This window comes from Notolabrus celidotus, chromosome 11, assembly GCF_009762535.1.
Source record: "Notolabrus celidotus isolate fNotCel1 chromosome 11, fNotCel1.pri, whole genome shotgun sequence".
In the NCBI taxonomy this organism is placed as follows: domain Eukaryota; kingdom Metazoa; phylum Chordata; class Actinopteri; order Labriformes; family Labridae; genus Notolabrus; species Notolabrus celidotus.
This window is the reverse complement of record NC_048282.1, coordinates 16308014-16596371: the sequence shown is the minus strand read 5'-3', so window position 1 is coordinate 16596371 and position 288358 is coordinate 16308014. Positions and strand designations below refer to the sequence as shown.

At 39.9% G+C, this 288358-nt stretch overlaps 12 protein-coding genes across 21 annotated transcripts; 10 read left to right on the top strand and 2 right to left on the bottom strand.

Moving 5' to 3' along the window:
* Positions 1 to 6106: 6106 nt before the first annotated feature.
* On the top strand, positions 6107 to 7721 carry foxl2l (forkhead box L2-like). The gene has a single exon (XM_034696844.1). The coding sequence runs from the start codon at positions 6353 to 6355 to the stop codon at positions 7139 to 7141; it is 789 nt and encodes a 262-aa protein (XP_034552735.1). The 5' UTR covers positions 6107 to 6352; the 3' UTR covers positions 7142 to 7721.
* Positions 7722 to 10631: 2910 nt separating this feature from the next.
* tmem201 (transmembrane protein 201) lies at positions 10632 to 27562 on the top strand. 2 transcript variants are annotated; one of them, XR_004632989.1, is made up of 12 exons: positions 10646 to 10876; positions 11804 to 11924; positions 12042 to 12236; positions 13072 to 13251; positions 14281 to 14645; positions 14744 to 14944; positions 18603 to 18820; positions 20034 to 20096; positions 20789 to 21062; positions 21180 to 21422; positions 23017 to 23139; positions 25615 to 27562. XR_004632989.1 is itself a non-coding variant. In XM_034695745.1 (11 exons), the coding sequence occupies exons 1-11, from the start codon at positions 10767 to 10769 to the stop codon at positions 25710 to 25712; spliced, it is 1917 nt and encodes a 638-aa protein (XP_034551636.1). In that variant the 5' UTR covers positions 10632 to 10766; the 3' UTR covers positions 25713 to 27562. The 2 variants fall into 2 exon arrangements, 1 of the variants encoding a protein (XP_034551636.1); XM_034695745.1 differs by lacking the exon at positions 20789 to 21062 and having other exon boundaries at positions 10632 to 10876.
* Positions 27563 to 32215: 4653 nt separating this feature from the next.
* pik3cd (phosphatidylinositol-4,5-bisphosphate 3-kinase, catalytic subunit delta) lies at positions 32216 to 52900 on the top strand. Of its 2 annotated transcripts, none has more exons than XM_034696711.1 (23): positions 32216 to 32464; positions 33495 to 33669; positions 34414 to 34642; positions 35067 to 35293; positions 35633 to 35809; positions 37591 to 37746; positions 38282 to 38368; positions 39400 to 39621; positions 41825 to 41921; positions 42264 to 42394; positions 42477 to 42527; positions 42633 to 42800; positions 44507 to 44628; positions 44775 to 44918; positions 45001 to 45100; positions 45197 to 45363; positions 46846 to 46955; positions 47158 to 47236; positions 47333 to 47500; positions 49027 to 49150; positions 50014 to 50159; positions 50238 to 50370; positions 50457 to 52900. In XM_034696711.1, the coding sequence occupies exons 2-23, from the start codon at positions 33529 to 33531 to the stop codon at positions 50592 to 50594; spliced, it is 3117 nt and encodes a 1038-aa protein (XP_034552602.1). In that variant the 5' UTR covers positions 32216 to 32464; positions 33495 to 33528; the 3' UTR covers positions 50595 to 52900. The 2 variants fall into 2 exon arrangements, with proteins under 2 accessions (XP_034552602.1, XP_034552601.1); XM_034696710.1 differs by having other exon boundaries at positions 38279 to 38368.
* Positions 52901 to 54983: 2083 nt separating this feature from the next.
* Positions 54984 to 85493, top strand: ctnnbip1 (catenin, beta interacting protein 1). The gene is made up of 4 exons (XM_034695949.1): positions 54984 to 55164; positions 66987 to 67101; positions 68520 to 68610; positions 82751 to 85493. Exons 2-4 carry the CDS (start codon positions 67006 to 67008, stop codon positions 82807 to 82809), a joined length of 246 nt encoding a protein of 81 aa, XP_034551840.1. The 5' UTR covers positions 54984 to 55164; positions 66987 to 67005; the 3' UTR covers positions 82810 to 85493.
* Positions 85494 to 112462: 26969 nt separating this feature from the next.
* Positions 112463 to 157771, top strand: clstn1 (calsyntenin 1). Its single transcript, XM_034696586.1, has 17 exons — positions 112463 to 112740; positions 134272 to 134394; positions 139297 to 139492; positions 139957 to 140165; positions 140970 to 141119; positions 141361 to 141546; positions 141665 to 141913; positions 143778 to 143899; positions 144027 to 144189; positions 145722 to 145879; positions 147284 to 147432; positions 148246 to 148490; positions 149652 to 149822; positions 151766 to 151911; positions 152052 to 152187; positions 152931 to 153115; positions 154351 to 157771. The coding sequence occupies exons 1-17, from the start codon at positions 112659 to 112661 to the stop codon at positions 154543 to 154545; spliced, it is 2865 nt and encodes a 954-aa protein (XP_034552477.1). The 5' UTR covers positions 112463 to 112658; the 3' UTR covers positions 154546 to 157771.
* A 49-nt stretch (positions 157772 to 157820) lies between these two features.
* Positions 157821 to 160889, bottom strand: lzic (leucine zipper and CTNNBIP1 domain containing). Of its 3 annotated transcripts, none has more exons than XM_034696588.1 (7): positions 160822 to 160889; positions 160196 to 160321; positions 159883 to 160018; positions 159683 to 159781; positions 159440 to 159535; positions 159116 to 159197; positions 157821 to 159026 (listed from the first exon to the last, which is right to left on the bottom strand). In XM_034696588.1, the coding sequence occupies exons 2-7, from the start codon at positions 160294 to 160296 to the stop codon at positions 158968 to 158970; spliced, it is 573 nt and encodes a 190-aa protein (XP_034552479.1). In that variant the 5' UTR covers positions 160297 to 160321; positions 160822 to 160889; the 3' UTR covers positions 157821 to 158967. The 3 variants fall into 3 exon arrangements, with proteins under 3 accessions (XP_034552479.1, XP_034552480.1, XP_034552478.1); XM_034696589.1 differs by having other exon boundaries at positions 160691 to 160827; XM_034696587.1 differs by lacking the exon at positions 160822 to 160889 and adding an exon at positions 160621 to 160813.
* Positions 160835 to 170001, top strand: LOC117822176 (nicotinamide/nicotinic acid mononucleotide adenylyltransferase 1-like). Its single transcript, XM_034696852.1, has 10 exons — positions 160835 to 160964; positions 162203 to 162342; positions 162995 to 163178; positions 165671 to 165795; positions 166369 to 166761; positions 168306 to 168403; positions 168517 to 168601; positions 168888 to 169066; positions 169205 to 169306; positions 169435 to 170001. Exons 2-10 carry the CDS (start codon positions 162228 to 162230, stop codon positions 169492 to 169494), a joined length of 1341 nt encoding a protein of 446 aa, XP_034552743.1. The 5' UTR covers positions 160835 to 160964; positions 162203 to 162227; the 3' UTR covers positions 169495 to 170001.
* Positions 170002 to 174019: 4018 nt separating this feature from the next.
* On the top strand, positions 174020 to 195519 carry ube4b (ubiquitination factor E4B, UFD2 homolog (S. cerevisiae)). The gene is made up of 27 exons (XM_034695291.1): positions 174020 to 174565; positions 176497 to 176716; positions 178897 to 179032; positions 179405 to 179492; positions 179676 to 179820; positions 179941 to 180166; positions 184380 to 184521; positions 184816 to 184916; positions 185105 to 185219; positions 185545 to 185628; positions 186650 to 186706; positions 186790 to 186906; positions 187096 to 187194; positions 187280 to 187393; positions 187586 to 187784; positions 187957 to 188095; positions 188187 to 188286; positions 188486 to 188613; positions 188788 to 188886; positions 189044 to 189279; positions 189429 to 189555; positions 189665 to 189809; positions 191024 to 191158; positions 191334 to 191525; positions 192853 to 193027; positions 194058 to 194204; positions 194397 to 195519. The coding sequence occupies exons 1-27, from the start codon at positions 174542 to 174544 to the stop codon at positions 194459 to 194461; spliced, it is 3555 nt and encodes a 1184-aa protein (XP_034551182.1). The 5' UTR covers positions 174020 to 174541; the 3' UTR covers positions 194462 to 195519.
* Positions 180226 to 181056, top strand: LOC117821193 (proline-rich receptor-like protein kinase PERK2). The gene has a single exon (XM_034695294.1). It carries the CDS (start codon positions 180355 to 180357, stop codon positions 180958 to 180960), a length of 606 nt encoding a protein of 201 aa, XP_034551185.1. The 5' UTR covers positions 180226 to 180354; the 3' UTR covers positions 180961 to 181056.
* A 3281-nt stretch (positions 195520 to 198800) lies between the features above and the next one.
* Positions 198801 to 261305, top strand: kif1b (kinesin family member 1B). Of its 2 annotated transcripts, XM_034695290.1 has the most exons (47): positions 198864 to 199118; positions 200300 to 200453; positions 221601 to 221677; positions 221797 to 221976; positions 223195 to 223263; positions 223612 to 223790; positions 224511 to 224622; positions 225127 to 225204; positions 225308 to 225373; positions 225907 to 225982; positions 226938 to 227016; positions 227132 to 227274; positions 229720 to 229853; positions 231067 to 231146; positions 231637 to 231712; positions 232886 to 232965; positions 233409 to 233515; positions 233812 to 233895; positions 234158 to 234338; positions 234461 to 234533; positions 242100 to 242205; positions 243374 to 243522; positions 244327 to 244505; positions 244621 to 244758; positions 245892 to 246143; positions 247775 to 247893; positions 248350 to 248435; positions 248748 to 248877; positions 249229 to 249382; positions 250307 to 250397; positions 250572 to 250690; positions 250843 to 250898; positions 252222 to 252330; positions 252859 to 252925; positions 253136 to 253220; positions 253684 to 253789; positions 255164 to 255278; positions 255366 to 255499; positions 255591 to 255652; positions 255737 to 255882; positions 255993 to 256253; positions 256385 to 256456; positions 256649 to 256770; positions 256908 to 257060; positions 257342 to 257534; positions 257772 to 257890; positions 257989 to 261305. In XM_034695290.1, exons 2-47 carry the CDS (start codon positions 200348 to 200350, stop codon positions 258029 to 258031), a joined length of 5346 nt encoding a protein of 1781 aa, XP_034551181.1. In that variant the 5' UTR covers positions 198864 to 199118; positions 200300 to 200347; the 3' UTR covers positions 258032 to 261305. The 2 variants fall into 2 exon arrangements, with proteins under 2 accessions (XP_034551180.1, XP_034551181.1); XM_034695289.1 differs by lacking the exon at positions 245892 to 246143 and having other exon boundaries at positions 198801 to 199118.
* A 6287-nt stretch (positions 261306 to 267592) lies between these two features.
* On the top strand, positions 267593 to 273513 carry pgd (phosphogluconate dehydrogenase). Its single transcript, XM_034695292.1, has 13 exons — positions 267593 to 267729; positions 268248 to 268323; positions 268402 to 268581; positions 268684 to 268749; positions 268836 to 268954; positions 269057 to 269126; positions 269228 to 269362; positions 269460 to 269649; positions 270861 to 270991; positions 271181 to 271314; positions 271811 to 271910; positions 272505 to 272627; positions 273018 to 273513. Exons 1-13 carry the CDS (start codon positions 267722 to 267724, stop codon positions 273135 to 273137), a joined length of 1452 nt encoding a protein of 483 aa, XP_034551183.1. The 5' UTR covers positions 267593 to 267721; the 3' UTR covers positions 273138 to 273513.
* A 4497-nt stretch (positions 273514 to 278010) lies between these two features.
* tardbpl (TAR DNA binding protein, like) lies at positions 278011 to 284661 on the bottom strand. 5 transcript variants are annotated; one of them, XR_004632907.1, is made up of 7 exons: positions 283946 to 284661; positions 282391 to 282554; positions 282134 to 282274; positions 280478 to 280648; positions 279867 to 280386; positions 279339 to 279485; positions 278011 to 278588 (listed from the first exon to the last, which is right to left on the bottom strand). XR_004632907.1 is itself a non-coding variant. In XM_034695175.1 (6 exons), exons 1-5 carry the CDS (start codon positions 284184 to 284186, stop codon positions 279910 to 279912), a joined length of 1194 nt encoding a protein of 397 aa, XP_034551066.1. In that variant the 5' UTR covers positions 284187 to 284661; the 3' UTR covers positions 278662 to 279485; positions 279867 to 279909. The 5 variants fall into 5 exon arrangements, 2 of the variants coding, with proteins under 2 accessions (XP_034551066.1, XP_034551067.1); XR_004632908.1 differs by having other exon boundaries at positions 280302 to 280386; positions 283946 to 284650; XR_004632906.1 differs by having other exon boundaries at positions 279339 to 280386.
* Between the last annotated feature and the right edge of the window lie 3697 nt (positions 284662 to 288358).

Below are 288358 nucleotides of genomic sequence, written 5' to 3'. Positions count from 1 at the left end.
ACAAACAATACATTCATTCAACATACCAACATGCAATAACATGCCCACTGTCAAGATAAGAAACCATGTCACTGTGGCATACCAGTGACACAACAAATACCATATTACAATAAATAACAAGATACCAATGTGGCAGTAGAAAGCAATATCATATTAACATTAGTGCAGAGTAAGTGAACCCTCATACTCATACAAGAGTGTTATGTGGTGCAGATTGTTTGTTGAGTAGAGTGATGGAAGTAGGGATGAAGGAGAGCTTGAAGCAATTACTTGTATATGTGCTCGCTCTGAACCGTCTTCCAGAGGGCAATAATTCATATTATGAAAAAAGAACATGAGAAGACTCCTTCAAGATTTTTGTGAGCCTGATTGAAGACAGTAGTTCCAAAGATAGTTTGAAGGGACAGGTAATTTTTCTTACCAATCACTTTCATGGCGCAAGTTTTTCGATCTTAGATTTACATTTAGCAGATAGAGGGCCAAAACAAGGCTGCCATCCCATATCAGACTTCCCATGACAGCATTATAGAAGGTTAACATCAAACTCGTACTTACACCAAACAATCTGAGTCTACAAAGAAAATGCAGTCTTTGGGCCAATTTGGCACACAAGAAATCAACATGAACATTCCACTTAAACAAGTTATCCATCTGAATACCCAAATACTTAAAAGAATCTAAGTACAATGGAAGTGATCATGTAACATGTCATCTGCAAACCATTGTTTGTTCACATAAATGTTTTTACTTCTTCGTTTGACTAAAGATGCATCATTTGAAATTACGGACACCTTTTTATTTCTGTGTAAAACTGCAAACGGCCCCTCCTTTTCAACAGAATCCAACAGGTTTCATCATAGAGGAACTGAGCCAAGAAAGAAAAGTTAGGCCTGATTAACTTAAATAAAAGCAATCCTAATTCTGTTGGTAGTAGAGCTGATAGTAGAAAGTGTATAAGGAAGGTGAACAGATTCGAGTATTTTCCTGTGGGAACATGCATTGTGAATATTCAGCCAAGTTTGGCAGTTGGCAGTGATCTTATCATATGAATGTGATCTGACCTCAGTCACGTATCTCCTGGAAGTTGGGAGAGGCTCAGATGAGTTGGATGGAAATCATTTGTCAGTGAGATGTCACAAACCTCAGACCTGAGATCAGCTTCTGTGTTTCCAAATGTTCTGTGGAAGGAGCGAGTGCTGCTGCAAACTAAGGCCACGAATGAATCAAAGGTTGATCCAGGATGAGAAAAAAAATCAGTCTCAGAGTTTGTCTATTTGGAGTCTGCGTCTTAGTCCAGTACTCATTTGTTAAGATGATTACAATTTTTTTGGATGAGAATATCTGCACTGGGCTTACGTTTCAAAGTTCGAAGTGAAAAAATGAAGGCTAATTATTTAAGATATCTTTAGCCTTAGTGTGCACAGATATGCACAGATACCTATGGGAGCAGGGCAATGTTGTCACAGCATCTTTTGCAAGGACACACTTCTAAAATGGTTAAACCTTTTATTAAAAAGTACTTGTTCAGTGGTTCAGACTGGCTCGTTCAAAGTACATTAACTTCTTCCAGTGAGGGGACTTAGGAAAAATCAATTAATTGTCTTTTTCTTTCTCTATTCTGTTGCAGTCAACAGAGACACACATCAAAGCATTGCTTTTGCATAAATGTGATTATACATTGGAACTATATATCGTTTTCTTTGTTCCCACTACAACACCTGAGTGGTGCCAAACTTGAAAAGAGCCGAACACACCTGGCAGAGTTACACTGGGCACTGACAAGTTCAGTTTAAACCACAAAAATCTTGAACCAGCAAACAACCTTAAGATTTATGATGACATACAGAAATTGCTGATAGTACCAGAGTTGCCTGGTTTTAGCGTGGTGGGAGTTTTTGGGCGAAAGGTTCCCACATTTTGTTTATTCAAAAGATTTTTTTAAAAAGTGATAAACGATTAAAGATAATAATTGCTTAATACAATAAACCCCATCCATGAGGGCACCTGTCAAGTCTGAGAGGGCAGATGGTTTGATGCTCAAGCTAATCTTTGCAAATTATCATCATTCCAGTGGTGAAGAAGCTGTCAGCATACAATCTGTCACTGATGAAAGCTTTTTGACTTTATCTTGGCAGTAATCATATTTTGTTAATTGACAGGAGAGTACAGAAATGTTGTTTTGACCTCAGACCTGAAACTGAAGCATTCTGTCTTCATGGTAATGGCATGTTCCTGTCCATGATTGATAGCAACAATAATAACATAGCACTACTAGGAAAATCTGACAATATGTTTGGTGTCATTCAATAGTTACATTAGGATCAAAACCATGAAATCATCACACACACCAACATGTATAATCCTCAGTGAGTTAGTCTCTGTTAGGTTTACTTACTTTAGAAAGCTTATGCAATTAAGAAGTTACTGGTGGAGTGAGGGTGGTTCAATGGAGATAGTTGCCAGCACAGTGCTTGCCGACTGGCTGTCAGGTATATCCCTAGAGGGTTGCATCATGGGAGTAGGCACGGTTCATTGACAATGTGTGATTTGAAGCACTGCATCACCTGAGAGAAAACCACACCCCGCCTGGGATTTCAGCCAACAAACAGTGACAGAGGAGTGAAAGAAATGATCACATTCATCACCTGTGAAATCAAGTACATACAAGGAGGGCACAAACAACACCTGTGGCTCTTTGGTGTTGACTTTTGGTCCGTCTGATCACATCAAAACATGTGTGTTGTTTGGTCTATCACTGCCAGAGGGAAGCCAGGTTTCCTGTACTCCAGGGATTAGGGAGGTTTGCAGCGGTGCCTTCAATGACTACTGTAAATCAAGGAGTCAGCCGTGGTCTGCCACTAGTTTTCAGTTAGAAGCCACAACACATACACTGTTTGCTTTTATCACTGATAACACCTGTGCAGATGCCCAGGTGAGTTGGATTTTATACCTGCTCGTCCTGCTGCAGTCAAATACAGTGATGAGTTCCTCATGACAGATTTTACAAGCTGGAAGAACAAGACTGAAAACAGGAGTATAATCTATTATATTTACATAACAGTCATTGTGTAAGTTTCTACTACAATGGTAATGTTTTGGATAATGTAAGTTTTCTTATATATAAGCATCATATTCATTACAAAATTACAAAATCTCAATAAACTACTAGTTTTACAGAGAACGACTGACACTGTTCTGAAATTGCTTTTGAGACAATGAGAGGGATAAATCAAGAATAGATTCTGCTCAGCTGTTTTGTTTATGTTCTCCTGTTGTTGTTCATGCTCGTCCTTTTTTTTTACACTGTAATGACTTATTGTTTATAAGTTAAAAAATGCTATTAGTAGAGACAATGCTGTGTCAGAATATAATATGTAATGTGATCTGCGTAGCGACATTCTTTAAGAGAAAGAAAAATGAAAAAATCAGAAGCCGCTGGTCATCACTCATCTCACCTGCAAACATTATGTATCCTGTTGTTTATTTTTCAACAGGATGAGACCATTTACAGTCTCCTCACACAAAAACCCATCAACCTTTTCACCACATGTCAGCATGCAGGCAGAGAACAAGTAAAGGTGTTGAGCCACCTGATCTGTTAAGACAAGTTGTTGTTCTGGATCAGTGGAGCTGTGTAGTCACCATCTGTGCATAAAAGGTATTTGTGGTATGACTTCAGGGAAGTTTTTAGTTGTAGCAGGTGGAAAGTCATTTTTCTTTCAGGAACACAATCTGACAGCTGGTGACTTGCCAAATTCACAATTTGTAGCTTTGTTTTAGTGCTACAATTTTTTTTGTAAATTATACTGATTATGAATGTCTCTTAATTTACATATGATCCGCCGGCAAATTAAAGACCACAATAAATATTAAAAGTATATAGCGTCCATTCGTTCATGCCAGAATCCACAATTGAACTCATTTCCCCTCCAGAGCAACCTCCATGGGAACCACACCTGTTGGCAGTTCTGCAGGCAATTGAAACATTGTTTCAAACACACACGCACGCACACACACACGCGCACGCACACACACACACACACACACATGCGCGCACACACACACACACACACACACACACACACACACACACACACACACACACACACACACACACACACACAAAATAGGCACCATGAAAAGACATGTTACATTATGTATAGGTTTGTATTGTATTTTGAGCTGACATCCTCTCTCTACTAATTCAGTCATTACCTTTTATGATAGAGACACAATATATGTTCTTGTGTCACTGTTTAGAAAGTAAAACGTTTAGCATCATGGACACCCTTCCTTCAATTGCCTAGATCTATTTCACGAAATAGAAAATAGTATCTTTCAGTCTGCTGTAATACATTTTTCTTTATGTTGAAGTTGTACAGCCCATGATTTTCACATGTTATAGTTCTTGAATTTAGCCATTAAACCTTTATTTATTTAATTTGGCTGGGTCAGACTTGGGAGTGCTCAGAGGATGTTTGTGGTCTGTTGCTCTTCATTTTCTCTACTTTCTTAACCAGCATTCATGATTTTTTGGCAGTTTTGCTGCATTCTTTTTCAGTCTCAGATAGCTTCAACTACACAGATTGTATTTAGCCTGGCGCCCCACTTTGCTTGTGTGACATCAGGAGGTAAATCTAGCTTTCACTATGAAAGGGAAGCTGCTTTGTGTGTCCCCTCGTCTTTTTTTTAGTTATAAAAAAGAGAAATCACAAAGACAGTTTAGAGGAGCATGAGATATAAATGAGTCTATCAGGATTGATTCCTTGCATGTGTGTAAGCATAACTTGCTCTGGAGTCATGAAATTCACCCATTCTCACCCCCTGGCAGTGAAGTCTAAATTTTAACTCATAAACTCCTGATCATTAAGAAAGCATCCTGTTCAACTATTCTTACAAGAAGCTTTGTGCTATAGACACAACTTTTTATTATTATCATTATTATTTTTTATTTTATTTATTCCCTTACTCTCCTTTCCTCTACTTTTGCACCTCTGCGATGTACATTGTGAATCCTGGGCCTGGCACCTGTATGAACTTAACTTGAATGTTAACCATGATATATGTGAGCCAAGTGTATATGTTTTGTTTGAACTGTTAAAAAACCTAATAAATATATTTAGAAAAAAAAAGAAAGCATCCTGAAGTTGGCCATAAAATGTTCATAATTTCTATCTCAGTTACATTCACCAGGTGAACTTGTGAAATAACAAAGTTCAAAGTGTAGGGTGGCTGCCAACAGTTAATCCAGATATCTTGTGAATACTTTTTTATTCATTGCTTTGACATGTCAGCATGCTAGGTCCACTGCCACTGCAAACCAAGCTTGTACTGTATTATAAAAGATGGATTATTGGTGTTACTCCATTTAATACCTTTACAGGGAAAACAATAGCCAACACACCCTGCATGAGATCCTTGTCAAGGACTCTGCTATTGTTGCTTTTCAACTGGTTTCTTGGTTCTTGAGATCTGTGTTTCATTATCAGTTCAGGGGAGACAGACTGTCTGGTGAGAGCAGGTGATCATTATCTACCATCCTCAGCGGACAGACAAGGCTTGCTTTTCATGCTTCACTGTATGTGGGTGGTATGTCAGGCTCTGATACCTGCAAGCCTCTAAACTTGTCCTTCCTGGTAGACTAAGTGCTGCTCAGCTTTATGCCTCTGACTTGACAAATGTGTAAGTTGTAATGTTGAATAATTAATTAATTATTACACAATGACACAAAAACATTTAAAAAACATCTTGCATCTTACATCTACAACATAGGTGGGTTTTAACATGACATATGCTGGCTTTTGATATATTCTAAATATTTGTTTATAGATTGAACAGCCAATTGGAGAGCAAGACTATCAGCTTGTGATAAAGAGTTATAAAAAATTCATTGAAGAAACTTTTACATGGGTTTTAGTTTATTCCCCTTGGGTTGGTTGTAAATTAAATGTCATATATTAAAGATTGATTTGAAATGCATTCTGCTAAGTAAACATAACAAATACATGAAACACTGCAGTGTGGCCACCTGTGGCACTTGACCTGTAAAATTTTGAGCAACATCTAACATCAAATAAAATGCATCTGAAGATATAACGCACTTGGTCTTTGATCATCTTGCTCCAACGTGGGAATATGTAACAACACAACCATGTGACCCTTCTTTAAACCTAAACAGACTGTGCAGAAGTCTAACACAGTAGCAAACGATGCAAGATGAAAGAAGGCGATTTCTGTACCTGTGGGAGGAGTGTGTGCACCTGCAGAAACAATCAGAGTCACTGCCTTGCTAAGCGGCAGACAGCAGCGTTTAGTCCGTGCATGACGCACAAAGCGGATAACCTGAGCCATAATGAATCAAGGGACTACATCATCTGACGATCAGGGAGTGCAGCTCTTGGACATCAGCTCCAACTCGCCCCCACCTGAGCCAAAGGATACGGAAGAAGTGTCCAGCCAGCCGGAGAAGCCGCCGTATTCATACGTTGCTCTCATCGCTATGGCCATCAAAGAGAGCCAGGACAGGAGACAGACTTTGGGCGGAATATACGACTACATCATGGCTCGTTTCCCCTATTATGAGAAGAACAAAAAAGGTTGGCAAAACAGCATAAGACACAATCTGTCTCTGAATGAATGCTTCGTTAAAGTTCCCCGAGAGAGTGGAGGGGACAAGAAAGGCAACTTTTGGATGCTGGATCCTGCATTTGAAGACATGTTCGAGAAAGGGAACTACAGGCGGCGGAGGAGGGTGCGGAGACCCTATGGACCACCGAGCGTGCCCTACATGACCGGGAACCCTGCGGAGATGGCCAGTCCTGTCTACTTAGAACCGTTTTTGAGCGGCTCCTGGAGTCTGTGCAGGCCCGGCTCCCAGTCCACAGGATTCCCACCTGCGCATCCCCACAGCGTGTCCCCCACAGGTTCATACTGCCCGTCCGCCCACTTCCACCACCCTCCATACAGTGCTTTCCACCGCCACCCTTCCGTGCTGGTCCCCCACAACGTGTGTCCCTACGGCGGAGTGACCCCACCAATGAGCCCCAAAGGAACCGTGTCCGTGGCATCATGCAACTACCAGCAGTTCACCTCATATGCAAGACAACATGAGGCACAGGTGGCTCAGTCATTTGACCTGTAAGGTTTAAAGGTTTTCCCACTTTTTACAGCCAGGTCACAGACTCAGAGTTCATTTGTTTCACCATTTCAGTTCGGCTGTGATGTTTCTGTCAGGTTTATATGAATGTGATTGTTTGATGGATTTGTCGACCTCTGTTTAGACATTCGATGGCTGTTTTGCTGCGAAACTTTGTCTTTGATTGACCTTAGAGTAAAACGCAGTTTGTTCAGTCCGTATAGCCTGTTGCTTAAGAAATGGGACTGACCATGTTGGAACTGCAGTTGACTCAAATCTGGGGCAGAGGTTATGCCTCTTTTCATCATTGTCTGGTTTGGGCATTTTCTAATCACTTAAAAACCTCTGTGTAGGCTATTTTCTTTTTGTTCCTCCTTTTTTTTTGCACTGTTCTTATTGTTAAATAGCATATGTCTATCAAATTGTTACTTTTTATTTATTTTTTATGACTTTATCTAAGATGATTCTATCAAGCTGCTATATGCAACACTGAAGCACTGATAAGTTTCCTTATTCAATTCTGAATGTTCACTCGATGTACAATACATCACGTTTGTTCCAATAAAATGTTATTTTTGCATCTAAATGTCAAGACTGACTATGTGCTCTGTAATTATTGTTGATGTTACTGCTTAAATCAAACATTACATATTTCCTTTACTCTGTAAAGATATGAATATTTCTTAAACTAAATATTGCCGCAACGGCCATACTTGGAAATAAACAATAAATAGCCTGCCTCTTTGAGTAGGCCTAAAGCTGCTCTGGTCATGGATCAAGAGACAGGCTTTTGTGACAGATTTATCTCTAAATACTAGTACATGTTATATTTCGGTTTACCCCTTAATTCTTATTTAAACTTTTTTTTTATATAGCTTTGTTAAAAAAATTTAATGACTTATTCCCAGACATTGAGTACCCTTAGTAATGTTGATGTTACAGAGATCTGACAGATTTTAGTTATCCAGCAGGAGCTATAATAAACGTGGCTTAATGCCATAGACTGTATAAATAGTAATTTAATTAACTTAAATTAATTCATAGTATATTAATATATCATATAATATATAATACATATATATATATATAAATATATATATAAATATTATATAATATATATATGAAATATAATATAATATAATATAATATAATATAATATAATATAATATAATGATACATCAGAATCAGAATCAAAATCAGAATCAGAATCAGCTTTATTGACCAGGTATGCTTGAACACACAAGAAATTTGATTTTGGTAAACTGTGCTCTCTTTGTACAAAGGCATAAGAATAAGACATACAAATAACAATAAAATAACAATAACATCAGCTATAAATACAAAAGAACAACTAATAGACATGACTAATATGTACAGGCTAAAATATAGAGAGGCACCCTACTGCAGGCAAGATGGCGCCGCCACAACATCCACACCGGAAGTCCATACCGGAAGTCCATACCGGAAGTGATTCTTTAACCCCCTCTCTACCCAATGCCGGATGCTTCGAACTGGAAGTTTCTTCTTCGTGTAGCGTATTGATTGCATTAGTCTGTCGCTGCTAAATCAATTAGCAGAAAGCTAATTGTGATAGAGAGAGTGAGTGAGAGAGATCCCGCTGTGTATGAAGAACAGAATAATGTAGAGTGTTAGTATGTGTGGGGGGAGGGGATGAGAAGGAAAAGACTGTAAGTAAGAGGGAAAATACACTCAAGCTGTACACAGAGATCTATATTCACCACAAAAACAACAGAGGCTCCCCAGAAATGTGTACTGTACATCTATCATCAGTGGCTGACAGTGGTGCCTCAAGTTGAAATATTTTAGTCCTAATATTTTATGTTGATTTGGAGTTTGTAATAGCAAAAGTGCATTGTTCTTTTTCAAGTACAACATTATCAATACAAAAGGGTTAAGACATCATACATATAACATTAAAAGAACATAAAATAAAGTATAATTCTACATTTCTAGTAGGGGTTGGATGGAAAGAAACAGTAGCTATGTATACATTTGCAGTTTTTCTAGTCATTCTAATTGAAGGTTCCAACTTCAATGTTTTCATGGACGCCAAATAAAGTGATCTTGTTAAGACATTGGTGTACATGCATCAAGCATTCAATCTGAATAAAACTGTTTGACAAGCTCAGAGTGTTTACGCCCATCTAATGTCTCAAAATAGAAGGAGAAACCATTCCCTCCGTTTGTTCTTGTGGTTAATGAACACCCCTGTCACTGTATCATTGTAACGTGTTACAAATTATGTTAAAAAAGAAACAGTCACCACACACCTCTACATTTTCCTCCTCCACTCGCCCCTGCACCATAGATAACATTCTGCTCTTCTCTCGTGACTGTGGATCTACTCTGGATCTGTATTTCATTCATTCATTAATCTATACATGTGATCACATAGGCAGGCAGCATGCAAGGTAATTTGGAACAAACACTACAGCAAACTGTACTGAGGTACAGTCAGGCTAACACAACATAAAATAACATATGACCCAGACAAAACAAGAGAGGCATATGCAGATGTCATCACGGCAGCATCATAATCAGCTTTAAGTATTTCAACACACACTCGGAACAAAAGGCTGTGCATGGCTGAGACGTTAACACTATAACTTAGTGATTCGTGCAGGCTTCTAAGTAACTTGAATTCTCAACAGCCTATACACTTTTGGAGTCAATCAACTAGTCAATAATACTGATACGATTAAAATGTAAGTGCAAAAAAGTTCATAGAATTACGCGTAAACCTACGTGTTTTTGAAGGCTTTTATTTTGCGTTCACGTTCCTGTTTTTCAAGGCTTTTATTTTTGTAACTTTCGGTATTGACTTCCGGTGTGGGTGTTATTGCAACGTTTTTAGCTTTGTAACTTCCGGTATGGACTTCCGGTATGGACTTCCGGTGTGGATGTTGTGGCGGCGCCATCTTGCCTGCAGTAGGGTACTCTTGAAAATATATGATAATAGTGCAGTGGTGAGTAGCAGAGGTAGTTTTTACATTAAAAAAATAGTCGTTAAATAATAAAATAAATAGAAATATGGAATTCTGCTTGGAGAATTGTTGCATTGTATATTTACATGTATATTTATTTTTATTTATATATATATATATATATAATATTTAATAATATAAAAATATATTATATATAATATGTGATATATAAACAATATAATTGATTAATTTTTCATTAACTTAACTTAATGCTCACTATCATTAGTTGTGTGCGGGGCAAACCCAAACCTCAAGCGATTTTCTACTTCCGCGTTCCAACACTAAGGTCATTCTGACACACTGCACGTTCCTCAAATTCAAATAAAATGTGTTATTGATTCATAATTTTGACTAATTTGATACCTAACAAAAAATGATGTTAAAATTTAAAATAATGTTAATTAGTAGTATAGATATTTAGGTTAGAGTACAGTGAAGGCTATAATGAAGATTGTAATAAAAAATAACGGAACGCGTCCAGACCGTGACGCAGTTTCCGGTTCCGGTATATGGGCGTGAACAAAAGGAGATCGTTTGCCGCGTGCATTTTCTAGCTGTTTTTTGCGGCAGAGATCTCGTACTACGTTTCTCATGTGTTGTTGTTAGCTAACCCACGTTAATTTAACATGGAGGCGTTTAATCAGCTCCTGTTTGGATATCCGGAGTTAATGTACACTGGAATGGGAGTCACGGCGTTCGTCACCGGAGGAGCTCTGATCTACAGGATTGCCACCAGGTAACTTCATGATACACACAGCGGCGTTTGTTTTTGGCTTCCTCCACGTTTTGTACAAGTTAGTAAACTGTGTTTAGAATAGTTAGCATGGGCTCAATATTGTGTAATTCAAGAAAGAATGTTGTGTAAATACTTTTTATTTCTCTCACGACGGATGCATTTTTGCAGCATGTGCTAGCCCGCTTTGCTAGCGGTGGTGAAAACAAACTTCTACTATAGTCAGTTTTTCCCCTCTTCTACAGTCACTGAGTGATGGTTTTTAACTTACAGATTAAACATGCTTACTATGTTCACTCAAATCACTAAATGCATATATACTGTTATTCTTTTGTGTTTATAGTTGATGTTTGCATATTTTTATTCTTCTACATTTGTACAAAGAGAGCACAGTTTATCAAAGACAAATTCCTTGTGTGTTCAAGCATACCTGGCCAATAAAGCTGATTCTGATTCTATAAGTAATTAAGCAACTTCGACTCAAGTGATCGTTTGAGTCAATGCATTACCTCTAACATAAGGACTTGAAACTGACACATCTTGTACCTCTGGGGGAATTCAAGTCAACCATAAAAGACAGAGAAACAAGCTCAATTGGATCTTGTGATTGCGCTGTGTAATTATGTAACCGTGTGCAACTGTGACCGTATTTGATTTGTATTGTTATGTGGATTGTAACCTGTTTTTGTGCTGCCGTCTTGGCCAGGTCCCTCTTGAAGAAGAGGTTTTAAATCTCAATGACTCTTTAAACTGGTTAAATAAATAAAGAAGAAGAAAAGAACATACCGTTTCAGCTCGGGTAGCCTCTGACAGCACCTCAAGGACCCATGTGGGCTGGATCTCACTATAGAAACACTTGAAACTTTACCCCACAGGTTTGATAAACATTGTTCAGCTGTACCTTGTAATTGAGCAACCTCTCACTTACAGAAAGAAGCCGGTCCATGCAAATGTGAATTGTTGGTTCTGCAATGAGAACACAGTGGTGCCCTATGGAAACCGGAACTGTTGGGACTGTCCAAATTGTGACCAGTACAATGGCTTCCAGAGTGTAAGTACACCACACCTGTGACTTATTACTAGGGCATGTCGGTAAAACTTCTTATTTTGTCTGAACTGTAAGGTGTGTGTGTTCAATTTCTCATTTCTCTCTCGACTCTTTTTTTAGAATGGGGATTACAACAAACCCATCCCGGCACAATTCAACGAGCATCTGAACCATGGAGTATGTGGCAGCCTTCCCTCACATGTTACACCTAAGATTCAGCAGTGGGTCAACTGTCAGATGCTGCTGTGCAGGAAGTGCAACAACAACCAGACAATAAAGATCAAGCAACTGGCTTCATTTATCCCAAGGGATGAGGTATGCACAGTTATTTTCTGTTCACTTTTACATAGGGGTGTAACGATTCTTTTTAACAACAATTCGATTCGTATCAAGATTCGTGGTTGTCGAGACGATTTAAAGGACGGTATTGTTTCATTTAGAACAATACGATCCGAAATGATTCAGTGACTTGAAATCGATTCAGTAACTTTTTAGCCAAAAATTCAACCAGTGTGACTGTGAAATAAATACCTTGATACTGGACAGTCCTAGATTCCTGTTGTTTCTTGTAAGGGAATCGGGTATAAATTAATTATGGATATAAACATGTGAAATCCCAAGGCTCCTTAGTAGGTGGTTGGACAGATTTGTGGTGTTGCTGTGGTACTTTACTTGACCTTTACATATCCTACAAACAGTGAGTGAGTTATTTAGAACATCTTCGTCTTTGCAAAAGCCAAAGTGTTTCCACACACTGGACCGCAATGGTGGCTTGATAATTTTTCACTCGCCGGCTTCTCCTCTGCCATCCGCCATGCTATGTTTTGTTGTCTGCTGGTGCGTGGCGATGACGCCACAGACGGGCAGCTTGAATTGAGTAACGTTTAACGTCTTCAGCATTAAAAGTGAAAAAACAAACACACCCATATAAAGTCTGTCATGCTTAAATCTGTTGCATTATTTCCATCATTGTTAGATCGATATATGTCGCCCAGAAGGCCAACTTTCCTAGCACAGATCGATGTAGTCGGATCATAGGAATATAAATTTGTACATCGATGTAGTAGATGAATTGTTACACCCCTACCTTTACACCATCTTTATACTTACATCAGTTAACTCTGTGTGTTCTATCTTTGTTCTTTTGTAGGAGAACTATGATGAGGAGATTGAAGCCTACAAACACCACCTGGAGCAGACCTATAAGTTATGCAGGCCTTGTCAGACAGCTGTGGAGTATTACATAAAATACCAGAACCGACAACTTCGTACTTCGCTCCTCAGCCATCAGCTCAGACGCACAAGAGATTCAGACAATGGCTTCATCAAGGTCAGTGCTGCTATCCTCAGTCCATAACTGAAGACGACTGACAAATTGTGATTTGTAATTTGTGCTCGTTGTGCAACAGCATGCAAGATTTTGCATTGCTACCAATGCACTTAATGTTATTTCATTTAGACCAAACTGCTGCTAATAGTGGTGTGCCAGAGATTAGCTGGAGAGGTCCAAAATTGAAGAGTCATTTCTATGTTCTTATTTTTGCACTTTAACAGAAAAACAAGACAGCCACCGGTAAGCTCTGTTGAGCAAGACACCAAAAATGAATTTAAGAATCATTTTTCCGCTGAACACATCCAGCATCATCCAGGGTATTTGTAGAGAAATAAAGAGACATCATGCAGGCACTCCTTATCTGTGCTTCATGAATTAATGGTAAGCAACCGATGTGAAAAGAGGAACGGGAATGTGTCAAAAAGTTGCTTTGTGTTGGTCAGCAGATAGGCCACTCTATTTTAAAACGCTGCAATCAAGCTGATTTCAATGCTAACGCTCTCGTGTCTCATGCTGTCAGAATGCTGTTAAATTAAACACAATGAGATTTGGTGGGTAGCCATTAGGGCTGTCAAAATTGCTCCAAAATGACATTCAAATATTCCCTCTAAAAAAAAAAACATAGGTTCAAAGCATTCGGATATCTATATTTGCGCATTATGTCAATAACAGGTGGACAAACTAATACAAGGAGACATAACTACTTGTATAGGTATTTTTATTTCAGATTTAACATGCCTAAAACATACCTACACATTACAAAACAAGTAAATGACCTAATGGCCTATACCGTAACACTATTAAGACCTTATTAGACCTTATTCTTTTACTGTCATTGTAAGTCTTTTAATTCATTAAAGTTTTAAAATAATTTAGACAATTTAAATCACCAGTTTATTTAGTGTAAAAAAGGGTTGTTTGATTTTCACAGCCCCTATGTCAACTTTTGCTTGCAGATAAAAGGGATATCCTTTTTAATTTAACAGGATTCACAATAAAAACATTTTCTCTCTCCCTCTCCTACAGAGCTCCTATTCTGTGTCCTCTCCCCTCGGAGTCATACTGCTTCGGGCCTTTGCCTTCCTTATATGTGCATTCCTACTGGCTATATCTCTCTACCCATCCGCAGACCAGTCAACCTCCTCAGTTGACCCACAGACATTAAGTGGTGGTGTAATTCCCCCAAAGCCCAAACCATCTAACAAGTCCATCACAAACAATGAAACGAGTGGAGTCATGCCTGTGTGGGAGAGTGTGAAGGAGCTCCTCCCAAACAGGACCATAGAGAGTGCCAAGCTGGTGTGGCAGCACGGAAGAGACAACCAGCTGGCTGTTGTCTCTGTCGGCCTGTTGACCTGTCTCACTGCTATCTTCTTAGCTGGACCCTCAAGGTAAGCATTTACAACGTCTGCGGTGGTGAGCATCCAACTTAAGTTTTACGTTACGTGAAGACAAGCTCTGTAAACTCATGTGTGTTTGTTGTTTTCAGGCTGAGGAGAATCGATGCTACGGCCTCGGTCCTCTGGTTCCTCATGCTGCTCCTCTACATGGCCGAGAGTTACGTGACTGGTGTCTTAGACTGGATGGACACGGCAAAGCTCAGTATCATTTCCGTCTGTTGCTTCGTCAGCTTTGCTGCTGCAGTGGCAACCCGCAGACCACTGGGTCCAAGAAAAGCCAGATATGGAAGGTCAGAATCTGAGCGGTAATGTTCATATCGTGTTTTAAATGTTGGATTTAGTAGAGGGGTCTCTTTCCTAGAGATGATTTGTTCATTAGACACCAGTCAAATCACATGAACATACATGCTTATTTGATAAATAGTCCTCCTGATGCTATTGTTCGATTATATGTGAGGTTATGACATATGAATGGTAAACATGAAGCACAAGATTTTTTGTGTGATCCATGATAGTAACCAAACTCTAATGACACTTGCTAAAATGCACTGAAACCTTACCTTGAAGCTCTAATGCACAGGGTCTACAGTCCCCTGATGTGTTTAAAGTGTGTAGAGTAAAAAGCATTTCCACCTTTCGTGCATCGTGCGATCACAAACGGATTCTTGCCAAAAAACCTAAAGAAAATTCTTTACACGAACTGGGTTTTGTTTGGGATTGTGCCATGGTTTCTCTCAGATGAATCTGTCCTTTTTTCCTTTTATTATTGACTTATTACTCAGCATATTCCTTATTAACCCTAACAATGTGTGCCGGACTGACCCTGGGTGGTGATGTGGTGTTAGTTTAACACTCAAGTACCCACCTAGTACTAAACCCCTCTATTCAACACTGTATTAGTCTTTAGCATTTTGAATGTACTTATTTATTACCACATTTTTGTAACTGCTCGTTGCATGAAATACTAATTTTAGAAGAGGCCTGAAGCCATTTTCTATATGTAGTTTTAAACTCTCATCACCTTCTGGTAATGCTAAATGTATTTCTGAAAGGTGCTCATTATGAGACTTGATTTTAAGCCGATATGTGTAAAGAATATCCCTGAAGCAACTGATCGTTTTTCAAGCTGGATCGATCTAAGGGACATCTGGTTATCCTCTGCGTATACATGTTATAAACCCTGATCAACAGTAACAGTAGCCTTCATTCCACATCGATTATGAATCTTTTTTTATTTTGCTGCCTTGAAGTTACGTGTGGCCTTTAACTATAACTTCAGATCTTTTTTTGCTGCCTGTAATAGACTTACTTTGCGAACTGTACCTGAAAAATCTGGTGCTAGAGATGATGCTTCTTGATGATGACCTGGCAGACACTTGGCTCGTCTTAGCGTTTGCTTGGGGTAACTTAACTTGTTGAATTTGGGCGGCTTTTTTTGTATCAGTGCATCAAGAGGCAACTGAAAACAGTTGCTGGTGGAAAATCTTACACACCTTTTGTAGAACTGTAAGATCTACCAGTAGGATTTAATATCATAAAATTCAATGTAGGATGTAATGGAAGTAAGTTCTTACCACAGTTGAGCCTCTACATTGTTATCAGTATTACAAATGCTAGACATACTTAGAATTGGTAATCTATTCTAATGAAGGATCATATCTATTTGATCTTTATTGTAAAGGGTGTAAGTTTCTTCTTAGTATTCAACTGTCTCAAATTCTACTTAAACAAATGTTTACGATAGTTTTTAAATTACAAAGCGCTATAATTACACACGCTACTTCTATATCAGATTTCCTACCACTCACTTATTTCTCCTCCAGTGAGACTGACCTTCCTTTCCCCTTGTTGATTTATTTAACACACTGATTGAAGACACTGCACGGACTAACATTACAATCCTCACGTAGATGCTTCTGGTGAAATTTAAAGACGTGGACGTTGAAGAGTATTAGAAACTGTAGAGTGTTTTGTGGATTGTATTTTTTGGGTAGAATACTGTGACTATGGGGTGTATCCTGCATGTTGTGACGTCTTGTAGATGGAGTTATGTTCTCAAACCAGCACCTTTGGTGCAGTTATTTCTGAACTTCTGGTATTATTTTGTTGCATCAAAAGTGATACGAAATACGCGACATTGAAGATGCATTATCTAGGTAGTGAGGAAAATATCTACTGTGTATAATGTTGTTACTCATTAGGAGTAAATGAAAGTTTAGTTGGCGCCTCTGAAAATGATAAATTGGAACTCTTTACAGTATAAAGTTTTAGCATTATTAAGTTTTTTCATTATGTTTTGGCACCTTACTAATTACCAGGTGATCCAATCACAAGTTGGACAGCTCTCAGAAAGTCATTTAGCTTCTGAGATTCAGCTGTGCCTGTAGAGTGACTACTTCTGTTTTGAAAGTGACCCCCTGCTCATGCAGCAGAGAGAGAGAGAGGACTCTGCTGTCACTTCCTTTTTAATCTTGAATAAGCTACATCATGTGACGAAAAGCATCTATAACAGGTTGAATTAACCACATTCAAACACTTCTCACAACTCTTTCAAGTTACACATGCCAGTTTTAAATCTAACCCTTTGTGATGAGGGCATTAAAGGTAAACTGGGTTAGTGAAAAAGTGAAGTGTACAAAAAGAGTTTGTTTATGTGGTTTGTACTGGAGCTCTTGCTAGCAAGCACCACACTGTGTGCATATTCCCACTCTTAGAAGTAGATAGTTTTTAATGTTGTATTTGAAACTTTTTGTTATTCTAAGGTACATCATGAAATCTTTGCCAAAGTCTCATGCTTTGCTACATGTCTGTTTGCATGTTCATGTAGAATGTCTAGTCTGAGTGAGTGGCTACCTGATAAGCTCTGACTCTGGGCCTTCATTTGTGTGATGAATTTAGCTCTTACAGCTCTACATTTAAACAGGTATAATGATCCTTTTGAAACTACACCGTTATACCAATGCCACAGACATAATGACCGCTTTAAAACTACCTTAATGATGATGCAGCCATGAATGTTACATTTTTAACTATGCTGTTTTAACTTGGATTTCCAATATGTAGCTAACTAATGTGGTTGTGTCCTATCGTCATGTGGATGCTTTGTGTGTGAGTGTGTTGCAGAAACACTAAAAGATAAACATTAAAATAACATACAGTATATTCAAGGCTGCTATGTCAGGCCTTGTTGTTTTTATTATTATGCAATGATTTTCTATTCCAGGCTGTAATATTTAATATAAGCTCATTAAGTTTATCTCAATATGACCCGTCAGTGTTTATACCGTCAGTAGCAGCTGAAAAACCGTTCCGTCCATGCTAAAAAGTTTCCTGCAACATGCCCGATGAAACATGCTGTTTTTGATGCTGAAATTGGTGCCTTGCTCATAATGTCAGGTGCCAATTGTAAGACTTTGTAGGAGTGTTTGCTGTACATGGAATGAAATAAACAGCTTGTGAAAGGACATGCCTTCTCTGTTTGATTAAAAAAAAAACACACTAACGCCCGCACTTGTGTTAGTTCCTCTTCTGAAACTGTATCTCCACTGCACAGTTTTAAACTTAAAGTAAAATCTCAGCTGCTGAAGTCACTGAATAGTAACTATGTTGACAACTAACATGTCTGTGTGATGTGTAAAGTGAGTGAGTGGAACTATGCTGCACTGTAGCCTTTGTTATGTAGGAACTTTCAGCAGCTGCAAGCTGCACAACAGCTGCAGCAGTGTTACTGTGGCAGTCTTGTGTTAGCTGCTGTTGTTAGGGTGCTCACATAACATGGGCATCAGACACTTCTTTGACTTCTGGAGAAAGACCAAGAGAATGATATACTTGTTTTTGAGAGTCTTCTGTATCTGAATAGTGTTGTTTTTTCTTTATAAAGTGTTAGTAGTGGTTATGTTAAAATTTGGATTCCAGGATGTAGACGGTTCCATTTCTCTTGTGTTGCAGGTATCTCCCAGGCAGCTCTGCAGCCCCCATAACAGGCCAACCTCCTTTGTTCTCTAATGGCCAGGCAGACGCCTTTATCCCCAGCCTGCCCCCCAATATCTCCATGCTCATCAACCGCCAACAGACTCCCCGTGATCGCAAGGCTTCCCCCTCCTCTCTGCCCGGCCGCCTCAACAGAGCCCTCTGCCTGGGCACCATCCGCTCCCTCACCAGGACAGGTAACACTGCAAGTACTTTTCTTCAGGTTGACTGCAAAAAAAAAAAAAACAACCTTGGCAGATATTTGCATCTTTTGGCGTCATGTGAAGAGGACCCGTCAGATTTGGTGTAAAATCAAGACTAGATGAAGCAAATTCAAAAACACTGAAATGTGTAACTCAAGTTCCATTTCTGCTAGAGGTCTATTTTGCATGGTTTCCTATAACTGTGCAGACATGATAAATGTTGAGCTGCAGCTTCTTGCCTTTCATTGCCTTACATACAGCCATGATTCATAATTGATGGTCTAGTTCCTGCTGCTCAGAATGGAATTGGGTCAAGAAAGACTTTTTTTTTTGAGGGAGGATGCCAAGAGGATTGGTGTTAATGTGTCATTATATATACTATGGCTTATGCTAATATTTTTTTAATTTTTAAATAATTGATTCTTAACAGTAAGAATAAAATGTAAGGTGCCATCTCTATGGACCCCATGCATATCTTTAAAATGATTATTTCCTTATGTAAAAAATATCACAATGCCGCAATAAGAGAAATAGGTGAATTCTAGTACAGACTTTGTGTTCTTGGTGCCAAAATAGGTTTGAAAATTTCGCGTGTTATCTGGTATAAATCCAATATCATGCACCCCTAACATTTTGATCAGGGCCATGGGCAATTGTGTCTCAGTGGTGGAGTGTTGGTGGTTTGAAATCAGCTCCTGCTAAAGTGACCTTGAGTATGACACCGCACCCAAAATTGCTCCAGGTAGCATAACAAGGACATGTGTGACACAATGCTTGTGAATGCGTTTATGCACGAATGGGCACTTAACATAGCTGCATCTGCTGTCAGTGAGATGAGTAAAGTAAAGTGATCATTCTTGGATATTAGCCTTTGGTAGACAAGCTGTTAGCAAGCTATCTCAGCTATTCTTTCCTTATAAACCAAGGGATCACTCATGAATACAATTGGCAGCTAAATTGATCAAACTAATCCCTGGCTGCATTGTTATTTTTTTGCCACAAGGGGGCAAAATAGTGTTAGATTAATATAACAGATGGACCATTTCAACTTGTCACACATGTATGGAGTTTTAACTAAATATGTCAACATCAAGTTGTCTACTGTATTATTTATATCTATTTTAATGTTACTAATATAGGTCAAAGTAAAGCCATGCATTACTTCTGTATAATCGTGTTATTAATCCACATGTGTTCTATTTTTCAGATTCTGGTTACTTGTTTAGTGGAAGCAGACCTACATCTCAGTGCCAGGACTCCCCACCCTCAGGTACTAAACACATTTTGTGTTTTAACACCTTTTTTTGATGCTCATTAAACCCTGTTTTTAGATAGAGTTGGGTATCCCTGCTGATTGCCTGCATCGATTCCATTCTGATCACAAGATCCTGATTAGTTCAGGTCAATATTGATTAGTTTAGGGATGTTTCACTAACAATACCAGCATGTTTCCATATGAAAGAGATTCTCAGAAAACGTATGCTGTTAATTGTACAAGGAACAATGAGGTGCACTAAAAATATTAAGCTGACACTTTAATCTATTTTGTATTTAACACGGTGAACAACACACTAAACAGTTTTTTCAAAGAATCACATGCAAACTGTTCTTTAAGCTGAACACGTATTTGATGTAGTTGCTTTGAGCAGCATGTGTTACAACCCATCTATTTACTGAAGTAGCTATTCTATATTGTAGAACAGAAAGACGTAGACACAGTGTTTATAAATGTAAATTAGCACAGCCCTTCATGTCAGTTCCTTTTGAATTCTGGCGTAAAGGATTAACTGATCATTGTACACTTGATGTGTTATGCACTGTCAGAACAATCCATAGGCTTTGTAGTTGTGATGCTGTGTTTCCCCTCTCTTCGTACAATTTTAGAAATACATGTAAAAAGAATACATTCAGTCATCAGGGTGTCATTTCATACGTGTTTCAATGTGAACCAACTGGCTAAAGGTGTGGAGACGCTCAGCCAGGGGTTGCAGCTGTGAGCCAGGTTTCCACAATAGCTCTTTTTATGGGGGAGAAAAGCAAGACATGTACCACTGCCACGTGTCACTAATGGTACGGACACAGCGGTTGAGAGGGTTTGACGGGACATTACCTCATCTTGAGATACAAAGCTGACAGACTGGTGCACAGTTAATACAGAGGGATTTCCCAGTCTGGCAAAGCTGGCATGCCGGTTTCTCCCACCGGAAAGGGGATGTTCTAAAAGATCGATTTCCAGGTTGTATGAATGAATGTCTTATAATCAACAAAATAAACATTGATTTTAATTGGACAGTTTATTTAGCAGTCTCTGTAGAGCCCTTGTTTGACTTTTTTTGCTGCTTTCTTGGAACAGATTATTTCTCACTGAAGTCAGGGAGTCGTCCATCATCACCAGGCCCCTCCCCAACTCCTTCCATAGCTGGGTCAGTCACATCCAGTTCAAGCTCTGCCAGACAAAGACGCCCCCTCATCAGCCCTGCTCGCCTCAACATCAGCGGCCAGAGTCTGCACCTTTTCTCCACCGAGCCAGAACCCTTGCCAATGTCTCCCCCTGCTTCTCCACCCCCTGCTTCTTCACTCTACCAAAGGCAAAATGGTCAGTTTTCATGTCAGTTTTCATGTCAGTGTGAAGCGTGGTGCAGCAAAGTAAATCTGTCTGTGGTGGAGAATTGGCACGTATCAGTACAGTGCATTTTCAGACTGACAAATAGAGGCTCACAGATTCACATTTAGATTGTTAAATTAGATATGGAGGACACTTACAATTTTACGTTTCGCTCTCTATCGATCCTGTAAATGAAATGACGTAGAGCAGCGCGAGCTGTCAGCTGATTTCTTCCAATAACAAATGTGTGTTTTCTTTATCGATTTACTTTGAAAATCTACGAAGCTTTCAGTATTTATCAACACTCCCCAGCCACGGTTAACTCTCTATAGAAATTAATGTTGGTGATTTAAACAGAAAAACAAAAAGTTGTAGATTCACTGGAGGAAACTGAATTCAACTTTAGTGTTTGAAATAGTTTTTTGTTTTTTTTTAGAAGGCTGTGATTGATAACAGGACTTACCATGAAGACAATTGTTTTACTCCTGATTAATTTAAGTGAATGGACGGCCTGTGTGGCAGCTGACCATTTAAGAACAAAGAACATTCCTTCACATGAAATCAAAACCTGTCGGCACGTCTGGAGTTATTCATAATTAATGTAACACTCCGGTTTGCCTCGTGCGTAATTGCGCACAAGCGATTTCTTGCCCAGGCTACATGCTACAAAATGACCACAGTTGGAGTTGATTGAAAACAATTGGAAGGTTAACCAGTGTGCGGTCTACAATTAGAATATTTTCCATCAACTGCATCGGACACGGGCACAGGTTCGCCTGTGCCCCATGCGCCCGGCACAGACCTGGTAAGTGCTGCCGCTCCCCCCTTACAGAGCAGTGACAGTTTCAGGCTGGGGTCTCCAGCGCAGCTTGTTTTGAGAGCGGCCACATGTTTTTTGTTTTTTTATTTTATAGCGGTCTTGAGGTCTGCAGTTTTTCCCCCTTGAATGTAAAGAATTACTTATATTAAGGCCTCTAAAAGTTTCATATCACGGACGAATAAGTTTGTTTTTTATCGAAGGATTTATAAATCAAATGTTTAAACTTCAGCTGGAGTTCAGATTTCAAACCCACGCTGTTGACTGCTGCAATGATTTTCATCCAGACATGTTTTTTCTAACTCCCGTAGTGCCTCTTTTCCGGCTGCCAAACAACACAGTTGTATTTACAATGTCTTTTTTTGTTTTCTCTATCTCCGTTGCTATGGTGTTGAATTCCAGCTCAGAAAAGTTTCCTGTTTTTTTTTTTGCCGTAGAGCGTCCCTCCATGTCGAAATCCTGTGGGCGATCCCAGCTGAACTGTGAATAATTAGGGGCGTGATATTTAAATGTCAATTGTTTTCAGCCGCCACATTTATCAGCACTTGATCAGGCATACGTCGTGATTGACCCAGATACGCACGTTTCATAAATGACACGTGAACGTTGTCAAAAGCTGATATCTGCACCCTAATCTGCGCTGGTTTCAACGCAAGATTGATGAGGCCCATTGGCACTAAGAGAGAAAAGGTTCCTATTAAATCTAAACTTTATGTTTTAACAGTTCATCTATGGCTACAAAATTAACCTGCTTTCTTTTTCCTGCAGATATGACTTCAATGTTTTGGGTTAGTGGTATGGTGGAAGAGAAAGTCAGGCAAGACAGCTCCTCAGAGTCCTCTGTGTGCGGGGTTGGCACTACGACACCAGAGAGCAGTTCTGATGAGAAAGGTGAGTGAAGTGATTTAAACAGGGCAGGATCTCGCATCATAATATAGTTTCTCACCTGCTGTCTGACTTGTTCTTGGTCCGGGGTCTTCTCGATTTTAAAAAATAGTCACATGTTAGTTTTGAAAGTTTTTATTAAAGGTTTGCATTTCTTGTAGTCAAATATGGAGAGCATCATCATTTATCCCTGCATTTATTTGTCCATACATGGAGCAGACCTTCCCATTTTTAATTGATTTCATTGTACTAGTCAGTAGCAGGGGACTTAATACTCTGAAAGAGTCACAGTGGTAACTATTTTTTGTGTTGGTATTGCCAGATTTTAAGATCAGCAGGAGAAAATAAAGTAATTTATGATAAGATATCTAAACGAAGGACACTGCCGCAGGGACCTAAAATCTCAAAGTTCAACTTGCAGTTCAAATCAAACCACAGGACTCGATGTATGTATATTTTCAATCAATGGAGAAAATCACAAGACCTGTGAATATGACAGATTTCCATACTGTGGTTTACACATCTGTAGTGACTGTCCTTGGCGTCTCTTTCAGTCACGTTGGGAGGAGATGTGGATGTTCCTTACGCATATTCAAATACACAGAGTAATTAAATCGATGTCCAAAACAACGATAACACATTCTGACAAAGAAAACAGCACCATCTAGTGGTGAACAAATTACCCATACAGATGGCTCCTACAACATCAGTGCATTTACTGTAAATTATTTAGTATTTGCTGATGTTTGTGCACAATAAACCATACAATGCAAAACACAGCTGTTATCTTAGTCATGGTGAACTTAGTGTCACCTCTGCAACTTTGTTCTGTAATGGGCATTTGTGCTTAAACAGACGTCTTAACTGAGTAGTTATCAACAAGCCAATTGTTATCACTGGACTCTTCTGGCTCCTTTCAGGCTTCTTTGCCTAAGACCTTTATCTTTTTAAAGTTAAATTTTCCTAAACTGGAGTAGTTTTCTATGTGTTTTTGAATATACAGCAGGCGGTGTAACCTTTTTCTTTTAAAACAAAGTCAGAAACTCTGCAGCACTGGAAGATAACAGAAAATCAACAGAGAAAATTGGTTGTGGTTTCACAAAATACACTTCCTTAGTTGCAAACTTTGTTGAAACCTCACAGATAAGTATAATAATAAGGTTTATTATTAAAACTAGAACAATGATTTTGAAAACGCTCCCTTGATTAACCCTCCTGTTATGTCTGTTTTTTAGGGACAGCAATAATGTTCCTGGGTCAACTTGAACCAGGGCATATTTAATGATCCAAAAGTGTCAAAACCCCCAAAAATCCCAATTAAACATGTTTTTAATCTCATTATTAACTCCATTACTAACCATTTAAATCAATATTTAGTGCAATGGTGTTCTTTAATCCTAACAGATCATAGTTCAGTGAGGATAACTCACTTGTTATTTATGAAAATTCATGTTAAAGCTTTTTTTGATGTACATTTGAAAGACCTAAATATAAATACAATCGTTTTACATGACTAAGTTTTTTGTTTATTTTATTTGACATTCTTTTTTTTTATGTAGTGATGTTGATAAATTACACCTTCTGTTACATGCAGTCCAGATTTTTATGCTGTATCTAGCTGGTTTAGAAGGCATATATTACCTAAGATTGAAGGAACCTCTGAATACCACTAGCCTTTCATCCACTGTGACATTAGAAATGCAAAATAATACTTTTAACAATTTATTTTACTAATTTTATACTTTAAAATGGGTCAATTTGACCCGCAACATAACAGGACTGTTAAGCAAATTCTGCATAAAGAGAACTTTGCTGCTCTTGATTTACTTTGACATATTATTTGTAATTGAAGCAGTTCTATCAGACAAGAGGATCCTGCTCGTCCGAGTCTGATGGAGTTTAGCTGCTCGTGTTTGAATTCCATGTGAGCGCGTGGCAACTGAGGAAGTTTTGCAGTGGTAGTTGTCCTTCCAGAAGTTTCAACCTTCTCCTCCCAGTGTTTTTAAAAAATATATAATTTATGTTTTATTGACATTTAGCATCAAACATCTCCACGGTATACCCTTTGCCATTATGTGTGCTCATCATCCCTACAATCTCAGCATGGGTCCCAAAACAATCATTTCCAAAGCACACATATTCCAACAGCATTAAAAAAATAAGAATGATGTCTTGTAGGGCATTGTGTAACTGTCGCCAATAATCTTTAAAAACAGGGCAGTCCCACATAATGTGGTAGTGTTTTGAGTTTTGGTTACTGCAGTCCATCCAACATGTGGAGGGATGGCCATCATAATGAAGGGGTTACAAAATATCTTCTCCTCCTAATATTAACTATTAAGGTCAGTCAATGTGAATGTGGGATTCTTGGGGGACACCTGGACTAAGAGCAAGCTGTCTTAGCAGAGTCTGAACACTTCTGTCAATATTGATGATCATTCTCACAAAACTAATTTTCCATTTACACTACGACATGTCCAGGTATCATGGAGCGTCTCCTCTGGCCTGGGCTTTTGGTTGTGAGCCTGACCTCCAACATGTTCTTCGCCGGCCTCTACATGTACCACAACTGGAGATGAACCGTTGCTGTGTCTGCTACTGATCTCTTATGACTGCACAGCGCAGGCCTGTATTAGGCTTCGGGTGACCCTGTTGTCTCTCTGGACCTGGAGGACAATCAGCATTGCCAGAAAACATTCTGGTGGTTAGTTTTTGTTTGCTTGGGCTCCGTGAAAGTACAGATGTCGGCTGAAAGATTCAATAGACTCAAAGAATTTAAAGGATCTAATTCAAAGCTACCATGTAAGTCACAAAAAGAACTGTCAGGGAAATCAACTTTTGAGTGTGTTGTTATGGATCGCTTCAGAATATGTTAGCTGTTGTGATGTTTTTTCTTTGGTTTGTCACTGCTGCTCTTACATGAACACAGGTGCATGTATAAATGATTTAAAAGGCTCAAGTCTGGCACTGATGCTCATTGACTTTTTAAAGGTACTCTGTTAAATGTGCAACTAACACGTACTGTTGAGTCAATGCTGCTCCTACACACAGGGTCACGTCTAACCTACTGATACTGATTGTGATGGGTGCAATACTACTTCTCACTGAATGATGTTTTTGGTTATTCCCAGTATGTCATGTCTGCGCTTTATTATGATGGATCTGCTTTTTGACATTTTTGTTTCTTCATTGTTATAGACTTTTATTTTCTTTGTTTTCAGCAGAGAAGAAGTGTTGTTAAGTTATTTTGTTGTACAGTTAATATACAATATTTTTTATATTTAGGTCTTCTTTTTTATATCATACCAGAGTGACACATGTCACGTCAAACACTAAAATAGGTCTCTTTCACAACGCTGTCTAAGTTTGTAATGTTGCTCACGGCTAGTTTGTTAGGGGCAAAACTCCTCAGCTCAAGAGTGGTGTAAAAAAAAAAGAAGAATTTGTGAAACTAATGTAAGCATTCAGTTTCTGAGAAGAGACACTTTCTATTAAAAGTGTCAAAATGAGGGAACAGCCTAATGATAGTTTTGAAATCTATCATCAGACAACTTCATAATGAAGAGTGGCTTTTGAAAACCGATGTAATTGTCAATCTATAAAAAGAAATCATGTTCATGCATGAGGTTTAAAAAGAGAGGCAGAGCTTCAGAAGGAGGTTTGTCCCCTTACTGAGCTGTGAGCTGTTTCATACGACTGAGAATCTGATGATTTTGCACTGTTCAGATTTTGTGTGTTTGTGTGTTGTGTTTTGAATATTTGAATTTTGATATTGAAGGTGTATAAACTGTTTACAGTTGATTGGTTGGGTTTGATGTCTATGTATAAGAGTCACCAGACTGAGTAGAAAAAGAGAGGGGAAGCTGCAGGAGGTGAATTGCAGTTTGCCAAAGTTCCAAAAGATGGCGCTCCAGAAGGAATTTTGTACCTTAATGGTTTTTAACAATACGAACAATACAAAAACATTTAAGAAAAATAACTTTGAGTCAAGATGAAACATGTTTCTTACAATCACACAGACCAAGCTGCATCAGCACACATTCATCATCAGAGGAACCATTCTTCTTGGAAGGTTGTCAAAAGAGGGTTTAAATCTCTCGTCGGACAATCTTTAATTTACTTTTTTAAGTAGCACATTTTACCTTCCCGAGTGAATGTTATTTTAGAATTCCATTGATTTATTCAATATGGCTCAAAACAACTATCAAATGAAATTTCACTTCATTAACCAAAATCTAAGTTTATCATGAAGGGTCTCAGACAAATGGATACCTAAGAGATAAATTATAGCAAATAAGAAATGATAATTCTGCCAACAATCAAGTTCATGGTCATTCAAGAAAGTGAAACAAACATCCAAAATTCAAAGTACAGATCACTTAAATGTGCAACTGTCGCATAGAATACTTAATAAATTGTGCATGTGCAACTGTGTTGAACTACTCCTTTCAGTCCAGTGGTGGGGCAGTAGGGTAAATAACTAAATATAGTCCCGGGGTCCACCAGTCGAAAAGCATGTAGTTCCTGGGTGAAGTTCCTAGTTCCGGGATAAAGTTCCTCCAGTCGAAAATCGCTTTTTAGTGATCTTTTCAGTTTGCTTGCTGGTTTGAAAAACTGAAAGCTGTCATCATTGACCTTGCATTGTAGCTGTGAGGGAAGTCAGACATCTAAAATGTTGCCATAGCAATGCAATTCTGAGTTGGACATGATGGATGAGTGAGCAACAAGAAATCCATTATTGACCCAGCAAGGACAAAGAAAAAAATAACTTTCTGTGATAAAGACAAATGTTAGAGGAGTCTCAAAGATTTGAACCAAAGCATTCACGTTTTACAGTGAGAATTTTTGCAAACTCAAAACAGTTTATTAATATTATTATAATATTTGGATATTTTCAGGGGGTGAAGTGAGGGGAAATGTGTGCACATTTAAAATGTAAAACCAAGCCTTAACATACAAACAGAAGAGGATTTAGTTTGTACATTTTTTAAAACTTTACAGATTTAGTTTTTTCTACTCTTAATACTTAAACTGCTGTAAGTTTTATTTCTTTTTTTTGTCTAAATCCAGATAAAAATGATAGATTTTTTTTCACTTCTTTGATGTTGGATGAAAAGTGCTGAATTTTATCCTGAGGGAAATTAATTTGCGCATCAACAGTAAATGCTGTTCCCTGAAAGTTGTCCAGACACTTCACCGTACACCACACGTTTTAATCTGCTGATGGCAATTAAAAAAAGAATCTTTTCAGTTGTAGGGATAATTTGAGTTTATTCTCTGGGGAACACAAAGGTCTTGTACAAAACTTTGTGAAAATGTCTTTATTAAGGAAAGTTTTTTTTGTACAACTTCCTTTTCTTCTAATTTATCTTTAGAATGTATTCTCACTCCCCCTGTTCTGTATTATTCAAGCATGAAAAAAGATTCTGGAAAAACAGCAGTCCGTTAGCTTAACAAAAATAAATAAATCATTGCTTGGTAGCTCCCCTAGCTCTGCCCGCAGATTACAAAAATCTACATCCACCTCCAACTCCTTAAATTAACATCCTCTTGGTTGAATCCATACAAATCCTCAATGCAAAGATGTTTTGACATTTAGGGTTTCTTTTATATTGCACATTTGTTTTTACTGGTTAGTTTATCCTTATGTAAGAATTATTTTTTTAAGCTGGTCTTTTCAACCCAGATGGATTTATTTTCTCTTTCTGAAGAACTGTTACTAAAATAACATTGCCGGTGTTGTGTATTGAATAGACAGCTGAGATAAGGGACAATACGACTAAAAAGAATAGACATGGGTAAAGAAGAGAACCATACACAGAACCAGGGTAGCAACTTCTATTCAAACCTAAATTTATTTGCTTTGGCTGTCAACAATGCCGCTCCAGGAAGTCAAAACCCCCTTCTATGTCCCCCCCCACAGAGCTGTGGGTAGCATGAAGGCAGTAAACAGGTCACACATCTGAAAGTCACATGACCTACCTATAAATACCTGTTCACTCTCAGTAAGATTGAATCTATTACTTCAATGAATGTTTGTTGAGCTCCTTTACTGAAGAAGCTGTTGTTTCTGCTGATGATGGATTTCTTTTAGTTGCTGTATTGACGGTTTTCTCTTCAGGTGTTTACAAGTTAACCACCAAGTGTACACCTGCTATTGTTTATTTCATGCTGTGCCAGTTTTTCAAATTCTGTAGCCCCTATTTGAAAAGTCAAGGGTCTCCAGCATGAGTTCTCATTAAAAGCAGGTAGTTGTAGTTTTATGATACAAGATGTAACAGACAAAATTTTACATTATGTATCTTATGCACTGGTAAATTTGTTAATTGTTTAGGGGTACACGGTGGCAAACAAGTTCATACCATCAGACTTCAGCTCTGGCCGAAAGTTTCTCTTCTGCACAATCACTTCCTGTTTTTACCAGCTGGTCTCCACTGCAGTCACAAACAAGTGTGTTTTTCAAAAAACATGAACTAAGTTAGCCAGATCTCACGCACACACGTACTCACTCACTCACGCACGCACACACGCACACACACGCACACACACACACTCACACACACTCACACACACTCACACACACTCTCACACACACACACACACACACACACACACACACACACACACAGGCGCATACCCTTTAAGATGGTATTCAACAGGAAGACTGTTTTTTCAGAGGTTAAGACCACTAAAACTTATAGTACACAAGAAATGTTAGCTTCTGCAAACCTTTCTGACAAATGAACTGAAAGAGGGATATTTGCTTTGTTTTTTATTTAAATACAGTGGGTTTTTCAACTAAAACACAATGCAGCTGATAGAAAATAGAATAAATTCATGCTTATTACATGAATAAGCTGACAGTTAAAGGGTTGAAATGTCATGCTGTAGGTGACCTGTCCATTTCCCCTTTCCACGGTTGTATTACTGTATTATGTTCCACTTCCACGATTGTGGTGTTATTGTGCACAAATATCTAAAACTGAAAGTGGTCACTGGCCTCCTGGTTAGTTTGTGGAAATGTGAAAAAAAGGAAGGAATCAAAGAGTTTCAGTTAGATTACAGATGTCTGCCTTTAGACAGCTACAGATAAACAAAGGCTGGTATAACATTAAGATTATTGTGGATGACATCAAAATCAAGGGTCAACTCAAAAGTTGATTCACAAAGATCTTTGTATTTTATAGTTTTTTAAAGGCTAATATGTGGGCCTAGTTTAACTATTTCCTTTTCAAAAATGGTGTACTTTCTTATTTTTACTTTTCTGTTTCTAAAATGTTGGATTATTATCAGAAAAAAATATATTTATCTTGTTAACCTAAATGAGTAAAGGTTGCACAATTTGAGAAAACATCAAGATGTGGATTTGCAAGATCCTCTTTCTACTCTCTTGTATAGACCCACAAATAGTCCCATCCAATGTAAGGCTGGACTTTCCTAAGTGAAACAGCATTAACCAGAAACAACAGTATCAATAGAAACATATTTAACCTCTGTCCGACGTACAACAATTTTGAAAACCATAGGGACCTGTTTGCTCTATATTTTAGGTCACAGTGCGTGAACTTGTGAAACTTACAACATGGTTGAAGTGAGTCAAAAGAAGAAGTACTTACTGTACTTTTCTCTGCAGAACAAATAGTGCAGATAACTCAGCAAATACAACAATTGTTTAATATGTATTATTCTTCAAACCAACATTCCTAATCCAAGGAAAACCCTACAAAGTTAATTTGCCCTGAACTGCTTTTAAAATGCAAGGGATGTAGCCTACTGTACATGAATTCTCCATATGGTGCCAGTTTTACTTCTATAGAAGTGTAATCCAGTGTGTACAATGTTTAACACTATTTTCAAATCAGTAGGATTAAGTTGAATTGTTACCTACTCTTGGTGGTCTTTTTGCTCATTAAGTTTTATTGATATTTTAAGTAGCTTACATTTTGTTCTCAATACTACAATACTTCTACTAAATAATAAGTACAGTTTTAAAAAGCTTTTAACTGGTGGTGAAATTAAAATAACATGAAGTCAAAAACACTGGTGAAACAAATCAAATGAATAAATAAAACACTGCGCCTGATTTTTAGATTTAGGAAGGCTGACAGTTTTATTAATTATGACTAGTTTGTAAACGTTGTGTCATTATGCTTTTAATAGCCCGACCCAGTCAAACCTTTAGATAAAACAGGTTAACATGATTTGTATATGTATAATTTATAAGCACCGATATGCCTCATTATTAATGACAAAGGTAAAGAGATGAAATAAGGTGTACAACTTTCTCATGTCTGATGAACGTACCTGGACTCTGGGACAAGCTTTTATGAGAGTTTTTACTCACATTGAAATCTTTACTCACAAAATTAAGAAATGTCTTCCAAATTATGAACTAATTAGAAATAGATTAATAGTAAAAGTAAAGGATACTAACATTTGAGAATGTGTAGCTAGACATGTTTCACACTTTTAGAAACGTTTCAACAAATATTCAAGATTCAAGATTCAAGAAAGCTTTATTGCCAAGTGAGCTAGCACACACAAGGTATTTGACGTGGTGAATGGAACACTGGTACTTAACAACAATTAAGGAAACAACAAGACAGTAAGGGCAATAAATATATAAACCTAAACACAAATCCAAAAATTCTAAATAAAAATAAAAATACTACCTGAACAAAGAAAGGTAAATAAGTGCATTTAAAGACATGAAATAAGTTAACTTAGCCTAAGCCAGAGTGCACATGTAGTAGATGAATATAATAATAAAATATGTTATGGGATAAATTAAAATGATTGTCCGTTGCAGACTCTCCTCATGTCTGATTTGGTAGCAGAACCAAACCAGACCAGACCAGATATTAGGATAACTTTCCACTTATTTTGTCGACTAATTAAGAGCTTCACTGACTTATCCCCTCTGTACAACACGATTTACACGTCGCTCATTTAAATAGTCTTAGAATTGAACACACCGCCTCCATTATACAAGTATTTTGGAGGGACGGGGGGCGGAAGTTGGTGCGTAAAAATATTACTTTCACTTTACGCTGAAGCTGAAGTTTTGGTTGACGGTCCCTGAACGCGTCTGTCAGTGCCTCAACATCTCTGCAGGAATGACAGTGCACTGACCAAAGCAAGGAACCACTCCACTTCTCCACATCAGCTGAACGAGCAGCTCATCCGTCTGAACTGGATTTACATCACCTCCCTCACCTCACGGACCGACCTGCAGCCGCTTGACAGAGACATGTCATCGTGATATTACACCCTCCATGTTCGCTGCAAGACAAACCATGATGAGATGACCGAGGACTTGTAGGGCTGACAGGCAAGTGCAACGCTCACAGGTTGCTTTCGCTGTAATGTACAATATGTGTGCAAGTTGTGCTCAGACAGAAAATATTCAACTTAAATTTAGCTTTTATGTTTTTTTCACCTTCTGTTTCTTCTTCTGCTAAATTTCTCATTTATAAAATGTCCTTTTTGGTTGCTGTAAGTTAGATCACTAATATTATGTGTATTACACTTATGCTCTGTTTTAAGTTAGTCTATATCAGGCAGACAAAGCACCTAACACAGCACACGTTTCCTCTTACCAAAATCAATAGCCTAGTGTAGAATTACTATATAATATTTAGTACTGTTCTTACCAGTATAATTGATAATATCACTCATAACTTAATGTTTTAGTTTTGCACAGTCAGTTGAATAGATCAGCAGGAAGATGGTAAGCATTTCTTGTAGTGTGGGTAATTTATTTGATGTTTATTCATAATGCTTCTTCACCTCATTTCACCTCTCCCTGTATGCCGCTTACTTAGAATGCCTGTTAAGGTGGAGTAACAGATACATGAGCTGTATGAATAAAGTCAGTACTCTAAAGTAAACAGTAGATTATAACAAGTTGGCAGCAATCAAAAACAGTTCACATAGAAATCTTGAGCCCCTGTTTACCATTTCATACACTATTTAACGTTTCTGACTTGTGCATTGAGCTGCAGTGAGGAGATAAAGAAATCTATGAGTGCCGTGAACTACAGGACGCTGTTTTTCATTCATTCATCACTTATTTTCATTTATATCTTGTGTGTTCTACATGAGTTTTCAGTTCCTAGAGGTTAAATCGTTCAAGGTTTTAAGGAACAATCCGCAAAATGAATGTTACACCGCATAACACACTAACCTCATACACATGTTAATGGTGGACATATTAACCCTGGCTGTGTTTCCTGTGTGTGTGTTTGTGTGTGTGTGTGTGTGTGTGTGTGTGTGTGTGTGTGTGTGTGTGTGTGCGTGTGTGTCCGTGTGTGTGTCCGTGTGTGTGTGTATGGACGGCTGGCTTGTATTCCGGTGAGCAGCAGAGGAGCTGACGGTAAATGAGAGGCCGTCACCATGCCCTCGGGGAAGTATGGGATGCAGGGGGAATGGGAGAAGGAGGGGGACCAGGAGATCATGATGGACTTCCTGCTACCCACTGGGATCTTCCTCAAATTCCCTGTGACACGAAACGACACCATCAAAAACATCAAAAAAGTACGTCCACTTTTGTCAGCAGCTGCAGAATAGCTCTGGTAGAGTGTTTTGAATTTATGATGTGTGATCATACATTGCTTTTTTTTTTGTATAAGATAACATTGTATTTTTAAGAGATTGCAAATCGATTGACTGCAGCACAGCGTTGCAGCTCTTGGGACCACACTTACGAAATGCTGTTGTTATTTACAGTATTTACTCAATATGCTTTTAAGCAGATTGGATGACTTAATATTTCTTCAGACATTAAACTAATGAAAACATTACATAACCCAAACAATGCTTTCTCGTGCTTCAGATTCATCTTGAAGTTTTGATGCAAGTGTTACAGAAAGAGCTGCAGCTTTCCTCCTTGGTACTTACACAGCCAGCTCTTTACTGAATCAGATCTGCTGTTCAATGTGAATGTGCTGTTTCTATGCCAACCGTTCTGCCACTTCAGGGTGTTTGATTTAGCTGTTAAATAATGATACTCTAGGAGGCTGTTAAGATGATTAAGAGATTAAATGTCTTTGCAACAAGGGTAAGTCACAAAGGATTTTAGGGAATGTTCAAAAAGCAGTCATTATATCATACTGAAAGAGCACTTATGGTTGAAATTTTCCTTTGATTCTGAAAAAGGTCACGGTTTCTTTGGGCAAAAAATGACAAAACATTTCAATACATAGAGATCACACTGGAGACTGCAGGTGACACCCAAACTCAGCTCTCAATCCTACGTGTTTCTGTTGTTTCTCGTCTCAGATGGTTTGGAAAAATGCCAGAAGTGAGGCCCTTTTTGGCGCGCTAGGAGAACCCGATGCATACGTCTTCACCTGCATCAACGGGACGGCAGAGAGGGAGGAACTAGAAGAGGAATCGAGGCGCATAAGTGACGTGCGGCCCTTCATGTGTGTCCTGAGGCTGGTGGCAAGGGAGGGCGACCGAGTCGAGAAACTCACCAATACACAAATCAGCTTGTTAATTGGCAAAGGTTAGAGACTTATATCACTGATACTGCTGAGCTGCTACCACAAGCCTAGCAGAGATGTAGAGTTGTTTCGTTGGTTAGTGGTATTATTGTGTTGTTACTATGTTTAAAATACGAGGCAGTCTTCTTTCATAAACAAAAAAGGTGAGAGTTTTTTTCTTGCATTTTCTTTTTCTGCTTCAGCTCACTGAATAGTTTCTCAAAGCAATACAAGCAGAGTATTGTATTCATATTTTGTGTACAGTAAAGAATGATGATTTGGTCATTTTTTTCTGTATAGCTTTAAAACATCAGTAGTGAGTGACATATTTGTCTGGATGACACAAAACATGGCTGGTGCTCAGCCAGTTGTTGTGAACGTAATCTTTCAAGACGAGTAAACTGTTCCTCTCACTGTATTTCTGACTCTTTGACTATAATGTTCTAGGTCTGCATGAGTTTGAGGCCCAAAAGAACCATGAGGTAAACGAGTTTCGGACCAAGATGCGTACGTTTTGCGAAGAGAAGGCTCAGGAGCGGCAGTTGTTGCCATGGCAGAAGTGGATGGAATACAGCTTCCCGTGCAACCTGGAGCCATGCTGCTCTCCGCCAGTGGGTGCAAAGTCCAAAAACTCCAAGAAGATTTTCATCAATGTCAAGTTTGAGGCTAGTGATGTGAGTTGACATGTTGTTTAAGATTTTTTTGAGTCACATTTGAAAAGGTTAATATGACAATGAAAATCAAAGTGAGGGTATGACTGTGTAGCAGTGGGGTGACCTGCAAACACACAACAGCCTGGATATGAAAAACAGGTTCCACCTTGTGTTGACAAATTTTAGAAGATAGTATAAAGCAAACATGAGCACATTTGGAAATCCCCCTCCCACTGTATAGACACCACATTCAAAACTTTACTAGGGAACAAGATCCACAGACATGTAAATAACATTTTGTATGACTTTCTGTAAAAGCTGACACCTGTGTTAGTAAAAAGCTTTCCTGAACTCTCACAGGAAAGCTTCATGTTGCAGCAGGATCCTCAGGACCTCCCTATGGCTTTGATAAAGAGCGCTCTGAAGAAGAAAGCCACTGTGTTTCGCTCAGTGAGACAGGAACCTGAAGACTACACCCTACAGGTCAACGGCAGGTGGGAGTTCATCTACGGGAAAAACCCACTGTGCCAGTTCAAAGTGAGTGATCAGAATAACAGCACCTTGGCAGAATAGAAACTGTTTTATGTTGAAATGCAGCATGTTTTATTGTTTTGTTCACATCTTCTTATCTGACCCCTTCGATTTCACATGACACGTTGGCTGCAGTTCGTTTTTAACTCTCTAAATTGATGGCTTTTTTTTAAGGGTAATTTTGGACACATACATTTGACCGGTGTCTCCTTACTTCTCCAACTCAAGATCACTGAGGCTGCACATAACAGTAACATTTTAGGACGTTTTTGGCACCGCCAAAAGTTCTGGATCTGGTCATTTGACCATCAGCAGTGTTGTCTTAGAGCAACTCCTGTTTATCTTTCTTTTGTACATGGAGTTGGAGTTGGACTGTGTTGTCTTGCAGGAAAATTGACCATTTTTAAAACTCAGTTCTATTTAAACTCAAGCCATTATTTATTTTATATTTTATATTTCGCTGCATTCATTTTAGCCACTGCGCTCCCAAGCCTCCAAGACCTGCATCCCAACAACATGACGTTTCATACTTGTGGTTCTGTGTTCACGCAGGAAGTCTGATCTTTTGATCATGCCCAACTGTGATAGTTTGATCATCCAAAAGCCAAATTCTGGTCTCAGTCTGGTGAATAAATTCTCCTTCCCCCATGTTTTGGAGGCTCCCACGCACCACATGTGACTTTTTCCAACTTTTACTTTGTTTTTGTGAAGATGTGACTCACAAAGAAGTTGGACAAATTACATGAGCTTCCCGGTGGCAGCCCTAATGAATGACCATTTCCTGTTGACTAATTTTTAATGATGCTACTGACATTTTGTTGTGATTGATGCAAGTGAGCAGTGTGTCGTATAATTCACCTTCCCTGGTTGGTATTTTCAAGTTATTGTCACGTAGATTGTTTAAAATCTCCCTTTGTATTGATTAGATAGCTAAATATAGTGATTTACCGGTGCTAGTGATTTCATCTTTTGAATTTATTTAATGTTTGTTTGTTTGTTTGTTTGTTTGTTTGTTTGTTTGTTTGTTTGTTTGTTTGTTTGTTTGTTTAGGGACATGTATTAAGCAAGTACACAAAATGCACACACTACAGCACATATCTTCTAAACTAATATGCTTTGTTCATTCCTCAATGGCCCTTTAAAATACAAAAAAAATCAACAATAAATGCACAAGAGAGAGTGCAAAACAAACAAACAATGACACAGAGTTACAACACAGTCATTGTCATTTTTAGGCACCACGTATACTATCACTCCAAAATCAACTGCACCCTCAATTATGAAATCAAACCATCAAATGTATGCTTACATAATTTGTACTTTATTTTGATATATAAGACTTCTTATCTAATGATTTGTGACAATATGTCATATTGCAAGTGAAAGAGCCTGACAAGAGTATACACATTTTGTATGCTCGAGAATGGTTCTTTCTTTCTTTGTGGATCATTTTCTTTCTGATTTGTCAGTCTGCTCTCTGCCTTTGTGTTTTGCACATAAAAGCTGAAATGACTGTCAGATCAGGATTGACTCAAGACTTAAATGACAGGAGACCCCACTGTTGATTTTGAAACTCCAGCTACCTGCAGGAGTGACTCATATCAGTCCTGCAGAAAGGAACTGCACCCTTCCACACATAATGAGATTTCAGCTGCATTAACCTACAGCAAATGAACAGCCTGCAGGAGTTAACCAGCGCTATCAGAACACTGGGAAATATCTGTGGGGGAACTGACTGATGGCTGTACCAGTAAACCTCTCTTTCTCTGTTCTTCATCTTCTTCCAGTATATTTTCTGGTGTTTGAGTAATGGCCAAAATGCCCATTTAACCATGGTGCATCACTCCACCATCAGCAAATACCAGGAGGAGCAGGGCAGAATGGGCAGCCAGGTATTTAAGAGCCGCTCGTTGTCCAGACCTCCTCCGCTGCCCCTGAAGAAGGTGAGAGGTTAGCGGGTGACAGACGTATTTCATTAACAGAGCAGCACTTTTTCTTTCACTCTTTATTTCAGTTCTTGCCCGGCCAGGCAGCGGTGGACTTTGACACTGTTGGAACATGCTGAGCAAAACAGTGTTGATAATTTACACTTGGGACCTTTGCTTGCATTTACTGTAGTTCAGCATAGACCGTGCAGTATATTACCCTCCTTCAAACAGCACTGGCAAGTGTCAGCTTATTGTATTCACTTGTATTCAACACTCTTACAAAAAGCAGAGGAATCATCAATAAAGAAAAATAAAATTACACATTTTTGAGGTTTTTCAGAGTGCTGTAGGGGGACATTTGCTCAGTTTAAAAGTTTGTTCCCCTTTTGTGCTTTATCTTGAAAGTATTCATTGTTGTGTGCCTATCTTTTGACTTGTCAAACAGGAAATTGTTGCAACATTCTCAAGTGAATGCAATTAGTTTATTTTTCTTATAAAATAAGAGGCCAAGATGTTGAATTGTGTCTCTTCTGACTCATCTCTGCAGCAGAATACGTCTTCTCTGTGGTCCATCAATGAGCCTTTCTGCATTCACCTGCTTCAGGGCAGCCGAGTCAACGCAGACGAAGGGATGAAGGTTGGTGTGGTTTTGCGTGGGTTCTCTCTTACTTTGCAGCTCAATGAAGTGTGGCATTCACCTGTTTACCAATATCTCAATTTCAGTTGTAGGAGCAGCAGGGCCTGAAATGTAAATGACAGGAGGGTCACATGGTCTAAACCACACGTTTCCCATAATTCATCGAGGCGGTTGGTTAAACTTCAAAACAGGAAGTGGGGAGGGCCTATCTGATTTTTATGTCTCATTCTGAGGCCTAGATTCTAAGAAAGAAGGCAGCCTTCGTGCTGTCGCTCCCTCTCTTGCTTTCAATGCACTTCTTTTTTTGTACACGATGCATACATTCTGTAATTATTGCTTAAAGGCTCTTACTCATGTTGTAATTTGACAAGTGGCAGTTGAGATGAAGATATTTCCCTGTAAGTTGGGGCTAAAGCATATAGAAGTATCCAATAAAACTGCATATTTATCTTTAGTTTCTTCTGCAATGTCAGTTTTTTTAAACTAATTTGACAAACAAGAGTGCACACCTAAGTTAGAACCCTGTTAATGTGTCTCTGTGTGTAATTCACCTTTATAATTAACAGTGATACTGGTTAAATGGATGATTAAGTGTAAGTGCACTTCCGGCTGCTGCCTCAGAGCGCATCATGACTATTGACAAATTAGTTCTTACACATAATTATCAGTCATGTCTGCGGTTGCCAATCAAGTCATATATTTTGTAAACATAGATTCAGGCTGCCTTAATTTGCCAAAAGATGAGTTTAATGCTTGTACAGTGTTGAAGGTAATTCTTATGAATGTGCATCATTTTTGAGGGACACTGTTTAGCATTGAAAGAGAGTGGGACCACCTTACATTACATAATTAACGTGTCAACCCTTTGACTCATTGCCTGAGTGGCGCAGGAAACTCTGAATCATCTGTTAAGTCTGTGAATCTTCCACAATCTCCCTCACACAGGTGTTAAACCCCTCAGTTTCCCAACCTCATCATTCCCTCCTTGAATCACCTCTGTGTGTGTGTGTGTGTGTGTGTTTCCCTTGCAGCTTGTGGTGCAGGCTGGCCTGTTCCATGGCAGTGAACTCCTCTGTAAGGTGGTGACCAGCTCGGAGGTGGCGGTGTCCTCTGAGCCCCTGTGGGATCAGAAGCTGGAGTTTGACATTAATGTGGCCGACCTGCCCCGCATGAGCCGTCTGTGTTTTGCACTCTATGCTGTCATTGAGAAAGCCAAGAAACCCCGTGGCACTAAGAAGAAGAATAAGAGAGCGGTGAGTCTGTGATAAATGTTTTCTTGGCCTGAGTGTAAAACTTGTTATTGGGCAGGCAAGTGTTCAGGCTGGTGGGGGGGAAGTTGTTAGCAAGCACAAACAGCTCTGTTTCCTCTCTAGTGTGTAGTGTGTGCTGTGTGGGTGTGTTTTGCTGCTGCGTCTGGTTGTGCAAGTGTGTTCAGTGGCAAGACTGTGGTTAACATTTCATCCGCTTCAGCTCTTTTATCTGTTCATCACCCCGAGGAAGGAAGGACATGGCAAACATTTTCAAGGAATTCTAAATTCATCTTCAGGGTCGCTGTTCATATTTTCAGAATTCACAACCACCAAGATATTTATGTTGTAATGTAGGCCTTTTGTACTCCATAGTATTCATTCTTCTCAGTGTCCAGAGTTTATCTGCAGCCAAGTGCTATCCGTGGCTGGATTTTTCAAAAATCATGCAGAATCCTTCTCTTAGTTCAATGTGGAGACTCAGATATGCAGAATCTTAACGTGCAAGACTGTGTCATCTGCATAAAGAGGGTACAACTGGGCAGAATAGAATAGTTTACATGAATATGTTGGATGAAGAATAAAACACTCTGGCACCCCAAGTTATTACAAAACATGCAGAACTGTAGCATACAGGTATTTTTAAGAGCTGAAAGAAATAGTCCAGATCTGAAATAGATGATGCATGCTGTGTAAAATGTATTGATCAACACTATTCAAAGCCATAGAGTACCAGCTGTGGACAGTTTTAAAAAGTTCAGCTATACAACTATTATGTTGACATTTTAAAAACAATTACTGACTGAATTACAGAATACTGAAAGGAATTGTGCTGCGGTTTCGATCATGAACAAACTAAAATATTTTAAAGTAACATATTGGTTTAACAAAAGAAGCAATTTGCAGATGTCATCTTTTGCTAAGGGAATTCGTGAAGGCCAATTTAATAAATGTTTCAAGTTACAAAAACATAAATTTTATCTCAGGAAATAGTTAAACCAACAACTTAAGGTTAATGATAGTTTCTGTCTTAACCTTCCTGTTATGTTTGTTTCTTAGGGACAGCAATAATGTTACTGGGTCAACTTGACCTGGGGCATATTCAATTATCCAAAAGTGTCAGAACCCCAAAAAATCCCAATACAATAGTTTTACATGACATAGATTATTGTTTATTTTATTTTATTTTACATTTTGAATTTTTTTATTTTTATGAAGTGGTGTTGATAAATGAACACGAGACACCTCTTCGGTAATATGCTGCCCAGGTTTTTATGCTGTATTTAGCTGGTTTGGAAGGCAAATATTAACTAAGATGGAAGGAACCTCTGAATACCACCAGCCTTTCATCCACTGTGACATTAGAGATGCGGAATAATACTTTTAGCCTTTTTAAAAAAAAAAATGTTAACTTTAAAATGGGTCAATTTGACCCACAACATAACAGGAGGGTTAATAAAATATACAAATGAAAGAATAAATATTCAAATTCATACCAGGAGTTACTCAGGTTACTGAAGTTTTTCAATGCTCTTACCATTCACAATTCTGGTGTTAAGCACACATGTACAGCAGCAGGAGGACTACTCAGCCACCCACTTACTGTACACTAAGAAGTACAGTAAATAAATTCAATTTCCCCTTTATTCTGCGCTCTCTTGTTTGTAGTGTTGTAGCGCTTGTTAGCTAACACATTTCAGAAGTCTGCCCAAACATGTCACCCAGGTGGGTTTCTTGGCATCAAGGCCACTTCTGCTTTCTGATCAACTTCTCTCTTCTTTGCCTGGAAGAGAAGTCCTGCAGACAGACACCAGGAAGACTGACGGAAATAGAGCTATTCTAGCAGCTCTTGTTTGTTTGTATCGTCTCTTTTTTTAGCTGAGTGCACGCTGTCTAAATGTGTTGGTTTTGGTTTTAACAAACTCAGTGGGCCTTTGTCTGGACTCTTAGTTCTTTTACGGTTGCATTTGTAAACTAGACGTTGCCAAGCTATTTCTATCTCCCACTGCCTCTGTTAATATTTTCAAATTAATTCAGCTCATCACAAAAAATGCAGTAGTTACTAATTAAACCCTTCTATATATAAATGACTGAAAACAAGAGTACTTTCACTTTGTCCCTTCTTTGCTTTCTTTTTGTTTGATTTCAAAGCTTGCAGATTGTCCTCAATGCCTTTCATCAAAACTAACCCTCCTGTCCCTCTCTTCAGGACTGTCCGATAGCCTGGGTGAACACTATGGTGTTTGACTACAAAGACCAGCTGAAGACCGGAGAGGTCCTCTTGTCCATGTGGCCATCTGTTCCTGGTACGTTTAGCCTTGCTTCTTCTTACATCTCCTCCTCTTCAAAACACCTCCCATCTTTAACAGCCTCCTCCACAACGCCTGGCAGAACACTTTGAGGGCTGAAATACCAACAATGTCATAAGAACCCCACATACTCACACATTATATGTGTGCTGACTCACAAGCGAGCATTTTGCTTGTAAAATGTTGGTTTTAAAACATCTTGCCAGAAATTAGAGCTCTGTGTTTATTCACTTTAGCTGTGGCACTATTTGTTTATTCACTGTTGCATTTTGGACCTCACTGAGTTTATGAAAGCATATACCAAATGGCAAAGTGAAAAATATGAAATTCTTATCTCAGATGACAAAGGGGAATTGTTGAATCCAATGGGAACTGTGGAGAAGAACCCCAATGTGGACAGCGCTGCCGGGCTTTTCATCCGCTTCAACAATATCCGTCCTTACCCTCTCTATTACCCTCCACTCGACAAGGTATTTATTTCCGTTTCCATTTGTCGAGTACATGCTGACATTTTTATTGGTATTACAGTCAGCCATAAAAATCTGCTTACAGATAAGTGCTGTGGACAAGAATGGAGATGTAACTTTTCCCGCCAAAGAAGAGGTAAGCCTAACACAGCTGGAGTTCAGATTAAGCAGCAGTTTCTTGTTGACATACGGTAGATACATATAACTATGGACTGTGTTTCTCTCGTTTTGCTCTCTGTAGTACATGAAACTCAAAGAAATCATGGATAACAAAAACTACACCGAGTTCTTTGAGGATGAGAAGGAGCTCTTGTGGAAGCTTCGTGCAGAAGTCTGTGATTGCTTCCCTGAAAGTCTGTCTAAGTTGCTCCTCATCACCAAGTGGAATAAGCGTGAGGACGTAGTTCAGGTATTTAATGAGATTTTTCAACTATCATTTGTTATGATTTTGTTTTGGATCAGGTGTCTGTACAGAGGTCTAGAACATTCTCAAATTACATCTAGAAAATGGCAAAAACAGATTGACGTTCTCACAGTATACATTAGATAGAAATGCAATGATTTTCTGCTTGATGACTTGACCTACTTGGTAAATGAACATATTATGTACAACATTAGGCGGTAATTTGTGTTGGTTGCAAGTTTTCATTGGATTATCATTATGTATTTCATACTAAACTATCAAACGAGTTGGGCTGTACCTAACAATATATATATATATATTTTAAGATCATTAGTTTAGGACTTGCTTACCTTCACTGAGAGAAATGATAGTGAATAGAACAGAAAACTTGGAAAAGAGTGGGGAATGACATGCACCGAAGGGCTGAGGGTCAGAGTCAAATTTGAGCTGCCTGCTTGAAGGTCTATAACTCCTATATATAGGGCGTATGATTTACGCTACCAGTCAAAAGTTTGGAAACACTTTCTCATTCAATGGTTATTGTTTATTTTTATTATTTGAAACACTGTAGATTAATACTGCAGGCATCACAACTATGAAAGAACATACATGAAATTATTTAATGAACAAAAAAGTGTTAAAGAAAGCAGAATATGTTTTATATTTTAGATTCTGTAAAGTAGCCCCCTTTTTCCTTCATGACAGCTTTGCACACTCTTGGTATTCTCTCAGTCTGCTTCATGAAGTGGTCTCCTGGAATGGTTTCTAATTAACATGAGGCTTGTCAAGAGTTCATTTGTAGAATGACTTACCTTCATAATGTGTTTGAGACCATCAGTTGTGTTGTTCAGAGGTAGGGTTAGTACACAATGGATAGCCCTATTTGACTACTGTTGTAATCCAGATTATGGCAAAACCAGATTATTTCATAGTTTTGATGTCTTCAGTATTAAACTGCAATGTTGAAAATAATTAAAATAAATAAAAACCATTGCATGAGAAGGTGTGTCCAAACTTTTGACCGGTAGTGTAACTGCTTACCCAAACCTACGTCTGACAAAATAGTTTTTTCACTTATTATATCACATTTCAATAAATGTATTAATATAATCTGTGAAATGTAATGAACACTAAGTTTGTACTGTGATATGTTCTGAGCAAAACTGTAAGGTTGGCATCCTTATATTCTCATGGGAACCAAGCTAGCATGCTTAACGGTTAGCAGTCATTGTGTAATGTATATTATTTACCATCTTAGTGTAACTTGTTTGCCGCCAACATTTACTAATAGTGAATTTTGCTAGTAGTGCAGATATATTTGGCCAATAACGCACAGTGTTTGATTGTTGGTAAGAGAAAATAACCAGACCAGTAGAGTATACAAGGAATGCTCATCACATTTTGAAGAGCTAAATTGGAGGCTTTAAACTACTTACAAAGTACAACCTACACTCCATAACACAATGAAACTTGTAAGCAGTGATATAAAGCAGAGGAAAGCAACTTATCACATTGTATTTGCTTCATGAATGATCCAAATAACTATTTCAAGTCATCACTGATTCATTCTTTTAAACACTAACAAACACTAAAGGCTTCGAAAATGTGAAGATACAGCACACTGTAACGCCTAATTCATTTTTTAATAAGACATATGAGAGTTTTAATTGTTGTCGTTATTGTGTCTGAAAATGTGTTACGTTTCTCCTCAGATGGTGAGCTTGCTGAAAAACTGGCCGGACCTCCCTGCCATCCCTGCCTTGGAGCTGTTAGACTACAGTTTTCCCGACCCAGTAGTCCGTTCTTTTACCATCAGATGCCTCAGGAAGCTCAGGTACGCACGCACGCACGCACGCACGCACGCACGCACGCACGCACGCACGCACGCACGCACGCACGCACGCACGCACGCACGCACGCACGCACGCACGCACGCACGCACGCACGTTCTAAACCCGTTGTGGTCTTCTTTGCACACAGTGATGATGAGCTGCTGCAGTACTTAATCCAGCTGGTCCAGGTTTTGAAGTATGAGTCCTATCTCGATTGTGACCTCACCACTTTCCTGCTGGAGAGAGCTTTGTCAAACTGGAGGATAGGACACTTTCTCTTTTGGCATCTAAGGTGACACACAGTCTGATAGAAATAATGAGTGTCAAGTTCATCCTCAAGCTTTTGTCTGACTGCTGACTTGTGTGTTTGAAAGGTCTGAAATTCATGTGCCGTCTGTGAGTTTACGCTTTGGCCTGATTTTGGAAGCTTACTGCAGAGGAAACATCCACCACATCAGGCTCTTAAGCAAACAGGTAATATCACAGACATGTGCACTAACTTTAAACCTGCAAAATGTATGTTTTTGATCTGTACAAAGTCTCTGAATTTGCCTTACCCCTGCTGCACAGAACGAAGCTCTGGGCAAAATGAAGGCCCTGAGTGACTTTGTCAAATCAGGCTCCCAGAAGATGACAGTGGATGACCTGAAGCTGTGTATCAGACAGGAGTCTTACCTGGAGGCCCTGTCAGACCTGCTGTCACCTCTCAACCCCAGCATCATCCTCAGTGAGATCTGGTTAGTGCTAGACACATACAAACACACACACGCACACAAACTGCAAATTGCATTTTTTTTTCTCCAAATTGGATTTTCAAGGGCAGTTTGGTTCCTTTCTGACTTAAACTCATTACAAAGTAACACATTTATGTAGCATCTTGACATATTCACCTTTAGTTGTACAACTCCAGCAGACTTTTTTTTTACTAAATTATACAGTATCCCTTGTTAATTTTAACTCTCACTGCTGAAACTCTTTCAGTTAAGAATAAAATGTTTTTAGGGATTTGTTTATCTTTGTATCCTTGATCAGCATCCTTTGATTAATAATGTTATCTTTGAACTTGTGTTAGAACCACAATATTTCCCATTTCTCACAGTGGTTGTAAAGGGAAAACATTCACTGATGAATAAAATTTGTAGGGCTGTCAGCATTAACGCATTAATTGCAGTGTGAATAAGGTCAAAAATTGACAGGTTCAATTTGTATTCACGTACTGATTTATCCCCCTTTCAACACACCATAGTTAAGCCATGGCTGTGTGTCCCTGCTCTTGCTGCTGAATGACTCCCTGCCCGCTCAGGTGACAAGTCAAAAGTGATATGCTCTTTATGTCAAACAGAATAAAAATATTACTGAATCTTTTTGAGTGTGAGCTGCCGTTCACAAGCTAAGCACACAGGTGCAGCTAATCAGACTGGTTGCACTGACAGCAGGCAACTTCATCACAAAAGCTGACAGAGCACTGTTTGGAGTGTGTGAATCACCACAGACCTGCTGATGAAACTAAATCAAAGAAGTTAACAGTGCTTGTAAAATGGGTAACAACTACCTGCAGGAAAGTCAACATTGAGGACACTCGAACTCCTCAAAAGTGCAAATGTTGTCACATCTACTAGGGATCATTGCACACCTGTGAGTCATCAAAGTTACCTCAGAAAAGTATTAGACATTGGACACCATATTGACACTGCATGGACATTTTGCACACGCTACATATTTCTTCTGTGTTATTGAAAGAAACTCTGTATTTTGCACACTAAGCACTTTGAAGCTCAGCTGTCTCCCACCTCTAATCCATGGTTTCAGACCACACTGGTGTAGCAGTGCAGCATTTGTTTGAATAATAAATCTAGGATCACAAAGAACATTTAATTCCTTCATTCATTTGATTACTAAATCAAGACACTGGTAAGAATTGTTTTACATTGTTAATATGGACTTCAAACTGTTTTGAAATGCAAAATAATGGACAACCATGCAATTCAAAATATCATTAATCACATTGAGTTATTGACATTTTGCAATCGTGATTTAAAAATGTGACATTTGACAGCCCTAAATATTGAAGCAGTTCATTTTAGATCATTCAATATAAGAACTCACAAGAAGAAAACAAGTGAAATCACAGTATTTGATCAAATTTAAAGTGCTCTTTTCTCAGTTTACAGTTATCATCTTATTTTAATTTAAAACAAGTTTTCTTTTCCCGGTTGCAGTGCAGATAAGTGCAGATTCATGGACTCCAAGATGAAGCCGCTGTGGCTGATGTATAGGAACCCTGGTGCTCAGGGAGACATGGTGGGCATCATCTTCAAGAATGGAGACGGTGAGATTCAAGAAAAGCGTTATGCTTTGTCACACAAAACAGCATTTACTCTGTGCATCAAATAATTTCACAAAAGAGTCTCAAACAAGGAAGTACAATACAGTTTCAATAAAAATGAATAAATATCCAGTAAGTTTGGAAAAAGATTCAGAACATTGAATCAGTGTGATTTACTTGCCCCATTTTTCCTGATCACCTTTAGATCTTCGGCAAGACATGCTGACCCTCCAGATGATCCAGCTAATGGAGAACTTATGGAAAAAAGAAGGTCTTGATCTCAGGTAGGGTGGTGGTTTGCAGCAGTAGGTGTTCTTCTTGTTTCTTTTACACAAGTATGTGGTCAACATAATACTGATTAATTCCCCCTCCACTGACAGAATGATCCCATATGGCTGTTTGTCCACTGGGAACAAGATGGGGCTCATTGAGGCTGTGAAGCACGCAGACACCATAGCCAATATCCAGAGGAACAGCAGTAACAGCGCCGCCACAGCTGCCTTCAACAAGGACGCTCTGCTTAACTGGCTCAAATCAAAGAATCCTGAGTGAGTATGATGGACAACTTTGACACTTAAGTTTCTAAAGGATGCCTCAAATGTCCATGATTACTGTGTAGATACAGTATTGATGTCTTGAAAAGCCAGGAACCTAGAACTGGGGCTGTTATATGCACACCGAATGGTGTTTAAAACCACAGAGTTTAATCCAAACATTTTAAGGGAGTATCATATTTAGGATCCCACAGGTTGAGTGATTACCTGATAGTTTCCATCAACTTTAGGAGGGTCCTAAAATACAAAATTGTGACTTTTTGGTGTGTGTGTTGAGAAACAGCATAGTTCCACAATGCAAAGCACACCAGAAACAAAGCAGCTGGCTACAGCATGTACAAGTTTAAACATTATATCCTAAATAGCACTCCAAAGTTGTATTTTGACCTACTTCTCATCATCAATTTACAACTTGTTTTATTTCCTGTTTTAACAAAATGTTAAACTTCTCTTTTTTTCTTGAAAACAATTATATTAAGGCAGACGTGTCCGAGCAAGATGTGTGCAAAAAGACTAGATTAACTAAGAGCTATAGAGAAACTGTTTTAGAATTATAGGGAATTTACACAGCGAAGGTGTGAAACATGTCACATCTGCTGGCTGTTTTAAACAGACATACTTGATATTGTTTGTAACACACACTTCTCCCTATTTTGGATTTATAAGTAATGTGAACATATTCTAGGTAGAGGCTAGTGTACAAACAGATTAAAGATGTCTATTGATGATATAGAAAAAATATTGTTTATAATAGAAGAATCTAAATTCCAAAGTAGGTTAAAATTAAATGCAGTCCAAAAACACCTGCATCAATGCATTTGTAGTTTCTCACTTAATACAGACGTTAAACACTTTAGCTTCAGATGTTTCAAAGAGGACTTTTTTTTCTCTTCTCATCAGTTAAGAGAAAGTATTTGTGACAGGGTATCTAAATTATTTTCTTTTAGAAATTCTCTCTTGTTTTTTTGTATGTTGTGTGAATTGTTTACTTCAAAACACTTATTGTATGCAGTGTTTCAAAACTGTGATAAAGCGACACAAAGTGCAGAGGCAACTACAGCCTCAGCAACATTAAACGAGAGTAGATTTTTATTTGGTGCCAGACAGTCTGAAGGTCTTGTCTATTCTAAAAGCTCCTCGAAGAGAGAGAAGCATTCAATGTAATGAATAAGCCTTTGTACGTCACGTTGGCAAGACAGGCCCCGGCTGAGTGCACGACAGAACAGAAAGGTAATTAGCTTGAAATGCTGCAGCAGCCAAAACGGAGCGGAGAAAATTAGTAAAAGGTTGACACTGTGCACGTCTAGACAGGGAAAGGACGTGATGGTTAATCATTAATTGACCACAGGAATTCTTCTGTGAATATTTCATATAGCTGTGAGGAAATTCTTACTCATGGCTGTGCGTGTGTATAGTTTTATGCAGATTATATGACCAAGATAAGAGCACTGTAAATACACTGAAAGAACAAACCTAATCATGCTTTACTTCCTTGTTTCTCTTCTCTTTTTCTTTACTAGGGACAAACTGGATCAGGCAATAGAAGAGTTTACACTGTCCTGTGCTGGCTACTGTGTAGCTACTTATGTCCTTGGTATTGGAGATCGTCACAATGACAACATCATGATCAGGGAAACAGGACAGGTATTGGGATTTTTTAAATATTTTCTATCACAAGCTGAATTCACATACACACAAAACTCCTGGAAACTTAAAATGTCCGGGGGTGTTGTGCATGTGTGCAGAAAAACAAATTCACCCTGACTCTAATGGACTTTTTCCCCTTTAGTGAAATGATCTGCATGATGTGGGGGTGAGCTGTTGTGAGAATACAGCTTGAAATATTCGTGAAAACTCACTTCGAGTGAGTAGGTGGAGGGTGATGATGTTGCTGTCATGCAACTCGGGTGAACTCAGAAGGGTGCCACATAAAAAAAAAGAATAAAATGTCTGCACATTCTCCGTTTACATGTATCGTTGATATAATGCAAAAAACCCCACATCATAGTGTGGGTCGCTAGTGGCTTTCGTGGTGTGCTTTGGATTTGTCATTCCCTGCCTGTGAGACTCACCCTATACCCCCAACCCACCAGACCCCTCAGGGGAGACACCACGCTGTAAGGGACGTGTGATTAAGCAAGTGCGTAAAATTATGGCCGCAGAGTGCATGTGTGAAAGAGGCTGTAGAAAGTCCTTCGCCACTGAAACCTGCCATAATTGGATGGTTTCACAACAGAGCACTGAACTACTTTTCCACAAACAGTATTTGTTAATACTGAATGTATAACGAACAATTCCTTTAAAAAAGGGATGATTTTCATTTAATTGCACCTCCAACCTCTTGAATACTTGGTTGTGGTTTGGACATAAATTAGTATGACGGACGTACACACTATAAGATTGAAGTCCTTCAGGTTACTGTTAAGTTAGTAAGTCTTAAAGGAATGTGACTGTGCTCATTGATGCAGGACCAGAAACCAGAGGTAATTTTCACCTTTGCTCCTCAGCTGTTCCACATTGACTTTGGGCATTTCCTCGGCAATTTCAAGCGGAAACTCGGGATCAACAGGGAGCGCGTGCCTTTTATCCTGACTTACGACTTTGTCCATGTGATCCAACAAGGAAGGACAAACAACAGTGAGAAGTTTGAGAGGTAGAACATTTCTCTGACCTGTCTATTTGCTGATCTGAGAGTATTACCAGCTGTTGATTAATATATACATGTCATCAGGTTCAGGGAGTACTGTGAGCGGGCCTACAAGATCCTGTGTCGAAATGGGACGTTGTTCGTCAACCTCTTTGCTATGATGAAGGCAGCAGGACTGCCAGAGCTCACCTCCTTCAAAGACATCCAGTATCTAAAGGTATGCAATCATAATGATGATATATTATTGAGGATGATGCTGATGAGGAAGATAACAGTGTTTGTTTTGGTTTTGGTTTTTAATAGGACTCTTTAGCTTTGGGAAAATCAGAAGAGGAGGCGTTGAAGAATTTCAAAGTGAAGTTCAACGAAGCTCTACGGGAGAGCTGGAAGACAAAGGTGAACTGGATGATGCACTCCTTGGCCAAAGATAACAGACCGTAAGGAACATTGCACCAAGGTAACCTGAAGAGCGACCAAAAACGTATGGTTTCTAACTTATGGATTGAAAAGGGAAGTTCATTAATATATTTACTTTGTTGATGGCATTCGAGGACACTCATAAAATGTTTACATCTGACTGGCCTGGTTGTGGAAATTAACATGAGAGTGGAGAGACTGTTTTCATCCTGGAGCATAATTACAAAAGATACTTTCACCATGAAGGAAATCCATCACACTCATCATCCTAGCATCAAATAATAGGATTCCTTTGCCTTGAAGACACAGCTGAAGAAACATTACACAGGTTTTTTAATGCTACTTGAAAACTCACGTGAAAGTGTCATGAATCAGTAAAACAGGAGCAGAGACTGAAAGCTCATCTCATTGACCACATTACTCAGCCGGGTGCAATCTGCAAACAAACTTTATGACAACTTAAGACGCCACTGTCAGGTCATGGAGCAGAATAATACAGCAGCAGTTTCGTGTCAAGGCTTTTGTACAGTTTACATCCCTTGATGGCTGTGTCGTCGCCTCTTATTTCAAATGCCCTCATGCAATTGTGTCTTTTTCAGTTTTTTGTATTTAATTTAATTTGGTAGCTCAAAAGTACTTGTAAATAGTCATGAAGGATATTTTTAAAGGATTTTTTATTTTATTGCCGTGCCACTTGTCAATGTGTAATATTGCCTTGAAGTACTGTGTGTTGCCTTAAGAGTGCCAGTAGACCAGAAGCATTGTAACCATGACAATCTATTGTAAAATAGTGAAGTATATTTAAATTGGAGCTTTATTTTGGTAGCATCTTCCAGTATAAGTGTTGGCCATTAAGCAGACTCTTACCAAACACTTCATATGCATTAAATGAATGGTTTGACATTTTTGTGGATAAGCTTATTTGCTTTCTGGTTGATAATTTGACAAGCAGTAAGCTATTTAACCCTCTGACTGTAGATTTTATGTGAAGCTGTAGTGAGCAGCCTTTAGTTTATCTGAGCACAAAGACTGGACACTTGGAAAATGCTTGCTTGGCTCTGTCACAGTGCCCCCTACAGCACCTCCAAAACTCAGCAGAAAGCACTGCAGAATAAAAAGATCAAATTGTGTTCTTTAAAGTTACTTTACCAAAACTTTTTAGAGGTACTGGTAGGTGGATTGCATTTACTTTTGAGCAGAACAAGCTGGTGTTTTCCTTTGTTTTCATTATCTGTGCTATGCTTTGCTTTGTGTGTACTGGCCCCAGGTTCATATTCAATGGACATACAGTATGTGTAACTGGAATGGTTTCATTATCCTCTTAGCAAGCAAAAGAATAGGCTTGTATCCAAAAATGTTAAACCATCTCTTTAATGTCGGTTGTGAAAAAATCTAATCATGTCAGGCTAAAATATCATATAATGGTTTGGTCAAATGACCAGATTAAATATTGTATGAATGATGTTTTATTACTGAGATAGGTCTGTGTAGAGCCATCGACTTGTGGAAGCATTTCTCAAAATGTGGTACTGTATGCAGCTCCCTCTCAAATATGTAAATGTGGATTTCTGTATGCATCCTATCTCAGATGATGCAGTCAGTTTATGTCTGTTTGTATTATTGTCTGCCTTTATTGTTTCAAATATTTAAGTTATGCATTGTGTAATTTAAATTGCGTCAATGGAACTGATGTGCCAGGTGCCATGAAAGAGATTTCACAATGTTGTGTCAAACACCTCTATACTTTGTCATCTCCACTGCAAATGTGTTTGTTAAAGTGTGTGCTGTAGGATTTAGTTTAATGGTTTGTTTGGACTATGTTGACATGCTATATACTTGTTGTCAGGCCTGTAAGGATGAGGATATGCTTGCCATGTTGCATAGCAGTTAAAATAATCTCTATCATTGTGCAAGTCACAGTGCAATGATGACTTTTAAAGAGGAGCTGTGGATTGCATAGCAAGCGGGTTGAAAGCTGCTAAAATATTCACCCTGGATTAGACATTAAATATGGTCATCAGTGTCCCTCAGCTGATTACTGCTACTTCAAGCAAGATGAAGCTTACATTGAGTTTAACAGCTACTTTTGCAAAAGGTTAAAATACACAGCTGTTGCCTTTGGAGTTGTTATTCCTGAAATTTTTGAATGGGAGAAATCTATAAAGGCTATACTCGTATTTTCATGCACAGCTTAAGAGATAAACCTTTGTATCAATTTAGGTGTAAAAAATACCTTTCCTTTACCTGCATCCTGTTTTCACATTCGCTTCTCTCACTGTTGGGGGGGACGGGACGGGACACACACTCAATAAACAGCAGGATCCAAGTCATATTCTTCATATTCATATTCTTTTGCAGCTCTAAAGAGTAATGATAATTGTTGAATACCAAAGCCATCAAAGTCACCGGGATTTTTTTTTCCCTTCCTTTTACCTGTCAGTAAAGTGTGCTCGTTGTGCTGTGTAACATTGATGGTTTTTAATATATATATTATACCACAGTTGATATTCTTTGTTGTGATTGCTGCCCTGTAGTGAGTACAATGAAAAGCACAAATGTAGATTATACATTCTTGTAACTTTGAAAAGCAGGTATTCATGCATTTCCATAGTTAAACATTCTAATTTATGTGGGTAATATGTATTCCATAAAACAAAACTCAGCTGCACGCCTCCTCAATCACACCCGCTCCAGAGACCACATCCCCCCAGTCCTCCAGAACCTCCATTGGTTTCCCATCAGATCCAGAATACAGTACAAGATCCTACTCATCACCTACAAAGCCCTCCATAATCTAGCTCCCTCCTACCTCACCGACCTTCTGCAACCATACAATCCCTCCCGCAACCTCCGTTCCACCAATGCCAACCTCCTCACCCCTCTCACCAAACCTGAGCACCAAACCTGGAGGGACAGGGCTTTCTCTGTCACTACCCCCACCCTCTGGAACTCTCTCCCCCATTTCGACCAAGAGTTCCGGGCTCTTTTAGCCTCCAGAACTACTTTCCCCGGAACTAAAAGGTTCCTGTGCCCCCATTGTTGTCTGCGTTTTGACCGCGGGCTGAAGTCCCGGGTAGAATGTGCAAATCAGGCCAGAGACGTATAGAGAAAAAAAATTATATTAAATAATATTTGGAAATCTTAATAAAAAACTAAACTAGTATGCATTCCCAGGAATTACCCCTGTGTTTCAACAGCTGTGTTAACTCCACAAACACTATTACGTTCAACCGAAAGTCCCAGGACCTTTGAAAAGTACTACCCCCCAAGCAGGGGCTTTTCAGGGGGGAGATTATCTACCTCTGAACTAAATTTAGACCCTGGTTCCTCTGGTCAAAACGCATGTAGTTCAGGGGTAAAGTCCCTAGTTCCGGGGTAAAGTTCTTGCGGTGGAAAAACACCTTTAGACTCACTCACCAACTTCAAATCCGGACTCAAAACCCACCTATTCAGAAAGGCTTTTAACGTATAATTAATTAATTTTTTTTGTTTGTTTGTTTGTTTGTTTTTTGCTTTGCTATCCTTAGCTTATCTATTGTACAATTTTTTTTGTAAAGTGTCTTAAAGAAACGTTTAAAGCGCTTTTATAAATAAAATGTATTATTATTATTATAAACTGTATATCGCATGTAATAAGATAAGATAAGAGAAGATATACTTTATTGGTCCCTAAATGGGGGAAATTCTTTTGTTACAGCAGCTAACAACACGGGACAGGGGAAAACAACAATGTACCAACATGGTTAAAAAAATATAAAAACAATAATAATAGCAATGACAAGGGTAAAATAGAATAGAATAAAATAAAACAAAACAAAATTAAATTAAATTAAATTAAATTAAATTGAATAATATAAAATAAAATAAGATCAACTAAAATAAAATATGGCAACTATTACAGATGTAATAATAATGATAATAGGGACTATTAAAATGTCTATACAGGAATTACAGTTTGTAGACCTACAGTTGTGCTCATAAGTTTACGTTCAGAATTTATGGTTTCTTGGGTAGTTTCTGTTGTCTTTATGTTATAAAAAAAGTAAACACAGTTGTTTGATAAAAAATTTGCTTCACCCAACCACTAACCATGAGTGAAAATAATGTTTTTCTCTTATCATTCATATTCTCTGAAAAATGGCCAAAAAAAGCACAAATTCTGCCAGGGTATGTAAACCTAGGAGCACAACTGTATATACAAGCTTCAATTGTATTTTCAACATATGAAGGAGGTATTTTCAACATATGAAGGAGGTATTTTCAACATATGAAGGATGTATTTTCAACATATGAAGGATGTATTTTCAACATATGAAGGAGGTATTTTCAACATATGAAAGAGGTATTTTCAACATATGAAGGAGGTCTGAGCAGTAGACGTGTAGATCCTGGGGGGCTTCACTGTATTGGCTTGGCCGGTGGGGCCTCCAGTGGCCGGCAGCGGTACTGCACAGACAGCTGGTCTCTCGCAGCGTTGAGTCAGTCCGCCGGAGCTCTGCCGACTGGAGGGATGTGACCCCGGAACAGGACGCCCTCCTACAACAACACACCATTCAAACAGAGAACAGAAGAAAGAAAAGCTGGACCAGGAGGGGTAAGCTTATATGTTTTGTCTTCTTGTGAGACGTACACTTCCAGGGCTCTTTTTTAAACGATAGGTGTGTTTGAATCCCAGCGTGTAGACTCCAGGCAGAGCAGCGGTACCTGGATGGTGTTTGCACCCATAGGAACTTCATTCAGGCTTTTGTCTCGGGCTTGCTAGCGAGCTAGCTTGGCTGGGTTAGCATTGGCTGCTTTGCCAATGGTAGCGTGTGGAGATTAAATCAAATGTTTGTCATGACATAATAAATAAGACATGTAAGTCAATAAAAGTGATGTGCACACATTTTCCCACGACGGGGACTGCTTCAGATTTATATCGAAAACGCGTTGAACGCTTGCTAGCAAGAGCGCTGCTACACTTTGAGCAGACTGCATCCTGCAACATGATGACATGATTCAGTCATGTGTGTCCATATCCAAGACAACTACATGTGATTTAGTTCACTTTACTGGTGTTTTTATTTTACAGAGGGTATCAAAAATGAGGAAGCCAAAAACTATGAGCCCCTGCTAACGTCGGTGCCCGTGAATGCAGACCCTCGTCAGCGTTATAGACCGATCTGGTGTTAACCACATTGTCCTTATTGGGTCTGTAACTCTGATATCAGGCCCCCTGTTGTTTCCCTGACAGTAACTAACCCTCCTGTTATGTCCCAGGTCAAATTGACCCTTTTTAAAGTCTATTTTAGGCAATATTTGCCTTCCAAACCAGCTAAATACAGCATACAAATCTGGACAGCATGTGACACTTGATAAAAAAAAAAATTAAAAAACTGAATTAAAATAAACTAAAATCTATGTCATGTAAAACTATTGTATTTATATGTAGGGCTTTCCAATTAATTTAAATGAAAAACAAGTGTGTTATCCTCATGGAACCATGATCTGTGAGAATTAAAGAACACCAATGGACTAAATCTTGATTTGAATGGTTAGTAATGGAGTTTAAAAAATATGTAGGCTATTGGGGTTTTTTTGGTTTCTGACACTTTTGGATAATTGAATATGTCCCAGGTCAAATTGACCCTTTTTAAAGTCTATTTTAGGTTATATATGCCTTCCAAACCAGCTAAATGCAGCATAAAAATCTGGGCAGCATGTGACAGAAGAGGTGAAGTGTTAATTTATTAACATCACTTCATAAAAAATAAAAATGTTGAATAAAATAAACTAAAATCTGTCATGTAAAACTATTGTATTTATATTTAGGTCTTTCCAATTAATTTAAATGAAAAACAAGTGTGTTATCCTCATTGAACCATGATCTGTGAGAATTAAAGAACACCAATGGACTAAATCTTGATTTGAATGGTTAGTAATGGAGTTAAAAAAATGTGTAGGCTATTGGGATTGGATGTTTTAATATGCCCTGGGTCAAAGTGACCCAGGAACATTATTGCTGTTCCAGAGAAACGGACATAACAGGAGGGTTAAATGACTGAACACACACGATGCAAGCTTTTTTTTGTAAGCCAATTACAGTCCCAGTTATCCCACTCTGAACACCTACCAGTCAGGCAAAGATAACGTTTCAAAGCTGCTCAGACCCCCAAAAAACTACAACACATGTGCTGACTTTTTCTCAAATCAGCTTTTCACATAACTCCTTCATTGGTTTTCTATTTTTGGATCATGCCGGCACCCACTGATGCATTGTGCCACACTGCCTTTTACAGTGTCTGCTTTCCTTCCACATGTCACAAAGCTGACAGCCTACTGAGTAGTGAAGCTGGCACCCTGCAGCTAGCGGGGCACCCATGACTGCTGCAGAGTGGGTATCAAGGCTTGGCCACAGGCAAGCGCTCTGAATCCTTGTGGCAGCTAGCAGGGTTGGTCATGGAGCACAGTATGTCATGCCTGCCTTAGGTAGCACATTACCTGAGCTGATTTGATTTTGGACAGTAATAAGGAACCCTTCCTCCTTTCCCTGCCTCCTCACACTCAATGCAGGTGCTCCTCAGTGGCTGCTCAACCCCCATGAGCCCCAAGGGGATCTCATCAGCTGCCTGTGAGCAGTTTGGGTGGGAGAGCTTTTCTTTTTTTTTTTAACAGATTTAAAGAACCAAACTTAAAAGTATTTTCTGTTCCCGGTTCTTTGTCTATTTTGCATGGTATCCTGCACATTTTATTACACCGTTCCTGGCTCATAGATCATATAACTTTCAGAATTTTACACTCTGCCTTGTCCTTGGTGCTTTGAAATCTTACAGCCGTACCCCCGAGGGACCCGCTTAAGGCAGCAGCTTCTGTTTCAATTCCTTTGAGGGTCCCTAAGGAGTGAACTAAGATGTTCAGGGGAGATCATAGACCTGATTTAATTATCTTTTAAGTCATAGTCTCAGAAAACCTTAGTTGTATTGTATTAGATGTTGTGAAAGAAGATCTGGTTGCCTGAATCTTTTGTTTTTAAATACATTTAAATAACTGCTTCTTATCTGGTATTTAAAAGTTTTTGTTTTTAGCCCACTAAAACCCAATCTGTCCAGAAACAACACTTCCAGTAAATTAAGTATAAATCTGCACATCCTATTATATACAGCCTTATATGTCACAGTAAAGGACACCCAGAAACCTGGCTATGAACTAAGCCTGTACAGTTGAGCAGGATTGTTTGAGTTCATGCCTCACGTGGTGCCAACAAGACATGACCTACTTATCAATCATGTTTTCACAATCCAGTTCATCACCATTGTCCCCAAATACTGTAGCCATTGTTGTGGGCACTGTAAATGCGAGGAGATGGCTGCACACAAAAGCAGCATGCAGACATCCAGAAAGTCCAAGCCAAAGCCTTTCTGGCCTGTAGTGTCTGCTTGTCTGGCTTGCGCTGTTTCAGGACCCCATGCTGTCCCCGGCTCACAGAGAGTCAGTCTGCTGGGTGCACGGCCGGTCAAATAGTTTTCATTTAGTTTCCTGCTGGTTTGGATGAAAAGAGGCTGTATTTTGTTAGGTGATCTGACCAACACTGCTTTTCAAATTGTCATTAAGTTGTTCTGACAGTTAGCTGATGAATTCACAGAACAAAATTCATATTTTTTTTATGATCTATTAATTGTCAGAAAGCATTTATTTAGCAACATGCTAATTATGTACTATTTTAAGATTAGGAAATGTGAGTATTCACTGTTACTTTTCTTATTTATATAAAGTGTGTCTTAAGATTTGGACTGCTGGTGGGACTTGTGTTGCTTTCTTGGCCATGCCAGATGGATATGACAGATTTAAACCAAGCGGCAACCTCCGGTCTCAAACTATGAAGCCCATGCGGAAGTGTTATAAACTGCAATTCATTGAGAATCCGCTTGAGGCTGGCTGCAGAAACACCGGAAACCACATAAACACCAATTCAAAAAAGACGATCTTTGCAGCATTAATAAACATGTTTACAGCCTGGTTCAAAAAACGGCTTGGCTCTACCTAGTTAATTTCTGTATCAGCACACAGTGTAGGGGGTGATTTTTTCTTCTAACGCAACGGTTCTGAAGATATTAAGATTACGAGTTTTTGCCCAAATAAGGACATGACTGACTTGACTCCCGGACGGGAACACATAGCTGTTGGCGTAGAGGCTCAAACTCCGCCTCTTTACGTCACACTCTGCCTGGTTGAGTTCCACATTTCCAATGTGGCTGCCGCCGTCGATTGGCTTCAAAACAGCGCTCAGGAACAGATGAGTGATGTCACGGATACTACGTCCATTACTTATACAGTCTATGATTTAAACTGATATCAAATTAAAACAGTAAAAATCAACTCATTATGGATACAACTTCCATTATAGTAATGTTCTCTTTCAGATGGGATGACATAGTTGAATCAAAAGGCTGCTTTCGTAAACAACTAACAAGAAAGAATATGACTATGTGAATTATGTAACATAATTAAAATTGTTAACCAGTTCTCAGACCACAGTATGCTTTGATAGAAAGACTTCTTGAAGACGACAATTCTAAATCAAGCTTACATTTTTTTTCTTTTCCTTAAAGCTAAGGTTGGTAGTCACGGAAAACTAGCATGATTTTGAATGTAGCATGTCCACAGGATTCCCTCTAACCCCTCCCTCCCTCCCCTCGGGGCTCCTCCAAAATGACGCCCCCACTCGCAAGCACGAGCGCCGCTGCTTCGCGACCATATGATCGAGACTGATTCAAAACCGGTCCTCAGCACATCGTTTGTGTTTTGCACTACATCAACTCATGTCTCACTCAGTGGTAAGAAAACACCAAAACATTATCATAGCTAAAGTTGAAAAACAAACAAATTTGAAATGTACGCGCAGGAGGCGGGCAGAACGGCACGACGGGATTTGATTGGTTTCATATTTTTGTTCCTGATGGCAGGGATTGGTTGGTGTTTTCCCAGATTTACTCTGGCTGTAGATAGCGGCTTTTTTCGCTCTTTTTTAAGAACACATTTTTGATTGCCATCGGGACATAAAGATCATTTTAACCAGTATAATAAAAAGAGTATCTAAATCTACCAACCCCAGCTTTAATACTTTCTGTTAATAAAAAAGTACTGACATCAACACCTCTCTGAAAACAAATATCCTGATACTGATATATCAGTGGTCAGCAACTAGTACATCAGCCAGGCCCAACTGCCCAGCCATCAGTAGAGGAGAGCGCGTGTCCGTGAGCGCGTGTACCTGCAGTGACACAGCTGCTCTAACAGAACCAGGCCAGGTTGTTGGCAGCTCAGCTGGCAGCCACACAAGGCTTCCAGCCTACTTACGTTTCTCACACATTTGCCTGAGATGCTCATGATCTCGTGATTGAATTCGAGTTATTTTTCCCCTCTCAGTTTTCGGGGTCTTATAGAGTTCTCACTGTTGGTGTCGTCCATGTGAAGCTGAACATAACTCTGACAGAGTTCCTCACTACATCAAAAACATGTTTTCTTGTTTGTCTGCAGGCAGAAGGAATTTGATGTCAAAAACAATTAGACATTGTGCATCATGTGAGCAGCTGATACTAAAGCCAGTAACAAGCTTGACAAGTGGACCGAGCCGTGTGTGACTGGACCGCTGCACTGTGGCAGCCTCTGCCCTTCATGACCCTCAGCAAATGTGGGGGCCTATCACATTGCATACTGTAATCTCTGGCAGCAGATCCTCGCTCTGCTGTGTGGCCCGATCACAGTGGTGAAAAGGTCTGAGAAGTCTGCTCTGTGTTTTTGGTTCGTAAAGACACAAATGGACGCTGACACCCAATTTTACTCATGAAGTCTGGAATGCTCTAGAGGCCATGTAATGAATGGATCTGTTTCTATTAATAGCATTTTCACTGAATGTGTCATTTGCAGTAGCTGTATGAAAGTTTGCAACTTAGGGAGACCACTAAGCTAAACTCTATTACAGATCCTGCACAAAAGCACAGAACAGAAGTGGGACCAGATTTTGGTATCAATAGTGTTCTGTTTCTGTTTGTGGGACAAGTTTTATCGTCCACTTGCACTTGCAGAATAATAGCCCATGCGAAGAAAAGAGGTGCGGTGCAATCTGCGAGAAAGAACCCCAGAACCCATCAGCAGGCTTCTTACTTAATTTAACTTTAACTAATTTCTTATGATAGGTCTCTGTCTCCAAGTGCAGCAGTCTGCTCTTCAATCTAGTTTCTTAGAAGTAACTACGTTCTCACAAACTACTGCTACACTGGAAGCCCACAGAGCTTATACTATTGTAAGACATCAAGGTTTTGTCGTCATGTTTCAAGTTTGGTACTATAATCCAAGCAGTGGAAAATAGAATATACATGATAATATCACTGATCATGTGTTTTTGATTCTAATTGTATTCTGAGTTACATCAGCAAAAACAGATACTCAATCTCTGTTGTAAGGGCAAGGAGGCAGACACTAACTTCTGACACTCTATCTCACTACATGGCCTTTTGTAGATAATAGTATTAAAACACGGGTCACCCTTCAATACACAACCACCTGCCAAACATTCTTCTTTCATACATTATTGTTGCAGTAACTAACAACAAGATTGTGCATCTGATATGTAGTGTTGTAGTCAAGACCACATTAACCGAGACCAAGACATGTCCGAGACCAAGACAAGACCAAGACATTTAGGGATCGAGACCGAGTCAAGACCAAGACCAAGGCAGGGGATGACCGAGACGACCAAGACCATATATATATCAATGAAAAATCATCATGAGAGTTAACAAAATAAAAGAGTTCTGTTTATTTTAGTTTGCTTTGAATACTTTTGACAGCAACAAACAAGGTTTGGTTTTGTCTTTGTTGCCTTTCTTTTGACTCCTTAAGTTTAGTTTTTTCTCTTATCACAGTAATGACAAGAACACAGAGTGCATCAGTGGTGGTCTCGACTGGTCTTGATATAAAAATTCGGAGTGCGCCCAGTCTGAGACCGAGACAAGACCGAGTAAAAATGCTTTTGATTCCCAGGCGGGACCGAGGCCTGAAATAAGAGGCCTCGAGACCAAGACCGGTCTTCAGTACTACAACACTACTGATATGTGTAAATTTCCTTTCAAGTAAAAATTGACACGTTGAAATATTTAAAATATAGCTTTTTGTAGACCAATTTAGAGGCTATTTATCAAAGTACTTATATTGGTACACATAAAAAACTTAAACACACAGTTCACCTTCCATTTTTAAATGACACCATTTAAATGTGAACATGGATATTCTTTTTGGTTCCTGTAGTTCAGTATCATGATGCTGGGGTTTAGCTGGGCTGCCTAGAGGGGCCCAGAGAGCTTGATGTCTCAGCTCAACCCGACATCACAACGCTGAAAAGAGCCCAATACTGGCAGAGGGGGGGGATTAGGCCTAGATCAGCATTAAAGAAAGCCTTTGATTACGTCTGGAATATTAGCCGTATGCGTCTGAGGCTGGCTGAGCATCCCTCGAGGGATTAGTGTTGAGCCAGCCCACCTCTACAACCTAGCATCAAGCACACACAAAGGAGTCAGACAGGAACCTTATTGTGCTCCTTGAAATATTGTCAGGCATGTTACACAGCAAAGAGGGTACATCAAAATACTGTGGGCTAAAAAAAGAACACTTTCATTGTTTTTTAGAGTTGTGTTGGAGATATTTCTTCTCTCTGCCACTGCTTCTTGACAAATCCTGTTCGTCTGCAATGCAGATATGTAAAAAAACAATTTAAATTTATAATTTTCTATTTCTTTGAAATAGCCTGTATGAGAAATTAAGTGGATATGCTCAATCAAATACACAAAAAGCAGCTTATGTCCAAACTGTGAAGCAGCAGTCAGATAGGATTGGTTATTTGCTGAAGTGGCAAACATGTAATACAGACATTGGCTCTATAAATAGAAGAGTGTGTTTTAAGCCTCTTCCCAGAGGGGTTGAATCATAACACACGCCAGAAACAGTATTTATAGAAATATGACAGACACGTTCTATCAGTCTCAATTAGTGTAACGGACATTCTGCATGCGGTTCAATGTAAAGTTAGATTTTTACCAGGTCACTTTTGCTGCATGACAGTTTGACTTAAATGATACTCAGTTAAATAGTAAGGGGGGGGGGGGGCAAATAACGTCTGGTTTAAATCACTTTATTAAATCCCAAACCTTTCTCATGTCAGCTTCTTAAATGTGTTTATTGCTGTTCTTTGTTTTAACATAATAAGAACTTTTGACATAGAAGATTCAAGACTATTTCTTGGATAACATTAGCAATATGGAGGGGTAGACCAATATTTGTTTTTCAGGACTTAACCAATATCAGTTTGGTACAAGCGGCAACCTCCAGCTGCGAGACTTGAGGCCAATGTGGAAGTGTCAAAACTGCAGTTCTTCGAGTGTCCACTTGAGGCTTTTTCTAACGCACCAATTTAGAAGATATTAAAATTACGAGTTTTCAAATGAGAGGCACAGCTGACTTGATTGACAGGCAGGGTTACTGCAGCTGTTGGCGAAGAGGCTCAAAGCCCACCTCTTTACGTTACACTAAGTTTGGTTGAGTTAAACAATATAGTTCCCGCCGACGATTGGCTTCAAAACAGCGCCTCAGAAACAGATGTGTAACGTCAGGGATACTACGCCCATTATTTATACAGTCTATGGTTTGGTGTAGAAAAACTCTAACCCAAAAAATTGTGGGCATACATCAGGGGAGACAGAGTGTGGAATGAAACAGACCCAGAAAGAAAGACGTCCTGACAGCAGAGCCAAATTAATTTTGTTGGTAAAATAAAATGCTGATACAAATAATCTGCCAATGTCGAATATCAGTCCCAATATTCGGCCAACCCATAGTTCAGCTTTAGCCATTGAAAAGTTTTGTGCTTCTGTTCTTCCTTAATTTTTAGACAGTTGATTTCTTTTCATTTTACACTATTTTTATACATCAAGGAAGTAAAAAATGACATAAAAATGAAGTGGTTATATTCAGTACTCATGCGGTCACACACCGTCTCTCGGTACACAGACTTCTGATGATGATGATGCACCTCTCTAACATATGGGATTTTTGGATTGTACCTTGACCCAGTGTGTTCACATTGTTGTAATCCAGCAGTGATACACAGGAAGCCATTATTCAGAGGTTAAGTCTTTGGCAGGGAGGCACTGGAAGCCAGGCATCCTGAGCACCATCTGGAGCATTGTTGGAATCATAATCATAGCTGGAAAGCTAGTTTGTTCTGCAGGATTGCATGGATGAAACCACACATTACATAATCACATGCACATTGTTAATCACTCTTGTGTACATGTTGTCATCCAGTTTACTAAGCATCAGATTTGTTATGATTCCTGTTCTGCAGCCAATAATAGCTGTCTACAAATGAGTCTACAGCAGAATAGGTGAAAACTACAGTAAGGGATCTGACTCCTTTCTATGATTTAAAGTACTTAAAACATGTCATGACAACAGAAGAGCCTCACTGATCATCCTCCTTTACAATTATACATCATTTCCCGTTGTGTTTCTCCTCTTAGGATTCCATACTCTACCATTGTTCTTCTTATAGCAGGTATCTCCACAGTGTGGGTCAGATAAAGAATAAAGAAAAGAATAGACTCATGCTGTCATTTATTTTTCAGATAAGATATATGTTTTTCTAGTTGGTAAAAATCCAAATTGCAGCCCTCAGAAAATTCAGCAGTCTGGGCAGAGATGGTCCTAAATATGGCCAGTTTTCAAACTTCAAAAGCAAACATCAGAGAACCAGAAATGCCTCAGTCATGAAAGCAGTAGGCCTATTTATACCGATGATGAAGGTGGAATATATTGGCCTTTTGTGCTGTTGCAGACATGAAAATACTTAAGTTGTGGAGTGTTAAAATAAGCCTGAATACTAATGGACTTTTGTTGTATCTTGTGTTTTGTAAATCTCAAGACACAACAGCACCTGTCAGAAAATCAGACTGATCCTGCTCATTCTCTTCTCCACTCATCCACTGTGACTGACTATCCCCGTCGAGAATCTGATTGGAGCTCCTGAATCTCTGTCATTCGGTATTCTCTCGAAGACTCGCTGGTAGGTCTTCTGCCCGGAGTCTTGGCTCCTCCATTTGTCTGAAGTGTGGAGCTGGGACATGATCAAACGTGTCACTGCTGCTTCTAAAAAGACACTGCCAGTCCCCCACCCCTCCACCAACATCCTCTACCCCCCATCGAAATATATTCACACACCACCACCACCACCACCACCACTACCACCACCACCCTGAAGGTGCACTGAGAAACTGAATCCAGTGAGCTCTCTCTCTCCATCTTTTCATGTCTGTCTGGCTTTGAGTCTTCGGTGGTTCTCCAATTAAATTGTGCTTGGCGCTGTGCTGGAAGTGAATATCTAATGTGTTCATCTGCCCCTTGCTCGGCATCCTGCTAAAAGACAGATGCGAAGACAAAGTCATGCACAATTTGCCTGCAGTAAACAGCCACCAAAGGTTGCTGTAATTATAAGGACCATAGCCAGAAGCATGGTCTCCAGCTGCTCGGATCTGGATGAATCCACACGCTTGCAGTAGCACCCAAATGCAGCCGATGGCCAACGGTACCCCATTCATCCCCCTGCCCAAGGCTCAGGGAAGAGGGGACGGCGGGCCAGCTCCTCAATTAAATATAACCCCACATCAAACGACCTGTCAACATGCATTACTGGCCCTTTGTATAGATAAGAGGCCATAGTAAATTGCCAGAACTATCATAGTCGCTGTGGCTGCTGTGGGCTTTTTAATGAAAGATTCTTAGGAGAGAACAAAACCTGACTTGCATACTGATATTCCCTCCTTTAACTCCTGTTCTTCATTTATTTTTCTCATCAGATATTTCATTTTGAGGAATAATTCAGCTCTTTTCTGCGAATCATTTCCTCCACATGTTAAGCCTTTTCAATTAGCGGTCGTATGCTGTATATCAAGCCGAGCTGTGAGCCTCGTCTTGTTGGTGCGTTATAGCAGAGATCTAATGCGACAAGAGCTGACCTTGATGTGCGTGCACACAATCACAGTGGAACCTATCCCTTCTCTGTCATCCGCATTAGCTTTGGCAGCTCTTTTTATCGCCTTCTTTCCCCTCCCCCCCCCCTTTTTTCCCTCCTCCTGCCTATATTTTGCATCTCTGCAGACTGACAGTGAAAATAGGTCATTAGTTAGACAGAGAATAAGAGATGGAAGGAGCATGCAGAGGCGAGATCTGTGTGAGAAGTACCATGCAATATTAATGATAACCATTCCCGCTGTGAAATGCCAAATCTGCATTGGAATAAAGTCATAACTGTTTGCATTATATGAAATTAGTTACTCAGGCCTATCATACGGACTACCATGATACATACATAGATACATACATACCTTGTAGTTAAACATTTAGTTCCCTCTGACTGTTGTATGTGAAAGAGGTGGAGTTAGTTAACATTGTATATTCTAAAAGAAGTCGTAATGAAAACACAGTCTCAATGCAGGATATTGGAACAATCAAATCTTAAGTCTATTTTAGGCAATATGTCTTCCAAACCAGCGAAATGCAGCATAAAAATCTGGGCAGCATGTGACAGAAGAGGTGTCATGTTAAATTATCAACATCACTTCATAAAAATAAAAAAAAATTAAATTTGAAAAAAATAAACAAAAATCTATGTCATGTAGAACTATTGTATTTATATTTAGGTCTTTCCAGTGTACATTAAAACAAGTTTTAACATGAATTTTAATGAAAAACGAGTGAGTTATCATCATTGAACCATGATCTGTGAGAATTAAAGAACACCAATGGACTAAATCTTGATTTAAATGGTTAGTAATTGAGTTAAAAATGAGATTTAAAACAATGTGTAGGCTATTTGAATTTTTTGGGGTTCTGACACTTTTGGATAATTGAATATGCCCCGGGTCAATTTGACCCAGGAACATTATTGCTGTTCCAGAGAAACGAACATAACAGGAGGGTTAAGCTTAAAGGGGCTGATTACAAGTTAGATTTTTAATGCTGTACTATCCCTCTATTATCTTTTTGCTGATGGATTTTTTTGGATAAAACAGATAAGATAAGATACTCCTTTATTCGTCCCACAACGGGGAAATTCATGGAGTTACAGCCCCAAACAAGAAGGTGTACAGTACAAGAATTTCAACAAGAATATATAGAGAAAAAAAAGTCCATCAGACGACAGCTTGGCCATAATTCTCCTGTCAGCCACCACCTCCACAGGGTCCAGGACTGAGCTGGCCTTCTTCACCAGTTAGTTCAGTCAAACGACACATTTTCAAGTGTTTTTGACCTCCGAACACTGTGATAGTTTGCGTGCCTGCACGTTGTCAAAGTTCCTGTGTAACATGTTTTTGTTTTTGTGTCCAGAGCCACAGGAGCAGGGGGGATGAACCGCGAGGAGGCCCCGGGGAAGTCTCCTGAAGACATGTACATCCAACAGAAAGTGCGGGTTCTGCTCATGCTAAAGAAAATGGGATCAAATGTAAGTAACATGTCACATGTAAGTGACACATCTTCCCATATTAAATCTTGCTTATGTGGTCCTACAGACTGAAAACCATCGTTACCATGTCAAAATGTTTAAGTTGTTAAAGGAGCTCTTCTTACCCCCAAAATAAAAATGTTTCAAACCTGCAAAGAAAATACATGTAAAGGATGTGTCTTAGAGCAAACCTTTTATCACAACTTCCTTAAAATAGACTAAGAGTGAATATTAGCAGCTCCAGAAGAAATGTGTTCAGCTCACAAAGTGACAAGAATTCAGCAAGCGGATTGTTTTCTTAACGCCTCTTGACAGCATGGAGGAGTTGAGCAAAGATGAGCTAATTTGCAGCCTCTGGAGAACAAAAAGCCTTGGTGTATTCTAAATGAATATACGCTTACAAAAGCAAGGGTGTCTTGTAGTGTTGTAGTCAAGAACACATTGACCGAGACCAAGACATGTACGAGACCAGAGTGCACCGATACCAAGACAAGATCAAGACATTTAGGGATTGAGACCGAGTCAAGACCAAGATCAAGGCAGGGCGAGACCAAGACAAGACCAAGACCATATACATATCAATGAAAAATCATCATGAGAGTTAACAAAATAAAAGACTTCTGTTTAGTTTATTTTAGTTTGCTTTGAATACTATTGACAGCAAAAAACAAGGTTTGGTTTTGTCTTTGTTGCCTTTCTTTTGACTCCTTAAGTTTAGTTTTTTCTCTTATCACAGTAATGACAAGAACACAGAGTGCATCAGTGGTGGTCTCGACCGGTCTTGATATAAAATACGGAGTGCGCCTAGTCCCAAGTTTTGGATGGGACATCCTTACCTCCTGTGTGATTTGATCCCATGTTCTTCTGTGTTCATTGTTTTTACACAAATGTAAAAACCTTCTTCGCAATGAACCTGAATCTATTAGTTTTAATTTCCATTAAGTTATATAAAAGCTGTCATTATAATCTACTAATGTAACACAATCAACCAGTCACTGATATGTGTCAAACTAGAGCTCACTTCAGTCAGGTACAATGCACTTTAATTTTTAAAAATAACATTGATGTAGATTTCCACTCAAACAAATGCATCCCAATGCTACAAACCGGAGTTGAAACACCTGTCACTAAGAGACAACTTTCTGTCACTTACACCGTGTGACTGTAAACACTGGAGTGATAACATTTCCTTCATATGATCCTCTTCTTAAAGGGATAGAGCATTTAAAAATTCCTCTGACCCAGGAAATTGAAGAGAGAGAAGATGCTTACAAATTGTCTAATGCTCATCATGAAATATTTGAATAAATGTGATGTCACCACATGACATCACACATAGTCAGAGCATACTTATAGAAAAATGTGAATGTTTGTACCATTGTATAATTTTGACCATCACTTTGTTTACTTCTCTGCAGCTTACACCAAGTGAAGAAGCTTTTCTCCGGAATTACGCGGGTGTGGTTCACAGTCAGATGAGCCAGCTACCACAGCACAACATAGACCAGGGTAAGGCTGTGACACACACACACACATGCACACATGCACACATGCACACACTTTGCTTAAAGTGGGTTGATCCAGCCAGCATTATTATAGTTTGAAATGTAATTTGTTTATTATTCCAAATTAAATGTAAGCATACTCAAGGGTTGATTGATTTACTCTTTCCATCAGGTCAGACATACTATAAATCAAGCAAGCTTTATTTCTATAACACATTTAATACAAATCAAATGCAACCCAAAGTGCTTTACAGTGATTGAAAAACAAGAAAGAAGCAGAAATAAAACAACGGCATCACATATTAGGGGAAAAAAATAAGGAAAATAATGATACAAAAAATTAAAATTAAAATAACATAAAATAAAATAGAGACTAATGCACACTAACAATAAAATATATGTAATTAAAATAAGTTAAAGCATCAAAATTAAGAATACAAATAGTTAAAATGAATAGATTTAAAAAGGGTAAGGATAAGAGTTGAAAATAAAACTAAGGCTAAAAATATCAATGAAACTGACTAGATAAATAAATAAAAATAGAATAAGATAACAGTTAAATTACTAAAATAATAAAGAAACATGAAAATCAATATTACAGTAAAAGGTAAGTAATAAAATTGTTAAACCCTACATAAAAGCCAGACTGAATAAATACGTTTTTAGTTTACATGTAAAAATCAACTTTTTTAATGCTTGGATGTTTTTTTTAGGAGGTAGGGACAAAGTGTTTATTCAGCTCATAAACGCCAGCTTCACCTGTCACAGGACTGAAACTTTGCTGGGACAAAAACAAGGGGAAATCCCTCCACGCACATGAGCACTTACCCCAGCAGGCCTGAAATATTCCCTGACTCTGCAGTGAGGCCGACTCAGCGGCCCACCAGCCCTGTAAGATTACTCACATAGGCTGAAACAAGTGACTCATCCAACGCCTAAGTGCATCACCACTCTGAACGCTGCTTCTCACAAAGGGGCTAAATTTAGCACTGGGATCAAAGTTTGATGTATTCATATGATAAAGCAGTTCAATGATTGTGCGCTGCTGTTGTTGCAAGATTCATTTATGATGGTCGTACTATTTCAGAGCACCAGAGGGGGATGTTGAGCTTCTCGGTCACCTCCTTATTTTCCAGATTTTTAGGCCACAAGAGGGTGCTACAACAAAAATAATATATGTGGTGAGACACTGCAGTTATCAAAGAAAGCAGCAGCAGTGTCCCAGATGATGTTTACATTTTCTGTGACTAGACTTATCAGTGTCTTCCAGACTCAGTCCAGACAGTGTGGTCAGGCAGGCACCCTGCTGTCCCCCTGTGGTCAACCAGGCCTAGCTTTGATATTGATACCTCAGGGGAGCTTTAAATCTGGAAAATGATTTGGGATGCTTTACCTGTGGTACATTGTAAGGTCTCATTGTCTGCGTCCTTATTCAGCTAAGAGAGAAAAACAGCACTGTTTGAATTATAGATGTGTGATCTTCTGTTTTAGACTAGGATTTGGTTTATCAATCAATAAATCAATCAGACTTTATTTATAAAGCGCTTTTCATACAATGGCATTGTAACACAAAGTGCTGTACATAAAACAACCTACAATAGAATAAATTAAGAAAAAGATCCCAGCCCCAACCCCAAACCCAACCACAATCCTATGGTTAATAACACAATAATTGCAACAATAGAAATAAAAACAATAACAAATAAAAAAGAAGTTGAAGAATGAACTGAGGAAACGCTCTCATGATATCTTAATGAGGAAACACTGGAGGTAAAATAAGATGTTAAAACTCAACACAGGAAATTAAAATCACCAAAATAAAATACATTTCTGAAATAATAAAACACTAAAATATTAAACCATTAAAAGAAACTAAGATGCTATACTTAAAAATAAATAAATAAATTAGCACATAAATAAAGTAGAATAAAAGTGACTAAAATTTGAACTAGATAATAAATGAATAAATAAAACTGTGAAGAATAAAACTCAGTTAACAGCGAGACTAAAAAGATAAGTCTTGAGTTTTTTTTATTTTTATGATTATACAGTGTAAAAGGAGAAATTATTTTATCTTTTTGTCCTCTTCTGGTGTTTTTATCGTCTTTGTTCTAACCTGCAGGAAATTAAACTGCATTGTCATAAATTCTGCAATATGGTATGAACTGTTAACATTTCACAGTCGGGTATTGCATCATGGTCCGTGTTAGTTCCCTTATTATGGCATGTTTCTTCATCAGGCAGCAGAACAAAAAGCGTTGCGTCACACAGAAAGGATGGTGTCAGTTCTCAAGAAGTACAGCACCAAAAGGGCGATTGCCACCAGTTTGAATTCATTAATTTATACAGGATGTTATCTGCCTGTTTGAATAACTACAAGCTGACTGTCAGTTTGTGCAGTTTGGCCTCATTCTGTGTCTTCATGCCCTTTAGTAGGAACAGGACTCCATGTCTGTGCTTTGTCAATACTGCTAAGAAGAGCCTCATCAATAATGCACAAGTGACTGGGGAAAGGTGCTCGGGTTATGCATTATACATCACAAAAACAGACACATTTAGAGTGATCTGGCATCCTGCCATCTTCTTAGTGTGCCGATAAATAATTTGTGGTCAGAGCCTTATCTGAATACTGTGATTAGGCATTGAGGAGGTAGCTGTTCGTTAATCACTTTTAAACGTGGCACTGGAGGACAGCAGTTTGTAGGTATCAGCACATTTAGGATCCTGTTAGGCGGTGTGAAGAGGTTCAGTTACATGAAAAAGGAAGTCTGCTATTTGATCTCATTCGGACTGAGTAACAGGGAGGAAAATAGATGAAAGAGATCATTTCATCACCTAGCAACCTGCACTGCCATTGTGCCTCTTAAAACGTGCAGAAGCACAGACATCAAACAACAAATCACCCACGTGGAATCAGACAAAGCAAGGTTCAATCTGATCCTTGTTTGCAAAACGAATAGAATTTTGATTATTGAGTGATTAGCATTTAAACATTTAAGAGAAAGAAAGAGAATTCAATTGAATCCAACGTGTTAGATTTCTTGGAAATGGGTGTAGAGGTAATTGTTGTTTACTTAATGTACCTTCTCATACCCGCTCTACCTTTAGACCTCACACTTCAGCATCAGTAGATATTACTTTTTTTAAAGGTTAGCTTCAACAATAACAAGTGTAGAAAAATATTAACTGTGCTGTAGAGATTTAACCCACCATGCTTTTTGATAGCTCACCTCCTTTTGTCTCCGTTTTTAAAAGCTCCCCCCTCCAGCACAGGTTTAGTGTTAGCAGCAGAGCATGAATTACTGTTGCATTTGCAACAGCTATAATAAAAAGCACATTGTTCTGTCATTGCTGCTCAGCTGGCTGTTTTGAAAGGAGATAATTAAGAGTAGATGACTCACCTCCTTCAGCTTGTTAAATAATACAGCACTACTCTTAGTGTATTTTACCTCTCATACAATAAGCATTGATGAAGGATTGTTGACTCTGAGGAGCTTTCAGAGCATTAGTTATCATAACATGTCACATTGCTCCAATTAGAAAAAAATCAGCCTCTGTCTAGAAGTTTTGATGAGTATGGATTGAGTCTGCTGCTTATTCAGGAGGTTTGATACCAGCGTCCTCAAAGGGTCTCAGCATGGAGCAGTAATGTCAAACATGGATCCTCAATCGATTGACGGCATACTTAGAAAACACTCAGAGCATTCTGATGTGTTGGAGACTCATTTAAATCTGTATTCAGGAAACATCAGAGAGAACATGAAGAGTGCGAGCACATGAAAGTTAATGTGACACAGTGTAACTGTCAGTTCAACAGATTCTGATAAGAAACCTGATGTGTAGTTGTTGCAGTCTAATCTGTCTAAAAATGTTGTCATGAACTATTTAGAAATCCTTCCCTCAGACTCTGCTCAGCTTTAAATGTTTCTTCTGGTCCCTCATGGGGAAAAAAAAGAGATAAACCCAACTCAGGGCTGTCGCTCATGTTTCTTTTAAGTCTTTGGGTCACTGAATTTGCATTTCAGATAGTTTTAATTGGCTGATTACCATACATGCAAATATAGAATTTTGTTTTGCAATTTTAATCAGACCAAAAAAGAATTCTTTGCTAAAGGCTCTGAAGCTGAAATTATTTTTATGTATACATTTCTTTTTTTGTCATTCAGCTTCCTGATTGATGTAGCTTCTTAGTGGAGGTGCAAAGGATTGTGGGCGTCAGGACTTTGCATAATAAACTTGAGTTTTATAATAAATTGAAATGAAGTAGGAACTCATTACGTGAAGTCTTGTTTTCTGTGACTCTGTTTCACTGTTAATTGCTGAATGATGATTTAGTAACTTACTGCACTGAAGAAGTCTTTACAATCAGGCAGTTGTTCCCATGTTAACTCTCTTATTAACAGCTACACATGAAGACAGCTATATCAAGACTTGTTTTCTGCTCTGATGTGACAAGGAAAGTTAACTCCTACTAGAAGGATGTCTGGGGGCCTAAACAAAAGAGGATAGAGAAAGAGGGGTTGCTATAGCAACTTCAGTTGTCCCAGGAAAACCAAGCTTCCCTGTGGGTTTTGGTGCTGTTGCGACGTGCTGCATCAGTAGATAGAAGCAGGTGTCATTAGGGGGCCTTGAAGCAAGCTGGAGTGCTAATTACACAGCCAGAGTGTGATATTCCAATCTCTCCCCGTCAGTCCCGTCCCGTCTCACAGAAATATGGGTTCTCTTGTTTCAAATATTTCTGCAGCCGTGGGCAATCAATACGATCTTGTTTCTTTTTCTCTGTTTTACAATCCCTCGTATCACACAATCCTTAAACCTTGCCTGTAAGACTAAAAGCCACGTGACACACTGCAAGGACCCACCTTTTATTTAACGGCATGACTCGGGCAGAGAGTGGTATTGATTCCTCGGCTCCTCTCTGCAGCATGAATCAGAGACACGGACACAGACATAGATTTTTAAGTAGTACTATCACGTCTACTTCACTCAACGCCCTGAAACACAGGAGCTTCATTTTCTATTTGAGTCGACTATCTGCTCCATCAGAAATGTGTCAGTAGGTAGGTTACAGTTTTGGTTGTATGGTCTAGGGATGCACGATATTGGTTTTTTTTTGCCGATATCCGATATGCCAATATTTTACCACTCATTTAGCCGATTACCAATACCGATATATTTTTTCCCGCACACCTAATTGCAGAGATCATTGATTCTCACCTGTATTGGAATTAGCATACAGTATTATGGTGATACTATTATCACATTTGTTATGTAATATTAATTTCTTGTGCAAAATAAGAAAAATACTTAATACTTAAAACTGCATATTTATTTACGACAATTGCTTTCAAACAAAGTGTAGACAAAAAGATACATCCTACTTAAAACTTGGATGATGCTCTCCCTGAGACAATCATAACAAAACCCACAACCAGGGCAAATTTGGCCAATTTCACATTTGACATAGTAACTAAACCTAACCTCTGTTCACAGGGAACATGTGAAAAGTGCAACTGTACAGCAATTAAACTCAAATTAAATAAAATGGTTTACTCTTTGACAGTAAATATGCCTATATTAGTCAGCTACATGTACCTTACAGACTGCTGCTTAAATTCAAATTTAACTTCAAACATGAGCCTAACATGTGTGCAGCAGCTCATTATTTTATCGGTTAATTATATCAGCTGATATCGGCGTGTTGGCCGATGTCAGATAGTTCATTTTTAAGCCAACATCAGCCGATACCGATAATGTGACGATAATATTGTGCATCCCTAGTATGGTCACATGATAAAGCATGCCCTAACTCTGCTTTTCACTTCATTTGACAACTTAAGTTATGTTGAGTCGTGGACCTACACACCAAAAATCTGTGACCTATTAAGCTGATTGACTTTGTGTATGTGGCTTCTGTAATGTCAGATTCATCTTTGAAGGATCTAGTCAGTTGTCTGCTCCAACTTTGACCTAATTTGTAGTGCTCGTGCAAAGTGAAAACAAACCATTACACAAATCTAGTATCATTCATCTGCACGTTTTTTTATTTATTACATTTTTTAGGACTTAATGTTGTCCCTTAAACCAGACACAATTTGAAGGACAACACTGTAACATGGACGTCTTTTTATGACATTTGAAATTCTTCTTGTGAAGATCATTTGGCTGGAGCTCATTAGAAGAGAGGAATTCGCTGCAGATTATCTTTTTATGTTTCATTTGGTTGCCCATGAAGTCTTTTGGAAATACATACTTTAAAAACCCTGAACAGTACGTTGACAGTAATATTTGCCTTTAAAATAATATCAAAGTGTGAGGCGCAGAGTTTTCTGCAATACAAATCTGAAACATGAGTAATCATCATTAAAAGAAAAAGTAATAAAAGATGAAAAGTAAACTTTCTAAACTGAGTTATAAAGAAAGAGGACTTTTGAATAATTACTTTAAATACACAGCAATGTTACTCTGAAACTGAACTCTGCTCTAATACAGTGTAAAAGTAGACCTGCTGTGTTTGTTTATGTCAACATGTTGAGCTGGACCACACACACACCCCTGTTGTGTGCCATGCTTCTTAACCCGCCCCTGCTGTCGCTGCCATGAGGGTGGGTGGAGGGTTGGGTAGGGGGGGATCCCGTGTCTTTATCCTCTCAGCTGACCCTGCACAGATTGTGACCTCAAATGCTGCTGCTGCTACTCTGACTAATAACTGAGTGCAGCACTGGAGTCAGAATGTGGCTGCTTCTTTGCCTATTCAGACTGCAGGGCTTGAGAGACCCAGCAGGGGGGCCTTAAACTTCAAACACACTCCCTTTGGGTTCATTTCACAGCCCTCTTATCCTTTGAGCCTCAGTATGTACTCTTGTTCATTTCAGGGTACTTTTTCTCAACCACTTATTGATTTTTGTTCTCAAAGCAATGTGAAGAAACACCTTGTTTGCTCTTTGGTAAGTTCAGTTAAATAGATTAGTACAGCTAGGGATTTACCGACTAATCATTTATTCATTGTCTATTCATGATCTATAAGGGATGCACTGATCCCACTTTTTAGGTCCCGATACCGATCCCTGGGTTTTGGTATCTGCCGATACCTATACTGAACCAATCCGATCCCAGTATTGATTTAACAATCTTTATTTCTTATTGTGATGATAAAACTAAGAAACATGTTTTGGCAACTTCAGGCTTTTCTGACTTTGTGAACCAAAATAAAATGAACATTTTTAAACTGACAGTATCATTATTCAAGATATTATAATTATGTAACAGCAGTTTGGTGAGTTCTTCATAACCAACAGATATTACAATTCAACTTTAAACCTCAGCAGTGGATAAGAGGAATTAAATATTCTGTATAAAAAAACTGCTTCAAATGAGAAAACACACGGGAAACACATTAAAATTAGAATTATGACACAAAATAATGCAAAAGAGCTGACATGTTCATGCAGGCTGGGGTTCAGGAAGAGCAGTGTCAGCAACATTATTTACGTGATGGTGAACTGAACCTGGGTTCAAGTGCTAAACCTGAGGGTGGAATCCCTTTATTTCAAGGACCAGGAACAATTCAATCCAAAAACCTGTCTGTTTTTTTCACACTTTGAATCCATTAATACAAGGTTTCTTGTTTATTTGCAGTAAGCTACAGCTGACGTAAACTTCCTCTTTTGGGCGTCCATTATAGAACTGACAGCGTTCACTCAGCAGATATATCTTCACATAGCTTTTAACTTGAACACTTGGTCACTACTTTAAGTTAATAATTGGAATGTAAACAACATGGAAAAGGAGGTATTAGCTTGAAGCTGTGTGTTGCTAAAGGCTGACTACAGCTGAATGAAATGTCAGAATACTTTAGAACAGTTCCTAGAGGCATTTATCATCATCCAACGATTGCCGATGGGTTCGGAAATTGGTGTTTCTTAAATGTCAGAAACAAGTTAAAAGTCCCCATCTGGAACAGGCAAGGTTAGAAATCGTTTTTTTCAAATCAATTTTCCCAGATTGAACCCACACTGAAATAGTGTGTCCATTTTATTTTCCTAAAAAGACAGTAATGAATGAGATGGCTCTCCCTTGTTTCAAAGTATTTATAGACCACAAATCGGATGACATGCCTGTTGATGCTATCATCAATGTAATTTGTCCGGAGCCTGTTCTGTTTGCTCCCATCAGACGGGGTGAGGAGGGGATCAGCACACATCGGAGGGTGGGGCCGGAGCTGCATCCCTGAAAGCCCTCTCCTCATAGGCAGCAGCAGCCTGATTTTTATCTGTCGCTAGGCAACAGCTTTGAGGGACCTGGCGTTTGCATCGTGTTTGCTTGAGCTTATTTGTGTATGTGTGTGTGTGTGTGTGTGTGTGTGTGTGTGTGTGTGTGTGTGTGTGTGTGTGTGTGTGTGTGTGTGTGTGTGTGTGTGTGTGTGTGTGTGTGTGTGTGTGTGTGTGTGTGTGTGTGTGTGTGTGTGTGTGTGTGTGTGTGTGTGTGTGTGTGTGTGTGTGTGTGTGTGTGTGTGTGTGGCAGGGCGAGGTCCAAACATGACTTCCAGTTTAAGTGCTACAGTAAAAACCAGATATAGCCCAGCCATTCACTGGGCTCTCTGGTGTATTTTGAGAGCATATTCTGCTGGTCGCTGGGCTCAGGTTGCACAGTGTGTCAGACACGTCCTTCCTCTGACCCGCCCACTACACATGGGTGAACTCCTCCAGCCAGCTGCGCAGAGTTTCAGACTGGCAGGTATTGTGATAAATGAGTGCTATTGCAAGCTTCTGACCAAAACATCATCCTGAACAGCAGGGCTACTCAGCAGTTTTGAAGTTCAGGTCAGGGTCCCTATTGTGTCATATTACATAATATTCCTCTTGTTAAAACATTATTATCCCTACGTGCTTCTCAGAGCAGATTACATTCATCTTATTAACTAAAGAACATAACGTCTCGTCCAGGGTTTTTTATCTCCTCTCCTCTCGGGGTGCTGTTTTTGCAGATTGGCTTCCTCTTCAATAATCTGGTAGGCCTAGGAACTCCCACTGGACGAGGAACTTCAAAGTTCATATTAAAAAAGGCAACCCTCCCCCAAACGTCTCCATCTTAGCAAGCTCAAGTCGACCTCAATAGAAACATGCTAATTACCCACTTGCAGAGATAACAAAATGAATCAGAAAAATTCTGTTTGGAGGGTCTGGGCTGTCTGTGATGGAGAGTTCGCCTTTTGTGCCAAATAGGAGCGGAAAATCTCAGTCCCTGGCCTACTTTCATATCTCCACAATAATTAAATCTAACGAGCATTTCGAGGCTTGGGTGAGGAGAGAAAAATTTTTTTTGTATCAGGCATGCACAATGTGCTGTTGGGAATTATTATCAACACTCTACAAAGGTGTAGACATTGCTTATAGCACTGTAAATGAGATCGCAGATTGTCAGATATTCTTATTTCAGAACATAAGCACGCTTACTTTCAGCAGTAGCAGCTAGTTGTCATCGTTTAAGAGACATCTTTATAATTAAGGGTTCAAAGACACCAGAAATGTCTCTGTATTTACTTTGTGGTCTCAAGTATTTCACACTTAATTTCAAACAAGAAAACACATTTCACCAGGCTGTGGGAGAGGGATTCATTCCCCCTAGTTTATCTGAAGGAAGCAATTCAAGCCTTCTCTCTCTCTATTTGGAGAGTTTGTGGACTGAAGCACGTCACAGGATGAGGACAGTATGAAAGTAGGGGAGAAAAAACATCTTTCAATAGTCATTCCTACATTAAATTGAAGCTTAAGGTGTTGGCTTGAAATGTGTATCCATCTCATTTTCCAACTCATTGTAACAAAGAGGCAATTAACTATCAAAGACACTCTGACACATTGTGACAACCAACCCCATCACGGGGATGGTTGTCACACACTATGGGGTTGGTTGTCACAATGGTATTTCAATGGGAAAAATCTTTTAAAAAAGGCAAGAAGACAGAACTAAATTTGAATGTTATATTACACTGACAAGTGATAGGCCTACATAACTTAATACATTTTAACATAAAATGAGGAACATGTACAGGAAACACATCTTTAGGCCGGCCTATATAACAACATAAAGAACAAAACAAATAGGCCGAACAATAATGACCTACTCAACTAGGCTACATGCAGTCACTGTCTGAGTTACAGTGATGGCAAATGTAGGGTCTGCACACTCCAACTAATTTCACCATGCATGATTTTGCCAACATAGGGGTTGGTTGTTACATGTGACAACCAACCCCAAAGAGAATGTGACGACCAACCCCAACTGGAACTTTTTGCTAGCATCAAGGCTAACAACCATCTAACAACTACTTAGCTAGCTAATAAAAATCTAAACTATAGCTTTCCCCTCACACTTTGTAAGGGGAACACTTGTTTTGTTATAAACCCATCCTTTAAAAGCCTAGAAGAAAAATACTGAGGAGCTGAATATTTACAATTTGACATGAAAAACACAAAAAGTCCTCTCACCTCAAGTTCAGCTGTCTTACTCCAGAGAAGACTATGGGTGCTTCTCAAAGCTCTAAACGTCCATCCTTCCGTCTCTTCCTCGCGTCTCTTCCTCGCGTCTCTTCCTCGCGTCTCTTCCTCGCGTCTCTTCCTCGCGTCTTAGTCCCGCCCACCAGAGATGCGAGGAAATGAAACCAGAGGAGAGAGGATATTTGTATTTAGAGAAATGAGACGTCCTCTCCTCCGGAGCGTCACGTGAAGCGACGTCGGTTTGTGATGACGGCTTTAACAGCTGTTTGTGTCTGCACACATGTTCACTGTAATAACTCTGATAAATATAAACAGTAACAGAGCTCTGTCTCTGTGTTTACATGTTTAACACACACCTGCACATGAAGAGAATCAGCTCTCTGTTTATTCTGTCCTGAAGCATCGCGGATCGATTCACCGGTAAAATGCCTCATTATTAAATCATTTATTACTTTAAGGGAAAATAGAAACCATGCAACTCTTTTCAAACCCTGTGCTCATTAATGATCAGCCTCGTATGAAACTTTATTAACCTGAAAGGAAATATAACAAGTGTTTTTACTAACAGACAAACTTTACTGTCAGACTTCTCTTCATGAAGAAAACGAGAACAAACGGGGAAACTAACAGGAGGAATAACTGATCATTGATATATATTCTATCAATGATGTTAGACTCTATTACTCTATTTCATTAGACAGTGAATCTGACAAAAACAATCAGATATAACATAATTTATCCTCTGTTATATTGAATTTATGATTTTGCGATCAGTATTTTGTTTTTAAAATTCACATCAAACACTTTTCCATCTCAGCTCATCACATACAGACTGTTTAGAAACCGACGGATGTTTATGATCTGTTTCAGGGCACCCTTAATGACTGTTTTAAGGTCCGTCTTTTCTCTGTTATTAAACTCCGCTGATGTTAAGTTTCGGTTAAGTGCGAGCCGCTGCAGCGTCCAATCAGTGAGTGATATTCGATAAGGGGGCGTGTCTGTCAGAGAAAAGACTTCCGCAAAGTCTGCTCTCATGTTTCCTCGATTATCCCTCCTCGGATTAGTCTCCTCTCTCCTCTCTCCTCCAGCAGCGTTTAGAGGTTTGGGACGCAAGTTAAAATGGCGCGTCAGTAAGTACTTCCGGTTTGACCGAGGAGCGAGGAGACTGCAGTTTAGAGCTTTGAGATGCACCCTATGTAGGTGAGTTCTGATCCTAATTCTGGAAATGTCCATACCCCAATTTGAGAGACAGCGCCCTCTGGTGGCGAGATATAACTAGTTGCCAACCAACCCGTGTGACAACCAACCCCGTTCTCCCCTACAGTTAGATATTTTAGGTACTAAAGGAACCATGTGTGTTTTTGATTTATCTTAGTCAAACAGAAAAAAGAAAATATGTGTTTATTTCTAGGAGAAGAACTGTCTCAGCAAGCCCAAATCATTTGATGAACCACAGTTGGCAGCAGACTAATGAATGATTCCTTGTTAAACAAAAGCCAGCTGACAGAGTCCCATTGTTTGTCTGGCAGGAGCCATTAGTTGACTCAACTCAGATAAGACTCCAATTATTGCTTGATGCTCATTCACTTGGTGAAAGTGAAAAGAGGCACAAAACAAGAAAGAAAATCAGATGTATGTTTCTTTTATTTGGGCCCATTGAGTCATGTCAGCAGCATTAAAATCACAACTCAGTATCTGGTGGTGTTTACTGACTGACAATCTTGTGCCTCAGTCTGAGCTGCAGCAGCAGAGAAGATTTAGCCATATTGAAGTCCCAGATCTATGTGTTATCACGTCAAAGCAGGAAGCAGCTGCCAGCAGGACACTCAATGCGTTACAGTATCTCTACATCAGAGGGCCTTGGTGGCAGGGGAGTGCTTTCTGTTACAGGTGAACATCGCAATAGACGACATTACCTGAACGCACCGTTAAAGGATTATTATGGCCGTGCATTTTCCTCCTGGCTTTTAAAGTCACAGCTGACGGGATTTAAAGGGTCTAAGAACCTAAAGTAGACCTGACTCAGTTTACACTTGACGCTTCTATTGGTTTAAGATGATCTGATTGCCGATGGAAATTGAAAAAATGTTGAAGATGTACTGAGATCGAGTGATTCTTACAGAACGGAGCCAAGTCTTGGGCCCACGTGGACAGACTAAACTCTATTATTTTTGTAGCAGTCCACTTCATTTCCCTGACGTGTTTCTGAATAAGAACGATCCCTTGTGTGATCCCCTAGGATTATGTTTCACTTTGAGGCCTCACATTTTCATTAGGGCTGTTGAAAGTGACGCAATAATAACACGTTAACTCAAAGTCTCCTTAGCGCCACTAATTTATTTGACGCACAATTAATGTGCGCATGTTCTGTGTATGACCCTCGGCCTGCCCTGTAGTTTGGGAAATCAGAAATCGATACAGAAGCATCATAACATTGTGGTTGACAAGAGGAAATGAATAAAGAGGGTGTTTTGAATGACAAGTTCAGCGTTAAAGCACTGCCAGATGGTTCTCTGGACAAGACCAAAGTTATCTGAATTTACTGTCGATGTGACGGAGACACATGGACAATGCGTCTGTTGTTGTGATGCATGAGCTCAATCACTTTATGTTGAGCTGCTTAAAAAAACAGGATGTTTAGTTAGTTTGATATTACATGGTGGTAGTGTAACGCCGTGACTTGTTTAATCTCTTCGGAACTGTTAAACTTCAACAGCGTTACCTAGAAACTGAATTAATTATACTTAAGGGCTGTGGGGAAGAAAGAGCACGGGAAAACTTCTGCTGTAGGTTGTGATGCCTTTAATGACTCTTCCTCAACATAGGACAAAAGCACATCTAACACAGGTGCTACCTTCACTTCAACTCAAAACCATATCACCCTGAGCAACCTTAAAGAGGCAGTGCAATATATGAAATAGAAGTATTTCAAACTTCATTAAAGAACTCAATGATACAAATACTTAGACCAAAATAAATCTCATCTTACAGTAGTATTACTAAGTAATGTTACATTCAGGTCAAAATGCCCTTTCAGCATATTTTTTGAGCATGCAGTACCTTTGATGTTGTGTGGCGATTGTTCTGAACAGTATTTATCATTGTTTTGGATTGCTGCAATAATAATAATAATAAACGTGCATTTGCATAAAGCAAGCATATTTGTTCACTCCCATGTTGATAAGAGTGTTAAAAACTTGAAAATTATCCATTTAAGGTACATTTAGAACAGATAAAAAAAAATGTGCAATCAATTTGAGATTAATTGCCAGCTAACTACGGACATCATACGATTAATCGGGATTAAATATATTAATCGATTGACAGCCCTAATTTTCATAGTTTATTATCTGCACTTCAACATTATCGTTGATTTATCTGTTGACACTGAAGTCAGTAGTCTTTATTGTGTCAGTAAAACATTACACAAAAGGTTTTCTCTTCATGTTTTCGATTATTATGAATCCAGATCTTGCTTTTATAAAACATCAGCTAGTTTTCTGTAGAAGCCCTTTATTGCTGACTTCTGTAAAAATTACAGCTTTCTGTTTCAAAAGAGCCTTTTCGATAAACATCCCATCTGTTGGATTTAATCAACCCTGTTTGGAGGACTTGTTTGACATTCTGCTGTTTGTCCTGTGTTTCCAGGTGCAGAGGACGTGGTGATGGCATTCTCGCGGTCAGAGACGGAGGACCGGCGCCAGTGACCCTGGGCCCTGCAATCCCCCACCCCCCTCCATTCCGCCCCACTACATCCTCCCCTGCATCCCGTCCCAACCCGCACGTAATCCATGAACGACCCAAACTCCACAAACACAACACTGATGAGCTCAGGAGAGAAGGGGCACCTGGGAGGGATGAAGAGGAGGGGAAGAGACTCCAGGAGGCGGAGCTGCCTCCCTCTCCCCCAGCCTCTTCCATCCACCAGCTCCTCCTCACACAGGCTGGCACACCATTACCTGAGATGCACTCAAGTGCTTCACTGTGGGTTTAAAGCCTTGGTAACAAGGCCGTCAGTGAAAACACTCACAGATTGTGTGGATGAATATCAAATGTAGTTTTTTTTCTTTTGGGTGGGAGGGTTCTTGTTTTGTATTATTTTGTCTTTAGACAGTGTTAAGTGTTATATCTGCTGTGGTCACTGGAGAAACTGACCAATCAGCAGCTAATTGAAGCAAAGAGAAATATAGTTTTGGTCAAGCAGCAAGTGTGAAGAACGATCATGTTAGGAGAGAGATTTTAATTATTTCTGTGCTCCCTAACGGGGCTACAATTGTTTTTGATTTAGCTGTTCTGTTATAAATGCTTTTTATTCTGTCACACGAGGGGCCTCACTTATAAACAATTAGTGTAAAAAAATCCATGATGGGTTCAATTCTCCCTTAGAGGTTTCATAAGCACATCAACACATCTACTGAATCCTGCAGTGTTGGAGAGGAGAAGTAAAATACAATTAGCTAAACTCTGCCCTGTTTATTCTTTAACCATGCTGCTGCAGGAAGTCAGTAGAAGGACTCAAGCGCAGTAAAGTGAGTTCTGGTCAACTCTTGATCTTTTTTCTCACCTTTAAGCTGCTACAGACATTTTTAACACATCAGTCTTGATTAGTCTAATGATTTGGCTCTCTGATTAAGCAATACTCTCTGCTGTGTAGACTCTCTGTCTGTAAATGGCCAAACCAGATCTGTGAACCAAAAAAACACAAGTATTAAATCTAAATCAATATCTGCAGCATTTTACTCTCTGTAGCATTTCTCTTTGTGGATTTTCAGCATGAGCTATGTGAGTAAACATCACAGGGTCACATGGCCTGGTGGCGTGACTGGTGTGATCTGGAAATGTAAAGAGCTTACACAGTTTTCTACAGTTTTATAAATGAGGCCCTGTTCGTTCTCCTGCTGCTTTATATTAAACCATAGGCTGTTGAAAGTGCAACGGGTCTTTCCTTTTGGGGAAAGCGTAAATAATTAAAGACACTAGCAAAGATAATAATCACATGAAACACAGGTGGACAGTTTCTCCCAAACATTTACTGCTTTTGGGTTGTTGTGACATGTAAAACTTTTTTTTATTGTACAGATGGTTGGGAAAATACAATAATGAATTGTGCCAATTGTATTTTTTGTTGTTTTTTTATCTGAAAGATGAAATTAACATTATGATCAAGAAAATTGAAAAGAGGAAGGCTGTAGCTGTAATTTATTGTTTACTGATTTGACTCCCTGTTCCCGGAACACAACATAAAAGATGGAGAGCTCGTAGATGAGACAGCCTGACATGAGTCGCTCTTTACAGCCATCAGCTGTGACTCCTTGTTCACACTAAAACCACACAAACTCTAATTTTAAACTACAAGTTAACTAATCATGTGAAGCAAACATATGAACTGTGTGCTAACTCTGACTGTACTGTATCTCTTGCACTATGATCAGTGGGATATTTGCAAAAAATACATTTTGATATTTAGCACAGGGATTCTACGTTTGGTGTGGTGGATAAAAGGAAAACTTTGTAGACATTTTTATTTCTTCAGCGATTTCAAAAAAAAACTTCTGTGATAATTGATTCAACTGGAATATCTGAAAAGAATATTTGTTAACACCTGACATGTTTTTCTAGCGACATGCTCAATATTTAATGTGTTTTAAGTACAGTTTGTTAACTTGTATAACTTAAAATAATTGTAACGTAATGTTTTGAAGCCAAGCATGTCTGCCTCCTGGTTTATAATGTTCATTCAAGTAGAGCTGAGGATCTTTGAAGCTTTGCCACAATGACCATTGTTTGTACAGTCTAGACGTCTGTGGAAGCTCTGAGCTCTTTTAAAATATCAAAAAAATCTTTGTTTCTCAGTGGGTAAAGTGTTATCCTTCAAACCTTGTTGGCAATAACTTCTTTTTGAATGTCCTCAGCAATCATCGCTGCCAACAGATCTGTCACAATGTCCGCCTACGACAAAGAAATTTGTCTATATATGTTTACTTTTGTTTTAAAACATTCTTTATTTGTCTATGCATTGTTTTGTTTTTTTTCTCTAAAAGGCGTCTTACTGTACATTTTACCTATCAGGGTTGTTCTGCAGCCTTCGTTCAAGTTGTGGATGAATGTGAGTGTGAGTGTGTGGACACCATTTAACTTGCTCCAGTTTTGTTTTCAGCATGCTGTTGAGTTGGGTTAGGATCGATGTATCTTTTTACTGTGATGATCTGACGTTGCCTAATTGTTTCTTTTTCTTTTTGATTTTTTTTTTGTGTTGCCTTTGTATTTTATTTTCCTCTCAGTCGACATTGATTAGTTGGTTTCGTTTTGTATGGCTGCTGACCATGTCTTGACTTAATGCTTCCAAATCCTATACCAACTGAACCATTAAAGATATTTTAAACAGTGAAAAGTTGCTTTGTCTTGTTTTCTTCACAATAAAGCTAAACTCATTCAAACATGCAGGCCCAGAGATGAAATTGTATTCTTACAGGTCCTCTCACACTGATCACCCCGAGAAAACAAAATGTAACAAAGACATAATAAGGGTTAAATGATGTTACTTTGTCTCTCTTATCGTCAAAATAAACAGAAAACAAACACATCAGTCTGAAAAGTGAAAAATGCAGTTTGTTTCTTAGGACCAGTCTACATAGTGGACTTAATCTAAAATCTTAAGATGTTGGAGATGACTTTTCTGCACCGAGTCTACTCTCTTGCTTGTTGTGGGTCTTTCAGCCAGATGTTTTTGACTTGGGTGGCCTAACTGGGGCACTCAAGTATGCAGGGGTGGCATGAAGTATCTGCACACACTCATAAAAGCATTAACTTGCCCTCTCTGTCTCCCCCAATCAAGTCTACTGTGGCGACTGACATTCATGTGTCATACAGATGTAACACTCCTGTGTTTTATTGTTTTTTAATTTGAAAAGTCCCTCGCGGATGCCTCCCTTTAGAGGCTGGGAGAAGGCCCTGGGTAGACCCAGAACTCCTTGGAGGGATTATATATCCCACCTGGTCTGGGCTTGCCTCAGGATTCCCCAGGAGGAGGGGAAATCTGCTTGGACTGTTGCCTCCATGACCCAACTCGGATAAGCCGAAGTGAATGGATGGATGGATTGATGAATGGAAAAGTAAAACAACAGAGGGCAACATATAAGTATTCTAAACTTAATTATCTAATGTCTTAAAAGGAAGGTTTGTCCGAAGTCAGAATTCAAAGTAGCCTATTTATAGTTTGTCTCAGTCACTTTGGTACATTTCTCGAATCATCCTCCACATTTGCAAAACAGTAAGTGCATTTCTCAAAACAATCGGCAAATAACAAAACAACATGGATTACCTGCAAAAGCCAGTATCTTGCTCAAAATCCTTAGTGTATCTCTCAACAGTAAATATCTGTGTCAATGAACATGTTAGTGCCATCAGAATGACAAGTCCTTGTGTCATTCTGTATGGATAAGACAGTCAAAGTGCTTAGTCATGTTGTCAATATAACAGTGTACTCTGGAGGGACGTCCTGATGTAAACTATGGCTAAAGTTTTGATGACAGTTATTGTAGATTGTAAGTTACACCTTAGTGTATGTGGGAGATTGATTGCAAGAGACTGGACAAGATTCACATTTACACTTTTGCTGTTTGTACTTTAATTTGTTGACAGACCATGTCATTGCAGTACAGAAAGAACAAGACATAATGTGACTAGCACAAAGAAAAAACAAAAAAAACAAAGTAGAAATGTGAACAGAGGGGAAACTGTGCATGCAGTGCTGTAGGAATTACAGTGCAGTGCAGTCTTCCTACACCTCCTGATGTTCCTGTCTGTTGGGCCTTCATTAGAGAAAGTCAAGATTCACCTGGGAGCAATTTACCAATTCAGGACAGATTTAGAAAAAAAAGTATAATGGAAATGTACAGAAATATGACTGACATATTCTGACAACATGTTCAACCATTTTGCATGTGAAGACTTATTCGATGAACTGATGCCTAAATGTTGTGGAGGGTGAGACTATTCAACAGAGACCCATTATAATACATTTTGATCAACATGACATAAGCACTTGATAATGTAGGAAACAGCAGAGAATTGTACATAATCATTTGTATGGATGTACCAAAGCATTTGCAACTCGTTCAAAGAAATGAGAAACTGCTTTTTTGATGTGCACAAGTGACGCAATGATGTGAAGATTGAACAAGTAGTTTTGAGAATTTCAATTCTGATCTGAGAAATGTATCAAAGTGACTGAGAAAAACTGTAAAAAATGCAAGCTAGCCCTGCACACTGACTGTCTAACCCTGCAAAAAATTACCCAGAAAGCTTTTAACTGCCTGTTGAAACACAGTGTAAATGGTTGTTTTTGACATAAAACCTCTCTGACAAGGACAACAGACAATCATGGATTAAGATTTTGAGGTGGCACTAGGGATGACCAATCAGATTTCAGGGGGGGGGGGGGGGACATTGCCCCTTGAGAGCTCCAAAACAAGTGGGTCAGTGGACATTGTTTAGTCTGCATTCATAGTTTCTCATTTAGAAAGTGTTTCTTGCATTCACACACATTACTTCATATTCAAATTCTCTACATTTAGCTCCATACAGTATCACAGCAGTGAGACTTCATGTAACATTAACTATTTCCTTTGCACATAAAAACACTACTATAACAAGATAATATAACTTGCCTCATGCCTTGTACATTTTCCTGTCAGGTGCTCAGGCTGATATTTAAATCTGGTGTCTGGTCATCAGCTTTGGGAAAGAGTCTCTGTGTTCTGTCTTTTCTAATGATCAGCATCTGTTTACTGCAGCATGATTCCTCTCACAGATGCAGAAGAACCAGCGATTTAGAGTGAATGAGCTCTGGGAATAACACTGCAGCTGTCAGCTAATGTTTCACTGTAGACTGTAGTTGTCATTTACTGATGTTAACAGTTCTGTTTACCACAAATTGATAACTTTTTTAGTTACTTCAGACTCTAGACACTGCTACTGGTCCAAAGCATCAGGATTATGTGATGAAGTCATATTTATTTATAGCGTGATTCACAGATTCAAGTTGAGATGTGTAGACAATCTGTCTGCTGTTGCCTGAAATAAAGACAAAGTGAAGCATGTGAAAGCATCGTAACTCTGTCCCGACACATAAGCCCCCCCCTCTCTCTCTCTCTCTCTCTCTCTCTCTCTCTCTCTCTCACTCTACACGTGAGCCTGACGTGTTTATCTCATGTCAGACAGATGAAAGCCACAGCAGCCCGTCTGTGCAGCAGCCAGCTGATAGCTGCCACCAACACTGTCATGTCACATTATGCATCTGTGTGTGTGTGTGTGTGTGTGTGTGTGTGTGTGTGTGTGTGTGTGTGTGTGTGTGTGTGTGTGTGTGTGTGTGTGTGCGTGTGTGCGTGTGTGTGTGTGTGTGTGTGTGTGTGTGTGCGTGCCCAGAGAGTGTGCATGCATGCTGTAGCTGCTCTGTATCAGTGTCCACACACAATTTGCTGCTTCACTTCATGTCACTAATAGTAGCTTCTGGTATAGAAAATAATTATTTAAATATCCATAGAAAGTTCTCAAAGCATCTGCAAAGTTATCTACATCTGCAAAAATTTCATATTGTCAGCGTTTCTCCAGGGCTTTTTAATCTAGGTTGAATATTTTACAGGCAATTCAGAGCTTGGAGAGGGGTGACAGCATGATGCACACTCCTTATTTGGGCATACACAACTGCACATAATGGTAAATGGACTTGTACTTATATATCTGTCTGACCACTCAAAGCGCTTTTACATAACTCCTCACATTCACCCATTCATAACCATTCACTCACTGATGGTAGAGTTACACTATGTAGAGAGGGACCATCAGTATTAACTAATCTCATTCGTCCACATTCACACACCTCTGAACAACAGAGGTAGCAATTTGGGGTGCAGTGTCTTGCTCAAGGACACCTCAGCATGAGATCACCGGAGGTGGAATCGAACCGCCAACCTTCCAATTGATAGACGACCGACTCTACCCACTGAGCCACAGTCACCCCATAATGACTTCTTGACAAGGATTTGAGAAATGTATATAGATATTGTTGAACAATATCCTAAAGACTAAATGGCATTTGACCATGTTGTAACATAGCTGACAGATCAGTCCATAGGCTGATAGAGCAAAATGTTTCACTGTGTTTGTGTTTTCACTCTAAAACTTTCATGACTTACTATTCTACTCAAGCAAATAAAAAAATGAATAAGATCAATGTGACATTTCTGTAAAAAAGTAGACATAAGCCTGTATTTTTCTCATCTCCCCAGTTTTGCGGGTAAGTGGCCAATTTAACGTTTTATATAAAGCACTCTTAAGCTTGCTGTTTCTCCACTTGTTAATTCAGTCTTTTCCTTCTGTTTGTAAGAATGTACAAACTAGGTAGCTTGTCTCTGTGGGACTTCAGTGTTTTGAACATCTGTTCAACTTAAAGTAAATGATTCCTTCATTCATCTATAATTCTGTGCATATTTGTCATCAGGCTAAAAACGATCAACAACTCAGCCACTTACTGCAGTCTTTGCCAGTCCAGACAAGCCTCCCTCTATGTGAGGAGTGAAATACACAAGTAGTATTACAGTAGCTCTGTATAAAGGAAGCTGTGTAGGTGTATAGTTTATAGTTCCATCAACAAGAAAACTTTGTCTCTGGGTTACACCAGAGCTGCTGTAGGCTTTTAAGTCTGTCCTAAATACAAACAGTTGCATGAAGCAACTGTGCTGGTAGGCTGAATAAACCATTTAAAACCCTGTGGATTATGTGAGAAATGTTTTGTCACAAAGAGGAAAATAGGACTTTCTTTCTTGGCTAATGAAAGGGTGATGTCCTGGAGAACCCTCGGCTTAAAAAAGGAGGATTGGAAATTTACTTCATTTTTCTTGCCTGATTTTTATGGGAGGATGTAATATTGCACTCCTAACCTTTAAAATGTTAAAAACCCTTACAGTTTGAATTTAATGAAATTGGAAGGGAGTTTTTTTCTTTTTTTTTTAAAGAAAGTTCAAAACCACACAGGTCTCCCTTGACCCCTCGCTCAAATAACTTCTGATAAATGTGAGAGGAAGGATATAACTGAACAGCCTCTAATGATTGTGATCAGCTCCACCTTTCATCTTCAAAGCCATAAAAAAAAAGGAGTGTGAAGCAGACCTGGGAGCGAGGGAGGTGACTCCACCTCCCACCTTATGACTCAACATTATTAAACAAAGCCAGGAGGGATCCAGAGGTGGGGAGGGAGAGGCACGCAGGCAGGGAGGGCACATGCTGAGGAGTGTTGCAGCACTGCACAAAGCTCTGCAGATACACTTTAGTCCACCCTTAACCTCATGACTAATAGATGAGATTTGCTCACAGTTCCTTCTACTGGCAGCATCTAAATCTGTCCTCACAGAAAGGAAAACCCTCCCTTTATGCATCAGACACTCAGCTTTTCTGCTTTTTTCTGTGTCCCTCTCTGATCTATAATCCAAAGATATAGGCTCTCTTGTGAAATGTTTTTTTTTTCTTTTTTTCGTATAAACAAAATGCAAGAGTCAGCTGGGTGATAATGCCCCAGACCCTCTACAATATAAATCAACCCCTGGTAGCATAGCTGACTAGCATAATACCAAATTCATAAGGACATAGATTATCATGAAAAATGTAACAGACATTTTCCCCTAAAAAAATGAAGCCAAACAACTTTGTTGTTAACCTTATTTTGCCAATTATAGTACTACAGTGAGGTTCACTTTTCTGGTTTTGAATAAAATGTCTGCAGCTACAGTCAGGATGATTTTAAATTGATTCAATTATGATTATCCTTAAGATGAGTTTACAGGTAATATAAGCATGCAACAAGCTAAACCACAATGTAAACATATTAAACTTGTACCTACTAATTATTAGCATGTTAGCATTGTTATTGTGAAACTGTTGGATGCTAGACTGAAGTACCTATGTGTCTAAGAACATTGCAATTAATATTATCATGCTAACAAGTAGGGTTGCCAACTGTCCTGTATATTGGGCTAAATTGGTTTGTTTCATACGGGACCTCAATCGTCCCTTATATTGACTATCAACTCCTATATCAGATAAAACAGCAGATCATGCGCCAATAACACCGGCCGTCATCCAATACAAGAGGATTTTCTCTCTGATGGCCATTAAATGGTTAGACTCAAGACCATTTAACAAGCTAAACAATGATGTCAATGTAGTACATTCTTACCAGGTTATTATTAGCATGTAAACATTGTTATTGTTAGCCTGTTTGGGTGCTAGCTTGTAGCATTTGTGTGTCTAAGTACATTGCAAATAATATTATCATGCTAACAAGCTAAACAATGAATTCAACGTAGTCTTTAGCAGCTTATTATTAGCATCTTACCATTGTTATTGTGAGCTTGTTTGTATGCTAGCTTGGAGTATATGTGTGTCTAAGAACATTGCAATTAATATTATCATGCTAACAAGCTAAACAATGAATTCCACGTAATCTTTAGCAGCTTATTATTAGCATCTTACCATTGTTATTGTGAGCTTGTTTGGAGGCTAGCTTGGAGTATATGTGTGTCTAAGAACATTGCAATTAATATTATCATGCTAACAAGCTAAACAATTATATCTATGTAGTAAAGTCTTTACCCCCTCATTATTTGCAAGTTAGCATTGTAACTGTAAGTACCTTTTGATGCTATTAGCATTGTTGCAGCTATGATTTTTGTCTGTTTTTTTCTTATCCACACTGCATGAAAGATGTAGTAAAATGTTGTCTGTTATCATGCAGTCAACATGTTTTGGGTATCATGTTGCTTCTCACCGATGGACAGTAAATTGGTCTGTTTTTTGTAAGACTATGCTGTTACTTTGTTTTCCATTCTAGAGGTCTTGAATCATTCTAAACACACTTCTTAAGGCATCTTCTCTAGGATTTGAGATAAAGCTCCACCAAAGTGTGAACAATGTTTTGGATTCAACCTGGCAGGTCAGTGGTCAGGTCAGGTCAAGAAGAATGACATTCACACTGTATTTTTAGTGGGTTTGTGTGAATGTGGCCACCCGGCAACTGTAACAATGGAAGGATTAATTCCCTGCAAAAATATTTCTACCTACCTCAGTGCTCTTGTTTGACAATGTTGTCTGAGACTTCTTATGTTGTTACCTCAGAACTATAAGCCTTTAACGCAGCCTTTTATTCTAACACCCACGTTTTGAGCCACATACTGAAGAGACACCCTCACTGTTACAAGAAACTCTTCATCATTGCTGCACCAGATTCCTGCTGCACTTCTGTTGCTCCAAATCCGGGCCATATGTTAGTTTAGCTGTTCAGGACCACCTCAGTAACCATTGTCTCATTTTGTGATTGAAGAAACACACAACTCATTTTAATCCCATCAACCACTGACCACAAGAGACTGTATCTGTTACAACAAAGATCTGCCGCTTCCACTCTGTTTCCCACCTGAGTGTTATGGCACGCTGCTCCCCTGAAGGCAGACTGACTTCAGCCATCTGCTCAAGCTCTCTCTAGCTGAGATTTTGCTTTGACATAATCTTGTTTTTTTCCACAGTTTACTCTCAGGATCAAGATACCTGTCCACCTCCAGGATTCCCACTCCGCAATGCTTTTACTGTGTGAGATTGATTTCCTGCTCATGATACAGCGCGTGGGCACAATGCATGGAGATGTCATCTCTGTTTTTTAGATATGACACATTTGAAGAAGAGAAAACTGTGGGAAGAATTGACTCTTGTTACTTTAAATTCAGAAGTTGATGTAAGATTTGTGTTTTCCATTTCATAGTTCCTGTGTGTGTATAACATTCAACAGATACAGAAGGACAGCTTCAGCTGCTCTTTAATTGTGACAAATCTGCACCGTATGCAAATGGGTAATCTCACCCAATGTTATTAATGCGATAACTGTATATAGATATACAAAATGTTTACATGCCTTAAATGTAAAATAAATGTATTCATAATATAAATATCATATCAGGCCTGTAACTGGCTGTCACAACAAACAGATTGTGGCAGTGCCATCAGGCCCGAAGTATGCATCACGTGGACTGAAATAAGCTTGAGTGACTGCTGTTGCTGCAGGAGCAGAATATACTTAGACTGTGTTTAGAGAAGATCTGGCTACTACAATAACACAAGTGCTGCAGTCAACTGCACTGTGTTTCAGACATCACAGCTCCATGGGAATTCACATTTGTAATTCAGTGTTATTGTCTGATGGAGCATCGAGGTTCAGTTTTCTCCTTTTTGATGCTGAAAGATTTGATCAGCCAGCTGATAAACGTCTCCTGCTGAAAAATTCTTTCTCATTCTTATTCACTAAATGCAAGGGATTCAAAAAGCTGAAGCTTAAAGTGATAAAAATTCCTCCCTGAGGTGTTTGGGGAGGGAAAAGAAAGATGCACAGCCAGCATCAGCTCTGGCATTGATTAATGAAAAAGACTCTAAGCCCTGAAGTTCAAAGCTGTATTTATAGCTCTGTTTCCTTGCTGCAGATGATGGAGTCTGTAAACTAAAAACATAAACCCTGAAGAGACAGATAAATCTCAGTGTATTTTTATGACTCATTTCCCAAATGTAACTGTGGTTATCAAAGAGATGAGCTGTTGATTCAAGTTCCGATCACGGGATGGACCTCTGAATCCGACTAGCAGAATAAAGCATATTGTTCTCCGCTGAGGACTGGGCTATTTGTGGACTTTGACCCCAGATAAGTAATTGGATCAGTGAAGCCATTGCAGCATCCCCGCTGAATGCTGGGAATGCGTAGAATGACTCAGCGTACTCAACAGGATGCTGGCAGAGGGTACATCCATCACGCCACTAGAAGCCTGACGCTGCTCTGACATTGTCTCTGCTGGCTCACAGTGCAGGCACAGCACACACTGCTGAGAAAATATCACCCAACCTGCCCAGCCCAGGGGTCAAACCTTTCTAATGTGAGCTAGGGGAGGAAGAAGTAATTAGTGGAATTGAGAAGAAATGTAAACCATCATTATATTTGAGTCTGTCACAGTGGAATTTAATTTGCAGCCTCACAGTCGGGGCATTGACCTGCTGCAAGACCCCAGGTCAGAAGTAGGCTGCAGGCAAGCTTTTTATTTGCCTCAGGCTTCTAGAATGTTCCATTTCTCCTGAATCTTTATGCAGGTTCAATATTTCCCTTCCCCGGGAAAATTTGGTAGATTTTGGACACATTACATGCAAATTAAAATGTTTCATGTGTTTTTGGATTCTGTTAATTATGGCCTACAGCAAAAAACATGTAAAAAAAAACGAACATATTTCAGAAAATGTGAATATTTCATGTAGAGTTTGATTTTCTCTCTATTCAAATATAATAAATACCCTTTAACTCTCTGTCTAGTTCAGTACACACAACCATAATCGTGAGGAAGGCTGCTGACTTGATTGTTGTCCAGAAGGTAATCATGGACACCATCTATAAGGAAGGTAAGCTGAAGAAGGTCATTGAAGAAAAGGCTGGCTGTTTGCAGAGTGCTGTGTCAAAGTACTGTGACCGTTACATAACTTTAATGGAAAATTAACTGAAAGGGATAATTGTGGGGGGAAAAGGTGCACAAGCAACAGGGCTGAGGGTAGCCTTAAGATGACTGTCAAGAAAAGATGATCCAAGAACTACACAAGGAGTAGACTGAGGCTGGTGTCAATGCATCAAGAGTAACAACATACCAAGGTCTTCAGGAAAGGGACTAAAACTGTTGCATTCCTAATATCAAGCTACTCCTGAACCATAGACAACATCTGAGACATATTGCCTGGGCTAATGAGAAACAGATATAGTCATAGTAGAGTTTAGAGGAAGAGTAGAGAGGCACAGAATCTGAAGTGTTTGAAGTCCAGAGGGAAGTCTCTGCAGTCTGTGATGCTTTGTGGTGCCATGTCATCTGCTGGTGTAGCTCCACACGTTCACCAGGAGATCTTAGAGCACTTCATGCTTCGACCTGCGGACAAGCTTCCTTAAAGTTATATTTTTGGGGGCATTTCCACCTTAAATGGATGGGACAGGTGAAGAGAGACAGGAAATAGCGAGGAAAGACATGCAGCAAATGGTCGAAGCTAGGAGTTGAACCTACGACCGCTGGGACGAGGCCTAAGGCCTACAATGAAGCCCCACTTCCCCAGGACAAACCGATAACAAGAAAGAGAAACAACATCTTCAGTGACAGTAACAAGGTGAAAAGGAGAGGTATTTTACTTCCCCTACTGCTAATGCTGCTGCTATCTGTATCTATGACCACTATTTTATTTCTACCCAATTACCAAGCAGAAGCCTCTGGTGTTGAAAAATGAAACCACTGCAGAAGTGCAAAAACACTGCAGTTTCCTGAGTGTTTACTTGAGGCTGGCTCCAAAAGCCAAGGAAACCCTATTAGAGTCCATATTGAGATGTTATTTTTTACAGCAGAATAAAACATTTTAACAGTCTGGTGCAGACAGGTGGTTATATAAAGGATAAGAGTGATGTGTAATTAGGCATAGTTAGAAGCATGGCGTATTTGATTGGCAGGTGGATGCATCATCAACTCATCATCATCACAGCAGCATAAACTACAGCCCTAAAAAACCTTCATTTTTTCCAACAACGTATTCCTTTAAAAAAGCGTTGTTAAACCAGACCTCAACGGGTCTTCCATGTCCTAGGTCAAGAAAGGGGCCCGAAGATAGTCCTTTGGCTTCCCTCCTTCTATTTGCTAACGTTCTCTCTTTAAGAGTCTACCGCTCTACCACTCTCTGCTCTTTCCAAAGCTGTGATAATTTCAGGAGCTTGAGGTTAGCACAACAGATGTTGACTCCATTGCACTGACACATTTAATTGCATTACAGCTTACAGATGTTGTGTCAGCTTCCTACAGGTGTGTAACGTGATATCATATGTTTAAAAACACACGGTTATGTCTGACTCCTCTGTGGTATAAAAACAGCAGTACTTATTTTTGTGCTCTTGCTGATAACATCATGCCTTTTGGTTTGTGTTCCTCCAGAGGTCAGGGTCATCTACAGTGCAGCACCCTGCAGGTTCCTGTCTAAAGGCTTTAAGGTACAGTGGCTGTTTGCAGCGACTGAGAGACGGCACACCAGCATTTGGACAGGGTATGACCTCCACATAAGACTTTGCAAATGCATGTGTCAATACTAATCCCAGAGCTCTATTGGCATGAATGAATGAGAAACAAAACTGTCAAAGCATTTGAGTACATCAATAGTTTGAAGCTGATGGGAAATAATGAACAGACTGGAAGCTATGCAACAGAATAAGTGATCACTGACACAGCTGAGGGTCTAACCAGCAGCACCTGTTATTGTAGGATAATGATGCACATTTTATGGTCTATTTCAACAAATAATTATCCAAGGATATAAATAATAATCTAAGACAAAACACAATCACACACAGGGAAACGTTCATAAACTGACATAACGTATAAATTCTGTATTTTCATTTGAAAGGATCAGTTTCTAGAACAACCCTTCAGTCATCCTCTCACAACACAAAGACGGTGCTTCTGAGGTGTCACTGCACGTTCTTTCATCTGTCTGCAGGTGCCGTCGCCATGGCAACAAAAGATGAAATTCTCTGAGCAAATCTTGACTTGACTGCTGCTTCCCTCTCAACACTGAGGTCAGGCTCTGACCTCTGCGGGCCCCCAGAGAATCGTTTGTCAGAGAGAGAGCCAGTGAAACGGGATTCAGCTCTTTACATGCAACATGCGTCTTTTTTACTCACTTTAACATCTAGTGGCTCTCAGCACCCTCTGTGACACCCATATCCTCAAGCCCTAAACTTAAAATTAGAGAGCAGCTGTCCTTGGATTATCTTATCCTGAGACAGATTCTTAAAATACCGGGGACAGAATTATCCTGAGGGTGAATGAGAGAGGAGGAATGGAGCTGGGAGCCACTTTTGGGAGGTGGGTGTGTGTAAATAATTATTTTGAGCTTGCAGTGGCCTGGCAGAAATTATTATTTTTTGTTTGTATCCTAACACATCCCTGCAAAAGTTATGAACATCTCCCTCTCTAATTACAATTACTTTTTTCTTTTTAAGATCAGATTTCAGTCAGGGATTTTAAAAGAAGGAATTGACGTTCAGTAATGTATCACTATTGCTTCTTTTTTGGGTTGAAGGGAACATTCATTCTTTTTTGGTTGTTTGGTTTGTTTGTATTTTGGAGTAAGGTTATATGAGGTAATTGTCAATAGTAAGTTTGGCACCCACAGGGGATCCCGCCCTGCTCTGCCCCTTTGTTGGGAAACCAGGTGGAGAACCAGCATAAAGCTCGGCTTTTAATTGCTGCAGACAGTGTCAAACTTACCAAGTCATTTGAATAATTTTAAGACAGTCTGATCCAAACATTGATGTAAACTTAACTTACTGAACTTTTTTATATTATAATTCATTTGTCCATTAAACAGCCTCATTGTTGCTGTCAAACTCCCTCATTATTATTTTGGTTGTAGTTTTTGTTATTTTCGCAGCTGCAGCCGGAGGAACATAAATAAACTCCTACATAGGATGTAAACTTTCATTGACATGAGTGTTTGGGTGGGACTTTCTTATTAAAATTAGTTGAATTGTGCATTAAATTTGGCTCTGTCTGTAGCAGTTGAAAGCTTAGTTTCTGTACCAGTTTTCTCCCCGATTACCCAACAAAGAGACCAATCTGACCGCAATCCTCTGTGAGTAATACACTTACTTTTGACTAATACAACCCACTTAAAAAAACTGAAATATTTCTTTAACATGTTGTCCTATTCACTGAAACTATGAAGAACTTACGGTGGCCCTGAAGGCCATTAGTGATAAATATCTGAAAGGACAGAATACATTTCACAGAACACAAATACATTTTGCAGATCACAAAAAACATTTCACGAAACTGGAAAGGTTAGGACCATGGTACTTGACCCAAGTCTGTCCGGCATCAGTCATTCATCATTTCCTGTTTACACTGGATTCCGCAATAGCAGAACCAGTGCAAAATTTCATGTGTTTATCAGGATGGAAGAGGAACTTGAGTTGATAGCACAATACTTCAACAAGGGACATGTGTTCTGTGAACTGTATTTGTGTCCTCTGAAATTCATTTTTGTTCTGTGAAATATATTTTTGTTCTGTGAAATATATTTTTGTTCTGTGAAATGTATTTTTGCTCTGTGAAATGTATTTGTGCTTTGTGAAATATTTTTGTTTTTTGTGAAATATATTTTGCGCTTTTGAAATATTTATTATTTTTGGCTTTCATGGCCACCTTAAGAACTACATTTCCATTGGAAGCTTCTCTGATAGTTAAAAAATCCATTACAGATTTGGTGTTTGCATGAAAACGTTCCAAAAATAACTGTGTAGCTCCTGTCAAGAATTTAACTGGTTATGAAACAGACTAAAACTAAAGCAGATGCCATTTAATGAGCTAAAAAAAATCTAACACCACCATCAGCTAGAAGGCTGACTATTTCTATAAAGTCATTTTATATGCCTGTTATTGTGATATGGAGTTGGTGTCAGATAGGACAACTAAAAAAATAGCATGAAATTAAGTTAGTTTGTCTTAACCCTGACATGATTTTTAAAACTTTGAATGCAAATTATTAGAATATTTGTGGATTTGTCAGGGTGCTTTTATTCATTTATATTTCTCTAAGTGTTGGTACACTTGCCACTGGGAGTATATGGGTATTTTTCCATGTGTGTGTCTGTGCTCTGTGGTTTCCTAATACAGTCCCAATGGGAGGTGTGGCAGCCTATTTACAGTAGCACCCCACAGGGCCTGGCTGCTCCTCTACTGAAAACACACTCAAACATCATGTGGATGTAAACACGTCAAGGCCTTTCCACATACTGACATCCCATAGCAGGAATCACATCTCATTGGTATGGCTGTGGCATTATCTACACAATAAAATATGCAGGTTTGAGCAAATATTATTATTCAGTCACAACTATAACTGCTGGAGTGTGTGCTTAAGGGAAGACACACATGAGGAGAAAACCCATTCATCTCAATCGGAGCTCCCACTGCACAAATATGGCAGCACAACGAGCAAGACGAGTTTAATGAGACTGTGCGAGGCTGCAGTTAGTGCACGGATAGCTGCTGGATTATTGATGCCTCAGAGCTTCTCTGCTGGGCTCATTTCTGGCTGTCTCCTCAGGGGAGAGGTGTGCTCACTCACCTCCAGCATGGGTGACAGCCGGGTATGAATTACCTTCCGTTTCCCCCCCTGCTGACACTGCAACTAGCGGCCAGCGGCTACGCATTTTAATATGGAGACAAGTCAGGGAGAAAGAGAGGAGAGGGAGAGGCAAGAGGTAGAGAAAAGACGAGGAGTGTGTGTGTGTGTGTGTGTGTGTGTGTGTGTGTGTGTGTGTGTGTGTGTGTGTGTGTGTGTGTGTGTGTGTGAGTGTGTGTGTGTGTGTGTGTGTGTGTGTGTGCATGTGTGCGTGTGCGTGTGTGTGTGTGTGTGTTTTAGGTGTAGGTGTGTTTGTGTGTGTCTGTGTTCAGAAATGAACAGCCTGCTGTTGTGAGTGATATTTCTTTCAAGAAGAAAAAAGGACAGAAAGATAAAAGGACAGAGAGCAGCAGGGAGATAGAGGGGAAGAAGAAGAGCGATGAGAAGAGAGATGGGGCAAAAAAAATCAATAATTCAAAGGTCATGTGGAGAGAGAGAGAGAGAGAGAGAGAGAGAGAGAGAGAGAGAGAGAGAGAGAGAGAGAGAGAGAAAGAGAGAAAGAGGAAGACAGCCTGTTAACTAAACTTTAACCCTCCATTAGAATGCAGCTGCCAGAATCTACCGCTTCCTCATCATGTGAGGTCATTGGGGATGCCAGCCCTAACACACCATGGGATTTATTCATGCAAAATATCTTTTGTGCTGTATGATCATATAATGTGTACCCAATGAGTTCTGCAGTAAGTCTGTACACATTTATTAATGTTCTGTAAATTCTAGACTATATATCCAATGTAGTGTGCTACCATCAGTTACCTCATGCATTAATGTTAAAGAACTTTGTTTTCACGTAAAGATTACTCTCTTAACAGGACTTGCTGGAACCTGTTAAACCACTTGTCTGATCATTAAATCAGACTTTGATCAATTCTCAAACATTTTTGGACCCCATCAACACTAACATATTTCACCAATTAAAGAAACAATGTCTTAATTTATAAGTTCAGACAATGTCCAGATTACCAGGTCTGGATGTGTGCTGCCTACAAATGGAACTCAAATGGCGTTCCCAAATAGGAACACTGTTTTTAGGCATCAGCAACATGGAGAGCTAACGTGAACACATAACCTAGCGATTTTAAGCTAACATTAGGAAAAGATGAGACTTCCAGAAATATATCCAGATGGTGAGCCAGGGGGTGGCCATACCGGAAATCTGATGACCATCCTGTCGTGGAATTCTCATAGTCTTATATATATGTATGTAAGAATGTTTATCTCTTGTATTCCTTCAGTCTAAGTGTCAGGGGCAGAGTAACTTCTCTTATGTCAGCAGGGATAGGCGAGACAGGGTCAGTGTAGTAATCAAAGTCTCTCCCCCTGCTCCTGTCTTTATCTGTGTGTTGTGACCTTATTTACAGTCTATGGTTGTGACCGACTTACTGTCTCCAGAAGTAGAGCACAGGTCTTCTTCCCAATTGTTTTGTTTCCTATTGTCCAAATATGGTTATCTAACTTTAGTGTCGTCTTTGGGGGCATAAAGGTACATGCCTGAGGGATTGTCTGGCAGAACTGACTTGGCGTTGCACCGCACTCTCCTGCCTGTGTACTGTTATGTTATTTCTCCTTGATCGAGTTCTACATAAACTATTTCAACGTAAGCCGTCAGGGTCTCCCGAGTCTTCGGTGTCCAGTGTCCAGTTTGTTGCTGAATTCCATCACACACCCCATTGGGTACTCTGAATTCATAAACCATGATTGGCTGTTTGACATGTCAAAGGCAGCACTTCAATGAAAATTAACTATTTGGGTTGTGTTACAAGTGGCTGCCAGCAGCTTCTTTGCATTTCAATGTTGTTGGTGCTTTAAATTGTGACTTTTGACGAACATTAAAGATTTAAGTTCAGCCAATTCAAATGTTGCCACTCTGTTGAGTCATCTTTTAAAGTTAAAATTATGCAACAATATGACATTCTTTGGATTCTTTTTATGGTAGAAGTTCAAGTAGATGTGATGAGTGGAGATACCCCTTGGTTTGGGGTAAGCCCCTTATGTTTACTAACCTGGCCACCCCTACAGAAGTAATTGCCCCAGATTAGCCTCTCCAGTCTAAAAAGTCTGCCTCCACCACTGCGTCTGAATGACCGAAGGAAGGTTGTTGTAATACACTTTTTACATGTTGCAAGACAGCACACACACTAGATACATAACAAAACTGCAAAGCATAATGACTAAATGTGAATAATTGGATTCAATGGGCTTTGTCATTTCTGAAAACATTATAACGCACGTCACAACTTGTGAACTCAAACCTTTCAGAAATATAAGACATACAATGTTGTGAATACCATACAGAGGGGCCGTTCATATGGTGAACATATTAAACACGACCCCATTTGAAGGAACCACAAGAGTGAAGTTTCGCTTTCACATGTAGCACACACCAAGAATTTTTTTTGTGTGTGTTTATGTGCTGTGTTAGAGCATTTTAAAATTAGTAGTTAATCAAATATTCCATGGTGCTTTTAGGCACCAAGTGTAATCAGAAAGTGCATCAGCAGCTGTCTAGTTTGGACAGAGTCCGACTTTTCAAAGGAAAAGGCCAAGCTTAACAAAATCTTTAGCAAGTGAAAATAATGAACCAAATGGATGCATTAAGAGCAGCTTTCTGCCTTCCTGAGCATCACACAGCGCTGATGTGTTTATCCTGATAAGCTTAGCTGTAGCCGTTTTTTAAAGGGGCCAAAAGATGCTCTGAATATAATAACACATGACAAGTCTGAGGTTGATGTGTCATGTTTTATCAAAGCTCAAAGTCATTTCCTGTGTCCTGTGTCCTGTGTCTTCAGCAGGGAGAACATGAACTGTTCCCAGTCTCAATTGCTCCCAGTCTGACCTGACCAGATAGCAATCACTGATCTTGGTTAACTGCACACTAACAACATAATTAAGAGCAACAAGGGAGCAGGAAAGAGACACTAAAATGGGAACCTGCCGCTATATAGATAAAACGACTGCAGGGACCCTGATGAATGTTTGATTTACTTAGTTTATGTGTCAAACTCTAATTAGAGTGTGTTTATGAATTGGAAGTCTTCCACAGATCATAGGTTAATTTAATCTTATCTTCAACTTTATGTCTATGGAAGGGGTTATCAGACAAACACCAAAAGAGGGAGAGAGAGGAATAAGAAAGAAGAAAAGGGGGAAAAACAGTGTACAATTTGCTTCTGGTTTTTAGTTTCCTTTTGAACTTTAGGAATTTTGAATGGAAAAGATTTTAAGTGAATCCTTGAAAGAAAATGAGATGTGTTTAGATTAATCTTCAAATCAATGCGCCTCATTTGTGAAGCAGTTTAAACTGCATTAGGTTTATGTCAAAATACGAGGTCAAACCATACTAGAATATCATTATCCATTTTCAGCATCTGTGTCAGCATAATCTAAACTGCACACTTGGTCAAAGACGATGGAACACACACTGGCTCCAAGCCATTTTTAACCTCCTCCACTTTAATATCACCCACTCACCATATGAGCCTCCTTCAAGGGTAATGAGGGAGCAGACTGCTCACATTGCTGTCTGGACAGCAGCTTTTTCCGTGCACAAGTGGGACGCAGATTTTAATCACAGACATGTCTTAACTTGGGGGGTTGTTACAATGGGTGGGCAACGTGTCTTGGGTCTGCGTCTGTGTTATTAGGTTTATCCGGTGTGTGTGTGTGTGTGTGTGTGTGTGTGTGTTGTGTATGTGTGTGAAGTAATCTTTGTTGAACACAAATTAGAGAGAGATTTACCAACAGGTCACATGTATACAGCAGCTTATCCATGCAGTTGTGTTGTGTTGTGTCCAAGCCTATCCCTCAACATTGTTAAAAAACAAAAGAGCCAAACATCTAATTACGAAATGTGGTCATTCTTTATTTTTAATGTTAAACTGTCAATGCTAAAGTTTGTGTGGTCAAGTCGTTATCCTGACACTTAAAGTAGCAGAGGGCGGGATGTAATCTCAAGGATATGCTTAACTTTTATTCAGCTTTTATGAAATGTATTTTATCAATGGCTACTCAAGCTACCAGGCTAAATGTTTATATTTTTAGTGAAATAAATCTTTTAGTGATTCATTTTTAGCTAAATATGATTTTTTTGACTTATATTCCACCAATTAATTCTTTATTTGAAGAAAAATTATTATTATGTTTAGCTGACAAATAATTTTAGAGTACTATCAAAACTAGCATCACATTTAGCTAACTTGATGAATTGTTTTAGCTAACTTTGAACCAATTTCAACTATTAACAGAGTATCAATCACCTTTAGCTAACTATCAAAATGTACTAAATAGCCTATATTAAGCTGATTGTTACGTATATATCCTTTCATTTTTAAGCTAACTTTCAACCATTAATTCCATTTCAACAACAATTTGCCATCAACCTGGCTTTTTTTTTTTACATTCCCTTAAAGCTAACATTCAATCCATTACTTTTAGCTAACCATAAACTACTTAGCCATTATTTTAGCTAACTTTCAACCATGTATCATTTCTGTCAACTTTGACTATGTACATTGCAAATAAACATACATATCTTTAGCTCACTAATGATTTATACTTAAATATTACTTTAGCTATATGTTAAGAATCTTTACATTACTTGTAGCATAACAACTTATTATCCTTAAATTTTGGCTGTTGCTAGCAAGTTATCACTCAATATTCAAACATTTACAGCCACCTACGGATCCAGTGTTACAGCTCAGTATGTATGTATTTCAAAAATCAACTTACCATTTCTATTTTGTCAAATAAGTTTCACTCTTGGCTACAAACTTTCCAACTATCCCCGTATAGAAGTCCACAAGTAACCCTGAAAATCACTTGCCTCCTATATGCTATATACTATGTGCACTTTGCTTGTTACTACCTCTATTCAACAAAACAACTTTAATGTCTGTATTTCTCAGCTGCCATCCCCAGGGCCCTGATTTAAAGTGTTCAAATAGGAGTCTCTGGGGAGCCAAAGGACCCTGCCTATCACAGATGAATGATGGGACTGGTTGTGACAGCCATGTCGGTGCCCCCTCCCTACACTCTCTGAGGCAATAAAGCTGACGAGGTGAGAGTTTGACACAAGCTTGACCCACAGTATGAACCTTCTGCTTGGCATGTCAGAGGTGACCTTCTGTGGGGGTCAGGGGTCAAGGTCTTAAAACAAGAACATCAAAATCATGACACCAACACTCCTCTGAGCAACCTGATGCCCATCTGGAGGAATCCGACACACATGGGTGGAAAATAGAGACGTCTTTGTCAATCAAATTGGATTTCATACTTTCCTCAGCTGAGCACGAATGTAAACCTAATCAAATTTATTCTACAGATATCAGTGGTAAAACTTAAATATAGTTCCCATGAATATGGATGTGGCTCAAGGTGCTGAATCAAAACTTAATCTGCAGGGTCCTTGATCCCCATAGACAGGGCTTAAGTATTCTGTGGGGTTATGAAGCCTCCATCTGTCAGATTCCCACTCTCTCCTGCCATGTGTTTTCAGAGTCTTGCCTCGAATCAGCAACAATGGGGGCCTGTAAAGGCAGCTGAAACTACTTCCTATTGACAATTAAGAGGCCTATGGCAAATCCAGAAACGTCCCATGAGTCAAATAATGTTATAACACATTCATATATCTTCAGGGGGATATAAAATGGGACTTTATAGAAAAGTAAATACTGCAGGTATGGAAGATAGATTCTAGCTGTCAGACTAGATCAGAAAACTTTACCCTTGATTGCTTCTTTTTTCATAAGACAAAACAGACAAGAGGATTCTGCATAGCATCACTGCAGGAATGAAAGAACAAGCAGGGAAATAAATAGATTTCCTGTCTCATGAGGTGAACTGCAATATCTTGCTTGCAGCACTGACAGGGATTCTGATAAGGACAACTGACGGTGCATTTTAAGGACGTTTATTGTGAGAAAGTGTGCACATGGAGGAAGAGCCAGCGGTTAATAAATGACCATGAGTGACAGCCCAGGCGGTAAGATAAATGGGAGCAACTTAAGTGGAAGGGAATCAATCACACAGGGTTAGTTTAAAATGTTCCCTGTGGAGGGAGTATGAATTAGACAGCAGAGGCAGCTTAAAGGTGCATGGCTTCAGTTCCAGATGTGATTTGTTGCCAGACTCCTGCACATACAGACCCACCGGCTTTAAAATCTCTCATGAAAGAACTTGATAATATCCGGAACTTCTAAAGTGAGATTTAATTTCCCCCAGCCAAGGATTTTAAAAAATGTATTCATGAGCAAAGTCTAGCAGACATCCATTCTGAGGCAGAAAAAACGGACCAAAGTCTGGCTGTATATAAAATTAATCTTTTGGTGGAAATGTACCCTGAAAATTGAGGCTCATAGATTTATCAAGCAACACACATTCAGGTTTCACTGGATATATTTTTGATTAACAGATCAAAAATTGATTATGAAATGAATGAAGTCAAATTATCATGCCGTTCTGTAATCCTTTGCAAATACTTTTCTGTGTCCATCTTTTGGGACAATTACATACTTGGACATTTTCACAAAAATATTGTGCTCTTTTTTAAAAAGACATCAATAAACAATTATTGCCCTACATACCCATAATTTAAAATAAAAATGTAAGAAAGTTTGTGTGAAAGCTTTGTGATATGTGAGCAATAACATTATTACAGATTATCAAGAGCAATCTGTGTCTGTATAAGAAAAGTGATATAAGTACAGGGCTTCCTAAATCTTCTGGTAGCTGAGAAGGAAATGAAAACAGTAGTTAATGACAAAAACTTCAGTCTAGACACAAAGTACAGGTAAGATAACATCGAGAAGCTGTGGTGTATAATGGTCACAACCGCTTTGATTCCACTGATAGCAAAGTCCTTTTCATGCTCTGTCTGCTGCAAACCGCCCACCAAGACTGCGGCCCACAGTAATGTCTTTAACCATGGTCAGTGGCTGAAAATGTTCAACCCACAGCAGAGTGTAACTAGCCTCCATCCACAGTGACAGAGAGTTTAACTAAGGCAGAGAGATGGAAAGTGAGGTGGAAGGATTTTTGAAGAATATGAGCTGCCATGGGGCATTCATGACCTTCCACCATCCAAATAATGTGGTGTATCTAATCCACATATCCTTATCTGGAGGCACAAAAATAAGCTGTCTGATTCTCAAATGAGCAACTCCATCTATCAATCAATCCATCCATGCATCCATCCATCCATCCGTCCATCCATCCATCCATCCATCCATCCATCCATCCATCCATCCATCCATCCATCCATCCATCCATCCATCCATCCATCCATCCATCCATTCATCCATCCATCCATCCAACCATCCAAATAATGTGGTGTATCTAATCCACATATTCTTATCTGGAGGCACAAAAATAAGCTGTCTGATTCTCAAATGAGCAACTCCATCTATAAATCAATCCATCCATGCATCCATCTATCCATCCATCCATCCATCCATCCATCCATCCATCCATCCATCCATCCATCCATCCATCCATCCATCCATCCATCCATCCATCCAAATAATGTGGTGTATCTAATCCACATATTCTTATCTGGAGGCACAAAAATAAGCTGTCTGATTCTCAAATGAGCAACTCCATCTATCAATCAATCCATCCATGCATCCATCTATCCATCCGTCCATCCATCCATCCATCCATCCATCCATCCATCCATCCATCCATCCATCCATCCATCCATCCATCCATCCATCCCACAATCCATCCATCCATCCAACCATCCAAATAATGTGGTGTATCTAATCCACATATTCTTATCTGGAGGCACAAAAATAAGCTGTCTGATTCTCAAATGAGCAACTCCATCTATCAATCAATCAATCCATCCATCCATCCATCCATCCATCCATCCATCCATCCATCCATCCATCCATCCATCCATCCATCCATCCATCCATCCATCCATCCATATGATCAATTAAAGAACATTTTCTTCAGATATTTGTGGCTTTTAAAAGCGTTTCTTCAAGATGGCACTTGAAGTGAACACATAACCAAACATAGTTAGGGAAACTGTGATGTTAAAGAACAGATTAAATGTCACGGACAGCAACAAAGCAGAAAAAGACAGTCAGGAGCATCACAGGTTTATACAGGCTGATCCCCTTGTTTTACTTTACCATCAGTTGAAAAGTTCAGTTTATAGTTCTACCTTTTGCAAACATGCAACAGACTTTTGATGTACTATTAAGCTGTTGTGACAATAGATCTTAGGGTTGAAAGAATGTTAAGACTATTTTTGAAAAATGAGCCAAAATGATAGAAAAACTGCATTACTACTGTAAAACAAAACATCATGTTCATCCAAGTGGATGCATCACACTAAAACGTGCTTCTACAGTATGTTTATGGCTACAACTAGACATAACAGCTCGGCAGTGTTTTAGGAATGACATGAAGTGAGTTTTTGTTTTAAAGTCTGAGCAAATTGTTTTAAGTATACTTTTCTATCATTTGGAATAATAAATTGGGGCAACTTAGAAGCTGCAACATGCACTTCACTTTGATGTCAAGGTTTGTATGGATTCTTTTTCAGGCTTAAAATATTCACAGTGTATTTTGTTGACTATCTAGCAAGAGTGTTATATTTTTTGCATAAGATGAGTCCCTGTTGTGTGGCTCATATGTTGATATGCACTGCTGTGAGCACCATAAACTCATTCTGAATCATCTTCATAAGGTTGAGGAATGAAAAGGGAAAGTTGTTACATGTGTAAACACTGTAGGAGTTGGGTAGTTACTTTAGTTGAACTTGCCCTTTAGATGCTGCATTCAAAGTGTTGTGTAAACAGGTGAAGATGACAGCCTCCTTCCCAGTCGATCAAATCAGTGGTGATTACATCTGTTTACCAGGAATTTAACTATTATTTCAAAATGATGAAGAACAAAGCAACTACCAGTAAACATGTGTTCACAGCAAACACGCCGTTATGGAAATGGTTAAAGACAAGGATCTGGAGGAAGTAACACCTTTTCAGAACATTCAGTGATGTCTCACACCTATCCACCGAGCCCTCCTACTGCTGCTCATTGTCTCTCAGAGGAATGATAATGGCTGCTCTGTCTTCCCCAGAGTGTCGGACATCTGTGAGGGAGGGGGGCTGCTTCCACTTTCTCTTGACCACTTATTATTTCTCTCTTTATGTGTTGCCAAAGAGGAGACAACTAGGCATTGTGCTTCAGCTCTGCTGCGGCCCTGCTGCCCATAGACTGTCCTTGTTTATAGACCCATCACTTAATTGTGGCCTCACACAACTATGTCCATTCTCTCCAGTTTCTCAGTGATTGCAACTATTGAATGTGCTCCAAGGTCTAAGAGATGGACTTAAATCTTGCTTGTTTATACATACCGTTATACATGCCGTTTAATTGTGCCTAGGTCCTTTAAAAAATGTGCTTCTGGGTGACAGGGAGGAAAATCTGCAATGCAATGTCTGAAAAAGTCAGTTTTGTCTGTGACATTATAAGAGAAACCTGGTGTTGTGTTTACTTTTTAGCTACAAACTCACAGCATGCATTTTCAATTTAGTCTGTTGACCTTTTCAGCTGAGCCTCCATGAACAAATTAAAGTCACCTGTATATGAATTTTCATGAGTAGCAGTCATATCAAGGTTGCTAAGTGTTATGCAAAAACCAAAGGAGATGTTTGGGAGTAATTCTCTGATTGCCTCCACCCTCTTCTCCTCAGGGGTGCTATCCATATCTAAGGGTGTTGATTAGATAGCAGCCCCCACCCACATTCGCAATTTGAGGTCTTGCTGTTCTCACTTTCCCCAGCGCTTGTTGTTCTGTGGTGGCTCTGCTGGGTGGTGATGGTGGTTAACTCATAAATGATTGATTTGATGCTCATTTTTATTGAATGTTGTACAAGTCACCCTAACTGAGAAAAAAAAATCAGGGTGAAATTAAAGCATGGGTGTACTTCAAATTTACAAGTCCCATCTCGTCTGTCTGGAATGAAGGATTAGACTACTTTTTGGTTCAGAGGCACATAAGCAGTTTCACACTTTTAATATTGTTATATTCTAATTGTGTTATGTTGACATATTCATTTTACCATGGCAGGATTATCTAAGCAGTGCCTCAGGCAGCATCCAATGTTTACACAATGTCAGCAATACTCTGCAGCTGAGACACACTTGTTATAATTGAAGGGACTGATGGCTAAAAACCTTACATTTCTGTCCTACAACTTTTCAGACAGCTTGTTTACTCATACAGCAAATCTGCAATTACATTGCAATTTTCAGTGAAACAGGAACCTTTGAAGGTATCGGTTAACCCTTGAGCTTCATCTGTGTGTGCTGTGTTTAACTTAGTCGTGCACTTCACATTTTGACTATCTCCGGGTGCCTGTATCCTCACAGACCCCTTTGTACCACCAGAAGGCATCCACCCCCCTCTTCGGTCTTAGTTTAGCCGTCTGTGCGAAACGAGCTGCACGCTCTCCCACAATAAAAGTATTGACGTCACTGGCCATCGTTGGACACATGGTGCATTCAGGTTCTCCTCTGAACCAAGCTTCTGAGCATGTGAAAAAGACAGAGCTGGGAAAGAAACAAGCCCAAGTTGATTTTTTTTTAAACAGACTGTGTTTCAGAATGCTTGTATTTTTACTTGCATTTAAATGTAGCACATTTACCATTGTTTGTACTTTACTTCTACTGACTTTGGACATAGACCTAACATTTTTAATGTTGACATTTTGTTGAGTTTCTTTCAAAAGTTATAAAAATATACAAGATTGTTACATCTGCATGATACTTAAATGTAAGTAGTAAGGTGTTAATGTTCAGACAGAAATACATGTAATTCCTTTATGTGTGCATGTAGCCTATACTTCATACCACCTCTGCCTAAGTCAGTGCCCCAGTTTGGCCACCCCAATCAAAAAGGTATGGCTCTGCCCCTGCAGTAGATCCCAAAGATAGAACCTGTTAAACATGCTGTGTAACACAGATCTGTTTAGATAGTTGGGAAGTGGAGTACAGGTGTTGTCTGATTGATCATTAGCAATTGATTTAACAGGTTAAACAATTACTATCGATTTATGGGATATACATATTTTTTATATCACTTTGATCATAATTTGGTAAAAGTAAACGGGCTCCAAAGTTAGTTGAATTCACCTGAAGTAGTGGAAACTGACCTGCTTTAATCTCTTGTGAGAAGTTTTTGGCTGGTTTTAAAACAGACTGAAATTAATACTGATGCCTCTAAGCTAAAAAGTAAATGAAACCATTAACATTAACATTTTTTCAGCTTTGTCATTTTGAATGCATAAAACTGCTGCTGATGTTGCAGTGACCACGCCATAGAAACAGCTTTTTTCCAAACTACATTTTCTACAGCAAATAGTTTATCTACCTAGAGTGATACCTTTTGAATAAGTACTTTCAATTTTTGAATTAATAATGTTCCAGAAAAAAAGTAACATAATAAAGGCCTTTTTGAGTGGACATATTCTGGGCCTCAACTGGTTAAGAAAGCAACTTTTTCTACATCAGTTTAAATTGAGACTTGGGGTTCAAAAATTAGATCAACATGGACTTCAGGGTCCCATGAACTCTTGGACTTGCTCTAATGCAGTAGTGCTACTTTATAGGAACATTTACTCAAAGTGCCATTTTCTTAGAGTTCTTTACAGCCTCTAAGACAAATAAGAAATATCAGGTACTGACCTTTAAACAGACAAAGGAAAAAATCTCTTACATTTTTGGGGGGCTTATCTCATCAAACTGATGGGCATACCTAGCTAAGTAAATGCACACTGTATCCAAATATTATGTTTCGGCAGTGGTGGACAGTAACAAAGTAAATTTACTTGAGTACAGTACTTAAGTACATTTTTTTTATATCTTTACTTTACTTAAGTATTATTTTCTGGGGGAACTTATTACTTTTATTCCAATACATTTCAAAGACAATTATTGTACTTATGAATCCACTACATTTCTATCAGTGCTCTAGTTACTCACTACTTTTGCTTTAAGTCAGCTCATGAATTTCCTTCTCTTTTCTGAAATCTGATCCCTAAGACAGTAAAATGTGTTTGTCTAGTTAGGTTTGTCTCAGTGGTTTAGTCGTACCTGTATATCGTATGTCTCCACGGTTGAATGTAGAGCACAGAGCAGATTTCACTCAGATGAGGCAGTTCATTTAGAGGTGGTAATGATGGCTATAATTCTCCACCTGAGCACCCATGGTCATATCTTCAGCCCGTGTTAGAGGTTTTTTAAATGAAGAATGATACGTATCGTTTGAAATGTTCTCCCTGTTTCCCACTCTGCCCAAACATACAAACATTCACTGTCCAACCTGAGAAAGCGTGTTGAGCTACGTAACATTTCTTTCATTCCAGATGAACATTTCAAACTAAGCTGTACTGTGCTTGGAGTAACTTAGTGTCTGTTTTTATTCCCAGTTATAGTTTTTAGAGATTTCAAGTAATGGTTTCTAAATAAACACAATGTAACAGAATGTTCTCCTTTGTAGTCTTGACTGCACTCATGCGTTTTGAAAATACAAAGTTTCGAGAAATTTTGAGAAGTACGTTGAATACTTAAGTCAAAGTATAGATACTCCAGGTCAAATATTACTCTATTACAATTGAAAGTTGCTCAGTCAGATTATTATTTGAGTTAGAGTACTGAAGTAGGCTACTTGAATGAAGCTGTGTACTTTGTCCACCACTGGTAATGGTTTCTAGATAAACATAATGTAACATAATGTACTTCTATGTATTCTTGACTGCATTTATGTATTGTGAAAATGCAATGTTTTGAGATTTTTTTAAGAAGTACTTTGAATACCCAAGTATTTTTTAAAAGCAAGTACTCCAGTACTTTAACTCAAGTAATAATCTGACAGAGCAACTTTCACTTGTATTGGAGTAATATTTGACCAGGAGGATTTATACTTTGACTTAAGTAATGAAGCTGTTTACTTAATATTACATTAAAAAATTGTCACAGGGGAACGCAGGAATTCGCAGCAAGAATGCGTCTGTATGATAAGGCACGCTCGGGACGTGTCTCAAAACGTCCGACAGTCCCTGAACGCAGCAAGCTGCAAAACTGCGAGAGAAGCGGAGATTGAAGGGAGAGCAGAGCGGCGGACGGCCATCTTAGAGCTTTACTGTGGTAACCCTCATCTTCTGGATTTTATTCTTCTTGTCAGAGAAACATTTCGGCTGACTGACGAGGGAAGAAGAAGGTCGTTTTTCACTTCACCGCTGTTGAACTCGAAGTCGGGATGCGGTTCCGAGGGAATACACAATTTGCATCCGCTGTCGGACTGGTCCTCGGACTATTATGTGCGGTGGAGGCAGCTAAAGGTAACTAAGCTGGGATTTATGTTGTGCGTTGTCTGCTTATGTGTGTGTGTCGGACAGGTTTATTTTATGATGTGGAAACGTGGGAGTTGTGTGGTTGTTTCCAGGCGTTGAAGGTTAAAACATGGATGTTAGAAGGATGCACGTTCAGGAGGAACCTGTTCAGGGATGGTCAGCCCGCAGCGGATGATGATGTCGCGGAGAGCAAGTGCATCCCATGATAACATGCCAGTCTACTATAAACAGACTTAAATTGCACATACAATCAGAACGGATGCATATAAATCTAAACATTCATATTAAACCATCGAAACCTGAAGTAGGCTACTTTGAAGATACTATCAAGGCCACGAAACGACCCCCTTCTGTCATCCTCATCCTGTGTATTTTTGTCTCTCTTTCATCCCATTTGAACAGTCTGATTTAAGATGAAAAATATTTCACAGTCTCTTTAGAGGTTATACGATTATATTTAACTTGCCAGTTCCTGGAACTCCCTGTACCCCTCTTGTTTTAAAATAGACCATTTCAGCCCATCTAAATTTAACGCGTCTACTGATATTTATTCTTTTGTATATATAATGCACAGTCTCTACTCTGGATTCAGGGTTATTGGACCACACAGGTCTATTCTTGTAAATTAGTAGGCCTAATGCTTGGTTTTGGCATCGTTGTGGTCGCACCAGGATGTAGCTTGGCTGGCTACGCATTGCAGATCCTCCTCAGCAGCCCCTATTTGTCGGTGGATTTAAATATTTATGTGCTGCGATCACAGGTTTAAGTGAATAGCCCACGGGAGGTCTGGGCCTACTTATGAGTGGAGTCTGTATTAGAACCAAAAGTGCAACTGTGCTCTTCATTTGCAATGTCACCGATGGACACACACATACACTGAATCACACACACACTCACTGAATCACACACACACTGAATCACACACACACTGTGCAGAGACATGCCTTTATTTGCTGCAGGGCGGTCCACCTCCCTTCTTTCAGCAGCTCAATGCTCAGACATGAACCACCTCATTTCATGGATTTATGAACTGCATTTTAATGTTTTACCCGATCCACTGACTCCCCTGTGTTGGCTTTCAGTTTTAAGGGTGTGTAATGGCAGGTGCATATTAGTTCCTCAACATGTCTGGGCCAATGTGTTGTTTACTTTCAACGTTACACCCGCTTTATGATGTAGCAACAAAATGAAGCCCATGAAAGGGATAAAGAAAGCCATAAAAGTCTGCACTGGGGCTTCTAAAAAAGAGCCATATTTTTCCCCCTGTTTCCAAGCCAAGCAGCTGAGAATGCACAGCAGTGGGAGGCTACCTTTTCTAAGCAGTAGCTTAATTTCTTTGTCATCAATCAAAAGGGAGAATGCCTGCAGCACTTTGTTTTTTTCTAGCTCATGTGTGTGAAACTTGCGTTTTATGTTGTAGCCAAGTGTGTGTGTTTGCAAAGTGCACCCGCTGGCCTCGCTGCCCCTTATCAGCAAAGACCTGTGAAATCACCATCTTGTCGAGTGCTTATCTTCTAATAATCAAAGGTCATGTGCTCATTCTGTGCACCACCGTCTCTTGTCACCTGAAGCACAGAGTTGTGTTTACGTGACCTATGGCTGAGTCACTTGTTACTGCCTGCCACATTGCAGTTGACCAGGAAGCAGATCAGAAGTAGATTGTTGTCCTCTAGTTTAGATGGCTACACATGATTAGATGCCATCAGTGCAGAAACGGAATGAGGCATAGAGCTTCATTCAGATGTGTTTACCAGTATGTGCAGGGGCTGTTGTGTTCCTCAGCTGCTCGCCTCCACAAATATTAATCACCGATAACAAGGCTACGATGTTTTTGATTCTATAAAAATGTTGATCTTGACTACATGATTCATTACACAGCTACCAGGGGAATTTGTAAACCTGGTGCCATTTGACATCCTCTGAAGGCCTTTGAAGCTTTGGAGCAATTTAGGCTTCAACATCTTTTATCCTCTTTTCCATGCCTTGTTTTCAGGGTCTCGTTTTCTTCTCTGTCCCCGTGAGCAGCTGCTGGGTGTCCTCATGCTCTAGAGTCAAACATTAGGTCCCCCCCCCCCGATATGCATGAGCTTCCTCTGTGCACACAAAGCCAGACAAAGCAAAAAGCTGGCTGCTGGGAACTTTCATGGCTCATTCATCATCCAATTAAGAAATTGTAGTTGAACAAATTGGAGGCCTTGCTTTGTGTGGTGCAGTTAACATACACGCTCACCTGGCAGTAAACAACACTGTACTTCAGGCTAGGTTTAAGACTTTCCTCTGGTACTCCTCAGCTTACATTTATTGGAGAAGCCCACGATTGATGCACTGAAAATTGCACGTCAGTTATAGTTACAGCTCAGAAATTGATTTATGGTTAGAGCAATGTATCAGGGCAATGTTTTCTTTTAAGCTTATGACTCATTGGTCAATGATGTTGCACTTCTCTGAGGTTCCTCCTGATAAGAGTGTGCTGTTTAATCTATTCCTATTAAATGAAAATATCTAAATGTCTCTTTAGTGTTATTATGTTTTTACCATAGACTGTATAAAATATGGATGTAGTATCCGTGACGTCATCCATCAGTACCTGAGCGCTGTTTTGAAGCCAATCGATGGCGGCAGCCATATTGGAAATGCGGAACTCAACCAGGCAGAGTGTGAGGTAAAGGGGCGGAGTTTGAGCCTCTTAGCCAACAGCTATGTGTTCCTGTCCGGGAGTCAAGTCAGTCATGTCCTTATTTGGGCAAAAACTCGTAATCTTAATATCTTCTGAACTGTCGCGTTAGAAAAAATTTACCCCCCGGACAGTGTGTGTCGATAGAGAGATTAGCTACGTAGAGCCAAGCCGTTTTTTGAACCAGGCTGTAAACACGTTTATTAATGCTGCAAAGATCGTCTTTGGTTTTTACTCAAGGTTGAAGCCTCCAAATATTCAAATTACCCCTGATGTTTTGTGTTTTTAACAAATTGATGCATTTACAGATTATTTTAAATGTAGTCTTAGAGCTTATTGCTGTTATTTCTGCCTTTACCATCACCAGTCATTATTAGTTAAAATAGTATTCCACAGCTCTTGAAAGTCACTAATTCCATGCATATTGATCACAGGAGCCCATAAACCACAGGATGAGAGCCTCAGTGACCTGTCGACCCAGGGGAAATCACTACGCTCTGATTTGCTACTTGTTGTGGACGGATTTCCCTTTGAACCCCCGAGCTAGCAACACTCTGTGTGACGTATGTCATCTTGCTATGTTATGGCAGGCAGAAACTATGTGAATTCACACAGCTGACAATGACTGTATTGTTCATGTCGTCCCATGCAACTTTGGTAACACAGTCGTATGTCATCATCCCGCATCGGTTTACAGAACTGTTCCTCTCTGGAAATAACATCATTATATGTCAGCGGGGTGACAGCTGACGACAGAAGATGTGATGCCAACGGGAAAGAGGGGAATCAGTTCACTTTAAATGTTTCACTTTGAACATGGCGGAGCTGTATCAGAGCTGTCGTCCGAGGGCCACTTGAGGTGATCTGATTGATAGGGTCCATTTTCTGATGTTGAGTGATCTCCATGTTTCCCACTGTGTCTTGTCACTAGAGCTAAGATTTAGGACTTTAATGTCATCTGACACTGAACTCTCGCATGCAGAGAGAAACTGTCTATCTGAAACTGTGCAAAGATGATTTTTAAGATTCTGAATTGGCCAATGGCAGCTATGACTTATTCAAAAAACCTGGAGCTTGAATATCAAGGCTCTGCTCAAGGGTTATCCATGCAAACTCTCAATAAGCAGGATCATGTGTCATCTGGTCATGGCTATTTATTACATCACTGTTGTACCACCTTCCATCAAGCAAATGTCATTAAAACATTATATCCAGATATGAGTTTGATTCAGTATCAAATATGACACGTCAACAACACAACTGTGAAATTGAAGGCATTATGAAAACAGGAGATTATGAAAGGGGAGATTGTAAACATCAGAAACTGAAGGAGGCTTTCAAAGTGTAATTTTCACATAATGAATGCTTGTGTGTTATAAGAACCATTGGCAAACATTTCACTCTGCTTTGCTCTGAATAACTGTTTATCTCCCCCACACAGAGGCCCTGTTTCTTTAGTTTAACTCTTACATATTTGAGTATTTATCCAGAGTTTCTCATCGGAACAAAGGGCTTTTAGGGCCAGACTTCAGGGTTGGGATCTTGATTTAACACGTCACAAAGGGGTCTCTGTTCGGAGGACCACGAGTCGAGCCCCTTCAAGAATGTGTACATGAGATAATCCTCTGAAAGTGCAAAATTGCTGAAGCATTTCGTTTTGGTAATATGCCAATCATTGCTGGAAAGATGGGTCATGAGAATAGTGCACTCAATTTGGGTCTTTGGTGACTTTCTGCTCATTGGTGCCTTCAGGGGGCTGAATGGAATCAATGAACTGTCTAAAATGGGTCATTCAGTTGTGAATATTAAGTTGTGCCAGATGACTGGGAAGTTGTGTCGGCCACCAAGAAAGTAGTTTGTAATAACAGTTGTCCTTAGTAGGTGTGTGGTAGACACTGATAGAGTCAGAATATTCATGATTGAATTAATTCATCCTCACTTTGGCATTTTTTTTTGCTGAGAGACAGATTGTTCAAATTGGGTAAGAACTTTATTTAACAGAATCTGTGCGGATGATATTTGAAATAATCTTTCAGAACAGTCCTTTTTGTTCATGAAATGTTAGAACTGAGACTGCCTTGTTTCTGAAAGTTAAAGCCAATGATGAACATATTATTTTGTTATCGTAAGAGATAGTAAACTTTTAAAGCATACAGATCATGATAAAACTGATATCTTCCAGCTTTTTTGAATATGATGCCTGTTCCTTGGAGTCCCATTACTTACAGGAGAGAGCACAGCACTGCAGAGCTATTCACGTGGGCGCGTCCACATTGAGATTCAGGCTTCATGGGAAACAGGTAACGAGAGACTGCATTACCTGCTGCAAGCTAGCAACACCCATGAGCGCAGGCTGTGCAGAGCTCCAGCCGTCTCACTCTCACTTCTCCACTCTCACTGGCTCTTTTGTGCAGTTCACACAGAGAGGTGATTGAGTTGCATTCAAGGCTCTGCGACTTCCCAACCCCCTCTTCAGTGGAGCACCGCGCTGGTCGAGGGTGTGTTCGTTCTGTTGGGGCGGTTGAGACGGCGGAGAGGACAAACAAATGTTGTTGCCTGGCAGGGCAACTGAGAGAGTCTCCTGTGTGAGAGTGGTGTTTTGGGAGCGGGGCCCCTGGGGTCTGGGTTTCCTTCAAGGGTCTGCATGGCTTACTAGAACAGGCCTCGGTCTGTGATAAAGATGGCTTGCGTCAACAAGCTCAGGAGCTTGTTAGGCAAGACAAACAGAGAAGTGTGCCTGCTGTTTCAGAGCGTGAGCAGATTGTCTGTTGACTACTCTTTTTGGATGGAATTTGGAGAGGCACTCACCAGCAGGTCAATGCTTCACATAGATTTGTATGCATCTCATACCATCACCTATTTTCCTGCAGCTTCTGTTTGCCATCAAATCATGCTGTTAGAGGGCCCCGTGGTTGTTGAAAGCACTCCTGTGTACCTGGAAAATATTATCACAGAAATTATTGCATAGAATAGTAGGGAATCAGTCCAAACCTACTTGTTGTTTACATACTAAGCTGGTGTAGTTTGTGTAAACTGTTAAAACTAGGGATGCACCGAAATGAAAGTTCTTGGCCGAAACCAAAAATGAGGAAACCAAGGCCGAAAAAACAAAAATGAGGAAATCAAGGCCGAAAACCGAAACACTGAAAGAAATTACTATGCCAATTATTAGTAGGGAGACCAGGGACGGTTGTAACACTTGAACTTGCTTCAATCAGGAACAAGTTAGGAATCACCGGATTCACTCTACACATGCTCAGTTTAGTTGTAGCTAGTTTGTACAGCAGTTTGAACACAATGGGTTAAAAGAGCTCAAAGTTAGACAGAAATTTCATGTTACAACTGTCCCCGGTCTCCCCTACCATTGCATTTATGGCTATGACTGTGTACTAACCTCACTAAAATCAAGGATCTCATTGAACATATCAGACAACGAGGGTGCATGCCCCTCATCTTGTTCAGAGAGACGAGTCCTTTTTTCTGCGCCCTGTTCTCCTTCTCCTGCGTTGTGCGCTTCTCCACTTCCATCGCGGCCTGGATCACTTCTCGTGCGCGCTGCTTTATTCCCACATCCAAGTAATGATCTTTATAACGCGGATCAAGTACAGTCGTGATGAAGTGCAAAGGATCTGAATAGATCTCAGTGAAACGTGTGCTGACAGATTCTAAGAGTGTACTTTTCTTTGTTTTCACTCTGTGGTCTGTCTCAACCTCTTTGCTTAGAAGTCGCTTTAGTGCTGCAATTAAAGGAATAATGGATGCAGACATGTTGGTCCTTACCCAGAAAAGCACGTACTGGCTGCGTTTTTTTGCTTGTGTCATCACAACATTCTGTTTCGGCCGTGTTGTTTCGGTGATAAAAGTATTTCGGCCAAAAAACGAAAATGCACTTTTCGGTGGCCGAATTTTCAGTGCAACCCTAGTTATAACTGTTTCTATTTCTACTTCTTTTTTTTTTGCCATTTCTCAGTGAACATCTCAGGGTCTAACTATCCCCTGAGTACAGACATCCCTTTCTTCAGTGTACTGCTGCAGCAAATGGGACAAGAAGAAGAATAACAACCTGGCAACAGAGAGGCTTTATTTAGTCTCAAACGATAATAAGACAGCCTGCACACACTACTGGGAGACCTTGCTGCCGGTACTGTTTGCTTGTGAGTGGCAGGTTTTGCTACAGATTTTGATTTATTTATGAATCTGGGTAATCAAACATTTGCACCAGAGCGTGGACTAGTTATTCAGAATTTTTAATCAATGTAGAACACATCCACTTGCTGCTTTCACACTGTGGGCAGTCAAGAGTTTGTAGTTTGTACTATACTGTTGTCTCAGATCTCTGGGGACAAAAAAGTTACAATGCAATCTCCTCTCCAATAATCCTATAGATTCCTGGAAAGGAGCTTCACATTAGCATGCAATCAAATAAGTTGAATGCTTGCAGGCCGTTGGATGTCAAATGTGAAATATGAGCTAAATCAATGATTTAAACTCTGCAACATGACACAACGTGACTTTTGGCCGCAGCATTATCATTACACAACATGCCCTCAGAGGTTCCCAGGCTTCATGTGATAATTACCAACTGATCATCTGCTGCAGTGATTCTGCTGCAGTCTGCACACAGCTGCGTTGTGTTTCTGTGCTTCTCCCATGGTGACCAGAAGCATGAAAACTGTCTGGTATGATCATATTTGCTCAGTCAGGGGCAGTTGTTACGGCCCTGCGGAGGCTAAACACGTGCTGCAGAGCTTTTTGTTTTTCAAGCAGAATGATTTTTATTGCCCCTCCATGAAGAAGTGACATCATGGCGTGGAGGCTGAGAGAGAGTGTGCCCTGGCATCCTATTGGATGTCAGGATTAGCGGGACCTTTTGTGGCCCTCAAATTCTCGCGGAAGTGTTTCATCACGGTTAATAGGTCAAACTGTAAAGGTTTGGCTTCAATAAAAGAGCCTGGCAACATAAAAGGGCTTTGTCTTTGTGTCCATGTGAATGGGCCGTATGTTACTCTGCTCTTTCTAGGGGTCATGAAAGAAGTCAGTGAAGGTATCACGATGTGTAATATTATTAAAAAGTTTGCTTTTTTGGTTTTATAGTGTTGATTGTTTTGCTTTCGAGTATTGTTGCTCAAATTCAGTGGAAAGTAATCAGATAAACAGTCTCTATGCAGAGAGGGGACTCCAATAAATCTTAAGTGTAGAGAACATTCATTGTTTTGGTCGTAGATCTGTTGCAGGGATAGTCTAGAACAAAAGCTTCCCCGCTGATCACACTGAACAACAGATGCTTTTGTACCAAAGAGGACATAATAGCCTCCTTATCCACTTGTATCGTCCACTTCCCTAAAGTGTCTGTGATTAATGAATGGAAGATAGCAAAGGGCCAAAATATCTCACTGTTAGAGTTGTTATGATATCACCCAACAGTTCTAAATGGATACTTAAATCACAGTTAATGATCATGATTCAAAGCCTACACATTTTTTTAATGTTCTATTTAACCACAGAAATTAACATGAAAATACAAAAAACACTGAACAAAACCAGGACAAAAATAAAAGCACATCCATTAAGTGGCTAATCTGATTTGTACATTAAACTACCTGCATTGTGCTGTACTGATTTTATTTTATTAAGGACCCGTAAACTGGCACAATGATCACACAGCTGTGTAAAATACTTCATTCTGATTGGTCCATACTCCATAGCATCAGTCTGTTCTCTTGCAACAGCAGGCTGTTGCTATGGATATGGCTCAAATCTCAGACTCCAGTGGGCTGATTGTTATAATAATAGTCCACCATTACAGGTGATTCATTTGATGTTGGTTTGTATACGGTTAGAAAAAAACAATAAAAGAGACACAAAAACTGTAAGTTATGACAGAAAAATCTGCAAAATGGAAGAAAGTTAACACAACACAATACAGTATGGGATATGGACTATTAAATGGAAAAGATAACCCAGACAGTGACAATGCAGAATCACTCAATCAGGTGTGGCACTGATTTATACAGACCTGTTCTTGTCTACTGCACCATCAGTGAAGTGTTCAGTTTAATGTACGTAATAACAGCAGCTTGTTTGAAGAAGGCTACAGAGTTAGCTGTTAGTATGGAGGCAGCTCAAACTGTAAGTGTAACAGACTATGTTCAACAGAATAAACACAAACATTTTAAAACCATTGAAATGATTTATAAATTGATATTTGGTGTTACATTATTGATTTGAAAGTGTCCGTGTATTAAGTGGTATAATGTACAGTGAGTGGGTTGTTATGTAGGAGGAATGGTTTCAGGGAGGTGCTGAAACAATCTGCTCACTTGACACTATTCAGACTATGGACTCTTTTCGATAAGATGGTTTCCTATCCTATCTTATAGTTCTTGATGTGACAGGATTTTTGCTGTTGAAATATTTATTATAGAAAGCCAAATACTCAGTCATGTTGATAATTGCCAGGGACCCAGTGAACCCTTTTCAAGGGTGCTCCAGTCTTGCAGAGTCACGATGTCAAAGGTTAGAGCCAGACACACCAACTGCTGTGTTGTTGTTTGTAAAAGCCAACACAAATGTCTATATTCTGTCCCAGCAGTGGTTCCCTTTTATTTTTAAACAACATGTCAGCTACAGTTGGTGCTCATATGTTTGTTTGTGCTTACCACTTTACCTCAGACTGCTTCAACATAAATGGGGTGGTGTAAGCAACATGACCCTCTACAAACATGAATGAGTCTATCATTAGTAGATTGTCCTATTTTTACAAACCTGGAGAAAACTTTGATGCTAGAAAAATATTAAGTTGAACTAAATTAATACAGATGCAAACAAAAGGTAAGAAGAACTGGCAGATTGCTTGTTAGATCAGACTAAAACAACTCCAGTGTATTCCCTGAAACTGATCTGTTGCTCTGGGTTATTCTTGTGGCATGTTTGACAGTTTTAGATGTAACATTTTAGCTGCATGGTATCACATGGAGCAGTATGGTGACATTAATAATAAATAAGAACACATGATTCAAAGCAACATGCATGTTTAATTTGCATCCAACAAGTGCAACAACTTAAAGGCTCTGGTGTTAATCTATTTTAGTCTCTGTTGAAGTACGATGTCTGGAAAGCACAATCAATACATTTCATTTCTAGTTTTCACATGTAAAATCACAATCAGCTCAAGGAGCTCCACAATCAAGCAAATTGATTGGGTGGTAAGATGTTTTACATACTCTCTGTGTCCCCACAATTCTGCACCATCCCCCCTGAGACAATTTCTAGGCAGCCAATCAGAGCAGCGCTTCATTATCACAGCATCCCCGCTCACTGAAATCGCTGCATGGGTAATGAGGTTAGAAACTGAGAGGTGGCAGATCACCCACAGAGGCTAAATATGTGATGTATTTAGCAAATTAATTCAAAAACGTGCTTAAAAAACAACTAAGACATGATGTAAACAGCTGAAAGTACCATTCTATGGGACTTTTACATAGGGGTGTAACGTTTCTTTTTAACAACAATTTGATTCATATTATGATTCGTGGTTGCCGATATGATTAAAGGACGATATTGGTTCATTTAGAACGATACGATCCGAAACAATTCAGTGACTTGAAACCGATTCAGTAACTTTTTAACCAAAAATTCAACCAGTGTGACTGTGAAATAAATACCTTGATACTGGACAGTCCTAGATTCCTGTAGTTTCTTGTAAGGGAATCAGGAATCAATTAATTATGGATATAAACGTTGTGTGAAATCCCAAGGCTCCTTAGTAGGTGGTTGGATAGATTTGTGGTTTTGCCGTGGTACTTTACTTGACCTTTACATATCCTACAAACAGTGAGCGACTTATTTAGAACATCTCCATCTTTGCAAAAGCCAAAGTGTTTCCACATGCTGGACAGCAATGGTGGCTTGATAATTTCTCCCTCGCCGGCTTCTCCTCTGCCATCCGCCATGCTGTGTTTTGTTGTCTGCTGGCACGTGGCGATGATGTCACAGACAGGCAGCCTGAATTGAGTAACGTTTCACATCTTTAGCATTAAAAGTGCAAAAAAACCACATCCACATGAAGTCTGTAATGCTTAAATTCAAAGCCTTATTTCCTAGTATCGATACAAGCGATTTATTACCTTTTAAAACGATGTTAGATTGATATATGTTGTGCGGAAGGCCAACTTGCCGAGCACAGATCGATGTAGTTGGATCATAGGAATATAAATTGATACATCAATGTAGTAGATGAATCGTTACCCTACCTTTATATACAAATCCAAACTGGACTTACTCTGGCAGAACAATAGAAATGTACAACAAACTATAAGACAAACTGTAAAAAGAAGACATTTTCTACCATCTTAGACACAGCACAAATTCAGAATAATTGGTGTTACAGCATCAATGATCTCCTATAAATAACACAAATAAAAGTGTGGTTCAAACGAGTGCACAGGTGGCAGACACCTAGAGCTGATCAGTAGATAGCTTGGCACAGCTCACCTTGGCATACACAGTCACACCAAGAACCTTATTCTGGTCCACCTGTGTCAGAAGTCAGCTGATGTCAACCCTACCCTCTCTCTCTTGCTCCAAATGTTCTTGTTCACCTAAGCGCTTCTTTTATTCATCATTTGGACATCATTAAAGTGAACTCCTGGTGTTGGCAGGACCTTTCCTTCAGTTCAGTGCATCGCGCTCATCGTTAGAGATTCATAAAACAAACCTGGCAGTGGTTTTGTTTTTGGCAGCCTCACTTGTTTTGTTTGATATCTTGCTTGTTGCTTGACCTTGTAGGTGAATTAGGGGTGCAACGGATCAAAAAACTCACGGTTCGGATCGGATCACGGTTTTGAGTCACGGATCGGATCATTTTTCGGATCAGCAAAAAAAAAAAAAAAAAAAAGAAAAGACAAATATAACTTTGTCCTCCATTTATTTTGTAAAACCCTTGTAAACAAAGCACCCTGTGGGCCCAGTCCTGCCTCATTCACTGCATTTCATGGCATGGCAAGTGAAGGAGCAGAGGAACTTCAAAAGTTTCACTCCATTCTTCTTTCATTTGTTGATTTTCACCGTCCACTTTTCTTTGAGCTGCAAACTGTGAACACACCGTTTTCGTGCATTCTAGGGTCCTACAACTGGCAAAGTGCTAATATGCCATACTTGCCATGACAACAGCTGCGCTTGATGAATGAGTGTGGATTGAACATGCAGTCATCACGTGAACACGCGCAACTTTTTTCATCAACCGATCTGCGGACCATGTCCGTGCCGAACCGTGGAGAGGCATCCGTACGGATCACGGATCAACGATGATCCGTTGCACCACTAAGGTGAATGAAATAGACGCATCCCATTACAGGATTATATGCCATTGGCTTTATTTGCTGCGTAACAGGATTGCATACCAGGTACTGTGTTGCCATCTGTGCGTGTATAGCAATGGCTTGATATATGTGTTTGCCCCCAGCTTCTGACACATTGTTATTGTTAGGCGTGTGTTAGCCAGATTGGGTTTTAATTTGTTTGCTAGTAGACACGAATAGGGTACATCTGATGTTGGACTTTTGAGATATATACTATCATATAACTTAATTACTAGTGCAGAAACATTCTGACATTCAGCACCTGGTTGACATCCATTATTAATCTACAGGCAAATATCAGCCCATTATATCTGTGCATTTATATCATCCCTCTAATGTTTACTAATGTTTTATTTGGAGTACAAGTTGCACTAGTGTATAAGACGCAATATGTTTTTTGGGGAAAACAGTTTAGGATGTCCTCTTGCAGGTAGACTTCCACTCCGTACCGCAGCATGCAGTTTCTATGCTGGTGTGAAGCTTGTTCTAGAGCCATCTGTTATCACTAAACTGCCTGCTATCTGTACGGTAGTTGATCTCAGGTTGCGGTAGCATTGATAGTTGTGAGTTAAGGATGGATATAGAGCTGGGCGATATTAAAAAAGACGTTGCCATGATCATTTTTTTCATATCAGTCGATATCGATAATTATCACAATAAATATCTCATTTTTATTTAATTTAAATTCAAGGGAAAGTTGAGGACAGTTTGACAGCTTGTATCTGGATTAAGTTCTCTGATCAGCCTCTTGAATCCACCATTTTTGGGGAACAGGAGGCAGGTATTTTGTGTAAGATGAGATTTTTGGGAAGTTTTAGTTTTTAGATTCTCCTTTTTCTCAGGTTGAGATAATTTGCATAATCAGATTTATGTACCCACATACTGATACTGTAGTCAGTTAATTGTATTAAGTTAATAGTTAACACAGAGTCAGCAGTGTTAGACTAACGACTCTGCTTTGAGCTGGTAGGTTTTGTATTTTCTTTGTGTCGCTGTCGCTCGTTTCAGCTGTGTTTACATTCCGCTCCAAACATCTTTAAGTCCTGCTTACCTCTCACCAAGCGACATGGCTGTTGAATGTCGTCTTCTTCTTCCTAATGTTGGGTGGCAACTAGCGTTCAAGACACATTAGCGCCCCCTCCGTTCCCAGTGTCCGAGGGTGTAATTACAGGTTTAAAAATATATCAATTATTTATCGAACATTTGTTTATATTGAGAAAAATTGTATCACGATAATTATCGTTATCGAATTATCACCCAGCCCTAGATGGACCGATTGCTAGCAACCAATTTCTGGAGGTTCACTCCACTCTCTTCTGCTGGTCACTTGTTTTAAATTGTGCAGTATTTTCAATCAAACCAGATAAGGTTTGTTTACTCCATAGTATACCACTGTTCTTTGAGCGCCATTTTCTGGGTAAAATATGTAACACACTAAAACACCTCTCTCAAATTCTACTCATTCCTTCCTAGGGATGGGTACCTTTCACTTTTGAACCGATACGGTACCGATACCCGGTACCTGGGAATCGGTACCGGTACTCAACGGTACCAATTTTCGGTACTTTTGTGTTTTTATGTAGTAATAAATATTAATTAAAAAAAAAATTCTCAAATTTGTTTAATTTAACATATTTATTCAATTTAACATGAATGAACAGAAACAGGATTATATAGGTGATTAGATATATTAGCTGACACGTGCTCGTGGCGTTTACTTGCTCTTTCTGGAGTTTATCAATGAACACACGTGAACGTCTGCGGACGGGAAAAAGTCAGTTCTCCGTCTCTTTATAATAACAGGACACACAACTTACTTGTTGGGCATTCACACACACAGGAACGGTTATAAACGGGGCAGGTAGTCGGAGCAAGAGGGTCCGTCTAAACCATAGACTGTAGAAAATAAACTTAATCCCTCTGCAGTTCTGCGTCCCGGTGAGTGCGCGCGCCCGTCAGCTGCAGACTCCGTTTGGCGCACTCCCGTGCAGATGCAGAGAGCAGAGAGCAGAGTCGTCCACCCGGTCAGTCTCTGACTTTATTACAGGGCGAAAGTATGGAAAATCACCTACTCTTCCACTCCCTCACAGTCACAGGGATGCGTTCAGGTACTGAAACATGGTACCGTTTGATTTTACTTGAGTCGGTACTCGGTAGTAATTCAGTCGGTACCTATAAAAGTACCGAATTCGGTACCCATCCCTATTCCTTCCTGATGTATTGTATGATGAAGATAAATAAATAAACATTAAAAAAAAAATGAATACCTGTGATTACTGGGAGTGACAAGTTTTGCCTCCAACTTTTAAGTATTCACTGCATATTTCAACTCAACCCAAAATGAGCACTTGTATGACTTTCACACTGGAGACAGGTTTGGAGTACTGTGCTCAACATATAGGTGACTGTCACTGTGAGGTAACTCTCTCTCTCGCCCAAGAGGAGCAACTATCTGTAGTAAGAGTGAGGCTCTGTGCCTCTGGACCACTTTGTTTTCAATGCTTTGTTTCATAGAGGTTGGGAATTACCTTGAAAAATGTGCGAGAGGGCACTTTTTAACGCATCTCGAGCAGTTTCATGAAGTGACAGAAGCCCACATTTCTAAGCTCCTAAAAAGGCTGCAAATCCTTGGCAATGAACACTGCCCTTGTTTTTCTTTTGTCTCTCTCTGAATCAGTCTAGTAGGTATGATGGAAGGCATCAACGAGGGATGGTGTTACCTGCTCGGCTATCCTGCTTCCAGACATTTATATCACTAGGTGATGGTACTGCAGTGTTTCTATTTAAGTAGGCGATGTGTAAAACTTGCAGACAGCCATTTTTTGTCTACTGTTTACCACACCACAGGTTTGAAAGATGGCGGAGCACCCTCGTGTTGCTGCCTCTCCTCATCGCTCGCCATGTCAAAGTAATGTGTGAAATCTGACACCAGTGTTGTCAACTTCGCCAACTTTAGTACATTGCGATTTGATATTTATTTTGGAGAGAAGTATGACGTATGGAAGCTAGCTATGCGAAATAACTGCAATCCACGAGGCATGTGAATTGGACAGTGGACAATTGATGCTGTACCGAACTGTTTCATATTATATTGAGAATAGTGGACTCCCTAAATTCTTTTTTTTACTTATTTCTTCCGAAATGATTCATGGGGCATTTTTACTTGGTGTAACATTCATGTGCATTGTGCAACATCATGAGGTTTAATAATAGCAATTAGTTGGCCATTTGAGGTACAGCAAAAGTACATATGCAATATGTTCTATTCTTGATGAAGTGTTAAGGTCGTTTTGGAGCACAAATGTCCCAAATTTGGTTTCATGTTTCTTAAATTTTTAGGATCTGTTGCTTTGAGAGGTGTTACATTTTGATTCTAGCATCAACATTAGCCAAAGTTACCACCTTTAATGTGGTTTCCAACATGAACTTGTGTGCTGATCATAGACTGTATAAAATATGGCCGTAGTATCCGTGACTTCACCCATCTGTTCCTGAGCGCTGTTTTGAAGCCAACCATCGGCGGCAGCCATATTGGAAATGCCGAACTCAACCAGGCAGAGTGTGTTTGAGTTTGAGCCTCCTAGCCAACAGCTATGTGTTCCCGACCAGGAGTCAAGTCAGTCATGTTCTTATTTGGGCAAAAACTTGTAATCTTAATATCTTCTGAACCATCACGTTGAAAAAAATTCACCCCCCGTACAGTGTGTGCCATTAGAGAGATTAGCTACGTAGAGCCAAGCTGTTTTTTGAACCAGGCTGTAAACATGTTTATTAATGCTGCAAAGATCGTCTTTTTTGTATTGGTGTCTATGTGGTTTCCGGTGTTTCTGCAGCCAGCCTCAAGTGGATTCTCAATGAATTGCAGTTTATAACACTTCCACATGGGCTTCATGGTTTGAAACCGGAGGTTGCCGCTTGTTGCTGATCAATAACAGGTTTTAGATTAATTATCATATGCCTTCGTCAAACAAAAACAGTTAAGTGCTAGCAGAGATTGTAATGTAAGTCAGAGCTAGTAAAATGTGGGGGATAACTTCATCAGGGACTTTTCCCCCACCAGTCATGTGGATACTTTTAAACCTAGCTACTATCACAGGTTTATTTGTATCAGCCAATACCCGAATTACTGTTGTTTGGTCAACAACTCAAGTTATTTCAAGACTTCAAATTTGTCTGTTCTATGTGATTGGTGTTTTTATAAACAATATTTTTTTATGACCATAAATCTTAAATTTAACCTTTATATGTGACAAAGCAACATGTGACATAGTCATATCAGCCTGGTTTCAAACTATAAAGACAACACAAAATGTTGCCCCTGAGTGTTTACAGCAGAAGAACAGTCCTCTGCAGGATATCAGAGGAATCTGTCTAATGTTCTCAATTTAATCAGACTTCCTTCATCAGTTATCTGCTTTTATGTGAATGAAGCACTGAGTCTGCAGGTTGTAATTGGGCCAGTCGTGAGCAGGCAATGCATTAGATGAATTGGTTTCCTAATTAAGTTAAATTAGGAAAATGTCAGTCTTCCATGCTGAACAGCTTCAGTTCTCCTTCAGACTGCCTCAAAGCACTTCAAAGTCCCCTCTTCCTAATCTCCTACCATCCTAAATCCTGAAACCTTTCCTCCTGAAAACGAAGTGCTCAGATACAATTCAGACAGTCTCATGACTTATATGAAATAAAGTGCATGTAAATAATTACCAGTTATTGAGAATGATCGTGTCTGTGTGAATCATGTCTTGTTGATGTAATTCAAATATTCTCTGCCAAGCGAGTCACAGTGCAACCAATGTTCCTCCCATTCACTGCGGCAGGATGATGAAGCTATCTTGTCAAAGGAGCTTTGTCGGCAATTTCACACAATGTATGTGAGAATTTCACGCTTAAAATAAAACCCTTCTTCAGATTCCACTTCATGGGAGGTGTGTGTGAGTGAAATTTAGTGGTGATGCACAGTAGATTGGCTTTGAATTGGTTTAGGGCCTCTGGGAGTAGCCTGTATTCCTACACCTGTGTTGTGTTCCTTGTCTCCACTGCTTGCCATCTGTGGGCTACATATAGGTCTCATTTCAACCCATCTCTGCTGCCTGTGTCAGCGCATTGTTGGGAAGTGGTAATTGAAGAAATCCACTGTCTTGTGAGGCTTTCTTCCCACTCAGACACATGAGATACATGCAATACAATTATCCATAATATTATTCATACAGGAGAATAAAAAATCTGAAGTGTACAGCAATCTTGGTCATATGTTGTTCGTCAGGGTCAAGCTGAATGTCTTGCATTACTGGAAGAGATTTGAGAATGCAGCTTGATGTTGAACCACTCAGTGCTGGTCCAGGTTCAGTGCAGCTCTGTGCTGTGGACCATAAGCCGGCATGTGACTTGGCGAACAGTAAGTGTGTATCTGTAGAAGCTAAAGCAGATTATTGTTGTAGTCTGGCAAGGCAATCTGTCTAAAGACATCCGACTCATTTTAAGTCACGAGACGCTCAGCTAAGAAGATTTATTGGGTTTGATGAATTCCAAATTAGTGGCAATCTAAACCGTGCACTCCGAACAAACAAACTCTGCTTTTTAAAGATTTATTTAACCAGTGAGGTAAAGTGATGATGAGTTATTCCAAAGTTCTCATGTATGTGAGGTTGACTTTGCAAAGATTTTTAAAATAATTGAAGAGTTCATTTGGAAAAACAGTTAACTCACTTTTGAATTTTTTTTTAAAATGTTTCAAACACTTTTTTTTTCTAATACTAGCTTTTGGTATGATCAATCAACTGAGGTTGGGTGGCTTTGGCTTAGTCAAAATGACTTTACCAATCAGAGATATCTTCAAAATGTAACTTTATTAGGAATCTATATCAAAGATAAATGTTTTTTGAAAATTTATAAAAATTGAGTTATCTGCTTTTGCAAATTAACTCAATTGTTCTTATTATATTGTAGTCTTAATCTCTGTACTACAATAACAAGACACCTTTTCCCTGACAAATATGGTTCCTCTTCACTCCTTTTCTGTTGTCTTTCCACCGTTAGATCTCTAAAAAAAGGCATAAAAGAGCCCAAATTACTGAAAGTGTATTCACTGTACTGATAAAATATGTTTCCTGCTGAGACAGACTCTTTTATTTTAGCTTGGTTGGTTTTTTTCTGCATATATAACATGCTGTTATTGAATGCACAGCAAGCACATTCTAAAGCCTTTTTTTTTAGCCATAAAGATGATAATAAATGTTTACATTGACTCATCCTGAAATAATGTGCACTTTTCACTGGGAAATTTTCATTTGCTTTGCACCTCAAATTTATTTTGGTGCTCACATCGTACCAATCCAGTGCAAGGAGCTTGTAATTAATTTTCATTGATCTTGTAATGACTGAGAATTACACTCAATTATGCAAAGACACAAAACACAAGCCATTTGCTTTGCTGAAATTGGATTTGGCAGATTGACATTAAAAGTCATGTGACAGTATTCTTATTTCTTTACGCTTTTTGATGTTTCATGAGGTTACTGTTTGAAGCTCATTTTATAATTGTAGCAGAGATTGTGCTGTTGAACATTCTGCTGTTAGTCAGATGATAAATCTGTAGTGTTGAGGCTTTCTGCAGCATGACAATTCTACATGTTTTATATTTTAATTAGGATTCAACTGAAGAGTCACAGAAAAAAACATCATTACTGTTAATTATGGCTGTACTCTAGCATGAGCTCTTAATACCTGATGATAATTCACTAATAAAAGTTTTAGCAACATTTAAGAACATTTTCAGACATAATTATTTCTTAATTACAGGCAATTAATTGCAATTTGGCAGAATTACAAGCACAGACGTGTGCATATTTTTTATTTTTGGCAGCCTTAAAATAAACACTTGAATGGAAACAGCATATTGCAGCAGAAATACAATAATTAAGCCACTGTCTATTTAAATAATGTAGCTCGTTAAAATGTTACGTCGTGTTCACAATGTGTCATTGTGCACCACAAAATGAATGAATGCATGCTGGAGGATCCGCTTTGGTTAATGAAGCTGGTGATATCCAGCATTTCTATTCACATACCCTCTCACCAGTGTCTAGATTTAACATCAGTGCCAAAGAGCCGAATGGATCCAAGAAACCTGCTTTAATTCCTACTGAAACAGCATAAGTAAATATGATGAACTGGATGGTTTTGATAGAATGAAACAGACCTTATGATACAAACATTGCTGTTGAACACTCTTTAAGATTGTTATTTCTATTAAATCTTGAACTCCTGGCTCCAAGTAAATGGCTCCAAATGTAAGATGCTTTGTAGATACTAAATAGATTATTGTTAACCCAGCTGGATTGTTACATAACAGGAACAGTTTCCTAAACATGCCCATTGTTCTGGGATCAATGGTTTCCTGACTTTGATTGTTCATGTTACCACAGCAGCTCTTTGTTAGCATGGATTAGCTTAAATGCATGTCCTAACCTCATTGAATTTATCAACTCAACTCAACTTTATTTATATAGCACCTTTCATACATAAAAACATGCAGCCCAAAGTGCTTCACAGAATAACAGAGAGACAGAAAACAACAGCAATGGTAAAATTATAAAAGGCAGGATTACAAATAAAATACTTAAAAATAAAATAAATCAATACAGTAAAATTAATAAAATAAGTAATAGTGGAAAGAAAAGTTTAAAATAAGGTAGCGTTAACAAGATCAGGTGAATACAAGAAATAAATAGATAAATAAATAATTAAATAAATAATTAAATAAGATTAATACATGTTAAAGAAATGATTAAAATAATAATGATTAAAATAATAATAAAATAATTATAATAATGCAGTCCAGGGCTAAAAATAAATTACTCCAAATTAAAAGTTAGATTAAAAAGGTAAGTCTTAAGTTTACTTTTAAAAACACTCAGAGAGCTCGCTGTTTTAATGTCCAGAGGTAAAGAGTTCCAAAGATTAGGGGCGTAAAAACAGAATGCTCTGGTGCTTGTGTGAGACACACGAGGAACATTTAAAAGGAAAGCATTCGAGGACCTCAGTGATCGGGTTGGAACATAAAATTACAGGAGATCAGTGATGTATGGAGGAGCAAGGCTGTTAGGAGCTTTAAAAACAAGTAAAATAACTTTAAAATCAATTCTAAAAGAAACGGGGAGCCAGTGCAGAGTTTCAAGAAGAGGGGTTATGTGATCAGTTTTCTGTTTCATTGTTAAAACTCTGGCAGCAGCGTTTTATCAGACAGTTTACAATGAAAATGACCATGTCAATGAGGACAGTGGGGTTTAAATGAGGGCAGAGAGGCAGCATGTCTCATTTGAACAGCTATGAATTTAGTGTATTCCTCATTCGCCTAATATTGTCTGTTATTTCTCAAGAAAATTATTTAACATTTTGAATATTTACTCAATAAGTGTAACCAAAGTGCAGAAAGATGAGCTGCTTGTAAATAGGTCTTGCCTATTGCAATTATGCAATGTTGCAGTCTGCAGCCCTGGTTAACATGGTGTGTCTGGATACAGCACCATTTACACCTATGATATGGACTGACTGTTTGCTTCTGTCTTGTTATCAGGAAATATGTCTGCTCTGGTTACCTCTCCCTGTGTTTCAGCCCCCCACAGCTTGCTGTCTGCCAGAGTTAGCGTCACCTTTACAGATCAGTAACACAGAATGTCATCCCTCCCTCTGCTCAGGAGTTCACACATATTGGCTGTAAGAGAGCCGCATCTCCCCTGCGTCATCCCGTTTCCTAAGCCAGCCCAAATATGTCACTCACTGCAGCTTTTTCTGCAGCCGCCAGCTACAACAGAGTCCTGTCTGCAGCTGGGATGCTTCCCAGGCCGACTAGCACACAAATCTTTATATAATAAGCCAGACTACTGCTCCTCAAACCATAGCCAGAGTCTTTATTGTCCCTGTGATGCTCCTGTCAAATCTTGTTAACTTGTATGGATTGCGGATTTGTCCGTCTCTTGTACCATTAGTGGTGTAGAAAGAGCTGTTATAAAATCATCCAGAAGAGTTTGTCCTCAGTTTGGATAAAGGGAACAATAGAACATATAATAAAGCACAGCCTTTTGTATTTGGGATGGAGAATGATTTACAAAGGAGATTTTTATTCGACCAAATGTAACACCAGCTGACTAAGTGCACAGTCTTGGCTCATGGCTTGCCTGCTTCTGTTGTAGGTGATGCCTTCATTATGTGCAGAGTTTCCAAAAATAGTAATAACAGCATCCAGAACCTCATTAAAAATTTACTTTGGCTGCAGTGGGAGGGAAGATAAAAGTCAAACTAGCAAGTTGAGAAAACACAAATGATATCTGATTATTGAAAAGGGTAAAAAGAGTCTTGAATTGCTAATTAGCTCTGGGGAAAGAGAGATAAGTTGCATATCAAGTGATTCACCTCAGGACAGAAATGATTGTTTAGATGTTATATCTGTTTCAACACTGACATTTCCTCTCTCCCTCTTTCTCACAGTCAATAAGCACAAACCATGGATCGAGACGACATACCACGGGATCGTAACGGAAAACGATGACAAAGTGCTTCTGGACCCCCCTCTAATTGCTCTGGACAAGGACGCTCCTCTACGCTATGCAGGTGAGAGAGGAGGTTTAACACTGCTGCTCCTTTTCCTTATTCCCTTAGCCTCACTTTCCTTTTTAATCTCCCCATTTCGGTGCAGGGAAAGCTTTGAGATTGTGAAAGCAGGAAAGCTGTTCATCTATGAATAATGTAGATTTAATAGATTTCAAAGACATTGATGTGTTTGTTGAAAGACGAGTAAACAGTTTGCTAATGAATTATAAAATGTATTAATTATACTTGTAAATCAAATTGAGAAGAGCTTTCCTCAACATGGGAGTACTTGCTGGAACCTACTGTTGGGGTGATGCTTTTTAATTATCATGTAATGGTTACTGTATTATATGAAGGCCTATGTCTCCTCTGAGTGTTTGATCATCCATAACTGTCCATCACTTTGTGGTATAGGCAGTGGTGGAGAAAGTACACAGCTTCATTACTTAAGTCAAAGTATAGATCCTCCTGGTCAAATATTACTCCAATACAAGTGAAAGTTGTTCAGTCACATTATTACTTGAGTTAAAGTCCTGGATTACTTTCTTTTAAAAAATACTTAAGTATTCAAAGTACTTTTTAAAATATCTCAAAATGTATTTTCACAAAGCACGAGTGCAGTCAAGAATACATAAAGTACATTCTGCTATGTCCTGTTTATCTAGAAAACATTATTTCATATCTAAAAAGTTTAACACTAAATACAAACTAAGTTACTACAAGCACAGACAAGTTTCAAATGTTCATCTGGAATAAAAGCAGTGTGTTAGCTACAGACCTCCACATGCTTTCTCAGGTTAGATGGATATTTTTTGTAGGCATTGATGAAGTTTGTGTGGTAAACAGATATTTATATATTTATATTTATATAGAGATTTACAACAATAAGAATCATTATTTCAAAAACCTCAAACGTGGGCTTAAAATATGGCTGTGGTGCTTAGGTAGAGAATCATCATCCTCCTTCACTGCCATAGTAATCATCACCACGACTAAATGAACGGACTGATCTGAATAACGTTTGATCTGCATTTGCTCTTCGTTCAACCAAGGTACGGCAACACCAACCAAACACAAGCACACAAACAGTTTACGGTCTTTGGGATCTGATTTCAGAAAAGAAAATTCATCAGCTGGCTACAAGGCAAAAGTAGGGAATAACTAGATCACTGATAGAAATGTAGTGGAGGAAAAAGTACAATAATTGTCTTCTGAATGTAGTGGAGTAAAAGTAATAAGTACCCCCCAAAAAGAATACTCAAGTAAAGCACAGATACTCCAAAGATTTACTTAAGTACAGTACTCAAGTAAATGTACTTTGTTACTGTCCACCACTAGGTATAGGTTATATGTGCACTCAGATAAAGCAAGTGTTCGCTCAGTGATGAAGGAGGGCTTTACTTTGCTAATTGTTAAATTATAATTGAATGTACTTTTGGCAGGAGACTTTGTGACTCGCCATCAATCAGCACATTACATTTTTATGACATGCCTGTCATACTGACATACATCTGGCTACCATGTCCTCCATGGCGCTTTTGATATTCAGATCAAAATACTCATTGATGTTTTGTTTTTTTCCTCCTCCCTGTAGAGAGGCACCATTAGTGTGCTTTATGTACCATGGCCAGCATTAGCTGTGGGGGGTTTAATCACGTCAGGATTGACTTTGGCCAGGATTCAAAGCCCCACAGCACTGGAAATGATTTCCCACCATTTCAACATCACATGAGTTCTGTGATCTCTTGTCTGCCTCTCCCTTCTCACTCAGTGCTCTCACTCCACTTAATGCAGTCATTATTTATGTCAGATGAATTCTCCTGATTTAGCAAGTAAGGCACTAACACCCTTATGTCTGTCAGAGGAGATGCTAAATGTAATATTCTTCAGTGTTAGGTGAAAAATGATCATTCTGGAGAGCTGATCAGCCTGCCAGCCTGGCAGTTAGTGGAAAACTACAGCAAGGGGGGCCCATCATTTCTGGAGAGCAGAAAACTGAATAATATACCCATTCTATGCATCATGTTTACTTCTCTCACAATGAATACAGAGCTTGGGGCTCCCTTTTTGATGAGCAGGGCTTCTGCGAATGGGCCGCGTGTGTCCCTGTGAGCTAGTGGATACAGAGTGAGCTCGCTGGCTTCACGTGGCAGGAGGGGTGAGCGGGTCTGTCGTGTCAGCGCGCTTGTAGCCGGCCCATCTGTGCCAACAGAGTTCAGTGTAAAGCTGACCCACAGGCCAACGAGGGGCCAATCACAGGCTGTGGAGTCAGATCAGTGATTGGGTGAAGATGTAGCATGAATGAGAAAACAGTGTGTGAGTTTATGTGTTTGTATTATTGGACTAATGTACTTTAGGACTGGCTTTTTGCGTCTTTCTGTGTTTCTGTGAGGAAATCAGGCAGGTCAGTGAGATGTGACATCATTCAGAGCCATGGAGCGTGTGCCCACCAGATCTAGCTGTTATGATTCATCACATTAGAAATAACGGCAGAAAAAAAGAACCCATTGCTTTCACAGTTCCTCTAAATGGGTTTAAAAGCAGCAATATATTGACCTGCTTGTCAATTCATACTCTGAGATTATAACTCACTATATTTATGTTGTACCAGCGGTTAAATGATTACAGATCAAGTCTGTAGAATCAATAAGTAACACTCATTGTGATGGCTGACTCAGCCCATGCTGAGCGGCCTGTGTGACGAGTGAAAAGCAGAGGAATTCCTAAAGCCCTGGTGTGAGCCAGTCATTAGAGCTGTGCTGAACACGGAGGCCCACAGCTCCAACTGCATGACTGGCCCTGAACAGCACTCCCTAATGTGAAATCCATTTCTAATTGTTAAGTAGGTGAAAACAAAATGGCCAATCCACGGGAGGCTCTAACAGGGCTTTAAAACAAACAGCTAAGCAGAGAATGACTTCTTGTGTTAAGGCCTCTGATCTTTAAGCATGTAATTTCAATCCATTCACTCATTTTGTAGTTGTTGGATTAATAAATTGCCTTTCTTTGGAGGTTTTTTTTTGTGTGTGAAGTAAAATGAACTTGTAGAAGGACAGGCTCTCCTGAGAATTCCAGAACACTTTCATTAAAAAGTAAGATCTCTGTTGGTTATGTTGAATACTCTGTCACTGCTTCATGAGTTGTTTCATCTAAAAGGATTTGATACTTTGACACAGCCTGCTTTTCATAAATGTTTAACCTTTTCTTTCTTTCAAATGGCAGAAGACCTTTTGGTTGTATGAAACTGAACATGAGCTCTTCTAATGAATGTATAATAAGCTTATAGTAAGAGTAAACTTTCTTTCTGTCCTCTGCTTTTCTCTGAGACTCTAACTTTTCTTTTAACTGATCTGGGTTTATCTTTTCTCCCTTCCTTGTAGAGAGTTTTGAGGTGACCCTCACTGAAGAAGGTGATCTTGGGCTCTTTCTTCTGCCTTGTGCTTAGTTGTTATTATTAACCCACTAACGCAAAAAAACACAACAGCATCCACACTTTTACACAGAAACTCCTGCCATGCTCTGTAATCTCCCCATTTGGTTTTTCTCGACTTTTACGTTTTTCTCACCCTGAATATTTTGGAGTTCCAACAGCTGGATGAAAAGTGTGATGTGGGGCTGACTGTACTTAGAAATATCTGTGCATGAGACATCCATTGCAGTTTGCAGACCCTAACAGTTTTTCAGCTGTCACCAGGAAACAGAAAGCTGCTTTAAAACAGGAGTTTTCAGTCACTTTGCTGCCCAGCAGTCCAATCCAGACCGTTCAAATACGAAACAAGGAAGTACATGCCCGTTATTGGGCTTATTCAGTAATGAAGTACAATCAAGAGGAGATACTTGATGATTTGACAACCTCTTTCACATTCATGGAAATTAGAGATCAAAATTGCACCTGGGCTGATATGTAAAGTGAGTTAAAGTTCAGTTGTCACCCCCTGTAAAGGCTAACTCTGTCATCGATCATCAGATCTGAGCGGCCATCATGACTCCTGAAATTTTAGTCTTCTACTGAAAGCTGCTGAGATTGTTAACAAATGCAAACTCTCTGCTACAAAGTTTCTGTTGTTGCATCTTTGCCTCAGTGGATCTGTTGAGTTAATTCTCCACCACTAATCTCCACCATTAGCATGGCTGCAGTTGTCATTTGATGTGGATGTCAAGCAAGTTGATATTTCTAACCCCAGTTCTCATCCAGCACTTTATTGTTTTGAATATTGTTATTGTAGCGGGTTGAGTTTTCTATGATTTGATTTGATTTGAATTCATTTTGCAGTGTTTTGGTTCAGGGGCAAAATTACACAGGAAGACCTTCTTTGAGTAAAAATAATACACATTCAGGGGTGTTATCCAAAGTTTTGTTCTTTTGCAGACTTTTTGGGGGTATTGATGACTTAATTGGTACTGGAATACTTTATCACAATGTAATAATGCACTATTGTAAAAATAATTATTTTGTTTTTTTATATTCTTTTCATGTTTATTAGTCAGTCTCATAAGAGTCAATTCAAGTGTTCACTTTGACTTAATTTTGGGGCTTGGTTTAATGACCTTGATTTATAAGACTTGAAGTACTCCTGTGAAATGCCTGTCCACATCTTTTCAGTTTCTGCCTGCATGACTGGATGCAATGTTTTCAAGTGGCTTGGAAAGACACCTTCTCTTCTCTGATACTAAATGTCCCACACCCTCTCCCAACTCCCCTTCCCCTGTACTCACCCATATGACAGTGCTTTTGGGCTTCCTCCACAGCCACCACCCACCCCAATCTACAACTCCCTGGCACCCAAAACCTGTGGCTGATTTTTTTTTCTTTGCGTGAATTTATGGTTTCGTTGTTTGCTTAATTTTTAAAAATTAGCAGTGGAATTTCACGGCTGCAGTCCGTCTCTGAGCAAACTCTCTTTTGGCTCTTGACGTGTTCAGGTGAGATTTGCGGCTTCAGGATCCACGGGCAGAATGTTCCCTTTGAGGCAGTGGTCCTGGACAAGTCCACAGGAGAGGGGGTCATCCGGGCCAAGGACAAGCTGGACTGTGAGCTGCAGAAGGAGCACACCTTCACCATCCAAGCCTACGACTGTGGAGAGGGTCCCGATGGAGCCAACATGAAGAAATCTCACAAGTGAGTCAAACTATGCGAGTGTGGAAGTGTCCATACCACCATCTGATCACTGAGTTTTCTCGATGCTTTTGAAACTGAATGCAGTTTAAACAGTGCAGTCTGTTAAAAATTCATGTTTTGCATTCATGTTTTCACCTTGGACCAAGTTGTAATACAATTCAAAATACAGATTATTTAATATAAGCAGAAGAACAACTATGAAAAACATGTTCCTAAGCTGCAACATAAGGGACTATACAATTACATTTTGATGATAGTTGCTGTAATTCTCTTAACCAAGAGACTTCAATGACTTCTTTTTGGCATACATTAAATTCAATGTCAATGGCAGCAATGTTTCTGTTTCTTGTTATGGACCTTATAAACCAAATCACTCATTGAAATGAACCTGAAATGAAATGTGAAACAGCAGTTTGAAATTGTTTATAGCTGACAGTTTCCTGACATGAGCATGTCTCTATCAGGGCCACTGTCCACATCCAGGTGAACGACATCAATGAGTATTCCCCGGTGTTCAAGGAGAAGTCCTACAAAGCCACCGTCATCGAGGGAAAGAAGTACGACAGCATCTTGAAGGTCGAAGCTGTGGACGCTGACTGCTCTTTCCAGTTCAGCCAAATCTGTAACTACGAGATCGTCACCCCTGATGTGCCCTTCACCATTGACAAAGACGGTAAGGACCTTCACCCAGCATCCTTTTCTTATTGCCAGAAGGGAAAAAGCTGCAGCACCTGCCTCAGAGCCTCCAGTTTTATTGACACACATCTCACAGTCTATTGATCTGTGTAAACAATGGGGCTGCAAGGCTGTCATTTAGAATTCACCGCAGCTTGTCACCTCATGAGGAGATGAGTCTCCTTGAAATGCCACCCAAGTTTGTTAGTCATTCTTGTCCTTCCGTAGGATGATTTTTTTTTGTCTTGTAGAACAAAATTAAAGATCCTGTTAAAAGACAGCAGATACCAGGATCAGTTTATACGCAGCTTGTCGCTGATAAAAAGGAGGAACATAATAATGTGAGGAGAACAATAAGTATGAGGATACATAGTGCTGGTAAAGCTGCTCAACTGTGACAGCTAATTAGTTTTTAGGAGGATGAAAAAATAAGATGGAATCTGATCTAATTCAACCAAATTCCATCAGTTCATTTAGTAATTTTCATGCTTATTATCAGTCTCCACGTGCACCCGTCTTAGTAAAAAGAACCTCAGTACAGCATGTTAAGAAAATAATGACATAAGTCACAATATTAAGACTCTAAGAGATGTCAAGCATTATGTTATGATTTAAGTTCAGCCTGACAATTAATCTTCTCCTGCCTTTTGGGCAAATATTTCTATTTAGCAGCTTGGTTCATATTCAAGAAAACAGTGTTTTTGTTTTAGCTGCTCAAAAGGCTTTTTTGCAAGAATCGTAGCTCAGCTGCAGCTCTGACATGAAGCAAATAACACTCTTTGCATTTTTGTTTCATTCCAAGGCTTTGTCAAGAACACTGAGAAACTAAGCTATGGCAAAGAACGCATGTACAAGCTGACTGTGACCGCCTACGACTGTGGAAAGAACCGTGCCTCTGAGGATGTTTTGGTCAAGATCAGCGTCAAGCCCACCTGCAAACCCAGCTGGCAAGGTATCAAAGCTCCTCTCTACTTGCTGTAGCTCGCCCACCATTAGTGTTTAGGTGTGTCTCACAAAGTGATCTGCCATTGTCACAAAGCTTTTTAATTATTTGAAGCCACCTTGTTTCAAAAACCTGAAGTACATTTTAATGAGTAATTACTATTGACAGCTTCTGTATTGACTGCTCACATGTGCTCAGCACTCCTGGAGGACATCTTTGCATTCGTTCCATCTCTCTCTTCCTCTTTCAGGCTTCAACAAGAGGATTGAATACGAGCCTGGCACAGGTAGCCTTGCTCTTTTCCCCAGCATGCACTTGGAGACCTGTGATGAGCCAATCACATCTATTCGAGCCAATATTGAACTGGAAACCAACCATATTGGGAAGGGCTGCGACCGTGACACCTACTCTGAGAAGTCTCTGCACAAGCTGTGCGGTGAGTAACCGCTCCACTGAGAACGCTTATTTTCAGTGCTGCATAGCTATCAGATTATTTTGTGGATGAACTCAAGTGCCCAAAATAATTGCATTTTTCCCTCTTTGGTTATTTTTAGGAGCCAGCACTGGCACTGTGGAGCTCCTGCCTGCGCCAAGCAGCTCCTCTAACTGGACGGTAGGACTGCCAACCGATAACGGTCACGACAGCGACCAGGTGTTTGAGTTTAATGGCACCCAGGCCATTAAGGTTCCCGATGGCAAGGTGACCACCAGCCTAAAAGAACCCTTTACCATCTCTGTTTGGATGAGACATGGCCCAGGGGCCCATGAGAAGGAGACCATCCTCTGCAACTCTGATAAGACAGGTAAAGAACCCACAGCTTAGGTAGTGGTAGTTTAATTTGATCATAGTTAATAACTTCTCAGCACCTTAAACACAGAACCATAAATAGACAGTTAAAAATCAGGAACTTTATTTTCGTGATACAAATCATATCTTCCTTTAACTCAAACAAAATAAATAATATCAAAACCAGTCATGTATTCATTATGTGTAATATGAACCACCCTGCACAACATTAAACTACCCTATGTCTCATCAGTGTTGGAGCTCAGCTGGCAGGCTAGAAAAAAGCAAGCAGACTTCTTTTTTATTTCTTGTTCATCCCCGTCGTGTGCTCGCTGACCTTTCCTTTTTTTGTCATTAGTTGAATATTTTTGCGTGTGGTCACATGCTCCCTGATCTTATTGACTGTAAAGTCTCTGCCACGACCAGCGTGCAGCAGCTCATCAGCTTCTGTGCAACTGCTTATATAAGTAGGATTACATCAGAGCCGCTGTGCACTGAACAGGAAGCTCCCATACTCATGATCCCAGCACCATTCATGACCTCCAATCAGCACAGTTTTGTTTTCACACATACAATGATTATCACCATGTGAGGTTTGTGACAAAACAAGAAGATTTGTGATGTACGGTCCACCATTTGGTTGTTTTTATGTGATTCAGTTTTCAAGATCTCTTCCTGTTACTGATTAAATGTCTCATTTCACTCCTGTTAAATCTGTTCAAGATTTAACAGGAGTTAAATCCACCTAAGGTTGGGATGCTGTTAGAGTCATGATAGTCCATTAGTGCAGATGATGGAATGTAATCTTCCCAAATAAAAACAGTCCAAAGTCAGGAATCTTGTTTCTGAAACATGATAAACTACTTTATTCTTAAGAGGGTGGCTCATTGCTGATTATCCAAGTAAATAAGCAGACAATGCAGCCTCTGGAAGAGGATGATAACTTCAGAGTCCATTTAGATTATCTTGACCCTTACCCTTCTGCTCTCGAAGTATAACGCATGGCACCATATGGCAGATATCTGTTAGGTAACAGTCTAAGCCTCCAGATACATACCCAGAACTCACTGTAAATCTTCCAACCTGTTCAAGGATTAACAGCCAGTTGGTTTTAATACGACCAGTGCATGTGCAGATGAATCCTGACTTGTGTGTCTTCTTTTATAATTATTATAAATGCCTGACATTTCAAGGCAAGAGGATGGTATAGTTTTAGAAATATAAACCAGTTGTTTAGGTAGATGCTTTAACCTTTTTCAGACATGGTGGTGAATAATAAAAACAAGAAATAACATTGATGCAATCATAACTAACAGTGTTTACAAGTAATGTATTTCACTTAAATGTGCAGTTGGTAGGAATGGGGTAAAAAACTATTCTTTTTTTCTTCTGGGTTTGGAAAAAAAGTCATCATACCCATCAGTGTTCATCAGTAATTGAAGTAATTTGAGATTATGGCGAAATCTCTGTGTTTTTCAATGCCTTTGTATCAAGTAATGTTATTATTCCCCTTCGTTCCCGTTATCACAAACCAATCAGAGCTACTCTTCGATCCTCTGTCCTGATTGGTCGTGTGGCGGCCCCTACTAGGTTGTCCTGATTGGCTGGAAAGCCGGCACTACTTCCTCATAGAACACGCACAAGAAACAGGGGAATTCTGGTGGGGTGGGGTAGTGTTGACATTCGAAATCTCTCTCCAAACTGATGTTTATATCACAACTACCAACAGCAGCTTTAATTGTGTAGTCCATATATAAGACAATTAAACTATGTACCTGATTATGCTGTTGACCTTAACATTTTATTTTTATTTATTTACATGTAAATTGAAGCGTCACAGTTACATTCATTGACCTCCTCTCCGATCCTTTCCCCTGCAGAGATGAACAGACATCACTACTCTCTCTACGTCCACAACTGCAGGCTGATCCTCCTCCTCCGCCAGGACCCATCTGAGGCCGAGAACTACAAGCCAGCTGAGTTTCACTGGAAGCTCGACCAGGTCAGCTGCTTTTGAGAATAACCTGTGACGCTCAACTCTTAACTACAAACCAAGAGACATAGTGTTCTCTGTAACTTTTAACAGTCCCATTCAAGCTATTCATTCCCGTCTGCTGTGTTCTTCGCAGGTGTGCGACAAAGAGTGGCATCACTATGTGCTGAATGTGGAGTTCCCCACTGTGTCTCTGTTTGTGGATGGAACTACATTCGAGCCGTTCCTGGTCACAGAGGATTACCCACTGCATGCCTCCAAGATTGAAACTCAGCTCACCATTGGTGCTTGCTGGCAAGGTAAACTCTACTCTTCTTTTGGTTTTTGAGGATTGCTGCAAAACTAAATGAGCTATGATTTTTCTGTGTGACAGAATGTGTTTATTCACAAACAGTTCTTGAAGTACAGATAAATCGTAAAGATGTGAATCTCTCCTGAACAACTCAAATGTTTATGAGTATCTTTTTAAATTGTAGCTAATGCTGCCTGATAACCAGCTATTTCAATGTTTTTTATTCAGACCTGTGTAGTGAGCATGATATTTAATGAACTCTTATCATAGATTATCAGTTGATGCACCATGATGTCGTATAAAGCATCTGAATCTCTACTGCAGACCCTCAACCTTCCTCCCTGTCTCTCCTTGCTCTCTTGTTTCTGTCCTTTACAGACAACTCAGGACATGACAATGACACTGAGTCAGTCTCTGAGCCCACCTCAGGTTGCTCAAATCTTTCCCTATCTCCTCAAATATGTCCATGTTTCCACAAATGTCCCACCACCTTAACTGCATCCTCACCCCATTTTGACTAGAATGATTTTTACACGCAGGCAGATTATTTCCATCGATGTTTGGAGCATGATGCAGTATGAATGAGTCTGGTTTCGTTTGAATTCTGCCTGCAGTATAATTTTTAGCATATTCTTTATTGTCTACGTATAAGCTGTTCCCATTGCAGCAGCCAGGCCGTCTTATTTTTTTCTTCCCACCGAAAACAGACATTTAATGAGCACAAAACTACAACCTGGCTGCAGGATTTTGGCCACAGTTTTGGCTCTTTTTCCAGAGCATGACCTTGGGGTTAGAATCAGTATCTGCTCCATATCAGATAACACTGCAGCAGGAAACACTCACGCCAATACAACCAACACAACCAACACAACCAACACAACCAGCACAAACACACACTCTTAAGGCTGGTTAGGATGAGTGGAGGAATGTGGGATCTTGAGATGTGAAAGTGCAGGTTTGTCTCTGCCGCTGCAGGTCTCCAGACTTTATGCATATTACAGTTTGGCAGCAGAATGTCACCTCTCATTACACTGGCAGGAATACTTAATTAGTCACAGATCATTTGAATATTTTTTGCATTTTGAAGTCATAAAGATGGCTCCGTTATTTTGTGATAATGACCCAACCTAAGTGGATTAATTTCACCATGAATTTCCCCGTTGTGGGACGAGTAAAGGACTTATCTTATCTTATCTTACCTTATCTTATGATACCTGACTATCTTTCTTCAAGTTTCCTTTTTTCTATTGATTTCCTTTACCTTAAGTAAAGTAGCAGTCCACCTGCCTGATGCAGACGTTGCATGTGTCTAAGGCGTGTGTATGCTCATCCATCATTCCCCTGTCCTTTTAAGTTGGCCTCAGGGTTCATAAAAACACACATACTAACTTGCATGAAAGCCATCAAAGACAGCTTTACACAGCATGTTTGAATCTTCAGTCCAGAAAAGTTCAAGTCTGTTGAATTTACACTTGAATAATCAATTTTTATGTGTTTCTCGCTGCTTTTCCTCCCGCTCCCTTACCTCAACACATCTAGGTGCTAATGCCCGCATGGCTCAGTTCTTCCGGGGGAACCTGGCTGGGTTGATGATCCGCTCAGGCAAGCTGGAGAACAAGAAGGTGATCGACTGTTTGTACACCTGCAAGGAAGGACTGGATGTGCAGCTGCCTGAAGAGGTAGCCTCAGCTGTCAAGGTGAGGAGGGGAGAACGTTACAGAAACACGAAACAGTCAGGCTGGATGTGAGTAGACTTGTGTCTCAGAAAGACAAATTCAATCAGTGGATCCAACGCTTTTAGGCTTGTGATCCTGTAAGGACACGTTAAAGTATTCTCTAAGTAACCCCCCCTAGTAATTGTGATTGACTGCAATAAGCATTTTCAGATTTCAGAAGATATGAGAATTACCCAGTATTAGGCAAAAAAAATGCAGATAAAAATTTGAAGGTGGGGCGCCGTTGGCTTAGCGGTCTAAGCGCGCCCCATATACAGAGGCTATAGCCCTTGTTGCAGAGGTCGCAGGTTCAATTACAGCTTCGACAATTTACTGCATGTCCTCCCCAACTTTCTAATCCTCACATTTCCTGTCTCTTTTCAGCTGTCCTATCCGATAAAGGCGAAAATGCCCCAAAACATATCTTTAAAAAAACAAAAAGAAAATTTTGAAATTATTTCTGTATCCCATCCGTTGTTTTGCGACATGTCACATTAACCTTAGAACTTCTTTCAGGGTTGTAACACAGAGGTCTTTAACTAAGATTTGAACTTAATTGGAGAATTTAAATAAAAGACATAAAAATGGAATATGCTATTTTAGAGTTTGAGTTTAAACATGGTGCTGCTGTCAGGGGGAAACCTTGTATCTCCATGTTTTTGGTCACCCTACTAAAAATGTTTTTGCTGTTACAGAATTTCAGCCAATGAAAAGCATTAAAAAGAGCTTGCGACTGAATCCCGTTCAGTGATTTGTTATTTAACAAGGTTTATTTAATATTCTAAAAAGCTGTAGTTTTGGAGATACAAGGTTTCAGCCCGACAGCAGTGATGGATACGATATACTTTATTGTCCCCGTAGGGAAATTGGTCTTTGACGTCAGTGCTGCACATGTTACCTGCTTCTGAAAAAATCACCACAATGGCACAAGAACAAATAAATAAAGAAGAAAAAAGAAATATAAAGATAGTACACATTCATACAACACACAGCATAATCTTAAAGAGAGAGACCATAACACTGTCCCAACCCTAACAGGCTATTTACTATTTAAAATTCTCAGCACAAAGGAGTTTTTAAATCTATTCAATTTAGACTTGGGGACTCTGTACTTCCGTCCAGACGGTAAAAGCTCATACTTAGAGTAAAGGATATCGGACAAAAGCTGACCTTTTCATGTATAGAGATAACACTGTTTCCTATGGACTATAGGTGCATGTGATTTGTATGTGGCTGAAAAAGCTTAGACTAGCTTGTCACATGATTTAGTGATTGCTCTTTTTTGCCCGATGGTACACATTTTCATGTTTTTGAATGCAAGTATAAAATAAAATGATAATTTAGCATTAAATGAAACATTCTGTCCCCTTGATGTTTTCCCCACAGGTGGAGTTCAACCCCAACCAGTCCTCTCTGACCGTGGAAGGCGATGACATTGATGCCTTTGACAAGGTGATGCAGCACATCTCCTACCTGAACTCCCGCCAGTTTCCCACCCCCGGCATCAGGCACCTTCGCATCACCACCACTGTCAAGTGAGTAGCAGGAGCCAAGAATACTTCAGCAGTTGTTTTTTAATTTTCCCCGCTTGGTCTCAGACATGTCACCTCATCTGTCAGTCAGCAGCAGCAGGCAAAACAGGTTCTTTGTGCCTATTAGACATTCAGAGGGGGGTTGTTTTTTTCCTTTTCTTTTCTTTTCTAAATGTAAGAAGGATTTGTTAAGGTAAAATAGAGGTCACAAGTTTGAACTGATTTCCATTACAAACAGTAAACTCTAAATATTTTGCGGTTGGTGAATGACAGGCAGAAGATTTTGTTTTGTTTGTCAGCTCTACTCAATGTAGATTTTTCTTACAACAATGATGTGTGTTCAGAGACTGAAATATGAATAACAAAACAGCACTGTATTAACAGAAGATCTATGTATAGAATATATTAAGACTCAGGTTTCTGCCAAAAGTATCATTTAAAGATTTGATCTTATTTATATGTGCATATATTTGTATAAAAGGTCTGTATCTTAGAAATGAGTTCTACTTTGATCAGACTAGATCCCAGTGCCTACATTTTGTTTGTTTGGGGAACTTTCTAGCTGTTGGAGCTGTTGCTTCTGAATAAATTTGAGGAAACAGTTAAAGCATTTTATGTGTGTATTAATATAGTCATATTAAGAGCATGACATCCTGGTGCTTTGATTTATTAATTTATTTACCATCCACTGTCTTTATGCTGTGACACTGTAACTGTTCCTCTCTGTGTTTGTCTTCAAACTTGACTAAAGAGGCACCCTCATCAGACGATGGTCACAGGTCTCATTTGAAATTCTAAACATGATCATTTCCCCAGATGCTTCAACGAGGAGGCCTGCGTCACTGTGCCAGATGCTGAAGGTTATGTGATGGTGCTGCAGCCTGAAGAGCCCAAGATCAGCTTGAGCGGTATCGATCACTTTGCCCGCAGCGCCGCTGAATTCGAGAGCCAGGAAGGTGTGACGCTGTTCCCTGAGCTACGCATCGTTAGCACAATCACCCGTGAGGTGGAGGCCGACACAGAGTCTGAAGCACCAGAGGGAGCTGATGACGACCCTACAGGTAAGAGGGATACAAATAGATCATGTTACAGGTCATTTGAAGATACTGTACTGCTAACCTAATTTCCAGTGGATTGATTGTGGTCACGTACACTTGATAGCTAGGTATACAGTAGGGGGTGATGGTTGGGATTACGCCTGCAGGCTAAATGCAAGGTGGAGTTCTACAGGCGGAGGCCAAGGGAAGAGATTAGTTGTTTACTACTTAAGGGTGGGATCAGGGGCCAGTCGTGCCATCTGTTCAGCTTGTTTTACCCGCTAAGACAAGAAGACACAATAGATGTGCACAGGGGTTGACACAGATACAGGGTGATACCATGTCCTGCAGAGAACAGCACGCCATATGGGACAAAGGGCTTACAAAGCTCTGGTACTATTACCTGCATTAACCTGCCCCGCCTTCAGCTATTAACAAATGTGAGATGTCATGGCAGATGACTAAGAATCAGTTAATGGGAGCTCAAATAGAGTTAAAAGGTGCAAACCACCTGTGCAGGAACTTTAATGTACTATCATAAACAAAAAGAAGAGGACTCGGCTGTACTTTAAAAATGTACAGTTTGATTTTCTTAACATGTTTGTTAACTTGAAGAAATAAAAAAAGGCATCACATAACATTCTGTTCTAATCACTGAGGTCTCTGTGTGTCACTGTAGTTAGCACAAACAAAGTCGCTCAGCGTACCACGACCATGACATTGTAAAGGGGGCCACTCACATTGAGCTGCACTTCTTCCTAGCTTAACTAATGATCATAATATTATGTCCCATATTTTGTTATCTAGGATGCTCACTCATGTTGTCCTTCATCCCTCTCCTCTAACCCCTCACCCACTTTCTATTAATGTCTCGATACTGAGCAACCCATTAACTACCCCGACTGTGGAGTTCAAAGACTTCAATGTGACAGACCCCAATAGCCTGCTCTGCAACTCTGTGTGTGACCAGTGGATCAAGGCTACAGAGCATACTTGAGTCTTGTCCCAACATGAAGCCTTGATTTGCAGTGTGGATAATATAGGTGCTCGGTTCTTTAAGGGAAAAAAAATGCATGGAATTAAACGCTCGTCTCTTTTGTTCTTCTTAGTTTGATTTCTTTTCAGCTGTCCTCTGTGAGCCCAACACGTCTTAATTCTGAATCTATTTTCCTCCTCCTCCTTCAGTCCAAGAGACAGTGGTGTCAGAAGAGATCATGCACAACCTGGACACATGTGAGGTGACTGTGGTGGGAGACGAGCTGGATGGGGAGCATGAGGGCCTGGAGGTAGACATGTCCCAACTGCAGCAACATGGCCTTGAAATGAGCTCCTCTAACCTTGGACTCGTCATCACAGGTACTGACGTCAAAGCTGTCTGAACTAGAACCTGGCTGTGTTTTCTAGCTGGAGGAGTTTGAAACCATATTAATGGCAGATAGTAACTGTTTCTAATTATTTTACTTTCGGTTTATTTACTAAGTTTAGAACTTTCTTGTCACCATCTGTCTTCTTACTCTTTACAGCCTAATTTATCCATACTTTCATATTGTAATATAGTTTGGGCTCGTACTTTCCCCACAGCTCTCCATAAAATGTTGATTCTTCAGAAACGTTTTGTTAGGATGGTAACTCGATCGAAGCCACATGTCTCATCTGCTCCTTTGTTTCAGAAACTCCTGCTTCTCAATATCTATAACATCAATATCTCTCAAATATGTACTTTTTTGTGTACAATACAACTTGAAGGGAATGTCCCTGATCACTTTAAGTCTTATTTTAAATTAAATTCACAGGTCCACTCTTATTCAACTCATCAAACTTTATTTCTTCATCCTCCTAAATGTTTTACCTGTAGAAGTCAATTCTCAATATGTTTCAGGGGCAGCAAATTCTGGAATATTTATTCCAATCTGGCAAAAAAAAAACTGTTTATCTTCATCTTTAAAATATTATAAAGGATGCCTGAAAAAACTTTCAACCACTGTTACTTAATTATACTCACCATGCTCAACCACATATTCATAAACAGGTGTCCATACACATCATATTCACATTTTGTACTTTTGAATTCTGTTGATGCAATAACTGTATTTATATTAATTGTTAGTTTTGTATATTCTTATGTTATATTATTTTTAGTAGGGATGCACCAAGCCTACTTTTTAGGTCCTGATACCGATATTGATACCTGGGCTTTGGTATCTGCCGATACCGATACTAGCCGATCTGATCCTGTTATTGATTAAACAATCTCTATTCCTTAATGTGAGGATTGAATCATGTTTTGGCAACTTCAGGCTTTTCTGGCTAGATGGTGAACTGTACCTGGGTTCCAAGTGCTAAACCAGAGTCTGGAATCCCTTTATTTCAAGGATCCGGAACAATTAAATCCAATAACCTGTCCAATTCTTCACACTTTGAATCCATTAATAGAAGGTTTCTTGCTTCTTTGCAGTAGGATACAGCTGACGTAAACTTCTTCCTTAGGGCTCCCATTATATTTTCAGCGTGACTGCCATCTGTCAAAGTATTACCGATGCACATGTTGCAAGGTTCCGGCGGAGTTGTTAGTAAAAGAAGTGTGACATGCACCTAAACTACAGAGCCTCTGTTGTTATCCTCCATCATGCTCCACCGAGCAAAAATGCACAGACCGGCCTGCGCTGATGGCGTAGGAGACGCACATGGCTGTTGTAAACACAGAAAAGCATAGAACTGAGAAGAATAGATCTGCCATATGGATCGGCACTATATATCGGCCCTTTGTCACCGATATCCGATCTAGCTTTTTGAGCCCGATATCAAATACCAGGATCGGATCGGTGCATTCCTAATTTGTAGTATCAACTATTAATAATAATAATAATAATAATAATAAACTTTATTTATATAGCACTTTTCTAAACAGAGTTACAAAGTGCTTCACAGAAAGTAAACAATAATAATAATAATAATAATACATATAATCCCAACCCTTTTTCATACACATATACACATATACATATACATATGTACACACATGCACATACATATACATACATACATACCTACATACACACAACTATTGTCTTTATATGTGTCAATTTAGTATTTTTTAATTACTTTTTGATATTAGAACACTATTTAGGTGGAATCTTCAAATAAGCTCTCTGAGTTTTCTGCCTCTTCCTGCACAGTATATTATTTATCTTTGCTTTTTTTTGTTTGTGTATTTTTTTTTCGATTGTGCAAATAAATAAACATAAACAAACATAAACATAAACATCTGTTAACACAAGCTTCTCCTGTGTGTGTTCCAGGTGTGAGCACCATGTCCAACTACGAGCAGGTCCTGCATCTGATTCGGTACAAGAACTGGCACACAGAGGCTCTGTTTGATAGGAAATTCAAACTGGTCTGCTCTGAACTCAACGGTCGCTACATCAGCAATGACTTCAAGGTTGAGGTACAACTGAGCAATTTGTCACAGAGCGCAAGCAGTCACATGTCACTACCTCATAATCCCTGAACTACATTTAGACTGGAGGGGTTTTTTTTGACAAAGGTTTTTGGATCATATTCATTGTGTGTTTCTTTTTTCTGTAGGTGAATGTAATCCACACAGCCAATCCTGTGGAGCACGCCAACAATGCCATGGTTCAGCCAAACTTCATTAACCCTGTGCATCATGCATCTGTGGATCTGTCTGGGCACAACCTGGTCAACGCTCACCAGGCCTCAGGTATGTCATCATAATAACGGTTTAAAAGAACCTCTCCTGAAAGAAATTCCTCCAACTTTTGAGAGTCACTTTCAACAGATATGTAGCTCCTGAAATGTCCTCCATTTAAATCATTTGATGTTAAATTTACTTCTATAGCAAAGGTCATCAAATCATTAATCTGCTTAATTGCTGTGGTAGAAAAAACTATTAGGCCTCTGATATGGCAAGCATTACCAGGAATGGATTACAGTTCATTAACCAGAAGTAGGGCACGTATCAAACACGGTTTGTATGCCCATTTTTTTTTTAATGGCACAAGTTTAGGGATTACACTTGAGTGCTGTCTGTGACATCTGTACAGCCTGTGGTCTGAGCACAACCTTTTATTTCCCAGCTTCAGTAATCCTGCAGGCTGTCAGCCTCACTAAGCCTGTAACCACATGAGAGAGGCCTGCTGCTGCTAATATGGGACAGAGTAAAGCAGGTTGGCAGAGGATAGGCAAATTTATTTAAAGAAAGACACACACACACACACACACACACACACACACACACACACACACACACACACACACACACACACACACACACACACCTAGAGCTGCCCAGAGCATCCATCTGCAGCTCACTAAGAATCTATTAAAACCGTGAAGTGAAGGGGTAGATAACGCCTCAAAGAAATGTGGAAGATGTGTATCTCTGCAGACTCACATCTGATCTGTCATGTTATGTTTTTTCGTTGTGTCTCTGCTTCCCTGCAGTGGTTCCTAGCGCCGCCACCATTGTCATTGTGGTGTGTGTCAGCTTCCTGGTGTTCATGATCATCCTGGGCGTGTTCCGCATCCGTGCCGCACACCAGCGCACCATGAGAGACCAGGAGAACGGCAAGGAGAACGAGATGGACTGGGATGACTCAGCACTCACCATCACTGTTAACCCCATGGAGGTAAAAATCAGACTGTATAAAATATGGACGTAGTATCCATATCCGTGATGTCACCCATCTGTTTCTGAAACGCTGTTTTGAGGCCAATCGTCGGCGGCAGCCATATTGCTGCTGTCGAGTGATTGCGACGTAAAGAGGCGGGCTTTGAGCCTCCTGGCCAACAGCTACAGTGTTCCCGACTTTCAATCAAGTCAGCTGTGCCTCTCATTGGAAGACTCGTTATCTCAATTTCTTTGAAATTACCGCGTTCTGAAAAAATTCACCCCCGTACAGTGTGTGCCGATCGACAAATGCTATCCAGACTACACTCATCTTTTGTACCAGGCTGTAAACATGTTTATTTCTGCTGTAAAGATCGGCTTTTTTGATCTGGTGTGTATGTGGTTTCCCGTACTTCCGGAGCCAGCCTCAAGCGGATCCTCGATGCACTGCAGTTTTGAGCACTTCCGCATTGGACTCATATTTTTAGGCTTGGTAAAAACACACACTCAGTGTTTGCAATGAGGCGGCATCAAAAAGTGTGTGGATTTTTTCTGGTGATTATCCAGCGAATACATGTCTATTCAGACAGAATCTCACTTCTTAACAAAACGAGGCTATGTTACAGGCCAGACAGCTTAGCACGTGCTAATGCTCTATGGGTGATGTTGCAACTGTGGCCTAGTTTAAAAGCCCTGCCGGGATGAGGCACACACTCTGTAGATATCTGTTGTGTTTTGCTCTGCCAAGTAGGAAAAAAGGACATACATCAATATCTTTGACCAGTATGATTACGTTTTTGGAACCAATTTGTCTTATAGAAGTTTAGTACATTTAGTACCTTAGTCATGAAAGCAGCAGCACTCCGAATCAGCATTTTGTAGTTAATGAGTCAGAGTATTGGCAGGATATAAATATCTCCAAATTGAATTCACGCCTTTTTGATGTCTTGTGTGGGCTTCATTTTGACATTGCTGCTGCAAAAAAGATCTTGACACGAACAGTTGCTCAGACTGAACTACATCTAGCTATGTTTGCTCAGTGTCTTGAAGACATTTTTGTTCCTTTAATAGACAACTTATAAAATAATAAGCACTTTAATGTTAGATCATTAAAGAATGTTTGCAAAGGCAGAAAAAGCATCTCTCAAAGATTTATCAAAGATCCACTAAATACAAAGATGTCTGTAAATGTTTAGATTATTGTTCTAAAAAGTGACTCAACTCACATCTCTCTTTTCTCTGCCTTCCACTCAGACATATGAGGACCAGCACAGCAGCGAGGAGGAGGAAGAAGAGGAGGAGGAGAGCGAGGATGGAGAGGAGGAAGATGACATCACGAGCGCTGAGTCAGAGAGCAGCGAAGACGAGGAGGGCGGGGAGCCAGAGGACCAGCAGGGGGCCAGCAGACAGCAGCAGCTGGAGTGGGACGACTCCACCCTCACCTACTAGAGCAACACACACACACACACACACACACTCACATATAACAGTTAACACAAGCACACAGACGTATACACACACACATGCCACCAAATCACGCTCACTGCTCCACACACACACTCCCATCCCGTACAGCTACGTGTCCAAGGAGCCATGATGTAAAAAGAGAAAAAAAAAAACACAAAAGAAAAAGAAAACTTCCCTTCAGCGTATATATGGTCAAGGTTTTCCTGTCGTTATCTTAGTGGTGGTACTCAGTGTAGTGTAGTCATCACCGGGTTGCTGATTTTTACTGTTTATTTTTTTATTTATTATATTTTAATTCCCGGGAAAACTTGGCCTACATTTGTTTTGAGCTGTGTGAGGAAGCCAACCCTGCACTTTTTTTGTTTTCTCTCAGACATAAGGCTTTCAATGGAGAACTTCTTCCTGATGTATATTCTTTGCTTTAATGCTTTTAGAATTGTTTGCCGCTAAACTCACTTCTTGCTTTGACTTGAGTTCTCTTGACTTGTAGTCCTCAGTAAACGACGCTTCTAACAAGTAGACCGCATATTCTTTTCTTTTCTTTCTTCTTTTAGTGCATGAGGATACTTGAGAAGTCATATGTGTAGAGAAATAAATTGCTTTTTAAAGATTTTGTAAATATAAAGGAAAACATGTAATTAGTCAATGTGTTAGTGAAGGCCTACTCAAATGGGGTCCAATATCTAAAATGACGCAGTACCTAATGTAGAATATTTGTGTCACAAAGGCTGTAGCATGTCGCTCAATTTCTGCAAAAGCTGCACCATCATGCTTGTACAAAAAAATGTCTGCTTCATGAAGAGAAATCCAGGACTTTTATCTGAGGTTTTCACGACAAAGTGATGTCCATTTTGTCTTTTTTCTTTTTCATAGAGAAGGAAAATCATTTATTTTGCTTTCTCACAGGCAGAACTGATCGATGGTTTCAGCTCCATACATTGCTTTGCTTTGCTTGCACAGGCGTCAGTGTATTTCATTCCCAATAGATCTCACTGTTGTGCAGAAGGGATTGTCTTTTTTTTGTTCAGGGTAATCATACATGCTAATGTACAAATGGACATTTCGAGTGGAGCGGCACAAACCCCGGGCCAGCAGGAACAGTAGTGCTGTTGATCTGGAAGCAGAGGTACTAACATTTCTGCCAGGGTATTAGGACAAGTAGAGAGATTTCCTCAGCAGCTTTAAGAGTCTTTCGTCCGTATCCTCGTCCTGCTGTGCTGACAGAAGTAGGAGGGGGGAAAAAAGCCTTCAAACTACTGAAAGAGCAGATTCATGACAGACAGCTTTAGTGGAGCTTGGTGGAATAGTGCAGCCGCTGGCATTGTTTATCGGGGGAGAGAAGAGAAATGAAAGTACTTTTCAGGATTGCTTTATTGCAAGTTTATTCAAGTGGCACGGCTATTTAAACTGATATAATAAAACATATAAGATTCATTTTTAAACTGGTTTCCCATTGCAAAGTAAGCACAGGCTTTATAATAACTTAAGGAAGTACACCCAAAGGTGTGACTGCTTAGTTTACTAAAGGAAAACATTGAAAATGAATCTTGTTGGAATCTTAAATGAACTATTTTTTGCAGTAGACCACTAGATTTTATTGTACATGGAACTGTACTGTAGAGTTGTTCTAAAGATATTTGTTTACATTTGGTAAACTTATTTTCCTTCTGGTAATAGTATAAAGCTTATACATCTGATTGGGAAAATGTGTCCGACCTCTCAGACTCCATTGTCCATCACTGTTGTATATATCTTTCACAAAACCAGATACAACCTTGTACCTTCACACTTTACTGTTAAGTGTTTGTGTCTTGTTTTCGGGGTACCAAGTAAATGTAAACATTTCCCAAACCTGCGTAATGAAAGCAGATCAGATTTGGGGCATTGAGGTGAGCAGAATGTGGCATTATCAGGAGCGGAAACGTTGATGTTGCGAGTTTCTATTTTGCATGCAAATTTATTTTCAAAAGCCAAATGGGTTTGCAAACACATAAAGAAGACCGGTACTTTTGTGGGTTTGAGCCCCACAGTTGGGTGTTTTAGTTAATTTATAATTTTTTAGGAGGTCTGGGGTGCAAAGTGAGTTAACAGTCTCCCCTCCAAACTGACTTGTGGACTTGTTAAGAGTGCCAGGTCTGAACCGGCTGAGATGGGAGTGCCTTTTTCCGATCATAGCGCAAATTAGCAGGTCTAACAAAAAAAACACTCATTTGTGCGCTTTTATTTGTTGAAATTTTTGTTTGTTTTTTTATTTGTATTTGTTAAAAGCTAGATTTCTAAGAGAGCTGGGGATTTACATTTTTCTTTCAGTTTATTGTAACAATAGTCCACCGATAGTTTGATTAAAAGTGAAAAACGTTTTACATAGATGTCATGTGTCCATGTTGATGTTTAGAGGAAATAGATCCATATTGTATCTTCTATAGATATTGTACTAAATCATTGACGGAATCCACCTTTAAAGAGATGTACAGTACATTATGAAATTGCTTTGGCAGCATACATGGGTATACTGTTCATTCACCTATTTGTGTATAGTGGAAGGTCATTTTGAACAGTGTGCTATTGCCTGAGTTGTTGGGAAATGATTTTGAGGGCAGCATGAAATTCACATGAACCAGAGAATAATAAGCCTGTCGACTTGGAAAGCTTCATTTTGTCAAACACTTGATGTCCACATTTCATCTACAACTTAAAAATACAATACCATGGGTCACTGCTATGTGCACACTGACTCTCCAGTCAAGTCTCCACAGTGACCTCACCATCTCCAGTTTTCTGAGTGTAAGGCTTTCTGACCAGCCCCTGAGCTAAGTGTAAGTTGGTTGAATTGAATGTCACTGCCTAACAAACTGAAATGCAGCCATACTCTAATAACACTTTAGATTAAAGGGGACTTTACTTTGCATGAACCACAATTTTGTGTTACGCTCCATGTGGGCTTGTGAGACCGGAATGAGAAAGGAGACGTGATACACTACTGATTCTCTGATTGTCTGTTTCACGTGTCCAGATATTTTTCTTTTCCCCCTTTGTTTTCTTTCAAATTTTTTGCTCAAAACGGAAGGTAACGATGTTTTCAGAATGATTGAAGGCTTCCTTTCTGCTTGTTGGAGCCGCTCTCACTTTTCTACCAATTTAAAAGCAAATTGTAGTGAAGTTGATGCTCGCTCATAAACAAAATAAAGGATGATGAGATGGGGTATAACTTCTGTCTGCTCTTGTTTTCTTCAACAACACATACTTAAAGTGCAATGTAAGGCATTGGGAGGCAGCTTTATTAATAAAACAGATGTCAAACACAGGGGCCATTCAAAGTGCTTCCAAAAGACAATCTTTTAAAGACGAGAATAAAACCAGCATAAATTACAACCCAGGCGCAGTGCTGCTCCAAAGGCTCAAACAAGAGCAATACTGCCCTCTGGTGGTGAAATTAAAATGACATGAAGTCAAAAAAACAGTTGAAACAAATCATATAAATAAATAAAACACTGATGCTGATTTTTAGATTCAGGGAGGCTTACAGTTTAATTAGTTATGACTAATTTGTAAACATTGTGACATTAAGCTTTTAATAGCCTGACCCAGTCAAACCGTAAGATAAAACACACTAAACATGATTTGTATATGTATAATTTATAAACACAGATATGCCTCATTATTAATGACTAAGAGTTAAAAGAAGGTGTACAACTTTATGTGTTTTCTCATGTCTGATGAACATACCTGGACTCTGTTTGTCTCGTATTCAAAATTAAGGCGATTAAAGCTTTCCAACTCTCTGGGACCATTTTTGTTTTAGAAAATTGAGGACAAAAAGTTGTTTTTGAACATGTTTGATCTACCACCCTGCTTACTGCCAGATCACACTGTATGCATACAGAAAATAATGCACTCCATGTACAAGTTGATTTAATAGTGTTATTGATTTAGCTTCTGAATTTTGGTTATTTATTCTAAATCCCTACTGACAGCATAGTTCATTTAAAATAAAAAAAAGATCTTGAATACTTTCTGCTAAAAGAGAAAATCAACATCATAAAAACTACAATGTTAACTATTACATTTCTGAAGAAAGAAGGATACAGCAATGAGAAAAACAGCGCAAACCACACATCAATATTTCTGGAGAACTGCCTGGCCTACCCCTAACATTCATATACATACTGAACTTTAACAATGAACTAACTACAACCTTTGTACCTAAAATATCTGCTAAAGCACCAATCTGGACAAATACAAGACACAAAATTTAAAGAATATGAAACAATACTGCTAAAAAGTGTTATGACATTCAAAAATGCCTAGAAGTGCACTGATTGCTTCAAAATCAATGTTCAATTGGCACATTTTTTCTTGGTAATAAAGACAAAACAATTAAAATAACAATTTAAAAAAATACAATTAAGATGCCTTTGTTTTCACCCCGGAGCAAGCCAAAGCCATTATTTTGTCTTCAGAGCCTGAAAAGAAAGCAAAACCGTTTACATATAAATGTCCACAAAAGACTTTGCAATACACAACCTTTAGTGAATCACATGCTGGTCCTCACCTGAATTTGCAGTCACTTTTTCAAACTGGCTGAGAGAAGCTGTTGCATTTTCGGTTAGAAAAGTCTCATCCTCTGAAGTGAGCTGTCAAACCAGAAAGAAACAACAATGAAAAGAATTTCATACAATTCTAATATATTTAGAATGTGACATCTCATTCTGAAGTGAGACTTCAGACGGTTGTAGCAATTACAAAGTCAGTAACAACTACAAAGTCAGTGTAGTGACAGTTACACGACTAAAATAAGTCAGAACAGCTTGTGGGTTCATAAACACGAGCCTGTGAATCATCCATATAAAAAATAACTTCTGTACGTGATGCTTACCTTCTCTCCAAGTTTTCTCAAGGCTGTGAGGATTTCCATTTTCTGCTGTGTGAACACATGCCGCGATAGTTTCCCCACCATGACATCCCGATCCATCTGTGAAAGATGTCACATGACAGTTGGAGAATTTTCATGCCAAGAAACATAAAAATAAACTACAAGGAGTGACTGAGAGATTCGATAACACATGCTCTACAAATAAAAAAATCTCAACAATTAAGTTTCAAACACTTCAGTGCAAACCTCTGCCAGTCTGGTCCTCAGCTGTCCCGGCTGCTTCTTTGCAAAAAGCCGGATCACCTCTGGGGTTTTGAATGCCTGGCTGATAGCAGCCTGGATTGCCTGATAAAGACAGAGACACAGACAGATCAGTATGTTGCCTCTGATATATGATTAACTTATCAGCATGAGGAAAATACACATTAGTTATTGACTGTCCATACCAGCTGCATTCCACTGAGTTCATCCACAAGTGTCATGTCCCCCGTCATGATCTTCTTCAGGGAGTCATTGAATTCACTCAGCTGTTCTAATGTTTCTTTTTTTGTCTCTTCATACTCCTCCTCATCCAGGTCTTCTCTGAAATAAAGACAGGAAAGATGAGCAACTAGCAGCTACAGGAAGCTATTTAAATACTGATATAATCTTTATATAGACTTAAATTATATATTTCGAAGCTTAAACTGCCAATTTGCTAATTCATTCAAAAACATGTACAAACTAATTGCTATAGTTTTCATTTTTGTTTTAATGCACCTGCACTCCTCCAGATCCTGAAGCTGCTGCATCAGTCTGTCAAGTTGCTCTTCCATATTTTGCCTCAATTTTCCAGTTTCAGATTTTCCTCGAGAAGCCATCTTTGGTTAAATGTATATCTCCAGCCTTTGGGCGACGCAAGACATAATAAAGAGACAACAGATTCAAGTCTTACAGTGTTTTTTGTTAACAAGTGTCTGACATATAAGTTGTCTCTAACCTAGCATGCTATTTTAGTCTCCGTCAGTCTGACGTTGTAGGGGCTAAAGTTACACGACAAACTGTTCAAAATGTAGCGAAACATTTACTTTATGACTGAAAATCTGTAAACGAAAGTATAAGCTCGAGGCTCAGATCATGTAAACCAAAACATGTTGTTTAGTTAGCTGAATTGCTAGCTAGCATGCTAAAACAAAACATCTCACCCCCTCTTTGTAAACAGTCGTGCAGTAGGTTAAATATTTAAATCAGTTCACTAATGTAAATAAAACTGACCGTGTTATTGGACTGTACTTCCTAACATAAATATTAACAGCGAACAATAACTTTTTCAGTGGTGGATAAAAGATTAAGTGGTACTCCAGACGTTTGAGGATTTTGAGATTGTGGTTGTGAATGCAGCTTACACGTGTGGGTGCGGCCGAGCACTTCCTGGTCTATTCTGACCAATCAGGTGCCAGAAATATAGTGACGTCACCACTGTTTTTCCGGTCGCACATTACAGAGCAGGAGCAGCTCAGCCAACTGCGGCAGTGCCTGCTGGAATACAGTGAGTATTCCTCTAAAGTAATCTCTATTATTTTGATGTTGGAGAACAAACTGATCCTTTTATTTTTGAGTGCATGTTTTGTCTTTTCTAGCGCGTCAATTTTGGTGGCACTAGCAAGCCCCCCTTGCCTGGTTACAGACAAAGCTAACCTAAGCTAATGTTGATCCTGTACTGACAGCATCAACGATTCATGAAGTTAAAGCTGCTGTTGGTAGGAATGGTGTAAAAAACATTACTTTTTTTCTGCTGGGTTTGGAGAAATGGTCATTTTACCTATCAGCCCTCATCGGTTAGTGGAGTAATTTGAGACTATTGCAAAATCTCTGTGTTTCCCAATACCTTTAAGCAATGTTATTATTCCCCTCGTTCCCGTTATGACGGACCAATCATAGCTAATCTCCAATCCTCTGTCCTGATTGGTTAAGGGGTGGCCCCTACTATGTCCTTCAATTGGTTATGAGTCCAGCGCTATCATGACTGCACCAAGCGGCAACCTCCGGTCTAAAAATATGAGTCCAATGCGGAAGTGTTAAAAACTGCAGTTAATCGTGGATCCGCTTGAGGCTGGCTCCGGAGGTTCCGGAAACCACTTACACACCCATTCAAAAAAGCCCATCTTTACTGCAGAAATAAACATGTTTTCAGCCTGGAACAAAAGATGAGTGTAGTCTGAATAGCTCATTTCTCGATCGGCACACACCGTAGGGGGGTTGAATTTTTTCAGAACGCGGTAATTTCAAAGAAATTGAGATTCCCAGTTTTCTAATGAGAGGCACAGCTGACTTGACTGACAGGAGGGAACACTGTAGCTGTTGGCCAGGAGGCTCAAAGCCTGCCTCTTTACATCACAATCGCTCTACAGCAGCAATATGGCTGCCGCCGCAGATTGGCCTCAAAACAGCGCTTCAGAAACAGATGGGTGACGTCACGGATACTACGTCCATATTTTATACAGTCTATGGACTGCACCTGCCGATCTGTGTTGGGGGGCTAAGAGGAAGTCTGGTTGGGAGGGATAGTGTTGACATTCGAAGTCCCTCTCTCTGAACAGATTTTTACTCTGTAACTACCAACAGCAGCTTTAACAAACATTATCTAAATACTGTAATTTCACTCAAAGTGTCAATTATTAACCCAAAAAGTTAAAAAAAAAAACACATGGGGTATTTTTGGAAGTGTCTTGTGAAAATAGTTTTCTAAGTATTTTCCTTGTTCTCTTACCATATTTGTGGTTTCAGTACAAGTCCAGCCACAGCATGAGGCATGGAGGGTCAGGATGTAACCAAAGTGGTCCTACTGGCTTGTGGGTCCTTCAACCCCATCACAAACATGCACCTGAGGATGTTTGAACTGGCTCGAGACCAGCTGGAAGACACAAGTAAAATGAGAATTACTTTCCAAATATACTTTTTATTTATGTGAAGTGGTTCGTACACCCAAATATAACAAACAAATTCCTTCACTAAGCTACAGATACATTTTGCCATGCAATTTCATTGTTTGCTATATCTCTTTACTGATAAAGTAAATGATTGTTTCCCTCAACCTGAAAATAGAGTTCCAATCATAGAACAGATGCCTCCTTTCAAAGTATTATCATATCTATTCTTTAAAAAACATTTTGAGATTACAACCAATGAAGTCTTATACTTTGTAATGAAATAGCTTGTCATGGTTAAGCTATTTCTAACAAAAATAAAGTTTAGTAATGTTTAATTTTGTCAAATTTAAGAAACTGCTCATATTTTTAATGAAATGTAGCTGTCTATACAGTCAGAAGTAACACGGTGTAGTGGAGTAAAACTTTAAGTTTCCCTTCGTAAACTGGATGAAAAGCAGAACCATGTTAACTTCCTCATTGGTGGATTGAGTTGGGTCTTTGTAAATTATATTACAAAGAAGTCCACAGATTCTCTGAATGCAAAGTATCATGACATAAGTTTTTGTTATCTCTGGTTTTATAACCATACAAGTAAAACATGAATTGATAGATTGAACCATGTAGTCACATCACCTCTTAAACATCTCAGGTCAGTACAGGGTGGTGAAAGGTATCATCTCTCCTGTGGGTGACGGCTATAAGAAGAAGGGTTTGATTGAGGCCTGCCATCGGCTGGAGATGGCCAGACTGGCCACAGAGGATTCGGACTGGATCACTGTAGACGCCTGGGAGGGTTTGCAGCCAGACTGGGTGGAGACAGCTAAAGTTGTTCGGTAAGTTTGTGATTGCAGTGTTGTAAGTGACAGGACGGGAGCTTACTGAAAGTGTTTGTAATGAATAAAGGCATTAGGCTGAAGCAGCAGTAATTTGTTTTGTTGGCAAATTATTTTTATAACAAATCTTGTACCGTGTAATACTTGCTGTTCATACATACACTGCAATCAGCTCTTGTCTCTTAAACGTGTGTGGTAAGAAATGGCATAAAACAGACAACAGTTCATCAATATCAATAAAGGTGCATTTTGACCAAGAGTTCCGGGGTCTTTCAGCCCCCATAACTACTTTACCCTGAACTAAAAGGTTCCTGTGCCCCCATTGTTGTCTGTGTTTCGACCGCTGGCTGAAGTCCCTGGTAGATTGTTCAAATCAGGCCAGTGACAAATGGAGGGAAAAAGTAAATGCACTACACAACCAGACCAGTAGAGGGTAGTAGGACAAAGACGAGTGCCATTCATCACAGGGGACACCATAATAGCAGACAGACAGGCAGGTATCATTAAGAGCAACACAACAGTTAGCCTGTTAGCATGGAAGAGACTCGGGCTATATTTCATCACAGATGGATTCACTGAATCAACACGTGAGAGGAGATAAGCGTGAGTAGTAAAGACGTTTCAACACAGCTTCAAAATTGTTTTTAACTCAAAAAGTCTTGGCAGAGATCGCCTGTGTTTTGATTTAAACCACGACCCTCTTAACTGCCGACTTTCAGCTGGATGCATCCCTCATAAACGTCTTTAGACAATCATTAAATATCTGATGAAGATATTGAATCTGAAAACTCCCTCTGTGTTTCAACAACTGTGCAAGCTCCAAAAAAAAAGTGCAGCTGAAGATCTCTAGTTTACAGGGTCACTTTTAAAACCGTAACACCAGGAGAGACGTATTTGCGGTGGGGCAAGAGAAGACTACTGTAGTACTCCCCTAGCAGGGGCTTTTTAGGGGGGAGATTATCTACCCCTGAACTAAATTTAGACCCTAGTTCCACCGGTCGAAACACACGTAGTTCAGGGGTAAAGTCCCTAGTTCTGGGGTTAAGTTCCTCCGGTCTCAATGCCCCTTAACTGCACCTCCTCAACTGCGCCTCTGTCCCGAGAAGGGTTCGCTGCTTCACTTATTCTCTGCATGCTCCTCCTTAGTAACATCCTACGCAAATATGGCCTTACTTTCCTGTGTTATATTGAATACGTTCAGATATTCATCTCAACCAAATCCATCACTGCAACCTGCTCCTCATTGACCAACTGCCTCACTGAAATAGCGACATGGATGCAAGCCAATTTCTGCCGGTCAAGCTGTGGCCAGTCAGATATGATCATCATCGGCCCAAAATCACTCCCCAGAAAAACACAGAACTTCTGCCTCGTCATCGACAATTACACTCTGTTCCCATCCATGCACACATACCCACAACCTAGGAGTTATTTCCAACAGTAGCCTCTCATTTGAACACCATATCAATGACATCACCAAGCAGAGTTTGTTTCTGCCCGTCACTGTCCTTTGTTGCTGAGACTCTGATCCATGCTTCCATCACATCCAGAATTGACTACTGCAGTGGCATTTTATATGACCACATCACCCCCTGCCCTCCAGAACCTCCACTGGCTCTCTGTTAAACAATGCATCCAATTTAAAGTCCTTCTCATGGCCTTGAAAGCCCACCATCACCAGGCACCTTCCACATCACTGACCCGCTCCACCCCCACACTCCTGCCTGCAGTTTCTGCTCCGCCCATGCCAACCTGCTCTCTCAAGCACTTAGGACCTGGCAATTAACTTGGGGCAACAGAGCCTTTTCTGTTGCTGCTCCCTCCCTCTGGAACTCCTCTCCCCAAACCCACAACTGACTGTACTGATCTGCTCAAATCACTGCTCACAAACCAACCTTTCAGGACTGCTTTTAATGTCCAATGTTTGTTGCTTATGATCTTTGTTTTAATTAGTTGTTTCTTTAATGTGTTGAGTTCTCTTCTTTTTTTTAGAATGTGATTATTATAAAGCATCTTATTTTGAAAAGTGCTATGTAATTAAAGGTATAATTATTCTTCTTATACACCACAGAAAGTTTGCAAGACGACTCAGAAGCACATCTTTTGTCTTTCATATATATCTGCAAACAAAATGAGAAATAATTCTAGAATTTGGTCAAAGTTTGATTATTTCATGCTGATTATTAACTTATCTGAAAAAACATACTAAATTCAAATTTTTAAGGCAATTTACAGACAAGAAGGTGGAATTTTCAAATAGAAGAAAGTGTTAGGCAAAATCAAAATTTAAATTGCGATAAAAAATGCCTTTACAAAAAAGCTTATTCATTTTAGTTGGTCAATAAAATGTAGTTTGACATTTTTTTTCAGTTTGATAGATAAAAAAATATTTTTGCACCTGCTTAAATATCCTCTATGATAAACTGTACGCAATGCAATTGTCAAAAATATAATCTTTTGAAGCATTTTAATGTTGTCTGTATCCTTTTTAGGCATCACAATGATGAAATGCATGCAGCAGAGCAGAACAGTGATGATGTGGACACAGTCAAATTCCCAAAAAAGAGACGCAGAGAGGAGAATCAATTTGAGGGTTCATCTTGTTACAAAAGGAGAGGTAGGCCACATTTGAATATGTACAATTATGTCACATTAGTATTGTTCTCTCAGCTTTCTTTTCTTCCACTCCTTTTTAAAATTCTGATTCAAGCAACCAGTGTCAAGTTTATGTCATAGGTTGAACCAAATCACACCACCAACTATGCAGCGTCAGACAGCCCAGGTGTCAGACAGTAAGAGACAAAGGAGATGAGACTCAGTGAGTCAGTGACAGATTGTGAAGCTAGTGGCCAAATGTCCTACCCAGTTTAACAACATTCTTACACCTTGTGGCAAGATAGACTGCATGAAGCTGTAATTGGCAGTTGCACTGCACAGGGTTATAAACATGAACAGAAGCACATAATGTGCCATGTAATAAAGTTACAGAAGATTTTAATACATAATACATTCCATTAATACTAATTTAATGTTATTTTTGAACTGAGCTTTGATTGGTTGAAACAGTTTTCCCAGCATCACCTGCTTAACACTGATATTAGATTGATACATTTTCAGTGTCTCATTTTTAATTGAGTATTCTCCTCTACAATACCAATACAATCATTTCTTTATCTGTCTTTGCGCTCAGATGTCTCTCAGCTGATGCTGCTCTGTGGTGCGGATGTCCTAGAGTCCTTTGGGGTTCCGAATCTGTGGAAGCAGGATGACATCACTGAGATTTTAGGCCACGGTTTGGTTTGCATCACTCGCTCTGGCAACGACCCCTACAAGTTCATCCACCAATCAGACGCCCTGTGGAAGCACCGCAAGAACATCCATGTGGTCCGAGAGTGGGTGACCAATGAGATCTCAGCAACTCACGTTCGCCGGGCCTTGCGTCGAGGTCGGAGTGTCAGGTACCTCCTGCCTGACAAAGTGGTTCACTACATACGAGAGAACGACCTCTACAGTGCTGAGAGCGAGCAGAATAATGCAGATGTGGTTCTAGCACCATTTCAGAGATACACAGGTGCCTCCTCTAGTTGAAGTGTGTGGGTTTACTGTAGCCTTACATAAAATGTGACACATATGAGCCAGCTTATTTAAGCTTTCACCACTGCCAATAGTGCCTATAGAGATTTTAATGGGTGTGTTTTTTAAAGAAGCAAATTCTGGATAGATTTTTGTGATTCAAGTAAAGCAGCAACCCTTCCACCTGCTTTATACCAGCTTGTGTGTGTGAGAGAGAAAAAGTGTGATCATGAAAACCAAGACAATTGATCATTGTAGATGACCTCAACATAGCTTAGAAGTCATCTACATTTAACCGCTTACAATAGAGCCAGTGTGTAGTTATCAAACAACATGTAAACATTTTTAATGGGTATTAGAACAATTTCAATGATATAAGAACAAATACAATTTGGTAGTGTTCCTGCTTTGCTGCAGTTCCTCCTGCACCCTGAAACCCACATCACCACATTTTTCAGTGGCTGCCTAGAGCAGGGTCCTCCCATTCACTCGCTTGTGCGAAAGAAGAATTTTGCTTCTTGCTGCTGCAGAATTGAAAATGAAAGTGTGATTTGTATTGATTGGAAATAAAAAACCCTCTTTTGTTTTCACCTTTGGGAGCTTTTCATTGTTTTTACTATGCCATTATCACACAGGTAAACAGTTAAGAAGTGTGAAAATTAACCCTTTCCTTTTCGACTACAATGCTGATTGTGAAGAACAGGGTTCACTTATCTTAAAGGAAATCACAGCTTATGGGGGGAACTAACATTGTGAGAGCTGTGTGTTGAAATGAATGCGTAAGTGATTACATCAAAATTGATGCCTATTGACTTTACCTTTGGTGTGTGTGATGCTACTATTAGATTAAATTGAAAAGATTAAGATACTTTTAAGTTTAAACAGCCCAATGCAAATTAAAAGGGTAGAGGTTTTGGTTTAATCACATTAAATAACAATGTAGGGACTAATTATGAACAGTTAGCTAATACCTGCTTCATTACAGAGCTATATATAGTATTTTGGGGGAAAACAACAGTGACTTGTTTTCTTGCATTACATCTTGAACTGCTGACCTGCTTCCTGCTTTGGGAATGTCACGAGGTGTAAAAAGAACCTTGATGATGTTGGACAACATGCATGTGATTTTTTTTTTTTTAAACTGGATGATGCGTCAGTTCGCTTCACACTGCATGCCAGCGTCATTACAAATGTCACTACTGTTTTCATCCTTGCACACATCCAGTGTGCCATTTTTAATTCATCCCATAATTAGACACAATTGAAAATAAGATTTCAGTGCACAGAGAAGGACCATTTTGAAGGAGTTTACGTTTTTATTTTTTTCCTTTTTATAGGCTTTTATTTCAGAGAGCTTTAAAGTTATCATCTTCACAAGGTGTGTGCACATCCGTTTGCTTAAGTAAGAATTCACAGACAAGAATGATGACAACTGCAAGAGGAAGAATTTCTATAAATATTTAAGTCAACACACTGCCTTGTGTTTATGGTCATGCATGTGTGTATCACCTGTGGGGGGAATTTTGAATGTGTATTAGTTTGTGAGCTCTACAGCGAGACCAGTCCGACCCGTCTGTCTATCCTTCCACACCCTTGCAATGATGGGATCACCTCCCTCAGCCTTACACAGTCATCAGGTGACAGCGAATGAGGTAGAGGCACACCTTCCTTAATACCCACAAAACAGCCTCTCTCAGAAAACCTCACAGATCTCAGAAGCCATCCAGTTAGAGGATTACCTTTCATTTACTCTCTCTGAAAAAAGACAGCTATCAACATGCTAGCCAACTTCCGTGGTACATGGGACCCCATCAGCACTGCCAACCTTGATGGCTACATGATTGCTCTGGGTAAATCCTGCACTGTTTTTTTTTAATTTTGCATATTTTACCTCTGTGGACTGACTTGAGATCTGCACTTGTATTCATAAAATGTATACAAAGCAAACATTATACTGTATTTAAGTCAAGAGCTCTACAAGGGAAAAATATATTGTCACATGAGGAGGAAAAAACATTTGGCTGTGCTTTTGCAACAGTGCTATTTACTGTGCAAAGGTCAGTTTGTTGTGAGCCAGGGAATATGTTTGTAGTTTTCTGCGCTTAAGTTATATATATATTGTTTTTACAATTTCAGGAATCAGTCTTCCCCTGCGAAAGATCGTTCTAATGCTGAAGCTGAGGAAGGTGATTGAACAGCAAGGGGACCAGTTCATCATCAAAACAACCAGCACCTTCCGAAACTACAACATCTCCTTCAGAGTGGGTCAGGAGTTTGAAGAGTTTACCAAGGGACTGGACAACAGACATGTCAAGGTGAGAATGAATGGCTGATAGCAAGGAATCAAATGCTAAACATAAAATGCTAAATCTTTTTATGTTTTTTTTAAACTTCTTAATCATGCTGTTGTGTATTGTGATATTCATATTGTCTTTTTTCTGCCATGTGTGCAGTCACTGGTGAAATGGGAAGGGAGTAAACTGGTGTGTGAGCAGGTTGGAGAGAAGAAGGTCCGAGGCTGGGCTCACTGGATTGAAGAGGAAAAGCTTCATGTGGTAAAAATCCCAATATATGTATTTTTCATATAATTCACAAAACTGTATTGCTTAACTTGTTATCAGTAACATATATTTTTGATAAACTTTCATATAACATCATGTTTGTTACATTTTTTTCACCTCAGGAGATGTACTGTGAGGGAGAAGTCTGCAAGCAGGTTTTCAAGAGGAACGTGAATGAGTGAAGGATGACAGCAGTCTGTGGAGAAGTTTTTATTTGATGGAACACATCATGTGTAACTACAATCAAAACCCTGAACAAGATTACCACACTTCTTTGGTATCTTGACTTCTAATGGCTGTGCTCTCAGGGTTTGTATTTAAACCACAAGGGGGCATCAGTGCTCTGCTTTTGTCTTATACTGGGCTACACTTTTTTGTAGCTCAGAGGTGCTTGGCAAAAAAATATACTGAACATCTAGCCAAATTTTGGTGCCTGTCAGCTGGCTGAACAGGCTGTCTCTTCAAATCGCTGTCTCTTCAAATCGCTGTTTCAAAGGATGAATTTGAGTCACCAAATGTTCTGTGCACTGGCTTGTGCTCTCCATTTGACATTTGGTTGAGCTGTGTATAGAAAATGAAATATATCATTCATGTAAAAATGATATACAACTGTACCTCAGAAGAAGTGTGGTATGCTTGGAAAAGAGTTTTATATGAATTTTTATAATAAAATGGCTTTTGAGAAAGTATGGAAAGACCAGTTTTTGTATCCAATCATTATTTTTTCCCTTTCAATAAACATTTTTATTTGTATATAAAAGGACTCAAATATGTCCTACTACATCATCATTAATACTCTCTTGCAAAGGGTTAGATGTGGCAGGATTGTATAACTGAATCTGTGGTAAAATAGACAGGGGCTCACATTAGATAATAAAGATAATCTTCCATCAGTAGCTACTTGTTTCTAATGGCTCTGTCAACTTACCAGCACCTAAAACAGGGGTGTCAAACATGCGGCCTGCTGTCCAAAACCGCCCCGCCAGAGGTTCCAATCTGGCCCACGGAATGACTTTGCAAAGTGAAAAAATTACAGAGAAGACTGCAATTAACTGCAATTTTTCAATAAAAGTAACTACTATTTCAAATTTGTCCTCTGGGAGTTGCACGCACAAAATCATAGTACTGACTGAGAGCACCTGAACAGCACTTTTTTTCAAGGACTTTTTTTCTCAAAGTGAGAAAAGAGATTTCTTGCTGTTTGCATAATCCGGTTGAGATTCATAAAGACTTTTAGAGCACTATATGATGATCCACTAACTACCAACACTAGCACTACACCCTTGCATACGACACTGTCCAGCAAGCAATTTGCTCGTGCTGGAGCTGAGGGGTCCAAAATAGTCAACTTTAGCTTGTTCATTATTAGAATCTATCTGTTCTTTTGCAGTAAACATTACACTCTGTGTCAGGTGACTGGGTAAACTGTGTGTAGTGGTGGACAGTAACAAAGACAATTTACTTGAGTACAGTACTTAAGTACATTTTTTGAGTATCTGTACTTTACTTGAGTATTTTTTGGGGGGGACTTATTACTTTTATTCCACTACATTCAGAAGACAAATATCATACTTTTTACTCCACTACATTTCTATCATTGCTCTAGTTACTCACTACTTTTGCTTTGGAAGTCAGCTCATGAATTTCTTTCTCTTTTCTGAAATCTGATCCCTAAGACAGTAAAATGTATTTGTGTAGTTCTGTTTGTCTCAGTGGTTTAGTTGTACCTGTATATCGTGCGTCTCCACTAGTGATGGGAAGTTCAGTTCTTTTCAGAGAGCCGGCTCTTTTGACTCGGCCCCCAAAGAAGAGCCGGCTCTTTCGACTCCTGAACGGCTCTTAATTTAGGATCTTTTGTAGCCGTATATTTTACCTTAATTTTGCAAAAACTAATGGTTTGTGTGTTGAAAGCCCTTTTACGTACGGTGTTTTTATGAGAAGCCTTATAATTGCCCAATTGTGTGCATTTATTCTGTTACAAAATCATTCTCACCCTGATCCTAGGGTTATGATTAGGGTTAGGGTAAGGGTTAGGGTTGTGATAAGGGTTAGGGTTGGGGTTGTGATAAGGGTTAGGGTTGGGGTTGTGATTAGGGTTAAGGTTAGGGTTGTGATTAGGTATAGGGTTAGGGTTAGGGTTGTGATTAGGGTTAGGGTTAGGGTTAGGGTTGTGATTAGGTATAGGGTTAGGGTTAGGGTTGTGATTAGGGTTAAGGTTAGGGTTGTGATTAGGTATAGGGTTAGGGTTAGGGTTAGGATTAGGGTTAGGTTTAGAACCAGAACTAAACTTAAGCATACAGAACCAGAACCAAACTCATGCAAACAGAACCAGAATCAAACTCAACCAGAACCAAACCAGAACCAAACAAGAACAGAACTAGAACCGAACCAGAACTGAACCAGATCAGAACCGGAACGGAACCAGAACCGTACCAGAACCGTACCAGAACCGTATCAGAACCGAACCAGACTTGAACTAGAACCAAACCAGAACCAAACCAGAACCGAACCAGACCCGAACCAGAACCGAACCAGAACCGTACCAAAAGTGAAGCAGAACCGAACCGGAACCGAACCATACCAGCAACGAACTCGAACCGAACCAGAACCGAACCAGACTTGAACCAAAGTCGAACCATACCAGTACCGAACCAGAACCATACCAGTACCGAACCAGAACCGAACTCAAGCAAACTGAACCAAAACCAACTCAGGTAAAGAGAAACAGAACCAACTCAAGCAAACAGAACCAGAACCAAACTCAAGCAAACATTATTAATGTCCTCAGGTTGGCATTGAGAAAAATCAGATGCCTCAGCTTGGATGGGCTGATCTGATTTCTCCTCTCAGTGAGTATTTGCCCGGTCTTTAAGAAGACTCTCTCTGAAGGAACAGATGAAGCCAGGATACACAGCCTCCCCTCCATCACCTGTATCCTATATCCTCACATGTGACTGGCCGCATGGCCGCCATGCTGACCAATCAAAACAAAGTTCTGCTGTGAGCAGAGCTGGGGCTGAGCACTGTGAGAGCTAAGCAGTGAAAGGAAAAAACTGGGAGCCGGCTCTCTCTCGATGCGAGTCGGCTCTTCTGATTCACTATAAAGCATCGGCTCTCAGAGCCACAGCTTTTGATCATGACACATCACTAGTCTCCACGATTGAAAGTGGAGTAAACACAGAGCAAGTTCACTCAGATCAGGCAGTTCATTTAGAGGTGGTAATGATGTCTATAATTCTCCACATGAGCACCCATGGCCATATCTTCAGCCCGTGTTAGAGGTTTTTGAAATGAAGAATGATACGTATCGTTTGAAAAGTTCTCCCTGTGTCCCACTCTGCCCAAACAAACATTCACAGTCCAACCTGAGAAAGCGTGTTGAGCTACGTAACATTTGTTTCATTCCAGATGAACATTTCAAACTAAGTTGTCTGTGCTTAACTCAAGTAATAATTTGACAGAACAACTTCCACTTGTATTGGAGTAATATTTGACCAGGAGTATCTATACTTTGACTTAAATAATGAAGCTGTGTACTTTGTCCACCACTACCTGTGTGGTTGGGGTGTTCGCAGCAGGTTTCAGGGCTTAAAGAGTAAATTATTCGGCCCACTATGAGACTCATCATGGAGAAAAACACAACAGCTGTTTTTGTAGAAAGATAGTTTCTTGTACTTGTACTTTTTTGCACTAAAACAAAGGGAAACATTTAGAGTAGTCGTTTTTCATAGGTTATTATGTTTTGATTTTACTGGTCCGGCCCGGTCAGGTCAACTTGGGCTGTATGTGGCCCCTGAACTGAAATGAGTTTGACGCCCCTGAACTAAAAGGTCTCATCAGATGTTTTGAAGCGACCCTGTCTGGCCCCTTGGCTTGTTGATGTACACCAGGCGTGTCCAAAGTACGGCTTGGGGGCCAATCGCGGCCCAAGGTCTATTTATTTGTGGCCCCAAGCTTCCATCTTAAAATGTGTTATTTAAAGCACAGAATTTAATCCCATTCTGAATCTGTACATTTGCAGTTTCTTTCCAGTGCACAAACAAAAATAAAGTCGACCCAGAAATGTCTCAAAAAGCTTCATATGGACTACTTGTATAAAACCAAAACACTGGGAATACTGCAAGATGGCAATAAAGAAGAAAAACAAGAACCCCTAAAGTTGACACGTCTTCAAATTTATGTTTTTATTATGTTGTGAAAATGTTTTTGATGAACACTAAAAGTTCAGAAGACACAAAAGAGGACACAAGACAAGATCAAAATTATGAGATTGTGCAGAAAAGGCAAAATTTGGTGCATAAAAATTGTTCAGGATGCAGGGAAATAATGATTTATTTCTTAAAATATTGTCTGCTGGTCAGACAAGTCTTAAAAACAACTTGAAAAAGAAGAGTGGTGAAATCAGATCGTGACCCTGCCATAGAAAGATAATGATACAATATTTTTCCCACATTGCCCAACCCTAATAAAAAACATTTTCCTCCAGAAGAAGATACAGTTTGCTAATGTTTACATGGCTTGTGGAGAACTGAGGCCTACCTAGTTACTGATTTATTGAGAAAAAAATAAAATAATTGTTATTTAATAGAGATTTCATATATACCTTTTATGATTACTAAGTCTCGGTAGGAGAGCCACTGGCCCTGAGGTATTCTGACAACAACAAATGTGGCCCTCCTGGAAAAAATGTTTGGACACCATTAATGTACGTACACTGAATTTACCAAGTGACTGAGGAAGGGAAACATGAGTACGAGTCTATTGTTTTTTTTTTCCTTACTTTTTGACTAACCAAATGCCACAATATATCAGCACTGCACGCAGTTAAATTGACTAAAACATAATTAGTGCTAAAAAAAGATACTTAAATCATGATCGTCTAACAGTAAAGCCTCACACCTCCCCCAGTAGCCCTCGTAGTCACGTGACAGTGTGTAGAACCAAAATGGCCGCTGTTGTATTTTGACGTATAATAGCTAGCTACTTTTCTTTTTGTTTCATTCTTGATAGAAAAATAGCAAACGAGAGACTTCTTGGAGGGACTGTGTCTTTCCAACCTCCGCGTACCCGTGTCCTAGTTTTTACCTAGAAGACAATCAAGACTGACACACATTTGTTGGACGAGTTAGACTATGCAGCATATTTAGTTCTAATACAGGCTAGCTAGCTGGCTCTGGCTGGCACACACTAAAGCTGTTGAAAGTGAAATAGCTAGCTAACTTAGCAGCGATGGAGGAGTTGAGCGCAGATGAGGTAAGGTGACAATGAAAAACGGCTAACTTCTGAGAATAATGCAGTTTTTCTTTTATTTTGCTGGCGAAACAAGTTATAAGAACATCTTTAAGTGAATGCTTTTCCTTTGTATGTCGTAAGAAACGGTCCTCAGACTTGCTAAGTTAGCCGACTTGCTGCTGAGGCAACCTCTGAGGCTAACTGAGTCTGAATTAAAAAAAAAAACATCCTCGATTAAATGAAGCGTAACACCGGCATCCATGCGTACGTGTTCCTCGTTTCAACGCTTGATATGTAAACTGTACCGAGTCCCTTTAAAGACTGAGTAAATGGAGTGTTTATGTGGGTCGTTTGTTCCCTTTTTTGTGCCTCAGCGTAATGCTAACTAGCTAACGTAAAGCTAGAGGCTGTGCACAAGCTGGCCCTGGGTTAACATAGTTCAAACACTGATTCACACCAATTCATTTAATTGTTTTCATCAGGTTGGTTGATTTTTCCACCGCCTTATATTGTGACACCTTGATGGTAGCGTTACTGTTGGTCCACTTGGTTGATTTGGTGTTTCTTTCCTGCGGGGAGATGTTTGACACTTGCTAATGTTGTTTTGCTAACAGACAAAAATTAGCTTGCGAGACGACTCAGCATAAAAAACACACCGGGCCACCATTGTGCAACCAACTGTGGGCCGGCTGTGTGGCCATTAGGCTGTTTATTTTAATCCACAGCAATGAGACTGCAAATATATATTTCACGTTCTTCCTGTAATCGGCCACTCGATCAAATCACAACCGAATACGTCGTTGATTTACTGCAGCTCAGGTGTTCAGCTGCTGGATTAGTGCTCTCATCTGACGTGGTTCACAATGTGTGTTTTATTGTATCTGTTCAACAGTCAATCTTTTATTTTAACACCATGTAACTAAAAACAAAATCTTTAAATGAATCACTGTTAAATGATGTTTCTTTTTGTCTGGTGTTCATCAAAAACAGTAAATGGCATTGAGCTTAACCATCCTGTTATGTTCGTTTCTTAGGGACAGCAATAATGTTCCTGGGTCAATTTGATCCAGGGCATATGTAATCATCTAAAATTTCAGAACACCAAAAAAATCCCAATAAACAAAAATATAAAAAACAAAATGTTTTTAATCTCACTATTAACTCCATTAATAACCATGTAAATCAATATTTAGTGCAATGTTGTTCTTTAATTCTCACAGATCATGGTTCAATGAGGACAACTCAATCATTTTTCCTGAAAATTCACGTTAAAACTTTTTTCTATGTACCTTCAAAAGACCTAATTATAAATACAATAGTTTTACATGACATATATTTTTGTTTATTGTATTTTAAATTTAGATTTTCCTTGTTTTATGAAGTTATGTTGATAAATTAAAATGAGACACCTCTTCTGTCACATGCTGCCCAGGTTTTTATGCTTTATTTAGCTGGTTTGGAATGTATATATTGCCTACAATGGAAGGAACCTCTGAATGCCTCTAGCCTTTTATCCACTGTGACATTACGGCCTGGGTTATATGGTAGTGGAAGTTGCTCTACCCACTTGTCCCTCAATGTTCTAAGGGCTGACAGCTTGTCTCTCTTCGATTCCAGCTCCTGCAGTCAAATTGCAAAGTGTCCTTGGCCAAGGAATTTTCATTTATATGTTATTTATGCTTATTAAGCCAAGCAGAAGAAGTTTCATTTTTTCAGATGTTGGAGCTTTAAAATGGGTCAATTTAACCCGCAACATAACAGGAGGGTTAAAGACACATTTCTTATCTTGTTCAGGAACAGAGCGAAGAGATCTATTGCTTCCATTGAATTGCAAAAAAACCACACAATCAGTATTGTAATAAACCAGGCATGTACTCTGTTGGGCTTTAAAGTGATCCAACAGATCCATGACACCTTGTGAAAATGTAAATTTTCTGATCTGTTCATCCAAGATTCGCAGAAGGCGATTGGCACGACTGGCAGGGGGACAAACATCACAGCCCAGCACCCCTCTTAGCACACCCCTGACATCCCCACAGAGAGAAACTCCCCCTGGACCCCTCCCTGGACCCTCAGGTGCCACACCCCAGCCCCTGCCACCAGCTGCCTCTCAATCATTGGGATTAAATGTCAACAGTGGTACCCCTGCCACATCTCCTATGGGCACTTCTGGTAAGAACAAAATGACAACTTAAGTTTCATAATGTATTTAGACATGTATCTTAACTTACAGCAAATAATGCCTTTAGGATAAATCTTGTGATTTAGGTTGAATGTCAACAAGAGGTCAGGATCCAGTCTGTTTTTTTTTTCCAGTGATTACTGTAGAGATATTGTTTTCAACCTCTTTTGTGATCTGAGGTTTATTTCCGTATCATTCTTAGAACAGGACTGCAATACAATGCCTTTAAAGCTTGGACGATAAACAACCTTTTTTGTTTGCGTTGAGCGCCACGCTGAATGGGGCCTTTATATACATTATATCAAAGACCCTGAACGACATCAAGACAAACAAAAGCAAACTGTTGTAATCATCTGTATCCCCATTTGACTCCACACGTGGGCTCGGGTACAGAGTTGAAATTGTTGCTTTGAGTCAATGTGAAAGCTATAGTGAGCTATGTATGGATACAGGAACAGTTTTCAGACATTTTTTAAAGGCATCCACATACACTATGCAGTGTTGTTGAAATGTGGGGCTGCTTTTTAGGGGCCAAAGTGGTAGCAAGTGGTAAGTGTTCCGTTTATTTGACCTACATTTTTTAGAAGATATGATTATTGTGCAAATATAGAATACATGTTGATGGAGACTCCTGCATTTACAGTAAGATCATGGTTGTTAATCAGCTTTCTGCCTACCTTTTTATAGAAGTAGTTTGCAGTTGTCTGGGCTTATAAAGTCATGGCACACCATGTTGATCTATCTGAACAATTACTAACCTTGTGTGGCTTTATCATGTGTTTTTCTGTAAACAGCTGTTCTGAAATAAAATGTATTTAAAAGACTGATTATGTTGTACCGTAGGAAAGTCAGATTCTGAACAAAGCTGCTGCCTGGTTAAAATAGAAGTTTTTCCTCCAAACGAATGGCCAAATGCTTGCGTATCGGTGGATTAGTGTATATAGAGCACGTATAAGAGAATGGTCTTGACCTGGTCTATATATTGCTCAGGTGATCCACTGTGCTTCAGCTTGATATGAGTTGATTTGGCTTTGCAATCCGGTGCGTCTAAGGAGAGGACATGTAGTGACAAGAGGTTGTGGAAAAACTCAGTGGAGCACAAGGGCAATTTTTGCCTTTTTATTGAAGGTGTAAATAAACTTTATTAACCTTAAAGCACCATCTTTCCCTGTGATCCAGTAAGTCCTTAACTTCCTGGTCTATATGTCGTCATGAGATAACAGGTTGGGGATTTTGCAGTATATCAAAAACAATGGATTGATAACTAACTGGGCCACCTGCCGGTCTAGCAGCATTTGTGTGTGGGACTTTTTTGCTTTTAATTCCAGTTCCCAAGTTAACTGGTTGAATTAGCCATCAACCTGCAAGAGCAGCGTGGCTCAGACATGGCACATATGTGAATGTGGCACAGACCATCAAGAGAATAGTTGTCCCTATTTTCTCCTGTACCTGTCTGCAAAGCGAAAAATAATATATACACCTTTCACTACTATGTAAATGTTTATAATTCTTCTGTTCTTCCACTTTGATGAAGATTTAAATTGTGAATAAAATTAAGATGGAATTAAAAACGGTATTATTAATGTGCTCAGATGTAGTCTTAATAACTGTGATGAGCATGAAAGTCTGTTTATTACCTAATAAATGTTAAGTACAATGATCTTTCCGAGCAAAGTCTAAAGTTACAAGCAATACTAGTTGAAAATGAAACTAAGAATGGAGTCTAAGGAAAGTCCCTGTCACCTTCTTCTTCATACCCTGAGACTCATAATGTCAACTCACTTAAAGACTTGATTTATGTTTACATTTATTTTCCATGTTCTACATTTGAGGCATGACATTTTTAGATATACAGTAATATCAGGGAAGTAAATGACTCACTAAAACCCAAGGCTGGACTGACTGCCAGCCAAAAACATAAATCAAACATGATTGATTTGTTTTGGGGGAACAAATTCAGAAGAATACGCACACTTAAAGAAAATAGTCAAAAGCAAACAAACTCACAAACAACATGCAACCTAGCTTGAGAAACAACAATTCCAGAACCATTTAGAAACTAACCGTATTATTTGACTCAAATCAAAATGATATGACACACACACACGTCATACTACAAATGTATTTTCATGTATGTACAGTGCTCAGTTGTTGTGTTTTACATTTGCAGGGGTGGCGTATGGTAGTCAGAGCAGCGAGGGTGTGAGCTCCCTCTCAAGCTCCCCTTCCAACAGCCTCGAGACTCAGTCCCAGAGCTTGTCCCGATCACAGAGCATGGACATTGACACTGCCTCCTGTGAAAAGAGGTAAGACTTTTTCCTATGGCATAGTTCCCATCCCAGACTATTATAAACTGTATGTTTGAAGGATCAAAGGCTTGTATGATGTGAACTTGAAACAATTGGTTGTCTCCAACCTGTTGAAAAATGGCTGTGGAACTGTTTTCCACTAGTGACACCTTTTTGGAGGTTTCAATTTTAAATATACATTGAAACTTGGACATTGATCCTTTTGAAAGTGTGTCGGCAAACTTCATTGAAATGACTGTGTCACGCCAGATATATTGCCCTTGATGTATCTAGTGATGGTGTTTGTTGAAATTTTTTTGAGACAAATGCAGGACATCATTCAGATCAAGGTTTGAAGAGACTTTCTAAGCTTTGTTATGCCTTTTCCAGCATGTCCCAGGTGGATGTTGACTCAGGGATCGAGAACATGGAGGTGGAGGACAGCGATCGCAGGGAGAAGAGGAACTTGACTGATAAGGTAAATAGCAATGAACACCACTCAACACAGAATGTCTTTTGTCTTTCTTATACATCCATACCATAACATAATGATGCATGTTTTGAGACCGATAGTATAGTTTGTCCATATATCATTTAATCTATAAATGGTAGTAGATTGTAAACAAATCATCATTGTAGACCCTTTTTTTCTGCAATTCAGGAAACCTCTGCAAACTCAGATGTCTCAGAAGAACAGGCACTGCAGCTCATTTGTAAGATCCTCCGCGTATCGTGGAAGGAGCAGGACAGAGATGTCATCTTTCTCCCTTCACTGGCTGCAGAGTTTCTACAGAGCCCTAAAGATGGTATGTCACTGAGTAATGTCTTTATTCGTCACCCCTAATGGACTATGTGACGCTCTAAAACCTTAGGCCTTAACTTACACATGATCTGCTTTTTATAACTTGATCTTTGTCCATTTTCAGTATACTCCGACTTCAAAGACCTGATCGGTCAGATCCTTATGGAAGTCTTAATGATGTCCACACAGTCACGTGTACACAACCCCTTTGCCAGCTTAACCGCCACCTCTCAGCCAATTGCAGCAGCCAAATCCCCAGACCACCGTCTCACGCTGGTGCAGCCCTCCAGCCAAGGTGGCAGCCCCATGGGCCCCAGTGCAGGATCTTTTGGAGCCAGCTCTCTGTCCAGGCAAGTACCATGGCTCAGTTTGATGAGCTGCAGCAGTGTAACTCGGGACAGACAAATTGCAGGCCTGAATAGTCCATCTTCACCCCACCTGAAAAGTGTGCTATTCACTTTATGTTGGTGTCATGAGTGGAATCTGCCATGTGTGATTTTGCTCTGATAATTTCTTCTTCTTAAGACATTGTTGCAGGATGAGTTTTGCCAATCATTGTTTCAATGTTGTCCACAGTCTTTATGGGTGTAGTATTCCTCGTCCTATGGCATTGGATGCATCCAAGAGGTCCGCCCCATCTCTCCCCACCCCTACCACACCCTCTGTACCTTCTACTCCCTCTACCCCGTCTACCCCCTCTACCCCACAGTTTATTGTCCCTCCTAGCCCACCTGCCACTGCTACTCCCAGACACACTCTCAACCCCCCTTCAGCCCCCATGCCCATCTCTCAGCGCTATCGGCCTTACTCCGTCACCTCTCCCTTGGGGGCCCCTTCCCCTTCCAGCCCTGGTCTCAGAGGCTTTAGTTTCTTCGGACCCTCTCCTGGTTCCGCAGGGCTCTCTGTTCCTCCCAACACCCCAGTCCCTGTGCCACCAGCAAGCCCTCAGTCCCTGACCTTGAGCTCACCTAGGGCTCGCAACCCTCCCTCAACCTCCACCTCCACCACCACCACTCCTGCAGTCCCCCCTTCTCCCAGATCACATGCCCGACAGGCTGCCTTTGCTTCCAGGATTCCACCATCTAGGTATCTTCTGTGCTATTCGCATGTCAGTGTGCGGTGCTCATGCAAGCAACAATACTAAAACCTTAACTTTCGTGAATCACCAGTTTGGAGGGTGTGTGTATGCTAAGTCTTTAATCTTAATACAGTTTTCTTTTGTATGGTTTATACAAAGTTTTGTGCAGTTGGACTCACCCACACAATATTCTAGTTGGCTTGACTAGTTGCTCTAAGGTTTGTGAACGGCCTGACATATCAGCATTCCTATTACAACTTTACGATTGAATGTTAAAGTGGAGATCATTTAAAAATAAGTGAATGTTTTCAAACATTTTAAATACCATTTATTTTAAAGTAGATCATATGTCATGGAACGGATATTTCTAGTTTATGTCGTGTCAAGACAATTAGCAGGCGCTCTTGTTTGCCCATTCACAGTATTAATGATGCTTGTTTCTAACTTAATAATTTTCAAGCATCTAACCTTTTGGTATAATAGATACTAGATCTAGCCTAACATGTTTTATGGGGCCCTACTTTGCAAGAAGAACGTTTCAACAAATAGTATTTGGCTTATTCCTCTGCATTGGCTTGTTTGAGACTAGTTGTATGACAAATTGTGACACAAAATATTCTGATAGTGAAAGCTGCAGATACAATGGCATTAATGAATATTTTAAAAACTACACAAGTAGTAGTCTTCAAGCAAGCATGCAACCCTCAAGCATCCTTTCCTTAGTGCTTCCCTCGCTCATGTCGATTTTTTGTGACTTTTACAGTTCCTTATTTATCTTCTTTTTCCACCCACCTTCTTTCTCCTCGTGTTTGCACAATATCCTTTTCTTCCGATCTTTCCCTCACTCTCCTTTTGTCTGCTCCTCATCATGTTAGCCCCTTGTCGCTCCTGTTCTTTGCCCTCTCTGACGTGTCTCAGGGCAGCAGTGATGAAGAATCTGAGGAGGAAGAGGATTTTGCACGGGTTCAGTTTGGGTCCAGGTACACCGCTGCACGGTGTGTGCATTTGTGTGTGCTTGCTCAGTTATGAGTCCACTGCATGTTCCAGTGGGCCCAGAAGGCTTAGCACTAACTGCACACAAACACACCAGGATAGAGTAGGGAAAAATAAACCCAAGCAGGCTCAACAACCTTTTAGAGTGCTTTTACGGTTTTGGTCATCAGAGGTTTAGACATGAAGTCCCCATTTTTACAACTTGTCGTATAAAATGTATATAAACATTTAAATTAAATTTCTTTGGCGTTGTAAGCACTCCATAGAAGAAATTCACCTCCATTGTTAATGTCGGTCAGGGTAACCCTCAACCATGAGATTCCTGTATTTCTTAAGACAATTACCTTCCTTATCTTTATATTTATTGTATTTAACATTGTTAGCCGTTTTGTGGACTTTTAGCTTTAAGAACAATTGTAACCCAGTCTAGAGTTTAGGGGTGTGCAGAGGACATTAGATTGTGAAGGATCAGAAGGTGTGCCTGATCAACAAACTCTGAGAGATCATAGTATCTGCACAGTAGTATCATGGTATTCTGTTGCACTCTATGCTTAAATACAGATACATGTTAATAAAGCACTGATCGAGCGTTGAAGATAGGGTTGCAAAGGGGTGGAACATTTCTGGAAAGTGTCCGGTAAATTTCCATGGGAAGTTAAGCGGGGGAATTTTGGAGATATTCCAAATTGGAAACTTTTCATGGGAATGATGGGAATTTATAGGAATTAATTGGAATTTGTGGAAATTGACTGGGAATTGAGGGTAATTGCATGGAAAGGTATCATATCCAAGCATAAATATTTGTTCAGACATCCATCCAAAATAGAAATCATCTGCATGTGATTGAGGAATGCACAGTACATGTAGGGGGCGTGGTCTCACTAGCCCTGCAGTAAGCAGTGTGCATGTGAATTAGGAATAGCATAGATATTCAACTGTACTTACATGATTTCTGGTTGTTTTAGTCAGGATTATGCTAAACTATCTTTAAGTTCCCTATTAAGAGCCAACCTTCAATTCAGTAAATTCCGGGTTTATTCCCGTTTATACCCATAAATTCCTGTTAATTCCCATGGAAAGGTTCCAACTTTGAAAATTCCCGGAATTTTGCAACCCTAGTTGCAGACCACGGGCTAAACAAACGGCCTGTCTGCCACATCAGGTGAATCCACAGCATTAAGATACGTGAGCGGAGTATGACAACACTACATTTTCAAAGTGTTCCTCTGAGTTCCCAGTGTTTTGTAATTTGCAGTGCATCCGCTCCTTAGCTAGATAGCAGACTCTGTCTGTGTCACATTACACACACACGCTGTGTGCTGTAAAGATGGTAAATGCAAAGACAGTTTAACTCTGTTTTGTAGAATAATCACACATAGATGTGCTTTTGAACTCTTGCTTGTTTATCATTTGAAAAAAATCCAGTTTGCATGATTTTAAGATTGTGTTTAAAAGCTCACTTCTACCAGACATGAATCATGCAGAATAAAATGGTGCTCCTTGAAATAAGTGATTAAACTACTACGGCAGACTCCGCCTGCATGGGTACAATATTGTATGGTTATGTAGAAGTTTGAGTTTAGGCGTGTTTAGTTGATGCTTTCTGTAATCTCTTTTCTGTCAGTCACATAACCTTCTACCTTTTTTGTTAATATCATTAGAATACCTTGTGAATGATGTTGATTTAAATCTTAGTAGAAAGTGAAATTCATGCAGGATGTAGCAGACATTTATTATTAAAATGAACAGTTACATACTGAGTGCTGCCTCAGAAACAAAGTGAAGTAATTGCATTTTTAAATTAAGCAAAGACTCTGAAACTGAAGTCACATTGGCAAAATTGCACACATATTTCATCTGTTCAAAAGTGTACTTTGGCTTAAATTATCTATTCTTTTGTCTTGTGAGGAGAATTTTGAATAGGGAAATAAGTTAGGTTGTACTGGTCAGTAACTTCAAAATAGTCTTGAAAATAAACATGAAAAAGAATGTTGACAAAATTGAGATTGGGATTCTCCAATAAAGAATCTTGATATGATATTCTTACCATATCACCTGCCTCTACTTGGTGATTTTCCTGCATTGCCTGTGTTCATTAGAAAAATAACCTCTTAACTTGGCGGGAGGACTTTGTGTGCTTGGAGCAGCTCACACAGGTTTTGTGTTTACGGCTAAACACTAACAGCAATTTAAACAAATGAGTCAATTCATTGTGCCAAGCTGAGTCTAATATAAGCTACAAAAGCTTGCCAAATGGGTCTTGAATAATCTGTAAATATATTTTGCTTTTTATACTGTAATACTGAAATGTAATCACTAATTCCTTACAGTTTGTTTCTTTCAGGGTCCTTAAGAGTGGGTTTGTGTTTGTTAACTGAACAGTCGTGACTTATTTGATGCTAAAAGACACATATCTCACTTAGTGTTTTTCTCTGTTTTTTTAATGACCCACTCTCTGTCCTTGTTTTTGTGTTCTACTTTCTTGTTTGCAGTCTTGGTGCATGTGGTGGGTCAATGTCCTGTGACGCAGCCAGTGACCGCTTCACCATTGAAACTTGCAAAGAGACAGAGATGCTGAACTACCTCATAGAGCGTTTTGACAGTGTTGGCATGGAGGAGAGGAAAGCCCCCAAGGTAAAGGTTGAAGCCTTGATGTTACAAAGATCCTTTTTTAGTAACAACTCAAGATCTTTTCAGCATAACCACCATGTCTAAATTGATTACAAAATGTCCAGAGGACAGAGGAACAGTGTGTACTAACAGATGAGCTGCAGGCCAGATGGTCTGGAAATGAGTAAAGATTTTCTCTTCAGAGAACACTGAATTTAACTGAGTCTGGAGAGAGTTTCTGTGAAAATTACAGCTTACATATTATCACACCTATAACCGTTTTCTCCCTTCCCTGCATCCCTTCTGTCTCTCTTTCAGATGTGTAGCCAACCAAATGTCAGCCAGCTTCTCAGCAACATTCGCTCTCAGTGTATTTCCAATGTTGCCCTGGTCCTGCAAGGCACCCTGACCCAGCCACGGTATGAAAACCAGGCTCATACTGTGACAAATTGAGGGTTATTTTGTTTCATGTCTTTTTATATTTGTGTTACATTCTGTTTCCTCTCCTTTTGAGTCGGAGTCTCCATAGCAACTACTCTTTCACCTCGATTGTAGGGGCATTATTTATATATTTTCAGCACAGTGTTTCTCTGTGTTGCACATGTAGGAGTCCTCTCGAGCAGTCTTTGCTGGTACCTTATATGCTGTGTCGGAACCTTCCTTATGGCTTTATTCAGGAGCTGGTGCGCATTACTCACCAGGAGGAAGAGGTGTTCAGACAGGTGGGAAACACAACTGGCTTTCTTTATACGTTTACATGAACAGATGGACACCCAAAACACTCTCATATTCACTCATTGGCTGACAAGGCCTTAATTAGTAGTTGTACTAAAACTGTAATCAGTCTCTTCAAATAAGAAGGGATTAATGTGGTAGTATTTCAGTGTTTCACTTTATTTAAATGCGTTGATTCCTCTGTATATCTTCAAATTAGGATCTTGCAATAAATCATAAGAAATCTGGATATTCTCAACACAAGGTTTTGCTGTTCGCTGGAAATGCAGTCAATAAAGCTGGCATGGTTTTGATGCATTTTTCTTTTTACAGATCTTCATTCCCATCCTCCACGGACTGGCTCTAGCAGTGAAAGAATGTTCCTTTGACAGTGACAACTTTAAATTCCCCCTCATGGTAAGGAAATGGCCTGTCCTATACTGTAGAAACAGGAAGGAGATGAGACTTAGTACAGTCACAATAAAAGGATATGCAGTGCTGCAGGGCCTAACGAGGTCCTGTCACTGCAGCCTCTCAGACAACCTGTCAACATGGTGCATAGACAGCTCCAGATGTACAGCACATGTAGCACAAGTTATCAGACGTGCTAACATTATTGTGTTGCTTCCACTCTAAAATAGATACAGTGATGAGCTGCCTTGTTATGTTGACAGCCTTATCTAGAGATTCTGGGTCAAGCACTAACTGTTACATAACATTTGTGCCAGCATACACAACAGTGAAGTACTAATATCTGTTTTGTGGTTTGCTGTATTCAGGTAGTTACTTTTCAATGACTGTGTCATGGGAGTGTGTCATTTTGCATTACAAGATATTTGGCTGGTGACACTGTTAAGTAAATACTCTTTTAATAATCAAACAAGCCACATCTTGCAGTGGCTAAAGTTCAGTAGTCTAGTGTTGTAGTACTCTAGACAGGTCATGGTCTCGAGAACGCTTATTAAGGTCTCGGTCTCGTCTCGGAATCAAGCATTTTTACTCAGTCTTGCCTCCGTCTCGGACTGGGAGGACTCTGTATTTTTCTCACAGCGCGTCAAAAGAAAGGCAACAAAGGCAAAATCAAACCTTGTTTGTGGCTTTCAATTGTATTTAAAGCAAACTTGAATAAAATAAACAGAAGTCTTTTATTTTGTTAACTCTAATGATGATTCTTCATTGATATATATGGTCTTAGTCTTGTCTTGGTCTCGCCCTGCATTGGTCTTGGTCTTGACTCGGTCTCGACCCCTAAATGTCTTGGTCTTGTCTTGGTCTTGGTGTAATCTGGTCTAGGACATGTCTTGGTCTCGGTTAATGTGGTCTTGACTACAACACTACAGTAGGCATACTATGTAATGCTTTTTACCTGCAGAACAACATGTTAGTTTGGGGCAAAGTAGGAGCTTAAATTCAATTGTTTTCTGTTTTGTTTGTTCAGGCATTAGCTGAGCTTTGTGAGATCAAGTTCGGGAAGACCCACCCAGTGTGTAATTTGGTGAGTATACAGTTAAAAGACAACAGCTATAGTGAAGTTGCTTTTCAAGCTGTTAACTTCTTAATTTGTATCCCTCTGTGCAGGCAACATCGCTGCCTCTCTGGTGCCCCAAACCTCTAAGCCCTGGCTGTGGAAGAGAGGTCCAGAGATTGTCCTACCTAGGAGCCTTCTTCAGCCTCTCTGTGTTTGCTGAGGATGATGTGAGTTTTCAAAGCAGTTAAATTAATAGTATTAATTAGTAGCATTAGATGCAGTCCGCAAAGTACTCTGCATTCAAGTGTCCAGCTAAAGGCTGAAAAGGTGCCTGGAGAGCAGAGCAGAGCTACCGCAAATTTACTTTTCAATTTTCAGACAGTGATTAGTAAGCTTTCTGAACTGTTTTCTTTTAGACTAAAGTAGGAGACAAGTATTTCTCTGGCCCAGCCATCACCATGGAGAACACTCGAGTCGTCAGCCAGTCACTGCAGCACTACCTGGAGTCAGCAAGGGTGAGTCCTGACTTTATAATGAAAGAATTCAAGAGCTGTCCTTCTAACATGAAACGATGTGTTAAAAACTGTTTCTCTTGTTTAGGGTGACTTGTTCAAAATTCTTCATAACGTCCTACTAAATGGAGAAACCCGTGAGTGGGCTCTCAACTACATGGCAGCTTTAGTCAACTACAATGTGAAGAAAGCTCAGATGCAGGTAAGTTGCAGAAGTATTTAATGTGTCCTTCTTATTGAAATTAATTTCAATGTTGCTCAGTGGCTCAAATTATATAAAAAACAGCAAAATAATATTATCCCATTGTGTCATAAGGTACTCAATGTACTGTACTTGTTGCCTTTTCTAACATTGATTTTCAACTCGTCTCCATCTGCCCTCTTTTTCTCCCAGACGGATGATAAGTTGGTGTCTACAGACGGCTTCATGCTCAACTTCTTATGGGTGCTGCAACAGCTGAGCATGAAGATCAAGCTGGAGACAGTGGACCCTTACTATATTTTCCATCCACGGTGTCGCCTTGTCGTCAGCTCAGAGGAGACGCGTCTGAAAGCCACCATGGAGGAGCTCAAGAGCTGGATCACTGAACTCCGTAAGCTGACATTAACAGAAATGCATGGCTTTGTAATCATGAGTACTTGCTTATAACCCAAAGTGACTCTTCTAAATGTTTGTTTGGGCAGAAAAGCGTACAGTCTGATTATGATATCTGGTGTTGCTGTCACAAACACATACAAATACATTTTGTTTGTTCACATGCATAGATGAAGATCCCACCAAGTTCTCAGAGCCTAAGTTCCCTACTGAGTGCTTCTTCTTGACACTGCACACCCACCACCTGTCTATCCTGCCTGGCTGCAGGCGCTACATACGCAGGTTACGAGCCATCCGCGAACTAAACAGGTACACACAAACACGAATATAAACAAACCCATAGCTCCTCAAAGCATGCTCGCTCTTAAGTATGTTTTTATTGGTGTTTTTCATGTGCTAGGACTGTAGAGGAGCTGAAGAATAGTGAAAGCCAGTGGAAAGATTCTCCCCTCGCTAGTAGACACAGAGAGATGCTCAAGCGATGCAAAACCCAGCTAAAGGTGAGTTTAACGTCCTGTTAATGCACAATGTTCTTCCCTTGATGATTCAACCTTGAACACTGACCTAAAGGTATAGACCTGCCTGAACTCACCTCCCAGTTTACAGTGCTGTTCCTGAAATGCTGAAACACGCAGGATCCTATGACAGAACATATTTGTTGAGATGTGATCTAAACTATGTGTGACTTTGTCCTGTCAGAAACTGGTGCGAGCCAAAGCTTGTGCTGACGTGGGCCTTCTGGATGAAAACCTGCTCCGCAGATGTCTGCAGTTTTACAGCACTGTCATTCAGCTCATTCTCCGCATGGTGGATCCTGACTACCCTAAGTGAGTCTCTCTGCCTCTGACTGGCCATGTAACCTTTTTGTTATTGTGTTTATGTAAAAACAAATGTATCACCACATAAGTTGTTTTTCTAATCTTTTATATCTTCCATGAGCTGTTTTACTTCCAAGTGTATCATAAATCAACATGTATTTCCATGTTTTCTATCATTTGCAGCATTACCCTGCCACTGAACCCTGAAATTCCCAAAAGCTTTGCTGCTTTGCCCGAGTTCTACATCGAAGATGTGGCTGAGTTTCTGCTTTTTGTTGTGCAGTAAGTGTATAGTTAAAGACATTATGTGATCATATTTTGTGCTTAAATTATTATCTACATCTACAGAAGCTACAGCGAAGAATTATGAACAAACTGCTTTAGGTCTGCCTCTTTTGTCCCTTCTTTCACCTCATTCTCTCCCTTTCTCTTCATCTAGGTATTCTCCCCAGGTTTTATATGAGCCGTGCGTGCAGGACATTGTCACCTTCTTGGTCGTGTTCATCTGCAGCCAGAACTACATCAGGAATCCCTACCTTATTGCCAAGCTGGTTGAGGTGCTGTTTGTCACCAACCCTGCTGTACAGCCTCGTACTCAGAGATTCTCAGAAATGATGGAGAACCACCCGTTGTCCGTCAAACAGCTGGTCCCTGCCCTCATGAAATTCTACACTGGTGGGTGAACAGTGACTCAAAGCTGTAGTGGTAGAGAATGCAATAACACGTTCTGTTTTCATTTGCACAAAGAATATCAGATCTTGTGGCTGATGCATACCTTTTTTTGATGATTACTTTTTTGACTTTGAATTATTTTCTCTGGTCAGATGTTGAGCATACTGGTGCTACCAGCGAGTTCTATGATAAGTTCACCATACGGTACCACATCAGCACCATTTTCAAGAGTCTCTGGCAAAACCTTGCCCACCATGGCACCTTTATGGAGGAGTTCAAGTGAGTTTTCTTTGGACAAACATGTCAGTTGAAATCAGCGGCTGTCTGACATGGACCCATTCTAACCCGATATTCTCTTCTATCTTGTTTTATGCTTACTCCCCTCTAGCTCTGGCAAGCAGTTTGTGCGCTACATCAACATGCTGATAAATGACACCACCTTCTTGTTAGACGAGAGCCTCGAGTCCCTGAAGCGTATCCATGAGGTTCAAGAAGAGATGAAGAACAAAGAGCAGTGGGAACAGCTGCCTAGGGTCAGTGCTCGGCATCAAAGGCTTTTGTTTTTTTATTACTTGAAATCAAACATTAAATTTAACAATCACATCACTTAAGCAATAAAACACAGAAAATAAAAAAGCAGCAAGTATTAGACTTGGGTAATAATAAGGTATCCTGCTTACGCAAAAAGACTGCTGCGCAATACATATAATACAAACCCAAGAAAATAGTGTTGGTCCAGCTCTTCTGTCTGTATAGTTGTGTTTTCAGTTTATCTCTCCGATTGTACAATGTGGCTCTTAACTGTTGATTTAGGAGATGATATTAGGCTAAGTTTAAGGACACGTCATCGTCATGTGACAGCTGCAAGTCAGAAAGAGAGAAATACAAAAAAAATTGAGTGCTGCATACCAAGTGATTTGGTCCCTAAAAATAAATGATGACCTCTGCATTTGGCAGCATTTCAGTTTGTACAGAATGATGAGAGAGCCAGCAAATCTCTGACGAGGCTGTGTGCAAGATTTACATCATATAGTGATGGTAAGAGATGGAAACATTTCAAATCCAAGGGCCCATCTTAGTATCAATCACCCACCGACTGCTGGGTGGACGTTATAAAGCCCCCAGGGAACCAGGACAAGAAATAAAAGAGCCATGTTCAAATTCATACCCATGGATCTGCAAACACAATGTGCACTGAGTGCATGTTGGAGCTGTTTATATGAGACAACATCACTCTTGAAGTTCTTGTTACTTTTCCCTCCACTTCTATGCATAATAGCACTTTTTTGCTCTTGCTCATTTGCCTGAGCTCTTTCACCCTCTAACTTGCTCTCTCTTTCAAAAGTTATATTTAAGTATTTTAAAAAATGATATAAACTTGGTATTTCAATATTATGTTGACAGCATGCCGACTATAAAATTGTAACTTGGGTAGCTCCTCTGAAGCCCTACAATGTGATTTTTAATTAGTCTCAGTAATACCGTGTACCCAGGAAAATGTGGAGTAGTTTTAATGTCATCAAAATTTGGATACTGCCCAACTGTAGCAAGGATTCACATTTCTTAATCTCCAAAAGAAAGAAAAAGTTGAAGCAGCAAAACAAATTGGTAACACAGTGGTTCTTGCTTAAGTCGGGGAACAATTTGAACTCACTCAGATTTGTGCTGAGCTGTGAAACCTGGCAGAAGGTGACTGTTGCAGAATAAACTAGAATAGCATTGTCTGTGTTCACATGACATTTTTCAGGAGCAGCAGCAGAGCCGCCAGTCCCAGCTGACTCAGGATGAGCGGGTGTCTCGCTCTTATCTGGCTCTGGCCACAGAGACTGTTGAAATGTTCCACATCCTCACAAAGCAGGTCCAGAAGCCTTTCCTCAGGCCTGTGAGTATTGCTGCCCCCATGGGTCGTTTTGAAAAATTGTCACAACTTTATAAATTACAGGCTCTTTAGGTTGAAATGCAACCACAAAATGAACTTGAAGATATCATTATCTGAATAAAATGTGCATCCTGAATCCACTAAACGTGTCTTAACAGTTTGTTGTTGTTTAATGCAGGAGCTGGGACCTCGTTTAGCTGCAATGCTGAATTTCAACCTTCAGCAGCTCTGTGGGCCGAAGTGTCGTGATCTGAAGGTGGAGAACCCGGAGAAGTACGGCTTTGAGCCTAAGAAGCTTCTAGACCAGCTAACCGACATCTACCTGCAGCTTGACTGTGCCCGCTTTGCTAAAGCAATAGCAGATGACCAGGTTAGTTAATCAGAATCAGAAATACTTTATCTATCCCAGGGGGGGAATTCAGTTGCTCTATACAAAATAAGTTATACAAATACAATAATACGCTATGTAGAAAATAAATACATGGTTCAAGTCCACGGAGATCAGGAAGAGGGCACTCTGGTGGTCTGTCTGGAGTCTGGCTATGGCAGCGTTAAGAACATTGGACGCCGTAGTCGGGTTGGCAGAGGGGGGGGATGTAAACCGCTACCAGTATGACTTGTGTGATCTACCTGTGCTGGAGGAGGCCCACGGCGCTCTCAGTGCTCTCCCGGGCCATCGGACAGTCTGGAAGTCGTCAATGGAGACGTCGTGGTCAGGAATATCCTGCCACGTTTCCGTGAAGCACAACATGCTACATTCCTGAAACTCTGTCTGACTTCTGGCTAGTCTTTTTAGCCCCTCCATCTTATTAGCCAGAGATCTCTCGTTGCCCATGATGAGAGAGGAGAGACATGGCTTCTATCTCCTCTCCATAAACCTCCCTCTTCTTATACCAGCTCTCCTCCCTCGCAGCAGTATGCCTCCTCTGCCTCCTATGCATGCTAAATCTCCAGAGTTCTGCAGGAATATGGTGATTTCATTGTGAAAAACAGTCCACAACTCTCACCAACGGAAGTTCAAAAGAGGTCACAACTTCAACAAACTGCCAGAGAAAAATCTGACAAAGTATGATGAAGTAAGAGAAGAAAAATCAGAAAGAAGAATGAACGAACAGGAGCGACTGTAACAGGCTGCATGCACGGTTGGCGCATGCCCACAAGAAGAATCACAGATCCCAGTATTTTAATACAAAGATGTGTAAAAACATGTTTTCTCCAAAATGATAAAACACATCTGAGACTGATTTTTATGAAGAATAAAAGTCATGAGAAAAAGCTACATTTGCGGTAGATCATTGCAGTTCTGGTTAAACTGCCTCTAAGCCATCAGCATGAATCCTCTGTTGTATTTGGTGAATGTAATACTGTGTTCAACAAGTATTAAAGAGGTCATGCCATGAATCGTAATTACCCACAGACCCTCAGATAAATCCAGCACAGAGCAGTGAGAGATTAAACACAGTACTTTATTTAATTTTAATGTGTAAAGTTAAACATTAAAGCATCCACTGTCTGTGTGATGAAAGCGACTGTACTTTCTCTCCTTATGTAACTGACTTAACACGTGGAATTATTCCTCAGGTTGTAAGCAAGAAGCAGCAGTTGAAGTGTGTAAGCATAGTTGTCTTAGAAGTCAAAGACCTCCTTTTCTTGCAGCTCCCTGATAATAAATATTCTCTCTTTTTATCTTCCTGCAGCGGTCATACAGCCGCGAGCTCTTTGAAGAAGTGATATCAAAGATGAGGAAGGCTGGTATCAAGTCATCTATTGCCATTGAGAAATTTAAGCTACTCTTGGAGAAGGTGGAGGAAATAGTCGCCAAGAACTCCCAGTCGGAAATGGACTACAGTGATGCACCTGATGAGTTCAAAGGTGTGTGTGTGTGTGTTTTGTTCACTCTTTGTTTAAATAACATACCTGGAAAAACTCTTTATCCAACTTGGTTCAAGAAGCAGAAAATTATTTTCCACCATCTCCGTACTCAGAACCCACTTTTCTGCTTGCTCCTTGTCTGTAGTATTTTATTGAAGGTGTGTCTCAGATGCATATTTACATTGTCTTATTTTTCTGTGAAGTCCCCAAAGTTTGAGACATTAGCCTATTTCAAATCTTGAATTTTTAAGTAACAATTCAGAGTCACAATAAACATCAAATTAAAGTTTTAAAGTTGAGAATTACAAACTTTTTGTGGTTACTGTACTTACTTCTAGAAAGTTGCTGAACTTTTGGCCCTGCATTGCTTGCTCTGAAATCTGAAGTGACCTCAGGTCATTCGGTGCAGACAGACAGGATCGTCATGCTCTGTTGCTGTTAAATTCCAGACATTGGAAGGGGATTTTTGCAGCTCATAGAGGTCATATAGACGGCTTACAGCCAGGCTATCCTATAACCACAGACTTAATATAATCTAGTAAGAGAACGTGGCCCACATACCTCCTTTGATTTCCAGATATGCCAGCCGGCCCACCACAGTTGATGGGAGTGTGCCATACAGGAGGCTTGAGTATCAGCTTTCTATGTGGTTAAAATCTCCCATGGCAGGTTTTATTTTTGCAACGCACAAGTCCTACTGTAACAACCTCATGACATTTCAATATAGGGCACACTTAATCAAAAGGCCTCATCGAGTATTTATTGGAGATATTCTTTACTGGTGTTTTGATAGGTGCTGTCATATAAAATACAACACATTTTCAGAAGCAGGGGTCGCACAAGCTCAATGAATACTTGCCTGACATAGTAACAAGTCTGTGTTTAAATGTTTTTTGAAAGTAACAAAAGTTGTTATGTGTTATCTTGATTTATGATGCAATCAGGATATTCTGTTGAAAACAATAACCACAAAGGCTTGAAGAGTGTTAGGTTCTTAAACTATAACGTTGTTATCACTTTGATGTCACAGACCCTCTTATGGACACACTGATGACCGACCCTGTGATACTGCCCTCTGGGAACATAATGGACCGATCCATTATTCTGCGCCACCTCCTCAACTCTCCCACTGATCCCTTCAACAGGCAGCCACTAACAGAGAGCATGCTGGAGTCAGGTAACCCCACCATGGTGTTTTTTTTAAATGCTCTGTTCAAGTTAGGCAAAAGAAAGTACTAAAAGTAGTTTCTGCTGAGAACAGCAAAGAATGCTTGAGTTATTAGATTGAAGACGAATTATTTTATAACACTTAAATGTCAACATGAATAGATATCAGACTCTCCTAACAAACTGTTTTTTCATTTTACAGTCCCTGAATTGAAAGAGCGGATTCATGCCTGGATGAGAGAGAAACAGGGCGGGCGGCTCATCTAAGGAGCCATGTCAGCCATCGTCTGCCCTGTTAACCATCATTAAGGGATCGGTCCAAACCGCCTGAATTTAGTGTCACTACAACCAATGACAAGCAACAAGATTTTGAATGGAAAAAAAGGAGACCTGAAATGATTTTTATTTGCATTTACCCTTTTTGTCTCAAACCATTATCATGGTTCTAAAAACAAAATATAATAAAGTTAAGACTTTTAAGTTTTTCTCATGAGTTTGTGTATATATAACAAAATATATACATATATTTAACAAGAGTTAGTTAATGCATTATAATGCTGCAAGTTTCCACCAACAACAGGTTTACCAGCGAGGTGCATACAGTCACTTCATTGATCATTTTCCTTAATGGTTCTCATTTTGTTTTGTAATACTCTGTATGTTGATTAAAGACTTATGGGGGAAGGTAGGGGCAATACATTTGGGAGAGTGTGGGTGGGTTTGGATAAATTTGTTAGCCCTGAGTTTTCACTATCAAGACTGTGACAGTTATGAACTTGAGTCCACGTAATGTATGCTGGTGTCCAAGAGCTAACGGACGCGCAGTTTGTGCTTGTAGACAAAGTTCAGACTTGGGAATATCCATTAAGGATGTAGCTTAACGTAAACTAATCCTAAATGTCAGCTTCCTTTTGAGTACAGTAGAAAGATAAGCAGTGGTTTACCAAAACACAGTATGTTCAGTTGTTCCTTTTAAGTCACATTTTCCCTGCTGACTTTGATAGACTGAATTTACTTCTTGTGTGTGCATGGCCTCAAGTGCAGTCTCTCCTAAGCGCCTCATGGACAAATTCACCCTCTTTAGGCGGAGTGGAAGGATCATGAGAGAATGTAGCATGACCACAAGTAACACCATTGTAGGAGCACACCATTAAAAGTCTGCTCTTCAGAACCACTGACATCTCACCTCAAGATGGTCACTTTCAAACAGCACTGTACCTAACCTGACCTTGCTGACCTTAACTGTACAGGATCTGATTTCCTTTACCCACAAACCTGTTTTGGAAGCTAGGATTTTGAACTGAAATAAATGATGATGCACATTATTTCCCCCGCTCCGTCAGTTTTTTCCTCCGATTGAAGCCTTCTGTGGGCGCTTTGTTCTTTTGCCCAATGTTTTTAAGGGGGGTTAGTTTCTAAACTATAGAAGGTCTGAAAGGTATTCCTCTAGTAGAGAGGGTAAACAAACAGCAATCCAGCTGACCTGGTGAAAAAAGAAAAGAAAATGTTTAAAATGTCCAGAAATGAAATGAAATAGGTGTCAACCAGCAAGAGAGTTTTAATTTGACATGATATCTGGGGCGCTGGTGGCCTAGCGGTCTAAGCGCCCCACATACAGAGGCTACAGTCCTCGTCGCACAGGTCGCTGGCTCGATTCCCAACTGGTCGACCATTTCCTGCATGTCTTCCCCTCTGTCTACTCCCCACAATTCCTGTCTCTCTTCAGCTGTCCTATGAAATACAGGCAAAAAGGGCAAACATATTTTAAAAAAATAATAATAATTTGACATGATATAAAAGATGTGTAGGTTACAATGATACCTCAAGGATTCTCATTAGTAGTTATATAATATATAAATAGTTTCACCCTCCCACTCACCATTGTAATTGACCAGATGTAAGATTCATTAGTTCCTGGAAAAACAAATCTATGGAACGTGGTTTCCCGAAAGCATAAGCTTAGTCATTCTCCTGTAAATGTTATATACTAATGGATTAAACTTGGCAACGATCTAAATGTATTGGCAAGGTCTGTGACAATACTGTTTAAACTCTGTTTACCACTTATTGTGTTCTATATTATTAAACTAATCTTTTTTTTAAAAGAGTGCATCCTGTTAAAAAAATATACTTATCATACTCCTGAAGCTTTTCACATTTTCTCCATATAACGTTTACCTCAACAACTACAACTTGAGATGAGAGTAGGCCCAAGTAAGAAACTGTGAGGGTCATTCCAGAATTGCAGGTACATTTTGCGTCTCCCAGATAAACCTTTCATTAGTCTCCTCCCAAAAAATCTTTATTGAATCCACTTTGAGTAATATCACTAACAGTGTTCTCCTTTCTCTAATAATAATGCTTGATATGTATTTCCCACAATTTATATTTTAAATACTAGCTAAATAACACCTAACCCCCCCATTTATTTCTCGTCTCCAGCTCCTGATTCACACTTTCAACTTGAATTAACATGAAATCATTGAGTTTAATTTTCTTTTTTTTATGCTTTCAGTATTAACAGTTAAATGATAATTTGCATAGGATATATACTTTCTGTGTTTTATTACATTTCAGTAATAAAACTATATATTTTGTGCCTGTCCCCGTGTTCTGGTCAACTCTGTCATCTCTATTGTAAAACTGCATAAAAACACATTACATTTAGAGATTTGAAGTAATGGTTTCTAAATAAACATGATGTAACAGAATATACTTCTATGTATTCTTGACTGCATTTATGTATTTTAAAAATACAACGTTTTGAGATATTTTAAGAAGTACTTTGAATACCTAAGTATTTTTAAAAGCAAGTACTCCAGTACTTTAACTCAAGTAATAATCTGACAGAGCAACTTTCACTTGTATTGGAGTAATATTTGACTTGGAGTATCTATACTTTGACTTAAGTAATGAAGCTGTGTACTTTGTCCACCACTGCCCTATGTTATTTCGACATTGTGAAGTTAATAAAATCAATCAATCAATCAATCAATCAATCAATCAATCAATCAATCAATCAATCAATCAATCAATCAATCAATCAATCAATCAATCAATCAATCAGACTTTATTTATAAAGTGCTTTTCATAAAATGACATTGTAACACAAAGTGCTGTACATAAAAACTTAAAATAGAATAAATAAAGTAGAATAAAAGTGACTAAATTTGAAATAGATAATAAATAAATAAATAAATAGAACTATTAAGAAGACAAATAAACTTAATTAAAAGCAAGACTAAAAAGGTAGGTCTTGAGTTTGCCTTTAAAAATATTTATGCTCTGGGCAGCCCTCAGATCCTCAGGCAGGGTGTTCCACAGGCATGGGCCGTGATAATAAAAAGCTGCCTCACCTTAGGTCAGTGGTGTCCAATCTTTTTTCATAAAGGCCACATTTGATGTTGTCAGAATACCTCAGGGCCAGTTGTTCCTACTGTGACTTAGGAATCATAAAAGTTACATATGAAATCTCTATCTAATAACAATGATTTTACATCTTTCTCAATACATCAGTAACTAGGAAGTCCTCAGTTCTCCACAAGCCACATAAACATTAGAAAACTGTATCTTCTTCTGGAGGAAAATGTTTTTTATTAGGGTCGGGCAATGTGGGAAAAATATTGTCTCATTACTTTTTCTATGACAGGATCACCATCTGATTTCATCATACTTCTTTTTCATGTTGTTTAAGACTTTTATGACCAGCAGACAACATTTTAAGAACCAAATCATTATTTTCCTGAGTTCTAAACAATTTTTATTCACCAAATTTAGCCTTTTCTGTACAATTTCATAATTTTGATCTTGTCTTGTGTCCTCTTTTGTGTCTTCTGAACTTTTATTTACATTCTCACATCATTATAAAAACATTAATTTGAAAACCTGTAAACTTTAAGAGTTCTTGTGTTTCTTCTTTATTGCCGCTTTGCAGAATTCCCAGTGTTTTGGCTTTATACAGGTAGTCCATATGAAGCTTTTTGAGACGTTTCTGGATTTACTTTAGTTTTGTTTGTGCACTTGAAAGAAACTGCAAATGATCAGATGATACAGAATGTGATTCATTTCTGTGCTATAATTAACATGTTTTAAGATGGAAGCTTGGGGCCATAAATGAATGGATCCTGTGCCGCGATTTGCCCCCGGGCCGTACTTTGGACACCCCTGCCGTAGGTCTTAGTTTTCACGTTTGGTACAATTAAAAGTCCACTACCTGAAGACCTGAGGACTCTCATTGGCTCATATGATAAAAGCAAATCTGATAAGTAAGAGGGGCCAAGACCATTAAGAGATTTAAAAACCAATAAATAATCTTAAAATTTATTCTAAAAGATACTGGAAGCCAAAGAATTGTGTAGGGTTTTTTGTGTAGGGTTTTCTTTGGCCTGATATGGTACACGCCCTCTCTCCGCTAGACGGCGCTCTTTGCGGTGACCCTGTGTGTTGCGGTGACAGCGGTGCGGGGAGCGGTGGGTAGAAATCCTGCAGTGTGGCGTCACGTTCGAAAAAAAAGAGAGACTCCACCCACTTCCTATCCCGAGGCTCTCCATTGGTTCAGCGACACATTCGTCACCGATATCTCTTCGCTGATTGGCCCGTCGTGCTGCCGGTCAGCCTGCCGTTGAGGGAGTTGACGTAATCTCTTCGGTAAATCAAGGCTATCTATCAATTCTTCTTTTCGCTTGTGTGCAGATAGACGTCCTTCCTTGCAACTGGAAAATAACCTCATCAAGGAGGCACTGGTGCACTCGAAGCTCCATTCGGCGGAGGATACCGCTATAATGGGTGTTTATCACGAGAGTGGACTTAATAACAGTTTTCGTGCTCGCGGATTTAGATAGAAGACAACACATCTTGACGCCCGCTAGCTAACGTCACATCTCTCCTCCGTCCTATGTTTTCACCCAGCTGACTGTCTTCAAACGTGAGTCAAAGAATCTGCTCTCTTTATTCACTCGGATCGGAAATGTGTGTTGTGTGCTCGTTGAACAGATTCAGGAGGTTGTTGGTAAGCAGCTAATGTCCAGTGTCTAGCAGTGTAAATGCACCTTAAGTTGTCCTGTATATAATAACAGTTTCTTCACATTCCTAATCATCCTGTAAAATGGAAAGACATGTTACATTTTTATGAGCATAATGTGGACAAAAGTTCTGTTTTAGACAGACACAGGAGGTGCTCGATCGGTCTTACTTTGAAATGACAGCAGGGAACATCTCATGGCGGCTTTCCTTCAATCAGAGATCCCTGTTATTATCCAGTAGGTTCTGATTTAGAGATTTAATCAGTCAGCTGTTGTTCTGATTCCCCTCAAACCCTACCATGCATGTTATCTACGGTACAATGCTTTGAGCCTGTGCTGCTAAAACGAACATGCGACTCCTCCCTTCACACTTGACAACATACAACAGCATTGGGATTAGCCTACTTCCTAACGCTGCAAATTTATTATTATTTTTTAAAATGGACATTTAAGCTCTTTGTCTGCACACAGTGATCACTATTAGATGTTGCATACAGGCCTTGCTTACTGTCCCGCTGTAGCCTAAGCCAAATTAGGTAGATAGAATTTCATGGGCGTATGCTTTAGCAAGTATGGCTGACTGCAAGGACGTGGAAAAACATCAGATACAGGGCATATGTAGGCAGCGGGTGCAGGATGCATGACAATACTGATAGTAACTTCATTGCAAATTCGTTTTCATTATAAAAAATAGTGCGTTATTTATGCAGCTAAATAATTGCATGCGAGTTCATGTTTGTGTCAGGAGGTTATTTTGTATATAATTTATATTCAGACATTGAATCCATTACACTGAAGCTTTCACATTAGACTGTTTTACATCTGAGTGACTGCTGTTTACAAAATACATAGGCTTAATGGTTTTGGTCGGCCATATTTGTTGTAGGCTGTGATGACCTGAAATTGGGGAGGGGGAGCTTTCATTGTGTTTGTGTTAGTGTTGTCATCATGGGGTCTGGATGATGTTGCTGAGTGACACTTTGCTCTTATTTAAAAAAAGAAAGAAAAAGTGATTTTCTTTATTTGTATTGTGTATTTAATGCAATTCAGATGCAAACATACCATTTTTCTGTGTTTACTTCAGGAGGAACATAAAAAGTAACTTACTGGGAAACAAGTCTAAACTGCAAACATGTCTGGAGCATCTGTAAAAGTCGCCGTCCGTGTACGGCCCTTCAACACCAGGGAGACAAGCAAGGACTCAAAATGTATCATCCAGATGCAAGGGAACACTACAAGTAAGTAGTTTGCTTGTATACACGCACGCGCACACACACACACACACACACACACACACACACACACACACACACACACACACACACACACACACACACACACACACACATGCACGCATAAAGTCAATATAATATAGAATTTGTGCAGGCCTCTCTGCTGAAGAAAGTTTAGTACAGAGCGCATGCTCCTGCTTGGTCCTCCATCGGGGGTCTTGGCTGAGAACAGTAGAATGAGCACACTGAATAGCCGACGGTTGGGGACAAACAGCCTGAAAGAGAATAAAAGGCTTACAGAGTGAAATTCCTCCTCCTCTGAAGGGGCCTGCATGCCTAAGGAGACTCTGTGTGAGAAACGCTGAGTTGGATCATACTGGGAGACCCAGGGGTTGAAACACAGCCTGGCTTGGTCATACCCCCCATTCATCAAGGGTTTATCTCACAGTTGGAGTTTCAGAATGAAAGTGGTGTTACTTTGTAGTTTATGATTTTGTTATCTCTTAGTCTACACAAACAGTTTGTAAAAGTTATGGTGAGGAGTTAATCATTTACAAGAATGACTGATTTATATTTTGCAGTAAAAATATATAGAGAAAGTGAAGAACTGGAGGCCTTCAGACATTAAGCATAAAAAAACTTAACATGTCAATATTTTGCAGTGTCAACACATCAAAAACGTATGACGTCCAATATTAATGTTGTATTTTAGCTGTATCTTAAAATGCTTCTCTGAACTTTAATTTGGAGGTTTAGCCGCCAACATTTAAAATTGCCTGAGGAAAGTTTTATATACTGAGATAAAATATCCACTACAATCAAACTAATTAGTCTAATTTATGAACTTGGAAAACGTGTTGAACATATGACAATGAAATACTCATGCACGTTATGATGAATTGGATAGTCTTTTGTGATCCAATTAAAAAATAGTAAAGGAGATCTGTGGTGAAGCCACATCTCGTTGTTTGATTTGTGGAACAGATGAGAAAAGATAGGAAAAGGATTGACATAGCAGGGCTAGAGGAGTAGACCTGAATGTGGTTTGCAGTCTTGTGATTCAACCTGCTCTCTTGTGACTGTGAGTCATCAGGTGCTGTGAAGTGCCGTGCTAGCTGCCTCCTTACTCATGACTGGGCTGTATGTCCCATTTCAACTGGCAGGTGAACACAAACTCCCTGACAGTAGCATGAGTACATTTAATGGAGCAGCTTGTCAACAACCTGTTCTTCCAGCTCACTCTCTTATTTGCCAGGAGTTCTGTCAGTCAGTCGTATTGGGCTCATTAGACTAAGCCTTTATGAATCTTCCATAAGATCTAGTGTCCCTACCGGTTATGGCTCACTCGCCCTTTATCTCTCACACTCTACCAAAGACGAGCTTTGTTTCAAATCCCTACTTCTTTTACTCCATATCCTTGGGTTTTCATGATGCCAATGTCACTCGGAGGTGCTGGAGGGTGACTCGTGGTTTGTGGCAGAACTGCAGAGGAATATGCAGTGTTTTTTGGGGGTTAGTGAGTGAGTGTGTGAGCGAGGCAGAGGAGGAGGAGGAGGCTGCAGTACTGCCTACTCTACCTCCTATCACATGGGCAGATTGCAGAGCAGAAAGGGAGGCTGGCAGGCGGCCATACTCTCCCTTCATCAGGACTTCATTGCAGATGGTATGCCGAGAATGCTCTCTTTTTTTGGCTGCTGAGAGGTTGAATGGTACATATTTGCTCTAACCTGGATTTACACATGCAGTTGAGAATAATTGGCATGCAGTGTAAAAACCTGACCTTGCTGCAGTAGTGGTTTCCTGGTTCCCGCATACTTTCTTCCAGAGTCAGTTAACTTACATTCTGGTCTGAACACTTTAACAGATGTCAAGGAAATAAAGTCTGTTTCATTTCAATGTATGACAACACTTAGTCATGGTTTAAAGGTGCAGTGTGTAGTAATTGACAACAGTTAGCAGAACAGACTTGGTAGAAATGGAGCATGATATTCAAAAGTATGTTTGAAGAAGTGCACAGTCACCTGAATATAAAAATCATTTTGGTTTCGTTAACTTAGAATGAGCCTTTTATTAGGAGTGGATCCCCTTCCACGGAGGCCGCCATCTTGCGCCGCCATGTTTCTACTGTAGAACAGAACAGTCAGACTAGTAACATACACGTTTTTGTTTTCAGTGAGTGGCGAAATGTGAAAAGAAAAATGTGAAATGCAGTTAGGAGACAAAGAAGAGAGTGTGGTTGTGCTAAAACCTTACCTTTGTCAGATTTATATCCGTATAGCGTAGACAGTAGAAATATGGACGTAGTATCTGTGACGTCACCCATCTGTTCCTGAGCGCTGTTTTGAAGCCAATCGATGGTGGCAGCCATATTGGAAATGCAGAACTCAACCAGGCAGAGTGTGACGTAAAGAGGTGGAGTTTGAGCCTCCTAGCCAACAGCTATGTGTTCCCGTCCGGGAGTCAAGTCAGTCATGTCCTTATTTGGGCAAAAACTCAGAATCTTAATATCTTCTGAGCCGTCGTGTAAGAACCCCCCCCCCCCCGTACAGTGTGTGCCGATAGAGAGATTAGCTACGTAGAGCCAAGCCGTTTTTTGAACCAGGCTGTAAATATGTGGATTTCTGCTGCAAAGATCGTCTTTCTTGAATTGGTGTGTATGTGGTTTCTGGTGTTTCTGCAACCAGCCTCAAGTGGATTCTCAATGAATTGCAGTTTATAACACTTCCGCATTGGATTCATGGTTTGAGACCGGAGGTTGCCGCTTGCCTTATAGTCGCATTTTGAGTTACAAAAGCAAAGTATCTAGAACCCCCAAACAAACTTGTCGGACTACTTTTACTGCACAAGTTTCTTTTATAACGTACTTTTCACAATACTATTCAACAAGTAGCTTCACTCCGAATCATCCATTACATAGAGTTCTCAGTGCTCTCAGTATAAACAATACCTTTTTGTATTCCTGTTATTCTCTGGTATTTTTGGTGATGGCCCACATGTTAGCTGGACTGAAAGCTGCCTCACAGAAACTGGATGTTATTATGGTCTTGCTTGGTCAGCTTGTAGGTGTTTGGCAGATGTGAGTATGAGGCCCTGACACTCCCCTTATTGTTGTAACTCACTCAAGGGCATTATGTGTCTGTGTGCATGTGTGTCAACAGCACAGAGAAATAGAGAGCTTGGGGGCAAGGGCAGGATATGCTGTCTCCCTCCCTCTCACTCTCTCACTCTCTCTGTCCCTCTTTCACCGTGCATGCAGGGTTGTCAAGGATCGGGTACAGGCAGAGGGGCAGCAAATTGATTACGCAGGGTGCAGGAAATGTGTCCAAGGCCTCTGCAGGCAGGCTGGAAACAAGCGAAGGCCTCTTTCAGTTGGAGTTCTTAAACATACCAGAGCTAATGTAATTATAAAGGGGTGACGCGATGGGCCATTGCATTAGTTAGTGTTGGTGCTCCAAATGTTGAATAACGCCAGGGCACCCAAAGCCTGCCTTCATTAGGGCCCTGATGTGTTCTGTGTCTTGTTATGTAACCCCTGCGTTATGTTCCCCTCTCAGCCTGTGGGCAGCTACTCATGTATGTATGGCCAAAGATGGGCATTTGATCTCATGCATGACTGTATAAGCAGCAGATTTGATATGATAAAGCATTTAATTCTAGTTTCCTTTATGGTAATTTCTTTCTCTGCTGTAAGAGATTCCCATTGATGAAGGAATGGTTGTATTCATCCTTTAACAAAAGAAACCTTCCTATCAGATCTGCATGATTGTTACCTAACATTATCCCCTCAGCGAAGGGTAAACACACTGACGGAGTGGTAGCACAAACAAAAGGTCAACATATCAATTAAACCTTCACCTTTCAGATACAATTTTGCTGAGTGCCCAATAAGCATGGGATAAGTGGATGGTGACCTTACAAAATCCTGCAGGGACGAATCAGCTCAGCTCTGGTATCAGTTACACAAAAGTGGATGCTGTTGCTAAAGCAGGAACGACAATACACCATCTCATGTGAATGGATTCTGCTCATTGAGGGGAGCGCTTTCAGAACAAAAGGGGGGAGACATCGTGGGTTTGGATGAGGGATGGTCATCCTGCAGCTGAACTCTGTGCAGATAGATTCTGCTTGACCTGATTAGTACCAGTAATCTGGAGGCTTGCCTCAGATCGCCAAGCCGTACTGCCATAATCCGCCTTGACCCTTGTAGGTGTGCACAAACCTACACACGGCCACTCGGGGTGTTACATTCCTCATGCCCTCATGCTGGGATTGTTTTGGAGTGACACCACATTTGCCCACATGCACTACTTACAGAACAGACTCACACATACCAGACTGATCTCCTAATGAGGGGGGAGGACAGGCAGATGTCTGTGTCTGGTATCAGCTCATGCTGTATCATGGGACTTTCAGGCCAGAGGCGAAAAGCAGCTCAGACACTTTTATTACACCTGATTATAACAGCTGTATAATAAACAGCAGCTTAGTCTATCTCGACAATGCCTTTGCTTCCTTGGAATTATTGAGTCTTTGACGCTTAGAACATTTTGTCGTTCTATGAAACTATTAAATAACGGTAACTAGGAGGGGACACGAATCTCACGCACTTAATGCTGTCATATCCTCTGTGGTTGTCTTCTGTGTTTTGGTAGTCAAGGCAACAGGAGCAGTAATTTCGGCTTCAAAAACATTTTGAATGACTGCAGAAGTGAAAGGCATGTCACTTCTTCCTTCTACTTTCCCACTCATGGTGTTCTGTAGTTTACCTTAGTTCCTGACATGCTGCTGTATATTTATCCCTGAAGGTTTTGTTGTATGTCAATGTAGTGGGAAGGATTATGAGAATGTAGCCATGTAGCCATGCGTGTTGGTAAATGTTTACACGATCGCCACAGTTTTTTGTTGTTGTTTTATTTTAAATATTTTATTTATAGTTTTTTGATTTTACAAAGTCAAATATGTTGAAAACAGAGCATCATACAATACTAATTCAAACACACTTAATTAACAAACAAATGGTACAGATAAGTATTAGCAGAGAGAAAGATAAACAAACAAACAAACATAAACAGCTAAATAAACAAAAACATTGCTGCCAGTTCATAGAGATACATAAATAGTGTTTCAAAATTGTTATCACCAAAGTAAGAACTCAGGAATGAGGTAAGGTGACATGAATATTTGGTGTAAAGAGGTTTAAATTTAGGCTCCCCAATCCCTCCTATGACGACGGGTTAATGTTACATCGTGCCAAAAAGGTCCCCAAACTCTCAAATTTACTCCGTGTGTTGGTTTTATGCCGACACAATTTTTCCATTTGTAAAACATACAGCATGTCTTTGAGCCAATGCAAGAAGCAGGGTGATGAGGTAGACTTTCATATGAGGAGAATACGTTTTTTAGCAACAACCATCCCTAAATGAAGAGCAATCTGCATATCATACGACCACTTGAAAGTCTCTGTAGAGCAGGGGTTCCCAAAGTTTTAGCCTGTGACCCCCAAAATATAGGTCCAAAGACTTGCGACCCCACTGTCCCTAAAAGTGATTTAATATGGCTTCATTTAGCTGGTCTGCAGAAAATGACCCTACCTATATGAGCATGTGTCTGTGTTTCCTGTGTCTTTATGAATTAACCTGCTGCTACTGATGCTTTTGATAATTAACTGTTCACTAACTCTAAACTTATGAGTTATCTGGCAACAAAGAAAGACAGAAAACTCATTACATTTTCTATTCTCAAGGTTTTATGTCAAGTTTAGCTACTATTTTTGTCGATATTTTTTACTATAATGGGTAAAATGTACTATTTTTAGATAACTTTTGTCATTCAACTGTATTTATTGCATTTTCTTCAGTATTTTTTGTTCACCACAGGTTAACAAATTATATATGAGTAATACAAAACCAACAAAGAGAAGAAAAAATAACTAAAGACAAAAAAATACAACAATAAAGAAATAATAACAATAAACAGTACAAACAAAAAGGAAGATAAACATAAGAAAACAAGGTAAATAAACAAAATTAAATAAATATTTTTAGATAAGTAAAAAAAAAACATTCTGGATGACATCCCACGACCCCCCATTTGTGTCTCATGACCCCCTAGGGGGTCCCGACCCACACTTCGGGAGCCCCTGCTGTAGAGCATCCAAAGATGGCCAGGTTGTGGTTGGGTTGAATGTCTCTAGTATAGGCTTTCGCAAAAAAAAAAACTCAAAATTGAGGTCCAGAAGTTGTGCAGTACAGGGCAAAACCTGAAAAGATGTGCCAGAGACCCTTCGGCAGAACAGCATCTGTCACATTCAGAAGACACAATCGCCACAGTTTTGATTTGAGGTGAAGGGCAATAATGAAAGTAAAAGTAGAAAGAGTTAAGACAAAGGTCTTTTGTTCAGCCGTTCCTAGGATTCTGTTTATTGAGCTTAGAGGGAAATGGCAGCGTTATTATTTTATAGCAGACTGAAACAAGGCACAAAGCCATGCTTGCCATTCCACTGGTGCTCAATCCTTTTCATTAATAATAGTTTTAAATGACTGAGAAACCACATCATGTTGTTGTTGCAGACAAAGGGATCAGCTGACTGCTGCTGAATGCACTTGATGTGTCAGAGGTCGGAGGGGGAAAGTGATGAATGCTCTCTCCCACTAAATTGCAGTTTCAGCTTTGTCACTGACGTGGTTTTCACTCCACAACTTATGTTAACTCTTCCCGCCTACTCCTTTAAGGTGTTGTTCTCTCCACCATGCCCATATTTAAACATTAGAAAGTTGGCGCCTCATTTTTTTGTGCTGTGTGACTTATGTCTAAAATTAGGACTTTAAAGTTTATAGAAACATACCTCTCCCACCTCTCCCACCTCTTGCCTCTCCAAACATCTGGGCAGAACTCAATAGTGGTGATGTAACCATCATACTGTATAACTGAGGAATTTGTTGGCGTTTTTCCCTGCTGACATCATGTCTTCAGATGTCTTTAAATAAGAGCTGCGTTAACAGTGAGCAAAAGCAGAATGAACCTTTCACCTCTTCATGTATTTTCACATTACTCTCTCCAGTCTGTGTGTTTCTGTCATTGCAAAGGATCTCACACGGCACACTGTCTCCACAGTGAGGGATGTGAAGTAGTATTGCCCACCTTTTATCAATGACTATCTCCCATACATCAGCTTGTCTAAGTTTTCTTCACCCCATAGTTTGTTTGTTTTTTAACCACTTTCTCACTCCAGCCTGCAAGGAGGAAACTGTGGGAGCCCTTTACAGAAAATGTGAAATTATAAGAGAAGAGGATGCGATCAGAGCTGACTCAAGAGAGGGGGAGGGGAGATGTAAACGCATCCACAGCAGTAGAGACAGAGAAAGTCGTGCACGAGCACTATTCACGTGTAAGACAGCGTGAGACAGCATCACATACAGTAGCCCAGCAGGGGAGGATGGGATTTCAGTCATATTGGTGGAGGCTGAGAAGTGGTGCTCAGTCAGTGGAGCTAAAATGGAAAGAAATGGCAAATATTTTACACTTGATTCTAGGTCAGGTGTTGTATAGTTCTTAATTTAAGGGGACACGTTTCATATAAGCACCTATTTAACATAAAGTATATTAGATACAGAGCAGTTCCTCTTTCTGTAGCATTTGAAAATGTTCCTGTCTTTGATTCAGACATTAAGCAAAACTGTCTTGATAGAATATCGCTTGAATTCAGCAATATATGTTGTGTGTGATTATGAAGGGCATATTTCTAAACTCAAATTTGATTCAAGTCTTATTCTTTGCAGCAAAGAACCCTTCAGATAAAAAACAGCAGCAACGAGATACTGATTCTTCAAAGGACGTGTTCCTAGAAAACTCTGCTTTGATTTGCTTCTGGCATCCAGACTAGAAAAATCCATTAATGTTAGTAACATCACCAGCAATAAAGGCCAAAGTAAACATCCGCCTGTCCTCACAAAACAAACAAAAAGCCACATTAGTCTGGTTAAATGAAGTCTGGGTAAGTCCTAAAGTGTCCCACGTTTACAGCTGGGACAACAATCAAAAAGAGTTTGATGGTTATAGAGATTGTGAGAATGACAAAAGGGGGAACAAAGGAAGTGGGGGGGGGGTGTGTGTTCACCTACAGATCTGTCTTTGATGTATATGAAGAATAATAATGAGGGGTAAACAACAGAAGGAGGATGTTGGCTCACAAATATTCTGACAAAAAAAAAAAGAAATAACCACCAACAAAGTGAGTAAGGTCCCAAATAAGTCTAAAGATGCTACCTGCACCCAGCAAATTAATGATAGATGTTCACTAATTAACTTTAAATTGATCCTTTATTACGACTTTGTGGAATCAAAGTTGTCAGATGAAGTCGTGCTTATTCTGTATAATCTGATTGCGCTCACAGCGGGCCATTCATCCTTGTTTTGGTGATACAAACAATGACTTAGCAGCAGATAATGGTGTGTTTGTTTTAAAGTTATGGTACTCCTTGGTTGCCCCTCTTACCTTTGGTTCACTGCCTAAGTTGGGTGAACTAGCTGGACTTTCCCACATTCAAGAGAGTGAATGTGGTTTTTAGTTTTTGTGCCCTGACTGAAACAGCTCTCTTTCCAGACTGTATTGTTTAGTTTCCTCCCACAGTCTGGGGGCTGAATTCAGAGGCAAACTGAAGGGCTTTGCAGTCCGGGCACGAGGAGCTTGGTGGTGGCATGATGCTCATTTTGTATTATTTATGAGCAGGAGGGAATTTATGTCTTTTTGTTCTTAAAACCCTTACTTTATTGGACAGAAGATGTGACCATTCAAGTTCTCTGTTCTTCTGCTGTTTAAATACTCTGATGATAGTGTACGAGTACATGCATGAAACACTCACATTCACATGCACGTCAAGTCCATCCTCTACAGAGAAGACCCTGGATAAACTGTGTCAGACATCAGACATAAGCTTGATTCCTCAGTTTCTTATCATTTCTGATTCCTTATGTTAGGATTTGTCCAGCTCAGCGTGCTAGAGTTGTCTTCATGATGTCATGATGGTTACATAAAGCCAGAGAGCATTTAAAGCAAGACTTCGGTCTCTGGGTGGAAGCAAGTCGAGGAAATCCAGGTCACTGCTCTGTAAAATGGGTGCGTGTTGTGAGCAGTGAATGTAAGGGGCTCTCTGCATTTCCCTTTTCCACGCAGCCTGGTCTACACTGTCTGGTCCCAACTCAAGCACTCAACCTGGATCCCTCCTGGATCATATGATAGACTGTATGCCATTTTTAGATTAATTTAATCACAGTTTAATCACGGTGTAAGATTCAAATCAAACGTGCAACTGTTTTGAATGAACAGCTTGATGTAATGCAAATCCAGTGTTAAATAGTTGCATTGCATTTTGTTCTCATGACTAGTGCATATTCATTAGTACTATCATCAAATATTCACCAAAGTTTTGTTTGTTTTTTTATAACTTTTTATTGAGTTTAAACAAAGAAAATTACAATACAGAAAACTGTGCACAATACCCCCCACCCAAAACAGCTATACAGTACATCCAATACAAACATAGAAAATTGACTACATAACATAATAGTACTAACAATTACAATGACAATACTAACAAAATTAAATAAATAATATAAATACGTAGATAAAAATAAAATGTTAAAATAAATAAGCAAGTAGAAAAAAAAAAAAAAAGCAAACAAACATGGAATTGAATCTAAATAGACATTGAACAGATATGTTCACAGATAATATAAGATAAAGTAAAATGTTGTTTCCAGTCCACATGTGAGTTTAGGGTAACCAGTCATCAGAAGCCATGTCACGTTGTGTGTCCCACTATTGGGGTTGTAAGTGGGGTCTTCCACTCAGAAAAGTGCCTTCCTCTCAGAAGTAGTTTCTTTAGGTCTAAAGGTAGTCTATGAATGGTGACCAAACCTTTAAGAACTGCTCATTGTTTCCTTCTATAACAGCATGTAGTCTTTCATGAGGGAGGGTGTTAAAAATCTCCCTGTACCAGAGGGTAAAACTTGGTGTAGAGTCTTTAATCCAATTGTACAGGATGCATTTTCGAGCAATTAAAAGGACCTTCTCAAGAAGTTTGAAGTGTAATGCAGGGAGGTGTCGTTCCTTGGAGGGAAGGCCCAGGAGAAAAACACCCGAGTCTTTTTTAACTTTTGTTTTAAATATCCCACTAATTACCTTGGAAACACCCAACCAGAATCTTGAGATTAATAACATTTACCAAAGTTAAGCTGAGAAGAAGAGTTAGTTCCATATTTTGACAACAAGTTTCGCACTTTTTCAATGTATATTGTTGCAAGAATGCTTTGTCTTAAACCCTTTTAGTTTTGCTTTCTTAATACACATCAGCTTCCTTAAGTCCATTGTGAAAAGTCTGACTCATGCAAGTTTCAGTTGTTCACAAATGAAGTGCTATTTATAAACCTCAAAATAGCAGACTCGTCTAAAGCTTTGAATTTTTAAGCGTGGCCTTCCAAGACACAGGATGTGTTTGGACAGACCTCTGACCTTTTGAGGCAGCACCTGCAAAGAGGAGAATATCCTCTTTGGACCTGATCCACGAGAAGCACTGCCTCCGAGCTGTGAAAACAGCTGAAATCCCTGTACAATGATCCTGTATCATTCTGTAAATGTTAACATTAGGGTGCAAACAACACACTGTACAGGTTTCACAAGTTATGGGATGTTTACACACTCAGGTTGTACACTCCAGGCATTACACTTTAGAGCCACCGGCATGTAATTTGGATAATTATTGCTGCTCAGACTCTGATTTCATTCCAGCTCCGTGTCCCTTGTGGATTTAACCCCCCCGTGTCATCACCTGAGAGGCGGCACTGATACCCCTCTCTCTTTGTTGTGGTTGTCTGTTTGTTCAGCTTCTGAATGGAGTCCTGCTGGCTTAGCATGTTCTCTGTGTCTGGTGGTTTCTAGAAGCCTCTCTTTAGTCACTGTTATCCCGGACTCGGTGAGCCCGCGTGAGCTGCTAATATCAAACTGTACTCGCAGCCCTCATCAGTGTCTGCGGGCTGGAAGCAATGTATGGTTTGGCGATGAGTTCGGCGGAAAGGTTGGGCGGCTGAAATCTGTCCATTCCTTCCTGTCACTGACAGTCTGTCGGCATGCAAAGCACTAGCTGCCATCTGCTGCTGTATAAATAGACAGTAGTCAGAGCTGGAACAGCTGGCACATAGGGCAGAACTGCACCCTTTCCCACTGCTTTCTAGCTACACTGAAAACCCCACCTAAAGACATTTTGATTTTTTTTCTTCTTTACTCTCTAGTATGGAGTTAGTCAAACAACACTTCCTGAAAAAGATAATTAATTACTGTTAAAATTAGATCAACTGATCTGAGTGAACCAGCTCTCTTTATTGGGGTGAGGAGAGAAATCTTCTCAAATGTATGTGCATCATAAGACTGAATGGCACCGCAGGCTCTCCCATGACAATGGCTGTTTTTGAAACGGCCTGCTACATGCTACCTATGAATGTAGTAGGTGGTAGGTACTGCCTACTACATACTGTGTTTGAATTTAGTATGTAGTACGACTGTTCTGTTGGATCTGTGTTGCAGTAAGCTGAGCCAGACGTCACTGAATTTCAGGTTTCGGAAAGCGGAAGTAAACAACGGCCAAGCTGATAGAGAAACTGCTTCTTTAGCATCCACTTATGAATTAAAAAGTTAGGAAGTGGTTTATATGGAATTTCATAATTTTCATAGCACCTAAAAACTGATTTCCCCTGTCAAAAAAATAAGAAGAGAAAAAAAAGGCGGAACGAGCGCTATGCTTTGTGGGAAAAAGTACGCGAGGAAGACTGGGAAATTTTCCCGAATCAGTAGACATCCGGGGAGTTTTAGCATACTGCAGATTTTGCTCTTGTTCACATACTACATTAGAGGTGTAAAAAATATCAATACAGCAATATATCGCGATACTTTGACCGCCAATATGATATCGATATTTCAACTCTTAATATTGATATTTTTGTGATAATAAAAATTCACATTTTAGCCGAGTTGGAACTAAAATACAACTTCAGTATTCAAAAACAATAAAGTGGAAAAAGTTGTTTTCAATCAAATAGTTTTGACTTTATTTGTCCTTTCAATTTTGAGTAATATTGTGTGATTTACATATACACCATCCCTACTTTTTCTTAGTTAACTGTGTAGAATATCGCAATATATCACAATATTGTGATATCGTGATATATCGTGATACTATCGTATTGTGACCCAAGTATCATGATGCATATTATATTGTGAGGTTCTTGGCAATACTCACCTCTATACTACATACTACAGACTGAATTTTGGCCGAATCAGTACGTACTGCTAGTACAGTAGGCGGTTTCGAAAACAGCCATTGTCTTTCACTGTTCAGTCATCTCAGCTACTCTCAAAAATGGTGCTAAATCTGAATGCTGAGGAATGCATGTTTAAGTTTTATATTTTACCGCTTGTTAACATGTAATCTGTTTTTCTACATGAGCCAGATTCCCTTAATGACCCATGTTTCTGAAAACAAGCAAACACTGCTTCCATATTCATTTGAAATGTCTCTGAGGTGTTGCATTTTTTTAATACAATAGCCTGGTGGAGGTTTTTCTGTAACACACTCAATGTAATTTTAGGCAAGGCAAGGCAAGTGTATTTATAAAGCACCATTCATACAAGAGCACCTCAAAGTGCTTTATAGAACAGTAGCAATCAACAAAAACACACAGCAAACACTTTGAACATTTACATTTTATATGCGGCCAGTTATGTTTGGTCTACTCTCTCTCTCTCTGTTTACTTATGTAACTTAACGTACATAGTAAATAGCGTTGGGTCTTATTTTAAAATGCAGTTTCACTTTTTTGCTGACTTCAAAAACTTAACGTCAAAAACTTTGAAAGTTCCCCTTTGACTTAACGCAGCGCTCACTTTTCATTAAAAGGAGAGAGGGGTTCAGGCTGTGTGAAAAGGGTCTTTGTGATTGAGGGGACTGGACACATTAAGCCTTGTCATAACAGATTACCTAATGTGTTTTGCAAGCTCTGTTGTCACTTGCAATACCCTGCATTCAGTGCATTGTTCTGGTGTCTTCCTGTGCCCCCCCCCCCTCTCGTCTCTGCCCAGTAGGAAGACAAAAATGACGTGATCGGCCTTCTTAGCAGAAACAGAAGATTTGTTAGTAGGAACACAGTGGCCCTCATTACAGTTAAACTAATTACTCTGATGTAGCGGTTAATCATATCAGTAATAGGAAGTTCTGGTCTCTGGTCTGTTTGTCCGGGTCCATCGCTGTAATATGGAGTCTAATTTTGAAGCCTCACTTCTCCTGACTAGACAAACTCATCTGCCAGCCCAGAAATTTCCAAGGGTATTTTGGCAGGAGCTCTCAAAAGAGCTGTATTGAATTGCTCTGTTGTTAATTTTAAATTAGAGGCCACAAGGCATCTTCCCGACCAGACGCAAAAGTTCAACGTGTCCAAAGGGATAATGGAGATACTGCATGTTGGTTTCTGTTTTGGAGATGTTGTATGTCCTGTGTTGTGGCTGCAGCAGGCTCAGCTGTTTGTCAAATGTGCGCAGCAGTGCTCACACACTACTTTTAGCCCTCAGCTTTGAGCTGCATCCAGTGACAACTCTGTCACCTGTGCTGCAGCCCGGGCAACTGAGCCATCACACACACTGTTCCATAGATACGGGATACAACAGGCGGAGTGTTTCTCAGGCCACCTCAGAATGTGCCTCATCTAACCTATATGCTCCCTGTTTAATATTTAACAACCATGCTAACGTGTCTGTGGTGTGGCTCAAATTTTCAGCTCAGGCTGGCAGCTGCTGTGCTTCACACTCACACAAATAATGTGCCTTGATGATATTGTAAAGAAAAAGCATTCACACTGTGATAGCGTTGATGTCACTCTTGTTGGGGTTTTATTAAAAGGCACACACAATTGGGCTGTTAGCCAACATCTAAGTCCTGTAGATACAGTGAACATTGTCAATGTTTATCTTACAACATCACACATTTTTGGGCATATGGAAAACCTGCAACATTAACTCCTATGAACAGCTGTGATCAGTCCGTGTGACTCCAAACAACAGAAACAACACTTTTAAATGGATACTTCTTTGATGAGCACACAGTGGCATTAATCGACCTTCATATGAAACACCTGTAAATGTAACACAGTGGCATTAATCAACCTTCATATAAAACACCTGTATATGTAACAGTGGCATTAAGTAAGGGATAATGTGTGGTTAGCAGGACCCCATTTCACGTCAGGGTCTTGTCTCACCCTGTTGGGATTCTTTTTTCCATAACAACCTGCTAATCATACATTATTCCGCTTATTACCCGACTACTAACTTAAAATACAAACTTGTCAAAAAACATCGATTTAAAGATGACTTTATCAATTTAAAGTGATTTATGTACAGTTTTTAAAAAAAATGGTCCCAGCGGTCCCAGCGATTCTTATCTGCTTGTTGCGGTGGATTTAACATGAAACTGTCCTCATTCAGCTCTCCTTCTTCTCTGAGCTCTGCAGTTCACTCACCTTTAAGACTAAACGCGGCAAATATCACAACTTTGAACCCTGCTGCTGGTATGGTTTAAGTTTCTTTGTTGATACCGGTAACGTAAAGTGTCTCTAACCTGCTCCGCTGCCATTGCTAATATTGCTGGACAGGATCCAATATGTAAACATCCATAGCCTGCCGACTTAGCATGCTAACGGTTTTACCTCACCATACGGTCTATGGTGTCAATTAGCAGAAGCTAAATGTGCCGGAACTTTTTTCCGCGGATTGATTTGACGTGACGTGCAATCAGTTTGTCTCTGGTGTTGCTCATGTTAGTGAATGTTAACAACCGCCATCAAGGGGTTGTCAAGGGGGTTTGACCAATCAGAATTAAGCTTCGTACACAGCCGGAAGATCAGTAAGTGAGCTGGGTAATAATCAACCTTAATATGAAACACCTGTATATGTAACACAGTCACATTAATCAACCTTCAATTGAAACACCTGTATATGTAACCATTCTAAAGTTATGTCAGTCATGTTGTAACACACAGCTAACTCACTGACTCTTAGGCAGAATTAAACTCCTGCTTTACTTCAACCAAAACATTGATGAGGAGCTGGTCTGGTCTGAACTTAGATTGAAAACTTCTGTCTTACACAACCATTGCAGATGATTATTGAATTATATGTGTTTTTATAGTTGCTATGGTTCTTTGTCTAACCAAATGTAATCACTTACGTCATGACTACATTATCACAAAATCACAGTCTTCTGATGTAATGGTTAAACTGTGTAACCATGTGAGTGAGTTAAATGATGTGAATGTAATGATTGAGATCATACAATCAGAAGTGAACATCATCACACCTCTGCCTAAATGCACACGCACCCCGGGGATACTTTTACAATTCCTCAGTCTTTCTGAAATAAGCACATGTGGTCATTTTATTTCTGTACAGATCTTTTTCTCTCTGAATGCCTGACTTCCTTCAGGAGCTTATGTTAGTTTTCTTCCATATATTACACATTTGCTTAATGCACGATCCCCTTCCTGTGATCTCAGACAGGCATCGATCAGCTAGAACAGCTCACCAGCCCTTAGAGAATACCTAGAAGAGAGAGAGCGAGAGAGGCAGACAGACATGTAGCGCCATTTTGGCCCTTGTTTTCCTGTTGGTCTCAGGTGAATGGGATTGGCTTTTAGTCCCCATCTGGTGCTCAGAGACAGTCTAACAGCCTCATTACTGAGGGGGTCTCCTTGCTTTCCTGGCTGGATTATGGGCCCCATGTTGAACGCTGGAGCACAAAATGTCTGCCGGCTACGACCAGCTGAGTGATGTTCTTCAGATAGCAGGATGTGGTTAGTTAACTGGTACCCACCCTGCCTTGAAATGGAGAGCTCCCATGGAGGACCAACATCCAATCAGGCTAATATTCTGCTGAACATGGACTGATGAAGCAGAGCCATGATAGCGGTTTGGATGAATGAGTATTTAATAGACACCCATATGCCACCCTGAAGCTTTTGTTGTGTCATAAACAGAATTCCTGAATATTTCTTCTTACTTTAATCTTTTTTTTATCACTTTTGACTGAAACTGAAAAACCTGAAACAAAATAACAGGATCATTATGGATCAGCTTAAATGCTTATAATTGAAAAAAATAAAAGACATTAGATGTGTATGAAAATAATCTGGGCTAAGTAGCAGTTCAGAAACGTCTATGATCGTCTTCTGAGCCTTGATTGTGAATAATGCAAAGCCAGGGTAGTCTGGCGTGGGATGGGTCTTGTACGTATTCATAAAGTCTGCTTTGTTGTGCATAAGGAAACGGAATAAAGTTATCCAAACAAAACAGATGTATGATAGAGACTTTGATTCAAATCCAGGTCAGATTTCAAACTCTTCCTGTATTTATTGCTGGCGTGTCTCACAGAGAGAGTGAGCCCTTCCTGACTGTAAGTCTCCTGAATAATTCCTGTGATGCTGTTTATGAAGTCCACAGTAGAGCTGGGCAATATTGAAAATGATATTATCACGATAAAATATTTCATGTCAGTTGATATCGATAATTATCATGATATATCAAATCATTATTTAATTAAAACTCAAAGGCAGAAACCAGACAGTTTGTTGGCTTGTATCTGTATTTAGTTTTCTGATAAGCTTCTTGAATCGGGGCGCTGGTGGCCTAGCTGTCTAGGCGCCCTCCATTCAGAGGCTACAGTCATCGCCGCAGGGGTCGCCGGTTCGATTCCATGCCGGTCAACCATTTCCTGCATGCCTTCCCCCGCTCTCTACTCCCCACATTTCCTGTCTCTCTTCAGCTGTCCTATCAAATAAAGGCAAAAAAGGCCAAAAATATAACTTAAAAGGAAAAAATAAAGCTTCTTGAATCCATCATTTCTGATAGTGCTAACTAAGATATGTAAGCTTTCTTCTGTGTCACTGTCGCTTGTGTCAGCTCTGTTTACATTCCGCTACGGACATCTTTAAGCCCTGCCTTCCTATCACCATGCAACATAATTAGCTGTTCAATGCCGTCTTCTTCTTCTGTCTAATGTTGGGTGGCAACTAGCATTTAAGGCTCCTCCTTTTCCAGTGGTTGGCAGGGGGTGTAAATACCGGTTCAAATATATCAAACTTTTATTGAATATTTGTTATATTTATATTGAGAAAAATTATATCACTAAAATTATTGTTATGGAATTATCGCCCAGCCCTAGTCCACTGTCTGAAAAGCATTGAGCCTCATTTGTCATGTGTGTGTGGTTAAGGTATATGCCTGCTTTATGGTATTGTGACATCCTTTAATACTCTAAAGGATAAAATGTTCTTCTTTTGTACTTCATGAAGCTATTATTGTTATTGAGTGTTCAGATTATAGAATATTCCAGTAGGCCTATAGATGTTCTTCTAGTGAAAGTATTCTCTGTAATTTCTTATGGCGTCTGACATGTTAAGTAGCTTAATGTCTTAGTTACAAATCCCTGAGCTTTTCCTACTATGGCTTTCACATATCTACAGGATTAGAATCCTGAAATCACCATTTCATTAATCTGTAATGGACCATAAACCTGCATTTAAATAGCTGTGAGGAGTTTCTACAGTCTAGTAATAGGGATGCTTGAGCAGGGAGAAAACAGAACGCAATGTGCCACATCCTCCCTGTCTGTGCCAAGTTGAGGTTGTTATGGCAACCAGAATCTAGTCCTATACCTGTTGCCATGGTTGAGAAAGTCAGAGTGATGACGTTTATTAAGCAGCAGAATGCGTGTCTGCCATTTTAAGTCTGGGATGCGACTTTGGTGGGAATATGAGGTATAAATGGAAAGTGAAGGAATTCCTCATTGACATCTTCGTTAGTGGCTATTACTATGCACCAGCAGGGGCGTCGTAGTGGAGGGAAAAGTGGGACTGACTACCTAGGGCCCAGGTGGGGAGGGGGGCCTTAATGGGCCTGAAATAAAATGTGTTTTCTACTATGCTTTTCTTTTTTTTTTTGTTATAACTGCAATAAAATAACTCAAATTGTCTGAATAAATAAACAAACATTCAGAATTCTGGAAAAAAGAGGAGTCTCTCTCAAAGCCGCCCACCCCTTCCGATTGCATAGAATGGTTTAGTCCGTCCCGTTCCTGTTGACTGGCGGTCAGTCAAGTGAAGAAAGAGTGATGCTGCAACAACATGTCTCCCCCCCAAAAGCCAAGTCGGGGTTTCAAAAAAGAAAAGGAGAAAAAGGCAAAAGAAAGAAAGCAAGTTGAGGGAAAACAGCTTTTAACAGCGTTGTTTCAAAAGAAAGATGGGCACAACTGCACAGTTAAAGAATTGGCTCTGTGAGAAACGCGTCTCATGCCTAAAGTGGGGAACTGTCAGATTTTCATTGCATCAAGTGTGGCTGAATCTGATTGAAAGTAAACTGTGTGTTTTTAGAGTTTTATTTGACTTCATGAGGTTAGATTATACCAAATAATGCCCCCTTGTTGTTATTCAACAAGTCACTTGGCTTCAAATAATCTTGTTTAAAGAGGTGGACAGTCTGAAGGTCAGTTACATTTGGAGAAATTGTAAAAATAATAATACTGATATGTAGCTTAGATTTGAGTCAGTTAACCAGGATAGTTTTAAGCATATATTTTTGTTTAATGCAAATAAATCAGTATCATAGCAGCAATGTTATATTTTGTAGGGTTGGCTGTGGTGATGGGGCCCACTGAGATGTCTTTTTAGGGGGCCCAGAATTCCTGGTGACCCCTCTGTGCACCAGCACTCATGTTGGTTTGATTTGTAGCTGTGATGTTCAGGAGCAGGTTTACAAAGTGAATCAAGTGACGCACTGGATTGAGACAAAGTGTGTGAGTCATGTTTGAAGAAATAGGGCATTCCTATCAGTCTGACTAACTACATGACAGATGGCAGGGATTAAGATGCACCTCACCACTCACTCTTTAACATTAGGGTGCTATGTTTGACATGTGTGAGGTGACACTGTAGTGAAATGTACACTGAGAGGCAACATGACAGGTACTAATGACACCATTCACACAGAACCATCACAGACTTTTCTCCTCTCTCCATCTTTATCTTTAAATGTCTGCAATGCTCCGTCATGAGCCCCACTCTCATGACGCACTGACCAGACCTCACGGGTGATGCAACGATCTGTTCTGAGAGCAACAGAGTGGGCAAACGAATGAGGCATCATGCCACGACACAAGCATGATTCACCTTAAGGAGATTTAGGCCGTCTCCCACAGGCTGCTAACATATAGCTGTTCTGTGTATTGATATATCGTCACACCACCACATTCACTTCTGTTACTTATGAAAGCCTTGCAGGACGATACGTTGAAGCTGACAGACAGGTTAGAAAGCTTGAAACATTGCATGTCTTGACAGAGCACAGCTGTGACTCTGAAAAAAGTCATGTTTTATCACTCAGCAGTCTGCTGACCTGTCACGGGTATCCCACCTTCATAATGCCCAACACGTGGCTCTCTCTCTTCATCCTGCTGTTTTTACTGCCGAGTTGCCTCTTTTACACTGTATGACTCTGAATTAGGCTGCCCTTTCATGAATAGCCTCTGTAGATTGTTCCAGGAAAGGGGAATAGGAGCACTGGTAACCTAAATCCCTCTTCGTTTCTTCATACCTTGGCTCCAGTTTCCCTTTAGAGGCAGGTCAAAGGTGACATTTGGCTTTATTTAGCCACCTGTCTCACTGTATCCTCTTCCAGTGCCCAATATGGAAGCCCCTGCTCCGGCTGTGCACCTTTAACGTGTCTGAAGATTGTATGTCTACCAACAAATGCATTGTTTTCACCTGTGCTAGGCTACAGCTACATTAGATTCATTGCAGTAGCAGCTGTTACGATCATTACACATTCATCATGAAGCCGTTTGAGTCCTGGTTTTCAGAGGACATGCTGTGCTTTTCTGTCAGCATGTGACCTGTGGAGGGCGATATGCAATCCCTGTCTCTCCTCATCTTCTGCATTATTGATAAGTGTGCTGAAGTCCTCTGAATGCAAAAGGCACTCTTTGGCGAAATCTTGACGCAAGTGGCTCACAAGCACCCTCAAGTCAAGGAGCCAGGCCTGGATTAATATGTCCATTAGCAAAATTATCATTTGCATGAAACAGAGCTGTTAGCAGCTTTGAGACAAACGCTTTGATTTGCTTACAGTGTTGATAACCTAAAGGTAGATTCCCTTATGGGATGTGGATTCAGAGTTTTTCCTTTTGTTCTGGTTTCTATTGTGTCTCTGTTTGGATTGTTGCTAGGCCATTGAGCACACCAGTTACTTTCTGTCTCTCAAACCCTTTTTTCCCCCCCTAGCCCGTTAAATGCTCCCTTTTCTTCACCTCCCCCCTCAGTTCTGACAGTAGAGGTACACATTTTTCTGTGCAGCCTGAGCAAACTCTGAATTTGCTCTGTCACAAAGCAGCTTTAGCCAATAAAAGTGCAGTTATGTCTTAGAGAACTGATGCATAGAATATCTACAAACAGTGAATTCATAGTCTCCTGCTCTCTTTCTGTCACATATGCAGTGCACAGTGTAGAAAGCTTCCACACAGGTCCCAGGGGTACCAGCGAGCATGGTTGAGAGGGATGACATGCCAGGCGTGGCTGCAGATTCTTGTTCATTAAGAGATGTCTGTGTGGCTGTTAGGAATGCCCTGGTGGGGCAGAAATATTGTGTCATGCAGAAAGAACAGATGACTGTGGTAAAGTGGGAGTAGATGTATCTGTTATAACTCTATCTCTGTAGTTTGTCTGTTTTTGCATCAGCAGTTTACATTATAAATCAAGACTGTGCTGTTTTAGGGGGAAAAAGAGACTCAAAAGTTGCACTTCCTAAAAGTGCATAAGGCCCCTAAACTGTCACTGGTTCATGTGACTTCCAGTTCCAAATGCATCACTGTAAGCAGCACTCTGTTTGAGGAACAGGATCATAGAAGACACATTATTTGCACGCCAGGATATGATAATTAATATATTTCTAACATAATATAACTTTTAAGTATCAGAAGAACTACAGTGTGAATAAAGTCCTGAACTTGTGACTCAAATTGAACCAGATGTTATCAACCACATACTAATTTTGTTCTTTCCCCACAGTTATTTCCAACCCCAAAGCCCCAAAGGAACCAGCAAAGACCTTCAGTTTTGATTACTCTTACTGGTCACACACTACAGTAAGTTTAATGCTACCTCCTGTTCTCTCTGATAATTGAACAAAACATGCAGTCAACTTTAAATACTGTGTCTTTTTACATTTTGTGCATTCAAACTCATGACTCTGTCTTTTCCACAGCCAGAGGACCCCAGCTTTGCATCACAGAACCTTGTGTTCAATGACATCGGCAAAGAAATGCTGCAGCATGCTTTTGAGGGATACAACGTCTGCATTTTTGCCTATGGTCAGACTGGAGCTGGCAAATCATACACCATGATGGGCAAGCAGGAGGAGGGACAAGAGGGAATCATTCCCATGGTTTGTTCTTTAATGCACCCATTCGATTAACATATCCCAGACAGACTTTCCTCACTACCCAATGCTACCTGTTTGCTAAGAATGTTAATTAAATCCCCTGAATCTTCCCATCAGGCACTTTCTTTAAAACAAGATCAGGATCTGAGGATCCTTTAGTCATGTGCAGTCAGTTTTTTCCTTGCCTTTAATGGCTACATCTTAACCTCTTTACCTCTGATATGACAGCTAATGTTAAAGGTGTTTTGTTAACCTCTATGCTGATGACGCCAAACTTTTGCCCCTTTTTAACTGCCAGTTAAAAGCACAATATTTATGAAGGGAACGAGTGATCCTACCGCTGTGCTGGAGGTAGTAACAGTCGTGACGGAGACAGGATCACTATGACCTATGGGAGCATGTGTATACGTCTGTGTGTGTATATTTGTAGAGCTCTAGCTTGGTGTTTATCTCTCATGTTTCCTGATGCCATAACACAATACTGCGTGATCAATATGAATGTACACAAGGTGCCATGGTGGACTATTTACAGTTATCCCAGGAATATTATCTCTTCACTTACTCACTAAAATGTGGTCAAAATATAGTCTTTCACCTTATTTCCAACTTAAAAAAAGTAAAGAGATAAAGTAAAGAGATACATAAAACAGGTATAAGACATTTGTCTAAACATTTTGATAAAATGAGGTGATAGTAGTGGTGAGAGAAATAAATATTTTGTAAAAGAAAATTCAAAGCTTGGCAATGCCATTGTGAATAAAGGTAGTGTGCCAGGATTGGTAAACAAATAGGATCATTGTTGTATACATCTATATATATTTATACACCCTCGCTTACAAGTAAACATTTAGAAACATATATCTGTGCACGTACATATCCATGTACCCCTTCAGGGTGGCGATAAATCAGTGAAGAAATGTAAATTAGCTTAAAGTAAATAATCTCTCACATAAACTTGTATCCAGGCTTACATATTTAAATCATCACATACTGAAAAAAGAAAATAAATAAATAAAGAATCTTGATCAGAAAAAGTGATCTTTATTTCCAGCTTTAAATACAGTACATTGTAATCATAAAGTCATCTAATAATAATGTTATTTAGAATGGTAAGCAAAGTGTTGTTATAAAGGAGGTCCACAAAACCCAATTATCTTCCCTTCTCCCTCTTTTTCACACGCTGTTAATTTGCACTAAACATCTTCTTTCTCTTCCTCTCAGCTCTGTGAAGATCTATTTGATAAAATCAATGAGGACAACAACAAAGAGCAGCTCTCCTACTCAGTGGAGGTGAGTCTCAGACTGCTTAGGCAGCTGTAATCCCCATTCTCATCCCTCACCTCTGACTCTTGTGTTGGCCTGCCTCTAATGAACCAATGCTAACCTTCTCCTGACAGTGAATCAGGTAAAAGTCAGACATCAATCACACATTGACTGAACCTTCAGACTCTCTTGGTTTCCTCAGCACTCTGTTCACAAATGAAAGTCTCAGAACTGCATACTGTTTTCATGTGGATCAACAATAACAGAAAATACAGGGAGGATACAAAATGTACCACAGTACACATGTGCATTATTAGGACATGCATTATGATGTTTACCTTGGGCACCTGAACTGATAATTATAACTGTTTCTAGGTCAGTTACATGGAGATCTACTGTGAGCGGGTGCGAGATTTGCTCAACCCGAAAAACAAAGGGAATCTACGAGTGCGAGAGCACCCGCTACTGGGCCCCTATGTGGAGGACCTTTCCAAGCTAGCTGTTACCTCCTACACAGACATCGCTGACCTGATGGATGCAGGCAACAAAGCCAGGTAAGCTGAGGTGAAGGATCAGGCTGAGGCCACAGCATGGAAAGGGGGATATAGTGGTGATTATAGCTGTGAGAATGTGATAATCCAAGTCTGTAGAACAATAAGCTAAAACAATTTGCTATCAGGAAAAATTCTTATCACAGATTTTACAGCTTGGTCATCAGTGTTGATCAAAGAGCATCACGTTGTTTGCATAAGAACCTTGTGGCTAAGACTTCATGAAACAGTAATAATTCCAGCTCGACCTGGATATTTGAGAGTTTTCATAGTAAGAAGTCTCCTATTAGTTAGCGAGTATTTCAATTTGAAATGAAGCCATGTGGTGCCTCTGTGTGAGTTTGTTCTGTTTAAGTGTGTGAGTGTCACGAGAGCTACTGTGGGGAGGAGTGAACCCTGCCTTAATCTTCCTCTGCTGACTCAGAAGGCTTATTTCTAGAACATGGCGTGAACAGCCATATCTCCCCGGTGGCTGTCCCTCTAAGTGTGCCTTGTGTATTTGTATTTGGTGTCCTCATAGCATTATCCACCTACGCCGTACAAAGTAATCCCTTCGACTGAATTCACTCTAATAGGCATAAAACCCAGTGGTGAAAGCCACAGTAATGTGTGGCTTCAAATGTAGAATTAATAACACAGAGTATTTTAGGAAAGGAAAAATGTGATACATCCTCCTCACCTTCTCTGTTATTCTTCACCGTGTCTGTGTGTGCTAACCTACAGAACTGTGGCTGCCACCAACATGAACGAGACCAGCAGCAGGTCACATGCTGTTTTTACCATCGTCTTCACACAGAAGAAGCATGACAGCGAAACAGACCTCTCCACAGAAAAGGTCAGAGACTGGAAAGATGGGACCCCCTCTTCTTCTTAAAATTAATCCTTCATGCTTAACATTGTTGTTAATTTATTATTTACTCTATTGCCCAAAGATTTTCTAAAAACTGCTAAATTTCTTTGAACTAACTGAGATTTTGTTTAGCTAACTAGTCCCCAATAGGCCTCTCGGTTAATGAGAAGGAAAAAGAAAAAGAGCCATTTTAGGATTTGACTTTTAGCATTTCCTCTTAAATGCTGAGGAACAAAGCCCACTGTGTTATTGTAAACACAGCACCCATTGTAAATAGTGACTCCATCAGTTTCACTGCCAAGCTGCATTACACTAGAAATGCTTGGGATAGTTCTATTTAACTACATTTTTGAAAACATAATCTTTGCGATTGGAAGTCAGTGTTGTCATTGTTTCAGTAATCCCCTCAGATTCTCTTAGACTGTTATTGCTTGCATGGGAGTTATTCATATCCTTGTTGCATCTAAAATGCATTAACTTCCTCTTCAGGTCAGTAAAATTAGTCTGGTAGACTTGGCTGGAAGTGAGCGAGCAGATTCCACCGGAGCTAAAGGTACCCGGCTAAAGGTAAGACTCCTATTTGTACACTTCCTGATATACGCATTATGGAATGTTTGAGTAGTATAACCTTGACAGCTCTTATTAACATTGTATTAATTTATGATTGCAGGAGGGAGCAAACATCAACAAATCTCTCACTACCTTAGGAAAGGTTATCTCTGCCTTGGCTGAAGTGGTGAGTCTGTTTTTCTGTCTGTTTCTGTATATTTTTCTTTTCTCTGCTTCCTTTCAGCCCTTCCTCTTACCCTCTACAGTCCTCTCTTCTTAAGGAATTACTGTCTGGCATGCTGTAATGTATGTCCTTCTGTTTTCTCTTCTCTTGTCCTGGTAATGCTTGCTTACACAGGATAACTGTACCAGCAAGGTAAACCCTTTGACAGCTCCACCAATAACCTCTGATTCCTGCCATGAGGCAGATTTGATAGCCTTTTGCCACGTGCATTGTTCTGTCACTACTACTTCTATCACTTTTACGCATCATGTACATTAAAACCCACAATGTTAGTAGCTCAGCAAAAGCTAGTCAAATCAAGGCCTCTACTCATTTTCCCTGACCTCCTGCCAGTCCATTACATCAGGTTTTTATCATGGTACATCATAATAATGTTCAGTCTTAACCGCCATCTTTAATAGTAATTGTTAAAACAGAAAGCCTTTCATAAATTGATGTTTTTTTCTACCTGCTAAATGGATGTTTTTTTGTTGCAGAGCAAGAAAAAGAAGAAGAGTGACTTCATCCCGTACAGAGACTCAGTCCTGACATGGCTATTGAGGGAGAACCTGGGTATGGACTTTAATATATCCCTACAACCCTCCTTTACTTGTGGCTTATGGTTGAATTTATGTCTGTGAACTGTGCGGCAAGATTTTAGACATCCTATTACTGGAGAGCAAGAAAAATTGAAACATCTGTATCCTGTAATATGAAGAGTAGGTCATAAAAAAAGACTGGCCGGTCCTACGGTTCATTACTCTGCTGATTTTAGAAGAACACTGTCAGCAGACTGTATTTCAGACTAACGTGGCAAGCACACTGAGCATCTCCTGGCTTCAGACATATATGGACAGTGCATCTTCAATCTTAGGTGACACATGTTGAACATTATGCCTAATGAAACTCAAGCCTTACAATAGCAGGATTATAATTCAGTGCTTAATTCTGCTGTCGTGCCATTTTGTTTTGTCTTAGGCATTTCAAGTCAAGTTAAGTCAAGTCAACTTCATTTATATAGCACATTTAAAAAACAACCGCAGTTGGCCAAAGTGCTGTACAAGCTTAAAAAAACCACAATCAAGACAAACAATATAATTTAAAAAAAAAGAACAGATATTAAAAACACAATAGATAACACAAGAAAAAAGCCACAATAAATAAAACCAAAAATAAAATGTAGGATGTCTCGCTCAATAGGTATTAAAAGCCAGTGCGAAGAGGTGCGTTTTAAGTAGAGATTTAAAATTCCCAAGTGTCTGAGCATGCCTTATATCAGGAGGCAGACTGTTCCACAGTGTGGGAGCAGCCACTGCAAAGGCTCGGTCACCTTGAGTTTTGAGCCTCGTTCTTGGAACATCTAAAACCACCTGGTGCGTTGACCTGAGTCCAATGCACAAAGCAGTTATGATCCATTTCTTACACTTCTCTATCTTTTTGCATTGATCTTGATCTAATGTGTTAAAAGTTAATTTTTGTATTTTTATTGTCATGCTGTTAACTTATCTGCTGTTCTGTTTTTTATCAGGTGGAAACTCAAGAACAGCCATGGTAGCTGCCCTCAGTCCTGCAGACATCAACTATGATGAAACTCTCAGCACTCTTCGGTAAAGTTTCAAGTATATAAGTTGTAACTCACACAACAAATCCAGTCAAGTGCTCACAGTTGTTTGCATTTGATCATAGACTGTGGCTTAAGTATATAACTATTCTGTGTTTTAGCTACGCTGACCGAGCCAAGAACATCAAATGCAATGCTGTCATCAATGAGGATCCCAACAATAAGTTGGTACGTGACCTGAAGGATGAAGTGAATCGACTAAAGGAGCTGCTCCGTGCGCAGGGCCTGGGAGACATCCTCGACAGTGAGTTTAGTGCTTTCACAGCAGACAGTATCTGTAGCCAAACAGCAGCATTAACTTCCTTTCTCATGATCTCTAAAGCTGGCATCATCTTCTTTCTACTTCACTGTCTCGTTGCCCTAAATCATCAAACTTGCTTTCATCCACATTTTGTTCTGAAGTTAAGCATAAAACTAAAAAGACAGCTTCTAGAGCTGTGTGTATCAAGCTACCGCTTAATATACCTCTTTACAAAGCAGGATTTATTGTTTGTATTCTGTGTTGTTGATTTTATATAACACAGAAAATGTAGAAAATGCAAATTTGCATACTGTACAATTATTTCTCAATCATAAAATCAGAATTGACTTGGTCCAATGTAGCTGATTAAGATAAATGTCATGAATGGTAGTTTAAAGCTACATTAAACTGTCACACTTCATTTGCTGTACACAAGAGTAATGGCTCCTAGCCGAGTCAATTAGAGACATAATACACCCATTAATAACTTCTAATATCCAGACATGATTAATAACTTGCTTACTTACTACTGCCTGCTCACATCATGCTTAATGACATGGCACATAACAAGCCCATTTATGCTGTTTCTTCTCATCCACATTTTCATTCTCATCAAGCTCACTAAGAAATGTCTGTAACCTTTTCCTCTCATTCTACTGACTCTGACGTCTGACCCTTCTCATCTCTTCCTGCTTCCCCTCAGTTGATCCTATGGGGGATGATTACCCAGGAAGTGGAATCAAATGTGTGTATATGTGTGCTGGTCCTGAATTGTCTTGTTACTTTTTTGCCTTATTAATGAGCTAATTGATTGCTAATGCCCCCATTCCCCCGTACATAGAATCTGCTTCCAGCTTTGCATGTATATGCTGAAAGAGCAGAAGAGCTTAAGCTTAGAAAGAGACTCAGAAATGCAAGGCTTCAGTAGGTGTCCTGATCTGGCCGGGGTTAGCATGCCACTAGGTTAGCATGCTTTACGCTTGTGCTTCTTGTGTTTCTTTTTCCAGAATAAGCGGGCAGAGGCAGATATTTGCAGACTCAAATGTATCACAAGTTACTTTTAGAATATCCTGTTTTAGAAATATTACTTTTAGAATAGCTTGTCTGTCTAACCCATTCCCCGAAGCATCCGCAACATTTCCTTACCATGCCAGACTTTGACTCACTCTCTCAAGCTTCTCTTCTTGACTGTGGAATTTCTGCTTTTTATTTTGATTTCTTTTACTAACACCCGGCTGCAGCTGACAGCGCTCAGAACTTTAGAGTGCAACTTATCAGTTCTCAATCTGAGGTTCAGATCTTCAGACCGAAAGGTGCACGATTTTAAATTCTCTAAGTAGCCACGCCAGAGTAGTTTATAGAAAGAGTCCATCAACTAGATGTGATTTGATAGTTTGTATTTCCTAATCAGTTTTGTTGTGTGCTCCTTTTGCTCTAATAATCTAATGTAGTTAACCTGAAAGTGTTCACCTGCTTTACTTGTGTAGAGGGTAAAAGCTTTGAAGCTGTTTCCCTAATAGTTGCTCCGTTATTGGGCCTAGACGTATCCCCTAATTCCCCTTTTTTTCCTTTGTATGGACCAAATGTTTTGTTTTTCAATTAATCTTAGAAAGAGGAGTCTGTTTTCCCTTAAGGGTCCTTGAGGTCATAGTATTGACAGGAGCTGCTTGACCTTTAGTGAGACTGCTGTGGCTCAGTTTGGATTGATGTGTGAGCACACTTGTGTGTGTGCGTGTGCGTGTGTGTATATGAGGTGAATTAAACTACTCAATCGCTGGCTGAACTTTGGCAGCACGTGTCACTGACCCTCATCTATCCTCCCTCTGGGTCTTCTTGCAGTTTCCACCCCCCTCCCACCCTGTAGTTGTTACACTGATAGCAGTTTTCACACAGCGTACTTTTATTCATGTGAAGAGTTCAAGACAAAAAAAACCCCAAATGAAATCACCCCATCCCTCAGAGTTGAACACACTGCAAATTCATTGCTCCAAGTTAACTATACTTATTGCCAAATTAAAAAAAAGTCCTCTGGCAACTCTTAAAAGTGCAGAATCTGAAGTTAAATGATGAAAACAACCTTTCAAACCACCTGGAGTGAAAACTGCTTCTCTCTGTAGCTGACCATAATGTGAGTCGTTTGTCTTAACCCTTTGACGTACAATGTGTGTCTTACATTGGTCTTCCCTCCCTTTGTCCTTTCTCTTTCCCCACCTCTTTCTCTCCTATCTCTCTCTTTTCCTATTTGTTATTTGGTTCCTTCATTTTATGTGGTTTACCCCTCCTGACCCTGTCCTGGGCCTATCCCACCCCTCTCTCTGTTTTGCTCTTTTTCCCCTCTCCTTCCTTCTTTCTCTTCTGCTGTTGGCTCAGACCTCAAAGACATTCAGAACAATAAGAATAGATACTTGATAGCATCAGAGAACCAACGGCCTGGCCATTTCTCCACAGCCCCTATTGGTTCCCTGACAGCCTCTCCATCCTCTGGCACACTGTGCAGCCAGGGTGGCCTTCAGTCAGTCACCAGCATCCAGGAGCGCATCATGTCCACCCCTGGAGGAGAGGAGGCTATTGAAAGACTCAAGGTAACGTTTTTGTGTGGACTGAAGTACACTTTGAACGACACAAGTTATACTGTCCTCTGAGGGAGAAGAAGAATCTATCCCCCCATCAGCTACCTGTACACTCTGACTAGATCAACAATTTTACTTACAAAAATTAGAGCTTTTACTCATTTATATGATTGACTTTTACAATAATGGATGTTAAGTTTCTTACCCTGGTTCTTCTTCTGTCAATTAAATGTTTTCTCAGCTGCACAGTGTGATAGATAAATGATAAATACTACAACTATGAAAGTAGAAGCCTCCTTAAGTAGAATGAATAAGTTATTATTATGTTATTTTATTAATACAGAATGAGAATGTTCTCTTCACTAAATATATGAGAAGATATCTGAGTAGAGGCTGTAGTATTTATAGAGCAGGGAGCACATAGTGAAAGAACTGTTGAGTGAGCATCCTCCCACATATATAGATGTTAACATTTTAGCTGAATGTTTGAAAAAATAAAAGAATACATTCTAACTGGTTATCAAAGTCTAAAATTGTAAATAGTTTAATATTTGATAAATGAATAAATAAATTATTAAATGTCAAGATGGCCGCTGTTTAAATTTTACCCACACATACCTCTTAATCAAAGTGCGTTTTTTTCCCCATCGGTCCTCGTGTGGCCTCTTGAGTATTCTATCTCTCACGCTCGCTCTGTTGATAAGGGAGCATGAAGGTTTGCAACTCCCAACCATGAGGAGCTGCTGTTTCCATGGCAACCGTGGTGCCCAGTCAGTCTGTCATCCAATGACGTCAAGCACCGACGCAGATATGGAGGAAATTGGACTAAAATAGACCCTGTCGTATTGGCTTTCAGTCCTATTAGTCAGACCCATAATAGTGCTATTCTATGACGCTTCACGACATTGGAGCTATATTTAGTTGATCCAGACTACATTTGAGGTTACCTTGATAATACTTATAGGAGCTCTCATGTTTGTCAATAATATCTAGGAGCAGGAGAACTCTAAAGTGTTGATGCAATTGCCATATAAGGTGGTTTTAGCTCTAAATCCTGCCTCAAAATTTTCTCTTTTTTAATAAAGAACATATGATTATCACTTGTATATGTTATTAAATCTCATGAATCAAGACGGGGTGTCATTAAGCTTAACACAATGTCCAAATGCACCACTCATTTCAATGATGAAATGTAACTGGTTGCGTTTTCCTCACACTTGTCTAGGAGTCAGAAAAGATCATCGCCGAGCTCAATGAAACCTGGGAAGAAAAACTCCGAAAGACGGAGGCAATCCGCATGGAGAGGTCAGTATTTGCAGACAAGCGTGTCATACGAGTTCCTCCTCACCCTTCATTCAATCCCTCTGTGTCCTGTCAGTGATGGAGACAGAACTAAAGGATGTTGTCTGTCTTTTTCACCCCTCTGAACTGTCTGCCTCACTTTCTTCATCTATCTGTGTCATTTTATCCGCACATACACACAAACGCAATCACACGCACACACGCATACACCGTCTATTTCCCCCTCTGTTCTCTGTCTGTCGTCACACTCGGCCGCACAAACAGCTCTATCACACCCTTTATCCACTCATCTGTGGCTGCAGACGTCAAATGTGTTACTGTCTGTCCATTGAGTCTCACTCAAGCCATTTCTCTCTGCTGTCACTTACTTTAAGGTTGCACACATCACTTAGTGTTTTTTTTCTTTCTCTTTGCAAGAAAACATATGCAACCCGCGCCACTGACAATGCAATGTTTGGCTCAGTTATAAATGTGAAATGTTCTTCCATTACAGGGAGGCCTTGCTTGCAGAGATGGGTGTGGCAATCCGTGAAGATGGAGGCACTCTGGGAGTCTTCTCTCCTAAAAAGGTAGAACAGACATGAGCACAGACATTGATGTTGGCAGGGGACTTTGTCAAGTTTCCCATGGGCGGTGATGCTCACTCTTCCACCATCACTTCCTCACTTCTGTTTCCCATGTTATCTTTTTTTTTCCAAAAGCAACCGCCCTGTACGTCTCTGTTTTTCCTCACCTAATCATTCTGTCTGTCCTTCCACTCCTTTGTTATTTGCTTCCTTCACACGCTCAGCTTAGCCACGAAAGCCTATTTGATGAGCCACTTGATACTTTTCCCACCAAGAAGGTTTGTTTAATTATGATAGCACCTTTCCTGCAGTAGGTTTAGTCCTTTAGATGAGTACAGTCTGACCCTTTAAGAGTGATTCAACATTCAAAATGTACTGTTGGCACTTTGCACAAACCTAACTTAAGCCTTACAGTTGATGGGGTCATATTAAGATGCATTAGGTGAATCTGAATTTAAGCTGGTTATGATTTGTGCCTCTTAGTTTTGAAACCTTTCCCTCTCTTTGCTTAGAGCGAGTAAATGGCTTTATACATTGAAAGCAAAGAATAATTCCCTTTGTTCCTCTTACTTCTGTAGCATCTTCTAGTAGATATCATGCAACAGCTACATAGAGACCTGTAGGTGTGTTAGTAAATGCTTGTCAGAGGAGTTTCCTTTGTAGCAGAGAAAGAGATTTGCTATCTTTTAATCTCTGACTGTTCAGCACCAGCTGTCACTAGATCTGTGTTGGTTTCACAAACCTCCTGCCTTTGATAATAATCCCTTTTCAGACATTTTCAGCTCCTTCCTCTGCTGCTAATTGATGTATTTTAGTCTCTACCCTTTTGTTCACATCTTTTTGTCTTCCATTCATTTTTTTTCTCTTTTCACTCACGGCCTCTTCCTGGGTTATGGTTTCACTGAGAAGGCTTGTGATCTTTATACAGACTTTAACGGGGTGTTTTCCCCAAAAAAGGTTGGTAATCTAAGTAGCTGCTAGTGTATCAAACTCTGTAGGTGTCAGAACTTTGTCATAACCGTCATCATCAGCAGTGTTTGAAATAGAAACCATACTTGGTTAAGGTCTCTGGAGGTGGTGTAGTTCCAGCACTGTTGAATATTGATGAAGGTAGTTACCAGTAAACCATCAAAATGATTGTTGGTTGACTGTTTACCTGTTGTGTTTCATGCATAGACACCACACCTGGTTAACCTGAATGAGGACCCTCTCATGTCAGAGTGTCTGCTCTACTACATCAAAGACGGAATCACCAGGTAACATAAACCAGAATGATGACACTGTAATTCTGTGGAAGATGTTGAAAGGTTTTGAATCTCCTCCTGACATGGTTTCAAAAATTCTACTTTGTATTAAAATTTTCTATTTGATCTTAAGAAAGAGGTCAGACTCAGGGTATACTGGCTTAAATCCAAAAAGTTTTACTTTCTGAAGTTACTTCTTCTCCCCTTTTGTCCTTTCGGCTTCCTCATCAGACTATTCCTGTTGACTATTGTGTTACAATCCTGCCCCAGGGGGACAATAAGAGATGACAGAGTCTCAGACAAAAGAAATGTTGTAACTTTAGAAGCGTTTCCTTCTCAAAAAAATGGTCTGAAAGAACCATTTAACTTCTGATGCTGACTCTTTGCTAAAATGGCTGCTAATAGATAAGAGAGGGCAGCGATCACTCTCAAAATGGCCTCTGTGATTGTTTCAGGGTGGGTCAGGCTGATGCTGAAAGACGACAGGACATTGTTTTAAGTGGTGCTCATATCAGGGAAGAGCACTGCATCTTCCGCAGCGAGAGGAATGCCAATGGAGATGGTAAGACACAGTGTAATGTGTTGGCTTTGCTGGATGTAAGGAAGTGTGTTCAATGTCTTTATTATTTTTAAGTGCGCAGCATTGATGGCAGCAAGACTTCTCTTCCTTTTGTCATCTAAACACATAAATACAACCCATAGGAAAGGAACTTTGTCAACCACTTAAATCATTGTATAAACATGGCTTTCAAATAAATCCTCAGTTGGGGATTGAGGTATTTGTCCCTCATTGTTTGCACTTAAAAGATGCTGAGCTTCTCAGAATGAGTCACTGATGTTTGGTTGTGTTTGTTGAAGTTATCGTCATGCTGGTGCCCTGTGAGAGATCGGAGACTTACGTCAATGGCAAGCGTGTTGAGGGTGCAATCCAGCTTCGCTCAGGTAATTGTCTCAAACAAAGTAAATATGATTCTGTATATCTGATGTTTGTTTTACCTCTTTGGGCTGATTATGATGACGAAGTTCATGATAACCATAGATAACTAAATCATGAATCCCATTAAGGGTTATTTTGGACTATATAAATCATATTTGGTACACCTTTGTTCTATTTTAAAATACAGGTATTTTTCTTAGGCAACAAAGGAGCCCTGATAAACAGTTGTCATGTTCTCTGGCTAATTTCCATCCCACCTTCTTTAAGGTAACCGTATAATTATGGGAAAGAACCATGTGTTCCGATTTAACCATCCTGAGCAGGCCAGAGCTGAGAGAGAGAAGACTCCATCTGCTGAAACCCCGGTGGAGCCGGTGGATTGGACTTTTGCTCAGAGAGAGCTTCTGGAGAAGCAGGGCATTGACATGAAGCAGGAGATGGAGAAAAGGTATGCAGTCCATCTTTTCAGTGGGATTCAACCTGATTTAAAATATGTTGGCTGTCAGGTTTGGGTTTCATTGTATCGCCATGTGTTTGGTGTATTTAACTGTATGTTTCCTCATTATGTAGGCTCACTGAGATGGAAATCTTGTACAAAAAAGAAAAGGAGGAGGCAGACCAACTTCTGGAGCAACAGCGACTGGTAAGTTCGAACCTGTGAGATTTAATCAAACCCACTTTGTAAAGCAATTGAACTCAGTCTTTTTCTTTAATTGCCACATAAAGAGTGGTAACTGTAGATTGGCTATAACAGTGAAAGCAGTACTTTGGTTAATGTTTTTGCAAGTTAGCTGTAAAAAAAAAAAGGCAGCTTCTGGAGAGCAAGTTTGTGATTCAGATTTACAGCATGTTTTTTCTTTGGTCAATTTCAATCTGAAAATAGTCTTTGTTATTCAGATTTCATGCAGTCCATTAAATCTAAATAGCACTAATTCTTACTCTGAGCTTTGACCCTTTTGAGATATGTGCGCGTGTGAATCACACTGTTTACTCCAAGCGCATGTCTTTTCTTCTTGCATGGAAGTTTTCTCTGGTTTGAGACAGATGAGCTTTATACTTCCTCTTGAGTTTTAACTGATTTTTCTGTAGCAATGTGATCAAGTGGGAATTAGATCATACAGCTTCCCCCTTTTCAAATCCTTATTTTCCCCTTTTCTTGTGTCTTTTATAGAGAATCTGAATCTTGCAAAAGAGCAACTTACAGCTAAAGTTGATTTGATAAAAAGATCAAAATTAATCTCAAACCGATTGACTAATGGTCAATATATGAACACTTGGTTTAAAATATGATGCTGCTTTTGCATGGTTCATGTTAATAGCATGTTTTCTTAACTCATTCAGTACTGGTTCTGGACTAAGTTGCAGTGTTTGCTGTTGAGCTGGTCAACTTTGAAGTGGCTGTTGATTTGCTTGGATTAGATTTCTACTCTAGTTTTTCTCGCCCTGTTTTGTCCTGAGTTTCGTCTCCTCAATGCAGTTGCTCACTACACAATGCATTGTGATAACAAACGTTCCTGCTGTAGTTTTTTCAGGGATTGTGACAATGTGGTTTCTCATTGACTTCTTTGGCCTACCTCTTTTTGCTAGCCTTCATGATATCTGTGTAGCACACTGAGGGCAATGCTCAACAACAGAGCTATTACAGCTGAATCAGTGACAAAGAGACCTCGCCCATACTCTGGTGATTTTATGTGCAGAGCTACAAGCTTAGGGTTCAGACTCCCAGCAACATAGCCCTTCCAATTCTAGTGACTGATACATCACCATACACGAGACCTGAATTATCTGTACCGAATGGTTGTGATCTGTAATGTACGTTGTCTACCAAAAAAATGAGAAACTGCATTTTTTCCAACTAACATCTTTCTTGTAGTGGATTAACACTTACCTCACGTCTGCCTCTCCTCTCTACTGGCTTTCTGATCAACTGCAAGAGCACTCTGTTTCTCTAACTCACCGCTAACACTAAAGCCTCAAACTTCAAACCTTCTGGACTAAAGGGGGAAAGCTCCAAAAGCCATCTACATGCATGCCACTGTAGCACATTTTGGACCTGGCTTTGAAATCACCAAATTTTAACAAAGAAGAGGACTGTCTCAAAACATTTCAGAAGCGCTCCAATCAGCAACTTTCCTCTATTGATATTTCTTTTCTAATCATGTTAAACATGTTTCATCTTTCATATCAATATGCAACATTGGGAACAACATTGTTTAAGGTCATATCCTCATTTTTTTTAGATGTGAAAAAGCATTGTTTTTTCATCAAGTTAACCTCACAATGTCCATATCACCATTTCACTAAAGGAAATATTGAAATAAACCAACAAGAAAGTCAATGGAAGCCACTGTTTGTTGGATTGATTTGTTTTTCTTTCTTTATTTGGAACATAATTCTGCAAGTGTGCATAATTCTGCAAACTGCATGTTGCCATACATCTTGTACAATGATGATGTATGCAAAATATTTCAAAAACATAATAACTGTAATGGTCATGTTTGGTAAAAAGGACCAAATCATATTGTACTTAACCAGAAAAGACTGTCCAAGATTCATTCATATATTCTGATTTGACTTCGCTTTTACCTCAGGCTGAAGTTCCCATGTTGCATATTCATACCTTTTAATACATACTTTTTTTTAAAAAGTCATCCTTTCATTTTCTCTTTGATTTCCCATTTTAATTTCTCCTTTTTTGGGAACCATTTGGTTTGTTTCCTGTGTTGTTTTCTCAAGGATGGAGACTCTGATAGTGGGGATGACTCTGATAAGAGGTCTTGTGAGGAGAGCTGGAGGCTGATCACTTCCTTGAGGGAAAAGCTGCCCCCCAGCAAGCTACAATCCATAGTGAAAAAGTGTGGATTGCCCAGCAGTGGGAAGAGAAGAGAGCCTGTTAAAATGTACCAGATTCCTCAGAAGCGCCGCATCACCAAGGACTCCAAGTGGGTGACCATCTCTGACCTGAAGATCCAGGCCGTCAAAGAAATTTGTTATGAAGTTGCCCTGAACGACTTCCGACATACACGGCAAGAAATTGAAGCACTGGCCATTGTCAAGATGAAGGAGCTTTGTGCTAGCTACTGCAAGAAGGACCCCAACGAGCGGGACTCGTGGAGGGCGGTGGCTCGAGATGTTTGGGACACTGTCGGGGTTGGTGATGAGCGCATTGAGGACGTCATTACCAATGGGACTCGAGTAGGAGGAGTTGTCATGGATGAACTCAAGGTGCACATTGACAAACTCGAGGATATCCTGCATGAAGTCAAGAAACAGAATAACATGAAGGACGAGGAGATCCGTGCTCTCAGGAACAAGATGGTCAAAATGGAAAAGGTCCTTCCACTCATCACCCCAGACAAACAAGAACAGCCACCCAGTGGTGATACCTCTGCTAGTGCTGCCATAACTCCAAGCCCTCAAGAAGCAAAACCTCCTCTTCCTGAAAAGTTTGAAGCCGAGGATGCAGATTTGCAAATAGGCCAAAGTGCAGGAGATGACTCATCCCTGAAGCGAGGAGCCCAAATGCGCTGGATGCGCCAAGAACAGATGCGCCTCAAAGGTCTCCAGCAGCAAGAAATCTCAAAGCAGCTCCGCCGACAATCCGGACCACATCGTTTCATACCTCCAGAAGACCGCAAACTACGCTTCCCCTTCAAAAGTAACCCTAAACACCGAAACTCCTGGAGCCCTGGTACTCACATCATAATTACAGATGAGCAGGTCATTGAGTTAAAGGTGCCCAAAGAAGCTGTAGAAGAAGAGGAGGCAGAGAGCCAGGCTGAGGAAGGAGTGCAGCCTAGAGAACAGATGGCTGCTTCAGTTGTACAAGTCACTCCCCCATTGCCAAGCCCCTTAGTCCAGCACAGGAGCAAAGACTTGGAGCAAGGTTTAAGCCAGGGGCACAGATATAACTATCGGAACAACCAACATCAGCAGCCCCATGAACGAGGCCGCAGCAACTCTTTTAACCACCGCCAGCGGCCGTCAGGCTCCATGGAGTCGCTTCAGCAGTCTGAAAGCAACAGGAGGCACACACAAGCCTTCTACCAGCCCCGCCACCATCAGAACCAACAGCCACATCCTCCGCCACACCACCAGCAACAGCCCTGCCACTACAATAGCATGATGTATACAGACGGCAGATTCAACGGCTACCAGCAGTACCACCACACCGACCACGCTAACCATCCAATCAACTTTCAGGCACCTCCGCGAATGCGCAGGCAACTGTCAGCTCCCAACCTCAAAGCCAGCAGAGAGACGGCAGTCTGAGTGGGACTTGAGGAAACAGGAACTAGTTTGATAAACTTTTAGTAGGCAAACACATTACAGATCACAACAACTCCGAATCATGAGAGTCAAACAGCTAAAACGTACTGTGACTTTTGCACTTGATCAGTGTGTTATTGGTTGACCCAAAAGTATTGTTTGTATTTTAAGAAGACGTTTTATTCTCATCATTATCATCATCAGAATATGTGCCGTTCCTAACTTTTTTTGCTGCATTGTGTTTGTCACCACTATCATTGGGAGAGCTGTCATAAGGAGTTCAAGCCAACAGACTGTTTTTCAGAAGAGACATGCCGTGCCTACTCAATTCATTTTTTCAGCATGTGTGACAATTCATCAATCATGCCTTGATTTGCCAAAATTATCTTCATGGTTTACATATTTGCCTTTTTAGTATTCATCTATCATGAATGTTTATAGCCACTGCAGTATGAACACATTGAAACGTCTCACTTTGATTGAGAACTGCTTGTTGTTGTAGTCCACATTAGGAATTGAAAAATACCTTATATTTATTTCTACTTGTCACGTAACTGAACATTATTACAGTTAAACCAGTTACCTTTACAACTTCACATTTTGTGTTGTGTGTCATGAAACGTTTTCTGTCATAAATCCTCATTGGCCTAGATCTGGAATCATAAGACCAGTGTGCTGGACATTTTAAAATTGAATACCTTGATGCACTAGTCAACTGTTTGACAGCCTTTTAAATAGACTGAGATGGCGGGCAAAGAAAGGGGTATTCCAAAGGTGCCTTTTATGCTCTAACTTTATTAATCCTGCTGTGCGCTAAAACAATTTCATCCCTTCCTTTTGAATTCAGCGCTGACACACGAGGGCTCAGCTTAGATGTGCAAGGGTACTTAACTTGCCTAACCAAACTAACTTTTGAGTAATAACATACCAAGTTAAATTGTTAAAAAGCTACCTGATTGCTTGATCTATTTGTTTTTTTGATTTATTATAATATATAACTAGCACCCATGTGTATTTCAGTATTTTGAGTTTCTTATTGGTTAATTTATATGGGTGGGTTAGATAGTTAAGACACCAATTTATGTATTAAATAATAAGTTACCCACAACTTAAACATTTTAAAATTCCCTACCAATTGGATTGGTAACCTGAAGATCCAAGTGGTCGCTTTTAGTAATGTTTATACCCTCTCACTGAAACCTCTTTGAAATGTCAGAATCACAATGCTGAAGCTATTACGTCGACCTATCTGTCAGAGAAGTTGCAGAAATGTCTCTGTTTTCAACATGTAACAAGTCCAGACTGTTCTTCATCCTCTCCCCCCCGAATGTCTGTATGAACCATGAAGTGGGCTCTGTCTCAGTGTTCAGACTACATTTAGTTTGAGGTTCACTGAGTTAGCACAGGGTTCACCGTGTTTCCACTGGATGTCCTACAGGGGGGTTGTCATGGTTCCCAAAGACTCGCCTTAAAAAATGTTGGAGGGAGCACAAAGACTTGAAGTGTTTGCATAATGTTATTTGGGAGAACTCTCCATGTCAAATGAGATTTTGGGGACTGCTTGGTTTTAGGTGCATCAAAACCACATTTTCATACAACATTGATCGATCCATCAAAAGAATGAAATATGGAATCAGTCGCCTGAGTCAGGGTTTCAGCCTCAGTGCTTTTGCAGAAGCTGTTTGAATCAGTAGCAAGTCTACCTGATCATTTTGTTTCTTTGCTGCAACTGCTTTAAAAACAGTTATTTATTACATTTCAGTATCAGATGGCCTTCAGATCACAGGAGAGATACTTTGACACTCAGCAGTAGCATCAGAAAGACCTTTAAAAAATATAGCAATCATACACACTGGGCTCAGAATGATGAAAGGATTTTCTGTGTTTTATACTATTAGTATTTGCCAATATATATATTCTGCCTTACTATGCTGTAACAAAAACCAAATTATGTATGCAATATGCAAGTCTAGTCCCTCCACTCTACGCCTTATATCTTTGACTATCTTTGCATGCAATAGCTTACATGTCTTCATCTCAACTAGATCCTCAATTAACAAATGTTATGTAACCTATGCACTGGTGCTGGTGGCAACCAGGTAAGCTTGGAACAACTTCAACATAAAATGAACAACGCATACTGTATTGTTCTTTTCAAATATTCATATATATCAGTGTTAGGTCTCGATTCAGAGTGTCTCTCATTGTCTGCTGCTTTTTAAATCTTCATGTTTTAGTGCCTCATTGTGGCTGTGTACCAAGTTGTGTTGCTCCTTAATCAATCACTATGTGCATATGCACAGTTCATGTGTGAACAAATGTATTCACAGGTTTAAAAAAAAAAAAGAATATACTAAATGCCTGTGTTGCTGGAAGTTTATTTTCAAAGTATGACTGAAATAAATGACATGCTACAAGTGCAGTTTTTTTCTTATGTATGGCTGGATTTCACTGCCTGTAAGTAAGTTAGGGTTAGATGAATCCGATCTCTACGTGTTTGAGGGGCTCAGGAAGTACCATTTGAGAAACTAAACAACACTCAAAGTGAAGTGAAAGAACTGAAAGTGCTTTGATATATACAGATTTAATTTTGTGCATAAAACATTCCCTGCACATGCACCAGCTCGTTCATGAAATTGTATCACCGCTAGTCGCAAACATGCCTCGTTATGAACACTTCATATACTTGTAGTTATTTAGTACTTCATCATAATTGTGTTCCACATCAACTTGAAACATTGGATGAAAGCTTGTTTTTTTTTAGCAGTTACTTATTTCTTTACTTACATGAGTTTAAACATGAACTAAGCCTTAATCACTCTTATAATACAGCATTTAATTCTACACCTAACACATATATACAATATATGGCATAATGTTTTAAAAGCAGCTTCATGCAGGCAGTTACAATCAGTAAAACTTGCTTGTTGGATTTTTCAAAGTCTGCCTGAATTGAGACGGTCGGGCTTGTAGCTTTGTTGGTAGGAACCAAGCAGGGAGGAGGTAAACGGCGAATGAAAAGGCTGCATTGTCTTCCCAGAAGACACTGAACAAACAGGATGAGGTCATCGGGACCACGGCATGTCCTGCTCTGATGATGATGGCGCCCCTCATTGGATTACAGTTGACTCAGCTTCTACCAGCACTTCTCTTTTACCACTTCAGCCATTCCTACCAGAATTAAAGATGATGTTTCAGTGTTCACATCCATTTTTATCACTAGAATAGTATCCTCTTTTTTTGAAAGACAATCATTTCATAAGTTAGGCTTTTTCTTTTATTACAGTGACTTCACATTGAGCTTACATAGTTATTCAAATATACAGAAAGTAAATGTGCTTTTTTTGTGTGTTATATTTTGATAATGCACAATAGCCTTACATTGAATCATAGTTTCTACTATTGATAAATACAATGTCTAAAAACAGCCCTATATACAGTTGTGCTCATAAGTTTACATACCCTGGCAGAATTTAGGGTTTCTTGGGTAGTTTCTGTTGTCTTTATGATATAAAAAGAGTAAACACGGTCGTTTGACAAAAAATTTGCTTCACCCAACCTCTAACCATGAGTGAAAAAAAAGTTTTTCTCTTATCATTCATATCTTCTGAAAAATGGCCAAAAAAAATCACAAATTCTGCCTGGGTATGTAAACTTATGAGCACAACTGTATATATGTATTTCCTTTTAACTCAGGTCTGGAAATGTTAAGTATACCGAGTAAAACATCAAAATCTTTGAACCCGCTCGTGATATTTCTACATTCAGTTGAAATATTCAGGTGTCCTCAAAGTCACTGCAACTTCTCATGGTCAAGGTGAAAATATAGTCTCAGCATGGTTCTTTGAGTGTTAGATCAAAATGTGGTACAGATGTGTAGTTTAGCTCACCTGCTGTTGGGGCTGTTTTCTCTTTTCTCTCCCGGTGTGTCCGTGTCCAGGTGTACGAGAGCAAACTGCAGGAACTTCAGAAACAGGTGGAGACTATTTCTCTGGTAGCCGAGACGCCTGATGAAGAAGAGTTGGAAGAGGAGGAAGAAGAGGAAGGTGCGTACTGTAATACTTAGTCCTAGAGATTTTCTTGATGTATTCACCCGAAACAAACAACATACAAATCTGTATTTTCTTCCATTTTTCTGCGCAGAGCCCAAACTACTAGGATGTGCGTATAGTATTCTCTTTTTCACCATCAAAAGAACGTAATAATATAATTTCAATTTCATTCAGATTAATGAAACTTGTCGGTATGTCATACTAATTACTCATACAAAGTATTAAGTGAAACTCATTCATAGGTAATACATCCTCTAATTCATTTGACATCAAACATATTACTACTAATAGAAAAACGTATTGTTTTAAGTTTAAAGTATCATGATAAAAGTTTTTTTTATGTCTTAGCCCATGAACTACACATTGCCTTTAAATGACAGGCAACAATTTTCAAATACATGCAGCCTTTCAGATGAATTAAAATGTTTTTTTCTTACTTTCTAAGCAAACTCTGGGGTTGTTTCAGTACAGAATAAAGGTGAACTCATGTCATTGTACCTTTTGTTGGCAATACACCATGGTCCACATGTGTCACCTTGATTGACTGACAAATTTTGACAGAAGGGCTGAATTAAGCTGACCACACTGAGGAGAAGAAAAACCTCTGGGAGCATCAGAGTGATAAACTTTTACATTTGGAATCACTTCATGTCTTGAGGGGATACCATGTCAAGCAATAAAGCTATTTTCTGGAGTGTAGTTCTGTGCCAAATTTAGAGGAATGGCTTGTTTCCAATTTTGTTGTTTGGTCTAATGCGTGTTTGCATAACAGTTAGACACTTTGTACCACCAAAAGAAACAACGCAAAGTCCGTGTTTGCACTTGTTTGTCTTCTGGGTTCAATTTTCCTGAATCGCATTGTTATGAATGTAATGCTTTAGTTCTGCTGACTGTAAGTTCCAGCCTCTGTCATCTTTGAACACATCACAATGCAAAGGTTTTCAGCACAGCTACTGTTCAAAAGAATTATTGGCTTACAATAAAGGTGACACCATATTCCTTATGATGGATCAGCTACAGTTGCAGGCTGTAATGTAAAGTGCTGCAGCTGTGGTTGGACTAAAACAACTTTAACCACTAATATGGATCTTAAAGTTTATCTATATTCATTGTTATGTGTGTGGTTATGTGTACATCATCTCTCTGTCATGTCTCCCTGCAGTGCCGTGGACTCAGCATGAGTTTGAGCTGGCTCAGTGGGCCTTCAGGAAGTGGAGGTACCACCAATTCACCTCCCTTCGTGACCAGCTGTGGGGAAACGCTGTGTACCTGAAGGAGGCCAACGCCATCAGTGTGGAGCTGAAGAAGAAGGTATGAACAATTTTAATTTCAGTGGCATGGTGGTTCACCACTGGTTAAAGTTTTCCAGTGTTTTTACCTCTTAAGGCCTTAAACCAAAATAGGTATGAAATTGAGACAACACTGAACAGCAGGATGATGTCATGAGACTGGCACTATACGATTAATCAATTCAATCTGTGATGCAAGATAATCATTAAACCTGACAGCTGCATTTAAACTTAATGTATGTTTGAGATGATGCCACAGGCAGTCCTTTAAACCAGTCAGTGTGTGTGTGTGTCTGTGTGTGTGTCTGTGTGGGGGGTTGTTGGCTCACTGTCACAGAGAAATCATATTTGTTATTAATTGTCTGTAGTGGTCCACCTTCCCCATCTGGAGACTGGTGTCATTTATATTCTAGTCCAGTTCTTGGCACTATATGATTGATACTTGGGATGGACCATCTGTCACAAAGACCTCTCAGGAGTTTTTATGTGTCTTTTGGCTTCTGTCTGTAATTTATATCTAGTGTTGTTAATTGCTTTATCATTTGAACTCCAGAGGATGCTAGGAAGAGAGGCTACAGAACTGGATGGCTGTATAGATTTGTCTTACCATTTTAACCATGATATATCGTCTTTGATGTATCTACTGTAAAACACTGTGCTATTAACGCCTTTGATTTGGGCATAACTGAGTCTAAACTGTCAAAAAAGCGAGCTTGAAAGTTCAGAGCAGGAAGTCCTGTTTCCTCAAGTTTTATGTTTTTAACTTCTCTTAATGTTTTCACACTCTTTGCTTCATTCCCTCTTTTACAACTCTCCAATATTTCAGGTGCAGTTCCAGTTTGTCTTACTGACAGACACGCTGTACTCCCCGCTGCCCCCTGAGCTCCTGCCTTCAGAGCCAGAGAAGGAGCGAGACCCCAGACCTTTCCCCCGCACTGTGGTTGCTGTTGAGGTTCAGGACCTGAAGAACGGAGCTACACACTACTGGTCCCTGGAGAAACTCAAGTAAAGCTCACACCACACTTACCCTGACCATCTTTTTTAGTTTAATATGTCTGTATCACCTGGTTTTTGCTCCGATGTTATCATTTAAGATGTGTGATCACTGACATGGTTGCAGGCAGCGGCTGGAGCAGATGAGAGAGATGTATGACCGAGCGGGAGAAATGGCTTCCTCAAACCAGGAGGACGGAGAGGGAACTCTGACAGGAAATGATCCCTTCTATGACCGCTTCCATTGGTTTAAACTGGTTGGGAGGTATGTTTCACAGCTACAGAAAAAAACACATAAGATCACTAGATATCCTGTGTGATGACATTTAGTTTGTTTAGCTGGTTTTTGCCTATTTGAGCCCTAAACTACAAGGTTTCCTTTTTCACTTATTTGATATCCACTCAGGCAGCTTTTTTGATCCATGTGGGTAACATGGATTTATACATTTATCACCTTAACCATCCCTGTGTCATTTTCATGCTCAAATACCGTCACTGATTCAGTTTTCTCATAAGTCTTGTGTATGACTTCATGTATTATGTCATCATTTGAGTCATTTTTGTTGTGTGATATTTTGTTTCTCATCATAAATCCTTCAATGTACATTTTTTGTTGTTGATTTTTTTTTTTGGTGTTACATTTGTGATTTTATTTTTGGTGCTGTTGATTTCATGTCATTTTTTTTTCTTTGTGTATTTTGTTAGTTTTTTTGACATTTCATTGTATTTATTGTTTTCCCTTATCATTTTATTATTTTCATGTATCTGTTTTATCACATTTTACTGTTTACTGTATCATTTTGTCTTTTGCCATTCCCATGTTGATCATCATCCCAGTTCATACAAAAGCTTGCAAGTAACACAGCTGATTTGGATAAAGTGGAAATGTGTGGTATGTTATCCCCTTTTAGCCAGCATACATTATAAGGTTTATATGTTAATCCTTTGAAACTGACATTTCCTTTTAGTATGAAGTATCCATGTGTCTAATAACGGCTGTGACACCAAAGAGCTTCTTGAAATACCTGCTCTTTATAAGATCAATCCCTCAGTTGAATTTGCAATCGCTTTAAAGTAGTAGTGTTAGAAAAAGTAATTCTCTCTGATGGTGCAGCGAATAATCGTATTACCACTGGGTAGTGGTTTTGCACTCAAAATGAATGTACAACTGCTGTGTGTAGTTGATCATTTTGCAATTTTTATCACACAAAAGGATTCAAAATTTTTAATATTAGTACATAGTTTTTTTTTTTATTAAGGGAGAGAAGAGGAGATAGTACCAAAGGGAAAAATCACATATAAACTTGTACAAAGCAGTGGGCTGTTAAACTCTACTGCTCCTCCATTGTTGCTTTTCCTTGATTTTTGCCACTGTTCCCAAACTACCAACCCCCTCAGCTCCCCAATCTTCCACGGTTGTGTCAATGAACGCCTGGCCGACCGTACGCCCTCGCCCACCTTCTCCACCACCGACTCAGAGATCACCGAGCTGGCAGACGAGCGGCAGAGCGAAATGTCCGACTTGATGGACGACGAGGCGTTCGTGGACGACACCAGTTCGGACGCTGGAACTGAGGAGGGCTCGGACATCTTCAGCGACGGCCAGGACCCCTTTTACGACCGCTCCCCCTGGTTCATCCTGGTGGGAAGGTTGGTGAATGGCAGTGGCATTTCCTCAACCTCCACACACAGGCTGGGACGGGATAATTGGTGGATGCCGGCTTTGTTTTGCATAGTTTACACAGACATAGAGGACAAAAAAGCGGGAAAAGAAGATAAGATCACAGAGTGCAAGTGAGGGACACTCTTGTAAACTAAAACGAGGGATTAACTCAGTTTACAGCATATTTTCATGAAGATGTTGAAATAGAAGATTGATGAACTGATGGTGCATCCATCATCAGTGCTCTGTGAGATGAGAAATCTTTAGTATGCAGTAGTGTATGTATTTCAAGTACTGAACACACATCAGAAGCATACCAGTAATTAATAATCTGTTAAGCCCCTGTTGGAGAAGGAATAATTTCAGGATCAGATCATGTATTCATAGCAGCTCTACAAAGATGAATTGAAGCAGTTTTTAATAAGATTTTAAACGATTAGTCATACTTCTGTCCTCACAGGCCTGCTTCATATGAGCTTCTTTTAATTTTGACTCAGTTCCCCAAAATTGAAAAGCCACCATCTTTTCCTCCCAGGCTGATGTCTCCTCCTCCCCCGCCAACATCACGACACTGACTGTATTAACTCCTATCACTGTGTGCAGTATATGTTATGCTGTTAGCTGTCCGTCATTTATTATGTTTTTATTTACTGTTCTGTTTTATTGTTTACATAACATGAAACTTTTATTTTATAACCCCTTTGTTTTAACATTGCTGTTGGATGTGTTGTAGATGATATTAACTTACTGGTAGTTCAGTCACTGTATGGTGTGTTCTTTTATTTATATTATTTTTGAAGTGGCTGCAGCGACATTTGAAATCACAGCAGAGGTTTGCAGAGGCTGCAGGCTGATCGCTGTAAACATCATGGCTTAGAAAGAACTGGCATGTGTGGAAGAAGACAACAGATCAATGCCGGCTTTAAGCCAGCCAGACGCTGCAACAGTCCTAGCTCAGCTACCTCCGTCACTGAGACTTCATAGATTTCACAGATTGATGCCTCCCCCTCTGCCTTGGCCTTGAGTCTCTCAGCAAAGGGAGGGGTTAGGAGGGGGGGTGGAGAATGAGTAGGGTCACCAGGGGTGCAACAAAACAAATCAAGCCCTACAAAACAAAATGTCAGTGAGTGTGTGAGTGAGAGACTAACACCACCACAACATGACACAGTAAAACACTCTTTTACAGCCTTTGCTGCTGCATCCCAGGCGATCTGTCATCAGCCTGTCACGCAGTTTAAAAATAACATGGATGCTTTGAAGAGCTGCTGATTTCACTGCCCTGCAGCATTTATGATTTTGTACTATGTTTATGTATGTTCTTCTTTTTGTTTTTGTTTCATTCCTTAACATGATTGTCACTAATATTTTACAACATGTGTTTATAGTCCCTTATACATCCTAAACATTGGAAAGGTTTAAGATATGTTTATTGTAAGCAAACTTCTTTGTCAGTCTGATCTAATTTGCTTCCAGTAGGCATAGATACATAGAACAGATAACATAGCACTTATATGATGAACAGATTTGAATGATCTCTGGATCCCAACACTGCAGCAGGAGTTTCACACTGCACCAGAATCTGGTTTTCATGTCTCTCTCCGCCTTTTTTTACTCTCAGAGCTTTTGTGTACCTGAGCAACCTGCTGTACCCTGTACCGCTGGTGCACCGTGTTGCCATAGTAACAGAGAAGGGCGAGGTGCGTGGTTTCCTGCGTGTGGGGGTTCAGGCTATAGCTGGTGAGTAATTAATGAGATTCTCTAATGAACAAGACAGCTGAGATCTTCATGTGAAGGTTAAACCCTGTTTATCAAGCGAGCAGTCTGTGTGATGCAGACAGCTCGCTTTGATTTGTTGAACTTTCAGACATATTGTGTTGTTTATGTTTGTTAAAGAAACTAAAACATATTTGCAGTTCATGTGTTTGAATGCCATACATCTTTGCAATACAGAGGGGTGTTTAATTTGGTTCAATAATATGATTATTCAGCCACTTCAGTAAGCGCATCAAAATAGTTTTAAACTTGACTTTGATATCAGCGTGCAGATATTTCTAAAAGCTCTCAAGCTACCAATCTGCTTGCAAAGAAGAGGATCTCCCTCTCAGATTCCTTGTGAATTCCCCTCAATGTGTTTTGACAGTTTGAAGTCACTTGCTCTAGATTCTGATGAGAGGATGGTTTGTCTCTTTGTAGCTGACGAGGAGGCCCCAGACTACGGGTCAGGAGTTAGACAGTCAGGAACCGCCAAGATCTCCTTTGATGATGAATACTTCAAAAAGGTGAGATCTGAGTCTGATGAAAGTACTTTCAAACTTCAAGGCGTTTTCTGTGTGCGTGCGTGAGACAGAGTGGGTGTTGAATTTTTTTTTGGAAAGCAGAAGAAGTTTTAAACCATTTTCTGATTTTCTGAGCTAGAAAAACATTCAAAAACAGCAAATGTTGATAAAGTTTTTATCCTTTTTCTGTCGATGTGGCATAGCAATAAATAAATGAATTAACATGTATAAGGTGGGGTCCCTTTCTTTATAGCAGTTATATGCTAATGTTTTCCTCCCTCCACTCTTGCATCCATCTTCTCTTCGTCCAATCAGAATGACTTTCCCTCCGCGGTTATGACCCGCTCCGGCATGTCCCTGGAAGAGCTGCGCATTGTGGAGGGCCAGGGCCAGAGTTCAGAGGTCATCACACCCTCCGAGGAGCTCAACAGAATCAATGACATGGGTACGGCTGCCAGACCTTCACCTCTCCACACGTAAATCTTGACCTCTCAGCCCGGTGGGAAACGCACTTGGCAGATGGTGCTCTTGAATGCAAAAGAGGTCATCAAATGTTTAGTTATGGAAATGAGACTGGTGCAGTTCTTCCTCACTTTGTTCAGGAATGTGTACAGAGGCTGTTTGATGAGTGAACACCACAATCACAGGCTTGATGATGGTTGGAGGAGGGCAGTCTGTTCTCATTGAGCTGAGCTCAGAATTGACATGCAGATGATGGAGTGCAGGTGCAGCAACAGGTAATTGTCAATAAATCACAGCACAAGACCTCCTGACCTTCTCCTGTTGCTATCTTTAGACCTCAAGCTGGGAAATGTCGCAGACACCAAGCTGGGTCTTGGTGACGATCTAGCAGACCAACTGGAGGTGGGCAGCATCTTTACCTTCCGTGTTACTGTGCTTCAGGCCAGCGGCATCCCTCCGGAGTATGCAGATATTTTCTGCCAATTCAAGTAAGTCCACAACTGTGAAATAATCTTTTGGTTTATATAAGCTTGACAATTGGAAGTGCCACGTGTGATGTCTCTACACAAGCATTCGAATAGATACAATTAAAGCTGAGGCTGTACAGTTTTAGGCTTTACAGGGAAAGACTTATATTTACCTATTGATAAGAAGCTAGTATGAAGCTATCGTGTGTCTATTATATTATTATGTAGCTGTAACTACAATGAAATTAATTTACTGATACAATCAAGTGATCCTGAAGCTTTCACAGTGGATTTGAGTTCCTTAAAGTTCCTGTAAGCAGGTTTTAGCAGCTTATGTAATAGGTTGAAATTAATATTGATGCCTACATAAAAAAAGACCATCAGCAACTACATTTCTAAATATTATGTAGTAGTGTTGATGCCTATAACCACAGTGAGGAGGAAGATGTCAGACAAGGCAAATAACAGCATTTTGCTGAACTGATCCATCTATAGAGTACCAAAGTCAACACAAACCAACAGTTCCTCACAGGAGCTTTAATAAAATGAAACACACTGTTATGTCAGGATTCACCTGCATTAGCAGATTGGTTTAATGTGATGCATGACATTTTTGTAATGGAAAAACTAATATTTACTCTGAGGCTCAAAAGTTATGTTTTTGATAAATGTTGGAAAGGATGGATTGAGATTATTAACCCACATAGAACAGATTTCAGGTAAAGATCTACAGCTGTAATGTAACTCCCTTAGTTCACTGCTACACATGGACTGTTATGTTTTCTTTGTTTGTTGTATTTTTGTTTGTCCTCTTTGTTTTTTTCTTGTGAAAAAAGTGCTCATTTGAGAATGTGCTGTATAAATCTATCTTGAACTTAAATAAAAAGAAAATTGAGAAAAAAAAAAAAAGAAACACACTAATAATAACATCCGTCATTTTCTTAGTTTCCTGCATCGTCACGACGAGGCCTTCTCCACTGAGCCTCTGAAGAATGCTGGCAAAGGAGCTCCTCTGGGCTTTTACCATGTTCAGAACGTGAGTGCACACAAACACTCACAAGATGTACTTTTACAACTTCATCCAAAGCTTGATCCGTTTCGGATCAAGCTTTGGATTACCATGACCTGGATGACTGAGAACCTTCACAGAAATGTTTACAACTTCATGTTAACTTGTTTTGACAACCCCCTTTTTTCACTGCTGGCACAGATATCAGTTGAGGTCACAGAGTCTTTCATTGAGTACATCAAGACCAAGCCCATCGTGTTTGAAGTGTTCGGCCACTACCAGCAGCACCCACTGCATCTTCATGGCCAGGACCTGATCAGGTGTGTCTAAAGATATTACTTGAATGAGATCGCTTATAACTTGAACCAACATTCAACTTATACTTAGTCATATTTGGCATAGCAGATAGTTCATGGTTGAATTTTTCATTGATGTCAGTATTTTAAGTTAATGCTCTCTCTTATTTTAACAGTCCTCCAACACCATCAAGGAAATACTATCCTATCCCCATGCCCCTGTCTAGACCAGGTAAGGATTTAAATGTCATCACAGCACACAGTGTACAACAATGCAGTGTGTTCTGCACCTTTCACCTTCATTTCATCAGATTTCTTCATTTTATTCCAGTTACATCAGCATGCCTCATTTACCCTCCATTTTTCTGTTGTTTCTTGCCTTCTTTGGATTTTTTGTCTCTTGTTTAATCGTCTCCCACCATCCATAATCCTCTTACCCAACCATGTCCTCCCTCTTCCACATCTCCCTGTTTCACACGACCCCTACAATCCTTCTCCTCGTTTGAACAATGTCACAATTCAAAAACCTCAGACCATACCCGTAAGATAGAGTTGGTCCGTTACCTTATGAGTGGCTATGTGAACGGCAAAGTGCTAGACACGCTGTCTGAGCACGCCAATGCCCTAGCGTCCTCCGCTGTCGCCAGTCTGGAGGATGAGGCTGATCGGCTCTCTCACTTCCCGTTCCTCCCAATGCCCAGTGACCCTGTCTATATTGTGCCCAGGCACCACGGTTGGTACAGCAGACCCTGTTGTAGCTCACAAAGCAGGCATTAGATGCTTGTTGTTTGTTGTTTAGTGATTAGACTAGTGCTGTGCTTTGCTCCTGTTGTGCTGTGACCGCAGACTGTAGCAGGATAGAGCTCTGCAGTGGTTGGTGTGCTGCACTTCGCTGCAGCTTTATTTAGGTCCAGTCAGCTCGGTCCATCCCTCCCCTGTCGCTTACAAAGTGGCCCGCGCTGACACCTCCAGGTAAAGCTGCTGCGTGAGTTGAATCCTAAGCCAAATAATAAAACGAGTATTTATCATAATCATAGGAGATCACTGACACAGCATTCACTGCCTGAATCAGAATCCAGAGGCTTTAGCTTTCACAGGTTCAGCCGCAGTCCCATTACAGTACATTTCATATGGAATAATGTTCATTTCAGCCACGTTGAATACAAATGAACGGAGCCGTGTGCCTCAGAGATTAGCTTGTTTCATCAGGAATATAATCCTGACGTGCCAGACAGCAGGGAGCTGTCAGTAGTGGTGTAATCTGTGATTTAGCCCCTCATGGCGTCTCAGTGTGTACTCCTATTGGGTTTGAATATGATATGATGTGTTGTATTGTATTCTTTCTGTGTCCAGATTATTTAAATGAGTTGCCTCCATATTTAACATTATATTATGTATTTCATATATTATATTATACATGCAGACTGGGGGCTTGATGTCCGCACGTCCCATCACCAGCATCCTTTTATGAATCACATTTATATTGTGAATCTTTTTCTCATCCATTCCCTCTGAAATTAATACATCTATGTCTATGTGTGTGTGTGTGTGTCAGTTCCAGCCACCAAGTTAAACACCATCACCAAGTCCAACCTGGGTCAGTGCGTCAGTAAGTACGACCTGCTGGTGTGGTTCGAGATCAGCGAGCTGGAGCCAACCGGAGAGTGAGTGTCAACAAACGCAAACTGTGATATCATACAGCAGCAAATATAAAGTTCTCAACCCTTTGTTCTCATTCTTCATGTAGAATTTTAATAGAACAGACAGCAACACCATCTTGAATTCATTTCAAAGTTCTTTGTGATGCTAAGTGAGCGCAACAAAGAACAATACTTTCAACTTGCGACAGTTTCAGCATGTTACAGGAAATTAAATTGAAGTGCAATTTTTAAAGCGTAGAGTACAAGATAAAAGGTTAAGGAAGTATAAAGGGGAAGATCAAGAAATGCATAAAATAATAACAGTTAATGTGATCATTGTTAGCCTCAGTATACAGACAGTCAGAGAGTTTGTGGACCTAAAGGTTCTACTTACAGAAAGATATGAGCATGAAGAGAGTAAGACTTTTAAACTTCATGAGAGGTTTTACTTTGATGATGGAGCTCTAATGCATTCATCAAATATAAAGAAATAACTGCATGTGATGTGTTATGTGGAGTGTTGGGCTAAATATGACACCCCTCTGTCTATAGGTACATCCCAGCTGTAGTGGATCACAGTGGAGGACTCCCCTGCCATGGCACCTACCTACTGCACCAGGTACAGGAGATCTATCCTACTTATCATGCCTCCTAACATCCAGTTTCGAAATCAGATTGGGCCATGTTAACCAAAAACCAGAAGTGGGGCGTCACATTTTTATTTTTGTAAACCAGTAAATAATGTTTTCTTTAAAAATAACTTAAAGAGGCTTAATTTTGCTCCACTTAAAACTGCTCTGATCCTAAGCGCCTGTCATTTCTGCTGCAGGGAATCCAGCGGAGGATCACAGTGACTCTTATCCATGAGAAAGGGAGTGAGCTCCACTGGAAGGACGTCCGAGAGCTGGTCGTGGGTGAGCAGTCTCCCCTCAGCAGGGATTACAGACACACAAAACACTGCAGTTTTACAGTAAAAAAGCAAACAAGCAGTTGCCACATGATTGTTTCATCATTCACGAGACAGTCTCAGTGGACACTGTGGCGGTACGATACAACACCTTTTTGTCTCAAAGGAGGCTCGTGAGGCAACACTGTAAATATGTCTTACACAGCTTGTGAGTTGTGTCTGTCTCTCGCCTCTCTTAAAGCAGTTTATACTGAAGCTGGTGCTGATGGGCGAAATAATTACATTTCACAGATGTAGACGTAAAGCTACTGATACCCAGAAGGGCTCATAAGAAAGTGAGCTTGTTGGCTGTTAATGGACAAACCGGCTGTGATGCTGCCAAACTATATTTGTATTCTTTCAAAAATAAGTCATTTCAGCTGCCCAGAAGGCATGACGTTGATGCATTTGTCTGTTTGGTGTCTCCACAGGTCGTATCAGAAACAAGACCGAAGTGGACGACAGCGCTGCAGACGCTGTCCTCTCCTTGAACATCATTTCAGCCAAGAACATTAAATCATCCCATAACTCCAACAGGTACCTGAAGTGCACACACACTTCAGCCTTTGAATATCTTGAATACAGTAATGCTTAATTTTACAGCACATGTTCAGCAGACTGAAGGTATACATGCTATTGGAACTAAATGGTGTCATTGATGTTTGCTTCTATTCCATTCACTTTTTCTGAATAAAGCAAATCAGTGAATGCCACCAGTCAGTTAATTTCTGTTCATTCATACAGTTTAAAAACAGCATCTGGCAGTATCTGTGTCTGTGCTCTCTCGTGTATATTCGCTGGAGACATGGTGGAATCATTGCATGACCATTTTCATTTATCTCTGCTGTTCTTTCTCCTGCTAATTTGCTCCATTGTCTCCATTGCCTGACTCTCTGTGCTTCTCTTCTTTTTTTTGTCTTGCACTCTCTTTTTTCCTCCCGCTGCTGCTGGACTCTTGCTTGTGCTCAGGCTTTCTATTGATAAGGATATTGATAGGTACCAGTGGCCTGAGAACATAAGGCTCCTTCTGTGAAAGACCTTTATGCGTCTCTTTAGTCCTGTAGATCAGTAGAAATAAGTTCTCCACAGTTTGTTTCTGGTCTGCATGTTGCATTAGGTCTGCCTTTATTTCAATCAATATTTAATGTCCGAAAAATAAATTTGATTTGGAATCAGTCAAGTACGAGTAAAGGCAATCTAACATGCAAATGCAACTTCCTCTCCTGTAGTTTGTTTCATGCTCTGTGGCACTCAGACTTCACAACATGCTCTCCTCTTTGCTGTTCACTGTATGAGCCTTTATTCAACAACAACAACAACCAAGTGAGGCACAAACAGTTTTAGCTCTCAGTGTGTGGGTAAGAGCGCCCTCTGGTGCCAAAGACAGGAACAACGTAACCTCAGAGATGCACAACAGTTTTTTCTAGAAAACAGGCACTCTGACAAAGAACACAGTGTACTGTACAATAATCAATGTATGTTCTCCTTTTAGTTTGTTTAACTGTACACTGATGCCTTCAGGTGTTTTATTTCCATAACAGCTTCAACATGACAGAACCTATAAGCCCTGTGTTTTTCTTTCCATCAGTTGATTCTGTACCTAATGTAAAACACACACACACACACACACACACACACACACACATACACAGCTGTGTGCACTCTGCACTTTTCTTACACTCTGGTTAATTACTGCGGCTCCTGATCACGATATTGCTCGCACCTCAGTATGTTCTCTCACATTTTGTAACGACTAAGGATAAGTAGAAGGGCCACTTCAATCACTGCACAGCGTTCACTGCCTAATCTGTTCTAGATAACAGAGTTGCATCTTTCCTAGAGCTAACACACTCAGTAGATTTTGACTTCACAGAGGATAATGTAAAAACTGAAGTTTCTTTTTCTCTTCAGGACTTTCTACCGCTTTGAGGCGGTGTGGGACAGCTCTCTGCACAACTCCCTCCTACTAAACCGAGTCACTCCATACGGAGAGAAAATCTACATGACCCTGTCAGCATATCTAGAGGTCAGTCGCTGCTCCTCTGTGTTGAGCAGTGCTTTTTACCTTCCTGGATTTAAACACAGCTAACTTCTCTGTGTCTCTTCTTCACAGCTGGACCACTGCATCCAGCCTGCTATTATTACCAAAGACATCTGCATGGTGTTCTACTCCCGAGACGCAAAGATCTCTCCTCCTCGATCCCTGAGGAACCTCTTTGGGAGCGGATACTCCAAAACCCCAGACTGGTAAAAATACTTATGTCACCAGAAATAAGCATGGTTGAATGAAACCAATCCATATAGTTCACTTTAACAGATCTCCTCTGTTTCATTACAGCAATCGAGTCACAGGCATCTATGAGCTGAGCTTGTGCAAGATGTCGGACACTGGAAGCCCAGGTGAGCTGACTTAAAACCTACAACGCTGAAAATATGTTTGAAATCAAGGTGCTTTGTTCAAACAAGTCTTTCTGTTCTGAGCAGGGATGCAGAGAAGGAGGAGGAAGATCCTTGACACATCTGTGGCTTATGTGCGTGGAGAGGAGAACCTGGCCGGCTGGAGGCCCAGAGGAGACAGTCTCATCCTGGAGCACCAATGGGAGCTGGAGAAAATGGAGCAGCTTCATGAGGTGGGTGCAAATAACATCATATTGACCTGCCACATAAAATGTGTTTCAATAAAATCATAGAAAGTTTCCTCTGACATTGGTAACTTGACTTGCCTGTGTCATTCATCTAGGTGGAGAAGACCCGTCACCTCCTCCTGCTGAGGGAGAAGCTGGGAGAGGCCGCTCCGGTGGGAACAGCTCCCACCACCAAGTCCCTGAGCGAGCTGTTGTCTCCAAGTATGAGTACAGGCAGCCTGTCCACTTCAACCTCCATCTCCTCACAGATCTCCAGCACCACCTTTGAAAGTGCCATCACCCCCAGCGAGAGCAGCGGCTATGACTCCGCCGACATCGAGAGCCTGGTGGATCGTGAGAAGGAGCTGGCTACAAAGGTGAGAAAAATGTAGTCATATGGCGATTTTCTCTGTGATGATTCACTTTCTGCTGCAGTGTCATCATCTGGTAGCAGGTGCTTATCCTCCTCCTGTGCGAGCATAACAGTCTCCTGTTTATTCTCTTGCAGTGCCTGCGCCTCATGACACACACCTACAACAGTGAATACAACCAGGTGGTCAACAGTATCAGTGACTGCAAGGTGAGTTATCATACAAAAAGTATTTAAGTCACATCATACTTTCATCATATTGTGTTTTAAATAGGTTGCAAATCTACTTTCAGTACTTTCTAATAGTTGCTTATAATATTAACATCAGTATTTTCCCTCTTAGTGAATTTGCCTTAACACAAAAAAAGGTTAAACAAATATTTTTTGCCCTTTTTTGTCCAGCTGTCCGACATCTCACCAATGGGACGTGATCCATCAGTGACCAGCTTCAGCAGCGCCACCCTCACCCCCTCCTCCACCTGTCCTTCTCTTGCTGACTCTCGCTGTAGTTCCATGGACCAGAAGTAAATAAAACTTCATTCATATATCTTGCCTCAACATCTATCAATGTCTTTCATACTCACACTATGATTCATTTTGGAGAATTAAATAACTGGCTGGTTATCACCCTCATGCTAACTTTGTGCACTTTGCTCCTCAGGACCCCAGAGAACAGCTCCCGTGCCTCCAGTCCCTCCTGCTCAGACTATGAAAACTTCCCGATGGTTCCCAGTCTGGAGACTTCCTACCTGGCACGAGCTGGAAAGAACGAGTTCCTTAACTTGGTGCCTGATATTGAAGAAATGAGGCCAGGGTAAGTGCTGACATGTTGGCTTTTTCTTTTCTTTTTTTTTATCTCAAACTTTTTTATGTGTAGCCATGCAAAAAAAATAAGTCATTGTGAGATGCGTCTTACAGCCCAGACAAAATCCTGTATTTTCATCAAAGAGGAATTTATTTGATTTGATTGAAACTGTTGGACCTTGCTACTTTAAACTGGAAGTGGATCTTATTTCCTTTCACAGAAAAACAAGCATTCCCCTCAATGAAAGGAGATTTGTAACAGATTAGTTTGTTTTTTTGGTTTCTTTTCAGATCTGTTGTATCTAAGAAAGGTTTCCTGAGCTTCATGGAGCCACGCTCCAACTCGTGGGTGAAGCACTTTGTGGTTGTGCGCCGGCCCTACGTCTTCATCTACAACAGTGACAAGGACCCAGTGGAGCGAGGCGTCCTCAACCTCTCCACAGCACAGGTGGAATACAGTGAAGACCAGCAGGCCATGCTCAAGGTAGAGAGAACATTCATTTACCATGTTCATGTTTTTAAGTGACAGCCCTGTCTTAGGTTAATCCATTAAATGTAGAGTACGTGTTGAGTGCTTATTCTGAAAGCTTCTCTCAGCAGTCTGGAAAATAACAGCAAGAACAATAACTTAAAATCCTGACTTTCCTATTCAAGGACTGCAAAGCTTGTGTATGCACCTTGTCTGTTAAAAAAAGTGTAAATATTTGATGCTTTCTTTCAGACTCCCAACACGTTTGCTGTGTGCACAAAACATCGGGGAATCCTCCTGCAGGCCAACAATGAGAAAGACATGAACGACTGGCTGTACGCCTTTAACCCTCTGCTGGCAGGAACGATAAGGTATACATGCATTCCTCATAACACTATCAACATAAAGTAATCAAATCTTCTTCACAAACCGCCACTTCATCCCATCCAATGAAATCCTGTCCCCACAGATCGAAGCTGGCAAGGAGGCGCACCGGCATGTTGAAGAACTGAGCGAGTTGCCGGACACACAGAAAAAAACACAGCTTCTATTGTTTCTGGAAGCCTTTGAACATACCGAGTGTTAACACTTATTAATCTTTGTGATTCTTGACGGTTTTCTCTTGTAAGTAGACTTGTGGCTTAAGTCTCCTTTCATGCGACTAAAAGTTTCTGTTCCAGAGGAATATGCCTCCCCTTTCCTCCCTCCAACAAACCTCTGACAACTTAGCTTTCCTCCTCTCTACCCCTCTCCTCCTCAGCTTTTAGTGTTTTTGTTTTTATGACGATGTTGGGTCTAATTTTGTTCCGCTTTGTTGTCATTCCCTAACTCCCCTAACTAGTAGCATGTTGTAATAGTCTACTTGTGTGTGCACGATTCTTCAGAAACAGTTCTTTCTGGCCACTAATTTCAGTTTGCCAATCATCTGTACAAAAATGTCTCTATCAGTGTTATCTGTGTCCAGAAAATATTTTATTTTTATCTTTTTTTTTTCTTTTGTATGCCCGCATGATAACTGCAGCAGTCCTCAGGAGTAGACAAGGTGTCTTCTTAAAAGATCAAAGAAACTAGTTGAAACCATGAAGGGACAACAAAGAAATATCTCTTACTACATATCTGTTAACGTTCTGCTAGAAAGGCTACTTAAAGATCTAGTGCTGCTAATGAATTCATAGGCGTTTCTTCTCTTCATTAGATATGCATTAGGCCGCTGCCTATAGCTCGCCTCTACTGCTTCTTAAAAAGCCTTTCGAAAGAAATTATCAAGTTGAAAAAAAATGTCTAAGCCCCAACTCAGCCAGACATGAGGGCAGCACTGGATTCTCAACTTTCATCCATGATGTGATATCTAGATCCCACTCCTCAGCCCATGTAAATACACCAACTCCCAGCCCTGAGAGTCCCGTTAGTCAGTGAGTGATTACTTACAAAAAAAACATAAATACATGCTTACTGATCATGCAGAAAGATGATTTCATATCACAGAATCGAAAACATGACAGCAGATTGTTCCTGCAGGAGAAGATCGTCGCCCCTGTCCTTGAACTAAAAATAGACAGGGTTTCCAGTAGAGGAGGAAAAGGGAGATGGACATAATTTGTACATACAGCCTGCTCTGGGATCAGTGTTGTAGTTATCGCTCATCTAAGACATTCCTCTCAGCTCCTCTTGCTTTTAGCAGTTTTTTCTTAAACTATCATGTTGAGGCTCGGACCTGAAAAGTGTCTCAACATTTGCTAAAAGTTAGTTTAAGCCTCACGTGTGTGTATGTGTGTGACACAGAAGACTAAACAGAACCTGTTGAGGATGAAGTAGGATTGAGAATGAAGTTGTTTGAGATGCGTTAGCCTTGATGCCAGTAGGTACTGATGAAGCTACTAGCACTCAGCCTGCAGGACGGACGACGACAGTCTAACCCAAGACTCACTCAGTGAAGTACTTCTTGTTCTGCAGCAGCGCAGGTTACCATGTGTTCATTTTCTCATCTAACTCTCAGTGGGTTGACTTTATTTTTTAACTATTAACACTTGATTATTTTTTCTATTATGCTTTAACCATTCCATAGTGAAGTTTTATATGAAATGTAACAGAGGGCATTTATTACTTCATTTGTAACCAACTTTATTGATGTTAAATCTTATTTTGCACATTAACACATATCTATAGCAAGACAAGGGCAGATCATAACATGTGTTGAATCCAGGGTTATTTTTGAGTATCGGGATCACTGATAAGAGCACATATCAAGGCTACACTGGATAGCTTTTTGTCAAAAAGGTTTACTAGAAAGAAAAAACAAAGAGATATTAAAGGGATGACATATACTCAAAGGTTTTATTCCTGGCATTGTTTATGAAAATATTTGCTCTGTATATTTGCACCACAGCTGCTGCATTTGGCTCCTGGTGAATATTGAATATTTTTGGTGCCTCTGTTTCTACAGATTGTACAAATGTTATGAGTCCAGACGGGCGAGAAAAACTCTGGCCAACCAACCAGCAGTGAGCCCGCCCGCTGTATTATACGAAAGGGTTAAATGTGTAGAAACAGAGGTTGCCTGTCTGTTACAAGTGAAAGTGAAATTATTTGAGACATATTTTTATAAAGGCCAATATAAGAACAAAGAAACATTCTCCTCAGAGGTCAGTGTAATTGAAATTGTAAAGTTTGTGCCCTCAGGTCGGCCAACCTGCTGGTCACAGAAACTGAGTTGTGTAAAATTGTTTCTGAGGAAATGTTTTCTGTTTAAAGAAACACAAACGAGAAAGAAAATATTGATTGAAAATATAGCTATGCACTGATCAAGGCTCAAAGTGCAAAGTGCTCACATGAACTTCAGTGTACTCAGCATATGTTAGAAACGTACGGACATGAAGGTCCCTGCCAGAGCAAACATTTTCTCTTCAGTGACTGATTTGCAGAGGTCTATTATTTTGGATTGTGTATTTATTGTTTGCAATGTATATATTAGTTTGCAGCTCTTTGCACATATCAATAAAAGGTTCAACTAACTGATCAAATAAAGTCTGTGCGGTTTAGTTGTTCTACTCAGAATGAACCAAATGACGGTGTGGCAGCCTCTTCCTGTCTGAACTGGGAGAGCGTTGAATGTAAAATGACGATGTGTGTTTTTCCATCATTTCCAAAAGAGAATTTAAATGTAACCTGCTGCATCTTTTCAGGGGAGGTGAGTTACAAAAGTGTTTCCTCTTGATTAGAACGTGGTTTGAATGAAAGTCTGCTTTTAATTTGACATTATTTACTCACGGCTCATGCTACACAGCCACTTACAACAAAAAAAAGGTGGTTTTAACATTTTTTCTAATATCAGGGAATAGAATATGAAGTAGCTAGTGACATCTAAAATGACAGTATACTGTTGTTGTGCTGGTGTCTTTCTTCACCTCAACACTTTTTTTTTCCGTTGATGCCTTTCAAACAAAACTAGCCATGATATTTCCCATCTTTCCCTCTGACAGTTAATATCAGTTAACTCCCTTTGGATTTGTTCAGCTACAGAAAAAGACAGACCATGACATCAAACACTGTACATTATTTGTCAGACTGGTTTCATTTTCATACTTATTTTGTAAATATCTGTGTTGTATGGAGCTTGAATTAAAATGTAAATATGTTTACTGTATTTGTAATAATTATAATCCATTCGCTGTATAGCATAGATGTGTCATGCAGATATCCTAATTCTGTGTATGGTAATCTTGCACCATTGAACTGTTTAGTGAATGAGGAAACAATAAAAGTGCAAACTGTGCATTAGCAGAACAAGTGCCGCCTGTTTGTCTGCTCCTTTGGGGACAGTTTGACTCCAGTCTTGACATGATTTCACATGTCACAGCTTCCTGTTATATCTGCCAAGAATTTAAGAATAAAACAAACAATTCACAAAAGTTACCACAGTTATAGTTTTGACCAAGTACCTGATAGTTTTAAATAAAAAAATATTGATTTGTAAGTTTAGAATCTTAAGCTTTTGACACAAAAATGTCAATCATAAAAAAGTTTGGGTTAGAAAATAATCTCAGTTTAACACTATATAAAGTTGTATTTGTTAAATTTTAAAATTCCAGCTTTATGTTCATTATTACATTTTTAAATAGTCCATAGATTTGAATCATGACTGTATATCTGACGTTTTTATTTTTTCAAGTCAAATTATATGAATATTGATTTAAGTATATAGTACGAGAACTTTTCTATTCAAAACCTTAAGGTAATATTTATTTTCTGGGAAAAAACATCGTCCTGTGTCCTAAATTTCAACTCTTTTCCGATGAAATCTAGGCGTCCATATCAAAAACTTGTGCATTCTTTGACTTTCAACAACACAGAAGAAATATGGCTAGAATTATTGAAATGCCTGGATCTGGAATCTTCCCATATAGCACCACTTCCTCCTTACTGCTTGCCATTCGTGTGAAGATTTCCTGGTCTTAAACCGGTTTAGTGTAGCAGTATTTCTTTTTTTTTTTACCTGCCACAGATTTCCTGTATTAATGTGGAATAAAAGGTTGTGCTTTCTTAGCTGTGAAAAGGAAAGAACACATTTTAATCTGCATGGAAATAGTGAACTTTTATTGGGAAATGTACTTAGTTGTGTGCCTTTGTTGCTTTTTATGCTATATAAAACCTTACAGACAGACATGAGCACTCAAAAACAGTTTGGGTATTTTTTCAGGAACATTATAATCTATAGTCATGGTTAGATAGATTCATCTGCTCAGTTTCACAGGATCAAATGAGCCTCCTGATTCTCCCACCACTGGCCCCAGGTTTGTGGAACTAAAGTATGCAGGAATTCACCCCTCAAGCTAAAATTTGACACACGAACCCTCTTGAACAGCAGTCTCAAAAATCAGGTGATACAACAAGACCCACCTCAAGACCTTGTCAAACTTTTGCAGCACTTGTTTCTCAGCAATATATAATTTAATGAACACAAAGAGTTGAAATGTATCAATCTATGAGGTTTTCATTTGGAGCCCCTTGATTTTTGTTACAATGTTACAATGTTACAATGTCATTTAGCAGACGCTTTTATCCAAAGGACGTACATATGAGAACAAGAACAACACAAGCAAAGATCTAGACAAGAGGAAACAAGATCAGTAAGAGTAACAAAGTGCTTCAAGTCAATTTGGGTGCAGGTACTGCCAAGCAGTGTAAAGGCAATGCACAAAAATAAGTAAGGAATTTCTTTTTTTTTTTTTTCCGAAATAAGGAACATCTACAATGAAGCAACCAACCAATTTAAGACCTTCCATTATCATCATCAACAATTAACCTCACCACAATAATGACCAAAGTACCAAGTGCTGGGTCACTCAAGAGCTGAACACAGATTCCCAGAGTAGAGCAGGACAGTGCGAGTCAATCGTAGCTGGAAGACATGATCTGCCACTGGGGACAACAGTGGAGAACAGTCTAGCTAAGTGCATAGTGCTTCCTAAAGAGCTGGGTCTTTAGCTGTCTTTTGAAAGTAGAGAGGGACTCTGCAGATCGAATGGAGTTGGCCAATTCATTCCACCATTTAGGGGCAACCGAAGAGAAGAGTCGAGCTAGTGATTTTGAGGCCTTGTGTGCTGGAAGCACTAGGCGCTTTTCAGAGGCTGAGCGTAGCGGGCTAGAAGGGCAGTAGACCTGGATGAGGGGTTCCAGGTAAACTGGAGCAGTTTTGGTTACTGCTTTGTAAGTCATGATTATAGTTTTGTATCTGATGCGAGCTGCAACTGGAAGCCAGTGTAGTGAGATGAGCAGGGGAGTGACATGAGCTGTCTTAGGCTGGTTGAAGACCAGACGTGCTGCTGCGTTCTGGATCATTTGCAGAGGTTTAACTGTGAATGCAGGGAGGCCTGCCAGTAGAGAGTTGCAGTAGTCAATGCGTGACATTACATGAGCTTGAACCAGGAGCTGTGTTGCGTGTTCTGTCAGGTAAGGTCTAATCCTCTTGATGTTATAGAGGGAAAAACGGCAGGACCGAGCAATCGAGGCAACATTAACCTTGAAGGTTAGCTGGTCATCGATCATGACACCCAGATTTCGGGGGAACTTAGTGGGCATGAGGTTTTGTGATCCAAACTGGATATTGATCTGTGGGTCCATAGTGGGACTGGCTGGAATGATAATAAGCTCAGTCTTGGACAGGTTGAGCTGTAGGTGATGTTCCCTCATCCATTTAGAAATGTCAGCAAGGCAGGCTGAGATCCGAGCTGAGACAGTTGTGTCGTCAGGTGGGAAAGATAGGAAAAGCTGTGTATCATCTGCATAGCAGTGATAGGAAAAGCCATGGGAGCGGATCACTGCACCAAGTGATGTGGTGTAAATTGAGAACAGGAGGGGACCAAGCACTGACCCTTGAGGTACCCCTGTTGATAAACCATCCATATTGGACACTTCTCCTCTCCATGATACTCTAAAAGATCTCCCTGTGAGGTAGGACTTGAACCTGGTTGAAGACTGTGCGCTCCAGTATTTTTGAAAGGAATGGAAGAAGTGAGACTGGCCTGTCATTTTCAACCTGGGCTGGGTTGAGAGTGGGTTTTTTGAGCAATGGTCTGACCCTCGCTTGCTTGAATGTAGTAGGGAAAACACCAGTGGACAGAGAGGAGTTAATGATGTTTGTTACTGCCGGGCTGATTGTGGGCTCAATCACCTGCAGGAGATGTGAGGGTAACGGATCAAGCGGACAGGTTGTGGGTTTAGCGGCAAGCAGAAGCCTGGTGACTTCGCTCTCACTCAGTGGAGAGAATGAGCTGAGTGAGGAATCACTAGCTGGTGGCCGAGAGCTGAGTTGGTCAGGCTCAGAGAATTTGTTACTGATGGTAGCAACCTTGTCAGTAAAGTATGAGGCAAACATGTCCGGGGTCAACATAGTGGAGGGTTGTGGGTTTGAGGGAGAAAGCAGAGAAGTAAAAGCGGAGAAGAGTTTGCGTGCATCGGTGGCAGCACATATTTTTGCATAATAAAACGCCTTCTTAGCAGATTTTAAAGCAGAGGTGAATAAGGAGAGTTTTTGCTGATAGTCTGTCAAGTCAGTGGGTTGTTTGGATTTACGCCACTTTCTCTCAGCCGCTCTTAGCCCTGCCCTTTGCTCTCTGATCACCTCCGTGAGCCAGGGACAGGGTGGAGTGTTTCGGGCAGGCTTGGACACCAGTGGGCAGAGTTTGTCCAGAGAGGAGTTCAGTAAGGAGCAGAATGTGTCTGTAGCTTCATTAGTAGAGAGTGTGAAGGACTCGTTACATGAAGCCATAGCCGCTGAGACCTCATCAGACAGCTTAGTTGGGTCAAGTGACCGAATGTTTCTGCGGTATGATATGAACTGAGTAGTGGATTGTTGAGATTCTGGTAATCCAAGCGAAAACTGAATAAAGTAATGGTCAGAGAGGTGAAGAGGAGTCACACTCAGATCAGCTGTGGAGCAGTTGCGTATCAGTATCAGATCCGGTGTATTGCCAGCTTTGTGTGTTGGAGGCGTTGCAATCTGTTTTAAGCCAAAGGAGGATAATAGAGAGATGAAATCAGTTGCCTGGGCTTTATCCATGTGGATGTTCAAGTCTCCCATAACTACCAGTGGTGAGCCATCATCAGGTATGTCTGAGAGTAGCATGTCCAGTTCCACAATGAAGCTGTCCAAGTGTCCCCCTGGTGGGCGGTACACCACAACCATGTAAGCCTTTATAGGTGCAGTGACCTTTATTGCATGGTACTCAAAGGATGTGTTATTGCTCATTGGTTTAAGCTGGTTGAAGTTCCAGTCATCAGGTAGGATAATGCCTGTACCACCTCCTCGGCCCGTAGAGCGAGGTGTATGAGAGAAGATTGCATCGACTGAAAGGGCAGTTGGTGTTACAGTGTTTTCTGGGCGGATCCAAGTTTCTGTCAGGGCTAGGACCTGAATGTCGGACAGTCTAGTCAGAGAGTTAATGAATTCTGCTTTGTTAACTGCAGACTGGCAGTTCCAGAGGCCAACTGTGACGCAAGGTTGCGGAAAGGAAGCAAACTGTAGAGAGGACAGATTTTGAGGGTTGTGTTTTCTGCCATTGTAGCGTTTTTTTCTGCTCTGATTTAGGACTTTGATATGTTCATAGCACATGATGCGTTTGAAAAGGTGACACTGCTGGTCAGACAGTGGCCTTGCTCAGTGGACCCGCACAGGTAGATTCGCAGATCAGAGCTTGTTCTGCTGGCAAATTCGTATCAAACTCTCTTAAAGCCAAGATTTCAGTGAAACTCTGCCCCAGTTGTTATCACTGTAGCAATCAATAGAGGGTGCGACACGCATCAGCTGCCTCTCCTATTGTTGTTGTAATGAGAGTGAAACTAACATGCTCAGCCTAATAAGCACCTGACAATAGCTAGCTTCCAAAAACAACTTCAAGCAGGGCTATCTGCCTTTTTTGTTAGGTTCATTATCTAGCCTTAATTGCAAACATGGTAGACATAGCTGTAGTACTCACCTCAACTCTCAACTCAGCTTTAGTTATAAAGCTCTTTTATACATATGTAAACATGCAGCCCAAAGTGCTTCACAGAATAAAAGATAGACAGAAAACAACAGCAATGGTAAAATTATAAAAGGCATGATTATAAATAAAATACTTAAAAGTAAAATAAAGTCAATACAGTAAAATAAATAAAATAAGTAATAGTGGAAAGAAAAGTTAAAAAGAAGGTAGCCTTAACAAGATCAGATGAAGACAAGAAATAGATAGATAAATAAATAATTAAACAGTGGTGGACAGTAACAGAGAAAATGTACTTGAGTACTGTACTTAAGTACATTTTTTGAGTATCTGTAGTTTACCTGAGTATTATTTTTGAGGATATTGATTACTTTTACTCCACTACATTTAGAAAACGATTATTGTACTTTTTACTCCACTACATTTCTATCAGTGCTCTAGTTACTCACTACTTTTGAAGTCAGCTCATGAATTTCCTTCTCTTTTCTGAAATCTGATCCCTAAGACAGTAAAATGTGTTTGTGTAGTTCTGTTTGTCTCAGTGGTTTAGCCATACCTGTATACCGTCCATCTCCACAGACATGAATGTAAAGCAAAGAGTGTTGAGTTACTTAACATTTGTTTTATTCCAGATAAAAATTTAAAACTAAGTTGTCTGTGCTTGGAGTAACTTAGTGTCTGTTTTTATTCCATGGTATAGTTTTTAAAAGATTTCAAGGAATGTTTTCTAAATAAACATAATTTAACAGAATGTACTCCTATATATTCTTGACTGCACTTAATACAAAATACAAAGTTTGGAGATTTTTCAAGAAGTACTTTGAATACTTAAGTATTTTTTTAAAAGGAAGTACTTCAGTACTTTAACTAAAGTAATAATTTGACTGAACAACTTTCACTTGTATTGGAGTAATATTTGACATGGAGTATCTATACTTTGACTTCAGCATGGAAGCTGTGTACTTTGTCCACCACTGTAATTAAATAAGATAAATAAATGTCAAAGCAATGATTAAGATAATAATAATGATTAAAATAATAATAATAATAATAATAATAATAATAATAATAATAATAATAATAATGCAGTCCAGTGCTAAAAATAAATTACTCCACATTAAAAGCTTGATTAAAAAGGTAAGTCTTAAGTTTATTTTCAAAAAGTACAGGTTCTGAAGTTATTAGAGGGAAAATATACAAACAAATGTCTACCCCTTATATTTATAACAATATCCATTTAATTTTATTGTAATATTTTATTCTAAAGATGACTGGGTAGTATCTTTTGAATTTATGTGCAAAGTCAAAGTAGCAACATTTCTGCAGTGAAGTAGAATATACAGTTTTTGTGAATTTGCTTTCTATTACTTTTAAATGATTTCAATGTAAAGGGCAAATCCATCCCCTTGTGGGTGTGTGCATACGTACATTGATTGAGAGCCAATAGAGCCAATAGTAACACTGCTACCTCTGCTCAGTATTCTAAACCAATCAGAACTCTCGAATAACATCGCTTGTTTACTGAACGTCGTGTGATTGGTTGAAATTGTACGTGGGCGTACGTGGGCGTACGTGAGCGTCCCCTCGCCTCCGTCACGCTATTCAGGGAACCAGGAAGTACAAAAACTAGCGAGAAGGAAATCCAAGTGAAGGGGATTGTAGTCTGAGCTCGACTGTCATTTGAACACTGATACTTCACGCTTACTCTACCCACTGAGCACCATGGCTGAGTAAGTTCTACATTACGTTTCTACTTATTTACGTACTCGTTTAAATGGACATGCTGTAGCTGATACACGTTGTTTTATAATTATTCACTTTTCACTTTTCGTAAGAAAATGTCTGATAGTTATCTTGATCTGTTATGTTGCAACATTGTTAGCTTTCTTGTTTAGTAAAAATCAGTGTGACATGAAAATGTAGAGTGGAAATGTAACGTTATAAGTGTCGTCGTTGTTTCTGTCCATCGTGGGGAACATTAGCTTTGAAATGACAAGTTGTGTCACGTCAGTCTGGCTTTTCCAGCCGTGTTTTCACTTCCTTCAAATTTAATATAAAGGTTATTGCTTCTAGTTAAACTTTGAAACTGTTTGAATTACATATATATATATTACATATATTGAATGAGATATAAAAATGTGTGTGAGGAAAATGGTTGTAGACACTTTGGTCCCTGTTGATGCTCATGCTGTTACCAGATCCCCATTAGAGTCCCTCAATAAATGGAATTATTTCTCTTTGTTTACAGAGCAGACATTGCACTGATTGGTTTGGCTGTCATGGGCCAAAACCTCATCATGAACATGAACGACCATGGCTTTGTGGTAAGATGATGACTCTAGTGTCCATGTTTTTTCCTCAAAGCAGTAAAACTTGTTTAACACTTGAAACCTTTTTTTAAGGTCTGCGCCTATAACCGCACCGTGTCCAAGGTGCACGACTTCCTGAAGAACGAGGCAAAGGGCTCCAAGGTTATTGGAGCTGAGTCTCTCGAGGACATGGTTGCCAAGCTCAAGAAGCCCCGGAGGATCATCCTGCTGGTCAAGGCTGGACAGGCTGTGGATGACTTCATTGACAAACTGGTGGGTAGTTTGTGCCAAACTGTGTTTAATTAAGACCATTGTTGAAAGTTTGGTCCTAGTTATCTAAACCAACTGACTTTCTGCTGCTTGTAATTTTCTCAGGTTCCTCTTCTTGATGCTGGAGATATCATCATCGATGGTGGCAACTCTGAATACAGAGACACAACAGTAAGTCAGGAATGGACTGTTTTGCAGTGAATCCTTCTGTCTAATCAAGGACTTTCTCATAGCTCTTTTATGTTTCTGCTCTCCAGCGGCGGTGTAGGAGCCTGAAAGAGAAGGGTCTGCTGTTCGTCGGCAGTGGAGTCAGTGGTGGAGAGGAAGGGGCACGCTATGGTCCTTCACTCATGCCAGGAGGACACAAAGAGGCCTGGTGAGTCCTTGTATTAGAGACTCTTCTACATTTCTCAGAAGAGTCATTCATCTTTTTCAGTGTAGGTTTATACATTTTAACACGTGTTGCTTTATTTCTAAGGCCACACATAAAAGACATCTTCCAGAGCATTGCTGCAAAGGTTGGAACAGGAGAACCCTGCTGTGACTGGGTGAGTGGTACTTTATTTGTATTGTAGATGTGATGCTTACTGATTTGATTGATTGATTGGTTGTATCATTTATTATCATTCACCTCTGTATTTGTTTGCAGGTTGGAGATGAGGGTGCAGGTCATTTTGTAAAAATGGTCCATAACGGTATCGAGTACGGCGACATGCAGCTGATTTGTGAGGCCTATCATCTGATGAAGGATGTCCTGGGAATGGACCATGATGAGATGGCTCAGGTGAGCTGCAGTATGAGATCTCCATGAATACTTTTGCTGACATTTTAGTTTTTTTTAATTAAATTAATTTTCTTCACCTCATGTTCCAAACACTCAGGCTTTTGATAAATGGAACAAGACAGAGCTGGACTCCTTCCTGATTGAGATCACGGCTAACATCCTGAAATTCAGGGACTCTGATGGCACACATCTGCTGCCCAAGATCAAAGACAGTGCTGGGCAGAAAGGCACAGGGAAGTGGACCGCTATCTCAGCCCTGGAGTACGGCACACCTGTTACTCTGATCGGTAAGAGGAAGAAAAGTGTCTCTAGACAAGGAAGTATCTGGTTTCCTTTTCTCTGCTCTCAGTTTGTTTATCATGATGACATGGCAAAAGGTGGCATGCCACACCTGTTGGGATTTCATCATGGCTTTAAGAAATGTAGGGGCAGTAGGCCACATGATTAGAGTTTGTTGGACTAATGTTTAGGTGTGACAGTTAGCTGACACAGTGTTGAACGTGAGCTCTCTCTAGGGAACATGATCAATACGTTGCCTCTAAGAAGATTGAAGGCTTTTCCAGTGGGCTGCTCATCCCAAGTGACATAAGGGGGATTTGTGATCCTCTCCACAGCTTTGGTCTTTGCTCTGATGCATAACACACGGTTTCATAACTAGAAAAGACAGTATTGGGATCAGGAAGCATGATTAATAATCAAGGGAAAGAGGTGACATAATGTTAGCTGAACATCATGGACTTCCCTCTACACAGAGTGCATTATGTACATCATAAATTAGTCAAGTGTAATCCAGCAGATAGTTTTGGGCATGACAGGAAATCCCTGCTACCATTTTTCCTTTTCCTGTATTTAGAATTTCCGTGTTTGCTTTATCCCTATCAATGCAGCAGATCTTGTTGTTTTATGGAGAGACACCACTAGTACAAAAGGCTTTATTGTGTAAGAGTTGCTGAGCCAGTCCGAGTGGAGCAGGCAGGTCCGTACAGTGCTCATGGCTGGATTTCTTTCCCCCCAATACAGACCACATTCCTCACGGGGACAGTCGAATTATTACCTTTCCACAAAATCACTGTGTCTGCCAGTCCCTCTGTCAGTGGGTTACATCACTGACCTGTAAAGTTTTTTGCAAGTCATGCTTACTTTACAGTTTTTCTGTGTATCTCTAAATACATGAAGACAAGTGGTGTTAAGATCAGTTTGAATATTGATACGGGCAATCCTGCCTCTTTACTAATGCACCAGTGCTTACAACAGTGTAATTGTAACTGCTGAGTCATGCTGATTCTCAGTCATTGTCTGTATGCTAGCATGGTGTTTCTGTAGCATAGTATCTTTTATGTAGGCATCTGCTGTCAGAGGTTATAAACATTTGAATAGCTGGTTTCCTCTTTTCTGTTCTGTGTTTTTGTGTGATATTTCTTTTATATGACGTGGACAGAGAGCTAACTTGGATCTCTCTCTGTTTCCTGCTCCCTCCCTCCCTCCCTCTGTTTTTCAGGGGAGGCTGTCTTTGCCAGATGCCTGTCCTCTCTAAAGGATGAGCGAATGGAGGCCAGCCGCAGCCTCTCAGGGCCCCAGGGGGTCAAATTCAGCGGTGACAAGGCTGTTTTCCTGGAGGACATCCGAAAGGTACAACATACCCAATCCAGCATTCAGTTTCAGATTAATTTGGTCCACTGAGCTGAATCTGATAAAGTTATTTCATCAAACACTCCTGTAATACACTTGTTTCCTGAAGGTTATTATGTTATGTTATTACCAGCATTGTCTTCAAGCATTCTGCCAACCAGCAACCAATTCTTATTTCTCTCTGTTCAGGCCCTCTATGCCTCCAAGATCATTTCCTACGCGCAGGGCTTCATGCTGCTGCGACAGGCAGCCAAAGAGTTTGGCTGGTCTCTCAACTATGGAGCGATCGCTCTGATGTGGAGAGGAGGCTGCATCATCCGAAGGTACATTCAACTTCATGTGTTCTGATATGGCAAAATTTGCCTTGTGAAACTTTCTGTCAACACTCGTCTTTCACACTCATGATGAAAACTACTGGTCAAAGCGTAACATAGAGGCTTGAGAAAGACAGAGGAAAATGTGTATTTTGATGATGTGGCTCAGTTGTTAGGGTTTTTTGAAGCTCACCAATTTTAATTGCATGCCATAACTGATGTAATTAGCTATACATTTTTTCCAGTCCAGTGTATTTCTGGAGTAAAAAGTACAGATTGATGCAATATGACCTTTAATGTGTAATCAGAGCGAGGGGAGAATGAGGAAATTCTGGTTGTGGCACTGACTTTTGTAATCTTGCACAAACGTTGCATAAACCTAAATCAAGCATCCAGTATGACCTTCAATGTGTAGCTCAGTCATGGTATTTTAGTGCGAACAGTATCTTTCCTTGTTTTTAATCTTCACTGTTGGGTAACGCTGCCCCTCTGCCCTCCAAAACAGTGTCTTCCTGGGTAAAATCAAAGAAGCTTTTGACAGAGATGCTGAGCTGCAGAACCTGCTGCTGGACTCTTTCTTCAGTGATGCTGTGCAGGACTGTCAGGTACGAGGAAGGAGGAAGTGGCCAAAGAACAATTTGCAATACCCACATTGACAAAGACACAAAAAAAGAGTTATTTCCCCTTTAACAGAGACAGTATTTTACAGCACCGTCTGTTGACTCTGTCATCAGTGATATAAGAAGCTGTTTTTGGTAGAGGCTTTACAAACTGACATAACAGTGAAATTTTGGGATGCACTAATGTATCTGCTTAACGTCAGAATCTGATCATATTTGCCCTTTTGACAGACATCATCCCACTGGCAAATGACGTGCCATGGACTGATGTCAGTAGCTTATGCTTTTCTTTCACATCAAACCTTATTGCTCCTTTGTAAAACAGACACCAATAATTACACCAAAAAATAATGGCTACCTGAATTGGCTAAATAGTTTTTTAAATATTTGATATTGGCCCTAATTTTCATAATCCTGCAGTTCTTGATTAAGGTATCCTATCACGATTAGATTAGACAGATATTTAATTTGATACAGACTTTCAGTTCTTGTCCTCATCTAAACACATTATATTAATACTATATTACCTCATCTCCATCAACACATACTGCTTTAAACACGTTCAATCTCTTCGTTTAGGAGTCATGGCGCAGAACAGTGAGCACTGGAGTCCAGCACGGTATCCCCATGCCGTGTTTCACCACAGCACTGTCCTTCTACGACGGCTACAGACATGGCATGCTGCCCGCCAACCTCCTCCAGGTAAGACAACAGTTGATGCTGCAGAGTGGAGCCTGTTAAGCATATGGTGCAAGTTTGAAGGCATGTCAGATTAAGAAGACCAGGTGGAGCTTTCGTGTGTGTGTTTGTGATTGGATCTAGACGCCTTAACTCCCCCATGGTATATTGTGTGTGTTTGTGTTTGTGGCTTATTAGTCATCAGTCTTATTTTACCTTTTTCCTTGAATCTTTGAAACTTAATTGACATGTGAATCCAGAGCTGAAACAAATTATAATAATACTTGTAGATATTTGCAGGTTGATAAATAACTAATATTTTGAATACAGATTATCAGTTTAATTGAAGTTAAATGCATCTGAATCTTGTCTTTTTGTAGATTCCAGAAGTTATTAATGTGTTTGTGTTTTCAGGCTCAGAGGGATTACTTTGGAGCCCACACATATGAACTACTGTCAGACCCAGGCAAACACATCCACACTAACTGGACGGGCCATGGTGGAAATGTCTCCTCTTCATCGTACAATGCTTAAAGACCTTCTCCACATCAGTCAACACAAAACCAAACAAGATGAGAGGCTGAGGTGAAGAGGACATGTTACACATTCCACACTCACCAACAATCACCATAATCCAGCTTTTTACTCCCCTCAGTGACGTGTTACTGCAGTTTTATTTATCAAGAAGTGGAATTATAGATTATGTGTGCTGTAAACGATTCACCCTGCGTGCTTTGGTGCAACGACTTTTATAAGAAAACAAAACCTATCTGGATGCTTTTGTTATTATGCTGGCTACCAAGCTAATGTTGTCATGTTGAGCCCAGGATTCAAGGTGTTAACACTGGATTAGGGTGAACTGTTGCACTGTACTGTATTAGGCTAAATAAAGATTTCAATCCCTTTATAATTAGCTTGTATGGTCCTTACTCTGGGTGCTGTAAACAGGATTGAGGTGTGTTTGTGTGTCGTGCTAATTTTAGCTACAAATGACAGAAGTTGCCTTATATATACTTAGGATATTTGGTTTAAAAGGCCTGTCTGGTCCAAGACGGTCACTTTAAGTCAGAGCCTTTACACTGTGTATCAACACATGTCAAAGTGTGGATAGAGATAATAAATGTTGCTGCGCTATACTTAAAGATTATATCAGTTTTGATCTGTACTTACACATATCTGAACCTTGATAAGGGTTGAAAAATTCCAGGAATTTTTCAAGTTGAAAACTTTCCACGGGAATAAACCAGGTATTTACCAAATTGAAGGTTGGCTCTTAATAGGGAACTTAAATATAGCTGGATAAAATATATTTTAGCATAATCCTGACTAAAACAACCAGATTTCATGCAGGTACAGTTGAATATTTATGCTATTCCTCAATCCCATGCACATAGCACACTGCTTACTGCAGGGCTATTGAGACCACACCCCCTACATGCACTGTGCATTCCTCCATCACATGCACAGATGATTTCTAGAATCCTGGACCGCACACAGGGTTCCCAGGCGTCCTGGAAAACCTGGAAAACAGTTGACCAGTTTTCCAGTACTGGAAAACACCTGGAAATTGGGAGAAAAAGTAAAATGTCCTGGAAAATCACATATAGTCCTGGAAAATGATTCCAACATGGCTGCGTTTGACCTGACCCTATTAACAAAACACATCCCCATTCATTGAAAGTTGAGTGCATGCTGTGCTGGAAAAGACAGCGACACTGCACAACTTTTTTTCACATCTTTTCTCCTTCACTTCATAATCATGCATTCACAGAAAACTGGGGTATATTGTTTATGTTTTATGGTACATTTGGCTCAATTACCGTACTCTAGCTCAGTTGTTCTCAAAGTGGGGTCCTGGGACCCCTGGGAGTCTGTGAACCGTAGCGTGGGGGTCCATGAAATAATTTGGGTTAGGGTTGTGATTAGGATTAGGGTTGGGGTTAGAACCAGAACCGAACCAGAGCCATACCAGAACTGGAGCAGAACCGAACCGGAACCGAACCATACCAGAACCGAACCAGAACCGAACCAGAACCGAACCAGAACCATACCAGAACCGAACCAGAACCGTACCAGAACCGAACCAGACTTGAACCAGAACAGAACCATACCAGAACCGAACCAGAACCGAACTCAAGCAAACTGAACCAAAACCAGAACCAAACTCAAGTAAACAGAACCAGAACCAACTCAGGTAAAGAGAAACAGAACCAACTCAAGCAAACATAACCAGAACCAAACTCGAACAAACAGAACCAGAACCAGAACCAGAACCAAACTCAAGCAAACAGAACCAGAACCAAACTCAAGCAAACATTATTAATGTCCTCAGGTTGGCATTGAGAAAAATCAGATGCCTCAGCTTGGATGGGCTGATCCAATTTCTCCTCTCAGTGAGTATTTGCCCGGTCTTCAAGAAGACTCTCTCTGAAGGAACAGATGAAGCCAGGATACACAGCCTCCCCTCCATCACCTGTATCCTATATCCTCACATGTGATTGGCCGCATGGCCAACATGCTGACCAATCAAAACAAAGTTCTGCTGTGAACAGAGCTGGAGCTGAGCACTGAGAGCTAAGCAGTGAAAGGAAAAAACTGGGAGCCGGCTCTCTCTCCATGTGAGCCGACTCTTCTCGATTCACTATAAAGCATCGCATTGATCATGACACATCTCTACCCTGCTGAGAGTCCCCTCAATGTAGGTGGAGTTTGTCCACTGGAACAGAGAAGGTTCCCGTCAGAAGCCATGCCAACACCTGCATACTCGCACTTTACATATGAGGTCAAGAGATAGGGAGAGGGTGTGCGTATGCGTGCGTGCGTGTGTGTGTGCGAATATGTGAAAGGAACCATTTTTATCTTATGTTGATAACACTAATTAAGGCAAGTAGAAGAAGTTTCATACTGAAAAAACACTTTTAACATTTTTTGTATTTATTTTTGAACTTTGAAAAGTGTAAATCTGACCCTGAGCATAACAGGAGGGTTTAAAAAAAAGTAACAGCAATCTACTCCTCTCTTCATTTCTTAGCTGTGCTCTCCATCGCCCTGTCAAGATATCATCAGCTGCACTGTGAGCTGAAAAAAAACATGCTAATGGTGCTGCTGTCTTTACTCCCACAGGCAATCAGTGGGTGATGCTGTGTCTGACAGGTGTGTCACAGCTGTTATTACACCTGCTGTATAACAGTAAACAAAGCCTCACCTCAGCACACCTGTGCTGCTCATAGCTTTGGTGATTGCCAGGTTAGAGATTGTTTCGCTTCTCAATTCAGAGCTTTGATCCTGCAGGGGGAGTACAGCAGAGTAATACAAACATGGCGATTCATCTGCTCTACATACATACACTTTAAGTACCACTAACAGGTAGCTCCATTTTCAGAGAGACTGGTGGCAGCCCCGCTGATATAATGAATGTAGTCATCTCTGGTTTTGTGAAAACTCAGCCTGTTTCTATCTATTTTCTCTTATTCTCAATTAAACTATAGGGTACAACATTCTTCACAATAAAAGGCTCATTTGTGTTTTTAATGAGGTCCAATGCCAAACAGAGATTGTATTAGACGAGAGGCTATACAGAGAATACAGAGTACAGTAAAAGCAGTTGAGGTGTATGAAGAGGCTGCTGAGTCATCTGCAGATTGGCAGGCAGCAAGGCCACACCAGACTGAACAATGATGCGTAACAGAGTAGGAGGAAGACCAAACATTAAATGTAAGCAATATCAAGATCAAATGGGTTTTATTTTCAGATTTCTGTTATGCACATCATCATAAAGCATACATAATAAAGTTAATAACGCTCAGTGAACTGTAAATATAAGACCAAAACAAGCAGTGCTGTCAAAACAATTCATTTCCATGGTGTGAGGTGATTTTTTGTTTATGTAACATTGACTCAAAACAAACAAGTGTTCTTTTTAATGAAAATGACAGAGCATGTAAAATGGTATATTTCACATATGTGATTTTGAGTGTTAGTGTATGTAGATGGACCACATCTTTCTTTTTTTTTCTTTTTTACAAATCTGAGTAATACTAAATATGGCAAAACGTAATGTGACACCAGGCCGGGTTCACTTTTCTACAATTTATATGAAAGATATAATCACATTAATATTCTATTACAATTGTATAATTACTTACAGGACAAATATGGGCATGACCAAACTGTTTATAGGTTCATAGAGAGCTGCTTATCAAATTGAATCAACTGCAAACCTACCAGTAAAGCAGGCAAAGTGAGGTTTGAGATTTTTAGAAAACACATTTGGAGTTGTCGGTGATGCTCTCAGGGAAAACTGTTTGTGTTCATGGATCAGAGGAGAGGTACCTTTGTGAAAAACTGGCAGAAAAAACACTCAGATTTGTGTCTCCTGTCGGGGACAGCTCATCCTGCATTTACTTCTTCTGGTTGCAGCGAAAGGTAGCACATCAATTTACAGTGATCCCAAACTACCAGCAACAGGTTTCACTTTAATTGCAGCAACAAAGGTATGTCTATTCGTTAACTGTTAGCTTTCATGAGAGGAATTCAGTTCTTTTACACAGATTGAGTATTTCAGTGCACTTTTGATTCTTTCATTGTATGGGTTGTTTTAAAAAAAAAAAGAACAGGCCAGTCCTGAATCACGTGCAACACACCTGCACTTACAATTAGACTATTTTGTTTTTTATTTCAAGTAAGCATTTAATTTTATGTAACAGAAAAAGGGGATCAAACTAAAAAACAGTTGGTTTTTTTTACTTCTGAGTTTTAGAAAAATAAGCTCATCATTCAAATCCCCTGATCTGTTAGCAGGTAAAGGGACTGATGTCACATTTTACACTTTGTTTACAATAAGTGTGTTTTTATGTTTGCAGCCAACACCCAAGCAGGTTTATTCTAGATTTGAATTGTACAAAGTTCTCAAAAAATTTAATTAGCCAGACACTAGGCCTCCCAAAGGTTTTTCTACAAAAAGACATCTTTAATTAAATTTCTTCTGTCATAAACGGTGTCTAAGGACTACTAAGTATCCATCTGGATTCACAGTAATCATCAGCTGCTGTGCACAATAATCCACACAAGAACATAAAACACAGAAACTCAGCCAACCCCTTACAACCCAGGGGTTATGAGGTATATATTTCAATAAATAATGGATGAATTGGAAGTCTGGTTTCACAAACTACAAAAACAAAACAGCACAACTGCACCCTCAACAGGCAGAAAATTAAACTACAACTACTAACCAGCCAGCATCCATACTACTATGTGCACAAGGAACACTTAAAGCACAGTGAACACAAAGAACCAAATGTGAGCTTACAGAAAACTATAAAGATGAGAGGTTGGATGGAAACAAAGACTTACACTTACACACTGACCTACATTTTTTTTATCTGCATTAACAGACGACAGGCAATAAAAAAAACTCAAAACTTTTATTTTACACCCCAATACTAAGATAGTTCAATACAGAAAGTGTGAATTCCTGCTGGTATGTTCGTTCTGTTCTTCAAGTCCCTTTGGATATCAATTAGCTGATACATTCAAACCATTTTACAATCAAAGTAAACAACACAAGATCAAAAGCTGCCTTTTTAAATGCTATCGATCACATTGAAGAGGCCTTAGAGTTAATACTTCCAGAAGTTTGACGAAACAGAGGACAAAGAATTAAGTATTGACTGACATAATGCAGGTTTCAGATTTAAGGCAGTCTGTGCGTTTGAAACTAAATTGAAAGTGTGACATTGGCCCTGTTGGTGACATTTGCAGGTATAAACAGGTACCTCTACCCAATGAGTGTGGTCCACTTTAATTTTCATGACAGGATGGTCCAAGTGTTCTTGCAAGTGAGGGTGATGATGAACCTTTTCAGGGTTAAGGCAGGCGTGCAGCAATTCCACTGTCGTTTGTGCTGACAATGTCTTCAGTTTGTCCATAAATGACTCCAACCGGGATTCAGTCGAAAACCTTGGCAATCCATGTCCGAGGTCCCTATACATGTGAATTAAAGTGTGTTCATTTCAATTAATGTAAAGTTAAAAAAAATAAGTCACTGTCAAAGGTGTTATACCTAGTCAAATTCAGTTTTATTCAGACTTCCCTTAGATTCACAAAACATAGAAAATGCATTCATAACCACTTCAAACACAAACTTTCAATGGGAACTCTTCAAACATTCACCACATCAACCGCAGAGCTCGCTTGCAAACTTCAACACACTTTCAGTGTTTGCCCCCCCCCTCCCCACACAGGCTTCACAAAGTCACATTTTCACACAGAGGGTGGTAACAAGGAGAAAAAAAGCACACAACCAGACACGGCATTCACGTCAAATCAGACAGCAAGAAAAAGCTATGAAAGAATACAAATTATCTTAGCACTTGTCTTTTTCATCGTGATCTTAAGGAATCAAAGTTGATAGAGAACAATGAGAGAAAGCAGAGACCATAGAGATCTCAAGACGCAGTAAAATGTCCTTGTGATGGCCAGTGGGGACACACTCGTACTTGCTTCTTCCTCTCACACTCGCACAAAGCCACAGGTTCTTCAACGCTCGCAGGCATTTTTCTCTTAAAAAAGGATTTGCACAAACAGTCCTTCTCACACTTGCTTTCTTTCACTTTGTTCTCCCGTTCGCTCACTCTCACCAACATCAGTCCCACTCATTGATCTCAAAAAAGCGACAACAGCAGACACGACTTCTATATCCATAAAAAAGTGGAGGAAAAAGACAACACCCACCGTCTAACACAGTATATGCAGAGTGAAGCTGTGTTCTTTGATGACAAAGCATTTACACATGGGAAGAGGGGAATTGATACTGAGATCTGGCGAACATTGCAGCCAATGAGGCGCTTCCTCCCGGGAAATTGGGAAAGAGTTGTTGAACTGCAGAAGAGATTTTCATGAAGGCTTTTCAAAAGACGTCAAACAAAAACAAACAAAAAGATGCAATCAACTGCTTAAACACATATCAACATATTAAGCCCATTGTACAAGGGGCTGAGGGGGCTCTGGAGATACTCGTGCATGTTCATAAATATTTCTCTTGCATGCACAGTCATCTGTGGAACATTTTCTCAAAAACAGACAGGAGTGTGGCATTTTCCACTAAAACACAAACTAAACTTTTCACTCATTAATTGTTGACCACATTATCAGCCACACAAGTATAAATTTTCTCGTAAACAAAATAAAAGGCAGTGTTTTTTTTTTTTTTTAAATTATAGGAACATAAGATATAAGCAGTTCCCCTGTAAGAATACTTACCAGATTAACCTAATAGCAACAGAAAGGATCATCTTCAAGCTAACTACATTCCCCAACTAGAAGACTTAGACTCCATAGAGTTGCCAAAGCCGGAGCTGAAGCCACCGCTGGAGGCCGTGTTAGTGCCTGCGGCCCAGCCGAGGCTGGCTGAGCTGGGGCTGCTGTAACTGGTGCTGGCAGAGCTATAGGTCTGGTCTCGGGTCGTAGTAGCTGTGCCTGCTGCTGTGGTCAAACCCTGCTGCTGGTTGGCCAGCATGCCCATCATTCCCCAACTGCTCTGTAGCGCTGCCTGGGCAGCAGCTACCATAGCAGGGTTAAGACCAAGAGCCCCAAAGTTAACCCCACCGCTACCGCTGCCTAGCCCTCCACGATTACTGCCGTAACCCCCACTGAACCCACCAGCCCCAAACCGCCCACGATCCATCATTTGCCTACTATTATTGTGTTTGGGCTCAGCGTTGGAGATGTGCACACTGATGCCCTTGATGATCAGGTCCTCTCCACACAGGGCTTGGGCGACCTGAGAAGAGAGTGAGGAGGAAATGATTACTACAGCCATTCTAATGCTGTCACTGTTGTTATCAAACTCAGCAACTCAAATTCAATCTCACCTGGTCATCGGCAAATGTGACAAATGCAAATGCACGGAAAGGTTTGGGGATGAAGACATCAGTGACTTCACCATACTGCATGAAGTACTGCCTCAGTTCATCAGTCGTCATGTCCTCTGTGCAGCGACCAACAAAGATTTTACGGCTCCGCATGGGCTCATCTGGACACGCCTGAGAAGAAGATGAGGAAAACAATAAGTTATACTTTCTGAAATTGTTTTAAATAAAGTTCTGATATTTAAGAAATTCTTCCCTCAACATTAAATGAACTTTATTATGCTTTAGAAAGCAAAACTAACCCTCTGTTTGTATTTGCAAAGTTTCACCCTCTATAGCAGATTTTACTGTTGTGAACTGTCTTCCAGTTTTGTCCCAACGTCTGAACTCAAACTTGACAGAATCTCCTGTTGAAACAGCCTACTGACTTTGTTAACAAGAGAATCAACCCCACAATGTTCAGCAAAACCACACAAAAATGTCTAGTAGCAAATGTCAAGATGACCACCAAAATCTCATCACCTGGTTCTTAACCCCTAAAAATGGTCTCTATTTTTCCCATCAGGTTCTCAGCTCTCCTGATGCAGAGGTTGCTTCTGGAGTCTACTGTGAAAGCTGTTCACAGAGCTGCAGCTCTGCTTTGCAGGTGTGAGGCAACAATAAAAATGTTGTCGTTTGACTTCAGTAGAATTATGAGCTAATTGTAATTTACTCCAGTTTGTGTGTATTGACATCTTAACTTTTTTCCTTTCCTTTATAACACAAATAACTGGACTTCCTATTCATTCATTTTAAAAACAGGGCCCACAGTAAAAGTGGATTCTTGTTTTGTATTTTACCTTTTTTTTTTAAATTCCAGACATCAAGTTTAAATTTTCCCTAAATGTATTGAACAATATAAAACACTCCTGATGATTCATTGGAGTCTCCATTAGGGCATATCCAACAGAATTTAAAAACGCAAAACATTCCCCTTAAGACTAATTTAAAAATTAGAGTGCGTGTTTATTTACTTTATGCAATGGTTTTTTTAATTATAATTTTTTAATGCCATTCAAAGCCAAAATGATTTACATTTAGGAGTCTCCCCAACACGATGTTAACTCCTGTTTGCTCTGCACAAGTCCTTCAATATGTCTACTTTTGACTTGTATACTTTGAGTACATTGCAGGGCCCAGCTATTGAAGTAGTATTAGAACGTCTGCAGAGCAGTACGTAAGGTTCCTGGTCTGAATCAACCGTTCTGTGTGGAGTTTGTATGTTCTCCCGGTGCATGCATCACAGTTGAAAGACATGCTTGTTTGGTTAACTGGCCACTCTAAATTGCTCTAGGTGTGAGTGTATCTGGTTGCCTATCTCTATGTCAGCCCTGTGACAGGCTGGTGACCTGTTCAGGGTGTATCCTGCCTCTCAACCAGTGACAGTTGGGATAGGCTCCAGCCCCACGACGACCCTGTATGGGGGTATGGATAAAGGATGGATGGATATATATTTGCAAGGGCACTTTTTAATAAACCTAATTACCTGTACTTCTGTTTCAGTAAAAAATTGTTCTGCTTTTCCACATCTGGCTCAGTCTCAGGCCTCAGCATCAGTGCAAGCTGTTCTAGTCGGACTACACTATCACTGACTACACATGAAGATAGTAACCTTTGTACCTTTGAATTGGGAAGTTTGCAGTCACACCATCGTCCATCAATCATGTGTCTCTGAGAAATCACTTTGGTTTGTGTCTCATATTCGGTGAACCGGACAAACCCAAACCCTTTGGAGTTGCCAGTCTTTGCATCTCTCTTGACCTGGAGTGAACACAGAAGAAGAAGAAGCTTTTTAACACTGTATGCTAGCAGTAGTACACTATGTGTGACACAGATATCATAACAAAAATATTCAGAGCCAGATGAGCTGTCATTACCTGCACCATGATGACTTCCCCAAAAGTACTGAAATAATCTTTCAGATCCTGCTCTGATGTTTTCCATGGCAGCCCGAGAACAATGAGATCTGAGGTCTTCTGAAACCCCCTCTTCACTTTCACAGCTGAGGCAGCGTCTATTTCTTCCATCTTTCTTTTGTTATCTGTGAAGAAAAAATACATTCATTGTGAAAGGAAAGAAAGAGCCAGGCACATGGTTAAACAAATCTCCTAGAAATGGGGTTTAAAGGTATAATGCTGAGCCTCCAAGCTCTCAACTGGATTGTTGTGATGGTGATACACAACAAACAGTGCAGTACAAGGTTGAAAGTGTGTGAACAACACAACATAGGCTGGGTGTCTGATGTGTATGTGATGCTGTAACAGCCCCCTCTCTTCTGTGCAGGTTTCTCTGTCAGATTTGTGGAACTCAGCTGCTGGGATTGTCTCCCATTCCGCTACAAGATGCTGTCTCAACTGAACCTCGGGTAAATCCGAGCACAAATCACTTCATTGCAGAGTTGTTGGAGGATTTAAGGACTGGCATTGCAGGCCAGCTTTAGTCAATCTATCCGAACTCTTAATGCACTTTGTTACAGATCCAGCTGTGTACTGGGACACCATCATACTGAAACACAAAATGGTCTGTTTCTACTAAAGCTGCATTTCGACCAAGAGTTCCGGGGTCTTTTAGCCCCCAGAACTACTTTCCCCGGAACTAAAAGCTGTGCCCCTCATTGTTGTCTCAATTCGACTGCAGGCTGAAGTCCCAGGTAGATTGTGCAAATCAGGCCAGTGACACATGGAGAAAAAAAAAAAATTAAATACTATTTTGAAATTTTAATACAAACTTTAACTAGTATGCATTCCCAGGAACTCCCTCTGTGTTTCAACAACTGTGTAAAGTCCACAAACACTGTTACGTTCAACCGAAAGTCCCAGGACTTTTGAAAAGTACTGCCCCCCAAGCAAGGGCTTTTCAGGGGGGAGATTATCTACCAGGGAACTAAATTTAGACCCTGGTTCCTCCAGTCGAAATGCACGTAGTTCAGAGGTAAAGTTCCTGCGATCGAAAATCGCCTATAGGTGCATTTCGACCAAGAGTTCCGGGGTCTTTTAGCCCCCAGAACTACTTTCCCCGGAATTAAAAGGTTCCAGTGTCAACCGCGGGCTGAAGTCCCAAGTAGATTTTGTAAATCAGGCCAGTGGCATATGGAGAAAAAAATTATATTCAATAATATTTTGAAATCTTAATAAAAAAACAAACCTTGCATGCATTACCAGGAACTCCTCCTGTCTTTCAACAACTGTGAAAACTCTACAAACACTGTTACATTCAACTGAAAGTCCCAGGACTTTTGAAAAGTACTACCCCTGAACTAAATTTAGACCCTGGTTCCTCCGGTCCAAACGGACGTAGTTCCGCGGTAAAGTTCCTGCGGTAGAAAAACGTCAACACCCTGTCTCCAACTTACCAGGCATGTCCAAATAGTATGATCATGAATAATTTAGAAACAGTGGAAACTTAAGTTATTTATAACATGGTCTGCCTCACCTTTGGGGTAATTGACGACATAGACCAGGCTTCCCCAGTCGCTCTCTGGTGCATGTAGGACCCCCTCCACGAGCCGGACTCCCCTCATGCACTGGGACTCTGGGTTCCTGTACCGCAGCCCGCACGCCCCTGGGAACTGTGCAGCTACCGATGATAATAAAACAGTACCATCGTCCTCTGAGGGGATCTCCATGGGCTCTTCGCTTTCGTCCTCAGCCACTCGAATGTAAAGCTCGGACATGATGACTGACTCGCTGAACCCTCGCCGAAGTTTACTTCTTTTAACGGGATGACGCAACGACAGTCAGACGCAAACAGACAAACTTCGACAAACGTTAACACTTACTTTTACAACTCTCTTATATTTAACAGCTTGAGGCCATGGATATTTGTCTCTGTTCTTCGCCACGGGCAGCACGCGTAAACAAGTTAGCCAGCTAGCTAACAAAGCTAGCAAACTCAAGGCAGCTCGAGAAATGAATGACCACACAGTTTCGCGCTGTGTTTACTGTCAACAAACACACGAGTCCTCCTGTCGTCTACAAAAGCTCGGTCGAAAGTTGTACAGTGAATAACAGCACTGATGGGTCTTCTTATACGGTGGATTTTTTGAAGTTCCAAATCGTCAAAGCACTGTGAATATTTGCAGCTGTACAACTGCAGCTAACCTCTGTAACCTCAAGCTAGCTAACAAAATGGCTGCGCGGCTTCTATGACATCATCTGGTTGGGCGAGCTCACTGGTCCGTTTTGTAGGGATGTCAACAGTTGAAATGTTAAACTCTGTGTTACTTGTTTGCCTTTTAATGAGCAGTTGTGAGAAATACTTTTGATTATTTGGACTTTGATGTTACCTGATTGACTCCATTCATCTTATAGCTTTTCTTAATTCGTAACATACGAAGTCTTCAACACATGGTTTACCCTCTGGTGTCGGACCTCAAGGATTCACCTCAAGCCCCAAACAAAAGGTGCGCACTATGAAATTGAAGAGACATACGGTGGCCCTGAAGTGCGAATCACAACGGCAATTCAGAAAACACTACATCAAATCAGAAAACACTACATCAAATCAGAAAACACTACATCGAATCAGAAAACACTACATCAAATCAGAAAACACTACAGCAATTCAAAAAACACTACATCAAATCAGAAAACACTACATCAAATCAGAAAACACTACATCAAATCAGAAAACACTACATCAAATCAGAAAACACTACAGCAATTCAGAAAACACTACACCAATTCAGAAAACACTACAGCAATTCAGAAAACACTACACCAATTCAGAAAACACTACAGCAATTCAGAAAACACTACATCAAATCAGAAAACACTACATCAAATCAGAAAACACTACAGCAATTCAGAAAACACTACACCAATTCAGAAAACACTACAGCAATTCAGAAAACACTACAGAAATTCAGAAAACACTACATCAAATCAGAAAACACTACATCAAATCAGAAAACACTACAGCAATTCAGAAAACACTACATCAAATCAGAAAACACTACATCAATTCAGAAAACACTACATCAATTCAGAAAACACTACATCAAATCAGAAAACACAACAGCAAATCAGAAAACACTACATCAAATCAGAAAACACTACAACCATTCAGAAAACACTACATCAAATCAGAAAACACTACATCAAATCAGAAAACACAACGGCAAATCAGAAAACACTACATCAAATCAGAAAACACTACAGCAAATCAGAAAAAACTACATCAAATCAGAAAACACTATGGCTTAATCATGTTCACATGACATTATCTTTTTTTTCTTCTACGCTCTGGGGTAGAGACTATGTAATCCATGTTTCCAACCCTCTTTTCAATTGTGTAAGGTCCAGAAAACCGTGCTTCAAGGGGAGATCCAACAACAGGCAATAAAATCAAAACCTGATCCCCTACATCAAAAGTACGGGACCGGGCTTTTTGATCATACCACACTTTCATTTTTCCTGACTTTTCTTCAAATTGACTGACCCTGCTACTGAGTATGAAGGTACAAATTTAGATATGAAACTCAAGTTTGAGCAACTCAAGTTGGAGCAAATGAGAATAAAATTGATATCTGTAGAGAAGCAAAAAGAACAGGCAATACGTTTGAGAGAGCTGGAGCTTGAAGAACTCCAAATCAAATCTGGTCAGCATGGCAGCACCAGAGAATTTGATTTAATGAAAGGGATGTGGACGAGTATTTTACACTTTCTGAGGGGGTTGCCGACACTTTGAAATGGCCAGAGGAGTTCAGGCCATTACTGCTCCAACGTGTGTTGGTGGGGAAAGCCCAAAGTGTTTATGCATCACTGTCCACTGCTCAACGCTCTGATTACAAGACTGTGAAAGAGGCCATACTCCAGGCACATGAATCGGTGCCGGAAGCACTACGGCAATTCAATGTTTTCTGATTTGCCATTGTGATTTCTGAACTGCCATAGTGGGTTCAAGCATCTGGTTTAAGAGATAACTTAACTTTAAAAGTTCTGAGGAATGTTCAAAAGCACAAAAAAGGAAACCTGTGAAGTTAAAGATCCTCTCAGCATACTTCCAATTTAAAACCACTCATTACATCAAAGCTGAAACCAGCTTAGAGGCAGGTAGAATGGTCTGCTATCAATACATCTACTGATGGAAATCAACCTTCCAAACAGGTGAGTGGCAAGCGTTGAATCAGTACTAGAAGCTCATTTACTTTGCCTTATCCCATTCAGAGATAGAAAATAAATAGTCATACATTTTACCGTACGTAAAAGTACTAATATATTACATCAATTTCCTTCTAAGGATAAAACCAAGCATTAAAACATACTACTGTCAGTGGTAAATTGTATAGTGTTTTCTGATTTGCCGTAGCGCTTTCTGATTTGCCGTAGTGTTTTCTGATTTGCCGTTGTGATTTGCACTTCAGGGCCACCACAGTACATATGTATATGTTTGCAAACGGGTAATGTGTCGTATGAATAATGTTTAGCCGTAGTATTTCAGACTTTTTTGCTCTTTGGTGGACATTTTTGCAAATCTCAAAGAGCCCTTATATAATAAAATACAATTTTGATGATATGAAGCTTCCCAATTCACTCAATGATGTTACAGTATCTCTTCCTCAGTTGAAGAGCTTTTTAGTGCAACATGGTGAAACAATATAAAGTGGTTTATCACAAAAACTTTAGATATTTTGCATTAAAAGCATAACAAATTGAGGAAATACATCCTCCTTATAGGCAAGGCAACTTTATTTGTATAGCGCATTTCATACATGAGGGCAACTCAATGTGCTTTACATTAAAACATTAAAAGCATTGGAAACATTCAGACAAGCATAACAGAACACAATTAAAATGACAAATATAATAAAACAGAAAAGAAAAGGATAATTAGAAATATATTAAAAGTAAATTTAGAATTTGCATTTAAAGCGAGTAAGCTAAGATAGGAAGGCAGTGGCAAATACAAAAGTCTTAATCTTTGATTTAAAAGAGGTGAGAGTTGGAGCAGACCTACAGCTTTCAGGGAGTTTGTTCCAGATATGTGGTGCATAATGACTAAACGCTGCTTTACCATGACTCTTGGGACTGAAAGCAGACCAGTACCTGATGACCTCAGAGGTTATCAGGTACTGGTCTGCCTGTCTTAACACTTGCTAGAGATACATTTTGCGATTTTGTTGTGTAATTGCATTTAAAAGGTAAAATAAATCCTACCATGAACAAGTGAAAGTGCCTGATTACCTTGAATATGGCTATGGTCAGACATTTTCTTCCAAGGAAATGGCATTGGCAGACATAGTACGAGCACCCTATTGGATCCAAGTTAGTAACATTATACTGAACAAAAAATACTTAAACTAAACATCATTTTGAAGATTTCTGCTCAGTTGTACTGTCTTTTTTTTGCAGTGCTTAATCATAAGAAATGTGCTTTCCACTCCATTATTTTAAAAAAAGGATCTAAATGGACCCAATTTACAGTAACTATTCTGCAATGACATCCAGTTCAGGTGATGTGGCATTTTTTTGTCCTCAACATGGAGATGTAGATCCACAATACTGGATTTTAAGAGCAGGAAGACCAGCTGTCTGAGGCATTATTGATCAATTATTATTCTTCCTGAAACAAAAGAAAAAAATGTTTAGACAAAGTATAAAAGTTTGTGTCTGCTGAATCACATTTGCTCTCCACTGGTGAACCTTGCCTGATAATGCCAAGCTGCCTGCCAACAGTTTCTCAGTCTTTAGACCCATGCAAGAACTTTAGATTTTAGAGTGAGTTACACTCGATGTTTCATCATGGAGCAACTATGCCGATCTTTGGAGAAAACAATTTGCAGAAACTGTGACCTTTGACCTTTGATATAGACTATAGTATTGTGGCGAGCTTCACCAAAGTAAG

What these genes read in the sequence shown, in the direction of transcription:
- foxl2l (XM_034696844.1), top strand. Translation starts at nt 6,353, where the DNA reads ATGAATCAAGGGACTACATCATCTGACGATCAGGGAGTGCAGCTCTTG.
- LOC117821193 (XM_034695294.1), top strand. Translation starts at nt 180,355, where the DNA reads ATGAGTTTTGCCAATCATTGTTTCAATGTTGTCCACAGTCTTTATGGG.
- pgd (XM_034695292.1), top strand. An exon ending in CTGAATACAGAGACACAACA is followed by an intron (nt 268,750 to 268,835) that starts GTAAGTCAGGAA and finishes TCTGCTCTCCAG; the next exon opens with CGGCGGTGTAGGAGCCTGAA. An exon ending in TCCTGGAGGACATCCGAAAG is followed by an intron (nt 270,992 to 271,180) that starts GTACAACATACC and finishes CTCTCTGTTCAG; the next exon opens with GCCCTCTATGCCTCCAAGAT.
- tmem201 (XM_034695745.1), top strand. Translation starts at nt 10,767, where the DNA reads ATGGAGGCGTTTAATCAGCTCCTGTTTGGATATCCGGAGTTAATGTAC. An exon ending in CAGACAATGGCTTCATCAAG is followed by an intron (nt 13,252 to 14,280) that starts GTCAGTGCTGCT and finishes CCTCTCCTACAG; the next exon opens with AGCTCCTATTCTGTGTCCTC. An exon ending in CCGCTCCCTCACCAGGACAG is followed by an intron (nt 18,821 to 20,033) that starts GTAACACTGCAA and finishes TCTATTTTTCAG; the next exon opens with ATTCTGGTTACTTGTTTAGT.
- tardbpl (XM_034695175.1), bottom strand. Translation starts at nt 284,186, where the DNA reads ATGTCCGAGCTTTACATTCGAGTGGCTGAGGACGAAAGCGAAGAGCCC. An exon ending in TGTCGTCAATTACCCCAAAG is followed by an intron (nt 282,555 to 283,945) that starts GTGAGGCAGACC and finishes TTTTCTTCACAG; the next exon opens with ATAACAAAAGAAAGATGGAA. An exon ending in GCAAACTTCCCAATTCAAAG is followed by an intron (nt 280,649 to 282,133) that starts GTACAAAGGTTA and finishes TCTTCTTCTCAG; the next exon opens with GCGTGTCCAGATGAGCCCAT.
- clstn1 (XM_034696586.1), top strand. Translation starts at nt 112,659, where the DNA reads ATGCGGTTCCGAGGGAATACACAATTTGCATCCGCTGTCGGACTGGTC. An exon ending in CGCATCACCACCACTGTCAA is followed by an intron (nt 147,433 to 148,245) that starts GTGAGTAGCAGG and finishes TCATTTCCCCAG; the next exon opens with ATGCTTCAACGAGGAGGCCT. An exon ending in AGCTGATGACGACCCTACAG is followed by an intron (nt 148,491 to 149,651) that starts GTAAGAGGGATA and finishes CTCCTCCTTCAG; the next exon opens with TCCAAGAGACAGTGGTGTCA.
- ctnnbip1 (XM_034695949.1), top strand. Translation starts at nt 67,006, where the DNA reads ATGAACCGCGAGGAGGCCCCGGGGAAGTCTCCTGAAGACATGTACATC. An exon ending in TAAAGAAAATGGGATCAAAT is followed by an intron (nt 67,102 to 68,519) that starts GTAAGTAACATG and finishes ACTTCTCTGCAG; the next exon opens with CTTACACCAAGTGAAGAAGC. An exon ending in ACAGCACAACATAGACCAGG is followed by an intron (nt 68,611 to 82,750) that starts GTAAGGCTGTGA and finishes CTGTGTTTCCAG; the next exon opens with GTGCAGAGGACGTGGTGATG.
- lzic (XM_034696588.1), bottom strand. Translation starts at nt 160,296, where the DNA reads ATGGCTTCTCGAGGAAAATCTGAAACTGGAAAATTGAGGCAAAATATG. An exon ending in AACTCAGTGGAATGCAGCTG is followed by an intron (nt 159,782 to 159,882) that starts GTATGGACAGTC and finishes TGTCTTTATCAG; the next exon opens with GCAATCCAGGCTGCTATCAG. An exon ending in TGAGGACCAGACTGGCAGAG is followed by an intron (nt 159,536 to 159,682) that starts GTTTGCACTGAA and finishes CATCTTTCACAG; the next exon opens with ATGGATCGGGATGTCATGGT.
- LOC117822176 (XM_034696852.1), top strand. Translation starts at nt 162,228, where the DNA reads ATGGAGGGTCAGGATGTAACCAAAGTGGTCCTACTGGCTTGTGGGTCC. An exon ending in TGGCTACATGATTGCTCTGG is followed by an intron (nt 168,602 to 168,887) that starts GTAAATCCTGCA and finishes TTACAATTTCAG; the next exon opens with GAATCAGTCTTCCCCTGCGA. An exon ending in AAGAGGAAAAGCTTCATGTG is followed by an intron (nt 169,307 to 169,434) that starts GTAAAAATCCCA and finishes TTTTCACCTCAG; the next exon opens with GAGATGTACTGTGAGGGAGA.
- ube4b (XM_034695291.1), top strand. Translation starts at nt 174,542, where the DNA reads ATGGAGGAGTTGAGCGCAGATGAG. An exon ending in GGCACCCTGACCCAGCCACG is followed by an intron (nt 184,917 to 185,104) that starts GTATGAAAACCA and finishes TTGCACATGTAG; the next exon opens with GAGTCCTCTCGAGCAGTCTT. An exon ending in ACCTTTATGGAGGAGTTCAA is followed by an intron (nt 189,556 to 189,664) that starts GTGAGTTTTCTT and finishes ACTCCCCTCTAG; the next exon opens with CTCTGGCAAGCAGTTTGTGC.
- pik3cd (XM_034696710.1), top strand. Translation starts at nt 33,529, where the DNA reads ATGCCCTCGGGGAAGTATGGGATGCAGGGGGAATGGGAGAAGGAGGGG. An exon ending in CTTTTCCCGCCAAAGAAGAG is followed by an intron (nt 42,528 to 42,632) that starts GTAAGCCTAACA and finishes TGCTCTCTGTAG; the next exon opens with TACATGAAACTCAAAGAAAT. An exon ending in TCAGGCTCTTAAGCAAACAG is followed by an intron (nt 45,101 to 45,196) that starts GTAATATCACAG and finishes CCTGCTGCACAG; the next exon opens with AACGAAGCTCTGGGCAAAAT.
- kif1b (XM_034695290.1), top strand. Translation starts at nt 200,348, where the DNA reads ATGTCTGGAGCATCTGTAAAAGTCGCCGTCCGTGTACGGCCCTTCAAC. An exon ending in AAGAGGGAATCATTCCCATG is followed by an intron (nt 221,977 to 223,194) that starts GTTTGTTCTTTA and finishes TCTTCCTCTCAG; the next exon opens with CTCTGTGAAGATCTATTTGA. An exon ending in AAATGGAGCAGCTTCATGAG is followed by an intron (nt 255,883 to 255,992) that starts GTGGGTGCAAAT and finishes TCATTCATCTAG; the next exon opens with GTGGAGAAGACCCGTCACCT.